General features: G+C 43.0%; 13 protein-coding genes, 2 long non-coding RNA genes and 1 pseudogene across 25 annotated transcripts; 11 read left to right on the forward strand and 5 right to left on the reverse strand.

The window, feature by feature from the left end:
- Nucleotides 1–4,598: 4,598 nt before the first annotated feature.
- Nucleotides 4,599–5,351, forward strand: LOC129157018 (cystatin 10-like). The gene is made up of 4 exons (XM_054736103.2): nucleotides 4,599–4,739; nucleotides 4,856–4,873; nucleotides 4,967–5,080; nucleotides 5,271–5,351. Exons 1-4 carry the CDS (start codon nucleotides 4,599–4,601, stop codon nucleotides 5,349–5,351), a joined length of 354 nt encoding a protein of 117 aa, XP_054592078.1.
- A 17,736-nt stretch (nucleotides 5,352–23,087) lies between these two features.
- LOC129157021 (uncharacterized) lies at nucleotides 23,088–23,628 on the forward strand. The gene is made up of 2 exons (XR_008560420.2): nucleotides 23,088–23,310; nucleotides 23,413–23,628. It is a non-coding gene; the product is annotated as an uncharacterized lncRNA (long non-coding RNA).
- A 3,503-nt stretch (nucleotides 23,629–27,131) lies between these two features.
- On the reverse strand, nucleotides 27,132–30,737 carry LOC139061959 (uncharacterized). Its single transcript, XR_011515576.1, has 2 exons — nucleotides 30,061–30,737; nucleotides 27,132–29,971 (listed from the first exon to the last, which is right to left on the reverse strand). It is a non-coding gene; the product is annotated as an uncharacterized lncRNA (long non-coding RNA).
- A 21,186-nt stretch (nucleotides 30,738–51,923) lies between these two features.
- LOC107375576 (cystatin-C) lies at nucleotides 51,924–52,931 on the forward strand. The gene is made up of 3 exons (XM_015944164.3): nucleotides 51,924–52,199; nucleotides 52,317–52,475; nucleotides 52,667–52,931. Exons 1-3 carry the CDS (start codon nucleotides 52,005–52,007, stop codon nucleotides 52,739–52,741), a joined length of 429 nt encoding a protein of 142 aa, XP_015799650.3. The 5' UTR covers nucleotides 51,924–52,004; the 3' UTR covers nucleotides 52,742–52,931.
- An 8,771-nt stretch (nucleotides 52,932–61,702) lies between these two features.
- Nucleotides 61,703–62,385, forward strand: LOC129166948 (cystatin-C-like). Its single transcript, XM_054750783.2, has 3 exons — nucleotides 61,703–61,891; nucleotides 62,019–62,147; nucleotides 62,311–62,385. Exons 1-3 carry the CDS (start codon nucleotides 61,703–61,705, stop codon nucleotides 62,383–62,385), a joined length of 393 nt encoding a protein of 130 aa, XP_054606758.2.
- Nucleotides 62,386–70,349: 7,964 nt separating this feature from the next.
- LOC107375575 (glycine N-acyltransferase-like protein 3) lies at nucleotides 70,350–72,261 on the forward strand. The gene is made up of 5 exons (XM_015944163.3): nucleotides 70,350–70,533; nucleotides 70,621–70,728; nucleotides 70,842–70,962; nucleotides 71,529–71,661; nucleotides 71,735–72,261. Exons 1-5 carry the CDS (start codon nucleotides 70,459–70,461, stop codon nucleotides 72,144–72,146), a joined length of 849 nt encoding a protein of 282 aa, XP_015799649.1. The 5' UTR covers nucleotides 70,350–70,458; the 3' UTR covers nucleotides 72,147–72,261.
- Nucleotides 72,262–72,545: 284 nt separating this feature from the next.
- On the forward strand, nucleotides 72,546–73,367 carry LOC139062247 (glycine N-acyltransferase-like; annotated as a pseudogene).
- Nucleotides 72,943–76,501, reverse strand: mgme1 (mitochondrial genome maintenance exonuclease 1). Of its 3 annotated transcripts, XR_011515577.1 has the most exons (6): nucleotides 75,816–76,501; nucleotides 75,519–75,738; nucleotides 75,313–75,445; nucleotides 74,848–74,978; nucleotides 74,158–74,241; nucleotides 73,331–73,469 (listed from the first exon to the last, which is right to left on the reverse strand). XR_011515577.1 is itself a non-coding variant. In XM_015944161.3 (5 exons), exons 1-5 carry the CDS (start codon nucleotides 76,321–76,323, stop codon nucleotides 73,445–73,447), a joined length of 1,017 nt encoding a protein of 338 aa, XP_015799647.1. In that variant the 5' UTR covers nucleotides 76,324–76,501; the 3' UTR covers nucleotides 72,943–73,444. The 3 variants fall into 3 exon arrangements, 2 of the variants coding, with proteins under 2 accessions (XP_015799647.1, XP_070398018.1); XM_015944161.3 differs by lacking the exon at nucleotides 74,158–74,241 and having other exon boundaries at nucleotides 72,943–73,469; XM_070541917.1 differs by lacking the exon at nucleotides 73,331–73,469 and having other exon boundaries at nucleotides 74,148–74,241.
- Nucleotides 76,502–76,844: 343 nt separating this feature from the next.
- Nucleotides 76,845–83,761, forward strand: snx5 (sorting nexin 5). 2 transcript variants are annotated; one of them, XM_015944159.3, is made up of 13 exons: nucleotides 76,845–77,008; nucleotides 78,538–78,642; nucleotides 78,729–78,839; nucleotides 78,974–79,095; nucleotides 79,200–79,323; nucleotides 79,587–79,682; nucleotides 79,787–79,892; nucleotides 79,976–80,051; nucleotides 80,156–80,195; nucleotides 80,267–80,353; nucleotides 80,574–80,733; nucleotides 80,833–80,918; nucleotides 83,025–83,761. In XM_015944159.3, the coding sequence occupies exons 1-13, from the start codon at nucleotides 76,976–76,978 to the stop codon at nucleotides 83,073–83,075; spliced, it is 1,197 nt and encodes a 398-aa protein (XP_015799645.1). In that variant the 5' UTR covers nucleotides 76,845–76,975; the 3' UTR covers nucleotides 83,076–83,761. The 2 variants fall into 2 exon arrangements, with proteins under 2 accessions (XP_015799645.1, XP_070398017.1); XM_070541916.1 differs by lacking the exon at nucleotides 80,833–80,918.
- Nucleotides 83,762–90,037: 6,276 nt separating this feature from the next.
- On the forward strand, nucleotides 90,038–101,609 carry rrbp1a (ribosome binding protein 1a). Of its 5 annotated transcripts, XM_015944157.3 has the most exons (28): nucleotides 90,038–90,157; nucleotides 90,235–90,267; nucleotides 91,942–92,936; nucleotides 93,539–93,693; nucleotides 93,776–93,898; nucleotides 94,273–94,425; nucleotides 94,594–94,712; nucleotides 94,832–94,985; nucleotides 95,725–95,863; nucleotides 95,981–96,162; nucleotides 96,243–96,280; nucleotides 96,369–96,444; nucleotides 96,519–96,556; nucleotides 96,638–96,719; nucleotides 96,814–96,851; nucleotides 96,952–97,030; nucleotides 97,112–97,201; nucleotides 97,296–97,382; nucleotides 97,493–97,582; nucleotides 97,665–97,757; nucleotides 97,860–97,910; nucleotides 99,214–99,294; nucleotides 99,425–99,508; nucleotides 99,728–99,805; nucleotides 100,333–100,416; nucleotides 100,499–100,597; nucleotides 100,944–101,087; nucleotides 101,163–101,609. In XM_015944157.3, exons 3-28 carry the CDS (start codon nucleotides 91,952–91,954, stop codon nucleotides 101,199–101,201), a joined length of 3,381 nt encoding a protein of 1,126 aa, XP_015799643.3. In that variant the 5' UTR covers nucleotides 90,038–90,157; nucleotides 90,235–90,267; nucleotides 91,942–91,951; the 3' UTR covers nucleotides 101,202–101,609. The 5 variants fall into 5 exon arrangements, with proteins under 5 accessions (XP_015799643.3, XP_015799641.3, XP_015799639.3 ...); XM_015944155.3 differs by having other exon boundaries at nucleotides 90,064–90,267; nucleotides 96,246–96,280; XM_015944153.3 differs by having other exon boundaries at nucleotides 90,065–90,267.
- A 690-nt stretch (nucleotides 101,610–102,299) lies between these two features.
- Nucleotides 102,300–104,205, reverse strand: cfl1l (cofilin 1 (non-muscle), like). The gene is made up of 4 exons (XM_015944158.3): nucleotides 104,077–104,205; nucleotides 103,095–103,381; nucleotides 102,891–102,967; nucleotides 102,300–102,806 (listed from the first exon to the last, which is right to left on the reverse strand). Exons 1-4 carry the CDS (start codon nucleotides 104,077–104,079, stop codon nucleotides 102,691–102,693), a joined length of 483 nt encoding a protein of 160 aa, XP_015799644.3. The 5' UTR covers nucleotides 104,080–104,205; the 3' UTR covers nucleotides 102,300–102,690.
- An 18,524-nt stretch (nucleotides 104,206–122,729) lies between these two features.
- On the reverse strand, nucleotides 122,730–130,393 carry capn8 (calpain 8). The gene is made up of 21 exons (XM_015944152.3): nucleotides 130,043–130,393; nucleotides 129,858–129,927; nucleotides 129,576–129,694; nucleotides 129,254–129,387; nucleotides 129,005–129,173; nucleotides 128,835–128,918; nucleotides 128,652–128,737; nucleotides 128,498–128,572; nucleotides 125,242–125,402; nucleotides 124,995–125,164; nucleotides 124,901–124,912; nucleotides 124,610–124,821; nucleotides 124,368–124,404; nucleotides 124,187–124,252; nucleotides 124,047–124,104; nucleotides 123,897–123,961; nucleotides 123,756–123,824; nucleotides 123,595–123,673; nucleotides 123,096–123,212; nucleotides 122,939–122,997; nucleotides 122,730–122,860 (listed from the first exon to the last, which is right to left on the reverse strand). The coding sequence occupies exons 1-21, from the start codon at nucleotides 130,277–130,279 to the stop codon at nucleotides 122,837–122,839; spliced, it is 2,103 nt and encodes a 700-aa protein (XP_015799638.1). The 5' UTR covers nucleotides 130,280–130,393; the 3' UTR covers nucleotides 122,730–122,836.
- Nucleotides 130,394–132,846: 2,453 nt separating this feature from the next.
- On the forward strand, nucleotides 132,847–143,065 carry capn1a (calpain 1, (mu/I) large subunit a). Its single transcript, XM_015944148.3, has 22 exons — nucleotides 132,847–132,977; nucleotides 137,175–137,421; nucleotides 137,746–137,815; nucleotides 137,904–138,022; nucleotides 138,111–138,244; nucleotides 138,362–138,530; nucleotides 138,619–138,702; nucleotides 140,138–140,223; nucleotides 140,300–140,374; nucleotides 140,724–140,884; nucleotides 140,952–141,121; nucleotides 141,213–141,224; nucleotides 141,319–141,530; nucleotides 141,614–141,653; nucleotides 141,735–141,800; nucleotides 141,879–141,936; nucleotides 142,085–142,149; nucleotides 142,252–142,320; nucleotides 142,394–142,472; nucleotides 142,539–142,652; nucleotides 142,733–142,791; nucleotides 142,865–143,065. Exons 2-22 carry the CDS (start codon nucleotides 137,176–137,178, stop codon nucleotides 142,889–142,891), a joined length of 2,115 nt encoding a protein of 704 aa, XP_015799634.3. The 5' UTR covers nucleotides 132,847–132,977; nucleotide 137,175; the 3' UTR covers nucleotides 142,892–143,065.
- A 655-nt stretch (nucleotides 143,066–143,720) lies between these two features.
- mrpl14 (mitochondrial ribosomal protein L14) lies at nucleotides 143,721–144,819 on the reverse strand. Its single transcript, XM_015944150.3, has 3 exons — nucleotides 144,652–144,819; nucleotides 144,472–144,565; nucleotides 143,721–144,159 (listed from the first exon to the last, which is right to left on the reverse strand). Exons 2-3 carry the CDS (start codon nucleotides 144,549–144,551, stop codon nucleotides 143,793–143,795), a joined length of 447 nt encoding a protein of 148 aa, XP_015799636.1. The 5' UTR covers nucleotides 144,552–144,565; nucleotides 144,652–144,819; the 3' UTR covers nucleotides 143,721–143,792.
- A 396-nt stretch (nucleotides 144,820–145,215) lies between these two features.
- tmem63ba (transmembrane protein 63Ba) lies at nucleotides 145,216–179,596 on the forward strand. Of its 4 annotated transcripts, XM_054749990.2 has the most exons (25): nucleotides 145,216–145,438; nucleotides 148,675–148,893; nucleotides 149,177–149,256; nucleotides 155,099–155,140; nucleotides 155,404–155,454; nucleotides 156,140–156,230; nucleotides 156,306–156,343; nucleotides 156,428–156,570; nucleotides 161,371–161,422; nucleotides 161,532–161,640; nucleotides 161,720–161,790; nucleotides 162,260–162,340; nucleotides 172,608–172,731; nucleotides 173,436–173,569; nucleotides 173,659–173,796; nucleotides 173,987–174,140; nucleotides 174,284–174,390; nucleotides 174,485–174,571; nucleotides 174,686–174,751; nucleotides 175,657–175,819; nucleotides 177,370–177,475; nucleotides 177,654–177,821; nucleotides 177,944–178,059; nucleotides 178,156–178,227; nucleotides 179,295–179,596. In XM_054749990.2, the coding sequence occupies exons 2-25, from the start codon at nucleotides 148,699–148,701 to the stop codon at nucleotides 179,466–179,468; spliced, it is 2,562 nt and encodes an 853-aa protein (XP_054605965.2). In that variant the 5' UTR covers nucleotides 145,216–145,438; nucleotides 148,675–148,698; the 3' UTR covers nucleotides 179,469–179,596. The 4 variants fall into 4 exon arrangements, with proteins under 4 accessions (XP_054605965.2, XP_015799632.3, XP_015799633.3 ...); XM_015944146.3 differs by lacking the exon at nucleotides 155,404–155,454; XM_015944147.3 differs by lacking the exons at nucleotides 155,099–155,140; nucleotides 155,404–155,454.
- Nucleotides 179,597–184,644: 5,048 nt separating this feature from the next.
- On the forward strand, nucleotides 184,645–186,744 carry LOC107375565 (zinc transporter ZIP9). Its single transcript, XM_015944145.3, has 7 exons — nucleotides 184,645–184,883; nucleotides 185,077–185,182; nucleotides 185,356–185,520; nucleotides 185,596–185,661; nucleotides 185,957–186,042; nucleotides 186,125–186,259; nucleotides 186,332–186,744. The coding sequence occupies exons 1-7, from the start codon at nucleotides 184,788–184,790 to the stop codon at nucleotides 186,590–186,592; spliced, it is 915 nt and encodes a 304-aa protein (XP_015799631.1). The 5' UTR covers nucleotides 184,645–184,787; the 3' UTR covers nucleotides 186,593–186,744.
- Nucleotides 186,745–217,417: the final 30,673 nt, after the last annotated feature.

Below are 217,417 nucleotides of genomic sequence, written 5' to 3' on the forward strand. Positions count from 1 at the left end.
GAACACGAGAATGTGTTTGATGCTGTTTTCTCTCTAAATAACTTAGTTAGCCGCAAAACATCAATTCCATCCAGAAGGCTTCTGCTCTCTGTGAAAGAAACCTCCTAATAATCTCATTCACGCATCCAAACTCGTATTTTTCATTTAGCTTCCATTCAGCCACAGATTTGCTTTTAAAACAATTTTAATATCAAAGCTGTTAAAAATTGTCATTAAAATTGCCTTCCATGAATTGTCATTTTATAGTTGTCGTTTCAAATCTTTAAGTTTAAAATTGTTAGTAATAAATTTCTTCATTTTTAAACTTGCCTCATTATTGAAACGAAACAAAGAAAAGGTATAATATTTCTGGTTATTTGAAAGCAAAGATCCTAGCTTCTGATTCAAAATAACTTTTGCTATTAAATTTAATTATCTAAATTAAACATTAATCTTTGGATTAAAATTAGATCAAACAAGTTGATGTATGAATGTATGTATGGGCTGCATGGTGGCACAGTGGTTAGCACTGTTGCCTCGCAGCACGAAGGTCACAGGTTCAAAAAAAACTCACCTTTCTGCGTGGAGTTGCGTGTTCTCTCCATGCATGCGTGGGTTTTCTCCGGGTACTCCGGTTTCCCCCACAGATCACAACATGCCCTATAGGTTATAAAAGAATTGTAAGTCGCTTTGGGTAAAAGCGTCTGCTAAGCACATAGACAACATAAACAACAAACAACATATGAACTTAGATCGATATATAAGTATCTGGGATATTTATGTATATGATATAAGCTTCTTAGGTTAATCTGATTGGTCATTTTTCGGAATCTCCACTGAATAGCAACAGAGGTGATTTCAGTGTGTAGTCTTAATTCTCCGCTACAAGGTTAACAGGAGCTCAGGAGGATCTCAGGAGATGAAGAGACCAGTAATGAAGAAGGTGGGTATAGGGTGGATGGTTCTGACCGAGGAATCAAAGTGTGAAGCTGGCCTGGAGTAAGAAGGTTCCAGGAATCACCACGAGAGCCGGTTAACCTGAGGAGCCAGAAGGAGAAGGTTGGTCACAAGTTTGTCAACTAGGGACATTAAGAAACAAACTTTCATAGGCAGGGGCTGAAGATTACCTTTGAGGTTAACGCTCTGGCACTGGATGACTGGTCTCCTCTCTTTTTATCCTCCTGGTTGTAGTTGGTAAAATGGAGTGAAGGTGTGTGGAAAACACACCTGCCAGAGCAGCTCCTGGAGGGAACTGTGATGAGCGTCTCCCTAGTGCCCTCCTGTGGCTGCCTGAAGGTGAAAGCAGAAAACCCACACAAACACACACACCAACTCCTGGCAAATAGATGGTTATCCTGACACAGAACTGCACAATCTAAATTATAAACTCAACATTTTTAAAGTGACATATTTCATATTTATCGCAAAAACCTAATTATTATTTGTAACAGAAAATCTCAAAGCAGGAAGGGACTTGTTTTATCCTGTAAGCTCCACCAATCACAAACCCGAGCTTCATCAGGTTAATAGTTCTTAAGTAGTGAAAAATATTGATACACAAAAATGAAAGAAAACTATTTGAAAATTACTTCATGATAAATTAAAGGTGTAGTTTCTTTTTATGGCCTTCATCAATAACAGCTTTGAATTATGCAACAAGACTGAGCGGTCTTTTCTAACTTTTACACACCGTGATGAAAACATGAAACTGGACGTCACCAGAAATCATATTAAGATTTAGTTTAATTAAAGAGAATTACAACAAAAGCTCTTAGAGAGATGAGATGGATCCTAAAATGATGATTTATTTCTGTGAACAACAAAAAACTGTTTTTAGTTTACTTTAATTATATGTTGATCGTAACATATCTGAATGCAACATTAAAACATAAATAATTGATTATTTCGAGGAATTTTACATTTTTACACAGGATCAGATAACAGTCATGGAGATTAACTGAACTATGAAGATACCAAAGGAAAGGAGGTCAGATAGCGGGTTAGAGCCAGATTCCGTGATGGGTCTGCATGGCCTGTTCTAAATCAGCTTTTATGTGTTAAAGAGACATTATAAAAGGTGCATTTTCTATTTAATTGGACTTTAGAAGGAATTATTGGTTTGATATTTTAAAATGTAATAAAAGGTAAACAAAAAAGGAAATCAGGTGACTTTGATGGTTGTTGTTGGTACCCGATGCACTGGTTTGATTATTTCAGAAACTGCTTACTCATGGGGATTTTCACCCAACAAAAGCTTATAGAGAAAATTTGTTTCAAAGGACTAGATGTCCTAATCCCTCTTTATAAGACCTGCAGCTTGTACTCTAAGGCTTGGGTGTTCAATTCCGGGCCTGGACGGCCAGTATCCAGCACGTTTTGGTTTTAACCCTGCTTCAACACACCTCATTTTAACTAGTAGGTGATTAACAGGCTTCTGCAGAGCCTGTTGAGCTGCTGCACAGGTGATTCAACCACTGAATCAAGTGTGTTGGACTATAGAGACCACTAAAATGTGCTGGATACTGGCCTTCCAGGCCCAGAATTGAATAGCACTGCTCTATCAGCTGAATGATGGCATCTTTCTGGGTTCTCAGGGCACCCTCCTTTCTCAACATTTTGCCAATAGGCCCACAATGTCTCCAGAGCCTTCAGCAGTGACTCCCAGCATCCCCAGTTCACCCCCACTACCCAGGTGTGGCTTGGCTAGAGTTAATTCTCTTCAGCCAGAGCCTCTGCTGCCCCTTTCAGCAGCTCTGGAGAGATCCTTCATCGCATAGCACCCTTGATGTTGTAAAGGCTACAAATCTTCAGTATCCCACCTTGGCAGATTGAATCTTCATCTTGATGATCTAGTGGGCAGTAGCTGTGAGGATAAAAATGTTTTGTTGACATCAGAGGAGAATGGCTGGACTGGTTCTAGATTATTCCAGATTCTAGAAAGGCAACAGTAGCTCAAATGACCACTAGTTCCAATCGAGGTAGCATCTCCGAAACACGCCTGGCTTCAGGGCGTCACTCCTGTCACCTAAAAACAGGAAATTGGACCATGAGAGCTGGGAAAACGTTTTAGAAGACTGAACACAAAGCAAATGTGTCCACGGTCTTCTCAAGCCAAATTACCAACCTGGTTGGGTGAGAAACCAAAGGGTCCTTCAAGTGCAATCACTTTATTAATGCCTGAATTCAGTTAAAGCCAAAAATGAGGGCATTTAAATAATAAAAGAATAGGTTAGGGGCCATTATTATTTAGGTCTGTCTCATCTAAAAAGGCCTCAGGAACAACAAATAACCCATGTTAACCACCATCTCAGAGGTGGTGGCTGGAATGTATTTCTTCATAAAAACTTTTATTTTCATAAAATAGTTACAAAGACTTCAATTTGTTCAATCCTGAAACCTAATCTTATAAACCTAATCTTCCATCAACTTCATAAACCAATCTGTACAGTCATGATAGCAAACAATTGCCATGGGCCGATAACTGGAGCCAAACAGACAGATACTGGTTTCAGTGACTGGACTGGTTGACCTCTACAACGAGGCTTCTGATGAAAACACATCATCAGATCTTCACTTTCTATGAAATGGGACATCATGTTTGGTTTTTGATTTTTAAATGAAATTCTGAATGATCTATGCTGCCTGTTTTGCCATGTTTATGGTGATGTTCAGAGTTATTTATACAGTGAATATCCTACCTGCAGGTGATGTCACACAAACAGAGTAGAGTCTCTAGAAGCAGGAAGTAGTTCTCTGACCGGAGCTGTGCAGCTAGCCAGAATCACAGACATATACAGTATATGTAGACGCCGTGTCGACTGGTGCTGCCTATTGGAGCTGCCGTAGTAGCGGCTGCCATCTTAGATGGATCTCCATTCGCCCCCAGTGCATTCATTTCTATTGACACAGGTGCTTATCCAACTGAAAAACATATTTTATCAAGATTTTTCACAAAATCAGACATATGGTATAGCGTGATACTTAAAATATAATAAAAGAAATTAAATTTTAAAAATCCCATCAGGTAGACTAGAAAAGTCACAATTGTTGCTGCACAGAACGGGCATAGTTGTTCACTCTGCGTTGACGTTCGAGAGTGAAGAGACCTATCCAATATGGCAGTGATGCTGTTACGCTCTCCAGTGCCCAACTGGGCATCTATGTATTCATATCTATGGCCAGAATGCTTAAAAAGACTTCTAGACCTTATCCCTAGGACAGGCGCCTCCAGCGCTGGTCTTGGAGGTCTGCTATCAAGCATGTTTTAGTTGTTTTCCTGCTCCAACCCACCTGATTTTAATCAGCAGACAATTAACAAGTGATTCAACAATTGAATCAATTGTGTTGAAGCAGGGAAAAAACTAAAATATGCTGGATAGTGGGCCTTGGATACCACTGTCCTGTAGGAGCTCCCTGACGGGGTCACTCAGGGAGTATGGCATCCTTTTCAGAGCTGGCTGTGATGAACCACTCCTTTTTAGGTCTCTGTTCATAAGTTCAAAGGAACACTGCGAGTGAATCAGCTCTTGCAGATCTGTTGTTGCTCCTGCAGAACAATGACGACAGTGATTGTTTTTCCTCTTCTCTTTGCTGCTCTTCTTGCCGTCGGGTCATGCGGCATGCCAGGTGGCTTATCGGACATAGATCCCAACTCTCCAGAGTTCCAAGAGGCTATGAATTTTGCTGTTGCTGAATACAACAGACACACCAACGACTTTTACTACCGCAAAGTGATAAGAGTGTTAAGTGCGCAGAGTCAGGTCAGTAGTTTTGAATTAAAGTAATGCGTTCCAGTAGCATCAAATAAAACTAGAAAATTACCTGCTTGTTTGTTTCTTTTATCTTTTAAGATGATTTAAAGCTTTCTGTCTTCCAGCTGCATCACATAACCGATGTTCTGCAGATTGAGTCATTTAGATTATTCACAGCCTTCTGCTGGTTATTGTTGTGTTTATGATAATAAATCCTCACTTTTTACTCTTTAAAGGTGGTTGCAGGTGAAAATATATACATGACTTTGATACTAGCGAGAACTCCATGCAGGAAGACCGATCCATCTAGTAAACACTGTCCCATCCACATTCACCCACACCATGCTAAGGTAATGAACTGAAAACCTTTAGTCCTCTTTCAGTCCGTCTCCACTGCGAGATAGTGGACCAGCAACCTCATAGTCTACTTTTCATTGTTTATTTAAGTTAAGCATAATCTATTTTAAAATAAAATGTTGTATTTTGTCTGAATAAATGATAATATAATATGATTAAATTTATTCTGAACTTTCTTTTCAGCTTTACCAGTGCAACTTTGTGGTGTTCATAGCTCTGGGGATGGGTGAAATGACGCTGACCACAGAGGACTGCAGCAAATGATGGACGTTGTCTGTAGAATAGTCTTTTCTCAGAAAATGTATTAAACTTTTTCATTTTCATCTGACTCTGAGTTCTTTTTGGTTATTTTATATTGATCACCCGTTTTTAGTCATTCAAGACGAGGAAAAAAATTCTATACTGGGAACATTTATTATGCATGTGCAACAAATTATGATGAAATAAATGAATAAAGCAAAATGAGTCCTTCCGTAGGTACACATGAGGTACCCTGATATTGACACAAAAATACACTTAATGAGGTTTTTATGTGAAATTAGGTAATTGGGCTGATTACTTGTGATTGTGCAGCTAATAACGTCTCAGAGTATAGATACAGTTAGACATAAGAACTTATCACAGTGGTGTTGTAACAACTTGACTGAATACAAACAAAACCTCAGCTGATTATTAGAAAAAAGATGGCAGTTTATTTCATTTACTCATGTTTACATTTATAACGCACCTTCCACCTCCAGTCGAGAAGCCCCAAAGTGCTGCACACTAAAGAGATGCTAGAAAACGTACAATCATAAAAGCATACAAACATCTGAAAAGAAGTAACAGTTAAAACCAGCAGACCATGCCCATCTGTCTCTGAGGGAGGTGTCTCAGACACTTTATATCTGTCAGATTCATGCAAACATACCGTACATAATTTCATGTTGGGTTTTCTTTATTAGCATTCATGCAAAGTTTTATTTCATATTAGTTTTTCACTTAGGCTGCGCAGTGGCGCAGTGGTTAGAGCTGTTGCCTTGTAGCAAGAAGGTCCTGGGTTCGCTTCCCGGCCTGGGATCTTTCTGCATGGAGTTTGCATGTTCTCCCTGTGCATGCGTGGGTTCTCTCCGGGTACTCTGGCTTCCTCCCACAGTCAAAGAGCATGACTGTTAGGTTGATTGGTCTGTCCAAATTGTCCTTAGGTGTGAGTGTGTGTGTGTGTGTGTGTGTGCATGATTGTTTATCCTGTGTGTCTCTGTGTTGCCCTGTGATGGACTGGCTCTCTGCCCAGGGTGTACCCCGCCTGATTGCCCGTTGACCGCTGGAGATAGCCCCCCCCCCCACACACACACACACACACACACACATGACCCCACGTGGACAAGGCGGGTTCAGAAAATGGATGGATGGATGTTTCACTTAAATGAATTCCCGTAACAGGTGGCTGTTTTGACACAGAAATGCACAAAAGATCATTAGAATAAAACTTACATAACCGGAATTTGCTTCATGTGAACACAATTACAAATACAAATACTGTGCAAGTTCTCCCACTAATGGGGATCTAATAAATAAATTAAATTAAATGGTGGGAGCAATTATTAGAAAGTGGAAGACATACAAGACCACTGATGATCTGCCTCAATCAGGGGTGCATGCAAGATCTCACCCTCTAGTGAAAACGATCACAAAAATCGTGAGCAAAAAGCCAGACTACACAGTGGGACCTAGTGAATGACCTGCAGAAAGCTGGGACCTTAGTTTTAAAGGCTACCATTCGTCACACACTATACACCTGGGGACTTAAATCATGCAGTGCCAGACATGTCCCACTGCTTAAGCCAGCACATGTGCAGGATCATCTGAAGGTTGCTAGAGAGCATTGGGAAGATCCAGAAGAGAAGTGGGAGAGTGTCAAATGGTCAGATGAAACTACAATATAACTTTTGGGGGAAAATTCTATTCACTGTGTTTGAAGGAGAAAGAATGCTGAGTTGCATCCAAAGAATACCATACCTACTGTAAAGCATGGGGGTGGAAACATCATGTTTTGAGGCTGTTTTTCTGCAAAGGGACCAAGACGACTGATCTGTGAAAAGGAAAGAATGACTGGGGCCATATAAAGTCAAATTTTCTGTGGAAGCCTTTTTTCATCAGCATTGGCACTGAAGATTAAACGTGGCCAGGTCTTTCAGTAGGACAGTGATCCCAAACACACTGCCAAGGAGTGGCCTCTTAAGATGCATTTCAAGGTCTTGGAGTGGCCTAGCCAGTCTCTAGATCTCAACTCCATAGAAAATTTTTGGAGGGAGTTGAAAGTTCATGTTGCCCAGCGACAGCCCCAGATCATCACTGCTCTAGAGGCGATCTGCATGGAGGAATGGGCCAAAATACCAGCAACAGTGTGTGAAGATCTTGTGAAGACCTACAGAAGACATTTCACCTCTGTCGTTGGTTGCCAACAAAGGTTATAAAACAAAGCATTGAAATGGACATTCATTATTGACCAAGTACTTATTTTCCACCATCATTTGCTAATAAATAATAAAAAATCAGACAATGTGATTTTATGTATGCCTCTGATGAAAATTACAGGGATCTCTCATCATTTTAAGTGGGGGAACTTGCACAATCTGAGGCTGACTAAATACTTTTTTGCCCTACTTTATGTTTGTTCACTGCAACAGTTTTGTCTTTTCTGGATTATGGAGACCTTTTGAATGCCTCAGCACAGTGTCTTTGTAAGACCCGTGTGGTTATCATGCCTCGCAGGTTTATTACTAACTGTAGACCACTGACCCATCGTTGTGAATTGTAGTCTCGAGTGGGATGGCCTTCTTTGTCCACCAGGAGGTTGGGACATTGGTACACTTTGTTACAAGTTTTGTACTTGTTTTGGTCTTCAAGGTCTGCTATCCAGCATATTTAAGTGTCAAGTGTGTTTTAGCAGGGAAATCAGAGACGCAAAATGGATTACTTTCAGCAGAGAAGAACTACTGTGTATCAAGCAACAAATCACGGAGACGGATTTTCAAAAATATGAGGACCCGGGAAGTTTATTGGAAGTTTTGATCGGAGGAACTGCTACTGTTTGTTGGAGAAGGAAACGCAGGAGGGGTAAACGAGCAGGGGCGCTGGTGAGACTCCGCCAGCGGGGATTTCGTATGCCTCTCCCAGCAATACACCTAGCGAACGTCCGGTCCCTACCTAATAAAATAGATGAACAGCTCCTTCTGAACAGGACTAATAGAGACTTTTCAACTCCGCTGCCCTCTGCTTTACTGAAACGTGGCTCAGTGACTTGACTCCTGATAATGGATTATAGAGCTCCGGACCCCACGTGACTCTCAGTTAGTAGACGCCATATTGGCTGTCAAAAAAGGTAAACAAACACGGATCGTAAACATGAACATGAACGGGATCGGCTTGGATTTTTTTTTTTAAATCTTTTATTTCATTCACAATGTATAAAATAAACAAACAAATACAGGATACATTAACATATTGAAAAAAAAAATTTGAATGAAAAGGAGCAGATAGAAGAAAAAATCTTATGATTTCTGCCCCTTTTTACGAAATAAAATTATCCGCCAAACAAACACAGTGTAACCTCAGTCACTTTCTAATATTTTCACGTCTAATCTTTGACATTATAATTCTCCTTTTCATAATTACTAAATACATTAGATTTTATACATTTTTACTTCGTCGGAGTTTACTTCACACTTTAAAACCGAAGAAATCGTTTTATATAGTCAGAAATTAAATAGACTAAACATCTCCGACCCTTACCGTGCCCCTGGGATACTTTTTAAAAATGCCAGAAGCTGTCAGAGTGAACTTCTTACCGGACCTGGCCGGGGAACCCCTTGGAATTTCTCCGGAGGAGCTGGCCCAAGTCGCTGGGGAGAGGGGAGTCTGGGCCTCTCGACACTACTGCCCCCGTAACCCGACTCCGGATAAGTGGATGAAAATGGATGGATGGATGGACAAATAACAGATTTACATGTAAGTAGTTTAAATAGAGTGCTGTGCTGTTTGAATGTATAAACTGAACGCCAAGAGAAAGTCTGATTTTTTTCAGTGAATAAAATAAATATGTCAGGCAGGAGCGTCTCAGGATCTGTCTGAGATCTGTCTCGGCCACTAAGAATCATAATAAAAGCATTTAAAATAAATACCATACACAGTTGAGGAATCGTTGGTTTATGTACCTGATTTGAAGTGGTCGCTGCATAAGCGAAAACCTTTACTCTCGGGATCCCACAGTTTCATTTTAGCCCAGTCACTAGTGCGTTTTATTACAATGATCCGTACGTTTGCGTCGCTCCGGATCTTGGGGAATCCTGTAGATGGCTCATTCCTTATGTCGTCTGTGTCTGTTCTGCATCCTGGGGCACAACAGGAATCTACCATATTTCCCGTTTGATTGAGTTTTCTGACAATAACAAATAGTCCAGCTGCGGGCTTCTGCATGCCAATATGGCGCAGTTTCGATTTGAACTGTTGCATGCCGGGAGAAGTGACGTCAACTCCCGGAGCTCTATACCCGCCCGGGTTTTGTTTACATCATGCAGACCGGAAAAAAGAGCTATCAGGGAAGACAAAAGGAGGTGGAATCTGCTTCTACATTAATGAATGTTGGTGTACAGACGCTACAGTTCTCTGTAAACATTGTAGCTCAAACAATATTTTTGAACTGTAAGCCGTGTTACTCCCCACGGGCTATATCTTCATTCATTTTGATTAGAGTATACATACATCCTCAAGCAGATGTGAGTGTTGCATTGCAGACTCTCGCCGATCAAGTTACCTCCACAGAGAACAAGTACCCAGACTCAGTGCTCATTATTTTGGGTGATTTCAATAAGGCTAAACTTAATATCGAACTACCGAAATAGAGACAGCACATCAGATGTCCTACTAGAGGCAAAAACATATTGTATCATTGCTATACAGTTCCATAATTTGATTAATCTTATCCCCACTTATGAACAAAAACTAAAATCTGTACAGCCAGCCATCAGGACAGTGAGGAAATGGACAAATGAAGCAAAAGAGGAGTTACAGGACTGTTTTGATTGTACAGACTGGAGAGTATTTGCGGATGCCACAGACGATCTGAACAAGCTAACAGACACTGTGACATCCTACATCACCTTAAGTGAGGAAGTGTGTGTGCCAACAAAGACTTTTTGCATCTTTAATAACAACAAGCCATGGTTTACAGCAACACTGAGCTAGTTGAGACGGGCAAAGGAGCAGGCTTATAGGGCAGGAGACAGGCCTCTATACAAATCGCTCAGGAACACTTTGACCAAGAAGATCAGAGCTGCTAAAATTAAGAATGCAGCAAAAATGAAAGACCAGTTTTCAGCCAACAACCCCACATTATTGTGGAGAAACATTCAGCACATTACCAACTACAAGAGACCGACCTTCATTTCTGATGCTAATCATGGCCTTGCTGAGGAGCTAAATGGCTTTACTGTCGCTTTGAGGAAAGGAATGTCACACCCCTCCTCCACTCCAGCATAGCTGCAGCCTCCACCCCTCACCTGGAAACTCTTAAGGCTGATTCATGCTTCTCCGTCTGCGTCAGTGCAGAGACACGCAACGCCATTATCCATCCTTGCGTAGGGCTCCGGCAGGCACGCAAGTACGTACGGAGTTGAGCCCACTTTTTTAAACATCCGTCGAACGAGACGGATTACGCAAGCTTGTGATTGGTCAGGATGCCGCTGTTGTTTACAGCGCCGCCATTGCACCCTCAAAAACATGAAGAGAGCCGAGGATAACTAGCAGCAGACATGGAGAAGCTTAAAGAATACCTCACGAAAAAACTCTAAAAACATGAACGTTTAATTCTCCCATGACTGTAGGAGTGAAAAGATGCGCAGCAAGCATTTTATTTGTGGACGGAAATGACAGGAAACGTGGGTTTGGAGGTGGCGAGCGCATACAGAGGTGCAGGAGAATGAGAGACAAATTTGTCTGTTAAAAAGTCTCTTATATACAAAAAAAACATAATATAAACACACTATCTTGGACCGATACATGACAGGATACCACAGAACAGCGCTACACCCTCTGTTGTCCTGCCAGGGAATTGCTTTGCAACACTCTAGGAGATGGAAAAGTATGAGAGCAAAATGCGTCCGTCAATCCGTGCGTGTCCGTCCCTTGCGGAGCTGACGGAGAAGCATGAACCAGGCTTTACCCCAAAATTCTACTATCTCCACTCCGCCCCCGCTTTCCGCTGCCGCTTGCTTCCAAACTCAAATTATACTATACCCGCTCTACAACGGCTCCTCTCCGGTGAGGAGACCTGAGGCGCGCAAACAAGCATGCGTGGGATTTTCGAGATCTTGCGATACAGTCCGAGCAATAACTGCGAAAGTTAGATCCAAACACCCGTTGTGTGGGAGAAGCATCGAAATGAACTGTTTAATCTGCCCATCATATTTGTGTTGAGAGATCAGCAGTGTTTGGATCAACAAAGGGTGACTGCTTTGATAGTAGAAACTGTATTTATGGCTTATTTTTGTGCATTTAAAGTTCAACCGCCATTGATAGTTGTTAAAAATTGTTAAACCTGTGCATATGAAACAAAAAACGCTTTTTGTTTATCGATTTATTGTGAAATAACGGAAGCTGTGCTTGCTCCCTTTCCTGTTGGGCGGTTGTGATTTCTGTCCATTGACTGCGGAGATGCTCCGGCGTCCGGCAAAAATAGAATCAATCCTATTTTTGCCGGATGGCGGAATGGTGGGCGGCGCACTGCGCAGTGGTGGAACAGCTCTGATTGACTACAATGGGACCGTTTTTGCTGCAGTGTTCGTGCCGGAGCGGAGCGGAGACAGTGAAATTTAACCCGTACTCCTCTTTCCTCTAAATCACAAGCTATGTTCCTTGTGAATGAAGAAGATGTCTGCAACATCTTTAGGAGACAGAACGTATGGAAGGCACCAGGCCCAGATGGAGTAACTCCTTCCTGCCTCAGGACCTGTGCTGTCCAACTAGCACCTGTCTTCACAATGATATTCAACAGATCGCTGGAGCTGTGTTAGGGTTAGGGGTTCCATCATGCTTCAAAAGCTCCACTATCATCCCAGTACCTAAGAAATCCTCCCCTACCAAATTGAATGACTACAGACCCGTGGCTTTGACATCAGTAGTCATGAAGTCCTTTGAACGCTTGGTGCTGTCCCATCTTAAAAGCACCACAGGTCACCAGCTGGATCCCCTGCAGTTTGCCTGTAGGGCAAACAGGTCAGTGGATGATGCAATTAACATGGGGCTGCACTTCATCATGGAACATCTGGATCAACCAAGGACGTACGCAAGGATATTGTTTGTGGATTTCAGCTCTGCTTTTAACACCGTTGTACCAGAAATCCTCACCTCAAAGCTCTCTCAGCTCACTGTTTCCCCTGCTATGTGTCAGTGGATTTCCAGCTTCCTGACAAATAGGAGCCAGCATGTGCGGTTGAACAATGTTACATCTGGCACAAGGTTGATCAGCACCGGTACACCACAGGGGTGCGTCCTTTCTCCACTGCTCTTTTCTTTGTACACCAATGACTGCACCTCTGCGGACACAGCTGTTAAAATCCTGAAATTTGCAGATGACACCACTGTCATTGGGCTCATCCAGGATGGTGATGAGTCTGCTTATCAACGAGAAGTTGAGAGGCTGGTGGTCTGGTGTAGTCAGTACAATCTTGAGCTTAACACCCTTAAGACTGTGGAGATGGCCGTGGATTTTAGGAGGCTTCCCACAGTGCTGTCCCCCCTCACAATATCCAACAGCCCAGTGATAATGGTGGCCTCAGTTAAGTTCTTGGGAACTATCATTTCCAGGGATCTGAAGTGGGAAACAAACATCAATTCCATCCACAAAAAGGCTCAGCAGAAGATGTATTTCTTACGGCAACTAAGGAAGTGTGGCCTACCACAAGAGCTGCTGATCATCTTCTATACTGCTGCAGTCGAATCCATACTTTGCTCATCCATCACTGTCTGGTTTGAGTCAGCCACAAAAATGGAAAAATGCAGACTACAGCGTATTATTAAAACAGCAGGAAAAATCATTGGTGCCAGTAGCGGTTTTAGGCACGGGCAGACAGGGCAGTTGCCCGGGGCGGCATTTTTTCATGACACAAAAGGGGCGCACAGGCGCTGAGTAAAAAAAAAAAAAAAAAGAAACCTGCGCCGCACCGAGGTTTTCTATTATCTGTCATATGACAGTGTCTGGATTGGAAACAGCAAGTTGGCGCCCCCTGCAGCTGCAGGCGCTCCGTGCACCGTGTGCGTATGAAGAAGAGGAAGGGGAGGGGTGCGGCGGGGAAATTCACCTCTGGGTGGGTCCAAATGAAATGAGCGGGTAGGGGCTGAATCAACTGTATCAACATGGCTAAAGTCAATCACATCTTGATGTTCTTCCATATTTCATTCATAATATCATAAACACAGGCCTATCATTCTTTCAGGTGTTTCTGAATTGTGTGAAATGGCCGAATAAAAAAAGGAAAAACTAAACGATTTTGTGGTCACCCCCCCATCAAGGTCAAATTGTTTAGTCCTGACTAAAGGAAACTTATTGAGTTAAGAGCCAAACAGAAGAGATGAACATAAAAAGGCTAAAACCACCAGGTGCCCGATTCAGGAAAAAAAAAGAAAAAAGAGGAGAAAGATAAAGGTATGTAGCTCTCATGATGCATGTTTTCAATTTTTTGAACCAGTTAACTGGGATTTTAACAGTTAAATTTGGTCAACTAGTTGCTAACAGAGCTAATAGGGCTGAAATATTGAAACGAATATTCAAATTGTTCGAAAAAATTCCTTGAATCGTTTTTTACTGATTCAAACTAGGATTTGTTAAATGCTCGCTGCAGCCTGTGGCCTGCCTGAACAACAACAAACACATGTTGATCATGTTCACATAATAATAAATAAAACAACTCTACAAGCAGGAAAAAACTCCCCAGTCACCACTAACTATCCTGTTTGTTTATTGCAGATGGCTGCACTGATTATTTTTTACATGATTTGTTCTGTAAAAGTTGGCATTTTTGTTAGTCTACAGTTTTTTTATGTCAGTTTAAATTACAATTTCAGAGGCAATTCTAAAATATTATGGATCATGATAAAGATCTATTGGAGATCTACCCCAACTTTTGGACTGCTCTGCCAGTCACCGTGGCTCAAGCTGAGAGGAGCTTTTCAAAACTTGATCAAGTCATACCTGAGGTCAACTATGTTTCAGGGGCGGCTCACTAACCTGGCTCTGATTAGTATCAATCACTCAGTAGGGGAGCAGATTCCATATGATGACATTATTGATGACTTTGCATCAAGGTTAGGTTTTAATTTTAGTTTGTGTTTTCTGTTCTAAGTGCAGTGCTGTAGTGATTATCTTTAGTTTGTTATGTGTGAAATATTTTTGCTATTTAGAATATTTATTATATATTATGTTCATATATTCTTAATATTTAGTTATTGTTTGTTTTTGTATATTTGATTCTATATATTTTGATACAGTATATAATGTATATTGCTTTACATTCTGACAACTTCATAGTAATTAATGTAAATATGTGCAACTTAGAAAAATGAATGTTCAATAGTTGTTCTAATAAAACATGCCTGTTTGTAGAAAACGTGTGTGTTCGTGCAGGTGGGGTGGTGTGGTGGTGGGGGTGGGGGCGGTTGGGGGGGGGGCACTCAAAGGGGGCCTCGCCCGGGGAGTAATTCCATGTAGAACCGCCACTGATTGGTGCCCAACTGCCCTCTGTCCAGGAACTATACATCAGCAGGACCAGGAAAAAGGCAGTAAATATTGTCCAAGATGCCACACATCCTGCATCTACTCTCTTCCATCTCCTCCCATCTGGCAGACGCTATAGATCACTGTACACAAAAACTACCAGACACAAGAACAGTTTCTTTCCTTCAGCCATTTCTCTGCTGAATCAATCAATCAATCAAAGCTTTATTTGGCTGAACATGGTACATGAGAAAAGTTAAATATGATGAATAAATCGAAAATAAAAGCAATTGAAATATTACAAGATAAATAAATAAATAACGGTAAAACATTCTAGAAGACAAATGGGTAAAACAAGGGATAAAGAGACCAATGAAAACAGGGAAATAAAATCAGCATAAAAGAGGGCCAAATTCAAACACGCTCAGGGAATCTGTAGATTCTTTTACCATCCTTTTATTATACTTTTTTTATACTTATTCAGTATGCTTATGGATATGAGTGTGTGTGTGTGTGTGTGTGTGTGTGTGTGTGTGTGTGTGTGTGTGTGTGTGTGTGTGTGTGTGTGTGTGTGTGTGTGTGTGTGTGTGTGTGTGTGTGTGTGTAAAATGTAATTTTACTTGGCCAATAAATCTGAAATCTGAAATCTGGAAACAACAGAAACATGCTGGATAGTGAACCTAGAAGAACAGAGTTTGAGACCCCTGCCCCAGGGGGCTCCTAGTTTAGGGCACTCGAGGAGTATGGTTTGGATGGTTTTTGACCCTCTGTCTGGTCTGCTAGCTCTCCTGGGTACGTTGGACCCAGAACAAGCTAGATGTAGATCTCCAGGCTGACCAGGGAATGCCTTAAGGTCCCACCCATGGAGCAGGTGGAGGTTGCTGAGGAGAGGGCGGTTGGGACTCTCTGGGGCTGCTGCCCCTGCTACTCAGACCCAGACAAACATACAAAAATTAGTGATCAAACACGTCCAAAGAATGAATTTTGAATTTTTCCAACATTTAGAAAAGATGCACCAAATCATTTTTTATGTGATCATTACCAGAGGCTAACGATAAGCAAGTAAGATAGACGCTATGATAAATATGATTGAGTGTTTTGTTTTCCAAAAATTAAAACTTTTGTCAGAGATTTTTCAGAGCACGCTGATTGGCTGTGATAAAGCACTCCTTTTTAGGTCTCTGTTCATAAGTTCAAAGGAACACTGCGAGTGAATCAGCTCTTGCAGATCTGTTGTTGCTCCTGCAGAACAATGACGACAGTGATTGTTTTTCCTCTTCTCTTTGCTGCTCTTCTTGCCGTCGGGTCATGCGGCATGCCAGGTGGCTTATCGGACATAGATCCCAACTCTCCAGAATTCCAAGAGGCTATGAATTTTGCTGTTGCTGAATACAACAGACACACCAACGACTTTTACTACCACAAAGTGATAAGAGTGTTAAGTGCGCAGAGTCAGGTCAGTAGTTTTGAATTAAAGTAATGCGTTCCAGTAGCATCAAAAGAAACTAGAAAATGACCTGCTTGTTTGTTTCTTTTATCTTTTAAGGTGATTTAAAGCTTTCTGTCTTCCAGCTGCATCACATAACCGATGTTCTGCAGATTTAATCATTTAGAGTATTCACAGCCTTCTGCTGGTTATTGTTGTGTTTATGATAATAAATCCTCACTTTTTACTCTTTAAAGGTGGTTGCAGGTGAAAATATATACATGACTTTGATTCTAGCCAGAACTCCATGCAGGAAGACCGATCCATCTAGTAAACACTGTCCCATCCACATTCACCCACACCATGCTAAGGTAATGAACTGAAAACCTTTAGTCCTCTTTCAGTCCGTCTCCACTGCGAGATAGTGGACCAGCAACCTCATAGTCCAATTTTCATTGTTTATTTAAGTTAAGCATAATCTATTTTTAAATTTCATGTTGTCATATTAAATGCATTCTGAGCTTTCTTTTCCAGCATTATACCTGCACGTTTGTTGTGTGGAGCCGCGCGTGGCTAAATGATATCCAGCTTGTGGAGACGAAATGTCAGTGAGCTTCGTGGGATTGGTGGAGTTTGCACAATAAACTTCACTCCGAGTTTGATCACTTTTCGGATGCACTTCTACAGTATTAACATCTAATTTTAGCTTTACAGCTTCTTTCAAACTTCATTATAAAATGGATTATTTGGTGCTTCAACATAAAAATGCATAAATCTTTCTGTTAAAACCCTACATGATTGTATTACATGGTTTGATATACTTTCATGATCATGTGTGTGTGTGATCTATGTAAACAGGTCCCTTTTGGGCTCCAGATGGTTCTTATTCTGATGTGATTTGCCTGAGTAGTCTTTTCTTCAGGTGCTCAATAAGGCTTTGAAGCAGAATACAAAAACTATAAATACTAATTACCACCTGACACTTGACTTGTCCAGTTTTTCTTTTTTTCCCATTTTGAGTTTAATGAAAGCACTTTAACCATTATGTGTTGCATTTATTTTAATTAATTCTGCTTTTTAAAATTAGAGTAAGTTCAAGACATAAGGCGTGTTTCCACTACAAGAACTTCAGGGTAGATTTACAGGAACCTCCCGACATGCGTGTCTCCAGCAAGCCCCCACAATGCGGCTCAGAAAATGGTCTCAACCCGGAAGTACCAAAAATTGCAGTTCCACCCTCGTCCGCTGGGGGCTGGTGTCAGAAGCGAGCAAATCCTCATTGACTCCCATGTTAAAAATACCAATTTCACAGCAGAAATAAACATGTTTACAGCCTGGTACCAGAACATGTTTTTTGTCAAAATTATCTAGTTTATACTCATTACATCTCTGAGGAGGGTGAATTTTTTTCTCACTCTTCTGTTTAAGTGTATTAAAAGCCTAAAATTCTGTATAATTAATGAGCATCAGACCCACGTGACCGCCGCCTCAGACCCACGTGACCACAGAGCTAGCTCCGTGAAAAGGCCTCAGTAGAGCCTCGGTCTGGCCTGGAAACTGTTTCGGGATTTTGAGTCTCTCTGTTTGTGTATTCTGTTTTGGATATTATTTGTGCAATTGTTGGACAAAATGACTTGCTGTGGCATAAATTGTATTAATAGCGCGTCCAAGGAGTCTCCACTTCATTTTTTGGTTAGTTAAATTATATGTATGTATTTTAGGTCACTGCCGCCTTTAAACTAGCTGAGTTTATCGAAGTAACTAGCTAACTATCATTTTAACATGTAGCATTTACTGTTTAACCATGAAATTTAGATGTAAAATACGGTAAAATAATTAATAGGGCATATGTCGATGGGTAAAAGGGTAAAACCCAGTGCATTTAACATAAAAATGGGTTGAAATATGACGGAGCTCTTGGAGGGACACTTCTGTGCTCCATCCTTCCACCCGGTTCTCCCCGGCGGTCAACTCGGTGCATGTCTGACCAATGCGGCGCCTACTAGCTGCTGCGCAGGCTGACCGCTTGTAAAGCTCTCGGACTCGTAGAGTCACTTAGGTCTGCACTGCCTTTGGGCTAATTTGTCAAGTTCACAAAATGCGGAACGGGATGTAAGGTTAGAATCAGCGGCGAATCGGAACATATCTCGAAGCCCTGGCCGACGAAACGGTCCACATGACTATTACTGTCAGGCTCGGAGAAAATTCGGGTTGTTTTTGTGTCAGTCGATTCTGCAACAGTGGCTCTAACTAACGCAGCACTAGTTGACAGACATCATTACAGCGTGAAATCCAGCACAGTGTGACCCGGTTCTGTAAGGAATTCTGTTCAGGAGGTCGCATTTCAGGCTCTCCACATCATATGTGACTGACTTTTACGTTATAATAACGATCGCACACTAGGAATGTTATAAAGCGCCTATATCTGACAGTTTCTTTTGTATATTATCTGACTTTATAAACTCCAACAACAATGTGCTTCTATTTTTTTTTTCAGGCTAAATCTACCCAAGACGTTGGCTGTCAGACTGATTCAGTAGTCTGCAAGAATGCACTTGTCCAGGCTGACATGAAGCCTTACCCATAGCAAAGGTGAATTATTTTTAATAATCTTCTATGTAAACATTTTATTATTACCTTCTAGTTTTAATTTGTTTTACAGATTATTGTTACACGTGATTTTATGCTCTTTTAAACATTTATAAATGTGCTGTTTCTTTGTTTTTTATATAGCCACCCAGTTTAGAGCTCCCAGCTGCTGTGTGTCTTGTGACACAGGGACCATGACAGAAATTCATTTTCCAGAAAGTCTGGCTCATCATTTAGCCAGATTTCTAAGGTATAGGCCAAAAATGTTTAGGTTAGTTTTGATAAGGTCTGTGCGTCTCTCATTTCATGACGTAACTTTTCATATTTTAGTTCCTGGGTGCCTTCAATGTGCAGGGACTGTCCAAGCAGACATTCTATTGACATCAGGCAAAGCTCTTAATTCCAACAGTGAGCTGGCAGTGGCAGCTACAGCAAGCTGATTTCATCCAGGAGGCTACTGAATCTGGACCTGTGACTCTTGGTGGTGACATGCGAGCTGATTCACCTGGTGAATACGTTTAAATTTATTTATTTTATTCCTTTGCTATCAAATGTAAATTAAGGAATAACTTGCATTTCTGAAGGACACTCAGCCAAATATGGCAGCTACACCATGATGCATCTCAAAAGAAACAAAGTTATTGATATCCAACTCGTACAGGTACATTACCTGATGATTCCAATACATTTCATGGTTAATTATTCACAGATCAATGGAGAATTATGTTTATTTTCAGAGCAATGAAGTTGGAAATAGTGTGCGAATGGAGAAGGAGGGATTTGAGCGAAGTCTGAGCACACTTTTGGAGAGGGGGGTCGATGTGCAGCAAGTTGTGACTGACCGCCACACATGGGTGCAGAAGTATTTGCGGGAGGAAAAAAAGGAAATCAGTCACTACTTTGACCCCTGGCACATGGGAAAAGGTAATCTTTGGGGATGTATATAGAGAATATTACAGGATTCTTTTTTTTTCTATTTTAAATGTGGGTTTATTTGGCTCTCCATGAATTGGTAAGAAAATTGAAGAGCTGGGGAAGAGAAAGACGACCCAGGATGTGAGACTGTGGAAGCAGAGTGTGGTGAACCACCTCTACTGGTCAGCATCCCTCTTTATTCCAGATTGGTTCAGCATTTACATCAGACCTGGGCATTTTACGGCCCGCGGGCCACATCCGGCCCTTTGGTTGACTTTGACCGGCCCGCGTAAGGTTAATTGGAAATTACAAAATAAATGTATTTTCTCATTTTACCTCATGCATGGACTAAGGCTGCATTGCTTTTATTTTGAAGTTGTTTTTTACGTGCACAATGACGCAATACGTATAGCAACAAGTGCCCGCGGTTGACATGGTGATTGTAGCCTGAGAAATGTCCGCTCATGCAAAAAAAAAAAAAAAAAGTAAGATGCCAAATACAGGATTTTCAACAAAAATTGGACTGCTAAGTATTTTTTTTACTGAAGTCGGAGGTAAAGCCGTGTGTTTGGTTTGCGGGGAGGAGATTGCCGTGTTTAAGGACTACAATTTGAGTCGGCATTACGACAAGAAACACTCGGAAAAATACAAGAACTTGTCTGATGCTGAGAGGGCACGGACATCCGAAGCTTTGCTAGCAAAGTTGCAAAAGCAGCAAGGCTGTTTTACTAAGCTTCACACATCCAGGGATGCAGCAACCAGGACCAGCTTTGTGATATCCCACAAAATAGCTAAAAACAGCAAGCCGTTTTCGGAGGGAGAGTTTGTCAAAGAGTGCATGGTGGACTCTGCCGCACTAATATGCCCTGAAAAAAAAGGCGCATTTGAGCAAATCCCGCTGTCCAGGTGAACCGTGACCAGGAGGATCGAGGACATTGCGGGGAACCTGGAGCTTCAGCTGCAACGTGAAGTGGCAAGTTTGGACTTTTTCTCATTAGACGGGAGCTGTGATGTCCGGGACACAGCCCAGCTGCTCGTATTTGTCCGGGGATAACGGACTTCAAGCTCACAGAGGAGCGGGCAGCAATGCGGTCGATGAAAGGGACAACGACAGGGAGTGATCTTTTTACAGAGGTAAATGCGTGCACGGACACTCTGGGATTGAAATGGGAGAGACTGTCAGGTGTCACAACAGACGGTTGTCCAAATCTTAAGCCGGGCGTACACTGTGCGACTTTTTCACTTTTTTGAGCCGATTTTCCAGTCGTGCGAGAAGCCACGACATCGGGGCGAGTTTTGCGCCGAGCGGTCGTGTAGTGTACAGGGGGTTACGAGAGGCGATTAACACCACGTGACCAGCCGCCGATCAGCAGTCGTGTGGTCGCACGGACTTCTGGTGTGTTTAATATTTCGCTCGTCCCTCGTGAGGGTATCGCACTGTTGAAGCGGCGCTGCGAGCAGCTGCGACCCAAAAAGTATCAGAACCGCTCACGGCGCATGCGCAATCCTGCATCAACGCCGGTCGCTCGCTATTTCCCTAATAACACACGCTGTTCGTTTTTGTTTCTACACGTTTTTTTTACTCACAAAGATTGTCAAGAAAGCGTGTTTGTCGTGTTCATGTCAAATTAAACTGATCACAAAACACAGATTTACTTTCTTTATTTTGTTTTCCTCATCCATCCCCCATAAATCCCTGTGTGTCCTCCTGCAGCACTCCCGAAGGACAACAGGCAAGACAAGACAAACAAGTCTGACGTGTTGAGTAAAAACTGCTATTTTTAGCACATTTTTAGGGCCGAAGTGTTGCTACCAGACATACAGTGTGAGCAGTCAGGTCGCATGCGAGGACTGGGTCGTACAGTGTGAGCACATGACTCGTGAGATCTGCTCTGCAAGGAAGTCGTACAGTTTGAGCTGAAGCTGAACGCTGCGAGTGAAAAAGTCGCACAGTGTACGCCCGGCTTTACAGGGGAAAATGTCGGACTTTTGAAACGCATGCAAGATAAAGTGACAGAAATCGATGCAGATCAAAAATAGGTGTTTTTGCATTGTATTATACACCAACATGTGTTGTGCAAGTCAGTGCTAAAAATCAACCATGTTACTGATGTTGTTACTAAAATAATAAACTTCATCAGGGCGCGGGCGATGAATCACAGACAGTTTGTGGCTCTTTTGGAGGACTCCACACAGCTGTCAGCTGGCTCAGCCTGGGGAAAGTGCTGAAGAGGGTTTGGGACTTGAAAGCAGAGATTCAGGATCTCTGCTGGATTTCTACTCTTCTCTTAAGGAGGACTTCCCAAACCTGAAGAGACATGCTCAGAAGATGTTGGTTCTCTTCAGCTCTACCTACATTTGTGAACAAACATTTTCAATGATGAAGTTTACAAAATCCAGGTATAGATCCTCTCTCACTGATGATCATTAGTCAGCTGTGCTTCGCTTCTCCACCTCAGACATTCAACCTGACTTTGATGCACTCGTTAAAGCCCAGCAGAGACTAGATTTCTCTCACTGAATAAGAAAAAAATCGCTTAAAAACACAAAATAAGGTGTTTGGACCACAAATGTAGGCAACTAGCAGTGAACTGGGACACTTTTTTTAAACCTCTTTCTCAAGATCACAGTTCAGTGATTTTATTTTACAGACAATACTGTGTGTCTGTAGAATGCTAAGAACCTCTTTCCAACAATATTTGAAACTCAAAATGTGTTTTGGAGTGAATGTGACTGAAACTGTTAACTAATATAAGTCACAAATGTTTAACAAAAACCAAATGCGCACACTTTGTTTACCATTGCCTTGGGAAATTTGAATAAATCACATTTTTGTAAGACAACCTCACTTTTTCCTTTTTGCTCATTTATAACATATAGTCTACTCTTACCAGCTTGAAGAAACAATGGTATTTACTGCTTTTTATAAAGAAATGCCATTAATATTATGCATAATTGACTTCAGCCTTTTGGCCTGGCCCTCCACAATATTTTCTATTTCTCATGTGGCCCCATGGAAAAAATAATTGCCCACCCCTGATTTACATGCTAATGTGGCGATATGTCACAGAATGGTAATGTTGTTCTTATGTTTAATGTTCTTATGTTATGTTTTATATTGCATGTTTTCTAATTGATTAGGTGCTTTTAGGTTGATTTGTAACTGTTTGGGTGTTTTTAGTGATTGCTGCAACATTGCATCCCATCTGTGTTAATCCTCCCCAATTACCCACACCTGGGAGCGGGGTGTGGACTTGCCTGGCAAACAATGAACAGAGGCAGGACGGGAGGTGAACGGGCAGAGGGTTTTGTTTATTTAAGGGAGCGGACGTGGAAACGTGAGGGGAAAGGAAAATACTCGGCTGGAGCCAGACGGACACCGCGAGCTCCGCAAAGACTGGAAGGAGATCCACCGGCGGCACGGACAGCAGCAGCAGCGGCCGGAGAAGCAGCAGCAACAGCGGAGAGAGAGATCCGCGGCCGGAGACACCAGCGCACAGAGCGCAACACGGCAGGCGGGCAGAGTTACTCTGCCCCCGCGCGTAAGTAATTTATCAGTGCCTGGCAGTGTTACAGTTGCTCTCTCTCTGTGAGTGGTCTGGTGCCGGGGACCTATTTACTGCCAGAGTTGTTGTGTGCCACAGGGGCCGGGCCGAGGAGGAGGCAGATTGGATCCACCGTGCGGCGATCCTGTGGTTCCCAGACGACGACGCCGGCCTTGGAGGTTCCTTGGTCGAGAGCTCAGCAGGGCCGGACTGGACCGCCTTGTCCCTTGGGGCCCTGCGCACACTCGATTGAACACTTTTTTTCCCTTGGCGTTATCATCAGGGTTTTGTAATAAATGTCCCTTTTTAATTTGCTTTGGCTGTCGCACTGCTTGCCTTGTTTTTTTTTAGAACCTATTTTAATCATTTTAATATTAGCGGCTCCTTCCATTCCACCTGGATCATGTCACAGATACATAACCCAAACCAATATTACAATAACATAAACTCTTACACAAAACACTCCCCTTGATAGAGCAAATCTGTTCAGCACATTCTGACAGACAGACCACCTTTCTTCTGTCATGTTGCTGTACAGGACATTTTTAGAGTTTTTCTTTTTAAAGATAAATAGTATTACATTTAAAGAGCAATACTTTCACACTATCATTTCCCACACTTTCTTTGTGCCTGTATTTTGTTGTTTTTCAATAAAGAATGACAAATTTAAGTTTGTTTTTAGCACACAAATATCTATCTGTAAAAAATATCTACAAAGCTAATATTTACATAAGTATGGTTGGGTTTTGAAATACAGCACTGTTTATTTTGGTAAGTTTTCAAACCAAGTAAAGTTAGTAAAGAACACATTTCTATTGGCTGCTAAGAAACTGTTGGACTTAAAACGGGCCTGTTGTAGAAACAACTCGGCATAAATGATTCTTCCTTTTTTTGTCTTAACCAAAGAAATTCCAGTAATTGAGCAAAAACATTTATTTTTTTACCTCACATTTTACAAAATAACAGGACACAAAGTGTCGGGACATTTAAAAAAATACTTAAAATAATAAAAGGGGCCCAGAGAGCTGCAGAGTGAGTGGAACATTGGGTTGTGAAGGAAGAACAGTTCTCAACAGTGATGAGGGTGTAGAAGGTGAAGCCGGTGCAGGTCCTCCATGTTCAGCAGCTACACACTGCTGACCACCCCCATGTCATTGCCGCCACAGTGGATGAGAAGGACATCAGGAGCTGCTCTTCCATGCATGGAGTTGAAAAAGAAGGGGAGAAGGTCTGTCCACCTCAGTCCGCCCCAACCGAACCAGGAGACAGAGACGTCAGGGAGGCCAAGGTTGTCTCAGAGGGTCTCTGCAGCGCTCTGGGCACCACGCCTCACGCAGCTGTCACCGATGATCCAAATGGCTATGGAGAAAAAATAACAGGTTTGGCCTAGCTGTTTAAAGTACAAAACCATACATGAAGTGGTCAAGACAGGTATTTGGAACTTACACTTGCTGCGTTGTGTAGCTGATGTTGGAGACACACAGGCTGCCATGGTGACCTTTTAACAGATCTAAGAAAAAAATGTAATAAAAGAATGAAACTTAAAAACTCCCAGACCTCATGTCATATTTACTAATCAGCTATGGCTGATTTATTGTTTGGATCACAGTGAGTTACACTAATTCTAATATATTTTTATTTCTATTATACATACATACTTTTTAACTGTTATTTTCACATGACTGTTATCAGGCTGTCTTGTTCTGGTTCTCATGATAATAATTCTGTTTCTTCCAGTAAGTTATCTTGTGCTTACTTCATCTGTATAATGTCTCTTTACTTTTGGTGAATTGTACTGAGTCCAGAATAAAGGCTAGTTGGCTGTACAAGATACAAACAAGTATTACGTTTTGGAAATATGTGAAATGCATTTAGCCTGCTAATTTATCTCAAATACTAATAACTACCGCATTTTCCGGACTATAAATCGCACTTTTTTCATAGTCTGGCCGGTCCTGCTACTACGGAGCGACTTATATAACAAAACATGTAGGCTACACCGCGCTGCTGCGGGCCGACTCTGACCCAAGAATGAGTTCCCCTGTCCCGCTGGGAGGGTTTCAAACACCGCCTTCCTCTGCTGGAGACCGTGGCGCGCTGCTGCGGTGCATTATTCGGTTATCTTTATCGGTACTTGTCTTGCAATGTGAAACGCTTTGTCTCAGATTTTGTAAGAAAATACAATTTCCCCCCAAAATACGACTTATGTGTTTTTTTCTTCTTCATTATACATTTAATGGCTGGTGCGACTTAATAGTCCTGAAAATACGGTACGTGAAAAATAGTGAAAACTTGCTCAAAGCAAAATATATTTTCACTACGGAAATAACTTATAAACTTACCGATTTAATATTTTTTATTCACAGAAAGGTACTTCTCATGAAAAAGCGCAGCAAACCTCCACCTGAACTCCATGCGGTCGATGGGTGTTCCACAGAGTTAGCTCCAGTTGTAGCTAGGTGGCTACATCCGTTAGCTCGGCTCCCACCTCCGCGTTAGCTTTGGGTTAACTTCAGGTTAGCTTGTAGCTAGTTCGACCAGGTGTCGTCAGTTGATCCCAGCCTTACAGCCCCACCCTCAGCTCCTCCTCTCTTCCCTTTTATGGAATTGTCTGGGCTGGACGGAACCTGTGACACGGTCAAAATGGCGGTGGTGGCCAACTCCCATTTTAGCACAGAAACTTGTTATTGGAGCCTATGGAAACCCATTGTCCATATATTAATGTCGATGGTCTCCACCTGACCAGGCCGTTTTCAGGAACCTTCTGAGTACCTGCTCAGTAGATACTCCGAACGGCCCAGTGGAGTAGCTGAGCGGAACCTCCGGTTAACTCACACTGATTGGTTGTAACCCAGTAGGAAATGGCATCAGCAGACGTCCAAAATAACCGGCAGCAGTAAAATTAGAAGGTGAAGCAGAATGGAAGCAAAAAAAAAGCACCAATCGCATATGAAGAGCAAGTCACCCCTTCAAAAGTCTTATTCCACTCCCACTTCCTGTTTGGAAAATGCAACAAATGCTGTTGCCTGGCAGACCGAGAGGACGGAGCTGCCAACAAACACACACACACACACACAGGCTGTCAACCACATTGAGGCATCATAATATACCAGCTAAGGTCATAGTGTACCTCTTAGCCAATAGCGTTGGCAGATTTAAATTCAATTGCAGTGCTGACTTTTTACCTGAAGAGGGCACAACAGTTGAAAGTTTTAGGCAGAATATTTACATTTTAACTAAAGTGCCAAATTATTGACTACATGTGTCTACGTATAGGCACGATTAGGCACTCATTTAGTTTATCAGCAAAAAAACGTTGATTAGAGGTGACTTGCTATTTAAAATCTAACTCCCGGTGGAATTCCCCCACAGCTGTTGGGGAAACAAAGTGGGAAATTCACCCACATATTTAATTAATGGAGCTTGTCTCACAAAACTCAGAGCTGCTTTTGTTTCTGAATGGATTAAATCATGATACACTTCTATAAAATAAATGCCTTTAATATTAATGTTACTTTAGGTGCTTTTTGGGGCTGATCAGTGACATCACTCACTGTCAAAGCAATCGTGATATGCTGACGTCTGCATGTTTGGAAAGGGCTGAATTTGAATGGAGACACAAAAGCTGAGAAAACTGGGACATCCTATCTCCTGGTCAAGTTCCCCATCCCAGGAACTACCCGGGAGTTCTGGGAAAGGAAACATGCCCATTGAGTCTGAGAGGTGGTTTTTTCATGTCCCTATTATAAGCAGCAATATGCATAAAATAAAGTTCAAAATAAGATAAAATACCAAAGAAAAACAGGAGTTATATAGTGTCAAGTTGGATTAAAATTTACTTCATTAGTCTCACAGTGGTGAAAGTCACTCGTTACAGCAGCACATACACTTAGACAAAAAGAAAAATAAGATTACAGGTAAACACACAATTATCTAATATTGTAACCTTCAACCACTAAAAACAAGTTAAAAATTGGGTTTCCAGCACTATGCAGCATGAGGAACACGAACATAATAATGAATATCTGTATTGGCCAAGTGTTGAACACATACTCAATTTTTAATTAATGTTATTGTGTACCAGGATAATGCCAGTACCAGTTAAACTGTGGAGTTATACACTCTTCCTGCACAGGGAATAAATGACCTAGGGAAGCATTTTGTTTTACATCTTGGTGTCTAAAGGAGCTGTCCATGGCCTCCACAGTGGGTGGGAAGAGTTTTCCAAAATGGAGGTCAGCTTCACCAGCATCCTCCTTTTCACATCTAAATCCAGTGGGCAGCCCAGAACCAAGCTAGCTTGTTGAGGCTCTTCCTGTTATTTTATTAAATGAATGTAAACAGAATGAACCGTAAAAGTCGCATTATCTTTCATTTCAAATTTCTAGTTGGTATCCAGGGTTCATGGGTCAAAGGTCAGAGAAGGAAGATGGAGAGCCGGGAGGAGTTTGGCATTCTGACAGCTTGGTGCTCCCTCAGCCTGCAGGTTCTAGCTTGGCTTGGAGAGGGTGTGTGTGTGTGTGTAAATTTCTTATGAGCAGAAAATATTTGCAGTAATAAGTATGAATTGTGTACATTTTTTGTAATACTTCTGTATTTATTTCCTTAAAAACGCTCAACATTCACAAACTAATAACAAAACAGGTTAATTGAAATGAATTTATAAAAAGGTTAATTATATTTTTATTTACTTTCTCAAATAAATTGAATGATATATTTAAAATAAATGTAATTATTGAAACTAAAAGTAATAATAAAAACTGTAAGCAGCATTTGGTCAGCTGCTATCTATTCACAAAAGTTAACGTATCAAATTCAGCAGGTTTAAGGTCATTTACAATAAAGTAAAAATAAAGGCAATTTGTTCATCCAGAGTAGATCTAGAGTTGAAACTAGCTTAATCTGGCATAATCTTAATCTCCTTTTTGCTGAGATAAAGAGAAGAGGAGGGTGTATGAAGTCAAAGCTGAGTTATTCATGTATTTATGTTGTCATGTGGGTGTAACTGGATGGGAGTGGTGTGTTTACCCAACTTTTACGGTTTCATTATTCCAAACTTAACACCAAGCTGTGTGCTGGCTGTGTTAGATTTTCAAAAACATTTTACATTACAGTAAGTTTAATTTATACAGAGGACAACATTAAAACCTCACTTTATGTGCATTCACCTTAAGATGGTGACACTTATTTAGTTTGATAGTAAAAAGTCCCACAGGACATTGAAAAAGTGATTTTAATATGTTTTCATGTTTAGATTGTTATTAATTGAACACAGGACTGGTTCAGCAAAAGTCCACAGGAAAAGAAAGTAACATTTAAATGACTGTCATTTATATAAAACATTTTATAAAATGTTTAGAAAGAAAAAAACAAGATAAATTATCTTCTCTTATTTCCCTCCATTGTACCTAAATAGTGGCATGGTTCAGGCACATGTTAGACCCACATGCAGAGAATACACAGGAAATCAGAACAGGTATGTAAAATTTTCAATTGGTTCAGTGGCGGATTTAGCAATTTGGGGGCCCAAGGCAAACACAGACATGGGGCCCCCTTACATTAAATTTTCGACAATCTTATCTTTAACAGGATTTGCGAAACTCTTCCTTCTTCTGACACGAGTTATTTTCACTTTTTATTAGTGCTCCTCTTTTTTCCTGTATTTCTCTCTCTTTGAGTGCTTTCTTCTTCCTGTCAGTGCTCCTGTGCATTAGCCTTTGTTTTGTTTCTTCTATTTTCTATTTTGGTCTATGTTTTCCTCCCTTTGAACATTTTCCATTGTCTTTTCTTTTCTGCTTCCTTTAGATGTTTACATAGAAAAACGACGTCACTTTTGGAAGTGAAGATAAAAGCTTTTTAAACCAAGCTGCTTATTTCTGTTATTGGAGCCACCAGGATAACTCCATTTCGTGCTTAATGTTTTAACTACCTCTTTGAGTTTGTTACAAACGCTCCCGCCTCTCTTCTTCTTTTTCTGCTTTCTCTTCTTCTTATTTGTGGTCTTGTGGCACCTGGCAAACAACAATTTGGTGCATTACTACCACCAACTTGATTGGAGTGGAATGACTACCAATCACTTCCTGTTTGTGCATCGGTGTCTTTAAGCAATAGTCCATTGTGGCATTAACAAGAGGGGTGCCAGCAGTAAGGGCTAGGGGCCCCCGAACAAAAGGTGTGGAAAGCAGGGAACTGGAGCTAATCGGCGACGACGGATGTCAAGTACAGGCACCCGGAAACTAAACAGAAGAAAATGAGTTGGGCAGGAGATGATCTAAAAGCTGCTGGAGTAATGCTTTTAGAAGGTGAGTAATAGGACCTCAGGGAGGGAGGTGGAGCTGGAGTGGTGGTAGAGTAGGTGAGGTCCAGAGATGGAGATGTAGAGTAGATGGTGAACCGTAGGGAACTTCCGAATAGAGTCGGGGTAAGAGAATAAGATGTAGCTTATGGTATAATATTGGAGGGTGGACAGGAGATGCACAGCATTTGAGGATGATAATGTAATGGTGGAGGTTAACAGGAGCTCAGGAGGATCTCAGGAGATGAAGAGGCCAGTAATGAAGAAGGTGGGTATAGGGTGGATGGTTCTGACTGAGAAATTAAAGTGTGAAGCTGGCCTGGAGTAAGAAGGTTCCAGGAATCACCACGAGAGCCGGTTAACCTGAGGAGCCAGAAGGAGAAGGTTGGTCACAAGTTTGTCAACTAGGGACATTAAGAAACAAACTTTCATAGGCAAGGGCTGAAGGTTACCTTTGAGGTTAACGCTCTGGCACTGGATGACTGGTCTCCTCTCCTTTTATCCTCCTGGTTGTAGTTGGTAAAATGGAGTGAAGGTGTGTGGAAAACACACCTGCCAGAGCAGCTCCTGGAGGGAACTGTGATGAGCGTCTCCCTAGTGCCCTCCTGTGGCTGCCTGAAGGTGAAAGCAGAAAACCCACACAAACACACACACCAACTCCTGGCAAATAGATGGTTATCCTGACACAGAACTGCAAAAACCTAATTATTATTTGTAACAGAAAATCTCAAAGTAGGAAGGGACTTGTTTTATCCTGTAAGCTCCACCAATCACAAACCCGAGCTTCATCAGGTTAATAGTTCTTAAGTAGTGAAAAATATTGATACACAAAAATGAAAGAAAACTATTTGAAAATTACTTCATGATAAATTAAAGGTGTAGTTTCTTTTTATGGCCTTCATCAATAACAGCTTTGAATTATGCAACAAGACTGAGCGGTCTTTTCTAACTTTTACACACCGTGATGAAAACATGAAACTGGACGTCACCAGAAATCATATTAAGATTTAGTTTAATTAAAGAGAATTACAACAAAAGCTCTTAGAGAGATGAGATGGATCCTAAAATGATGATTTATTTCTGTGAACAACAAAAAACTGTTTTTAATTTACTTTAATTATATGTTGATCGTAACATATCTGAATGCAACATTAAAACATAAATAATTGATTATTTCTAGGAATTTTACATTTTTACACAGAATCAGATAACAGTCGTGGAGATTAACTGAACTATGAAGATACCAAAGGAAAGGAGGTCAGATAGCGGGTTAGAGCCAGAATCCATGATGGGTCTGCGTGGCCTGTTCTAAATCAGCTTTTATGTGTTAAAGAGACATTATAAAAGGTGTATTTTCTATTTAATTGGACTTTAGAAGGAATTATTGGTTTGATATTTTAAAATGTAATAAAAGTTTGAGACCCCTGCCCTAGGGGCCTCCTAGTTTAGGGCACTCAAGGAGTACGGTTTGGATGGTTTTTGACCCTCTGTCTGGTCTGCTAGCTCTCCTGGGTATGTCGGACCCAGAACAAGCTAGATGTAGATCTCCAGGCTGACCAGGGAATGCCTTAAGGTCCCACCCATGGAGTAGGTGGAGGTTGCTGAGGAGAGGGCGGTTGGGACTCTCTGGGGCTGCTGCCCCTGCTACTCAGACCCAGACAAACATACAAAAATTAGTGATCAAACATGTCCAAAGAATGAATTTTGAATTTTTCCAGTGAACAAATGGAAATCTAAACATTAGTGGATAATAGAGGGGTTGATGTCAGAGATAAGAATGTGACAGTAATATAAACAGAAAGAGTTGTGTTTGTCTTCAATCTCCTCATGTGATCTATCACTCTCCACTTGCTGTCCATCTGAGAACAAGGCAAAATTAGCTATTGTATGAATGAATTATGTAGTTATTCACATTTAACAGGGCTTGCACCTAATCCATGATCAAGTAGCTAACAAAAAACATTTTCTGGCATCAAAACATTGCAGTTGTGTATATTATTGTTTCTACACTTGTTGCTGTGATGCAACTTACCTGTACTCTTCTTTTATCCAGCTGGTGAGGGACCCACTGCCTTTAGCTGCCTCATGTAGCTCTTTCTGTCGCTGCTTCCGCCTCCTCTCCTTACGAGGCATGTCTGTACAATGATATATCATAATTAATTTACAAATATTTTTTCATGCATATAAAAATCATGCATACACATACTGGGACATTTCATTCCTTTTCCAGAAAACTAACTGTATATAATTTGGCCACAAATTTGCTTCATGATGCTGATCCAGAATATTTCCATACGTTTTTAATCATAGTGCTTAGTAATTATAATAAAAATAAAGAATAAAACAATGTTTATGCTTTCATTCAGTTTTACTATCTACTTTGTGCAAAACAGAGAACTGTACAGATAAAATAATTTTGCTGTGAAAACAGTAGTTTTTTTAAATGTACATCTTTAATCAATCAATCAATCAAAGCTTTATTTATAAAGCGCCTTCCGCAACCCTGTCAGGAAGCCCAAAGCGCTGAACATGGTACAGTTAAGTAAATATATTGAATAAATCAACAATAAAAGAAATTCAAATTACAAAATACAAATTACAAAGTACAAAATGGAAATTACAAGATAGATGAAACAGTCCGGTAAAGGACAAATGTGTGAAACACATTTGGATTGAGTGGATGGATTGAGTGTACCAATGAAAACTGTGGAATGGATTCAACATAAAAGAGGGCCAAAATCAAACATGTTCTGGAAACGCCAAGCGGAGGAGGTGTGTTTTTAGGTGATTCTTAAAGACTGGCAGAGAAGGGGACAGCCTAACTGAGGGTGGCAACTGGTTCCAGAGTAACGGTGCTAGGACTGAGAAAGCCCGGTCCCCACGGGTACGACACCTAGACCGAGGGACAGCGAGCAGGCCTTGGTCAGAGGAGCGCGTGATGGGGAATGTTTGTTCAGGAGAGTGGCCAGATAGGGGGGACCACCACCCTGGAAGAAATGATAAACAAAGACGAGGATTTTGAATTGTGAGCGATAGCAAATTGGAAGCCAGTGCAGGGAGGCCAGAACTGGACTGATGTGGTCCCGTTTCCTGGTCCCAGTCAGGAACCTGGCAGCGCTGTTCTGCACAACCTGTAGGTGACGCAGTGTTGACTGACACAACCCTGCATATAGAGAGTTGCAGTAGTCAAGCCGAGAAATAACAAAGGCATGCAGTACCCGCTCCAGGTGGGCTCTCGACAGCATATGCTTGATTTTAGCAAGGCGTCTCAGGTGAAAGAAACTGGACCGGATCACAGAATTGATATGAGCATCAAATTTAAGTCCTACATCAAGTTTCACCCCCAAACTGGTAACAACTGGTTTTGAGTAGGGAGAAAGAAGGCCAAGATCAGCATAACGATCCACATTCCTGCTGTTGGGGTGAAAAACAATGAGCTCTGTCTTTCCCTCATTCAGATGTAGATAGTTGGACATTAGCCAAGACTTCACCTCATTAACACAGGAGACAAAGGACTGAATAGAGTGACCTTTCTCCTGACACAATAGAGAGTAAATCTGGCAATCGTCAGCATACAGATGGAATGATAGGCCATGTTTACGAAAGATTGACCCCAGAGGCAGCAGATAAATGGCAAACAAAAGTGGACCAAGGATCGACCCCTGCGGGACCCCCCAGCGGAGCCCCTCCCACATAATGTGCAATGCATTCAAAGAGAGCAAAAATAAACTCCAAAATTTTGAGAATATGCATAGTATTGGTGAACTATAAAACCCACCAGAAGAGCTGAGAAACCTTAAAATCTAAAAAAAACAACTATGTTCCCTAAAACGCTGGACCGAATTTACAGACAAGGACTGAATATTTTGTAACACAAAACTTGTGACGGATGTTACCTTTAGTATTTTTCTTATTTCCTTTCACAAAAGGTAGCTAAATTTTAAATTTGTTCAAGTTTTATTAGTCCGCGAACCAGGAAGTGATTCCGTAAACAAGAAGCAGGGCTGTGTGAGACCCCAGTCACGTGACACGCAGCAACAGTAGGAATGCAACTTTGCGGTACCTTCGCAGCCCTTAATCCACTGGCCCCACTGGTTATGATGGGAAAAAGAGCCATTGGAGGTGAGCAGTGGGGTCACTGTGGTTATATACCACGAGGGGGCCCACTATTGGTGGGCGTACATTTAAGCTCTTCATGATTGGCTGATGCGGAGATCATCCTTCCAATAGCAGCTAGCTTAAGGGCTGCGACTAGACTCATAGAATCTGGGGTTACAATACGTAACCAACGTTCTATTTCATCTAGTCTTAGCCCTTAAGCGAGCTGCTATTGGAAGGGTGATCTCAGCATCAGCCAATCATGAAGAGCTTAAATGTACGCCCACCACGTGGGCACCCCTTGTGGGTTATACAAGTGGAGCGACTCCACTGCTCGCCTCCGTTTTCTCTTCACGCCAAGCTTAAGAGCTTCTTTTAAGAGCAATTATACAAGAAAAATCTACTCACAGACCATGTCCAGCGACGCCAGGACCTGCCCGGCCTGCCAGACGGGCTCCATCTCCAGCGGCGACCTGCACGCCAAGTGTGAGGTCTGTCTCGGGGCTCACCACGCTGGCCTGGCCTTGACCCCCAGGCCTCGTGCCCGTTTTGTACCGCTCTGCCCGTGGCTGAAAAGGTCCGCCGGGTCGAGTACTTCACCCCCTCCACCGACGAGGAAATTCCGGTGGCTGGCACGTACTCGCTGGACAAGGCGTTACGGTTCTTCAACGTCGGCCAGGAGCCGGCTGGCTCCTACCGATTGGACGATGTCATCGACAGCGAGGAGTACGACGAAGCTGGCTTCCATAGCCCTTCTTCCCTCCTGTACAACACGGAGGTCGACCACGAGGCTGGCTGCCATAGCCCTTTTCCCTCCTGTGCAACACGGAGGTCGAGAAGCCTCGTGAGGAGCACGACGAGGCTGGCTGCTGCAGCCATTATTCCCTCCTGTACAACACGGAGGTCGACGAGCCTCGTGAGGAGCACGACGAGGCTGGCTGCCATAGCCCTTTTTCCCTCCTGTACAACACGGAGGTCGACGAGCCTCGTGAGGAGTAAGACGAGGCTGGCTGCCGCAGCCATTATTCCCTCCTGTACAACACGGAGGTCGACCACGAGGCTGGCTGCCATAGCCCTTTTTCCCTCCAGTACAACACGGAGGTCGACGAGCCTCGTGAGGAGCACGACGAGGCTGGCTGCTGCAGCCATTATTCCCTCCTGTACAACACGGAGGTCGACGAGCCTCGTGAGGAGCACGACGAGGCTGGCTGCCATAGCCCTTTTTCCCTCCTGTACAACACGGAGGTCGAGGAGCCTCGTGAGGAGCACGACGAGGCTGGCTGCCGCAGCCATTATTCCCTCCTGTACAACACGGAGGTCGACGAGCCTCGCTCAGCGGGTCCTTCTGCCCCAGTGGTTTCTCGCTCCTCCCTGCCAGCAGTTAGCGCGCTGCTCCAGGAGCTGCCCGCCATCATCTCCGCGGCTGCGACCCGCAGGTGGCTAGCCGTTCCAGAACCGGCTCCCCTGAGGCAGATGAATTGGCGGGAATTTTTGGGGCAACACAGACGCGCTGTCCAGACCCCGTCTGGCCGCGCTTCCCCGCTGCCATGAGCTGCTGGTCCGCCGCCTTCTCCAAGCCTGCCAGGCTCGAGGCGCCAATTTCCGCATATGCGCCCATTACCAAGGTCGAGGGCTTCTCCGACCAGGGCTGGCCATCCGTTCCTCCACTGGAGCCGGACTTGGCCTCGCTGTGTGGCGTCAAGAACCACCTCACTGGACCGCGAGCAGTTCCCGCTAAGCATGACCAGCTGCTGAGGCGGCTCGCCGATCGCGCACACCAGTGCGCCTTCCAGACCGGCGCTGCAGGAAATAACATCGCCTTCTCGCCTTTGGCGTTTCCAAAATGGTGGAGGAGCTTGACTCTCCTGTCGAGTCAAAAACCATCATTACTAAAACTGCTGATGCCATCCTCAATCTGTGCGCTGCTGTACTCACCGGTTCTGCTCGCATTGCTGCCTGGCAGACCCTTATCCAGCGGCCTTGTGGCTCACGGCCCTGCCCTCCATTCCTGAACACCTGCACAGAGAGATGCTGGAAGGCCACATCGCCTCTGAAGTTCTGTTTGGTCCCCATCTTACGAGCGTCATCTAGAGGGCTCAGCAGCTGAACTTTCAGCCACGGTGCGAGACCTGGTCCACTCTCGGTCAGCCTCGCACTCCGGCCGTTCCCCCAGAGGATGGGATGGGACGAACGGCGCGGAAACTCCATGCGCCCAGCTGCACGGCCCGCCCCGCGGAGCCGGCCTCCCACTGAGGCGGGACCAGGGAGTTGGTGGCCAACGGTTCCGAACGAGCCAGCAGACACAGCCTTGGCAGTCACAGGAACCTCGCCGAAAACAACCACGAAAACGACTCGTTGGGGGGAATATGTGTGCTTATGGCTGCAATGTTAACTCTGTGAATTATTTTGGTTTTGAAATAAAACCCAAAAAACGTCACATCGAGAGCACAATCCTACAGTCCTCTGCAGAACCTTCTGCCGAATCCTCACACATGATGTTCCCCGCACCAAGCACTGCAGCACATCTGCATGTTCACACAGTCGGACTCGGTCATGTTACACGGGTAGCTGTAAGGGTGCGCTCCATTTGCGCACCGCCCCCAGCCTACGGCCAGGCCCGACTCATCCCGCTTCCCCCACAACTTTGGGTGGGACGGGATGTCATGGTGCTGTCGCGACCACGCGCAAAGCGCGCACATTGCGCGGCTCCATCCGCTGGCACTTTGACGTTCCCGTGCACGGGCCCGGCTCCCACTCGTCCTTCATGGACTCCACGCTCTGCGGTGCGGATCAGCCTCTTCCAGCTGTTTCACACTCGCTCTTTCGATCACAGCCCTCCATGGGTCGCTCCCAGTTCTCTGGTACGAGCGACGGCAGTAAGGGCGCGAAACCAATCCTCAGACGTTGCTCACGTGACCTCGAGCACACGTCCGCTGTCGGAACGCAGGCACGAATGCCTCCCTTTCGGCTACTCGCAAGCCCAGCGCACTTTCTCCAAGTGTCTGGAGACCGCGCTGCAGCCACTGCGCACGGCGGAAACGAGGGTTTTATTTTACCGGGACGATCTGCTCCGATGCGCCCGGTCCGAGGACGGGGCGTCAGTGCAAACCAGGAGGTTAACAGAGCATCTGTCAACCCTGGGGTTTTCTATAAACTGGGGGAAGAACTCGGTTCTTCCATCCCAGTCGATTATGTTTCTCGGGGTGGAGCTGAACGCCTCTCTAATGAGAGCACGTTCGTCGCCGGTGAGAGCGGCAGATCTCACCACGGTGATCTCCCGCGTGCAACCCCGCAAGATCGTGAGAGCCCTGTTAGTCATGAGACTTCTGGGCATGATGGCTGCAGCCCACTCGATGGTGCTGCTGGGGTTGTTGCACTCAAGGCGCCTGCAAAGTTGGTTCATCTGCCTCCGGGTACACCCGATACGTCAGAAGAGACGTATGTTGAGGGTTCCCCCCTCAGTGGGCGGGGACCTCGCTCACTGGGGGAATCCCTGCATCCCCTCACACGGGATTCCCATCGGACGTCCTGCGTCACACGTATCTGTGTTTACGGATGCGTCACTGTCTGGGGTGGAGGGCACGTGCTTGTCCCATACGGTGGCAGATCGCTGGCCCTCCCACACGCACGAGCACATAAATGTGTTGGAGCTTATGACAGTGAGGAATGTGTTCATGCACTTCGCTGCCCTTCTCGATGGCCGTCATTTCGAAGTTCACACAGACAACCAGGTGGCGGCAGCCTGCATAAATCGCCAAGGGGGAGTTCGATCCCCCCCTCTATTGCGCATAGCCACAGATTTACTGTGTTGGGCACATGTCCACCTGCTGTGCCACCTACATTCCGGGGATCCTGAATGTAGCGGCAGACATCCTGTCGAGAGGGGGTCACCGCGACTCCGACTGGCGTCTGCATCCCGCGCTGATATCACAGATCTGGATAAGGTTCGGGGAACCGTGTGGATCTGTTCACGGCTCGCGAAAACGCTCAGTGTCGCCTGTGGTTTTCCCTGAGGCTCCGGGACCAAACCTCGCTCGGAGCGGACGCCTTCTCACACCAGCCCGGGCTTCGAACGCTCCTTTGTGCGTTTCCACCAGTCCCTCTGATTCCCCGTCTCCTGGACCAAGTTCGGTCAGGACAGCTCTCGGTAATTCTGGTGGCTCCCAGACGCCTGTCCGCGTCATGGCTTCCGGACCAGCAAGCGCTACTGTCCGGCTCCCCGTGGAGACTCCCGCGAAGGGAGGACGCCCCTCCCCAGGCGGATGGGATAATCAGACATCCTTCGGAAATAAGCCATCGGCTGTGGGTCTGGCCGCTGAGCGGTTTCGATTAGGGGTTTCTGGGCTGCCGCATGATGTGGTCACCACGATTCAGAGTGCGCGGGCGCCCTCTACCATTGCATCTTACGCTGCTAAATGGGGAGCTTTCCAGAACTGGGGCACAGAGCGGAATGTTCAAGCGCTCTCCTGCCAGCTGGCGGATGTCCTATCGTTTCTGCAGATACGGACGGACAGGGGCCTCGTATTCAGCACTATTAAAACATATGCTGCAGCTATCTCATCCTGTCACCAGGGTTTTGGTGATAGATCTGTTTTCAATCATCCCCTCACAAAACGTTTTCTAAAAGGTGTCAGAAGGAACAGACCTGTGTCCCGTCCGCTAATTCCCCAGTGGGATCTAACGGTGGTTCTGCGTGGCTTATCTGAAGCCCCATTTGAGCCCTTGGACCAGGTCTCACTTAAGTTCCTGTCACTTACAACTGCCTTGCTGCTGGCACTGGCATCAGTCACGAGAGTGAGCGACCAAACCGCCCTCTCAGTGGCTCCCGCATGCCTCAGGATCCGGGCAGATGGCGGGTCTGCTGTTTTATGCCCCAACCCAGCCTTTGTGCCCAAAAAACATTAATACTTCCTTCAAATCCAGGTCAATTTCATTGGCTGGACTTTTTCCTCCTCCCCATAATTCTGAGGAGAAGGCGGCTTCCCATCTTCTCTGCCCGGTGCGCGCGCTCGCACGATATGTGTCACGCACTTCAGGGATTCGCCGCTCACAAATCATGTTTGTGCACTACAGGGAGTCTTCCCTTGGGCAAGTGCTGTTGGCCCAGCGCCTTTGACTCTGGCTATGTGACGCCATTTCACTCGCTTACACATCATTGGGGCTGGATCCTCCTGAGACACTCAGGGCTCACTCAGCCAGAGGGATTTCCTCTTCTGTGGCGCCCCACAGTGGTGGGTCAATGGAAGTCATTTGTCAGGCTGCTTCATGGGCTTCACCCTGTTCCTTTACTCGTTCTTATTTACGAGATGTGTCTTCAGGATCCATCACTCGTTCAGTGCTTGGACCTCATCAGGCTGAGTGAACGCATTATGGCACCTCATCGGCCCTGCTTGAATGAATTTCATCCTCTTGTGGATGATATTTTTTAGTGGTGGCCCCACTCTTCTCTCTGGCTGCCTCAGCCTTTTAAGCCCTGGGCTGAGGCTGAGCGACCCCCACTAAAAGGAGACATGTTGGGTGTGTCCATTGGTTGAGCTAACCAGTGTGGCGTAAACCCATCCAGCTGTGCATTATTCCAATAGCAGCTCGCTTAAGGGCTAAGACTAGACGAAGTAGAACGTTGGTTACGTATTGCAACCCCAGATTCTATTAGTCTAGTCGCAGCCCTTAAGCCACTGGCCCCACTGGTTCTGTTAGGACTAAGAGCCATCGGAGGCGAGCAGTGGAGTCGCTCCACTTATATAACCCACAAGGGGTGCCCACGTGGTGGGCGTACATTTAAGCTCTTCATGATTGGCTGATGCTGAGATCACCCTTCCAATAGCAGCTCGCTTAAGGGCTGCGACTAGACTCATAGAATCTAGGGTTACAATACGTAACCAACGTTTCATGGCTGGAGAGGTCAGGCTGCCGTTTGTAACATATATGTACTGCCACCATGCAGCCATCATAGGGCTGCATGGTGGTGCAGTTGTTAGCACTGTTGCCTCGCAGCACGAAGGTTGCAGGTTCGAAACTCGGCTGTGGCCTTTCTGCGTGGAGTTGCGTGTTCTCCCCATGCATGCGTGCGTTTCCTCCGGGTACTCCGGTTTCCCCCACAGATCACAACATGCCCTATAGGTTATAAATTGTAAGTCGCTTTGGATAAAAGTGTCTGCTAAATAAATAAACATATACATATATACATATAGACACACACATATATAATAATGTGTACACACACACACACACACACACACATTTTTGACCTGCACTGGAATGTTTACTATGTGAAGTGCCTTGAGACAACTCTTGTCGTGATTTGGCGCTATATAAATAGTAAATAATGAATTGGACACATTTGAATGACATATAGTATAGTTCATAGTTTAATGATTTATTTTACTACATAATCAATCACTTGACTAATTACAACTTCATACTAAATTTTATATTAGGAGTGGGCAATGCAGCAAAACATCAAAATTTTTAGCTGAGCTTTTTTTTTCTTTTCTTTTACAAATAAAACTCCAAACAAGTGTCCTCAAAATATGTTTCTGGCAACTCAAAACGCAGAGAAAAGTAACCGCACATGTCTCCTGATGAAGCCAGAATTTTAGATGTAAAATTTGTGGGGGTGCATGCTTCTGTTCCAGCCGTATTAATGTATACAGAAAATGTGTAATAAAAATAAAGAGACCATTTCTCCGGTGAAGAGCAATAAGGGACCTGCTGCTGCTTAAGCTCTCCAGTTTTCCAAAGTGCTATAAAATTCACTGTTGTTGAATACAACAGCCACACCAACGACAATCACTACCATCAAGTGATAGACATGCGAAGTGCTCAGTATCAGGTCCGTAGTGCATCACTGATTACAAGAAGGTCAGCACAGTTGGTGTTCAGCCCACTGCATCTCTCGCAGACGAGCTCAACAACTTTTATGCTCGTTTTGATGCAGATAACAGAGAGCAGATCCTCTACCCTCAGGAGGACAGTGGGGCTGTAACCTTAACTCTGAAAACAGAAGCTGTGAGATGGACCTTTAAAAAGGTCAATCCTCACAAAGCTCCAGGACCAGCCGGCTACTCAGAGTGTGTGCAGACGAGCTGGCAGAGGTTTTTACCAACATCTTCAACCTCTCCCTGAGGCAGTCGGTGGTCCCCACGGCCCTCAAAGCATCCACCATCATTCCTGTTCCCAAAAAATCAGTGGTCTCCTGTCTGAATGACTACCGTCCTGTGGCGCTGACATCCGTCATCATGAAGTGCCTGGAGCGGCTGGTCAAATGTCACATCTGCTCCTCTCTCCCTGACACACTGGACCCTCTTCAGTTTGCCTATAGGATAAACAGAGCCACAGAGGATGCCATCGCACTAGCAACACATACCACCCTCACTCACCTGGAGAAAGGGAATACATATGCAAGAATGCTCTTCATCGACTACAGCTCGGCATTTAACACCATTATACCCTCAAAACTTGCCACGAAGCTTGTCGACCTTGGGCTGGGAACACCGATCTGCAGATGGATTCTAAACTTCCTTACAAACAGGTCCCAGGTGGTGAGAGTGGGTAAACACACTTCCTCATCACTCATCCTAAACACAGGTACGCCCCAGGGTTGTGTGCTTAGCCCCCTCCTATATTCCCTGTTCACACACGACTGTGTTGCAAAACATGAGTCCAACATCGTCATCAAGTTTGCGGATGATACGACCATCATAGGCCTCATCACAGGGAATGATGAGACGGCCTATAGAGAGGAAGTGATGGCATTGCACGAGTGGTGCCTGGATAATAACCTGTCTCTCAACATCAGCAAAACCAAAGAAATGATAGTGGACTCCCGGAAACGACCAGTCAGGGAACACCAACCCATCCACATCAACGGTGTCATGGTCGAAAGGGTCAGCAGCTTCAAGTTCCTTGGAGTCAACATCACTGAGGACTTCTCCTGGACCCTCCACACAGATGCTGTTATCAAGAAAGCTCGCCAGCGGCTTTACTTCCTCGGGAGGCTAAGGAAGTTTGGCATGAACACGAGTATCATCTCAAAGTTCTACAGGTGTGCTATTGAGAGCTTGCTGTCGAGCTGCATCACAGTTTGGTATGGAAGCTGCTCTGCCAGCAGCCGTAAATCACTACAGAGGGTGGTGAAAGCAGCAGAGCACATCACTGGCACAAGGCTTCCTGCCATTCAGGACATTTATCTCCAGCGATGCCTCCGGAAAGCACACAGCATCATCAAGGACCACTGCCACCCAGCGCATCAGCTGTTCTCCTCATTACCATCTGGCAGGCGTTACAGGAGTCTGCCTGCTCGGACTACGAGACTTAAAAACGGTTTCTACCACCAAGCCATACGACACCTCAACCATTACACTTAAACACACACAACACAGGATACAGATGTTACCCTGCAGCTCCACAAGTAAAATTTAACCTGCACTGGTTACTTCATTTTAATGTTACTACTCACTTTTTTTAGATATATTTATATGTAGTCGTCTATACTTACTTATCTATTTAGTAAGCTTTTACTTTTAGCATGACTCTCTAATATTTTGCTTTTACTGTATTATACCTCGTTCTTTTTTCTATTGTATTATGCTGCTGAGAGGCTGCTGCTCGTCAAACACATTTCATTGCAATGTTGACCCTGTGCTAACTTGCATATGACAAATAAACTAAACTAACTAACTAGTGCTTGAGTTATAAATTGTTGGATTGAGTGTCCACAGGTGTTTGTTATTATGAATGAATTGACGTCACAATAAAATGGCGGTGTAAGGCTCCACCTACTTACTATATGTCACAAATGAATGAGCTTACTGCTTGATGGAGGTGCAGTGGTGGAGTCATCCATCAGAAAGAAGACTGTCTGATTTCTTATTTATCCTCACTCAAGTATTAGTGCCATAACGCATTGCAAAGCAACTCTGCCAACACAAACACTTTGTCTTTCAGATCAAAATAGTTATAAACTAGATATTTTACCTGCTTGTTTTGTACTTTTATCAGCTGAGGTGATTAAAGGCTTTCTGCCTTCCGGCTGCATCACATAACAGATGTTCTGCAGATTGAGTCATTTAGATTATTCAAAGACTTCTGCTGGTTTACTCACCGTTATTGTTGTGTTTATGATAATAAATCTTTACTTTTTTCTCTTTATAGGTGGTTGCAGGTGAAAATACATACACGACTTTGGAACTGCCAAGAACTCCATGTGAGAAGACAGATTTTTCTAGGAACTATGTCCTATCTACTCAAACCCAAACAAGGCAAAGGTAAGGAATCTGTTAAATAACTGAAAACCTTTAGTCCTCTTATCAGTCTGTCTCTATAGGGGACCAGCAACCTAATAGTCCCTGTTTAATTTAGTATCTTTTATGAATGCTATATTTTGTCTGAATAAATTATTATACAGTATAATCTGATTAAATTAATTCTGAAATTTCTTTTCAGCTTTATTGATGCAACTTTGTGGTGTTCGTAGCTCTGCACTGTAATATATTGTAGGCCAGAATAACTTAAAACGAAAATTCAACAGCTGCCTTAAAAAGTTGAATCATGTGTAACGCCCAGCAATGGTCAGTTTTTAGGTACAGTTTGACCATTCAACATCTGGTGAAAAAGGAGACACAAGACTGCATGTGTCCCCTTTAAATTGGCCTGCCTTCATCTCATCAGCTGGAACTCAGAGTCTCTGCAGCTGAACACAGATAACGACATGTCAACAATAACATTCTCTGGTCAAGGTCCAATCTTTGGGGTTGTCACGGCTCCTGTTAAGTCACTTCTCCGCACGGTTGACCTCTCTAGGGGACCCGGTCCACAACGTTGGTGGCCGCCTATCTCGAGCTCTCGTACCGGTGGTGGAAGGCCGGTCCTGTACCCCTGCCTGCATCTCCTGCGCCTTCGGTTAGGCCTTCAACTTCAAGGGGGGGGGGGGGGGGGGGGTCTCTATTGTCCAGGTCCGTCTGTCCCATAGTTCCCTGTTTCAGGTTACACAAGTTTGTTTGTGTTTGTATGTGAGCATGGTTGTATTTCCTGTCTATACATGACGTACAGACTTGGGGTGACTTGAGATGGTCATGCTTTGGGTTCCTGGAGTCCAACAATGGTTAAGTCTTAACAGTTAAAGGGGGTATTCCACAAACTGTTGTGTTTATCCAAATTCCATTTTTTATTTTTATCTAATAATCTATAATTCCTCATGGGGTACATTCACATATAGGTTTGATTATTAGCTTCACTGATTTACATTTTAGTGTTTCTTCTTCTTTATATTGCTAGTAATTACATTATTACTTCATTTAGAGATAAATTCATGGATACATTTCTGCATTATTTCATTACAGCTGATTTATTTTCGTCATTTCTATAATAATCCATTTTATTTTGATTTTTACAGTTATTTAGCCCTTCTGTTTTGATAATATTTTTGCTCTAATGCGTTGATTTTCCCTTAAATATATTATGGGGTTATGTTGATTTTGTTCTTTTTGCAACACTTTTCCAGTACACGTAGTTCCTGCATTCATTTCTTACACCTGAACTCCGTTCACATAATCTGCTTCACATAGCACATATAGGTACATATAGTGCTAGGTTTATTTTTATTTTACATCAGATGCAATCTATGTGTGTCTACATTCAAGTGCCCTGCATGTGTGCTCTTCTCCTCTCCTGGGTTTCGCCTGTGGTTGACGCTTCCTCGGAGGACCTTTCTACACCATCGCCTGATTCGGCTGCCTGCTGCCTGAGGGTCCGGTTCGCGTGTGTCACGATACGGTGGTGTGGACCCAAAATGCAGTACCCAGGATGACACGGAGGCAGGGATGAAGATTTTAAGTAAAAAGTCTTTATTTGTGGGTGAGCCAAAAACCAAGGTTAATCCAAACTGGAAGTCAAAATCCAAAAAGCCAAAAATCCAAAGGTCAAAAAGCAGATATTATCTGGGGATCAAGAAACTCTGGTTTAAACACAGAGGGCCGAAACTGACAGAATCAAACAAACATTAATGGACCGACCCAAGACAGAGACAAGACCGGGCTTATATAGACTGGGAAGATGAGGGAGATGAATTGCAGGTGCGTGGAGAGGAACAGGTGAATACAATTACCAAATAAGAGAGGAGGAAGAAAAAACTGAAAGCTGTAACAAAGGAAAATGACCTAAGGGAAAAACAAAAACCAGAAAGCATGAACATAACTAAATACTAAGGAGAAGCTGACACTAAAGGAAGACACTACAGAAGGAAACTACAGGGGTGTGGCTAAGAGGGTACCAAGAGAGCACAGGGCCTGGATGGGAAATGTCAGAGGGAAGGGCTCACACACACACACACACACACACACACAAACACCTACGCCTTCACACCTGAACTGGGCAAGATACACGCACACGCACACACACGCACACACACACACACACACACACACACACGCACACACACACACACGCACACACACACACACACACACACACACACACACACACACACACACACACACACACACACACACACACCTATCTTGGCTGGGGGGAACAAGAGGCTGGAGCTGTAACTTGGGGCACAGAGGATAACTAAATGAACACTGGACCTGAGGGGATGATAAAAAGGTCTACAAACAGAGGACACCATGACACAGACAAAGGACACATGAGGGCGCTATGAGACACAGAAAGGAGGAATCTAAAGAGGGATGGAGGACATAAGGAGACACATGGGGAAGACAGACGCAGACCATGACAGCGTGGGTCTGGACGTCCTGTGGTTCCTGCCGTGGTTGCTGGAGCTCTACGGTTCGCCTGGGGCCTGGTCCGGTCCCTGCTCATCTGCTTACTTCCTGAGGATTGTGATAAGTGGAAATTACCCTTTCAAGTTTGGGAGTTACACTGACTATTCTCTCGTGTGGGGGTTTGCTTTCTTCACTCCTGAGGCCTTTGTCTGGGAACTAATCTTTGCTTCCTCGACTGAGTCCTTAGGGCCTCTGGGACTGTTCCAACGACCCGTGGTTTCTGCCAGGACCCCGTGCCCTTGGAAAGGGGGGTTATGTAATGTCCAGCAATGGTCAGTTTTTAGGTACTGTTTGACCATTCAACATATGGTCAAAAAGGATACACGAGACTGCATGTGTTCCCTTTAAATTGGCCTGCCTTCATCCCATCAGCTGGAGCTCAGAGTCTTTGCAGCTGAACACAGATAACGACATGTCAACCATAACATTTTCTCCTCAAGGTCCAATCTTTCAGGTCTTCATGCCTCCATATAAGGAACGCTCCGGCTCGGATCAGTTGCTAAATCAAGAATGATTTCCTAAATCAATATGAACTTCTTCTACAACTTATAAGCTATATAATAATGAAATAGGCATTTGTTTATTGCTACTTATAATAATTATGATATAATGAAATGTTTCATTAATCTATGCTCGATGATTGAAGTTTGAAATGAATGTTATGTTGTTTACATGGCAAGGTCATCACCATTTGCACTCACACAAGCTCAAGTAAGGTTAAGTTGAACTCGTGACACATAAATAGTCTTTTACCCTAGTCAGAGCCTCCGTATCAAAGAAGGCGTGTTAGCCACGAAAATCATAATATGAGATCCTTAAAACTGGATCACTCCAGATGATTCAGCTGTTCTAGAGAGAGTTTCAGACCGGCCACCTGAAACAAAACCCTATTTTACCATCAAAGCTTTTGACATGTCGTCAACGCGCGGTTCCATCCGTCTGTTATGGCCCGAGACATCTCTGGACTGAAGCGTCGGTGCCACGGTATTCTACAGCCCTTCGGTGCCAGAGGTCAGCTGACCTCTCTGACCTTCGGATCCACCAAGAGGGTCTCCGAGAACGGATGAAGTAGACATGACAGATAGCGTCTGATGTGTTTTGATAATAATCAACTTCATAGCTTAACGCAAACCAAAGTATTTACATCCAGAACTCAGCTCTCCTAGATAAGGAAGTTCTGACTATCATCGCATTCACACATAGGTTCACACATCACATCTAGTTCCATCCATCACAGTAAATGCTTAGTTAACTTGTCATGTTCTAATTGTTGGTCAAATAAATTCTTACTTTAATAAACCTGACTGTTTTCTGAATCAAAACAAAGCGTGTACAATCCCCTAATAAATAAATAAAGAATCCTAGAATCTTCTGATTAAACACCGCAAAGACCAAGCAGGGTTGAAATTCTATATTTAATAGAGTATCACAGCGTATTGATCATACGTAGAGGTAATATCTATTAAGCTCTTAAAGCACTCAATTTGCCAAACCCTACACATGTCAACTTAAATGAACACTTTCTTTCAACTCTATATGTCAAGTTATACAAATACCATTAATAATAACTGCTTTGTTTGAATATTATATTGTGAGTCGAAACAACAAATCTTAGATTACAAAGTGGTAAAATAATTTTGTCTTGTTACACATACAAACAATTCTACATTATTTTAACTTATAAATTTTAGAGTTAGACATGAATGGTTTTCCATTCAAATTAAAAGTTTTTGTTAACTGTAGTGATGTGTCGGTCGCGAACAAACCGGCTCTAAGAGCCGGCTCGTCACAGGGAGCTGAGTCCTGAGCATTTAGCAAGTAAGACAATTTTATGTAGTGCAGTGGAGTGGTGTGACGCAGCGCAACGTTCTTATTCCTACGACCGCCATCACTTTTGGTGCCAACATGACAACAACAACTAACTCCACCTTTGGAACACTAAACAAAGCAAAAATTAAGAACAACACAACCGCCCACAATAAATGTGCATAAACACCTCAAATTAGAACAAAATAACCAGTAGCGGTTTTAGGCACGGGCAGACAGGGCAGTTGCCCGGGGCGGCATTTTTTCATGACACAAAAGGGGCGCACAAGCGCTGAGTAAAAAATAAAAAAGAAAGAAATTTGCGCCGCACCGAGGTTTTCTGTTCTGTCATTTCACAGTGTCTGGATTGGAAACAGCAGGTTGGCGCCCCCTGCTGCTGCAGGCGCTCCTGCTGACTGAGAACGTTCACATGCACCGTGTGTGTATGAAGAAGAGGAAGGGGAGGGGTGCGGCGGAGGAATTCACCTCTGGGTCTTTCCCAAATGAATGAGCGGGTAGGGGTTGAATCAGCAGTATTAGCATGGCTAAAGCCAATCACATCTTGATGTTCTTCCATTTAACGCACATTTCATTCATAATATCATAAACACAGGCCTATCGTTCTTTCAGGTTTTTCTGAATTGTGTGAAATGGCCAAATAAAAAAAGGAAAAACAAAACGATTTTGTGGATCATGATAAAGATCTATTGGAGATCTACCCCAACTTTTGGACTGCTCTGCCAGTCACTGTGGCTCAAGCTGAGAGGAGCTTTTCAAAACTTGATCAAGTCATACCTGAGGTCAACTATGTTTCAGGGGCGGCTCATTAACCTGGCTCTGATTAGTATCAATCACTCAGTAGGGGAGCAGATTTCATATGATGACATTATTGATGACTTTGCATCAAGGTTAGGTTTTAATTTTAGTTTGTGTTTTCTGTTCTAAGTGCAATGCTGTAGTGATTATCTTTAGTTTGTTATGTGTGAAATATTTTTGCTATTTAGAATATTTATTATATATTATGTTCATATATTCTTAATATTTAGTTATTGCTTGTTTTTGTATATTTGATTCTATATATTTTGATACAGTATATAATGTAAATTGCTTTACATTCTGACAACTTCATAGTAATTAATGTAAATATGTGCAACTTAGAAAAATGAATATTCAATAGTCGTTCTAATAAAACATGCCTGTTTGTAGAAAACATGTGTGTGTTCGTGCAGGTGGGGTGGTATGGTGGTGGTGGGGGGGGGGGGGGGGGGCTCAAAGGGGCCTCACCTGGGGAGTAATTCCATGTAGAACCGCCACTGAAAATAACTAAGAACATGACTACCCACAATGTGCCTCACCCACTGCAGCTTTCACAGTCGGCGGGGTCATTTTTTAATCTATAAATTGCAGTTTTAAGTGGACTGAACACATGAGAATGAGGAAAATATAATCATTTGTTCAAATAACAAGCAATTTTAAGTTTTCAACATCAAAACACACAAAACTGAGTTTAACAATCAAAACTTTACAGGGAGGCTTAGGTGACATAGGAAAAATAAATTGAAACTACTTTTTGAGGCTGTCTGTTTTTACAGTGTGGGGATGGGTGAAATGACACTGACCACAGAGGACTGCAGCTAATGATAGACGTTGTCTGTAGAATAATCTTTTCTCAGAAAATAAATTATACTTGCTTCATTTTCACATGACTTGGAAAAGTAATTGGTTATTTTACATAGGTCATCACAGTATTTAGTAATTAAAGATGTTAAAAAATATTATAAACTGAGGAAAACAACTCTAAACTCTTAAACATTTATGTACGAATGCACAGTAACTTGGGATGAAATAATTTTTAAAATAAAAATATTCCTGCCTTCTTCGTTAGCCTGATGTTGTGACAAAAATGAGCTTAAAAATCAAAAGCGTCATATGAAATTTTGACACTTGCTGTATACTTAATCACCTCTCTGATGATTGAGAAATAACTTGTGAACGATAACATGGTTAGATAACAAAGAGACAGCATGCAGAGTTTACATAAAGAATTTATCATTGTGGTGCCGTAACAACAACTTGATTCTGAATCCAAACAAAACCACAGCTGATTTGTTTTCCAGGTGTTAGAGAAATGACGGCGTGTCCATCTCTACCTGAAGGAGGCACCTCAGACACGTATTTTCACACATAGATATTCTCTATACTTCTAAGGGGCAAAATGCAAAAATAAAAGTGATGCTGCAAAAGCTGCATATTTCAGTTAAATACATTTTTAAATATTTGTTTGAATTAATGTTTGTTAGCATTCATGCATATTTCAAATTTTTATTTTACTTGATTTTCATTAAAAGAGTGGTTGTTATGACTCAGTAATGCACACTTAGAACGATCAATTGTGTCACATTGGGTGGAGCTAACCTCTCCATGAGTTTTCCTGTTTGCAGGTGGGCGCGCCCGGAGAGCAGCTGCTGCGAATTCCCTCATCAGCTCGCAGGGGATTTAAGGAGCGGTGTGACAACTCACCAGTGCCGGATGATTACTCACATTGGGTAGTATACACCAGCTCTAGACCTGTTTCTAGTTGTTTGCATCCTGTTCTGCCTGTTAAAGCCTCGTCATCACCTGTCCCGTTCCTCCGTTCTCCCGCCCAGGTACTCTCATCATCTGCCTGTTACCAGCTCGTCAACCTGCACTCTCACCTGTTACAACAAGGCGCCTCCGGATCTCCTGTCCACCCGCCACACCGCTTCTCCCTTTGGGCGTCTGCTCTCCTGCTTCTCACCTGCCTGCTCCTGGAACTGGTGCTCAGCTCCCAGCCTCCTCCAACAGCTACCACTCAGACCTGACACGCCCTCCTCTCAGCGCTCCACTACCTTACTGGAATCCAACGCTGCCAGAACCGCCCTCCTCCGACGTCTCCCCAGCCTCGTCAAACTCAATAGATAATGTATTATTTTTACTCACTTTGTCTCTTCGTGATTCTGCATGTCGTGGGTCAAAAGGCTCGATCCTAACATGACAAATTGTTAGTATAAATGTTAAATTTTCTTTATGCAAGCAATATTACCAGCACAGTCAAATAAGAAAGTATGATGCTTTTATTTTGAAAACTCAATAGATTGGGTGAGAAGCTTGGTCATCCAGCTCCTCCACATCGAGAGGAGCCAGTTGAGATGGCTCATGCATCTAGATAGGATGCCTCCTGGACGCCTCCCTGGTGAGGTTTTCCGGACACGTCCAACCAGAAGGACACCTAAAGGTGTCATGGTCTGCGTCCTGCGTCTCCCTCATGTGTCTCCTTGTGTTCTCCATCCCTCTCTAGGTTTCCCTTATGTGTCTCCTTGTCTGCATCCCTCCTCATGTGCCTCCTTGTGTTCCCCAGGCCACTCCAGGTTTTTTCCCCTTAGGTGTTCCCCCCAGGTTTCAGCATCCCTGTGTGTCCCCAACCCCCTCCAGGCTCTCTAGGTTTCCCTTGCGTTTTTCCTTAGACACCTTTATCATTAGTCTTGTGTTAAGTGTTTTATCTAGTCTGTTTTCTCCCTCTAGTTCGTTTTGCTCCCTTCCCCATTTTTAAGTCTGGTTTCCTCCCCTGCTCACCTGTGCACAATTCCCTAATCACCCAGCCCTTGTCTGCGTCTCAGTGTGGTTGTTGGTCCATTGTTTGTGTCAACATTGTCTCGTTCCCTCTCTTGATCTTAGGAAATCTCTAGGTCTCTTGGTTTTTGGATATCTCCAGGTCTGCTCTTTAAAGGAGCACTTGGTCTCTAGGAATTACGCATTAGGAATTTGGATGTTTATCCCTGATAAAGGACTTTACTTTTTTTCTACAACTCCTGCCTTGTGTCATCCTGGTTACTGCATCTTGGGTCCTAACCTCCCCCAACTCACAGCGTGACAAAAGGAAGACCCAGGACATGCTGGGGGGACTATGTTTCTCGTCTGGCCTTAGAATTTCCCCAGAGGAGCTGCTGAGGAGAAGGAGATCTGGGTCTCTCCACTTAGGCTGCTGCCCCCACAACTGGACCCTGAATAAGTGGAAGAGAATGGATGGATTGATGGTTGACGGACATGTTTTTTTTCCTGCCCTGTCCAGCTGTGAAGCTAACAGAATTAATGTCTGAATGCTGGTGACAAGCCTTACAGATTTACACTCAGGTGGAGCATCAAAGCTTCTGCTTTAATGTCACGCCTGATACTTAAAACTTTATTATTGTTGTTTTTTGAATGCTTTATAATTCCGACCAGACATGGAGACAGAGAAGAAAGAGAAAGGAAGAGTCAAAAGGAGGGGTGGGTTCCACTAAAATAAACAATCCATGATGAACAACAGTCTGCTTCTAGATCTGCAGGAAGAGAACAAAAAGGGGCACACAAAAATACAAGAGCAAGCTATCACTGTGTCAACCTGATGAGGAAATTTTGGACTTTGTTTTTTAAATAAGTGTGTTTGCTAAATTGTAAGTTACCTTTGCACTTTAGATAGAGCGCTCCTTTTTACCGTACGTTTACTTTTTTTTTTTTTTTTTTCAAAAATCAATGAAATCGGGGCAGGCCAGAGGCAGCAAAAGCCGCCCTAAGAGGAGGGTTTTGTTGAGGAGGCTGCTGATTGGCTTCATTGCTCCTCTAAAACTACTGGATGGATCATTTATAGGAGACGTAATGCCAAGCAAGTTGCCAGAATTTTTTCTGCTAATTGAACCTACAGAAGAACAATGTGGAAGGTTGTATTACTTTTCTTTGCAGCCCTAATTGCTGCAGTACTTCCCATCCCAGGAGGACTTTTTGATATAAAAGCCAATGATACCGACGTCCAAGAAGTGCTGAGCTTCTTTACTATCCAACACAACAATGGGACCAATGACACTTACCTCCACCAAGTCAGAGAGGTGGTCCGTGTTCAAGCTCAGGTCAGTTTGGTTTAGAAGGTTTTTCTGTTTTAAATGGCTGAAATCAACAATCATTAGAATGTACTTTTCTTTGACTATCTGTTGATAATGACAGTCTGTATTTCTGTCTCCTTAAAGGTGGTTGCAGGATTGAAGTATTATTTTACTGTGAACATGGCACGGTCTACCTGCAGAAAGGACGATGCAGAAGAGGACAGTTCAAAAAAGGATTATGTAAATAAGGACGATGCAAAGAAAGAAGAATGTGTCATTCAAACAGAACCAGCCTTGGCTCACGTAATTATTACACTAAACAACAACTTTCTTCTTTTTTTTTTGGGGGGGGGGGCGACATTTTAATACCTTTAAAAGTTAATGATATCACAACATTTAACAAAAAAAATTCTTTAAACAAAAACGCCTAATTTTATCTGAATGAATATTTAACCCCATTGATGTTAATTAATTTCTTTACTTCTTTTTTCCAGTCTTACCAGTGCACGTTTACTGTGTGGAGCCGCCGATGGCTCAACGACACCCGCCTGCTGGAGCACAAATGCTAGAAATAGAACTGTGAATATTTCCTGGATTTGCCTTCAGTGTAAAGTTCACTGATACAGAAATGTTAACATACCTAAACCATGTTTGTTGCATAATTGTACACTGGCTGTTTTTCAAACTTGACTGCTTTCAGGATAATTCTGTAACTTTTTAACCCAAAATAAAAGCACATTTGATGATTGTCACAAAGCTCGAGAAGCTTTAAAGTGAAGTTCTTTATAACCTTTATAGCACTGAAGCACATCATGTCCTTGTATTATACGTTACCTTTTGTTGGCCAAAGGTCAAGTGGAATAGATTAAAGAAAAAAGATCAATACCAACTGTATTGGTTTTGTAGTGGAGAATTTAAAAGCCATGTAAGTAAAAAGGAATAGGACAAAATTGAACTTTTCACGAACTTGCTATATCAGTTATTGAAATGTGAATGTTTCAAATGTGTTTACTGTCTTACTAATCCCACACAGCCAGTCGAAATTAAAAGCACACTCTTGACAAAACTTTTGATGTCCGGATATGTTTCCCTGAGGGAGCCATGCATGAGCCAATGGGCATAAGGGTGTTTCTAAGTAAAATTTATAAATCAACCCTATCTCACCTGTTGTAATGGAGCTGTTTTTGACATCAATAAGGTCTCCAACTCAACAGCAAGGTGAAGCCATCTTACACCCCCAGTGTTTAACACTTTTACTAGTTTAACATTGAATTCTATGTATCCCATTCACACGCTAGTCTTTTCTCATTAATATTTCTCACCAATGTCCATTATTCATTCCTAATAGCTTAAAATATTATTTTTTTAATAAACTGTGTTTCACCCCCCATAGTAATGCTCCATCTTGAAATACAGTAGCTGTTTAAGGACATACGGGGTATTTCTCAATGTCAATTTGCCTGGCCTCGCAAGGCGCCTTGCTTACAAGAAAACTGTCCTCCATTGGTCAAAGAAAACAGTTAAATGGAACAGACTTGCATCACATGACCGCCACAAAAGCCACGGTCACGTAAAGTCACGTGACACGGGAGATATATTTATACGTATAAGGTTCAATATAAATATATAATGTGCCTTTTACTTTTTAAATTGTGTATATATTTGTTGACTTAAATATATAAGTGAGTCATAACCAGCTAGCCACCGAAGCTGCAACTACTAAACATCTAACCAACCGTAAATAAATCTTTTGGATATAAAAAAACATTTCAGATATCAGCCTGATAGCTACAATTAGTTGACTTACATTTAAACTTGAAATTTGCCCCCGAAGGAGTAGTTGGCTTCTGATCCACTATCCTTTTGAAAATACTGCGCTGTATTCTGGGATATCATTGACAAGGCTAGGCTACAAGACACCTCCCGTGTATCGTTGCTCAGCTAAACAGCTAACAAACGGAGAACAGACACCTCAGTAGAACATGAGCATTGGAACATGGGTGTTTCTCAATGTCAAGGCGCCTTGCCTTGTGAGGCGATGTCTTGCGAGGCCAGCGCCTTGCTTGCAAGGACACTGTCCTTCCTTGGTCAAAGAAAACGGTTAAATGGAACAGACTTGCATCACGTGACCACGGCTTCCACAGCAGTCGCATAATGGCACGTGACACGGGAGATAACGTTATATTTTATATGTATTAGTTTCAATATAAATATATAACGAGCCTTTTACTTTTTAAATTGTGTATACGTTTATTACATTAAAAATATAAGCGAGTTACAACCCGCTAGCCACCGAAGCTTCAACTACTAAGCAACTAACAAACAATAGATAACTTCTTTAGATCTACAAAACACATTTTAAATTAGCTGACTTACTTTTAAACTTGAAAATTGTCCCCGAAGTAGCTGCCGGCTTCTGGTCCACCGTCTTTTTGAAAATACTGCTGTGAATTGTGGGTAATTTTTTTTACCAAGGCTAGGCTACACCTCCCGTGTATCCTTGCTCAGCTAGCTAAATGGCAAACAAATGGAGAACACATAACTCGGTAGAACATGAACATTGGAACCGAATGGAATATGTTTTGGCGGCTCCCAATGACGTATCTCCTAGGCATAGGGCGGGGCCAAGACATCAAGGCAAGGTTCCTTGATGTTGAGAAACACCCCATGTCTTGGTGGGCAAGGTTCCTTGGCACTGACAAACACCCATTGCCATGATGTGGAGTTGGTTGCAATCAGACCTAAATGCAGGTGAGCAGGAACAGGAGGCAAACTGGCAGGCAAAAGAACTGTTTAATATGAATAATGATAGGTAGGATGATAGAGCAGGCAGACAAGACAAAGACAAGCACAAACAGAGGGTTTGAATACATGAAGGTTGTTGGGTTATTTATTTATTAAAACCAGTTTACCTTAAGAGAAATCAAACGCACAAAGAGAATTAGAGCAATATTATTGTCCAATTTTACTTTGCAAAGTGGAGAGACGAAAGGATACACACCCAAGCATGGTTCACCAGACCTCTCATCGAACCATCATCCTCCGAGAGTATTTATTAACCAAGCACACACACACGCAAAGCATATCACACCACATTCCCAAACTGCTCCGTAAGACCAGGTGGTAAGCTGTTTCACGTAAGGAATAAAAATACTGTCATCTCTTCACCCACACAAACCCAGGTGCAATAAGTCAACATAATATTTCTCATGGGAGTGTAACCATAACATAGAACAGCATGATCTGAGGGAGGTTGTTCTCCTCCCTGTTGAAACGGGAAAGCTAGTAAAAAGATAACACTAGCATTTCAATGAAGCAACAGGTGTTTTCACTTGAAAAGGAGGCAGTTATGCTTTTAAGCAGTAATGACAACGGAATCCACTTTTTCCCCAACAAAGGTAATCAGGAATCAGGTAGGTAGGAAGAAGGAGCAGATCCTGACTCATATGAGATATAGGGATGGCACCAGTTCTCTCTGAAGCAGCCTTGGTGGTTTGGGGAAATTCTGCTCCTTCCTCTTTGGTTGCTTGACCTGCTCCAACTGCATGCGACACAACTCTACCTCTCAGTTTTTATTACTCAACACATAGATCAAATTTAGTGAAGAATGCAAATTGAAAGAACAGATCGGATGGCTGGAATGAAAGCTGGAAGTCAATGATGACACGTAGTGTTTTTGATGCATGTTCTACCGTCGATGTAATACCTACTGTGAACCTCGTGGCACTAACACACTGGGCCTGTAAATCAGCTCCAACTGCAAAAGTTTTATTAGATGCATATGAATGCTATTTTACAAACCTTCACATCACATAGATATTTCATCATTAATAATAATCTCCTGCTTGACTTGACCCCAGGTGCATTGCAGGTTTTGGTCATGTTTACACTTGTAAAGAACAAATTACTTCCATTAAACCACTGTGTAGTGACTATCAAGTCCCACTTTTAGTCACCCTCGGGTGCGGGTGGAGGCATTGACTCGCTTCAACAATATTGTCCAGGCAGAAAGCGGGTTTGGGTTTATTGTCCCATTTATTGAATATGTTGACGATCACAAGCTGGGTCCAGAATGGCTATTTCTTGTCCAGGTTTATGTAAATGATGAAAGTTATAACGGCAAATTAGATGTGGCATATGAAACCAAATGAAGCGGTAAAAACCGTGTGACCTCCCGTCACCCACAAAACGCCAATGCACTGCCACCTCAACACCTTTATAGGCTCCGCAGTGCCACCAGTGGTCAAAGGAAATACAAACCATAGTGCAATAAACTGAAATGTACATAAAACATTATCAAAATAAACTTAGATCATAATCTAATCTAAACCAAAACAATAATGGCTCCTACACACCGGCCCCAATTGTGTAAACAGCACAATTAAATAATAACAAAATAAGGAGCCAAAAAATGTCCCATGTAGTCCCATGCAGTATCTTCTCTCCATCTTATACAGCTGCTTGAAGAAGGCAGATCTTCGAGATGGGCCTCTCCAGCTGCCCGGTCTTCGTTTTCAGCTGAACTGCTCTAACAAGTCCATTTTTGTCAGGATAAGTGTTGATTATTCTTCCAAGTTTCCTTTTTTTTTTTTTTTTTTTTTTTTGGCGGATCTTGAAGCCATGAAGTCCATAGCTGTGACATTGTCTGGGAGACAGGCTCAACCACTCTCAAAGTCTTTTTCCTTGGGTGATAGACACTGTGGTGTGGAAGATACCAGACTTTTCCTTCTTTGGGTTCCATCTGATCAAGAGGACCTTTTTCTGCATAGCCTTTGTCGATAAGATCCATCATGAATGCTGTATATTCCTTTTTGTAGACTTTGTTCCTCTCAAACTTTCTTTTGAGGGTCTGAAGGCGTTGTGCCATAACACACCGGTTGTTGGGCATGATAATGTCATCCTTTTTGAAGGGCAAGTCCAAACAATAATGTCCATCCAGCATACAAGCTGAATTTTCCATTATTTCCATAAATTTCTTGTCCTCGATTGAGATTTCATGTTTTTCTTCCAGTGTTTTTTCATCAAAGTCTTGATTGTATTGAGATATCAACAGCTCCTCCAGTTTGGCAACAGAAATCCTGTTTGCGTAAACAGTTGTACAGCCTTTCTGTGTAGTTACACTGCTTCGCAGGGGACCATTAATGACCCATCCAAGTAGAGTTCTGACAGCATATGGTCCGTTGCCTTGACTGTTGATTATCTCCCATGGCTCCATGAGGTTTGATGCATTCATTCCAATCAAAAGCTCGACATCAGCATTCAGTTCCGGAATCCTGATGGTGCTGAGATAGTCCCATTTTTCAACATCTCTCTGAAGAGGAATGTTGTTCCGAGAGACTGGAATGGCTTCTTGTGTGTAAACTTCAGGAAGTTCTACAAAGCTGTTACTTTGTAGCCCCGAAATTTCCAGTCCAGTGGCACAACAGCTGCTCACCAACCTTTCTTGGCCCATAGTACGCAGCAAGATGTTAATCTTTGGGCCTTGCACGTTTAGTTTCTTCTTTAATTTGTTGGTAATGAAGGTTGCTGTGCTTCCAGGATCCAAGAAGGCATAAGTTTGAAACACTTGATCTCCTTTCTTAGATTTTATTTTGACGGGAACAACTGAAAGAGTACAGTCCTCTCCTCCATCAGTACAAACATCAGCCTTATGAGACACGAGGGCACTGCTGACAGGTGTTTCTTGGGCTTTAGCTTGTTCTTTGTCAGAATGTAGGATGGTAGGATGCTTCCGGTTGCATTTATCACAAGTGAGGCGATTTTTACATTCCTTACTCATGTGGCCAACCTTAAAACATCCAAAGCATATTCCCTTTCCTTTCAGAAATTCAATTTTATCCTTTTGAGGAATCCTGGTTAGCTTTGGACATTTCAATAAGGAATGAGATTGATCACAATATGGACAGGCTTCTGGAGCTGGACTTCTGGTAGCTACTGGCTGCACTTGTGGCTTTGGTAGCACAGATGGGGAAGATATAGCGCAGTCACTGGGTGCTATAGCTGTAACAAAGGTGCTTCCTTTGATGTTGGTCTTTATTGAGCCTTTGTTTCTTGGTACTTCCTTTGCTGCAAGACTTGGTCTTGTTTCAGAAATGTCTCCAAATAAAGGATGAGACAATATTTTTACTTGATGCTCAAGGAAGGTGACCATGCCAGTAAATGTTGCCCTGAAACCTCGCCGTTCCTGTAGTTCACAGGCTGCAGTTCTCCATTTTTCACGTAGCTTGTAGGGCCATTTCAGGATCACTTGCCTCATGTAGGATGGTAGATTAAGTTCTTCCATATAATGTATGTCAGACATAGAATTACAGCATCCTCTTAAAAACAAAGCAAAGTCTTGCAAAGCTTGAATTTCTTCAGTTTTAATTGCTGGCCAACAAATGACTTTGTCCATATATGCTGTTGCTATTTTATGTTCATTGCCAAAGTGCTCCATTAGAAGACCTTTTGCCTTTTGGTAACCTTGCTGTGATGGCATATGCATGCAGCTCCTCACAAGCTCTCTTGGCTGTCCCCTGGTGTATTGTTCGAGAAAGTACAAACAGTCTTGATAGCTGCTGGTTTTTCCCTCCACACAATGTTCAAAGGCTTTAAAAAATGAAATACATTGTAGTGGATTACCATCAAAAACTGGAATTTCTCGCTGGGGCAACGTAGCTGATAATTGGTGCTGAACAAGCATTGCTGTGATTTCATTTTGCTTTTGCATAATAGCACAAATTGCATTGTTGTCCACAGGTGAAAATATTTCCACAGGGTTCTGCTGCTTGTTTGGGGGAGATTGTGGTTGTAATGATTCACTTTGAATGGACATCTTTAACTTTTGTTGCTTGAATTGAGTCGGTGCACTTGACTTGAGTGTGACAGTTTTAGGTCGAGCATCTGGTTCAGACACTAGGGGCGCTGTTGAGCTCAGCTGAAAGACGGCGCCTTTTGGCACAAATTCCTTTGCTTGAGGATTAAACTCGGCTTGCTTTTGTTCTCTGAGTCCTTTGCTCACATAAGAGTTCATGCCATTTGAGCAGGATCGTCTTCCCACATCACTTCCTTCCAAAACAGAGAGTTTTATTGATGCAGCAGCTATTTGTGCTTCCAACTCCATTTGTTCCTTTTGCTTTCTTAATTTCTCCGCTTCCAGTCTGTGTTTTTCCTCTTGCTCTTCCAGCTCGTGTCTCCTCTTCAGAGCAGCAGCTTTCTCAATCAATGCTGCTTTCTCTGCCATGACCAATTTACAAGCGGATGAAGTGCTTGATCCAGACGCACGGCTGCTTTTGCGCGACCGTTTGGATACATTTGACGCACTATCTTCAGGTTTAACACAGTCAAAATGTTCATCATATTCTTTCACCCCAACCTTCGCGTCGGGCTCATCATCAGCATTTTCATTTTCATTCAAAACTTCGTTTTCTTTTAACCAACTGCACACTTCATTCACGAACGCTTCATTTGCAGCACTTTTATCTTTAAACCATGCATTTTGTCTCTGTTGTTCATCTTCGGGTAAAGAAAACTCCTTTAATAAAGTGTCATGAAGTGAAGATGCATTTTTACATAATGCACTGAACCCTTTAAGATGTTGTTTGATGGCAATAAAATTGGCAGATGATGAACAAAGGACTTTTATTTTTGCCTTTATTTTATTGGCTTGTTTAAATAGATAAGACCTCTCCTTTTGCAGTTTTTCGATCTCAAAAGCCAAACCTTTAACAGAAAACTTCCTTTGTCTTTTTTCATTTTCATTGTCTCTAGAATTGGTTTCATCATTATCCAGATCCATTTAATCCATAAAACACCACTCAGCAAACACGGATGATTGTGGCGCTCTTCCTCGCGCTATTTTACGCACTGCTGCGCTTTAATTTGCCACAAAGCACGAGTATTGACACAGTCACGTTTGTGTTTTCCAGACATCAGCACATGAATGAACAGTTTAATGAGTGGAAGCCATCAATATCCTTAGCAGTTCTTATGCAGGCAATCAGCTCTTGTCAGGCCGCAGCGCATCAAAACTCCACTCCAGCGTCTTTAACCCAAAAGGATGACTGCACTCACCGGAGATGTCTTGAATGTTTTGCTTGTGCCTCAAACCTTTTAGATTGCTTTGGAGTCCCAACAAAGGATCGATGTATGCTGACGTCTCAATCCAACCTCCAGGTAAACAGCGCTGCGGGTGTGGCACCTGCCAAACTTTTCCTGATGAGCTCCAGATGATGCGACTTCCTCCAATTCTAGACAGGTCCAGGTTTTTACTTGTTGTAGTGACTATCAAGTCCCACTTTTAGTCACCCTCGGGTGTGGGTGGAGGCATTGACTCGCTTCAACAATATTGTCCAGGCAGAAAGCGGGTTTGGGTTTATTGTCCCATTTATTGAATATGTTGACGATCACAAGCTGGGTCCAGAATGGCTATTTCTTGTCCAGGTTTATGTAAATGATGAAAGTTATAACGGCAAATTAAATGTGGCATATGAAACCAAATGAAGCGGTAAAAACCGTGTGACCTCCCGTCACCCACAAAACGCCAATGCACTGCCACCTCAACACCTTTATAGGCTCCGCAGTGCCACCAGTGGTCAAAGGAAATACAAACCATAGTGCAATAAACTGAAATGTACATAAAACATCAAAATAAACTTAGATCATAATCTAATCTAAACCAAAAACAATAATGGCTCCTACACACTGCTTAAAGCCAATCTCATGGTTTAAAATGTTAATAAAATGGAATTTGCATGAACTGCTATAATATTTTGGAGACTGGAACTCCTTTAGGATGACAGCAATCTTTTTTAGGCTTTCTGACTAGCCGTTAGCTGATCAGTCACATTGGACATAAACTTTATTTTCTGCAATGCTGAAGCCATCCAGGAAACTATCTACACAAATAATTACAAGTTTCACACAAAAACACTTCAGAATTGCTTAAAATCCTATTTAGCTTATTCTGCTGTTGCTCTTCTTTGCACAGAAAAAGTAATAGTTAAAAATAAATAATGGTAAATGGTTTTGCAATTTACTGTACAAAATGCCTCCTGCATGTTATTATAGGTCTTCACTTACAATGAACGTCACAAATGTTTAATTTTCTGTACACAGTTGGTCTAGGTGGGGGAGCCTAACACTGAACCCTAATCACAGCTGTATTACTCAAGATAAAACTATTCATATAATTTTTAATAGGTTCTAAAATGTATTTTTAACTTGGACAAACAAGCAAAAAAAAAACACTGACATGAAATCTTTGAATGAAAAGATTGACGATCTTTGACTGCGCTTGCTAAGTTGTAAGTAACCTTTGTACCTTAGATTAATTCTAGTTTTCACTGTGAAATTGACTTTTTTCAAAAAAATCAATGCACTTGGGCCAGGCTAGGGGCAGCAAAAGCCACCCTAAGAGGCAGGTTTGTGTGGAGGAGGCTGCTGATTTGATGCATCGCTCCCCAAAATCTACTGGATGGATCTTTTATAGGAGACTAAACATAAAGGGAAGTTGCCAGACATTTTCAGAGTGTTGAACCTACAGAAGGACAATGTTGCAGCCCTTCATACTGTGGAGGGATTTGGGTTTGCCATGCCGGGGGGACTTTTTGATTAAAAAAAAAAAAGCCAATGAAACAGATGTCCAAGAAGTGCTGAGCTTCTTCACTATCCAACACAACATCGGTACCAACGACATTTACCTCCACCAAGTCAGAGAGGTGGTCCATGTTCAAGCTCAGGTCAGTTTGGTTTAGAAGATTTTTCTGTTTTAAATGGTTGAAATCAACAAATAATCATTAGAATGTACTCCATTTGACTTCTTTCTTTGACTATTCGTTGATGATGACTATTTCTCTCTCCTTAAAGGTGGTTGAAGGAACAAATTATATTCTGACTGTGAACATGGCAAGGTCTACCTGCAAAAAGGACGATGCAAATAAGGACGGTGCAAAGGATGAAGAGTGTGTTATTCAAACAGAACCTACATTGGCTCATGTACTTATTTTACTATAAATAAAATTATTCTTAAGAAAAGTCTATTTAATACTTTAAAACTGAATGATACCACAACTTTCTTCAAAACATCTTAACAACAAAGACACCTAATTTTACCTGAATGAATGATATTAATGATTTTCTTAACTTCTTTTTTTCCCAGTCTTACCAGTGCAAGTTTTCTGTGTGGCGCCGCCCATGGCTCAACGACACCCGTCTGGTGGAGCACAAATGCTAAAGAGAGATCTTCGAATTGTTCATTTGTCTTCAGTGAAAAGTTGTTTTAGATCAGTTACAGAAATTTTAAATCAAAATCAAATCACTTTTATTGTCACGTCACATGTGCAGGTACACTGGTACTGTACATGCGAGTGAAATTCTTGTGTGCGAGCTTCACAGCAACAGAGTTGTGCAAAAATACAGTAATGTAAAAACATGTAAAATATAAAAATGGCTAATCTAAATATACAAATGAATAAAGTAAACAATAAGATAAGAGATATAAATATACAGAGGCTGGTATGTGCAAAATAGTGGCATTAATGTACAGTATGGAGTGTAATTTTGGAGTTTCAAAGTGAGGGTGAGGTGTCTGTGAAGTGTTCAGCAGTCTGATGGCCTGATGGAAAAAGCTGTCTCTCAGTCTGCTGGTTCTGGACCGGATGCTGCAGAACCTCCTTTGTGATGTAAGTAGTCTGAACAGTTTATGGCTGGGGTGACTTGAGCCCTTGATGATCCTCCCCGCTTTCCTCAGGCACCGCTTCTTATAGATGTCCTGGAGGGAGGGAAGCTCACCTCCAATAATCCTTTCTGCACACCGCACTACTCTCTGGAGAGCTTTGCGGTTGTAAGCGGTGCTGTTGCCATACCAGGCGGAGATGCATCCAGTGAGGATGCTCTCAATGGCACAGCGATAGAAGGTCCTGAGGATGCATCATACCTAACATACCTAAATTTACTGTTACATAATTGTACACTGGCTAATATTTTTCTAACTTGACTCCTTTCATTATTCTACTTTTTTTTACCCAAAATAAAGCACATTAGAATAATGATCATCATAAAGGTCAAGATGCTTTAAAATCAACTTCTTTATGGCCTTTTAATATTTTGCTTTGCAGTGTTTTCTGTGGTATACATTATCTTTTGTTGGCCAGAAGTTGAAGAGTAATGTGGAATGGAATAAAGAAAAAATAATCTTTTGTGAGTTTTTATTTATTTTTTTCCGTGTCCCGTCGGGCTGTAAAGCAATCAGAAAGGATGTCTGAGTGCCAATGACGCAAGTTATAATTATCTTGCTTAATTGGAGCATAGAACATAGCATTAACAGTTGTAAACTAGTAACAGCCGTAATTCATGTGGGTCAGGTTAGTTTGCGATAAAGTTAAAAAACAAAAACAAGTCAGTGGGCTAGGCTGAGTTTGCGTGAATGGGCGGGGCTGACTCTGGTGCAGCTCCGCCTTTGTGGTTCTGCAGCGAGCACCCTCTCTTTATCTATGGACTGTAGTAAATCTAAGACATCCTTATGGGGAGATGAGGCCTCGGGCGAGTCCTGAGGACGGCTCCTCTTGGTCCCAGGTGTTTCCGTCTCAGCTGCTGCTGCTTTCTTCGGTCCCATGACAAAAATCTCAAAAACCTCGTCAATATATATTTGCAAATTTTCTAAATTTTCTCCACTTACCTCCAGGTTGAGTGTGTTATATTTACCAGATTTATTAACGTGGGAGGCTGCGGGCGGGCCTGTGGGCTTGCCGCTGATATCTCCCGGGACTCTGCCGGCTGCTGGTTGTGGCCCCCCGGGGCGATCCTCTGCGCCTCTCGAGTGGGGCGGGGGCCTTTCTGGTTGCAGTCTCCTTGGGGTTCCTGTGTTCTGGGGCAGCGCCTGGATCTCTGGGACTTGGAGCTCCCCCCTGTCTCCTACACATCTTTGGGGGGCGGATCTGTGGTCCCTCACACTCTCTATTGGACGCTCCTATAGAGAAACCTTACATAAACAAGCGTGTGTACACACACAGGTGCTCACATGCTCTCAAAAGTATGGGCTTGGGCACGTTCAACACTTGTCTTAAGGATGTCGTTGCCACTAAATGCCCTATGATTTATTATCATGTGATTGTTCAGTTAAACAATGCTGATTTTATATTTCATCATCAGGTTGACGCGGTGATAGCTTGCTCCTGATGTAAGCAGACTCTTGTTCATTATTGTTTATTTTTATGGAACACCCACCCCCCCTCCCACCCCTCTCTTCCCACCTTTTGTCTCTTCCTTTCTCTTTCACCTGTGTCTCCGTGTCTGGTCGGAATAACAAAGCATTCAAAAACAATAACAATAAAGTTTTAAGTATCAGGCGTGACATTAAAAGCAGACGCTTTGATGCTCCACCTGAGAGTAAATCTGTAAGGCTTGTCACCAGCATTCAGACATCAATTCTGTTTGCTTCACAGCCAGACAGGACACGGTAAAAAAATAAAAATAAAAATAAATAAATAAATATTGTTAAAGGGGAGAGGAAAGGAAGATGTGTGTGTGTGTGTGTGTGTGTGTGTGTGTGTGTGTGTGTGTGTGTGTGTGTGTGTGTGTGTGTGTGTGTCCTGCAGAAAAAGAGAAAAAAAGGGGACACAAAAATACAACAAAACCAACATATTACTGCGCCAACGGCGCGAGGATATATAACAGAAGCACTTTTTGCTGTTCAATTGTATGCAATGTGTCTGCATTAATGAATATGTATTCACATTGGTCTTAACACTTTTATTCATTACTTTTTTTTCCAGTCATACCAGTGCAAATTTTCTGTTGTGACCCAGAACAATACTCGGTTGGAGGAGTACCAATGCTAGAAAGAGAACTGCGAATTGTTCGTGGATTTACCTTCAGATCAGTTTCAAAAGTGTTAACATACTTTATTTTTGTATGTTGCATAATTCTACTCTAGCTACTTTTATTATTATTTTATTAACACAAAAAGCAAATTAAATGACTGATTTTCAAATATATCATGAAGCTTTAAAAGAAAGTTCTTTAAAACTTTTTTCTGTTCTTTAGTTTTGTTTGTTCTTGTATAATATTTCAGTTTGTGCCCAATATTAATCAATTAGTTTAAATATAAAAATAGATTATTAAAATAAATGTTGTACTGTGTAATTTAAATGCCAAGTTTCTTGTGGTGAAAGAATAAAAAAGTTGACATTTTATTTAATAATCAGTTACTTAACGAAAGTTCTTTTATTTGTCAATCCATGACAGAAGGTTGCCGTTTCCGGTGCTGATATTTGCTGAGCGGGTCAGAAAGGAAATGTAAAAGACATGATACTTTGCTCTTAATCAGAACAATGAATATTTATTAATGTCTGCTGAAACAAAAGTTTCTCAATTACTTTCCATCACGGTCTCCCTGGGGAACATCAATTTATTTAAACACACACATACACATAGGGGGCCACAAGCTTTCACCTTGTGAATCACTTTTACAGCTCTGGGTGATCAACAGGCATGTGTTTATTTTGAACAATTTCATTCTTTGATATTCTTATCTTGTTTACATCATTTCTTATTCATGTTTGTCTTCCTTCTCATCTTTAGTTTCAGTTTTTCCATTTTCCCAATTTTGTATTTCAAATATGTTTGTTAAAAATTCTATACATTACCGGTTAAACATTTTAGAACACCCCAATTTTTCCAGGTTTTGATTGGAAATTATGCAGTTTAATGTCACAATGCATTTTGAAATGAAAGCATAGTTCAAATAAGCGATTGGGGTCAAAAAAGAAATCATGGAATCAATTTATAGTAAATGTATTCTAAACTTTTGACTCATCAAAGTAGCCATTTTTGGCAGATATAACAGCTGAACACACTCGTGGCATTGTTTTTACAATAGAAATCAAATATTCTTCAGAGAGTTCTTCCCATATCTGTTGCTGAAGTTCCCATAAATGTGTGACACTTGTAGGTTGATTTGCTTTCACTCTTCTGTCCAGTTCATCCCAAACCAGCTCGATGGGGTTTAAGTCTGGAGGCTGTGCTGCCACTCCATGTTTACAAGCTAACCATCTTGCTCTTTTTCCTGAGGTAGTTCTGGCATAGCTTGGACTTATGATTTGGGTCATTATCTTGCTGTAGGATGAAGCCCTGACCAATTAGGCGCATACCAGAGGGTACTGCATGGCGCTGGAGAATGCTGTGGTAGCCGTTTTGGTTCATGGTGCCTCTCACTCTGCACAAGTCACCGACCCTGGATCCAGCAAAACAGCCCCAGACCATCACACTTCCTCCTCCATGTTTGACAGTTGATGCCACACTGTGGAACCATCCTTTCACCTACTCAACAGCATACAAAGATCCTGTGTGATAAACTGAAGATTGCAAATTTGGATTAATCACTCCATAATACCTTCTTCCAGTCTTCAGTAGTCCAATGGTGGTGTTTCATGGCCCAGGCAGGTCTCTCTTATTCTGGCGTCTTTGCAGTGACTTTTTTGCTGCAACTCATCCTGTCAAACCTGCAGCTCGAAGTCTTCTCTTCACAGTTGAAACTGAGACTTGCTTACTACGACCACTATTAAACTGTGCTTGGAGCTATTGTCGTGTGAGCCAGCTGTTAACTCTCAGAAACTTGTCCTCTGATGCAGTTGTGGCTTTGGGTCTGCCAGACCTCTTCCTGTCAGAATTTGCAAAGAACAAGACCTCAGTAAAGGTATAAAGTATTTACTAAAACCAATTAAGATTATTAAAACGGACTACAAAACTTAGACTAAAAATACCCAGACTAAGGCTTACGAGTAGAGCCCAGTCAGTCGCTGGGGTGCAGAACCCCAATAACGAAATAGAAACTAAATCAAAGGCACCCCTAAACAGGTGTGATCATGCATTCAGGAGTGAAGGTACCTTTGAGCAACACACACACACACACACCACCCAGAGACCTTTCTACCGCTGAAGTGTCCTAGCGCACCCATTGACAGCAGCCCCCAAACGTGATTCAGCGCTGGAGCCAGAGTCTAAACAGACCAGGATGGTTTGGAGTGAATGGAGGGTGAACACCAACAACCATGTAGCAAGGGAACTGGTAGACTGTCCACAGGTTGGAGACCGCTCACAGGTTGGAGACCGCCGTGGCTCTTCAGGACATTAACTACCGGGACACACTCAATTGTGAGTTGGCAGCACAGAAAAGGGAAGGGTGGAGCAGGACAATCAAAAAATCCAACCAGAACAGAGACAGAACAGCAATGCCTCATAGTGTGCTGCAAAAAGATAATTCATAAATTAGCTATTTAGTGGTCTAAGATCCAACAAAAGAGCCAGGTTATAGACACACTCTTAATAAGGCAGATTAATGACAGGGAGAACCTCCACCATGTCTCTCCAAGACATGGGTGACACATCATGTTGATGTGTTTCTTGTTTGGCCAAAATGGCCGACTGAAGCTAAGAAGCTGCCTCTTCAGTAAATGAGAGCTCTGAGGAAAATCAAACTTTTTATATATATGAAACAAACACTCAAGAATTCCAAGATTTATTGAACCTCATCGCAGTCCAATACAACGGCACCAACGACACTTACCTCCACCAGGCTACAGAAATGGTCAGGGTTCAATTTGAGGTCAGTTTGGTTTAGAATCTTTTTCTGTTTAATAGGTTGAAATCGAAGAATAATCACTGAAATATAATATGGGTTAAGAAATGTAATTTACATTTCTCAAACATTTATTAAATTTGACTGTCTGAATTTCTGATTTCTTAAAGGCCAAGACTGAAGGATTAAAGCAGTGGTTCTTAACCTTGTTGGAGGCACCGAACCCCACCAGTTTCATATGCTCATTCACCGAACCCTTCTTTAGTAAAAAATAAAATATGATTTTTTTTTACTGGTTTACGAAATGAATTGTGCATTAATATCACCTTGTTCAAATAACAAAACCAACACAGTGCATGAACTCAAAACAACTTACCTCAGTGTGACTTCTGCTGTTGCCTTTGAGAGACCAGTTCAGATATGCGTGGCTTCACCTTGGAAAGTGCCAGTCTCATGTCATTTTCACAGCAAAGTCTGTTCCTTTTCTTAGTTTTTATGTCCAGCATCCTCGAAAAAGATTGCTCACAAAGATATGTTGTAACAAATGGTACAAAAAAATCCAGGGCCTTCTTAGCAATAACTGGATAATTTTCCATTTGTTGACACCAAAACGTTGAGAGCATTGTTGTTCCGAAGAGTTGCTGTTGAACCTGGCTCTGCTGAAGTTCAATGATTTCGTCGAGGTATTCATCATTGACATCTGCTGTCTCAATAGCAAACGTGAACGGCTGTCTCACCCATGCTGGATATGATGCTCTTGTTGGGAAGTATCCATCGAGAGGCTTTGCAAGCTCATCTAAGTGCGTGGCAATTGTTTGCTTCAGTTCCATGGGTACAGATATGTCTCCAAGTCCACACACATCTTCGATCTTACTTACACAGTCGTCCAGAAGGGGGAAGTTTGCGAAGTTGTTGTTCTCTGCTCGTCGTTTCCATAACGGTAACTTTTTTTGAAAAGCCTTCAGGTTTTCTTCTGCTTCCATTATGTTAACTCCACCACCCTGCATCTGCTGATTTAGATGATTGAGAGCTGCGAATATATCAGCCATGTATGCTAAAATGAGAATGAACTCAGAATCTTTGAAGCAATCTGCATGACAATGTTGGTGCTCTTGCAAAAACTGGGCTAATTCCACACGCATGGCAAAAACACGATTCAGCACCTGTCCCCGGGATAACCACCGAACATTCGAATGGTAAAGAAGTACCTCGAATTCAGAGCCCATTTCTTTACACAGCTCACTGAAGATGCGGTGCCTCAGAGCACTATTGCGCACATAGTTCACACATTCCACTACAATTTTTAATACTTCTGCCATTTTGGGCGGCAAGGTTTTTGTTGCCAACGCATGCCTGTGCAGAATGCAATGTGTAACAATGATGTGCGGTGCGTCGGCTTTTACTAGCGCGCCAAAACCAGACTTTCTTCCCAGCATCACTGGAGCTCCGTCCGTACAAACTGCAGAAACCATATCCCATGAAAGGTTGTTGTCTCTGAAGAAGTCATCCACAAGCTTCTTCACATCAGCTGCCTTAGTTGTTGTTGTAAGAGGCTTACAAAATAAAAACTCTTCTTTTATCATGTTGTCTTTCACATAGCGCACAAAAACGGCAAGCTGGCTTAGATTGGAAACGTCGGTGGTCTCGTCGAGTTGAAGGCTGAATTTTGCCGGGCTTGAAATCAGATCCGCGACTACTTGAGCCAAGATGTCTTTACTCATGCACTCTATTCTGTCGCTGATGGTGTCATTTGAAAGAGGAATTTGGGATAATTTACCTTCAGCCGCTGTTCCGAGTATCAGATTCGCCATCTTTAACGCAGCTGGTTTTACGAGTGTTTCGCCAATGGTGTGCGGTTTGCCCTGCTTTGCGATCAGATAAGCAACTTCGTACGATGCTGTGAGGATCGGTTTGTTGATGGGTACGAATCCAAGAGCAGGCAGAGTGGCCTTTTCGTCGAATCTGGCTCTCTTCACCTTGAATTCAGCAAGCGTTGTGTTCTTGTATTCCCATCTCCATGCAGCTTCAAGAAGTGTTCCTTCAGTTTTGCAGGTGCGAGACTAGAGTTGCTCAACTTGGCATTGCAAATCATGCAGATGGGACGCTGACTCCCGTCACGTTCCGTGATACATGTAAATCCATGCTTTCGTTCTTTTTTAAACACAGAAACAGTTTTGTTTACCTGTTTGTAGCTACAGTTTCGCAGACAGCTGCCGGCTTCTTCAGGCTGAGCGTCAATTACAAAAGTGTTAACATACTTTATTTTTGTATGTTGCATAATTCTCCACTAGCTACTTTTTGTTATGCTTTTATGTTTTAACACTAAATAAAGCTAATTAAATTACTGATTGTCAAATATCTCGTGAAGCTTTAAAATAAAGTTCTTTACAACCCTTTTCTTTTTTTTTCTTTACTCCAGACTTGTTTGTTCATACATAATGCCATTTTTGTCAAATCAATTTGTTTACTTGATATAAAAAAGATGGTTTAAAGAACTTTAATATTGCACTGGTGAATTTTAATGCCAAGTAAGTTGTGGTAAAATATTTTTTAAAGTTTACATTTTATTTTATAATCAGTTACTTAACGGAAGTTATTTTATTTTGACAATCCGTGACAGAAAGTTGCTGTTTCCGGTGCTGATTTAACGGCTCAGAAAGGAACTGTAATAAAAGACATGATACTTTGCTCTTAAACGGAAACATGAACATCTAATTATGTCTGCTGAACATGAAGGTCCTAAACAAAGACGAGCTGCACGTCGCGGAACACGTTTTGCTAAAACATTTACCGAAGAGTTTCAAGGTAGACCATTTACTGTAGTTTGATACTTCTTCATCTTTTTAATAAGTAATAATGACTTAAACTGATACAAACTCTACATGTCTTTAGGTCTACGGTTTCCTCTTCGGTATAAACAGAGGCAAGCCAACCACACAAGAGATTGTCGTTGATACGTGGCCTGATTTTAGAGTCATTCTTTCCAGACCAGATCCCAAGGTGTGTTCAAATGTCGGTAGAAAAATGGAAATTTTATGATTTTATCAGGTTTGTGGATTATTTTGCAAGGTTAATAATATAGTTTTAACACAAATTTCCATTATAAACTGCAGAATAAACACTCCCAAGAATTCATGAAAAAGGTGACCGTCTTCTGTACGGATGAGGTCGTTTTGAGGAGAGTCCTAAGAGAAGAAAATCCAATTGACTGGAGCACTTATTTCCTGGTTGGAGGTATGTTTGGAGTTTTACAGAAATAAAAAAATTATATAAATAAAAAAGAAATATATAAATAAATTTAAAAAAAATTGCAAATAAAAAATATATAAAATTGAGTAGTCAAAATTGTGTCATCCTGATGATAGAAAGGGTCAAGTAGACATAGGTCCTAATTAAATTAAAAAAAGAAGAAAAAAACGGGATAATCCATTTTATTGTACTTTTCAAAGTAGATCAAAGTAGAACTTCTATCTGCTCATGTCTCAAAGAAAAATCCAAGTCTAAATTATCCAAAAGTGATGCCAAAGCCATTTCAAAAGAGTGCCATTCATGAGCCGCCACCATCTTTGTTGTTTTGCTGTTGCACTTGTGGTCGCTCTACAGGCATAGATCGCTGTGATTGGCTGGCCTAAACTTAGCCGAGCCAGTGACAGACCTGCTGAGGCTACAACTTTGCTAGTTCTATGGTTTGTCTAGATTTCTAAGCTAGCTCAAGACCACTTTTAAATAGATATTCTTGTGAGACAATTGGGAATACGTTTTTACAGCACTGTCTATTTAGATCACTTTGTGTCTGACAGGGTTGGATATTACCCACGAACCTCTTTTCAAAGAAGTTTCAACTGAAAATAAAGTGAACCACAGACACTACACGTTGGTACATCTTCTTTATTTGCCAGACATCAGCTTTCTCCTCTCTCCAGATGTTGACAGGTATACTTAAATGAAAATATTAAAATCTTTTTTTTTTGCATCAGAAACATGTTTTTTTGCGTATATTTTACAGTGAGCTTGAATCGAGGATTTCATCTCTTGACCTCTCCCATGTTGACTTGGTGAATAAAACTTGGAAGTTTGGAGGGAATGCTCAGGGTTACAGGAACATCCAAAACCTAATCAGCAACTTCCCAACCTTCTGCATTAGGGACATCCAGGGTGATCCAGTGGCCTGGATTCTGGTGTATGATTACTGTGCCTTGGGGATGTTGTACACTCTACCGGAGCACAGAGGAAAAGGCTACGCCAAAGTGCTGATCAGCACCATGGCCAAGAAACTCCACGCGGAGGGATTTCCTGTTTACTGTTTCATAGAAGACAACAACACGATGTCCTACAAACTTTTTACAAACATGGGCTTTCTTGAAGACTCTTCCTACAGAGCTGCATGGATTGAATTCAACTTCGGATCTGGTGATTAAAATGAAACTGATTTTTTTAAATCATTCAATCAATTTTATTAATTACATATTAAAATGAAGCCTGTATTTGCAGCAAATTTAACCTACCAGTCACAATTAAAGCTGGATTATTGGAGTTTGACACAAATCATTGATGCTTGAATAAAACAAGCACCCAGTGTTTTAAATCTGTATCCACATAACCTCTACTCACACACATTCACCTTTTATTTTTTTTACTTTTTCATCATCTTGCACACCACTCTACATTTGATCAGTAGGACAATTTTCAGCTTTATTTGCTTTAAAAAAATATTCCGTATATGTTTATTGACAGAGAGAGATTTGGTCAAACCTTCAAGACAGATCTAAGCTTTAACCTTACTCTAAAGGTTCTTTTTTTATAGCTAAAACTGATAAATGCATGTATATTGCCTCTGCGGGAAAATAAACATTTCCAAGTTGTTTTTGGTGGGTTGTTGTAACTTTTATAAAAGCATCTGGTAGTGGAGATTCTGTGATGTGCGTTTTGGGATTTGTTTATTTTTAAAAGCTCAGACGTTTATTTTATTTCATAATTATTAACCTTGATTAATTGTTAAATGAATTTGTTTTCTTGCATCGAGATTAAAAGAAGCTGCATCAGAAAAGTGTAGCCTGCTACAAACTGGCTGTATGTCACATGATGATACAACTAGGGACATGTCCAAGCTCCCCTCCACAGACAAGTATTATGTAATTATATTATAAAAGAACAATAATGTCAGGTTTTGTCAAATTGTGACGGTAAAAGAGCTCATTTAAATGTTTTCTGCTCTGAATCAGCTCAGGGCTCTCGCTGGACTCCCTGAACGACTCCCACCTGGATTTGTTCAATGCAGCGTGGAAGTTTGGAAACAACCAGGGTGCTGCTGGGATGATCTGATTGCACACTTCCCCTCCTGCTGCGTGCTGGATGCTGAAGGGAAGCCAGTCTCCTGGATCCTGATCTGTGCATGCTCCCAACATGGGAATGTTGTACACTCTGCCGGACCACAGAGGGAAAGGCTACGCTAAAGTCCTGATCAGCAGCATGGCCAAGAAACTCCGGGCTACCAGGTGTTCAGTTTCATAGAGGCGGAGAATATGGTCTCATTCAAAACCATGAGCTTCACTGAAGATCCCTCACACAGAGAAACCTGGTTTGAATCCAATCACGTTTCACTCGTGATTGGAAAATTTGAAATTTCAACTTGCAAATAGAATTCTAATAGAAAATATGATGTTTTGGTGAAGAAAAGGAAAAGATGACTCCGCCAGTGCAGATTCTCCTACACATCTCATCTTTTTTCTGAAGAACTTGATCTGAAATGAAACAAATATATATGGATTCCTTAGTGTGAGTGATTAACTTATGGTTTACATGTTAAATAGAAACTTAAAGGGATAATTTGGCTATTTTTATGACACTTGAGTAGTATCCTGGGGTTAGCTCCCAGAAGAATTACTTAATAATCCTACAGTAACATTTTGGAGACGTTTTAAGACATCAGCAATACCATAATACCCATATAAATCTTTTCAGATATCAGTGTCATTTGTCAATCATCGGTTTTAAAGTTCACAGAGAAACTTTTTGTTGGGTTTTTTATACTTATTTTTGAAATATGATTAGTAATTCTGAGTTTCACATGCAGGCTAAACATGAAAATAGTCTTCTACCCTTATGTCCTGCATTAGCCGTCGATAGAAAATAGATGCTGAAACAACTCAGAATAGAAAAGCCAGTCAGATCTATGTCACACTGAACATTAGCATTCTTGAGCCCACCCGTCAGGGAAAGCTGTTGTTCATTTAGCATCCAGGAGAGAGCAGAGCACATATTTGCTAGTAGAAGCTAACCGTTAGCAATAGCAACTCCACCACACAGCGGAATTTCCCCAGGCGTGTGTTATTTGTGGAGATAAAACATCAATGTTGCACTAGAGCAAATGGAGTCGTGTTGCTGAGGTGAGATGTCAGAATGTCAGGAAATAAGCCGTGTTCTGCTCACCTCTAGTTCCTGAAACAGGAGCGCAAGAGCTTTTCTTCTCCCATAAAGATAAACTAACAAGGCATCAGTTTATACTACAGGCCACTGCAAATGAATTTAAAAACTGAGTGAATCTGTTCTTTAAGTAAAAAGTTTTTTTTCTAACTGAATCAAGCTAATTTATGCAGTCAAATAGTTCATGTGAAAGAAAGTTAAAGAGCAAGTCACCCCCAAATCAATTTTTTTTGCTGATAAACTATATAAACGAGTCTCTAATTGTGCTGCAGACACGTGTATTCAATAATTTGGCACTTCAGTGCATCTTGGTTAAAATTCAAATGTTCTACCTAAAACTTTCAGTGTTGCGCAAATCGTCAGGGGAAAATTCTGCACTGTATTTGAATTTAAATCTGCCACTGCTATTGGCTAAGAGGTATGCTATGATGTTAGCTGGTACATTATGATGTCACAATGCCATTGTGAGCCTGTGTGTGTGTATTTGTTAGCAGCTCCGCCCTCTCGGTCTGCCAGGCAACAGCATTTGTTGCATTTTTCAAACATGAAGTGGGAGTGAAGTAAGTTTTTTTGTAGGGGGTGACTTGCTCATAATAAAACTGATTTTCTATGTAAAACATTTGTGTTTATCACAATAAAAGTGGAAATTGAACTGATTAATTCATTTTTAGGCAAATCGGCCTCAGTCTGTTTTACCTTTGTTCATTATAATCCTCGAAACGCAACAGCCACGCTTTCCAATACTCCGACATCATGTCTGAATTGATCCGGTGAGCATGAGCTGGTGTGCCATCCTTATAGGCCACAACAATGAGCCCATTTTCAACCTGCAATAAGAAGATAACAGGGTGTGACCATTCCTGTGGCATCATGTTGTAGATAAAGTTAGTCATCATCACACACTGGTGAAATTACATCTCCACATGTCACCCATCCCAGTGCAGAGTGGTGAGCTGCAACAGTGGCTGTGTTCAGGAACTACATGGTGGTTTAACCCCCCCAATCCAATCCCTTAAAGCAGAGTTTCTTTGGTATGACTCAACTGGGATTTGAACCTTGATCTACCAGTCCCAGGGTGGGCACACTACCACTACAACACTGAGAAGATAAACCAATCCCAGAGAATTTTGTAGACAGTCATCTATAAATATGATCGCTCACCTGGTAGTTGTAGTTTCCATCATTGTTCAAAGCCCCAGCATATGCTGCTACTTGAACTGGGTTGTCATAGGTATTGCTCAGAAAGGGTTTGGGTTTTTCTGAGGTTTTCCAGTCAATAACACACAGAACACCCCTGTAGAGAAAGGCTGACTGTAAGTGGCAAGAGAGAAACCTGATTGTAGGATGAGAAAAGGTCCCAGTTTCACCTGTAGCGAGCAACACAGTCCACAATTCCCAAGTAGTTGAGTGTAGCATGCTGAACGGTGCTTTCAATGGCCCTCACAGCACGGACATCCTCTAGAATGTGCGAGATGCTCCTCAGGTATCCCTGAACTTCCGGTGCAGAATCTGGTGTCTCTGAGAGACTTCTGTTTTCCAGAATTTTCTCCAGAGCAGAGTGGAAAAGATTTCCTTGTCTAAATATAGCTGTTTAGATCAAATGTATCACTTTAAATTTCACCAGAATTAATACATTTGACTTATCTTATTGTTAGAAGTCTTACTCTGGCTGTATTCTTTGAATCCTTCCTCTCCATGCTCAGCGATCATCCTCCTCTTCCATCGCTCCAAGTAGAAGATCTGCTCTGGAGAAAGTGTCTGCTGGAGAATCCGTGTCACACTCGGCGCGAAAGACCCGCCTCGATTTAACGCGATCCGTACTGGGAGTCCAGATTCCGAGTCCTCCTCTGTTTCTGGAGACCGTTCGGAGTTTAGGAAAGGATGGATAATTTTAGGTGTCCTGGCGGCTCTTGAAGGCATCGGGGCTTTCACAACTGGTCCATAAACTTGGTCATCTTCTGCTTGTAGAGTTTCAGGGGTTTGGTAGCTGACCTTAAAGGACATGACGGATTTCACAAGAGAAGTGTAACGCTCGCGATCTACAGCGCTGTATGGATTGTTTCTTCTGGGCGATGTTAGATAATGGAAAGCAGAAATGTGACACACCGTGAGGGAGGTGCTTTGAGGGACAATAATGCCCCCGACCAACAAAACACGGCTAAAAATGAACATTCTGGCGACTTTAGCAAAACAGGCTCATGGGACTAAACTATTATCTACCAAAGGACATCATTTTCTGGTAGTTTCCGGTGTTTTTAACCCCCAAAATTGGTTTATTTGAAGTAGGTACTTGCCCGAACATGTTCCCGCAAAAATCAGGCAAAACAATGAAGAGTTTCTAGACGGCGCACTTTATTGGTTGCACAACTTACGTAGACGGGAAATGAAGTTTCAGCTTTGGTTTTGTAACTGCATTTGTTAAGGTGAAAACTACATTACCCAAAATTACCGTAATTCAATTGAAATATACCCTTGTTCTATTTACAAATCCAATTATGCCTGTTTGTTGTCGTCACTTTTATTTTGCTTTTTCCTCCCTTATGCTTTATTCGTCTTTAGTTTTGAAATCCAAACATTTTCATGAAGAAGTGACGCAGGGATGTGATATGAATGATTATGTGATCACCCAATCAGGGCGTTCGTCAAATCAGTTTTTAAGCAATCAGATCGTTGGAGGGTGGGTTCAAATTTTTATCATCTGGATGGGGGTGGGAAACAGTTTGACAGTTTGGTAGGTAGCTAGCCAGCAATCAAAAACTGCTTCCTGCATATTTTTATTTAGTTTGGCCTCCCTTTTTGCCATTTTGAGAATTTAAATCCCATCATGACATCTCTTGACGACAACAGTAAGGAAAAGGTAAGATATAACCACCTCTTGCCAAGTAAACTTAGCCTAAAATCAGCTCGTGGAACATAGATAGCTAACAAAACAGTTGCTTTTCGGTAAAGTTATTGGTTCTTGTCTGTTAGCCTGAGGCTAAAGCTACACCGATACATTATAGCGTTGTCAGTTAGCGGAGTGCAAGACAACATGTCTGCGACATAAAATATTTAACTCCGTGCATTTTTACGCATTGGCAGTGTTCGACAACGACACGTTTAAAGCAAATTATTTTACATCCAATAGTTTTTGCGTTAAAAACAGAAAAGTCGCACACTTTTTACCTTCGTACTCTTTTTAAACTACAGTTTATGTTCACTTCTTCGGGAACAGCTTAAGATAAATAATTTTACCATAATTGATGTGAGACGTATACAGAGTTTATTTATGGTGTTCCGTTTCCTGTAAATGAAGTGCATGGAGAGAAACCACCACCTTTAAAGTTTTCTTGATGTATTGATTACTCAATACTCAATAATGGTTATTTTAACCGAAACCCAAGAAGAAAACTTGGATGTGAACATCCAGTAGGGATCACACACACACGCGCGCGCGCGCGCGCGCATGTCCTAATTTCACCTGCGTTTGTTCTAACAGACCCAAAAAGGGTGTGGGCCTTGGATTTTGCAGCTTCCAGGATTTTTAATCAAACAATAATACCTGCTTCTAAATTTGTAGATGAACCCTAGCAGCTCTGCAGTGCTGTACATTTTTTTTCTTTTTTACCTCTCGTCATTCCTTAGAGTATTTTATTAAATAACGGGGATATTTGAGTCATTAATTTGATTTATTTGTATGTTTTTTGATAAAAGTTGAATGGAAGAGAGGGGAGATGGTTTAGGGATTGATGAATTAAGACCTCAAGTTAAGTATCCCCTTCGAAAAATTATTGAATTTTATGGCTTGGGAAAAAATGCCAGAATTTAAGAACTGATCGCGAGGTTTTATTGCTGAAACATTTGCTTATATTGTTATGTAGGGGTAATATAGACTCTTAAGTACCATAAATGTGGTTTGTGTAGATTTTAAGTCGTCCAGGGCATGATAATCTTAAAGGTTTAGCTAGAAACAACAGGACTTCTCTTGTTTTCCTTGTTGAATAGTCTTCAAGAAAACATGTTCAGTTCTGTGGTTTAGGTGCAATCTCATTCAGTATATTTATTGCAGCCCAAATAAAGCAATGGGTTTAAACGATCCTTTATTGTAATCCATATTGTATTATCTGCTGTGTGAACAATGATTCAGTTATTAGATGTGCCCAAAGTGTCATGTTAGTGCCAGGAAGTGGCAGCGCAGCGTTGAAATTTTTGAATATAGAATCAAACCATTAAAAAGCAAAGTAACTTTTGATTTTAGATGTAAAAATCAGAATGCTGACGAGATCCTGAACTTTTTGAAAGTTCTTGAAAGCTGCTTTAAAATCCAGGTGATAAACAGAAAGCATTTGCATCTTTGTCACGTGTGGCAACTGTTTTGGATTGAGCTCTGTTCTTTTGTTCCCTTAGTTGCGCTCTGTGTCTGTGGACTTGAACAACGACGCCTCCCTTGTCATTGACATTCCCGATGCACTCTGTGAAAGGGACATGGTTAAGTTTACTGTCCACACAAAGGTAAAAATAAAAACATGATTGGTCCTTAAGTTACAACATATCTCAAGTTCCTTCAAGGTTTCAAATCCTAAACTTTGTCTCCTCAGACTACTCTCAGCTCCTTCCAGAAGCCGGATTTCTCTGTTCCCAGGCAGCACGAAGACTTCATCTGGCTTCATGACACTCTGGTTGAAACTGAGGAGTACGCTGGTTTAATTGTGAGTAAAACCAATGGGATTCACGACTGGCATTATGCACAATCTCACCAATGTCATCAGTTTATTTTTGATATTGTTTTGACACGTTATGACCATAACCTCTGTATATTCACACCTTTCTTCCACATTTCTAGATCCCTCCAGCTCCCCCTAAGCCTGATTTTGAGAGCCCAAGAGAGAAGATGCACAAGCTGGGTGAAGGAGAGGCCTCTATGACGAAGGAGGAGTACGCTAAAATGAAGCAGGAGCTGGAGGCGTGCGTTTCTTAATCAAAACACATCAAATTGTATTGCATTACTCTTGTGTGACGTGTTGGGACTAAATGCTGCTTCCTTTTTTTCTTTTATTTTGCTTTTTTAGCGAATACCTGGCTGTGTTCAAGAAAACCGTTCAAGTGCATGAAGTCTTCTTGCAGAGATTGTCCTCTCATCCCGTTCTAAGCAAAGACAGGAACTTCCAGATTTTCTTAGAGTATGACCAGGATGTGAGTCTCTAATAATGCTGACTTCCCTTCCTGAGCAGTCAGTCGGACAGAGAGGAAGAAGAGTAGTAGAAGGCTTGTGACACATAGCTTACATCCTGCTGTGATCAGCAGTTGTGCTTATCTGTGCAGCCTTTGTCAGTCAGTGGCGCTGGCGTTTGCTAATCACTACTTTACTGCTTTATGTGCTGCATGCAGGCGGCAGTCTGAAATCTAAATCTACATTCTTGCAACTCTGTTTTTTTTCTCAAACTCTGCACCTTTAGCTCAGCGTGAGAAGAAAGAATGCCAAGGAAATGTTTGGTGGGTTCTTTAAGAACATGGTGAAGTCAGCAGACGAGGTTCTCATCTCGGGAATAAAGGTGGGGCGTCTGTTTAACATTTCTGCTTCCAGTATGCACAACGACACTGCAAATGTAATAAAGCCACCACTTCCTCATATGCGTGTTTTTGGTTTTCTCACTAGGAAGTTGATGACTTTTTTGAGCAGGAGAAAACATTTTTGCTGGACTACTTCAGCAAGATCAAAGATTCCACTGCCAAAGCAGAGAAAATGACCCGTTCACACAAAAGTAGGAGAGGATTTCTGAGTAAAAATGCTAATTTAGGATCAGTTTGTGAATTGAAAAATCAAAAATTTGAATTTCTGTTGCAGATATTGCAGATGATTACATTCACATTTCTGCCACTTTAAACGCCATCTGTGCTGAAGACAGTACAGCAAATAAGAAGTGAGTTTGATGTGTAGGTGTTGGGGTAGAAATAAGGGGGTTGTGTTTTATAATCAAGTTTATGAACATTTAGGTTTAAAGGTTTTCTTTTCTTTCCTCCTCAGGAGTTTGGAGAAGTTGTCAGACCTTTTCGAAAAGCTCAGAGTCGGTATATCCAAAGGTTGTTAGTGTGACCGATCGGAAGCTTCGCTTTTGACTTTTTAATGTTTCTACAGAAAGTGGAGGGAAGAGTAGCGTCGGACCAGGAGCTGAAACTCACAGAGCTGCTTAGATACTACATGAGGGACATCCAGGCTGCTAAGGTGAGGCATGTTTATTCTCATGCATGAGAGACGACAGCTCAGTATTAATTTCATAATTCTTCAACTGACTGAAATTACATGTGTCCTATTTACTGTACCTTCACATTAATGCTATTTTTGCCCCCCAAATACGAACATTTTTAAAGCTTTGTTTCGGTGCTGAGCTGCTTTTGCTCTTATTTTATTGATTTTGTAAAAACCAGTCATGCCCCTCTCTTAGGACCTTCTGTACCGACGAGCCCGCGCGTTAGCCAACTATGAAAACTCAAACAAGGCCTTGGATAAAGCTCGACTGAAGAGCAGAGACATTCCCCAGGCAGAGGAGCACCAGCAGCAGTGCCTGCAGAAATTTGACAGGCTCTCAGAATCTGCAAAGAAAGGTTTGTGGATTTGCGTTTAACAGATTTAGTCCTTCCTTATTTCTTTTTGGTTTATTCACTTTTCTTTTCTTTTTTTTTTCTTCTGCAACATTCTCATAGAACTGACCAGTTTCAAGGGCAGACGAGTCATGGCCTTCAAGAAGAACCTGGTAGAAATGGCAGAGCTTGAGATAAAACATGCCAAAGTGAGCCTGACTGCACACCCTATCAAACACACTGTCTAGATTTGAAACACAATAATCTTAAAGAGGACATATTATGACTTTTTAAAAGTTATAATAGGTCTATGGTTGATACAAAATTAGGGCCCGACTGATGTGTTTTTTTGGGACCGATACCGATATAAAACTTTTAACAAAGGCCGATAGCCGATATAATGGCTGATAAATCTCCCTCACAAAAAAAAGAAATAAAAACTTTTCTTAAGCTTAAACCCTTCATTCTCTGCCTTTTTGATGCAAACATATTTCTCTATTACACACCAAAGAACTGTCTCCATAACTCACTAGGGTTTCAAAGTAATGCAAATGAGATTTATTAAGCAGGTCTCAAAAACAACAGAACACACAAACTCAGTCACAGCATAAATCTAACATTCAAGTGTTTTCTTGTAAACGGTGGTTTCCACAAATACATTTTAAATTAAAGGAATATTCCACCGCTCAGTAAAACTGGGTCTTGTTAAGATTCCCCAGAGTTAGACAAGTCAGAAAATACATTTTATAACCAGCCCAATATGATCTGGCAGCAGTTGGTTTTCTTAGTTTAGCATAAAACAATGTAAGTGAATTCACACACGTTGTAGTGTTTTTTTATGTAGGTGAATGCAAGTCTTCCCTTCCATTGCTTTATGCTAAAACATCTGGTTACAAAATGTTTTTTCTGACTTAGCTAACTCTGGGGAATCTAACAACACACACAAGTTTAGGGACAGAAGATCCCTATAAGAATGTTAAAATAATAAAAATGCAGCAATAAATAAAACGTAATACTTGTGCTTTGTAACAAAGTAACACTCTGAGGAAGTTAACTTGGTGAACTTATTCACCCTGGACAGGAAATAACTGCACATAAGAAACATAATTAAGAATAAATTTAAAAAAAATTCCAAAACAATAATTTGTGTTCAAAGTTCAAAGGAGTGGGGCCATACATGAGTTCATAAAGCTGGCGCCATCTGCTGGATAGGTAGCGCAATATCGGCCGTATCGGATGTCTTTTTGGCCGATAGCCGATACTGTTAATGACTCCTATATCGGCCAGCCAATATCAGTCGGGCCCTATACAAAATATGTTTATGGAATTTAATCCCTCTCACAAAAAATAATTTCATCAGTTTTATTCTGGGCATTTTCAGTCCCTTCCAAAATGAGTCGTTTCAGGACTCTTGTCACTTTAAATGTTTGGGAAGCTCCTTTAATCAATTTATTTGTAGCGGTCTGTGGTAGGATTGAATGCCTTGCAAGCCGTACTTGGGGCAAAAAAAAAGCCCACAGTTTCTTGGATCAGCACGGAAAAGTCTTTGCTGCTGCCGACAGCGGGATTTGGAATCTCTTTTCCTGATAATTGGACATCTCGCCCTGATTGGATAATGGCAACGCTACTATACTACTGACTTGCAACGTTGATATCTCAAGCCTTCTAATGCTAACGTTAGCTTTTACTTCTTGGAATGTTGTCTGGTGATTTCTGGACACTAAACCAACAACAGTCTTCCTCGTCATGTGTCCATGAATGTTGTGTGACGTAGATCTGTCAGGCTTTTCTAATCCTAGAATTTCACTGTTCTATTTTCTATCGGAAGCTAATGCAGGAGATAGTTGTAGGAGACTATTTTCATGTTCTGCCAGCATGAAAAGCTCAGTGACGTTGTAATCACAAATCATTAAAATATGGTTTTTCAGAGTTCCACACCTTTAAGAGAATAAGCTGGAGCTGGCCACGCCCACCCTTCCTCTGATTGGCTGCTATAGAATGAGAAGCTCCTATATCCAGAGAGGGGCTCTGTCCTGAGTAGAGCAGCCACTGTTGCGCCTCCAGAAGCAGCTCTCTCTTGCACATGTTCAGTTCTAAATTCCCCGTTTGTGATGTCACAAACTTTTTTTGATGGCTTGTTTTAGACGCATAATTCCTAAAGCCAAACCCTAACAAAGCAGATGGACCTTTTTCACATTTGGAGTGTTTATAGAGGCAGTAGACCCCCACACGGCAGTACATAAGGATGCAAAAGTTGAGTTATGCATAATATGTTCCATTGAAAGTAAGCATAGATGTCTTCTGTCTCTTCCCAGAACAATATGGCGATGTTGCAAGGATGCATCGAACAGCTCAAGGGTTTCTGACCTGTTTTCAAGTATTAAAAATCTCACCATCACTAAGTGACCAAACATGGCAGATGGAAACCTAGCACCCTCGGGGCCGAACATCGACATGACTCTTGAGCGCCTGGGGCTGATGCTCTTTTCAAACCTCACTAAATAGAAAGTAAACATGAATGTTTACAAGACACTGAGTCCCTGTCCTCTGCATGGTGGTCCATCATTCTCCATCAACGGTCCAGCTCAATGCTGAATGTCTCCAGAGAATGTGGTTGTCTACATTAAGGTCTTCCCTTTAATATGTAGCACCAATAGATGTGACCTTCGTCAAATTTTCTTTCATTTCTATGCACTTATTGTTTTTATTTTTTTTTCTTGCCTTTTTTGATCACATTTCAGCCTCCATTCGGATTCTCCTTTGTTTAGATCACTTTGGGGGAAAAAATGTTTTTCTGTGTTCCTGTGAACACTTTATTGGTTGCCTTGTTTACTAATGAAGCACTTGCATAAGTAAACCTGGAAGACTTCCTGTGCTCTCAATCCTCAAGTCTGAATGTTTTGTACATGCAAAGCAGATTTACAGTAAACAAAAAACAAATGAACGACTGATCCTAATGCTTGTTCAAAAACACTTGCACTTCTTAATTAATCAGTCCTTTAATCTTAATTATTTTTCCTATTCCACAGTTCCCTGCTGTTTTCTGATATGTGCTATTTTGTTGGTCTCTTTCATTGAATCTGAATTTACCCAATCTTTATAAGAAATGTAGTTTATTTTGGAAACAAACAGAATATTCAAAAATGACCATAATCATGACCAAGCTCATTGGAGTGTTGTGCATTATACTTGTTTTGTCATAAATGGAATATATTTCTTAAAGTATCACAATTCTGTTTTTTTCATACTTTCCTACAAGACATTGGTTTGGTTTGTTTTTTACATTTGTAATACTAGCATTAAATAAACTCTACTTTCCCAAGTTTATTGTTTGGTATTCTGTTTTGCAACTCGTTCATTTATTTGGCTCTTTATTGCAAACAAGATTCCACCAGGGGGCGATATCAAGCCATTTAATTCAGTTCCCACGGAGTTTAATCGTGTAGCCTATTCAGACACAGCTGTGTGCATGCTTGTGTTAAATCTATTGACCACTGTGAATCCTGGAATGTGACAGCGTGGTGGTGCATTAGGTAAAACTTGAGGAAATGCCAAGAATCTCAAGGGGATTACCACCAAACTGCACACACTGCATATGAACATCCATAGAGTTTAGTCCTCCAGAATAAATATCTCTGAGAAGAGCATCTACTGAACCCGTACCAATTATTTCTTCTTTTACAGCAAAAAGTGAAACACCAATGGTTGAAGGTGCACTTGAGAAATTCCCCAGATGAAAGGTCTGACTAGCTGAGTTGTAACAGCCATGCACCGAGGCAGGATACGTGTCTGTGACAGATTTGTCAATAGTGATGACCCCACTTGTGCAGTCATAGTGACCTGTAGGGTCTGGTCTATTCTCCGATTGGATAAAACCACACACTGCAACCAATGAGCTTGTGACAAACAATCTGTGCAAACAGATTACTTTGCCAGCTGTGGTCTGAGCAAACAGTTTTTAAAGCGCAACATTAAAGAAATACTTCAGTGGTGGATCCAAAGAGCAAGGCCTGCCTTTGTAACGTACACGCTGAGCTGTCTGCTCCTTTTTTAACAAAAACAACCCAAAGGAGGCTATTTTACTTCACTGAGTCTTTTCATAATAATTTTATGTTTTTTTTTTTTTGGTATTTTGATTAAATTAAAGTCTTATTTTTTTCTTTGGTTATTCAAACTGATTAAGCAAAAGGGTTTGCATGCTTCAAAAATACATAATTTTCAAAAAAAATATTCAACATTGTCTTCTGATCTACATTGAGACAACAAGCCATCAGTTGTATAACTTATAAAGATGAGAGAGGTCTGTAATTGTAATCAAAGGTGGAATTTGACTGTGAGACAGAACGAAAAAAAAAGAAATCCAGGAAATCACATTGTGTGGTTTCTAAATTATTTTATAATGGTATAAAAACAAAAATTCAACCCAATATTTTGTAATGTAACTTTGGTTTGCAATGACAGAGGTCTAACTTTTCCTGTAGGTCTTCATCGGGTTTGTACACACTGTAGCTGGTAATTTTGGCTCATTCTTCCATGTAGATCTCCTCTAGACATGTTTCATCAGGGAGGTTGTTGCACCAAATCTCACAATAAATGTCCAAATTTAAACTTCCCTTAATAAAAATCTGTGGTCCTGTCCCCTTTGCAGAACCACCCCCCAAGCATAATGTTTCCACTCCCATGCTTCACAGTGGGTATGGTGTTCCTGGGATGCATCTCAGCATTCTTCCTCCTCCAAACATGGCGAGTGGCGTTTATACCATCGACATAAATATACTGGACATCTCCTTTCCATAGACTCCAATGTCACGTTTTTGAGGCCAAATGGGAGGTGGCCACCACCGCCATTTTGACTGTGTCACAGGTTCCGTCAAGCCCAGACAATTCCACAAAAGGGAAGAGAGGAGCAGCTGAGGGTGGGGCTGTAAGGCTGGGATCAACTGACGACACCCGGTCGAACTAGCTACAAGCTAACCATGATGCTAACCCTGGCTAACCCAAAGCTAACGCGGAGGTGGGAGCTAAGCTAACGGAGGTAGCAACCTAGCTACAACTGGAGTTAACTGTGCACAACACCAGAGCTTCTGAGTCAGAGATACGCCGGGCTGACCGCTGGGTAAAACTGGGTGGAACACAGAGGTCTCCGAGACCTCCACAAGCCGGCAGCCGCACAGCAGACAAGCGCCGCTGCGATCTGAGATGCGCAGAGGTGTCGCTGGGGAGAACCGGGTGGAAAGGTTTCCATCCCAGAGCTCCACAAGCCGGCAGCCCGCGCATCAAACAGAAGCCGCGATCAGACAGAGATGCGCCGAGCTGCCGGGAGACCCAGCCGTCAGCCCGGCGCATCAAACAGAAGCTGCGATCAGACAGAGATGCGCCGAGCTGCAGAGAGAAACAGCCGGCATTCCGCGCAGCAAACAGAAGCCGTGAAGCCAGGGGAGAACCGGGTGGAAAACCTCGGTCTCCCGAGAGCTCCACAAGCCGATAGTCGGAACCCAGCTTCACCAACATGTTATATTTCAACCCATTTTCTAAAGTGCAGCATTATGTTAAATGCACTGGGTTTTACCCTGTTACATTTAAATTTCATGTTTAAACAGTACATGTTAAAATCTAAGCTCAGCTCGGCAGTGACCTAAAATATATAAATATAATTTTACTTACCGAAAAAAAATGAAGTGGAGACTCCTTGGACGCTCTATTAGTGCAATTAATGCCACAGCAAGTAATTTTGTCCAACAATTGCACAAATAATATCCAAAAAAGAATACACAAACGCAGAGACTCAAAATGCCGGAGCAGTTTCCAAGCCAGACCGAGGCTCTACTGAGGCCTTTCCACGGAGCTAGCTCTGTGGTCACGTGTGTCGGATGTTCATTAATTATACAGAATTTTAGGCTTTTAATACACTTAAACAGAAGAGTGAGAAAAAAATTCTCCCCCCTCAGAGTTGTCATGAGTGTAAACTAGATCATTTAAACAAAAAACATGTTTTGGTACCAGGCTGTAAACATGTTTATTTCTGCTGTGAAAGTGGTATTTTTAACATGGGAGTCAATGAGGATTTGCTCGCTTCTGACACCAGCCCCCAGCGGATGAGGGTGGAACTGCAATTTTTGGTACTTCCGGGTATGACAAATTTTAGAGCTCCGTTGTGGGGGCTTGGTTTATACCAAAAGAGTTCTGTTTTGGTCTCATCTGAAATCTGCCTTAAAAGGTGAAGTTGTGGATACAAGGTTAGAAAATTCATAACTTGACTGTATCACCAACAAAAAAGATGTATAAATGCAGAGCAGTTTCACTCGAGTCATTGAATAAAAACCCTCCTTATGTTACCACTTTGGTTTGCTTCACGGTTAAGTGAGCTGCCTTGTCAGCCAACGCTGGCAGAGCCCGTGAGAGCACCTGACTCTTGTCCCACTGTTCTGCACAGGTCCACTCAAAAGTTACAATAAGTGCAGGCAGAAGCTCTGAAGCATGGCTTTAACATGATGCATGAAAGCCACCTCAGGAGCCTCTGCAATACACCTGCAGGGCTTGCGGACGTAACTGAGTCATCATGTGAACTTAAACTGGATGTGTTGCCTAAAAAGTTGCACAAAGAGGCTAAATGTAGTCACTTCAAAGATCCTCTGCACACAATCCAATCAACAGTTGGTGCTCCACAGCAAAGAACAATGACAGAAAAGCAAAAAGAAGGCTGGAGCACTCAAAGTGACAAAAAATGTTGTAGGTGCAAGCACAAAAACAAAGACTAATGTTTCGACACCCGCTGGTGTCTTCGTCAGAGTCCTGTCTCTGACAAAGACACCAGCAGTGTCAAAACTTTTGTTTTTGTGCTTGCACCTATTACATTTTTTGTCGATGAGTGCTCCAGCCTTTTGAGGCAAAATTTAGTCTTTTTCTGTTACCTTTTTCTTTTATAGTTTAAGTGAAAACAAACTCTAGCCATTAATGTCAGACCACAAAGAACTAAAAAGAGGTAAACATATTATAAAGAAAATGTTTTATCTTCTTTCATTTGACATGACTGCAAAAATTTATAAAGCTCAAGGGGCAAATGTGTGAGAATCAGTGAAATCTGTGAGGTCAGGCATCCTGTCCTAACAGTCACTTGTTTCTCTTTTTGCTGGACAACCAAACTATCCATGTAAATTATGCATAAGCACTTATAAAAAGAAAACATATATATGCTATAATATATATTATAAAAAAACTCTATAAAGACATTCAGCAAAACCATGATTTTCATAAAGTAAAAATTAAAAACATAATTTAATGACTTTTAAATTTTTACATCACCGTCCACAAGAAAACAATAGAGTTTTGCTTGTTGTTGTTTTTTTTTTTTTTGCCTTTTGTTCAATTTGGCAATACTAATATATATATATATATATAGGATGGTTTGCCAGGCTAGTAGGAAACTGGATTACCCAGAGACAACCCTTCACATGGGGACATTATGCAAACTCCATGCAGAAAGGCCACAGCTGGGTTATGAACCTTTGACCTTCTTGTTGAAAGGCAACAGTGCCACCAACCGCCCCACCAAGCTGCACCATGCAGACAAAGGGACTAGGATGCACTCTCTAGTTAATGCAGCGGTGTCCAAACATTTCATGATGAGGGACAAAATCTACAAGTAAAAACTCTTTGCAGGCCACAAAATGTGCATTTTAATTTATGTAAAAAATGCAAAAGTTAGCTTATGCTGAATTTTATTTCTTCAAAAATAAGTCCTGCATGGTTGAGATTTCCACATCCACAGTTTTGGTGAATTTTTTGGGTAAAGTTGCATCTGAACAAACAAGATATTTGGGGAAAAGGCCATATGATAAAAACATATTAGCTAAAACTAAACATTTCACATCAGAATCAACTATTTACACCAACTATCATGGGAAAGATCACAATTAGGGCTTGTTTTGCAACCACAGAAACTGGGTATCTTGCAGTGGTTTAGGCAACATCTAAACACTGAAACCTTCTATGGTCAAATGTGGTCAAATCTGTGCAACTTTTTGACTGCAACTGGGTCCTGGAACACGCTCACTAACAAAGCTACACAATATTTGGCTAAATAAGAGGAGTGTGTGGGTCCCTACGTGATTTGAATGTTTGATGATCTTAAATTATATCCTGTTAGCCAATGATAAAGGAGATGCAGTGCCTCTTTAAGACTTGACAGCAGCTTTGACTTTGTGGACAATGACATTTTGACCAAGCGTGATGAGAAATGGGTGGGATTAAAGAAAGCTGCTTCTGATGGGTTAGGTCATACCTTTGTAGAAGAAACTTCTCGGTAGGTTTGGGTGGTTTTCTGTCTTCAAGCGTGGACATTTGTTAAGGGGTACCACAGGGATCAATTCTTGGCCAACTCTTTTTTGCCCACGTCTCCCTCCCCTTTTTCCAAAAACACAAAGCTATTTTTTTTTTTTCATTTTTATGCAGACCATTGTCAGGTGTGCCTATAGGCAATGTTCTTCTGTGTCAATTCAGCCGTTATTGGATTGTCTTATTGGTTAAATCCTGGATGTTACACATTTATTTGTGTTTCAATGAAAATAAAAAGTGTGAAAGTGCTTTATAAAGTTGAAATGAACTGAAAATAAATGTTGCAGTATGATCTCTAAAACACCGTTAGCACAAACAAATGTTTGTAAAAGATTTCACAAAGAAAGTGCACAAAATCATCTTTTAAATCATTGTCTGTAAATATAGATTTATGTCCCATTGAGTCATGGGATGTAGTTGGTTTTTTGACCCACTGCTTCTGTTTCTCTCCAGAGAATGACCTGTTGACCTTTTTTTAAAAAACGTTGTTTTATTGTGTGCAAAAGTATTAAAAGAGTGCGCGCTTTTTTACTTTACAGTGTGAATAATAGTACAAAAAAGTGCTATTTTGTTTATAAAGTTTAATCATTTGCCCACAAAATGTAAATGTGAAAAGTGGGAAAATGCAAGAAAAGTGGTATTACATTTTTTAAATCAAAGGTATCTCATTTTTTACTACAATTTAAAGATGAAATTGGCCTTTTACTACATGTGAGTCATGACTGTGTGGCTATTTTGAAGCCCAGACTACAAAATGGTAAACCAAGTGTATAGTTTTGAAGACAAAACCTATTCAATCACTAGTAAATGTGATATTTCTTTTAACGTAATCAAAACTCAAGAAGATAGCCTCACGTTTTCTTAAACTATTAAGTCATTTTTGCTTAGAACAAATCACTTTTGTTTAACCAAGAAGCAAAACTTCTTGAAAGACTACAACTCCCAGGACATTCATTTCCTGTTTGAGCTGATTCCAGCCAATCACAAACGCCCTGATTTTATGGTAGCTCAAAGGGGCACGGGGCCAGCGCGTCTAGCCAGCTCGAAGTGCCACGACTTCACAGCGGAGCAGGGGATCCAGCGGAGTGAGGGGGAGACAAGTGAAAAAAATCAAGTTAGCTACTTAGTTGGATATAAAGGTAGCTTTGTACAGAAGTCTCCCATTTCTAACTCCAATCTTTTTGTCCTCAGTCATTTCCTTTTGAAGCGAGCAGACGTAGCGCAGTAAGTCTGGGATTCTTGGAATATTTTATTCATTGACTGTGCCGTTAGCTAGCTTAGAAAGCTATCAACTGCTAACCCTTGAAATAACAGTAAGACTAGCTTAAAGATGTTTAGAAACACTTTTGGGGGTTTCTCCCTTCGTTATTTAATAACTTACCGTTTTATTAAAGGTTTCTGTAGCGTGGTTCCATTGCGCAAACGCTTAAAAATGTTGGACATGAGCAACAATTAATTGATTCATATTGTTAGCTTTAAAGCTAGTTGCAAAGAAAAGATTTGGTAATTTTCAAATGTTTTTGATGCTCATATTATTTGTTTGTTGCATTTTATTAACCCGAAAGCCCTTTAAATCTTTGGCATCGGTACTTCATCCGATCCATTTCGTGTTAAACTGTGTTAAAGTTTATGAAAACACCTTCTGTGGTGGTGGTAAGTGCAAAAAGTGTGATTTATGTGGAAAAACTGCGCACATAATGTTTGGAACTGAGCTGAATACCAGCTGAAGACCATTTTAATTACCAATACCTCCACATGAGGAATTCATATGTCTACATTGTTTTATAAAAGCCTAATATTTGAGTTTGGAGTGCACCTATCTTGTAAACACACAAAGTTTAGTTTCACGTGAAGCCAGAAGATCCTTTTGAGTTAATTTTCTTGAAGTAGTCCTCAGTCTGGTCAGAGATGCATTGACGTGACGCCACAGATCAGGAGGCAGATCATTTTGCATATAAATCCTGCAGGGGCACTGCACTATATTTGCTCTAACACGCTGAAGAAGCTCTTCCTCTATGTCTGTTTTATTTTTACAGAAAGTTGTCTCCACGTTGAGCGTTTTAAATGTCTTCGTTACAGTGGCATTCCTGATTTGTACTATAAATAGTTGTAAAACCAGCGTTTTTGCTGGAATAAACTAAGATAAAGGTTTTAGTGTCTCTTAGTTAACATTTACCCCCAGGCTATGGTTTGATTTGTGATTGTTAAAAACCTCTTCAGTTTTTTTTACAAAGCAGGAAATTACCCAACTACCTGCAAACATTTGTACATTTTAGCTTTTTCTTGCCCCCTTCATCTCTTTTATTTTGCATTGTTAGGGTTTCTTTTGTTGCCTCAACCTGAGAAAGGTTGTTAAATCTTGTATTTGTCACAGTATTTCATTAAAACCCACCATCAAGAACATCAAGTTCCACATTGCAACCTTAGTTATTTAATCCTATGTTTTCATTGTAAAAAAAAACCTAAAGTTGCACCCTTTTGTAACATACCTGAGCTTAGTTTTAGTGCTTTAGCTCACAAAGCTCAGTGCTGCACGTCTCCGTCAGGTAGAGTATGAAGGGTGATCAGGGTAATTTATTTATGTCAGTAGAAAATAAACACTTGTATGATAATCAGGAGTTTTAGGTGTTAGTTCCATATGTGGCTGACAAGCTTCACTTGAAAACGTGGACTGTCTTTGGTTAAAATGTAGGAATAATGGCGACACCTTGAGGCTGTTTAAAAATTAAAAGTAAGTTTTAAAGCAGTAGTAGGAATTATTTTTTAATCTGCAGGTTAAGTTTGATAAACGACTGAAGAAAATTTTATTTAAAAGTTTTGTACAAACTTCCACAAACTTCATCTTGTAGAAACGTCCTGTCTTTAGTTGTCTGCTGAAATGTGTTTGTGTCATCTTAGATTTACTGAAATGGACATCTACGACCCCCAGACCCTTGGGATTGTGGTATTTGGTGGGTTCATGGTGATCTCTGCTGTTGGGATCGTCCTTGTCTCCACCTTCTCCATGAAGGAGACCTCTTATGAGGAGGCCCTGGCTAAACAGCGAAAGGAGTTGGGTAAGATGCAACCTGTCCGCACAGAGAAAAAGAAAAAGGATAAAGTTTCGGAGAAGAAGAGTCGTGGGAAGAAGAAAGAAGAAAAACCCAATGGAAGAATCCTGGAACAGGAGAAGGCTGAAGGAGCTGACTCTGAATCTGAGCCGCTCATTGAGCCTACCGCTGCTGCAGCTGAATCTGCTGCTCCAGCTCCCGAACCTGCCCCTGCTGTGGAGGTTAAGCCAGCTCCAGTGGCTGCAGAGACGCAGCCCAAAGCTGCAGCTGAACCTGTCTCTGTCCCAGAACCCTCACCTGTGCCCTCGCCTAAAGACAAGAAGAAAAAGAAGGTGGCAAAGGTCGAGCCAGCCTCCACCCAGCCAGCTCCAGTGGTGTCTCCTCCTGCATCAGTGAAGTCCCCTCCGGCTCCTCCCACAACACAAGCTCCTGTGTCTGCCCCGACCAAAGCAACCACCTCATCTTCTGCTCCGACCCCAGCAAAGCCGGCACCAACATCAGCTAAACCCACCTCTAATTTGGCCAAACCTGCTCCTGCTCCTGTTCCCACCCCCTCATCGGCAAAGTCTACCCCCGCCCAAGCTAAACCCACTGCTTCCTCTGCCCCTGCATCAGTCAAGCCCGCCTCTGCCACAACTAAATCTGCAATGTCAAGCAAGTCTGCTGCAGCACCAACCAAGTCTGCTCCAGCTCCATCCAAAGCTTCCCCAGTACTGGAGACTGTCACTAAAGATGTCCCAGTGATGGCCGTTCCTCCTGTGGGATCCCAGCAGGCTCCTGCTGCTGCTGCAGCCAAACCACAGGAGCCCAGGAAGAAGGCTTCAAAAAAGAAGATGGAGCCTGGTAAGCTGATATGTTAAGAAATGAACCATTTTTCTAGAATGTATATCCCAAATCAATTTAAATAAACTCGTAAAATTTGTTTTTCTTTTCTTATTGATAAATATTTCTAATAGAGCTGTCATTGCTGAACTTGTCTCTCTCCTTCAACACTGGCGACTATGCATAAATATGTGGTCTCAAAGTAAAGCAGAAACAACCCGTCAGTCCTGATGATCTTCCAGCTGTGCAGCCTTAGTACCAAGGCCAGTGGTGGGTAACGTCTGGCACCCAGCTCTGGAGGACGGAGCACACCAGCCTGTCCAAACACTGTTGGCCTGTTTGGTTAGCCCACAAAGCTTTTCAGTTCCTCTGACAATGAAGGAAGGAAGGGAGGGGTTGGCTTTCTCCGTTAACGGAGGCTCGTCTCTGCCTGGTGCCACAACGCTTCAGCGTTTCACCATCTGAAAGTGCCCAGTGCCCCGGCCACAAAGGGCAGATCTTAACGTGGTCCTTTTCCTAAAACATGAGTGTGATCAGCGCTAGATGATTATCTGAAGCATCCCGACGTTTGTTTTAATTATTAAAGCTTCTTTACTTTTTGATTTTTACGTTTGCTTCTGCAGCGGTTGTGGTGGACTCTGCCGACGCGCCACTCTACCTGCCCTATAAGGCTCTGGTTTCCACCATCACCAGCATGATGTTCAGTGAGGGAGAGGCTCACAGGCTAATCGAAATCCTGTCTGAGAAAGTCGGCATCATTCAGGATGCCTGGCACACGGTATGACATCGGTGATGGAGAGCGACCTGAACAGGAACAGCATCAGTTGTAGACATGCAGAAACATTTCTGTCTGATTTTAGGCCACTCAGAAAGGAGACCCAGTAGCCATGCTGAAGAAACAGCTGGAAGAGAAGGAGAAACAGCTGGCAGCGGACCAAGAGGATGCTTCAGCGGTGAAGAACCGCCTCCGAGAACTGACCAAGGTTAAATGTCATCTGTCTGCAGAGACGCTGGTAGCATTTGGATGAGTTGGTGATAAAGAACATGTTTGGTTTTAAATGGTCATTCTCAACCCGTTTTGTTTTTGGCCTGAGGGTGGCGCTAGAGGAGAGCATACAAGAACAACACTGCTCATTTCCTATTTTTAAGAACACTAAAGGTCAAAAATAGTTTTCCCTTTAGTTAGAACCACATCCTTGTCTTGAATCAGGTTCTGAATGATCACTGACACCAGAGACCAATTCTCCTCTAAACTTCTGTCTCGGACCGTATTATTGATGATGTTCCTTTGTAAAGTGGCTCTTTGGCTACAGAAGCATCTCGGTGAATGAATCTGACTGTAGTTTTCGTACATCAGGAGCTGTCTGCAGAGAAGTCCAAGGTTGCCAGTGTTGAGACGAGACTGAGTTCTCAGCTGAGCAAGCGGGAACAGGAAATGATTGCTCTGCAAGCCCGAATGCAGGCCAGTTACCAGGACCATGTAGCCCAGACCCAGAGGCTCAACGCAAAGGTGCTCCCCTTAATGACATCATACTTCATGCTTACGCTGCTGAATTTACTATAAGTGGAGAAACGGGTTATGTTACTGCTGAAATTCTTGTTGAATATCTCACACCGCCAACAGCACAATAAAAAAGTTGTTAAACATCGTTTTTTAATGTAAAAACTTGAAATGCAGATCGTGAGCCTGCAGGAGCAGCTGGAAAAAGGCCCCAACGCCCAACTCGCTCGTCTGCAGCAGGAGAACTCAATCCTTCGTGATGCTTTGAACCAAGCGACAAGTCAGGCTGAGAGCAAGTGAGTGAAACAGTCCTGTAACCCGTCAGTAGTGACTGACCGTAGCATAAAACTATAAAATCACCATTGTTGGCACTTTTAGTGAACTGTTTGTGAGTCTTGTCTTACTCTGCTCTCAGGCAAAATGCGGAGCTGGCCAAGCTGCGACAGGAATGTGCAAAGTTAACCAAGGAGCTTGGAGAGAAGACGGAAGGTCTGCTCGCCGATGGGATCATCAAGAAAGGGCTGGAGGCCAAGCTCTCTGCTGCTGAGAAGCAGCTCTCGCAGCTACAGGTTGGCCTGGCCTACGAGAGACGCATCTTTATTAGAAATTACACGAGATGGGTCAAGTTTCCACGCAGAAGCGCATTTATTCTGGCCCATTTAGTGCTTCCAAACTAGTGTCCTGCTTCAGCAGTCACTCAGTTATGGAGTATTTACCAAACGCAGACCTTTCCCACCTATTCCCGGACCTTCTCTTGTGGTGGGAAACATAATCACAACACAGTTCAGAACTGGGCTGTAATGAAGTCAAACAAGAACGCAGCTGCAGGGAAAATGTCTCCACAGCAGCTGGAGTGTGGGAGTGTGTCTGAGCGTCTGTGCACTGGAAATACAGGAAGAACTTGATGCCTTTTCTAACACAGTTTACGGAAAGTAATTTATTAGTCATTTGGAGAAATTAGTCAGCACTTCTAAGAGTTCACTTTGTATTAATATGAACTTAAATCCTACACAACATTTAAGGTTTTTGAAAATGTGAGAGAATGTTGCAGTAGTTGAAGCTTTTGTGCTTCGAGTCCTGGGAAGTGGTTTATTCCACCTTGTTTCAGATCACTTCCTGCTAAACCCCTCAATCAAAAGTAACTGCTGAGTGTGGTTGTAAACCTCTCGGTTATGCAAATTGTATCCAAATTTATTCCGAGTGCCTCGTTTGTAAGTTTATTGGTTGAATAGTTGATGTTTTTAAATTTCAGTGAAATAACTCTGTGAATCTTTGCTGTCATCCCTTTTTTAAAATGAAAATTCCCAGACCAGCCGGGCAGAAAGCGAGCAGTCGTTCCAGAAGCGACTGGAGGAGGTCAGCGAGGAGCTCAGAGCATCTCAGAGTAGAAACAAAAGCCTGCAAGCCACTTTGGAGAAGACCCAGCAGGACAGCAGCTCACTCTCAGGTTAGGAAAAAGGGGAACGGGGTCTTCGTGGTGATCAGGTCTCAAAGCCAGAACTTAATTTGCAGTGAGTGAAGGTGAACAATGTGTGATGAAAATGGTTTTTTATTGTCTTTTCAGCATATCAAGCCCGTGTAGAGCGACTGGAAGCTGACAACGGAGAGAGTTCTGCTCGGGTTGATGCCCTCACGGCTCAGCTGGAGGAGACGCGGGCCGAGAAAACCCGCCTGGAAGAGAAAGTAGCTTCCATCAACTCGCTGCTGGAGGCCAATCAAAGCAAACAGGAGCAGGAAAACAAACAGGTAGAACATTATTCTTATTTTTAAACTCTATTAGAAAGTTAAGCACAGAGGTACCTCTCATGTGATGTTTCCTGATTCAGCAGGTGAACGCAGCAGAAGTAGAGCAGCTGAAGCTCTGGCAAGTGTCTGACTTACACTTCCTCATTGTTCTTTTAGCAGTAGCAGATCTAAACTTATTTAAATGAGACACTTTTCACTTTTTGCAGCCTTCAGGACAAAGATGGCCAAGTGGTTTCACTCCAAGAGGAGCTGATGCAGCTGCAGACGAAGCATAAAGCTGCGGTAAGTGTTGAGAGCTTCGATTTTAGTAAAGTTGCTGTTAAATAAAATCACGATCCGAATGTTTGTTCCAACAGGAGAGCACCATCACGGAACTGGAGCAGAGGCACGAGAGGTAAGGCGCTGTTGATCATCTCTGTGGGAAACGTACTCGTCTTTTTGAATGTTTCAGTAATGTTTAAACTGTTTTCTGCAGCGAGGACACGAGCCTCGTCGCCTCTCTTCAGCATGAACTCAAACACCTCAAAGAGGAGATGGTGCAACTTAAAAACACATCAGTAAGAGGGCACATTCTGCACTCATTTGTCATTTTTACTTTTAGGGAGTAGAAATGGTTTTTAATGGAATATTTACATGTTATTTCTGTTTAAGCAGTTGGACAGCTCTGCAGAGTTGGCACTACAAAACAGGTGATAGACTTTTGTCGGCTCGTTAGGCTTTATTTAAACGGACAGGAGATAAACGAGTCGTGCATGTGTCTTCATATCTGTTCACTTTGCTTTTTATCAGTCTGGCTGAGAGGGATGCTCTTGTTGCATCACTACAAACGGAGCTGAAGGAGGCAAAGGAAAAAGTGGCCAGTCATGCTGTAAAGTTGCATTTTTCTTAAATCAGCTAATGAAACTCTGTTCATGTGTGTTTCACGCAAAGTCCCTTTTGGTTCAAACAGAATGAGACAAAACAACTGGCAGCTTTCCAGACCCAAACCAAAGAGACTCTCCAGCTGCTGTTCCCACAGATCCCAGTAGAGACGCAGCAGGTAAGGGAAGCTTTCAGTCGTCTCCTGTTTTGATGATCTTTGGTAATTCCGTTCAAAAACAATTGATCTGCATCTGTTTGTTTTCCTCACTCAGTCCAACTGGTTACAAGTGTTTACACAGAAAGCTCAGGAGTCCCTCGGCCAGCTGAGTCAACAGCCTCAGTCAAGCACGCAGCTGTCGGTCAGCTTCTTTCTTTCGTTGTTTTTTTTTTTTTTTTAAGTTCTTACAAGTTTGATGAATGGTCCAGATGGCAGGGAAACACATGTTTGAATGTGTTTGGTTTGTTTCAGGAGTTGCTGGAGAAACTGAAGGAAGCCGAGGAGAGCCACGGCTCCCTGCAGGCCGAGTGTGAACAGTACAGGACTGTTTTAGCTGAAACTGTAAGCAGCTGAAGTCATGTTGAGATGGACTCTAGAGATGATCCTGACCACAAGGACACCTCTGTTTTTCTTTCATCCTTAGGAAGGAATGCTGAAACATCTGCAGAAGAGCGTGGAGGAGGAGGAGCTGGTATGGAAGTCAAAGATGGCAAACTCCGAAGAACAGTTAAAGGAGGCAAGTTAAAGTTTTAGTCACAGGAACTGAGGATCGTTTGGTTTGGTGTGTGTGTTTTTTTTTTTAATAAAATCTAACCATCGTCTCCCGTCTCACGGCCAGGCCTTGCAGAAAGTTAGCTACCTGGAATCGGACACCCGAAGTGTGGCACAGGTGGGTTTCCTCTGGTTAAGGCAGGGGTCGGCAACCCTCGACTCTGGAGCCGCATGCGGCTCTTCCATCCATCTGATGCGGCTCTCTGTGCTTGTAAAATGAATGGATATTTAAATAAAATGCTTTATATTTTACTGCATTAATTTTACATCTGTATGCCAATTCTAAATGTAAAGATTGTCTGCGTAAACCTGAACAGTAAGACCGGGTTGATGGGTCACGCTTGTGCGTAATCATAGGCGCTTTCTGAGCTGAAGAGGATGTCAGATTCTGGGATTCTCCTCAGACAGCTCATGGATGTGTCGCCACATTGGAGACAGGAACAAGCGCTATTCAGCCAAAGTTTCATAAACAGGGAACATTTTCTAAGTGACAAGTGTCTCTGAGAGACCGGGTTTGAGAAACAGTCGCTTCAGTCGGAGGAATCTTCCTGCATGCGCTCTGGTTCTGCGACGCCCCTCTCCACATCTTGAGCTCGCTGTGCACCTTATGTAGTACACGCTGACAGCGAGCTGCGCTGAGCAGTGTCCAGCTCAGATGTTCAGATGGAAATCTTTTCTTGAGTGATTTAGCTACATCTGTGATGTGCAAAACGAATAAATTGTCAGTTCGTCTGCATGCGTCGGGGTAATTCTTTCTATTCTTTCTCCGTCAAAATAAACGGTCAAATACGGGAAATGTCCGGTCAACACAAGCCCTGCTTTTAACTGTTCTGTATTCTTGTGAAAATTGTTGGAAAGAGATCAAATTAAACTTGATTAACACCAGAGCCAGGAGCACTGCGCCGTTATCTCCGTCACTGTAAATGAGGGAAAAACAAAATGATCGGGTCCTTTTCTGACCTTCCCCACCTACAAAGTTAAATTACAACAATCAAACGTGACAGAGCCTGGTTTTGTATTCTGAACAGTCTAAACATGTTTTAAAAAGAAACGTATGACAAAAGTGGCACCTGCTCAGTAAAACCACCAACAGGGTGAAAAATATCAAAATATTGTAGGCAGAGACGGGCTTCTGGATCCATTTTATATAAATCGTTTTATCGTCTTATGAAAGAGAACTTTGACGTACACGAGCGACCGGTACTGGCTGCTGTCACCTGTTGTGATTGGTTAAAGCAGCTCTCTGCTGTCTGAGGGTAGGCCCCGCCCACAACGCCGCGGCTGCTGTGGCTCCCAGTGTTTTCTTTACTGTGGGAAACGGGTAATAATGGCTCTTTGATGGGAACAGGTTGCCGACCCCTGGGTTAAGGGAACTCTTTCTGCATCGTGGTGTTAACATGTTTTTACTCTGGTCCCTGAAGCTGAAGGAGCAGATGATGCTTCTGGAGGCCCAGCTGGAGAAGCAGACGGACAACCTGGTGACCTCGGAGGAGGTGGAGCTGGTAAACATGTTCACTCATGTTCACGTTTTAGAAGGAAAAATTCAAAGGATTTTCACATATTTCAAAGCACTGACCTGTTTGTTTAAATTACAATAATTCATAACTAACATCTGTTCGTCTCTGTGTTCAGCTGAACCTGCAGCTGTCGGAGCGTCAGAGCCAGCTGGACTTAGCCCAGAAGGAGGTCCAGGCCCACAAGGAGGAGCTTCAAAAGGTGAGGGTTTTTAAAAAAAAAAAAATTTTGTGACCATGCTTCTGATCCTGTCCTTCAGGCTCTAATTCAAATACCAGAGTGAAGTTTGGTGGATGGGGTGCTATTAATGGAACACCTTGCGAAAATCCCTGTTTTACATTCATGAGACGTCAGTGACGTCAAAGCAATGCAGGTTTGTCAGGTGGCCTTCACGTGACTAGCGACGACTTCCTGTTTCAGGTCAGAGAGCAGCTGGGTGAGGTGATGAAGCGGACTCGGGGAGAGCAGAACGGCCCGGCTGAGGCCGAACCCAGTCAGGTCAGGGTGCGAGGATCACAGGGGCACCCGTTACTTCCTGTCAGAAAGTACCAGATGGCGACTGGAACAGCACTTCAGATTCTGTTATAACAACAAAAACACATTTTTGACTCTAAAGCACATTCTGAATAAATCCATGTCCTAACAGAAGGACTTGGTCACTAAAAATAAAACATGACTAATTATTTTAAAGCTGTTTTCCCAGTTTGTCCAGTACTCATCTGACAGTAGCTCTTTATGCTAACCACTGTTTGCGTCGTCTGAGTCAACCTAACATTCCTCATGGCCTTTTCCAAAACATATCTGCATGCTCACCTCTTTATTTTAGAGGATCTGGCAATGTGATTAACAGCGTAGGAAGTAGGTGTCTGACTTCCACCCAAAACGTGAGAAAAAAACTAACTTGTTGTGCAGGTCGATCAGCTTTGGTGTGTATGGGTGTATGCACTTGTAACTTGAGTCCTGAATGCCTGAATGTTTGTGCTTGCAATTACCGCATGTGTGTGTGTGTGTGTGTGTGTTTACAGGTCCAGAACGAGTTGAGTCAGAGAACAGAGAAGCTGCAGGAGGAGGCAACTCGGAGGCAGCAGCTCTCAGAGGAGTTTGAGCAGGTATCGAGACTTTATTGTTAGACTTTAGTGTCACTTCTTATTTTTTCTGAGAATGACGTTACAAGTGCACTTTATTTTTCAGGCCCAGAAGACTGTATCAGAACTTCAAGCCCAGCTGGATCTCCTAAAGGTTTCTGCAGAGTCGCCACAATCTGACACCGAAGATGTAGCTCAGCTTAAGGTGTGTTGGGACCTGCTGCGGGCATGAATCATTCGAAACAAGTTGGAATAAATCAGTCAGAATTTAAACATGAGGGAGTAACATTTTTATTTTTGATCATCACAAATATTTATCCTTTAGAAAGGGTCAAGACACTGTTGCTATTTCAGTTAAATACTAAGAGATCTAATGGTTACCAAAAATAAAACAAGATTTTTTCCCCCCAATTTTGTAAAAATCTATTCAAATATTGCAGATTTTGGTTTTTCCAGTCATATGATGTAGTCACTAAATTGTGCTGGAGAAGCAAGCTGGGAGTCTCGTTTAAAACCTCCCCACGTTTTGTCTGAATCTGCTGCTGGAGCAGGAATGCCTTGAGAAGGAGAAGCAGCTTTCCAAAGATCTGGGCCAAGCGGCCACCAAGCTCCAGCAGCTTCTGAAGGCCACCCAGGAACAGCTGACCAAAGAGAGAGAGACTGTGAGAACACTACAGGAGCACCTGGAGCTCAAGGTGGGACGCTGCATACGCTAACCGCAACATTTGAACCTCTCCTGTCACTAACCTTTACCCCGTTTATCTTTAAAGGGGGAGTACGTGGAGCTGAAGGAAGGGACGTCCGTCTGAAAGTGGAGGACACTACAAATAAAAACTGCCAAATATGCCTTATGATAATTATGCATTCCAGAAAAATGTTCTTGTACTGTAGTTTTGCATTTGTTGCAACTTTAGGGATCAAATATTTGTGTAATGGACATTTCAACCGTTCGAGAGAATCATGCTGCAAACTTTATGAAACCCACATTCCATCATTGATTCTGACCATGTCAGAACCCGTTTATCCCCCTTTGCCTTATGACCCAAACATCTCCCCATAGTTCAGTGTTAAAAGGGAAAGAGCATGCACGTCAGACGTGCACCAACCTGTGCAATTACTTTGTATGTCTTTTCTATGTGGTTGAATGATGGAGTACGTGTAGCTGGCTGACAACATGAAACTTGTATGAATGAATAAACTACAGTGTAGCACTAAAAGTGGTGTGTTTACTGTCAGGTTAAGGTACCAAGCAGCACGAGTTAATATTTGCACAGTTTAAGGTGTGGTTACACGTGGAGCACATCCTCAAGACCTGCTAGAAGTGGGAGTTGACTCAAAGCTATTGCACCGCTATTAGAAGTTACACATCCTGCCTGTGTACTCAGTCTGTTCCTAACAGGAAGTGTTGCTACATTTATAGAGTAAAATTGAAGGTTGCAAAAGTTAGGGTAATTCTAATCTCAGCATTCTGTTGGGCGGCTGCTTTTCTGAAGGAGAAACCAGGAAGTGTTTTAACTGTTTCCTTCAAACAAATGAATGCAGGACTGGATGGTCATGTAGTCGGATCAAAACTTAGCAGTCTTACAACTTCCTGGTTTGTGTGGGGGCTCGAGTTTGGGTGATGAAACTGATCCAGTTTCGTTTCACAACCAAAATCAAACTAAATATGGCAACAGGTTAGAGCGCGGGCTCACGCTGCTGCAGAAGCAGACAAGTTTTTGGCTCAAGTCCTACCAGGAAATTTAGCAGGCTGAGAACCAAATATTGCTTTAACATTAAAATTAATTCCACTAAGCCAACATTGCTCAAAGCTAAAACAGATCCATGGCTGCCACTTTGAACATTCAGGAATAACTCAAGTTATTCAAATTACTTCACAACTGCCATTTAAATGAAAACTTCAGTCAATCGATAGATCTTGCTTTAATTTTTCCAGGCATATGCGTTACAGTGTAGAAAATACAGATTTGGGTCAAAATACAAGACCTTGTAAACATTTTAGGGAATTTTCTGGCACATGGTTTAGCAACAGTCGTGTTTTCCTTTAAACTGAACATGCAGAACTCTGACCATATGTACACGAGCATATTGTTGATTAGAGGAACCCAGATTCACTAAATTAGAATCAATAACCTTAAAACACTTGAGCAAAAACAGCAGGTTCGTTTTACTAGTTCCGATTTGACTTCAGCAGTTTGATGGAAAGAATAGGAAATAGAAACTGCCAGGAAGGATCCTCAAATTCTTTATTTGGAAACAGGGAATGGTTGATTCTTTATGGCTTGGAGGGTTGCCTTCCTAACATCCGACAGGATGGCCTTCAACTGATTGAACACACTTTCCCATTTTGTCTGCAAAACCTTCCCTGGTTCCGTAATCCGAAAGGTCGTTCATCTGGATCTCGTGTTTGATACCTGCGAAAGAGAAACATTTTAGGACCAGAAAGTTAAATTTAAAATTGCAAAATAAAAAAATATTAAAAATTTAACCACACACACCTGTCAAGATCTTCTTAAGAGCATCTTTTGAGCTTGCAATCTGCATCTTTGCCTTAATGGGTGCAGTATCAGGAGCCCTGGCAGAATAATAAGTCATTATTTGGTTGCCCTATCCCCAAAAAAAATAGATTCAAGACTACAGTCTGCAGGAAGTCAGTTGAGAGGTAGAAGTTAGTCAAATTACACTTTTGAGCGTAAACCTACCACATCACAAACACCAGCTCTTCTTTTTTGCTTTCCTTTGTCTCAAAGTGGCAGTCGTACAGCAGGTAGCGGCATTTATTGTTTTCCAGTTGTTTCAAGAAGAACTTGAAGATATCCGGCTCATCTGACAAATCCTTCTGCCTGTAGGTTCTTTCGATAACGATTTTGCCATCTTTGATTTCTAGGAGCACCAGTCTAATACGGTCGTTTGTGTCAGCATCAGTCTTGACTACTTTCATGTCTTTGATGATGTCTTTCACATCGTCACAGACTTGCACTCCAGAGGCCTGTGATAGAGGAAAAAGTTTTTAAAGACACCTAATGTCCAGGAGTTGCCTTAAAAAAAATGACAAATTTCAAAGTGACAGAAAATGGTTTAAGGGCTGCAAATAAATCAAATTACAGCCTAGATTTGTGCTTCAGGAACTTGTGCGTGGGTTCGGAAGAGGAAAAAAAAGAAGAAGTGAACTATGAAGAAACAGGAAGCTGTTTGGAACTAAAGTGAAAAGGGCCTCGTTAGGGCAACCAAAAAGGTGCTAAACATTTAAAGCCCTTTAAAAAACATAGAATAAAATCAGCTCCATGTGAAAGTGTCTTTCCTACAGATTTCCAGGGCCTTGGTTCTGTCACATTCCTGTCATTGTGGAACAAGTTGGCACATGAACACACCGCCCTAAAGGGAATCTCTCAGAAGCACGAACAAAAAGCTCCCTCCATTTTGGAGGCAAACCACACCTTGAACTAACCCTTTGTCACCAAATATTAGATTTAGGTTTCCTCTCACAAAACATGCCACCCCCCACACCACTGAAGCACCAAACCTTCCCATTCAGTCTAAGTGAATACAATTTCCAATTTTACACATTTCACATACCCTAAAGTAGTTCATATCAAATCAAAGCTTGTTTTCTTACACATTCAAGTACAAACTGCTCACTGAATGTAGAAACTGAATCTGGAGACACCAGAGAAGCATACTCACCATTTTGTTTGAGATGTGTGATGGAAACAGGCGGCAGAGAAAAAATGGCAGCAGCAGTCAAAATGCTGAAGGGTCATAAGGAAGAAGAGCAGCAGGTTGACTCACTCAGAGGTGGAGCTCTGCTAAATGAGCACACCTCCAAAGATGGACACACCTCCATCTGCGCAGGTGTGACACACTTTCAGCTGCACCCCAGCCCTTAATTAGATCACTTTTGGAGCCTGAATCACAGATTTTCCACCGGCTTCACTGTTCATCCCAACTACAACCATTTTTGTCTCTGTCTGGTCCGAAACACTTAAGTGGAGCTTTAGATTGATCTTGATTTTTTAGATTAACTCCAGGTGTTAAAGGTGGGAGTGGCAGGTAATCTCCTTATATGGAAAGCAAACCAGTCCACATTTTTTAAACTCACCTGCAGATGAGAAGTGGCTCAGTTGCCCTTATAAGGTTAAATGCAGAACGAGTTCAAACAGGTGTCCAAAGAATTTCTTCAAGCAACCTGTTGAGACTCAGCTGTGGCATCCCACCCATGAGCGGCTCTGGGTTGATGTCTTTACACAGATCTGATGTTTTAGAGGACATACCTGACATTTTTTACCTAAAGTTGCACGTTCTTTATAGGAAATGCAAATGCTTGGTGGGAAATTTGCACAGATCGATGAGGAAGAGAACGATGAGAATGATTAGGAGCTAAATTGACAAAATCCTGGTCCCTTCAGGGTTAGGAACTGGATCAGAGAACAATTACACCTTAAATAAGGCTCTGAGGAATTTTTTTTAAATATGAAAAAAATACTAAACTTCAGTCTGAATTCAGCTGGAGTTGGAGTTAAATGGTCAGTTTTTTTATTACATCCAGTTGATGAAAGTAAACAAAGCAACTCAAAGAAGTTGTTGTTGTTTATTTTGTAGATTAGACTGTGTGAAGCGCCTTGAGACGACCCTTGTCGTGATTTAGCGCTATATAAATACACTTAAATTTAATTGTTCTAATTACATTTTTGGACAATTTTTGGTAAATAAAATTAGATGCAATCCACAAATTAAACACCTTAAACTGAATAATTCTGCTTTACATGAAAGTAACTACAAAATAAGCTCCAAGTAAATGTCTTAATCTAGTTAACTGTATTCTCAAACTATGTTTACATGGAAAAACTTTCATTTTATGACTTAATTGATGTCCATGTGGTTTAACTTTAGCCTACAAAGCTCGTTGGACTTGTTGGTGCACTTTGGACAAGTTCACAGTTCATCAAATGACTTTTTTTCTTAGAAAATCAATTAGTTAGGGGTCATAATTGTACCAAAACTCCATGTTTTCTCACTTTTGTTACAAACTTTAGAAACTGTTCTATGACTTCTTCTTATTCTTTGCTTCATAGTTCTTTATAATTACCCCTAACCTTTAGGAAACCCGTGACCTTGCATGTGTTAGATTTGCAGCTCTCATAGGGAGTAGATCTTTCTTTGGTGTCACACACAGTTGGGATCTTTTAGACCTGTAATTTTGGTGGAGATTCAAGACCTTTCTTCACTGATACTATTTATATGTTTGCAGACACTCTGCCTTATCATCAGCAGCCGCTTCTCTTCCTCTATGTGGATTTACGGTTTAGAGTCGAGAGTCCCTCCCCACATCCGGAATATAAAGCAGCTTGCCTTATATGAGCACACGTCGTAGCTTGTGTGCCAACACTGCAATCATTTGATCATGTGACATACCAAAGAGTCACCCATGTGCACCACTTGGTCAACAGATTGCTCATCAAGGAAGAAAAGTTCAGTTGAAATGTGCATTCTTTTAAGAGTTACTGTCTTCTGTGTGGTCACTGGGGGAAAATGGCAGCTGGCAGCAAGTATAAACTTCACAAAAGAGGAAATAGACCCAAAGCCACCAAGGCAGGAAATGACTGCAGCATAGCTCTCAGTGAGCTGAAAAACCATGCTGCTGCAAGCACATCAGGAGTTTGGCCCCAAGCCACAGTGAGCAGAAACAGGAACAACCCAAATCTGTGAGAGCTGTGACATCTGCTGGCGTTTCACGGGAACTAAAGCCTAAACGTGGGTTTGTTCAGCGTTAGACGGGCTCTTTATCCAAGGACTGGTGTTCATAACCTAAAAGAGAAAACCAAGTGCACAAAAATGCAAAAAAGTAACATCAAAAAGTTCTGGATTTGTGTTTAAAAATGGAATAGACCCCATTTTTAAGAGAGGGATCAATATTTATGTTCTAAGTCAAGAAAAAGCATTTATCAGATGACAAAATCTTCTCTCAAAATGATATAATATGACAGGTTTAAGAGGGAGGGGAGTAGGAATGTATTGCTTCAATTCAATGCAAACAATTTGATGTTGAACTAGTTTAATTCTTCTACACATCACGAAAAACATCAGCAGCTGAGAGTTTTTAGAAAGCAGACTTAACTAGACTCAACAGGCGCTTAAAGGTGTTGAGCACTCATTTAATAAACACATTTACAGTCTTCTCCAGTAGGAATGAATGCCTTGTAATTCGTTCTCAAAGGGCAAAAAACAATGGTGCACCATTTCTAGGAACTAGAAGTAAGCCACATCAAAGCTGAGATTTTGACACCAGGATTTGGAGTCTCATTTCCTGATATTTGGACATCTTGCCTCGGTTTGGATGAAGCAATGTGTATGTTTTATCTCAACAAATAACAGAAGCCTGGTGGAGTTCTGCTGTGTGGCGGTGTTGCTAATAGTTAGCTTCTACTAGCGGAGACGTTCTCTGCTCTCTGGATGCTAAAACAACAACAGCCTTCCATGTTGCAAGCCAAGATGGGTGAGTACAAGCAACAGCTTGACGTAGAAGTGTCAGGCTTTTCAAATCTGAGCGCTTCCTTATTTATTTATTTTTTATCAGAAGCTAGGTGTAGAAAACTATGTTCGCAATCATCCTACATGTTGAACTTGGAGTGACCGGTATTAAAATTGTTATGATGTTTGTCATTCATTGTCTCCATTGTTTGTTTTTGTTTGTGAAGCACTTTGTGACTTTGTGATTTGTATCTGCGAAAAGTGCTATATAAATAACTTCTTAGTATTTTAATTTAAAAATAAAGAAGAAAAATACCACAAAAAAAACCAAATACTTTAAATTTGTGAGTGACTTTTGCCTATTTTTAGATGTCTTGTTTTGTCATCAGTAAAAGGAAAATCTATCACTTGTTCAACTAGTTATTGTGGCTGAACAACAGTTTAGCCCCCTCTCCTTTTATCTCAGAGATAGAAAACCCCAGCAACAAAACCTATGATACCACAGAACATCATCAAACCTTCTCATTAGCACCTTGTTTGTTTTAAGGACAAAAAAATGGGAAGATGACAGTGGTTCCATATAAACTTGGGATTGTTTTGTAAATTTCTAGGAAAACTTTTTGTCAACTGCAGTTGATGTATTTTATCTGTGTCTGTCTTTAGTTTCAGGAAAAAAACTAAAAAAATACTTCATGGATTTTGATAAAATTCTTAGAGCATAATCATTGCATGTGCATTTATAACTGGTTAGCATTTGGGGCCTAACCCTAACCCTAGGCCACCGCAACCAATCTATTTGAGTAAACATAAAAATGAGGAGCACCGTTTAAGAATGAAGGAGAAGTTGCCTCTTGTGGTCAAATTTGGTTGCTCCAGTCCATTTTCAAAACAAACTTTTTCACTCTTGTGAGTTTTTCGTGGCTGTTGCCAATTACGGCTCAGCTCTAGAAAATTCTAGATGACAAGCTAAGGCTAGTTATACACAGTCAGTTAATAAGTGCATAAATATACATTTCACTGTAATATCGAGTTGTTGGTCATTTTAAAAGTAGCTTGAGATATTTTAGAGCCAACTGTTTGTTTCTAATTCACCGTTAGCATTGTTAGCTCAACTTTAGCTCAACATAGCCTCAAGTCTACTTATAGTAAAACAAAAATGTGGCTTAAGGGTACAAGAAATAACTTCTGGGTTATCCTGTTACTGGATTAGAATGCTGCTGAATTTTGCCAGTCTGTGTCGAATTACAAATGTTTGGCGCAGGCTAGACAACCCTGTGGGCTTGCAGATTCTAAGCAAAGACTACGAGACCACATCCTTCTTTAGCTTTTTTGAAAGGAGAATAACTGACAACTCACCAGCCAACCAAGAAGGTAATCTGTGACATGATGCAGTTTTGTGATATTTTACAGTAAAATTCTTCTTCTTTCTTAATTTAGCAAACTATAAAATGTCTAGGGCTCAAACTGCTTTACAAGAGCCCAATGATCGTGCCATGACATGATGTATTAGTACTTTTAATGTTATTTTGAAAATATGACCAAAACAGATATAAAGTCAGAAGGAGCCTCGTAGGATCCATTCAGTCTTAACAAAAAAAAAATAAAAAATTGTTGGTTAACTGAAGCAGAGAAATGAGCAAGCGATCTGGATGGTTCCATACTTAGCATAGTGTCATGAACTCCTCTTAACCTCCTCTGCGGGCCTGGCTGGCACTGCACTCCATTTCCCAGCATCCCTGTCACCGACGCTACCTGGTGACGTCATCCCGCTGAGCCTATTTAAGGACCTGTCACAGCTGAGCCGGCACTCAGTCATCATCTCACGATAGACGCCAACCCATTCTAAAAACAACTAGCCTAATCTGCCAACTCTAAAGACCATCCGGGAAGAGAACTTCCCACGCTGTAATCAGTCATGACCAAACACCAGTCTCTCCGCGCCTGGGTCTCAAAGCCACACTCCAGCTCAGCCGATCGTACCTGACAGGATGACTGAGTCTCGAGTAGACCCAGCGGAGATCGCACAGCTGCGAGCAGACGTTGCACAGCTGCTCAGCCGTGTAGAACGCCAGGAGGCGGACAACGCCCAACTTCGAATAGAGAACAACCAGCTTCGTGCTGTTATGGATTGCCAAGCATCCAAACTAGATTCTGTCACTGAACTGGTCGTCCAACTCTCCTCGGCACTCCAACGTCAGTCATCTGCCACTCCTAACATTGTGGAGCCGTGTCTAAGTCTCCCCGACAAATGGGATGGGACTAAAGTATCCCCGGAGGGCATGTTGGCCGTCCTGTCAATAACTTTTGGGTGTCAGCCGGCACGCTACCCGACTTCCTGCTCTCGCGTTGCCCTGTTAACCTCCCTGCTGATGGGGCGAGCCGGTGAATGGGCGGCTGCTCTGTACAACCAGAAGTCTTCCGTGTGCAATGATTATGAAACCTTCGTGAAGGAACTGAAGAAGGCATTTAGGCATTTGTGCATCCCAGCAGCGAGGTCGCAGACGAGACACGCCTGCTCCAGCTTCAGCAGGGCTCTCAGACCGTGGCCGAGTACACGTCACGCTTCCGGACCACCGCTGCCTGTCTGATCTGGGGTGATGCCGCGGTGAAGGCTGTGTACCTGGAGGGATTGTCACCCCGCATCCGTGAGGGCATGATCGGACACGAGGCCCCGACCTCCCTTGACCAGGCTGTGGACCTGACTCTCCAGCTGGTTCTCTGCCTTCTCACCAGACCAGGAGCGAGGGCGGTTCCCGTACAACCCAGAACGTTCCCCCGCCATCAGGAGAACCAACACACAGAGGAACCCATGCAACTGGGTCATTTGCCCCCAGAGGAACGGGCAAGATGTTTTCGGGAGGGAAGATGCGCCTATTGTGGGGATCTGGGCCATCCCCGGGCAACATGCCCCATACGCCCGGGAAACGGTTCCTCCGGGTCGGTGTAGGAACTGTCTCACCTGGAGTTTCCACTCATGCAGCTCCTCATCACACTACCCTCCCGGTCTCCTTCCAGTTGAACCAAGGACCGATCCCCCTGGTGGCTCTCCTCGACACCGGAGCTGCGGAAAGCTTTATCGGCCAGGGGTTGGTCAACCGGCTCAAGATTCCACTCACTCTCCTCGACCACCCCGTTCCCGTCACCTCAGTGGACGGTCGCCCTCTCATGCCATATCCGATCACGCACCGAACCCAGAACCTCCGGATGACCATTGAGGAACACGTGGAGACCCTTCATTTCCTGGTCATTCACGCCCCCACGTCTCCTCTCATTCTGGGTCATTCCTGGTTCCGCCTCCACGACCCTCACATCTCCTGGTCCGCCAGTAAAGTCATGGCGTGGGGTGTTAACTGTCGCCTTCCCCGTCCATCTCCAGGATCACAGCCTAGGGCGACACCACCCAAGGACGTGGATTTAACCCTCCTTCCACCCCAATACCACGCTCTGGCTCGGGTGTTTGCAAAGGAGCCTACCACCAGGCTGCCTCCTCATCGACCCTACGATCTGGAGATCAGGCTCCAGCCCGGAACCACCCCGCCTCGGGGTCGGCTGTTCTCGCTCTCCCCGCCAGAGACCCAGGCGATGGACGCTTATATCAACAAGGCTCTCCAGAAGGGGTTCATCCGCCATTCCACGTCTCCTGGAGCGGCAGGGTTCTTCTTTGTGAAGAAGAAGGAGGGAGACCTCCGGCCCTGTATAGACTATCATGGGTTAAATAAGATCACCATCAGGGACTGCCATCCTCTTCCTTTAATGAGCAGGGCTTTGGACGCCACCGCCCAAGCCACACTGTTTACAAAGCTGGACCTCCGCAGTGCATACAACCTCATCCGCATAAAGGAAGGAGAGGAGTGGAAAACCGCAATTATTACACCCACTGGACATTATGAGTACCTGGTCATGCTCTTCGGCCTCTGCAACAGCCCTGCCGTTTTTCAGCGTTTCATCACTGATGTCCTCCGTGACATGCTGGGCCGTTGGGTTTTTGTTTGTTTAGACGACATCCTCATCTACTCCCGCACTGCCGAGGAACACACCCAGCATGTTCGAGCCGTTCTGTCACGCCTCCTGGAGCATGACTTATTCTGTAAACTGGAGAAGTGTGCCTTTCACCAGGAGTCCACCTCGTTTCTGGGGTTCATCATCTCCTCCCAGGGCCTACGCATGGACCTACAGAAGGTTCAGGCGGTAGCGCAGTGGCCACTACCTAAGATCCTGAAGCAGCTGCAGAGTTTCCTGGGGTTCTGCAACTTCTATCACCGGTTTATCTGCAATTTCAGTGCCCTGGCATCACCGTTAACTTCCCTGACTAAGACAACCAATCAGCCTCCCCCCTGAGGCTGTTGCCGCCTTCCATGATCTGGTCCGCCGCTTTGTAAGCAAACCCATCCTCCTCCACCCGGACCTAACACGGCCCTTCGTTGTGGAGGTAGACGCCTCTGAGATGGGCACGGGAGCCGTACTATCACAACGGGGCCTGGACTCCAAACTCCACCCCTGCGCATACTTTTCCCGGAAGTTCTCTCCTACTCAGCAGAACTATGGGGTCGGGGACTGGGAACTGTTGGCGATAAAGTGGGCCCTGGAAGAGTGGTGACAGTGGCTCCTGGGTACTCCTACTCCTTTTCTATTCTGGACTGATCATCAGAACCTCATCCATATTCAGACCGCTCGCCAACTCAACCCTCGTCAGGCCCGGTGGACCCTCTTTTTCGAGCCTTATAACTTTCACATCACCTACCGCCCCGGCTCAAAAAACCTCAAGGCAGATGCCCTTTCCCATCAGCACACCCAGGACCCCAGGCCTCCTGAACCGTTGTCCATCCTCCCGACCGAACGGTTCTTGGCCGCCCTGCAATAGCCTCTGGAAGCCTCCATCCGGGCGGCCCTCCCGGCTGACCCGGCGCCCCCAGAGACACCTCCTAACCGCCTTTACGTTCCGGCCGTGTGCCGACAGGAGGCCTTGAGGTGGGGGCATAGTTCACGGCTCGCGGGACACCAAGGCCAGGCTCGTACCCTCCAGTTCCTCCGCCGGGCCCTGTGGTGGCCCTCTATGAGAAAGGACGTGCGCGAGTACACCGCTGCATGCGACACCTGCGCCCGGTCTAAGTCCTCCACCCAACCTGGAGCCGGGGAATTACAACCGCTCCCTGTGCCCAAACGGCCGTGGTCGCACATAGTTGTGGACTTTGTCACGGGGCTCCCCGCTGCTGACCACCTGGACACCATCCTCACCATCACCGACTGCTTTTCGAAAGCTGTGTACTTAGTGGCTATGGCAGGGCTCCCCACGGCTAAGAGAACAGCGGAACTCCTCCTCAATCATGTGGTGAGGCTCCACGGATTTCCCCAGGACGTGGTGTCTGACAGAGGACCCCAGTTCATCTCACGGTTCTGGAAGGCTTTTTGTCGGTTGGTGGGCGCTTCCGCCAGTCTTTCGTCAGGTTATCATCCCCAGACTAATGGTCAGACGGAGAGGGCAAACCAGCAGCTCGGGCGCTACTTACGCTGCTTCGCCTCATCTCAACCGTCCACCTGGCCCCGTTACCTCCTGTGGGCGGAGCTCTCTCACAACCTCCAGACGTCCTCTGCCACGGGTCTATCACCCTTCGAGACCTGTTGTGGATACCAGCCCCCTCTTTTCGACCATCAGGTGCCGGAGGTGGAGGTTCCGGCGGCTCAGGACATGGTCCGCAGCTGCCGTATCGCTTGGATCAGAGCTCGCGCTGCCATCACCCGGGCTAATACGGAATACTCCCGACAACATTGTCGCCGTCACCGGCCCGGCCCTGTGTTCCAGCCTGGTGACCGGGTTTGGCTCTCTACATCTAATCTAATCACTGCATTCCATTTCCCAGCATCCCTGCCACCGACGCTACCCGGTGACGTCATCCCGCTGAGCCTATTTAAGGACTTGTCACAGCTGAGCCAGCACTCAGTCATCATCTCACGATAGACGCCAACCCATTCTAAAAACAACTAGCCTAATCTGCCAACTCTAAAGACCATCCGGGAAGAGAACTTCCCACGCTGTAATCAGTCACGACCAAACACCAGTCTCTCCGCGCCTGGGTCTCAAAGCCACACTCCTGCTCAGCCGATCGTACCTGACACATAGATCTTCTCCATCAAGACACTTCTGAACTCTGAGTCTGACTCCTCTCCATTTTAAGATCTGATGCAACTACAACATTTAAGGCGATTTCTTAATGTCCTTTTAACCCATCTTCAAAACAAAGTTGGTTAGTTGTGCAAAAAAAGAAAAAAGAAAGCCTCAGGTGTGCAAAGTCTGATCTTTCAAAGCAACTCTGTGTCACCGGCTTATGGAAGATTTGTAGAGGATTGGGTGGAGGCCGAGAACTTGGAGGGTGTGGTCATATTTATGTTTTGTATCGTGACAACTGGTGTCAGCAAAGCAGAATTCAGCAGTAGGGATGTCCTTTCAGTCATGTGAACAGGTAAGGAAGACGTGTTGCGTTCACCAACTAAAGTCAGCGTGTTTCTGTTTCTCAACCTGCAGGTTACGGCATGCATGTAAAATTACTGAACCAGTTAAAGATTAAGCATGTGTACATTGGTTGTGCTGCTGCTGTGTGTGTGTGTGTGTGTGTGTGTGTGTGTGTGTGTGTGTGTGTGTGTGTGTGTGTGTGTGTGTGTGTGTACTTGTCTTTATTATGTTTAAGTGGACAAATTTTAACTTTAACCTGTAACATGTGGACATTTTTTACATTGTGGAGACATTTTGCTGGTCCACACAATGCTAAGCACCCTAATACTTGGCTTTAAAGTAGTGATGCACTGATATGAAAATTTTGGGCTGATACCAGTATCCGATATTAATATCACTGTTGTGGCTGATTGGCGATATTTGCCAATACCGATATACTGACACTGATGCTTCTAAAATCAGAAGATTTTGTATAGAATGAAAATTATTAAAGCTGAATTTTCATTATTTGGTACAAACACCACACACATTTATGCTTCTGAGATGATTACAATCACTATCTGTAAAGCTTTTTAACATATTTTATTATAAATTTTTGCATGCTTCTTTCTTCTTCTTTCTTTTCCATTTAAAATTTTTATACTTTTATATTTGGCATCTAGGGCAGGTAGAAAAGTAAGAATTTCATTGTACGGGAAAATGTTTCTTTACTGTGCAGATGACGATAAAGGCTTTTGAATCTTTTGAATCCTTAAACAGTCACATGACTAAACAAATACACATACCCCCACCCCACCCCAAACAGATAAACAAATGGAAACATCATGGAAAAAATATTGGTTGTTAATATCTGCCCAGTTTTATTTATCGGAGAAATACCAATATGTTAAAAATGACTAACATCGGCTGATATCGATATTGATGCCGATATATTGTGCATCCCTACTTCAGAGGTATGATGTAAATAAACTCTTCATTTAGGTTAGTTTAGTTTGGGGTTAGGACTAGAACCCCACTGGTTAAGGCTAGGGTATGAGTTAGGCATAGCTGATCCACTAAAATGAATGGAAGCCAATGGAGGTCCACACATACACATAAATACATGTGTGTGTGTGTGTGTGTGTGTGTGTGTGTGTGTGTGTGTGTGTGTTCTTGTGCTCACCTACTGAGGACCATCATTAGTTTTTAACCAACTGAGTGGACTCATTTTTATGCAAGGACATTTTTGTGGCCCTCACCTTTTTTTATTCACCAGTTGGTGACATGGAACGTCACCTCGCTGGCGGGGAAGGAGCCGGAGCTTGTGGCAGAGGTTGAGCGGTACCGGCTAGATATAGTCGGACTCACCTCGACACATAGCATTGGCTCTGGAACCCGAGACCTGGAGAGGGGTTGGACACTCTACTTTGCTGGAGTTGCTCCGGGTGAGAGGCGGAGGGCTGGGTTTGGCTTTTTGTTAGCCCCGAGACTCTCTGCCTGTGTGTTGGGGTTTACCCCGGGGGACAAAAGGGTAGCTTACTTGCGCCTTCGGGTCGGGGAACGGGTCCTGACTGTTGTTTGTGCTTATGGGCCAAATATCAGTTCAGAGTACCCACCCTTTTTGGAGTCCCTGGGACGAGTGCTAGATAGTGCTCCATCAGGGGACTCCATTGTCCTGCTGGGGGACTTCAATGCTCACGTGGGCAATGACAGCTTGACCTGGAGGGGTGTGATTGGGAGGAACGGCCCACCTGATCAGAACTCGAGCGGTGTTTCGTTATTGGACTTCTGTGCAAGCCGCAGTTTGGCCATAACGAACACCATGTTCGAACATAAGGATGCCCACCGGTACACTTGGTACCAGGGCAGCCTAGGTCACAGGTCGATGATAGATTTTGTAGTCGTATCATCTGACCTGCGGCCGTATGTTTTGGACACCCGAGTGAAGAGAGGGGCGGAGCTGTCAACTGATCACCACCTGGTGGTGAGTTGGATCAGATGGCAAGGGAACATGCCGCGTAGACCTGGCAGACCCAAACGCATAGTGAGGGTCTGCTGGGAACGCCTGGCAGAAGAACCTGTCAAGACGGTCTTCAACTCCCACCTCCGGCAGAGCTTTGACCACGTCCCGAGAGCAGTGGGGGACATTGAGTCCGAGTGGGCCTTGTTCCACTCTGCGATTGTCGAGGCGGCTGTTGCTAGCTGTGGTCGTAAGGTGGCCGGTGCCAGTCGTGGTGGCAACCCCCGTACCCGCTGGTGGACACCAGAGGTTCGGGGAGCCGTCAGGCTGAAGAAGGAGGCCTACAGGGCGTGGCTGGTCTGTGGGTCTCCGGAGGCAGCAGACAGGTACCGGATAGCCAAGCGGGGTGCAGCAGTGGCAGTTGCCGAGGCAAAATCTCGGGCATGGGAGGAGTTTGGTGAGGCCATGGAGAAAGACTATCGATCGGCTCCAAAGAGGTTCTGGCAAACTGTCCGGCGCCTCAGGAGAGGAAGGCAGCAACTCGCTCACACTGTTTACAGTGGGGATGGGGAGCTGCTGACGTCAACTGAGGCTATAGTCGGACGGTGGAAGGAATACTTTGAGGAGCTCCTCAATCCCACCAATGCGCATTCCGAGGAGGAACCAGAGCTGGGAGGCCTGGGGATGGACTGTCCGATCTCGGGGGCAGAAGTTGCTGAGGTAGTCAAACAACTACACAGCGGCGGAGCCCCGGGGGCGGATGAGGTTCGCCCTGGGTATCTCAAGGCTATGGATGTTGTAGGGCTGTCATGGTTGACACGTCTCTACAACATTGCGTGGTCATCGGGGGCAGTTCCTAGGGAGTGGCAGACCGGGGTGGTGGTCCCCATCTTTAAGAAGGGTGACCTGAGGGTGTGTTCCAACTATAGGGGGATCACACTCCTCAGCCTCCCTGGAAAGGTCTACTCCAAGGTACTGGAGAGGAGGGTCAGATCGATAGTTGAATCTCAGATAGAGGAGGAGCAATGTGGTTTTCGTCCTGGCCGTGGAACTGTGGACCAGCTCTATACCCTTGCAAGGGTGATGGAGGGGGCATGGGAGTTTGCCCAACCAATCCACATGTGCTTTGTGGATTTGGAGAAGGCTTATGACCGTGTCCCCAGGGGCACCCTGTGGGGGACGCTCCAGGAGTATGGGGTGGGTGGCTTTCTGTTAAGGGCCATTCAGTCCCTTTACCAGAGGAGCGTGAGTTTGGTCCGCATAGCCGGTAGTAAGTCGGACCTGTTCCCAGTGAGGGTTGGACTCCGCCAGGGCTGCCCTTTGTCACCGGTTCTGTTCATCACTTTTATGGACAGAATTTCTAGACGCAGCCGTGGTGTGGAGTGTGTCGAGTTTGGGGGCAGGAGAATCTCGTCTCTGCTTTTTGCGGATGATGTGGTTCTCCTAGCTTCATCCAGCTCTGACCTTCAGCTCTTGCTGGGTAGGTTCGCGGCCGAATGTGAAGCGGCTGGGATGAGGATCAGCACCTCCAAATCTGAGACCATGGTTCTCGACCGGAAAAGGGTGGCTTGCCACCTCCGGGTTGGGGGAGAGGTCCTACCTCAAGTGGAGGAGTTTAAGTATCTCGGGGTCTTGTTCACGAGTGAGGGTAGGAGGGATCGGGAGATCGACAGGCGGATTGGTTCGGCGTCTGCAGTGATGCGGACGCTGAGCCGATCTGTCGTGGGGAAGAGGGAGCTGAGCCAGAAAGCCAGGCTCTCGATTTACCGGTCGATCTACGTCCCAATCCTCACCTATGGTCATGAGCTTTGGGTAATGACCGAAAGAACGAGATCGCGGATACAAGCGGCCGAAATGAGTTTCCTCCGTAGGGTGGCCGGGCTCAGCCTTAGAGATAGGGTGAGGAGCTCGGACATTCGGGAGGGACTCGGAGTAGAACCGCTGCTCCTCCGGATCGAAAGGAGCCAGTTGAGGTGGTTTGGGCATCTGGTCAGGATGCCTCCTGGACGCCTCCCCGGGGAGGTGTTTCGGGCATGTCCTGCCGGCAGAAGGCCCCCGGGTCGACCCAGGACACGTTGGAGATGTTACATCTCCATTCTGGTCTGGGAACGCCTTGGGGTCCTGCCGGAGGAGCTGGTGGACAAGGCCGGGGAGAGGACGGCCTGGAGCTCCCTAATTGGGATGCTGCCCCCGCGACCCGGACCCGGATAAGCGGAGGAAGACGAGACGAGACAGTTGGTTTTAGGGGTATGGTGTGAATTAAGTTTTAGATCTGCATTGGTTATGGATAGGGTATGGGTTAGGCATTATCCAGTCACAAAAACAAACAGAAGTCAATGGATGGTTCTTACTAAGAGAGAGAGAGAGAGTGTGTGTGCGTGTCACAATGCGAGTAGGGGGAGGTTAGGACCCAAGATGCAGAACACCACACAACACGAGGTAGGAGCGATTTGTAAAAGTCAAAATACCTTTTATTAGGATGGGGAACAAAAAATCCAAAAAAGCAGGAAGCCAAACCTGATATCTAAACTGAAAGACAAAACCAAAAGCTCACTCATGAGCAGAGACCTAGTGGGGGGACAAAGCACGCTGACAAACATCAATGGACCGACAAAACAATGAGACACAGACAGGGTTATATACACAGGGACTGGGTGATTGGGAGACAAGGAGCAGGTGCGTGGGGAGAGAGAACTAAGGGGAGACTGGTGAGATCAGTTAACTAAATGGGAAGGGAAAACCAAGCAGAGGGGATAAACCCTAACCTATGAATCTCTAAATAAATAATAAACCTAAAAGACTAAGGGCACAAGAGAACCAAAGAGTAAATAACTAATGACTTGAGGAGTGAGGGAGACTAATTAACACGTGGGGAAGGAAACACACACTAAAGGAGACTAATAAAATGAAAAAGCTGAACCTATAGAAAAACTACAGAGGGGTGACTAGGGGAGACCTGAGGGAGACTGGGAGGGAGCTAGGGACAAAAAGTGGCACAGGAAGCTTGGGTAGACATGAGGGGGGTTCTAGAGGGACACCTGGAGGGGTTGGGGATCACAAGGAGCACATGAGGCGGGATGCAGACAAGGAGACACACGAGGAACACAAGGAGACACATAAGGGGAACCTAGAGAGGGATGGAGAACACAAGGAGACACATGAGGGAGACGCAGAATGCAGACCATGACTGTGTGTGTGTGTGTGTGTGTGTGTGTGTGTCCTGGTAGCATTCTCGCTGATGAATTTTGAATTGGAGCACAATTCCTTGGAAATTTTTCATTTGCAATTTTAAAAAAGTTGAACAAACTAAATCTCTTCCTGCATGAGCGTTCTTTTTTGTGCCCTCCTAACATCCCATTTAAGCATACTTGAATGTTAATGAATATAAAAATCAACAATTCTCCCTTCAGGATTTTGTTATTCCTGTTAAGATTCGGGAATAACAAACTTATTTCTTACATCCTGCAGTGGAGCACCACTCTTTTGGAAATGGATAAACAAAAATATAAACGAGGGCCTTTATTTACATAAACCTCACAGAAAAGTTTTTTCCATCCTTATATTTTAGTTTCTAGCAGAAATAAGTTATTAAAACAGATTTTTCCGACTTCAAGTCTGTAAATGGAGCACTCGCAGTGGGTCAGGTAAACCCTCAAACCTTGTAGGAATTAGATCCCAGTTCACTGAAGCCTATGAGGGCACAGCTTCAGATCAGTCATCAGCTGTCCTCTCTCCAAACAGCTTCTCCTTGAAGTCTTGGGTCAGATATTTCACTGCTTGAGAGTTGGATCCTGTCCCTCTGGAGCTTGCAGTGAATCTTAGCTACGCCCAACATCTCTGAGGATCTTTGCACCATCTGCCTGCTGCTGTCTCTCTCTCTGCATGTTCAGTTAGACAGGCTCTGCATGCAGCTGAAGTATTTCCACACTCTTTATTGTTCATGCCAGACAGCTTTTTCAGGTTCACAGGATGAGACAAAGCAAACAAATGCTGAGTTGAGTGGTTTTTTTAAACGTTTGGATTAAAATGTGTGTAATGGTTTATTTTATAAATGACTCAAGAGGGTTTTATTTGTATTCTTTTATTTTCTCAGACACTTCAAACACCCATTGATCCCATTAGAAGAAGAAGAAGAAGAAGAAGAAGAAGAAGAAGAAGAAGAAGAAGAAGAAGAAGAAGAAGAAGAAAATATCACTTCTATTGCGCCTCTTAAGATAAAAATCACGAGGCGCTTCACAAAAACAAAAAATGTAAAAATATTTTAAAAAAATTAGAAAATGGTTAAAATATATTTAAAATGAGCAAAAAATAGACAATTGTGATTTAAAAAATGTAAGAAAGAGAGAGTGAATAGGAAAGAGGGAAATCAGTGGATCCTGAGGAAGGTGGAATAGGTGGGGAGAGAGAGAGTGGTTGAAGAAGGTCATACAAAAGCCACAGCAGCAAATGATCTGTCACCTTTGGTCTTTAGCCTGGTGCGCTGCACAACCAGTAGGCTTTGATCACTGGACCTCAGGGACCTGCTGGGGGTGTAGGGACTAAGAAGATCACCTATGTAAGATGGTGCTTGTCCATGTAAGGCCCTATAGACCAGACCAGGGTCTTGAAATGAACCCTGAAGTTGACTGGCAGCCAATGAAGCTGGAGGAGAAGCGGGGTGATGTGGATGTGTTTGGAGGACTTGGGCAGAAGCCGAGCACAGGCAATCTGAACCACCTGTAGACGGTTCAGGGAGGTTCTGCTCAGACACGTGAAAAGAGAGTTACAGTAGTCTAAGCATGAGGAGATGAAGGTGTGGAGAACAGTCAAGTTCAGAGTGGGACAGAATGGGACTCAGCTTAGCAATGTTCCTGAGATGGAAGAAGGAAGAGCGAACAAGAGAACTGACATGAGAATCCAGGGTGAGAACTGGGTCAAAGGTCACGCCAAGATTCCTGACGGAAGGTTTGGTGTGAGAAGCAAGCTGACCAGGAGAGTCTCTGATTTTGGGAACCAGCTTGTCTGGGGCACAGATGAGGATCTCAGTCAGCTGTAGAAAGCTCCCAGCCATCCAGGCTTTGATAGAGTCTAAGCAGGTGTGTAACAGCTGCAGCTTAGACATCTCATGGGGCTTAAAGGAGATGTACAGTTGGATGTCATCTGGATAAAGATGGTAGGAAATTCCTTTGAAGGAGCTCAGGATGTGCTGAAGAGGAAGCAGATAGAGGAGGAAGAGCAGAGGCCCCAGCACAGAACCTTGTGGGACGCCATGAGTAAGGGAGGTGGTGGAGGACGTAAACATGGAGACGGCCACAGAAAAGGAGCGCTCAGACAGATGAGAGGAGAACCACTCCAGAGCAGTTCCTGATATGCCGACCCAGTCTCTCCGCCTCCAGTAGCAGGTGATGGTCAACAGTGTCAAAGGCTGCAGTCAGGTCCAGCAGGACCAGAACAGAACAGTCCCCTGCATCACTGTTGGTCAGAAGGTCATTAGAGACCCTAAGAAGAGCTGTTTCAGTAGAATGAGCTCTACGAAAACCTGACTGTAAACAATCATAGATGTTATGTTCATCAAGAGCAGCTGTGAGTTGTTTAAACACAACCTTTTCCAAGATCTTGGAGATGAACGGAAGTTTAGAGATGGGTCTGAAGCTGCTATGGAGTGAGGGGTCCAGACTCGGTTTTTTAAGAAGCGGGTGGATTACAGCATTCTTAAAGTAAGCAGGGACCTGACCAGAAACCAGAGAAGCATTAATTATAGAGAGCACGCTGGGACCGATGGACTGAAAAGCACTTTTAAACAAAGATGAGGGTAAGATGTAAAAGGGGCATGCAGAGGTCTTCATAGAGTTAACTAGTTTGGTTAACTCAGGCAAAGAAACAGGAGCAAAGCTATCTAGGATGATGGGCCTGGTTGGAGTCGGGAGAGGCAGCGATAAGACTGAAGGAGAGATGCTAGATCTAACCTTATTGACTTTGTCCACAAAGAAAGACAGAAAGTTCTCACAGTCTGCAACAGAGTGGATGGAGGCTGTAGGAGTGGCAGGAGAGACGATGCTGCTGATGGTGTTAAACAGCACCTTGGGGTTCCCTTTGCTCTGGGACACCAGGTTGGAGAAATAGGAAACCCTAGCATCTCTGACTGCAGAGTTAAAGGATGACAGAAGATCCTTTCGGTGCAGCAGATGGACGTGGAGACGGGTTTTCTTCCACAAACGCTTTTTCTGCATTGGCGCTTCAGGCTGCGAAGGCTGTCAGTAAACCAGGGAGTAGGGTTCACTGCAGGAACTGATCTGGTTCTGACAGGACAGATGTTGTCCAGAATGGAGAGGCAGTGCTCGTTAAACTGAGAAGTTAAGGAATCTGGGTCGTTATCAGAAGAACAGGGTGGATCAAAAGCAGCAGAAAAATTGCTAGCTGTGCTCTCATTAAGAAAACGAGAACTAACCAGATGGCGAGAAGGAGGTGGGGATGCAGAAACTGACAAGTTAAAGAAAATGCAATGGTGATCTGAAATATAAACGTCCTCAGGATAAACGCTGTCCGCATTTAGACTCAGGGTAAAAACAAGGTCTAGAGTGTGCCCCCTGGTGTGTGTGTGGGGCCAGAAACATGCTGGGTAAAGCTGAAGGAGCCCATAAGGCTGGAGAAATTCATGGCAAAGTGATCAGAGGGATCATCAACGTGGATGTTAAAGTCACAAACAATCGCCAGTCTGGACAGCTTCACAGTGGAGGATAGAAAGTCACTAAACTCCTGAAGGAAAGAACTGTTTGAACCAGGTGGACGATAGACCACAGCACAGTAGAACGGGTCCTTACGCCCGACTTTAATCAGCCGCAGTTCAAAGGAAGCAAAGTGACCAGAGGTTGTAAAGCTACATGGAAGATGGTCTCTGTAAACAACAGCTAGGCCTCCACCACGACCAGAACCCCGGGGCTGGCTAAGAAAAGAATAACCACTTGGGCAGAGTTCAATCAGATCAGAATAATCAGATGTTTGCTGCCAAACTTCAGTCAGAAACAGAAAATCCAGGGTTTTAGAGGGAATTAGATCATTGAGCCGGAAGGGCTTATTGTTAACAGAGCGGGTATTTAATAGAGCCATGCTGAGTGAGGAGGAGGAATCAGAAAATACAGAAACAGCTGGAGTTAGAGGACATAAATTAGCAGGGTTAGATCCACGGTGTTTATAAAAACACTTATGGAGGGAACAGGAGGAGAAACCACTGAGGAATGAGGACAAACCGACCTTAACAAACTTGGATGGAGAAACCGCACCGCAACGCGGCCTGGCGGGAGTGCGGAAGTGGCGCTCAAGTCGCCAAACAAGGGACAAGAAGCTAGAAGATCACGCCGATGTTTACTAGATAAACCACGCTTTAAAAGAAGTCTTATTATCATTAGGACATTTATAGTCCACAAAAGATAAAGCATAGCAATGCAAGAGTGTAAAATTAGTCTAAAACATCCAAAAAAGAAACACATCGACACACACATAACAATTTTAGGAAGTTTTACACATGAATTGTAATCACTCAGATCTAACTGAAAATGTCTAGATTAAAATCATTTTTTTCTTCTTGGTTCCTGCTTGTTTCATCTTCTGCTTTAATAGATTGCCAGGCACATCCACTGCAAGGAAAAACAAAAGAAAGTTTATACGAGTGTTTTAACTAGAAAGCTTTCAGATTGTGATATTTCATTGCATACTTGTTGCAGATTCAGCTCAATCTTCCCTGAGTTATCTTTCTCCAGGGTCTTGAACATTTCTGATTAAAATTAAAATTAAAATAAAGCATCATTATTATGAACACAATCGTTTGTTGCATGTGAGCAAAGATGTGCTTGAGAGACTGCCGCCACTTACTAAAGAGCATTTCCAGTTTAATCAGGCAGCCCACAAAGTTGTCGAAGTCAATGGCGTACTGAGCGTCGGCGTAACGATTGACGATGGCCTGCAAGAGGGCGCTGTTAACCTGAAACCCTGCAAGGAAAATAAACAGCATATGTTTATTATCTTGTGGATTATATGGGTCGTTTCCAAAGATGAAGGTGAGTTTTTATGCTGTTGGGGCTTTTTCTTGTTTTAAACGGGTCAGATATTTGCAGAGTGATATGTGACACCGTCTCACCCATGCATCCTTTGTTCTTGGGGCCACAGTGTACATGCATGGATTGTGAGAGCAGGGCTGGAGTGCCCTAACTGGCTTTTCCAGTTTAAGTGCACGCAAACGCACGCACGCACACACACACACATACACACACAGCTGGGTCAACAAGCTCATTTTTTGTTCATGCAAAAGAACCCAGATGAAGGAACATCACCTGAGTGTGAATTCTACATTTTAGTGTCTGATGAGTGTTACCTGCTTTATCTGCTGCTGCTCTCATCTCATGTGAGCTCATTGTGCCAGATTTGTCCGTGTCGTGACTCTTGAAGATCTCCTGCATGACCCACACAGTCTTTGGTCTAATATCAAATTTCCAACTTTCACTTTTTACTTTTTTTGGTGTAACGGAATCTTACCAAATACTTCTGAAGTTTGTTCCAGAACACGTAGAATTCAGTCAATCCCAACATGGAATTGTCATCTTTCTGGACAATGTCAAGGCTTATAAAAATGAAACACTGTTAAAACTTTAAAGGTTCTTTAGAAATAGAGGATACGTCCAGCAGACTGACGATGAGACGCCCGGTCTCAATGCTGAATCCGTGTGTCTTTATGTCAGAACCTGTAAAAAATTATCAACACATAACTCACTAAGGCCATGACAAAAGGCTACATGTAAATAAATTAAAGTTCTTCAAAGGACTTACGATGAGACACGATGTTGTTCAACATTTCAACCAGTTTAAATGCAGATATTTCCATATCCTGTTTGGAGCCAAGTGCTGGTTAATACCTGAATGTAAACTCCATGACAGATTAAAACCTTCATATGACTGTCTCAACCTACGCTGCCAGCAATCTGCTTGAAGAGTTTCTTGAAATTTGGGTCCATGTCCTTTTCAGAAACCTCTTTCTGTGGAGCAACACAGAAAGGTGAAAGGACCATAAATGTTGAAATTGTTTGATTTACTACACAATGAATATTTTTTCTATCTAAATGCTTTGATTTGAGGTGAGCAGAAAGTTACCTCTTTTATGTCAGCATTAATTTTCTTATCCAGGCGACTAAAATAGAAACAAACAATGTGTTTTAGGTCTGTTGCTTTGCTAGAGGCATGCATTCACAAATGAGTTGTGTTGCTTCCAGCCATAAACACGAAAGTAATGAGAGGGGCTCAAAGGGCGTAATACAGTTGTCCACCTCTAGATGGTGCCATCTGAAAAAATAAATAAAACTCCAGATTTCTGATTTAAATCTCATCACAGATACCTGGTGCTGGCCTCTTTCTCAGAGAAAACCCTGAGGAGAAAACTGCCGTTCTTGTGAGGCAGAAAGGTTGAGGGAATTATGACGTATTCCCCACGAGGGAGTCTGAAGCGCTCGCAGACTTCGCGGGTGTTGATGAAGGTGCTGCTCATAGCAACGGCTTTCTGACGCAGCAGCACTTCAGGGCCAAGGTGAACGTTGCTTCGGCCTTTGAACTAACAAGACAACAAGAGGATTTCTGCAGATTTTCTAAATGAAATTAAAGAAAGTGTGAAAAACAAAGCTGATACAAACCTCATCGGGGACCTGTTAGAAGAAAACACACTAAATTACTTGTTTTTCAGAAGCTGATTATTCTCAAATGAGGCATCAGATTACGCTGTGGCACCTTGTAAATGGCAAATCCAATGGCTTCCAGGTCACTGTTAAGCCTCCTATTCTGTCGCCCACCCTTCTGCATCAGCCCCACCAGAAAGGTGCACCCGTCCTTTCCATCCAGAGGATGATCGTCCACCTCTTCCAGACGTACCACGAACTGAGGGTTGGATGAGAATGTTGCTACAACAGAGAGAGAAATGAAATAGTTTACATCAGGAAACAAATTGTTTCTGAGACAGTCAGAACTTGTGTCTAACCGGCATTATTTCGACAGCCGCCAGCAGTAGATCCAACCCTCCACATGCCTTCAAACTGGTAATTGTTCCAGCGGCCGACTTCGTCGCTTGAGAGCGTGTCTGGGGTCAAGTTGCAGATCTCCACCTTGGAGAAGTTCTTGATGAAGTCTAGATAGGACATCCTGAAGAGAAGAAGAAGAAGCCTTTTTCTAATCTATTTTCTTCCCAGCACTGTGGTAAGTGGGGGGACTTTTGAGAAACACAAACATTTCAGACGATAACAAAATTTCTGTCATTTCAGACATTGTTTTCAGATTTTAGTGTTTTTGAATCACAAAACAGTTCATAAAAATGGTGAACCTCTGTGTGAATTGTGATTTACTAAGTTAATATATATATATATATATATATATATAAATATATATATAAATATAAATATATATATGTGTGTGTATATATATATATATATATATATATATATATATATATATATATATATATATATATATATATATATATATATATATCCATCCATCCATTTTCATCCGCTTATCCGGAGTCGGGTCGCGGGGGCAGTAGCCTAAGGCGAGAGGCCCAGACTTCCCTCTCTCCAGCCACTTGGACCAGCTCCTCCGGGGGAATCCCAAGGCGTTCCCTGGCCAGGTGAGAGACATAGTCCCTCCACCGTGTCCTGTGTCTACCTTTAGGTCGCCTCCTTGTTGGATGTGCCCGGAAAACCTCACCAGGGAGGCGTCCAGGAGGCATCCTGACCAGATGCCTGAGCCACCTCAACTGGCTCCTCTCGATGTGGAGGAGCAGAGGGTCTACTCCGAGCCCCTCCCAGATGACCGAGCTTCTCACCCTATCTCTAAGGGAGAGCCCAGCCACTCTTCGGGGAAAATTCATTTTGGCCGCTTGTATCCGCGATCTCGTTTTTTCGGTCACTACCCAAAGCTCATGACCATTGTGAGGGTAGGAACGTAGATCGACCGGTAAATCGAGAGCTTCGCCTTCTGACTCAGCTCTCTCTTCACCACGACAGACCGATACAACGCCCGCATCACTGCAGATGCAGCACCAATCCGCCTATCAATCTCACGCTCCAGTTTTCCCTCACTCGTGAACAAGACCCCGAGATACTTAAACTCCTCCACTTGGGGCAGGACCTCATCCCTGACCCTTTTCCGAATCAAGACCATGGTCTCAGATTATCATCTGCAAAAAGCAGAGACCTGATCCTCAAGCCACCAAAACGGATGCCCTCCACAACTTGGCTGCGCCTAGAAATCCTGTCCATAAAGGTTATGAACAGAATCGGTGACCAAGGGCAGCCTTGGCAGAGTCCAACTCTCACTGGGAACGAGCCGGACTTACTGCCGGCAATGCAGACCAAGCTCTGACACCGGTCATACAGGGACCTAACAGCCCATATCAGAGGGCCTGGTACCCCATATTCCCGGAGTACCCCCACAGGGCCCCCCGAGGGACGCCTTCTCAAAATCCACGAAACACATGTAGACTGGTTGGGCAAATTCCCACGCACCCTTCAGGATCCCCCTAAGGGTATAGAGCTGGTCCAGTGTTCCACGGTCAGGACAAAAACCACATTGCTCCTCCTGAATCTGAGATTCAACAATCCGACGGACCCTCCTCTCCAGAACCCCTGAATAGACCTTACCAGGAAGGCTCGGGAGTATGATCCCCCTGCAGTTGGAACACAACCTGCGGTCCCCCTTTTTAAATAAGGGAACCACCACCCCGGCCTGCCAGTCCAGTGGGACTGCCCCCGATGTCCACACGATATTGCAGAGCCGCGTCAGCCAACACAGCCCCACAACATCCAGAGCCTTAAGGAACTCCGGGCAGATCTCATCCACCCCTGGAGCCTTGCCACAGAGGAGCTTTTTAACCACCTCAGTGACCTCAGCACCAGAGATTTGAGAGGCCAACCCAAAGTCCCCAGACTCTGCTTCCTCACTGGAAGACGTGTCAATGGGATTGAGGAGGTTTTCGAAGTATTTTGCCCACCGATCCACAACATCCTGAGTAGAGGTCAGCAGCGCACCGTCCCGTTCCGTTTGGACTGCCGGTACCCGTCAGCTGCCTCTGGAGTCCCACAGGCCAAAAAGACCTGATAGGACTCTTTCTTCAGCCTGACAGCATCCCTAACCGCCAGTGTCCACCAGCGGGTTCGGGGGTTGCCACCACGACAGGCAACGACAATCCTGCGACTACAGCACCGGTCGGCCGCCTCAACAATGGAGGCATGGAACAGGGTCCATTCAGACTCAATGTCCCCCGGAACATTTTGGAAGTTCTGTCGGAGGTGGGAATTGAAGCTCCTTCTGACAGGAGACTCTGCCAGACGTTCCCAGCAGACCCTCGCAATACGTTTGGGCCTGCCTGGTCTGACTGGCATCCTCCCCCACCATCTGAGCCAACTCACCACCAGGTAGTGGTCAGTTGACAGCTCCCCCATGGGAAGGGGGACCCACGTTTCCTCTTCGGGCTGTGCCTGGCCGGGCTCCATGGGTGAAAGCCCGGCCACCAGGCGCTCGCCAATGTGCCCCACCTCCAGGCCTGGCTCCAGAGGGGGGCCCTGGTGACCCACGTCCGGGCGAGGGAACATGGTTTCCATTTATACAATTCATCATAAGAGGTCCTCGGGTTACTCTTTGTTTGGTCTCTCTCCTAGGACCTGTTTGTCATGGGTGACCATATACACACACGCACACACAGTTATATACATAGAGTTTTATGTATATATAGTTATATATAGTTATTTATTTATCTGCATGGCGGTGGGGCACTAGGGTAGCCAATAGTTTTCCAGCTGGGGTGGCCGTGGCTCTTCTGGCCACCCCTTGGGCATGCCACTGGTTTTCAGTAAGTTTGACTCTGTTCCATGGGTTTCACCTGAACTCACTCAATAATCCTCCTCTGCTGTGTAGACTATAGAGTTCCCAGTTTTCCAGTACGCTTCCAAATCCTGTGTCTGTTCTGTCAGCCCCCTTTGCCAATTGAATTGCTCAATCCACAGTGTTTACCTTATTAAACCACTGGGTCATGTCTGCTTGCTGCTGCATTTCTCAGCACATTTTGGGTAAACACCTTCATCAAACATTACATTATTCTCATTACTTGTTAGAATACATGAATCAATTTGTTAGTGCATGCAAAACTTGACAAATAAATCCAAAACACACCACTCAAATTAAATATGAAGTTCTCCAAATGTAAGTTTAAAATATTACCCATAAAATAATTGTTTCCATACCAGAACTCTCCATCCTCAGCCACATTGTTCAACTTTAATTTCTCATCTGAGCTGACGTAATCCCATTCTCTGGATCTGTTCCGGATAAATGGATAAATAAGACATGAGAAATTATGATTTCTGTGTTTGTGACATTAAAGATGAATAAATGTACCCATCACTCCAAGGCCCCGTCCACTCCACCTGTCCCCATGGGTTTCTGATGCGGACCAGCTGAACCGCCCTACCTCGATAATTAACCTGGAAAATAAAAACAGAAGTTAAGTGCAGAGCAGACTGCAGATGAGTGTGATAATAATTTAATACGTGGTTTTGAGACTTTAGACGAGTCACATACCTCTTCTGCTCCAGTTACAGAGTAGGCATGTCCTTTTACAAGCTTCAGAGCTGTAACTGCCTCTGTCTCATAGGCACTTGTGATCTAAAAGCAGCACAAACTGGTCATTCAAACATGTTAAATTCAGCATTTGGGTTAATCATGAAGCTCAACCATGAGCTGAACCTTACGTCAATAGAGCATCCCAACAGGGAGCCCAGGCTCAGGGCCTTCTTGATGATTTGGAAGAGCTGAGGAGGAGCTTTACTCAGTTCATAAATCTCCGCAATTCCTCCTGTGAAATCCTCAAAACCCTCTATGGTGTTTCCTCCAGACAGGGCCTCGTAGCAGCCGTTCACCCTATCAGATGCAGAGGGGATTGTAACGTTTGCAATGCATGAAAAGTTTGGGTTAAATATTAAAAGTGGAGGAATTCATACTTAGCGTAAGCCTTCTCCAGCAGGGCGCTCCAGAACTCTGAGCCCTCCGCTGAGTGAACAAACAGAAGCTTTCCGTCTTTGGTGGGTAAACGGTCGTCAATCACCACATCCACCCATGTGCCGTACTGCCAGAACTGAGTGGAAACAGGATAGTCAACCAACCAGAAACTACACCAAGAGGCCATAAGCGTGATCCCTGGACAAAGGATGCCCTTAAAGGGAAAGTGTGTAATCTTACACTAAAACAACAGCAGTGTGTTTGCTCTGCATGGAATGTAAAAGTAGTGGTTTTAGAGTTTAGATTATAAAAGCTTCATCAGACCTGAAAGTGGAATATTCCAGCATAATCTTCAGTGAAACTCTGCTCGGGTGGCACCACCCGCGCCAGGATATCCTGGTCCAGAGTCAGAGAAGCTATGGCTGCCAGAAGCCAGCAGTCACCTGCACATTTCAAAGGCAGAAAATAATAAACGTATACATGGTTTGTTCCTCAGTTATGCATAAAAAGCTCTTCCTCACATGCCAATAGAAAGGCAACGTTTGCATCTCGTGATTTCCAACATCACATAAAAATAACCACTTCCTTAATCCATTGTTTTCCTACCTAAGCTTCCTTGGCAAATGTCGGTTCTGGTGGCTCCATTATCAATGAACACTGGTTTGGCACACAACTCCTAAATAAGGAGCAAAAGATTTATTATAATGTTTCTTGTGAAAAATGGTTGAGACTAAAAGTATTATAAGAGTTGAATAAACTAAGATATTATTTTCTTTTTAGTTCCTTCTTACCGTTGGCCTCTTCCACACAATGCCCCTGGTCTTTGATGAGTATGGCCCTAGCTCATTGTAGCCTAGTGACTTGCTCTCAGCTGGAAAGTTGTTATCCACAAACAGTCGTCCGCTGCTCAGACACTGCTGCCGTAAAGATTCATAATCCTGACCACCAAACTTCGCCGCGTTCTCGTTGGTGCCGATGCCAAGTGCTCTGTCCTGCTGACGGGCAACTCGGCCTGCTAAGGATGTCATCGTCACCTCTCTGTGTGTGGACTCTCAGAATTTTCCCTCGTCAACAGCAGGTGCAGGTGGATTTTAAAAGGAACACTACCCAGAAGCGGCTTTATCCCAGAGCTCTTATGAGCACCTCTGGTGATGGATCAGATAACAGGTAAAGGAGGAGCTTCAGGTGAGCAGGTGAGGCTGACTGAGCAGACATCAGCAGCACGTATGTAAATCCACGCTGAGCTCACTGTGACCACAACTTCAACAAAAACAAGGGCACACCTAAAGCCAACGACAGCAGAAACACTTCTTGCAATCTAATTTTTTTTGTCATATTTTGATGAAACAGGTGACTTATCTTCAAGTTCAAACAGTTTTTTTGACTTGTTGGTGTTCTCATATCATAAAAAACCTTATACAACCACCAAAAGTGAATGCCAAAATGAAAAATGTGTTGTTTCTGCATCAAAGTTGGATGGGCTATAAGCTGAGAGTTGTGAAAAGGATGTCTGAGCACAAATACTGAAGCAACTGTTCCACTGAGCCCAAACAATTAGAAATTCTGTGTGTTGTAATTCAGAACCTGGGGCATGCATGGACCCACCCATCTGGTTAGATCCTGATTCTGAGCTCACATCCTCCAAATTAAAATAACACCTTAAACAAACTGTAACCCAACAGAAGTCCCCTGAAACAACTATTCAGTTATTTTATTTAGCTAAATTATCAGGTTTCTGATCAGAACTGAGCATTGAAGCGGGAGCACTATGCTCTCTTTTTCAGCTGTGATTCAAGAAAATTAGGACAATTTTAAATCACAAATTGCATCAACTAAATATTAATTACAAGGTTTTGCAACAAGTTGTCCACCTTTTAACTGAGATGGATTAATGGGAATGCTGAGTTGGGTAATAAGACAATGATTTTCTTTAAAAAAAACTGTTCATATTCTTTTTATGTATTTTTAATTGCAAGTTTTTAACAAACTCCAAAAAGCTTAATTTTGATTAAATCTGCAATATAATAGTTAAATCTTTAAAAAATATGGGAAAGGATGATGAGAAAATGACCTTTCACCCACAAACGGATGTTTTCTTCAGCCAAACAGCATGGGTTTTTGTAATTAAAAGCTAATTTAGAGTCCTATAAGCTTGTATGTGAGTGCATTCAGTAATTACATTAAATGTGTGATGTGATTGTTTCCTGTCAGCATGAAAAACAACAAACTGAAACCTGATCAGTGACTTTAGATTATTACTTTAAATAAGCAAATCAGTCAGGAAATTGGGCTTGAAAATATCATGTTTAGGTAAATCCCCAAAAGAGTTAAAAAATCAAACATCACAATCACCCATTAGTAAGTTTTAATTCAATGTTTGACTAAAAACCCGTAGTAAAAAGGTCCACAGCTCACTGATGAAGTTAAAATAGATTTTTTTTCTGTTTAAACAGCTGAATATCGGTTAGGGAGTGTGGCAAATTCTCAGAAGGCAACTAGAGAGAAAAACCTTTTTGTTTACCTGAAACACACAACAAAGATTTATGTGCTGCGAAGTTCTTCAAAGACAACTCCCAGGAATCTATGGCTAAACAAACAGGAACAGGCATGGCTCAGACAAAAACTGGTTGTAAAACAAATGTGCCAAGGATCCTCATCACAGACAGTCTAGTGAACTAGACCAAATTCTTGCTTAATTTAGTCTGGCTTGCCAGGCTACATCACAGAGGGATCAATGAAATGTACTGGATTTACAGTCTGACATGGGATCAATTTATGACAAATGGCAAAACAGGTCCTACAAAATAATAATAAAAACAACAAAAACAAAAACCATGAAATTTAAAGGACAGAAAAAGAACTTTAATGTAACTAATGGGAAAAGTTAGCAGTTTATTTATTTATTAACTTTAAGAGACCTTCCTTGCTTTTACAGTATATTGGGAAATGTTTATACCAAACTTAAATGGACTTTTAGAGACTAAATACAACTATTATCATCTTATAGAATTTTATTGTTTTCTGCAATAAGCCTGAATAACAGTAATAATAATAATAATAATAATAATAATTCCATATATATATATATATAATTCCATATATATATATGTATATACATATATATATATATATATATATATATATATAGTTTATAAACTGAGAAAATTAATAGAAATTCATGTTTAAATTCCATAGTGACAAAACTGTTTATGACTACAGGTATTTTTGCCTATATCAAGCATTGATTTCCTTCTATCTGAGTTTGTCTAACAATTTTTTAAATTAACCTTCCTGTGCCTGGCCTTTTCTTGTTGTATACCATTGCAATCACTGGACTGGGAGTTCTTTATGATCCCTAATTTATTCAGGTTAGAGATTTCTGTTTAGCAGGTGTGCTAATGGAGGACATTACATCTCCCCCGAGAGCTTTTCTTAATGATATATTCATCTAATCTATAAATCATTCATGTTTTCAAACATATCAGGCTTTTGATGTTTTGTAGTTGTTTTCATGTTTGCTACAGCTCCTGAGCGCCTCTAGTGGTTGTAAGTGGTACTGCCTCTTCATTGTAGCCACGCCTTTTTCCGGTGGGGTGGGGGGATCCCTTCTCCAGCGCGTGTGCGTTTGTGTGTGTGCGCGCGGCCGTCACAGATTCATATTGAATCTCCACTTTCCTGTTCTTTTTGACCCCTCCTTAAAAGGTTTCCGTTGACTTCTAAGCGGTGGTGAGTTTCGTGATTTTATTAGTTTCATTTAAACAAAAACGTCTGTTTTCACTGCACGAGACTAACGGTCCCCGGTGTCGCACACCAGCGCGTGCTGTTTGTTTCTGCTGCACGACTCTAGCCCTGATAATAATAATAATAATAGTCAGTTTGGAGAAAACAATAATACAAAACGCGTAGTTTAAACTCAGCTGTTTGATTCCTTTTAGTAAAGTAATGTAATTTTTTCTTTGTTTGTAAATCTTTAACCGCAGTGGTTAGCTAGTTGAAGGCAGGCCCGCTTGTTTTGAACAGGTGCTGCCAAACAGCAGCTCGCGCCACTTCACAATGTGATTGTTGATACCCAGCATGGAATAATAGTTGTAAACAAACGTGCAGCTTTACTCTTCAGGGTTGTGATCTGACGAAGAAAAACATTTGTTTGTTTGCTGATTGCAGGAAGTAGTTTAAAGGTTAAAGTCCTGCCATTCTTAATCTTTATGATCATCATCATCACCATCACAGAAACGGCATGGATCAGCTTTCTGCTCACGGGGCGGGCATGCAGACCTGCATCTGATCTGAAACCTGCCGCAACCCCTCTTTCTTGTGTATTTAGTCATTTGGACAGCTGACTCTGCAGGCATGTGGGGCCTCATGATGGGGCCACTGTCCTCTTTAAACAATGTCCTTGTTTTCACCAAACCTTTCACTAGTGTGCTCGGAGCTCTATCCAAGCTTCCTTTCAGCTTCGGCTCTTTAGCATTCCTCCTGTGGAAATTGTGTTTTTAGAGAAAGTGGAAAACAAAGTGCTGTATCATTCCCAGGACCAAAATCCTTGATGATTGTGCTTTCTTCTTGTTTTGTTTCACAGCCTACACTCATAGAACAGGTACCATACTTTCAACTTGCTTCGTTATTTCTCAGTTTGCTCTGTTTAAGGTTGAGATTATTTTCACCCACGCTTCCTTCCTATGTTTAAATTATTCACCTGCTTCTCCATATTATGTTTACTTTGATACACTGCTACCATTTAGTTAAGTTTTAAATGTGTTATTTGCAAAAATGTGATTTATTATTTTAACCAAAAGCAGCAGCCTGGACTTGGAGACCTTGAACACATTTACTCTACAAATAACAAACACTTTAAATCTATGGGATTCAATGTTTTTATTTAGGGATTTTTTTCCCATCAGCAGGTCATAACTGGTGTTTTTTTTCTCTCACTATAATGCTATTTTATTTATTATTGAGCTTTTTCCTCACTTGATTTAAAATGAGCAGATTTAAATACACGCAATGACAGCTTGACCTGGAGGGGTGTGATTGGGAGGAACGGCCCACCTAATCTGAACTCGAGCGGTGTTTTGTTATTGGACTTCTGTGCAAGCCGCAGTTTGGCCATAACGAACACCATGTTCGAACATAAGGATGCCCACCAGTACACTTGGTACCAGGGCAGCCTAGGTCACAGGTCGATGATAGATTTTGTAGTCGTATCATCTGACCTGCGGCCGTATGTTTTGGACACCCGAGTGAAGAGAGGGGCGGAGCTGTCAACTGATCACCACCTGGTGGTGAGTTGGATCAGATGGCAAGGGAACATGCCGCGTAGACCTGGCAGACCCAAACGCATAGCGAGGGTCTGCTGGGAACGCCTGGCAGAAGAACCTGTCAAGACGGTCTTCAACTCCCACCTCCGGCAGAGCTTTGACCACGTCCCGAGAGCAGTGGGGGACATTGAGTCCGAGTGGGCCTTGTTCCACTCTGCGATTGTCGAGGCGGCTGTTGCTAGCTGTGGTCGTAAGGTGGCCGGTGCCAGTCGTGGTGGCAACCCCCGTACCCGCTGGTGGACACCAGAGGTTCGGGGAGCCGTCAGGCTGAAGAAGGAGGCCTACAGGGCGTGGCTGGTCTGTGGGTCTCCGGAGGCAGCAGACAGGTACCGGATAGCCAAGCGGGGTGCAGCAGTGGCAGTTGCCGAGGCAAAATCTCGGGCGTGGGAGGAGTTTGGTGAGGCCATGGAGAAAGACTATCGATCGGCTCCAAAGAGGTTCTGGCAAACTGTCCGGCGCCTCAGGAGAGGAAGGCAGCAACTCGCTCACACTGTTTACAGTGGGGATGGGGAGCTGCTGACGTCAACTGAGGCTATAGTCGGACGGTGGAAGGAATACTTTGAGGAGCTCCTCAATCCCACCTACGCGCATTCCGAGGAGGAACCAGAGCTGGGAGGCCTGGGGATGGACTGTACAATCTCGGGGGCAGAAGTTGCTGAGGTAGTCAAACAACTACACAGCGGCGGACCCCCGGGGGCGGATGAGGTTCGTCCTGGGTATCTCAAGGCTATGGATGTTGTAGGGCTGTCATGGTTGACACGTCTCTACAACATTGCGTGGTCATCGGGGGCAGTTCCTAGGGAGTGGCAGACCGGGGTGGTGGTCCCCATCTTTAAGAAGGGTGACCTGAGGGTGTGTTCCAACTATAGGGGGATCACACTCCTCAGCCTCCCTGGAAAGGTCTACTCCAAGGTACTGGAGAGGAGGGTCCGATCGATAGTTGAATCTCAGATAGAGGAGGAGCAATGTGGTTTTCGTCCTGGCCGTGGAACTGTGGACCAGCTCTATACCCTTGCAAGGGTGATGGAGGGGGCATGGGAGTTTGCCCAACCAATCCACATGTGCTTTGTGGATTTGGAGAAGGCTTATGACCGTGTCCCCAGGGGCACCCTGTGGGGGACGCTCCAGGAGTATGGGGTGGGTGGCTTTCTGTTAAGGGCCATTCAGTCCCTTTACCAGAGGAGCGTGAGTTTGGTCCGCATAGCCGGTAGTAAGTCGGACCTGTTCCCAGTGAGGGTTGGACTCCGCCAGGGCTGCCCTTTGTCACCAGTTCTGTTCATCACTTTTATGGACAGAATTTCTAGACGCAGCCGTGGTGTGGAGTGTGTCGAGTTTGGTGGCAGGAGAATCTCGTCTCTGCTTTTTGCGGATGATGTGGTTCTCCTAGCTTCATCCAGCTCTGACCTTCAGCTCTTGCTGGGTAGGTTCGCGGCCGAATGTGAAGCGGCTGGGATGAGGATCAGCACCTCCAAATCTGAGACCATGGTTCTCGACCGGAAAAGGGTGGCTTGCCACCTCCGGGTCGGGGGAGAGGTCCTACCTCAAGTGGAGGAGTTTAAGTATCTCGGGGTCTTGTTCACGAGTGAGGGTAGGAGGGATCGGGAGATCGACAGGCGGATTGGTTCGGCGTCTGCAGTGATGCGGACGCTGAGCCGATCTGTCGTGGTGAAGAGGGAGCTGAGCCAGAAAGCCAGGCTCTGGATTTACCGGTCGATCTACATCCCAATCCTCACCTATGGTCATGAGCTTTGGGTAATGACCGAAAGAACGAGATCGCGGATACAAGCGGCCGAAATGAGTTTCCTCCGTAGGGTGGCCGGGCTCAGCCTTAGAGATAGGGTGAGGAGCTCGGACATTCGGGAGGGACTCGGAGTAGAACCGCTGCTCCTCCGGATCGAAAGGAGCCAGTTGAGGTGGTTTGGGCATCTGGTCAGGATGCCTCCTGGACGCCTCCCCGGGGAGGTGTTTCGGGCATGTCCTGCCGGCAGAAGGCCCCCGGGTCGACCCAGGACATGTTGGAGAGGTTACATCTCCAATCTGGTCCGGGACGCCTTGGGGTCCTGCCGGAGGAGCTGGTGGAGAAGGCCGGGGAGAGGACGGCCTGGAGCTCCCTAATTGGGATGCTGCCCCCGCGACCCGGACCCGGATAAGCGGAGGAAGACGAAGACGAAGATTTAAATACAGCATGTCTAAAAAAAGCTTGAGTAGTGACCTCTTAAGCTCTGAAATGGTTTAGTTTGATTAAACCAGGTTAGCTCACAGGCTACAGCTTTGGATTTGTGCATCTCTCAGGCTGACATCAGCATTGCAGAAAACTTCTCTAAAGTGGGGTTTCCTAGCCTGGAAAGCCATCCTATATATCCATCCTGCATATAGACCTGCAGAGCAAAATCTCTTTGCTACTGATACGGTCTACCTAGGTTTCTAGGCTAGGGTTTCCCTTTAGCTCAAAGCAAATCATTTATTTTTTATTTTTATTTCTTTTACACCGCTAAGTGCTGTAACTTCCAGACAGGCCTGTGCTGCTGATTAGCTTGCTGCTATTTATAAACGGCTCAGTGTGTGCACACCCTCTCACCAGCTCTGTATTTTTGTCTTGCTCCAGTATGTATTCAGCCGGAGGGATCTGTGCGAGCATATACGCTGACAGGCTCCGGGCAGAGGGCATGGGCTCCAACGAGCAGGCCGTGCAGTTTGCTGGCCAGGACTACGAGGCGCTGAAGCAGCAGTGTGTGGAGTCGGGCTGCCTGTTTGAGGACCCTTGCTTCCCAGCTGAGCCTCCATCTCTGGGCTTCAAGGAGCTTGCACCCTACTCTTCCAAAACCAGAGATGTGGAGTGGATGAGACCAACAGTGAGAAAACTCAGGAATTTTTGTTGTTGTTCTGAAAATGTTTATGTAAACAGGCGTATCAGTGACACTGTCTTGATGCATTCCTGCTAAATCAGACAGCAGGGACAAGCAGGGACAGGAACTTTGCAGACCACTGCAGCTGTTGGATGGCATTCCCAGACCACTCCCCTCATCAGGACATTTGTTTACTGTGTCTAATTAAAACACAGGAAGATGGCACATAGGGAATGTGTGTGAAGGCAGAAAATAGCCATTTTCTCCTCGCTGGTATTCTGATTCGTAAATGAAATCCTCATAATGAAGATATAACTTCTGTTTTATTAGGAACTGACGAGTGATCCTCAGTTTATTGTGGGTGGTGCCACCAGAACAGATATCTGTCAGGGAGCTCTTGGTGAGTTTTTATTGTAAAAATTCTTGTTTAAATCGGCACCAATAATAAATTTGGATGGGGGTTCCTGAGTTTGTCGTCTCACCCGCAGGGGACTGCTGGCTGCTGGCCGCCATCGCCTCTCTGACTCTAAATGAGAAGCTCCTTCATCGAGTTGTTCCGCATGGCCAGTCATTCCAAGACGATTACGCTGGAGTCTTCCACTTTCAGGTTCCTTTCCTTAAAATTTCATCAATTATTTTCTTTCCAGCAATTTAGCTAAGTGGGTTTTTTTTTCCTCTACTGCTGTGCATTGCAGTTCTGGCAGTTTGGCGAATGGACGGATGTCGTGATTGATGATCGATTGCCTGTCAAAGATGGGGAGCTCATGTTTGTTCATTCCGCTGAGGGCAATGAATTCTGGAGTGCTCTGTTGGAGAAGGCCTACGCCAAGTAGGTTTCAGAAGCCTCAGCTGCTGCATCTTTAATCTTGAGTTTATTTTGTGGGATACCCCAAAGTGCTTCTTGAATGTGTAATTGGTTTCAAGTACATTTTTTGCATGCCATTAGGTTAAATGGCTCCTATGAGGCGTTGTCTGGGGGAAGCACCACTGAAGGGTTTGAGGACTTCACAGGGGGCGTGTCCGAGATGTACGAGCTCTGTAAGGCTCCTCGAGACCTCTACAGGATAATCAGCAAGGCTTTGGAAAGAGGCTCCCTACTGGGATGCTCTATTGATGTAAGAGCTGGAAAACAAAACGCACTTGAGGACCACATTGTTTGTTATAAATTTCCCACAGGATGGTATCAATTTTAAACTCATGCAGATCACCAGTGCTTTTGACATGGAGGCTGTGACATTCAAGAAGCTGGTGAAGGGCCACGCCTACTCCGTCACCGGACTCAAAGAGGTCTGCCCCTGCATCACTGTCATCAATAAGCATGAACACTGTCATTTATAGGTGGAATAGAAAATGGTTATCTTGGCTTTCAAGCAAACTTATTTTAAAATGTAAACAATTTAGAGGTCCAACCTCCTTTTTTCAGGCTTCCCTCCTAGCCACACCTGCAGAATACAGGAAAAAGCAATCATTGTTCCTGAGGGCTAATTGTAATATTTTCTATCTGTTGTTGGCACCTTTTCTGCTATGGTTTCTAATGTAACACACCTACCTCACCGTACAGCAATTTAGAATGCTAGCTAACATAGTGGGGTGTTTTAATGAATGAATAGATTTATTATTATTGTGTCTTACATATCATTGTAAGACACCCATACAAAAGAGACACTTGTCAACATTTTCCATGTTATAAAGTAATTTTCTTGAGCCTGTATGTGCCAAAACGACCCTTACAGGTTTAATAAAAGGCAACTCTGCCCCTATCACCCCCTGTAGCCGGTCTGTTGAACTTAGAAAAATGTTGAGCTGACATACCTGGCACTGCAGTCTTGTTCCAGCACATTTCCTGCATGTTTTAGCTCATGAAAACAGCTGATTTGTTTGAGTTAGTGATGAATTACTCCCTTAGACACTGATGAAGGCATGCAAAACATTTCAGCTGTTAGATTAAGGTGTTTAAAAGACAAACACACAGCAAGAAGATATATTTTGCTTTTGTTTCTGCTAAACAGGGCGTGCATAAAGCAAACCAAAATGGCCTACTCTCCCTTTAATTGTTAAAAACAAGGCCATTTTTAGCTTTCTTGGTTTATTCCTGACTTCAAAATCACAGCAGCTCTGATCCACTGACTGGTTAAAAACCCACGAACAACAGGTCAAAACACACATTCATACACACACACACACACACGCAAACATGCTGCCAAGGCAATAAAATGACAAACGCTCCTCTGCCAACTGACAGAGAACCGGCTGCGTTCACAAACAACAGGTCCATCACTTAAATGTTTCCAACATAAATTGAACCATATTCTAAACAGAAAAAAAATAAATAAAACTCTTTAAATTAAATTTGTAAACTACAGCAGAACGGAACATTCCTTCTGTCACAAGCTATCCTGGCTTTGCTTCCTAATCAGCTGCTCCAAGTCGAAATCCATGAATTCGTGCACATAGAGGGGTATGTACAAAGGGGGGTGTTCAGAGTTGGCTTGATGATGAATCAGGATCCAGTCATTAAGAACGGGTGCATTCATAATGATTGGATGAGGTTTTTCCAGGATTGTACGTTTCAGTCTATCAAAATTATTATTTTTGACAAAATATTTAATTCATTGGTTGCCGTCGGTACGTGAAGAGCATTTCAAGCAATATGGCAAAAATGCTCCAGCAAAACATTTCCTACCCCACCTTTAAGGTTTCCCCTCCCTATGCTGTCACGTAGGTTGATTACCGTGGCAGCATGGTACGTCTTATCCGAATACGTAACCCTTGGGGCCAGGTGGAGTGGACCGGTGCCTGGAGTGACAGGTGAGTGTTCCAGGTGTTTATTTCAAGTTTGTCTTATCGACTTGTAATGTTTTTATTAACATTTTATCATTTATAGTTCATCAGAATGGGATGAGCTCGATCCATCAGAGAGAGAAGACTTGCATCTTAACATGGAAGACGGAGAGTTTTGGTGAGAAAGGGAAAGGGGGAATTAGAAATGTACGGCAAAAGGTCTAATGGTAATAAAGACTGTCGTCGTTTGTGTATTTTAGCCAAAATTTTAGAGTTATGCTTTTTTAAATAAAACTACAAATATTAAAACTAAGAAAAAACATTTTCATACTGAATTTTAGAAGCTCAGCTCTACAGGAAAGGCCAGAAAAATAAGATTTCTACTACAACAACAATTGTTTTAAACTATTATTCCTTTTGTTTTTTCTTGGAAGAAAACTAAAAACCCTCTGAATTACTTTTTGAAGATTTAAAACAAAAAAGAGCTCTCCTCATTGATCACTGTCAAATTTTGCTTCCTCGTCCAGGATGTCCTTCAGTGATTTCTTGAGGCAGTTTTCTCGTCTGGAAATTTGTAACTTGACTCCAGACGCTCTGAGTGACGACTCTCTCAACCACTGGAACACCATCAAGTTCTACGGGACCTGGAGGAGAGGCAGCACCGCCGGCGGTTGCAGGAACCACCCCAGTGAGTGCAAATCATAACAGCCATTCAAGTGTACACACTCACTAAAGCAAACCTCATATTTCTGTAGACACGTTTTGGATAAACCCTCAGTATAAGATCACGCTGCTGGAGGAGGATGACGATCCAGATGATGACGAGGTGGCATGCAGTTTTCTAGTAGCCCTCATGCAGAAGGACCGCCGCAAATACCGGCGCCACGGTCAGGACATGCACACCATCGGCTTTGCTCTCTATGAGGTGAGAGCAGAGGCAATAAAACCTGAATCATCCCTTTCTCAGTCTAATACGTTGTTTACAATCTTTTCTACTTCTCCACCATTCTTAACAGATCCCAGAAGAGGTAGGCAGTGCACGAGTTGATAGCCAAAATGTGAGTTCAGCTCAGAAACTTGTAAAAATGTATAAATTCATGCATGTTTTCCTGCTTCCATCAGTACAGAGGCTGCCAGAACGTGCATTTGAAGAAGAATTTCTTTTTGAGCCATTCGTCGTGCGCTCGCTCAGAGACCTTCATCAACCTGCGTGAGGTGAGCACGCGGCTGCGGCTGCCCCCCGGGGAGTACCTGATCGTGCCCTCCACCTTCGAGCCGAGCAAAGAGGCGGACTTTGTGCTGAGGGTTTTCACTGAAAAGCAGTCGGAGACGGAGTACGTCTCCCTCAGCAGGTTGTTGAATAAACGCCCGTTGCATAAGAAGCTAAATCTAATGTATTTATGTTTTTGAATTGCAGAGAACTGGATGATGAAGTGTCTGCTGATTTTGGAGATGAGGTCTGCATCAACACTGGAGGACATTTAGGGATTTTATTACGTTTCTGATTAAAAAGTCGTCTTTTTGCTTTTTCTCTACAGGAGGAAATAACCGAGGATGACATTGATGACTCTTTTAAGTCTATGTTTGCCCAACTAGCAGGAGATGTGAGTTTTGACGAGTAGATCTGTTAATATGATGAATCATGCTTCCATAACTTTATTCTGAACACTCTGCTTATGTAGGACATGGAGATCTCTATTCATGAGCTCAGAACCATCCTAAACCGAGTCATCTCCAGGCGTGAGTTTGCTCTTTGTGGCATAATGCTGACAAATACTCCGTCGTGTTAGATTCCTCTGTAATGTGTGCACGGGGCTTCCTGGACTAATGTTCAGGCTTAGTATTTATCAAACTAAAATTAGTTTTTTTTTTTTTTTTAATGTTTTAGACAGAGATCTGAAGACTGATGGCTTCAGTGTGGAATCATGTAGGGCAATGGTCAACCTGATGGATGTATCCTGAAATTAAACCTGATTGTTTTAGCAAATCAGTGCATTTTGCAGTTTTGTGATCGTTCAAGCCTGCAGTTTGAACCCTTGACGCACCGTTTCTCAGAAAGATGGCAGTGCACGTTTAGGTCTGGTGGAATTTCAGATTCTCTGGAACAAGATTCGAAAGTGGTTGGTAAGAAATCAACAGTACACACTTAAAGCTGTCCTGTACTTTTGTTTCTAACCTTCCCACCTGCATTTTTCAGGGCATTTTCAGAGAATTTGATCTGGATAAGTCTGGAGCTATGAGCTCATATGAGATGCGGCTCGCTGTGGAAGGAACAGGTACGCTGTAGCAAGCTGACATCATAAAACAAGTAACTCACTTTTAACTTTTTCATCCTGTTTTAGGCTTCAAACTGAATAATAAACTGAACGAGGTTCTGGTGGCCCGGTATGCAGACAATGAAATGATTGACTTTGATAACTTCATCTGTTGCTTGGTCAAGCTTGAAGCCATGTTTAGTGAGTAATCTATAAATATACTGCATATACTCAGGTTTTATTATAGCAACACATTACAACTGTTATTTTGAATTTTGCAGGATCTTTCCAGCAGTTTGACAAAGAAGGATCAGGAGTGGCTGAGATGAATCTCACAGAGGTAAGTGTGTGACTATGTGGACAATATTCTCTCTAACAATTATTTTGTCTAACTGCAGTCTCAATTTGCTCAGTGGCTTTACCTGACCATGTGTGGTTGAGTAAGCCTGACTGTAAAGGAGGAAGATACAAGTGTAGTGCCTGCAGCTCCAAGAGACGTCCCTGCCCTTTATGAACCCCACCTCAATGCAACTAAAAGTAGCTCAAGAGCTGTTTAGCAGGAAACAAACCAAGTGTCTGGGCAGGAAATAAAAATCACTGACACCTGTCTATCATCGCTGTTGTAAAAAGCATGTGACTGCATGATCAATCACAAGCTGCAGTTCTTATATTTGCATTATAGTCATCAGCATAATTTATTTTATCACAAAAATCAGTTAATGTTGACATCCATAATATTTAATAGTGTATTTAATGACAATTTTACTTTTAACAGATTACAAATAATCACCTGTTTGTAGTTTCCTTCTCACACCACAAGGTGGCAACACAGACCCAACCTAACTTTTTAAATTTAAACCGGATTTGAATATTTTCATTATTACATTTTTAGTTGAAGTGAAGGAATTGACTTTTATTGCCTTATTTTGCACTGAAAACTTTAGATGCTTGTGCATTTGCCTCGTTTTAACATCCCATAACTTGAAATTCTTACAGGACACGCATTAGACCGAATTAATCTTCATATAAAAAGCCTTACCAGCAGTTTTAAATATGTACCTGTAGGATGTCTTGTTTTGTGAATGTATGTTGTGCCTTCAATAAATATTTTCTCTGAAAGGTTGTGTTATTCTTTGATGTATACCTGACCCACTTTTAGCTGCAGTGGAGAAGATAATTTGGTGTCTAAAGTAAGGGCTGTGTTTATTGTAAGCATAAGGAAACGTCACTAAATATTACACACTGACAAAGACTACATGCATCTGGAAATTGGATACAAGAAATTTAATCAATTTCACAGAAGAAAATAAGTGATTATCACAAATCTCTTGAATGATGCAGTCAGACAAACGAACTAGCTATAGCCAATACTTTAGAAAAATCTCCCTCCATCTGACGGAGATGTGAGGGAATAGGGACCTTAATCCTTGTTCCTGTAGGGTTGCCATTGTCCTCAATGAGAACAACGTTGTTCGAATCAAAGCGTGGAGTCATGCGATCACCAGGCATTTTGTGTCCAACGATGAGCGCTTTCTTCTTCTGTCCTTTGATGGCGAGCAAGACTTTGTCACCAACTTTTCCAATGCCATTCTTCGTGTAGACATGGATCACTCTAGGGGGACGGTGATATGGTGTATTTCCGAGGGAGCTGTTGTCCACCACACGCACTCTTGTCATCTTTTGAATAGCAGCCGCTACAGCAGAAACACTGACAAAAAAACAATCTTTTTAAATTTACACAAATGATAATAACATATCTTATGTGACCTGATGTGTTGGGAGGTGGGAATATTCCCACACAGGCTAAATCTGGGATGCTCTATGTAAAGTTTGCCAACCTGAATAAAAGTTTACAGAAAATGTTTTCTGGATATTGGAAATCTCTTAAGAAGAAATTATACGTACTGATTTAGTGACTCATTTGTAAAATAAAACTAAGTATTTTCCTTCCATAATTTATGCGTTACTGCAGTTTTGATTTGGCTAACATCACGAAATTGTAGGCACAGCATATTCTTACCTAAACTTTCTTGGAAAGACTATTGACGAAGTCTCAACAAGGAGCCCTGGAAGAGTTCTTGTTATCCGAGAGAGAGCCATAACTACGGCAAATCCTGCGATTGCGATAGGTACAGGAAGAGAGAAATCGTTAGCAGCTAACTGAACCAAAACGTTTGCAAATCATAATGGTGCCACTAACCTCACAGAATGGCCAGACAAGAGATAACAAATGAGAGGAAATTTTGTTTCGTATAAACAGAGAGCAAAAAACTACGTACAATTAGATTTACAGTACGTTACAGTGCCAAGTTTTTTAATATCGAAGTTGCTAATGTTACCCCTTCTCACGTTGCAAGCATTGGTTGCAAGCCAATGTCAAAGCAAACGCGTCATCAGCATGCGACTAACTGCGTCGACGAGCCAAGCTGGCCCACAACCGACATAAACGCACAATTAACCTCAAAGATAAAGCCATACTGAATATTTACCACTTGTGTAAGTAAACTGTTAACTATTGAAAATAAAACAAACAAAAACTAATGGTGAGAACTTGTTTGCCCGTTTTTACGTAAAAAAGATGCGCGACAGAATCCAGAAAACAACAGTATAGATAGCACAACCTATAGGTGTTAATGTGCATAATCGTGTGTGTACTGTCTAGTTGATCTATTTCTACGGCCAGCTTTTCACTTAACTGCAGTTAGACTGGTTGGGTTAGCGATAGTTGTTTAACCGGCTGTCGGTGACTGCCGTGGCAGCTTACTTGTGTTTACTATCACTAACCGTTAGTAAGACAGTTTACTAACTACCTCTTCTGGATTTGCCTCCGTCTTTTAATTGAAAGTCGTCGGAATTACATTAGTTGATAGGTAGCTTGAACCTGGTATTTGCAACATCGAGAAGCTACGCTAGCAGCGTCACCGTTACAGCTGACTGCTAGCACTTAGCAAAACGTGACAGTTTCTGATTCTGCTGCGTATCTTATGGTAAGTTTATTTTGTTATCAATAATGGAATAATTGCTACCCATTGACAGTTCGTATCCTCAGCAGCAGCGACAGCTTGTCGGCTATTTCGTGACTGAGTGAACTTATTGGATGGCTTTAGAATAATAAACGGGTAAACAACCCTTTGCCATTAGCTTGAAGCGCTCGGTCCTGCTACTAATTCAATTGTTGCTTGAACAGTTTGTTCTTTTATTGATTGAACTGTTTAATTCAAAGTAGCTCCAATTGTATTGATGAAGTTTTATTCAATTAATTGTATTTTATTTATTATCATTGATGCTAAGAGCAAACTACAATATCGCTTTCTGTTCACACCTAATTATATTTTGGTAGCTTATCAAAATTATTTAAGTTGATGAGCGGTAAAAATATTTATTTGATCTTTAAAACGTCAGAAAATCTTAAACGTATGTTTTATTTTGTTGTCAAGATTGGGAAGAGTTTTTGACATCGTTTTGATCATCAGCAGGGAAGAACAATTTCGCTCTCGTTTCAGCTGTTTGGGAATTTTAGGGAGTTTCTTGACGAAAACATGGTGCACTGCAAGTTATTTACTGACTTTATTGTGCACAGATGACTTCAAAGCTTGGCACATGAGTTGGTTGCCCTTTTATGATCCCTGGTGTACAGAAACACGGATTATTGATAGAAAACACAAGTGAAGCGCAGTTCTGTTTGATATTAAGAAATTATACGTATAAAAATGTACTACTCAAACATAAACATGTCTCATGTTCATAAATATATTACAAAAAAAAAACTAACACATTGCTGCTTGGTTGCTTTTTTACACAGAAAGTGATCAAATACTTTTGAGAAAAAAGACTCACATTCTGATTATATAGTATCTGATGGTTTGTTATAATTAAAACATTCATAGCTGCTAATGTGTTTAAATATTATGGAGGGTAGTTAACACTTTTGGGAAAAGTTTGTACAATTTGATATCAGATGTGTGTGTTCATGTTTTAAACTTAATTTTACTAACATAGTCATGTTTATGTAGACACTCACACTCTTATTACAAACAAACTGAGTGGAACATGGAAACAGAGGCTAGGCATCTTTCTGTGTATTCATTCTATACGTTGCTGATAAATTTATTGCTAATTTATTATAGAAACTTGAACTGGAAACATACTGGTAGTATTTAGTTTTATATAAGAGACCAAATATACTTCAGACTATTTTGTCGAGTCATCACTTGGATAAGCTTATCTTGCATCACAACATCTATCTCTAACCAGAGCTGCATACTTTCTTTTTATTTAAGATTGATTGTGAGAGAGTAAGATTGGTTGGTGTGGTCTTCTCAAGCTTAATCCTAAGCCTTAAAATTCTAAAGGAGCTACTAGAGACATACAACTCATCATAACATGCTTTGAAGCAGAGATTTACTATAAGAACAAATGTAATTAGAGCCTCCTTATCAATGCATATTTTCCTGATGCTTTCTCTTAGAAAAATAAAACAAAAATGTTTATACAGAAGCCAATTAATATATCGGATAAGTGGTAGCTTTATCTTCTTTAATTAGACGATACAGTTAATGATAAATGTGTTATTAGGTAGAAATTTTAAAATTGCTTCAATTGTAGTTGAAGAATATTAGATTTTCATGCTTTTTTTAAAGCTATTTTCCCCATTTAAATGATGCCAACCACATTAATATTGATGGTAATAATGAGTAAAAGCGTTTTGATACCCAAACAGCATGACACATCATGTGCTGTTTTCTACAAATACTTTGCTTATGATGATTTTTTTAAGGATTTGTTCATTCAACGTCATACGTGCGTGTGAGTAAGAGAAAAGGGACGATTCCTGATGTGGGACTGTAAAGAAACTACTGTAGTTGTGTTGACCTGAAACAGTTTTAGTGGTAAATGTCAGTCATTTATTCAAGGAACTGAAACCCAACATATTTGGCTGCTACTAGAGGACAGTGACCCTCGGCTCATCTCAAGAATATCTTTTTAACTGACGCAACAGCCTTTTACCTTGAATATGGTTTGAGTTTATTTTGGAAGATCTTTAATTATGTGAAGATTTTTGAAAATAGGAAAAAGTGACAGTAAAAATGGACTCATTCACTCCAACTTTGTTGAATTATTAGCTTTTTATGCACGCTTCAATTACTTACAGTGCATTTTCTGTCTGTAAATGTAACACTGCATAATTATTTCAAATAGTGTTGGTTTTTGTCAGATTTAGGAGTCATTTGTCTTTTTGCCTCCAAGTAAATGAAAGTCAGTGCAGCTTTCTTCTTCACCTAAAAATCTTCTTAGATTTCCAGTGTTAGGATCTTGATGCGTCCGTCTAGTGTTGCTGAAGGGACAGGGTGCTCCTCGGGTTGAGACCGGTCCATTTGAACCCTGTGGTCTCTCTATCAGTTTATTGTTCAGCGCTGGCTGCGTCTCTGCAGTGATATCACAGCATTCCAGAGAGTGGATAAATGAGTTAGTGTTAGGGCAGATGAGCAGCATTGTGGATACAGCTGATAGTTGTGGGTAGAAGGGCACAAAAGTAGCAGTGCAACTGCAAAAAACGCTCACACCAGCTGTCAGAACACCTACGTGACTTCCCTGCTCCTTTGGTCAGTCTCTGTGGCATAATCAGCCTTTTCAATGTGATTTTGTGGATTGGTTTTGGTAAAATGGTTATTTTTTTTAACTTTTTGTCACCAGAGCTCAAACATGTGCTGTTTACCCTGAAGTCAGCAAGAGTGTAGGGCTGCTTAATATTCTTAATGGAAAGAAGGTTTTTAAAAATGGAATAAATACTCATCCAGGCTTGACCAAACAAGTCGGCTCTTCGCTAACAAGTTTGACTTGCTTCCGTGTTGCTCACATACACACAGGAGCTGGTTATTTCTAGTTTATTTTTTATTTTTTTTAGCATGATGGAATAAGAAACAACCAGTATGTGTATGTTAACAAGTTCAGAATCAACATTAGTCTTGAACTCAAGTTTTATTTGTCAAGTTTTATTTATAAGTCTTATGGAAGAACTTATGAACAGGAACAGAAAATGCTTAAAATCAGCCATAAGTTATTTCCATTGTTGAGCTTCTGGTCAAATACAACAACAGTGTGTGACTGATGGTCCCAGTCTGAGAGGAACCCGGATTACTTTTAATTGTCTTGCATGATGTAACCTTTCTTAATTGTTTTTTATTAAGTCAGGAAAAAAATGTGTATTTTTTTTCCTTTACAGGTGGTCAGCATGCTGGAATAAGTGATGTACAGAGTGTTGATATTAACAATGGCTGTTTTGGAGGTGCAAGGGTGCACTAATGCAGAGAACTGCAATACACAGTCATCCAATTCCTCCAAGGATTTCTGTTACTCGGCTCGAATCCGCAGCACTGTGCTCCAAGGACTGCCTTTCGGCGGGGTGCCGACTGTACTTGCTTTAGACTTTATGTGCTTTTTGGTGAGTATTTCTGTCACTGATGTTTATCACACAAAACATCTGTACACAATTTAAAAAGACGTATATTGATGAGGAACTGCTTTCTAAATTGAAATAAAATACCAATTTCCAACAATGGTTATTAAGACGTAAAGGGAAATGTACAATTTACTCCAGTCCAGTGTACTCTAATTATAATTCAAACTTAGAGATAAAATACTTCCATGAAAGTGCTGTAAGGTCTCTTTATTGTAAACGAAGACATATTTGAGGCACTAACATGCTGTTTGTTTTGTTCTTGTAGGTGCTCCTGTTTGTTTTCTCTTTCTTGAGGAAAAGAGCCTGGGACTATGGGCGTCTCGCGCTGGTGACCGACGCTGACAGGTGACATGCAGGTGTTATTCTGTAGTGCTTTCAGTAATAGAGTTCTACCTGTAATCTGCATTACGTAAAAGACAGTTGTCAACTTTTATAGTGACTTGTGCTGAAACACAACACACAGTATTAGTATTTTTTGACACTGTGTTGATCTATTTACATGAATCAAACAGAACATGATTCACAAACAGGCTTCATACAAACCAGTCATACATTTCTGATGTTTAGAAGGTTTGACAGTTGACACAAAACAAGCAAAGGTTGCATCTGATTACGCATTTTCTTACAATAAAGTACAAAACATTAAAACATAACATTAAACTAACATTTTTTAAACAATTAGAAATGCTATGTATGTCTGTGTCTGGGATTCACAAAAGATGAGCAAACACACCAGAGGTCCTTTTAACTAAATTGTTCAGTTTGGGCTGGTTTTAGATCTAAAGAAAGCATTCGACACAGTTAACCATGACATTGATAAGGGAAATGGAAAAATATTGTTTCAGGGGGGTAGTACTGGAATGGATAAAAAGTTATTTATCAAATAGGTAACAATTTGTACAAATATTTCAATATAAATCTGGACTAAAAGAGATACAATGTGGGGTACCTCAAGGATCAGTATTGGGGCCTAAACTATTCATAATGTACATAAATGACATTTGTAGGGTTTCACAAGTATTGAAGTTTACATTGTTCGCAGATGACACACATGTTTTGTGTTCGGGTGTGGAATTGCAACAGGTCCTCGATGTGGTCACACAGGAAATAAATAAATTAATGGTTTGATGTAAATAAATAGTTACTAAAAGTAGATGAAACAAAATTTATGCTGTTTGGAAACGAAAACAGATGAATGTCATTGACAATGAAGTAGTCGTAGTCAAGTAAATATTGAAAGAGTAAATGAAATAACATTTCCTGGAGTGATCGTACACAGCAGGATCTGTTGGAAGCCGCACATCAAATGTGTTAGGAGGAAGCTTGCACGTGGAATTGCAATAATGGGGAAAACGGAGTATATTTTCAATCAGAAAGCACTTTATATATTATACAATACGGTGCTACTGCCATGTTTGAGTTACTGTGCAGAAGTCTGGGGAAATATGTACAAAAGTCTTATACAAACAATAATGACAGTGCAGAAAAAAGCAATTGGGTTGATAACAAAGGCAAGATATTGGGATCACACAAATGATCTTTTTATTAAAGCACGGGTAATGAAGTTCCAGGACTTGGTAAAATAATACAAAACAGCACAAATATAAGGTGAGAAATAAATGAATACCTGGTAAAATACAGAAACTGTTTACAGAGAGGAGGAGGATATAACTTGAGAGGGATACTAAATTTAAAGATACATAATGCTAGAACAACTTTAAAAAGTCTGTGTATCACAATAATAGGGGTTAAATTATGGAACAACTTAGAAGAAGAAATTAAAGTGAAAATATAAACCTGTTTAAAATAAATTCTAAAAAACATATTCTAAATAAGTATAGAGAAGAAAATAGATGATTTATTTTGTTCATTATTCTAAAGAAAAATAAGTTTGCATATGAATTGTAAAATATGTTTTATTTTTTGTTGTTTAGTTTTTTCCTTTATGGTTTGGTTGTTTGGGTGATCTGTACTATTTGTTGTTTTGATGTGGTTTGGTGTTAAAGTTTGGTTTATTAATATTGAGTAAGGGTAAAGGATGATATGTATAAAAGGAATAGGGACATACAAGTTTTGACTTCAGCCTACTCATTTTCAAGCAGAGAAGAAGAAAAAGGGATGGCTATTTTAAATTAGGTATGTTTTCTTTGTTTGTTTGAAATAAACTACTATTACTAGTTATTTTGCTGCATTAAACTCAAGTTTAGGTTCATATGACAGGTTACATAAACAAACTGAAATGTAACCATAAGTACGACTATTTTGGCTCAAAAGGTAACAGGAAACAAACCATGATGACTCAGATGCATTTTTAACTCATTCACTGCCAGCCGTTTCCTGATCGCTAATGGCCTTCGCTGACAGCGTTTCTCACCGTTTTTACTGTTTTTTTAAGAGTCGCAGAATGTTGCGCGCTAGGATGATGTCGACACCAAAACAAAGAGGAGACTCACCTCTTACATTAGGAAGAATCTGCGTGTTTCGAGCATTGTCCGTTCTTTCATAATGTGTTGTTGAATTGTGATCGGCAGACGCTTTTCCGGTTCGCGCCTCACCTTTCTTACAGGAACGGCCCAAAACGATCTCCTAACACATGGATGTTCTGCTTCCTGATCGTGTGACGTATGCGGATGAAGATCGGCTTCAGGGCTGAGATGTTTGTTCTCTCAGCGCGGGGGCTTGTTCCGATGCTCAAACAGTAAAAAAAAAAATGCGAATGACGACTTTGGCAGTGAATGAGTTAATAAGCACACACAGAAACTGCTGCTTGAGTGTGGCCTTTTTGTTGGAACCTATGGTTGTAACAGACGCTAGCAGCTTGGACCTCAGCCAGACAAACGCTGACTCAATCCACATCCAAATGCTGTTTTTACCAGTAAAACCAGTGGATAAGATGTGTTTTCTCCTGACAAATGTCTCTGTGGGGTTTTCCAACACATTAATGCAATTAGACTCATTTGCTGTTTGTCTCTGAAAATAGATGTGTGAAAGGGTGCCGGATTTTCATTTTACTTCCATGTGGGATTCCTTTTTTTCTAGCTATGTTAAGTTGGTGCAAAAAACTTTTCTATTTGTGCTCACAAAGTCCGACCTGAAGTGCATTTACATCACTTCCCGTTAAACATCTTTGCACTTTAACATCAAACATCAAATTTACTTAACAGAGTAATCTATTGTACAGCAACAAACTGGAAAGAGTACTTGGTACTTTCTAACTGTCCTTCTGTATTTTTGTTATCAGGGTTGTTTTTTCTCTCTAACTAAAGCAGACCCAAGTTCAGTAACAGGAAGGTGGCGTCAGCACGTTCTCTTTTAATAGCAACTGTGAACTCTGACATATGTTTAGTCGTTTGATGCTTGGATGTCCAGTTACAGATGGAATAGCCCCAAATGACTGAAATATCAAAATAAAGATTCTAATTTATTATGTCACGATGCAGGTTAAAGACCCGCCAACTGATGCTCTCTATAATTAACTGATGAGACGTGTTGGGGTAAGGTGAGAGGGAATAGTGAGGTAAAACAGGAAGGCTTCTCAAGTTAGCGATAGATCCGATAGACCTCAGACTTCCTTAACTGTGAACCCTGGAAAATTCTTGCACATTGCTCCATTACCTGCTCCAGCTGTGACTGTGTTGCGTAGCAGCTACACTATTTTTGCAGCTGCATGCGAGGGAAGAATGGGACTGTAACGTGGTGTGAGGATGGGAGGGGGTGGCAGTCAGGGACATTTTTGTACAGACCGGATGTGTAGTTTTATGCCTCTGCGTTGTCCTTTTGTTTCTCACAACCTCTGGAAAAAAAATGTCACCCTTCAAACAAAACCCGGACAGTCAAAATGTAGGTTTGGACTTGACGTATAAGCAGTGTTGGGAATAACAGCGTTAATAATAACAGCATTACTAACAGTTCTGACAGTTACGTGTGATCAAATCGTTACTTTCGCAGTTGTTATAACGCCATTTCTGCTGCTAATGCAATTCTGGTGTTTCTATAATCCAGTAGCTGTGAGTGTTGAAGCTGTCATCATCTGATCAGGAGCTAGCTTTTTACTTTCTTGGTTATCTAGTGAGTCCATGTGAGGTGAGCAGAGTAAATCAACTAAAATGCTGCTTGGAAAGGACCAAATTCAAAGATGTTTAAAGACACACAATGTTTTGCATGTTTTGTTAATCGATAAAACTAAAATATAAATTAATGAATTCTGCTTTAGCTGGCTATATAAATGACAACTGACACCATCGGGAGTCTAACCCGCGTCAGATCATGGCAAAATGAGACGAAAGGCAGGTGCTTAAACCACTGGACTACCAAAGTCAATACAACAGCAGCCCCTCCTAAGATGCTGTTGTAGGCGCGGGAGTGGGCGGAGCTTTGCTAAAACCAACAGTTTCAGTTCTGGGTATAAATTCAAGATGACAAAAAAAAAACAACTAATATTTAAGATTAATGTCAGTGGTGCCAACAATAATATTTAATCGTATATTGTGCCTACCTTTGCTCCCAAAGGTCTAAAATGGCATGATACCTTTAAAGAAATAAAATGTGAGAATGTCGGTGTGAAATGTTATTTGTCTGGGAACAAAGTTCTTAAGTTATGAGCAGTTTTATCATGAGACAATCACATGTTCTGTTAAAGATGTAGAAATAATTTTATTTGTATTTATACATTTAATAGGGATGTTTCATATCACACAGTGACCGCTAACTAGATTACTGTTGAATCTTTCCTGTTTGTGGTTCCTGCTGTTAACTGCCTATCCATTTCAATATTTCACTTTTATAATAAATATCTAGACACACATTTTAGTCTATTTAGTCATTTATATTTTAGTATTATCATAATTGATGTTAATTGTAGTATTTGATGTTCAGCACTTTGGTCAGCTGCCATGCTGTTTATAAATGTGCTATATAAACGCATTTGAATTGGATTCAATAGTGAGCCCAAGTCTACTTCTGCACTATGGGTCCCCGGAAGAACGAAAAACTTGAATGCAAGTCAACAGGGCTAAAAACGCCATTTTCTAATCCTCTTTGCCTTACGCCCTGGATCGCACATATGTTGTACTGTAATTTAAATGAAAAGTAATGATGGGTGTTAAAATATTTTTTTTCAAACCGGAGCGGAGGCAGTGACTGACGCATGCACGAGCCGTTTTCAGCTCTGTCTTGTCAAGTGCAACACGTACTTTACGAAAAAAAGTAGCTTTAAATATTCAACCGAAAGAGGCGAGCTGAAGAAAACCTAGGGAGTACTGAAGAAACGTGAGAAACCATGAAGCAAGCACAGAGAGGTGTGTGTGTGTGTGTGCGTGTGCGTGTGCGTGTGCGTGTGTGTGTGCGTGCGCGTGTGTGTGTGTGTGTGTGTGTGTGTGTGTGTGTGCGCGCGCGTGTGTGCGTGTGCGTGTGCGTACGTGTGTGTGTGCGTGTGCGTGTACGTGTGTGTGTGTACGTGTGTGTGTGTACGTGTGTACGTGTGTGTGTGTACGTGTGTGTGTGTGTGTACGTGTGTACGTGTGTACGTGTGTGTGTGTGTGTGTGGGGCGGATCAGAATTTTGTGTGTAGGGAGGGGCGGGCACTCCATGTGACTGGCCAATCACAGAGCGTGAAGGCAGTCAGTTACCCAATGAGGATTTTTCTTCAGCACGATTACAGATATTTACGAGTTTTACTCGTTTCATGCTCGTATTCGTCAAAAATGCTTCATCCGCGGCTCATCCCTAGCTGTAACCACCCTGTCCTGCCTCCTCCTCCTTACTGCCTGCCAGCTGTGATCACAAGCAACAACAGAGTAGTTCCTGCTGCTGCTTCGGGAAACGGCGCAAAAAAAAAAAATCTATAAAACAGGATCTTGCAGGCATGGCGCTGGGATTTCAGCCGTGGCGGCCCGCCACGGCTACACCTATGTAAGGGAAACACAGTTGTATCTCATTTACTAACTTGGTTACTTTTTAAAAGAGTAATTAGTAACTAATTACTTTTTCTAAGTAACTTGCCCTACACTGTGTAGAAGTCATATGACAGATGTGTCACAGCTGTTCAATTAACATCAGACCAATCAGAAAGCTACTTTGATATTCTTTTGGTGGAACAGGCCCCCTGATATTTATCTTTGTATCACTCATTTTCTCCTGGCTAAATCTTTTTGTTTTGCTTTTTTATTTTGTTTTTATTTTCATGCAGAATGATGGATCAACGATACAGTCGTCTGGATGAACGGGAATAGTACGTTATCCCTCTACGTCGTAACTTCACCACCCTTTTCTTCTCTTTAACCAACCTAACTCACAGCTTGTCCTTTCTGCTCTTGCCTGCGTGGGTTTCGGCCTCTTGTTTGATGGTTTTGTATTTTCTTTCTAGGTTTCCTGTTCAAAGCTAACTGCTCTTTCTTCTAGTCGGCCGTTCTTCTGCTGCTGGGTGTCCTTGTCCTCTTTCATTGTCCTAATCAGATATGTGTGTGTGCTAATCTGTTTGACCTCTTTATGAAGCATGAACTTCTCCACCGTGCTGCATGAGCCACAGAAAGAGGATACAAGCAGGTAAAGGTAATTTTTCCCTGATCTGTGGGTGTGCCTAGACGGGCCCTTACATGGTGCACCTAGCATATATCTGGTTTAGTAGAGCAGAGATAAACTATTACTCCTTCTGTCAGGAATGTGGGAGAGGAGGACGGATGATTCCGGCCTCAGGGTCTCTCCTCATTCCTCTCTGAGCTCCTTGTACATCATGTCACATGTTCATGTTGAAACTGAACATTTTCCAACAGAGCCTTGCTCTTCTGGTCAGTTTTGTATAAATTGAACCACCTCTCCATCAAGTGGAATGAAATGTATCAAAACTAAATCTAAACAAACTCGTGGCTCTGTTGGAAAAACGTTGGTTTTGACTGGGTTTCTCTTTAGTTTTCCTGTCAATTCTTGTCCTCCTGTGATTCCTGCTCTAACCTTTCTCTGGACAGCTGTGGTGATTCCAGCCTGTAGTTCTCTTAACCCTGCGTGGAATGTGGCTACGGAGGTTCCTTTGGTGAGCCACCCACATGGTGAAAACACAAGTGAATCTCTGGTGCATTTCAGGCCATGTGTCCCTGTACAATTTGTGCCGTCACTTTTCTACACTGAGGTTAAATCCTCTGTTCTGAGACAAAGTGAACCAAGACTCCTAACAGTGAGTAGTCTTTCGGAATTGTTATGTAACATGGAGATTTCTGCGTGTTTTTGCTGACAGTATGGCCTCCACTGTGCCGTCGGAGACACCTGAACGCTACGAGAGGCTCACCTCAGTGTCAAGCTCAGTGGACATTGACCAGAGAGACACCGTAAGTAAACCACATGGTCTTTGTTCATGAAGTGATACAGCGCCTCGGTTCAGAACACTTTTTATTCTCCTTCAGGGCTTCTGCTCCTGGCTAACCGCTGTCTTTCGCATCAAGTAAGTTAGCAGCAAAGTTGGAAAGGAGCTTCCTAATCACTTATTTTTTGTTTGATTTAAATTTTGATGTTTTTCCCCCTGAAGGGATGACGAGATAAGGGAGAAGTGTGGTGAAGATGCAGTATATTACCTATCTTTTCAGCGCCACATCATTGGCCTGCTGGTTGTAGTGGGAGTGCTCTCTGTGGGCATCATTCTGCCCGTTAACTTCTCAGGAAACCTGCTTGGTGAGATTTTATCTTCTGTAAGGAGGTGCTTTATAATAACTTTGTGCGAATTCCTTTGACTCTTAGACCTTTCATAAAGCTAAAAAAACAAATTAAATGAAGGTTCTACAGGACAGGAACGTTCCACTTTCTTTCATTTTTGTGGAGCGACAGTGGCAGACGAGTTATGTGATTGCCCTTTAACAGGAAGGTTGCAGATTTACGTCCCATCTGTTGCAGTCGTTGTGTCCTTGAGCAAGGCACCTCACCCTCTTTACCTGCTGCTGGTGGTTGGAAGGGCCGGTGTGTACGGCAGCCTTGCTTCTGTCAGGGCAGCTGTAGCTACATTGTAGCTCATCACCACCAGCGTGTGAATGTGTGTATGCATGGATGAATGGCTGGTTAGTTGTAAAGTGCCTTGGGGGATTTTCTTTCCCTTTAGCTTATTTGGTAAAATAAGGTAATGTGTGCAGGTGTTAAACATTTTTTTATTTGATCAATCTGAAACTGTACAAAGTAATTTCCCTCATTTTTATTTTATTTTTTTAACTTCTCCTTGGCTTTATGCCTCTGGTCTCAGCTAAAATTAGTTTTTCTAATTTAACCAGACATAATTTTTAATATTCTTCATTCATTAAAAGGATATTTGCTGGCTGGGCTCCTGTTTAAGTTGACTATGGAGAAATTAATGAAGAAGGACTAAAAACTTCCAAGTATGACCTAAATATCCCAATACATCCGATTTAAAAATGAATAATCAACATTGTTTTAGGAATTAAGTATTTGTTTGAAAAGTACATGTTAGTTTTTATTTACATTTTACTGACACGTGTAAACTGGTGTAAAGAACGTCTTCTGTGAAAGCATATTTTTATTTTACATTATGAATTTATTATTTTAAGTTTTTATAGACCTTATCAAATGTTCAAAGTACAAATTTCATTCATTAAAGGTATCATTCACTTTTTTTTCCTTCTAATAAATCTGCTGTGGTCTCTACTATGTATGTATGCCTTGTGAGTTGATCTCTGTGGGGAAACAGCTCTCAAGAGTCAAGAGTCATTTATTGTCATATTCTCCTCATGTGCAGGACATACAGAGAAATGAAATTCAGTTTCAGCACACACAATTCAAAGATCAGACTGCGGTCATTCGCAACATGAGTCGCGCTACCTTCTGGGGCTCTTATTTCAGGAAGTTTGTACTAATCAGCACAAAGTAATAAGTATTAAATAGAGGTGCTGAAAAAAATCGATTCAAGTCTGAATCGGGATTCTTATTTATAGGGCTGCAACAACGAATCGATAAATTCGATGAAAATCGATTACTAAAAGCGTTGGCAACGAATTGCGTCATCGATTCGTTGTGTCGCATAACTCTTCCAAAAGCCCCCCCCCCCCCTTTCCCGCCCACCGTTGCGCACAGACCAGAGCAAGTCAGATCAGCGCGAGGGAGAGCCGGCAGATCAGCGCGAGGGAGAGCCGCAGATCAGCGCGAGGGAGAGCCGCAGATCAGCGCGAGAGAGAGCCTGCAGACTTGCGCTGCTGCGAACCGGTTCCGCATTGTTGCACAGCGATCCAGGCAGCTGCTTCCAGCGCACGGTCCATTCTCAAAGTGGCGCAACCAAAAAACTATAATTAGCACACGATCGTTCTTGTCTGCACATGTTCTCTATTTTCTGTCTTATTTGTGCCTGAAGCGCGCTACTGCGGAGCTCATCACCTGTGCTGTGGTGATGTCACCTCACGCAGCATCGAAAACGCGCTCTGCGCTTTGCGGTCAGGAGATCTCTTTGATCTGCTCAAAAGTAACTGATGAGGTGAAAAGGTAAGAATCCAGGCAACAGATTTTCTGGAGAATTATGAGGAGACGCAGGAAGATGAGAGACAGACAGGACAGGAAAATAGTTAAATAAAAACAAGAAAACAAAGTCAAATGTAGGTAGATTTATCTCCACTACACGTTTTTACCAGTAAAAAACAATAAGTTATACACGTCATATTTATACATCTGATACAATTCAGATCACCTTCAAAACTCAGTCACACACCCAGGGCCGTTTCAAGACATTTTGGGGGCCAAGGCAAAATGCCCCCCCCCCCCATAACTGGGTTCCCCAGAAGCCTCTGTGTAATCCATACCCTCTCCAGGAGTGTTAGTTATATGGTGTTTATAAAAGCCCCTCAGACATCACTGACATGTTCTAATATTATAAGCTGAAAAACTAAATTATCAGACATGCTGTCTCATCTGCTGCTTTTCTAAACTTGCAAAAAGTAACAAAACCATTTGAAAGCCACTATTTGTGGATTCTCTGAAAGTTTCCATGGAGTGTGTGACAACTTATTTTTTCATTGATCCTATCGTCTAATCTCACAGCTGAAACAAGCATCCTTAATAATCTGTGCACAGGAAGCTTACCGATGCTGTAGTAAAACAAAAGGTAGTTTCTTATTAATAAAACCTTGTTGCAGCACTAAAGCATAAAAATGAGATTTTGCATTAAATATGCAAAATATTTACATATGAATTGTTTTAGAGCCCTTTTATTGGCAGAATCTGATATTAATTTAGTTCTTACAAAAAATGGGTCCCAACGTGGTTTGTGTGGCGTTGCCATAGAGTGACGTCATAGGCACAGATTCCCTGTCCTCTTGTTTGGAAATGGAAATATGATCACCCTATATTAAACAAACTGTCCACCCGGGCTTTTGCGCTGCACAGAGACGCTTCGCTGCCTACGACTGAATGTCAGTTGAGAGTCAGTCTCATGCAGACTGACCAATGAAGAGAGGGCCTCAAGTTAAGACCCTCTCCTCATTGGTCAGTCCACACGAGGTGGGTCAAAGGTTACTCTGGGCGGGTTACGTGTTGTCAGGCATTCAAGTATTGAGTATATTTTCTGCATATTACAGTAAAATATTCTGTATGTGACCACATTATGGTGATCCTTGGGTCGTGATGATGGAGCCCTTGAATATTGTTGCCCAGGGTACAACAAAGTGTTAATCTGGCCCTGGTTCCGCCGTCACATTCCCGCAGAAACTGGTTGATCACACCGGGGCCAGACTACTAGCATGTCGTTTTACAACCACAATGTCCTCGGAAGCAAAAACGCTTTTAAAAGGGAGGGAGAAGTCCTAACTGTTGCTGCAGGCGTGTTGTGTGAGAGTGCAGTTATATACTGGTATTTTTGGGTTCAGTTGCTTTCATGTGGCCTAATGTGAGTCTATTTGGGATCATTGGAATGATCAGCAGCATTTCTTGATGTGACTTTATGGCAGTTGCCCAGGGCATCATCGCAAGGAGGATGGCATTCATTTCTTTTTGTTTTATTTGGTATTTTTTCAGTCATTTTTGGAAATGGTGATCAGTTTTGATTAATTCACAGCCTATGTTTAATTACATTTAAAATAAATGTCAACAGATGAGATCAAACAAAACAGATGAGAATTGCCCTTAAGCTGTTTAACTTGGACCAAGCATTTTAGGTCACAGATAGATGTAGCTTAGGGTCTCTGTCTATACACCTTATAAGACAATTTAGGTGATGGCATGTTGTTTTTCTGCTATTGAACTGTTTTCTAATAATGTTGTGTTAAATAAAGTGAAGGAAGGAGAGAAATAACGTTTCCCTAGCAGTTTTTAAAAATTTCCCCATGTAATCCGATTAATCGATTAATCGTGTCGAGACCCCGTCCGATTAATCGATTATCCAAATAATCGTTTGTTGCAGCCCTACTTATTTATAAAGATTCAGAATCGATTCACAAAGGTTCAGAATCGATTCCAGGAACTCAAATGTTTGGCATGTTACAGGTTTGAGATGCACTTTTGTCTGTTTTTTTTATTTTTATCTTTGTTAGGAGAGATAGTACTCCGTTTACTTTTGTGGTCCCATAAATTGGGATGATTTATGTTTGAATCTGCTGATAAGAGGGCACTTGAATATATGTTTTTTCCATACTCAGAAATTTGAGATATTCTCATATATATTTTTTTCTAAGTTGATAAGTGAGTACTCAGGATTACTCATGTGATTATTTGAAGTTATTGATAAATGAGAGAAAACAGTTTCCTTTGTAAGAAATCTGAGGCACTTTTTTTAAACAGGTTGAGGACTCAAATGTTAAACTTGTTTCCACACATACTTAAAAGTATTTGACTGTATTACTTTCAAAGCTACTGTTAGGTAACTATAGATTTGTTATATTTTACAAGGTAAGCAAAAATAAATGTTGTCTTTTGGTCAAAAGATTGCTTCTGTTTACAGTTTTAGAATCACTTTATTTTACCTTGTAAATTAGCTTTTTTTTAGCATGACCAGTTGAAAGTAAAATAAAAAAATTCCAATAGCTTTAAGTAACTTGCACAACAAAGTAGTTAATCCTGGAACTGACACTCTTTGTTAATATTGATTGTGAATCGATTTAAATCGAGAATCGATTCTGAATCGAATCGGCACCCCAAGAATCGGAATCGGATCAAATTGTGAGTTGCTCTGAGATTCACATCCCTAGTATTAAAGTTCTCTCACTGAACATGGCCATAAGTTTGTGCAGAAAGCTTTGAGAGGAGTTCCTCTTGGAGGACGTTTAGGTACCATTAATTGCAATTCATCGGATTACTCTTCAGAACAATCTGGAGTTTGTGCAATTGTTTTTTATGTGAAAACTGCTGCAGCAAACATTGTGACCATATTCCTGTCATCATTTTAATTAGCTGCTTCTTTGTGTTCATGTTCATTGCTGTTTTGTGTGCAGTCCAATCAAATGGCAGCCTTGCAAAACACTGTCTTGTGTTTATCTTTTTTACCTTCAGAAAACAACGCCTATAGTTTTGGACGAACTACAATTGCTAACCTTAATACAGAGTGAGTAACACTTCCACATCCCTTCATTTGACACAAACTGTACTTTAGAGATTAAAACTGAGTTTGTTTACTGATGCTGTGGCTAAATGTGTGCCTTTGATCTCCCCAGTAATACACTGCTGTGGCTGCACACTACATTTGCCTTTCTCTACCTGTTATTGACGGTATACAGTATGAGACGGCACACGTCAAAGATGCACTACAAAGAGGATGATCTGGTAAAGTTTAATGAAATTAGGTGAACTTTCTGCATATTTAGCTCATGTATGTTAAATGTGTTTTTTTTTGTTCATAAAGGTGAAACGCACTTTATTTATTAGCGGCATCTCTAAATATGCAGAGGAAAGTGAGATAAAGCAACATTTTGAGTAAGTATTTCTCTTTCAACAGTTATTTTAATAAAAGGCATGCTGCTTTGCTGACGTGGCAGTAAACTGTGCGGTATCTATTAAAATTCACGAGAGATGCTTCCCCCTGCTGAAGCTGCTGTCCTTTCCTCCTCCCCATTGGTAAAATGAAACAATAGCAGGTTTATGTTCATAATTGTTCATAATAGCAGCCAGATGAGCAGAATTAAGCAGATCATGTGTCTAAAAAGACACACTCACTTCCTACTTGGCCAAATGGTATTTCCCGAAACCTTTTATAATTTTTCCCTCTTCTGCTTTAAAAATAAAACTCATTTGGATTCTTAATATAGTAGGGGAGATTTAATATAAATGCATGCTGCTGATTTATAATTTTTTTAAAGTCATTATTTCTGTATTTGTGCTTTTTTAAAACAAAACTTTAAAACGTTAGTTTTCCTCACTACCTCTTTGTTGTTGTTTTTTATAGAAAAGCGTATGAGAACTGCACTGTACTGGAAGCTCGCATGTGTTACAATGTGGCCAAGCTGATGTATCTCAACTCTGAAAGGTACCTGTGTTTAAAAAATGGACGCATTTACTAAAAGTGTGTATTTTTTGGGGGTCTCTTTTCAGACGAGTCATTGGTAGGAAAAAAATCTTGGTTTGGCTAAAGCTGGGCGGACACTGTGCGACTTTTTCACTCGTAGCACTCAGCTTCAGCTCAAACTGTACGACTTCCTCGCAGGGCAGAACTCACGAGTCATGTGCTCACACTGTACGGCCCAGTTCTCGGATGCGTCTACGTCTGGTAGCAACACGTCGGACCTAAAAATATGCTAAAAATAGCAGTTTTTACACAACACATCAGACTTTTTTGTCTTGTTTTGCCTGTTGTCCTTTGGGAGTGCTGCAGGAGGACACACAGGGATTTATGGGGGTTGGATGAGGAAAACGAAATAAAGAAAGAAAATCTGTGTTTTGTGATCAGTTTAATTTACATGAACACGACAAACACGCTTTCTTGACAATCCTTGACAATCCTGTGCGTTAATAAAACGTTTAGAAATAAAAACGAATATGTGTTATTAGGGACATAGCGGGTGAGCATGACTGCGCATGTGCCTGGTTCTGGTACATTTTGGGTTGCAGCCGCTCGCTACGCCGCTTCAACCCTCACGAGGAATGAGCAAAATATCAAACACTCCAGAAGTCTGTGCGAGCTCACGATTGCTGATCGGTAGCTGGTCACGTGGTGTTAATCACCTCTTGTAATCCCCTGTACACTACACGACGCTCGGCGCAAAACTCGCCCCGATCTTGTGGATTCTCGCACGAGTGGAAAATCGGCTCAAAAAAGTGAAAAAGTCGCACAGTGTACGCCCGGCCTATGTGTTAAAAGATTTCCCTTCCTAATCCTACTAAGAATTCAAATGAATAGTGGGAAAATTACTACAATTCCAAAACAACCATTTATTTTCCTTCTCTAAATGAGCACTAAATCTCACTATAATAATAGTGAAATAAATGCACAAACATCCCAAGTATACCTTTCTACCAAACATAAAAGCAACAGCGGTCTATAATGTCCATTTTTGTCCTGTCACAATTTTTTTTAAACCTTAGTTTGTTTCCCAGCTTAAATATTCAGTCTCCAACAGCCTCTGCGCCTTAAAGCTACAATCCGAGTAGTTCTTTCAGCAATTATGTCAGATTTGATTTTTTATCCATAAAAGTGAAGCCTTACCCTGTACTGTGATATAATGTAGGCCTTATGTCTTTTTTGTTTTGTTTTGTTTTGTTTGCAGGTAGGGCTGCAACAACGAATCGATAAATTCGATGAAAATCGATTACTAAAAGCGTTGGCAACGAATTGCGTCATCGATTCGTTGTGTTGCACAACTCTTCCAAAAGCCCCCCCCCCCCTCCCCTCCCGCCCGCCGTTGCGCGCAGACCAGAGAGCCGGCAGGTGTTTGGAAGAGGAACATGGCAGAAGCAGCGAGACCCAAAAAAAGTAAAAACTTCTAAAGTTTGGGAGCATTTTCAGTCAAATCAGGCGAAGACATCCGTTACCTGCAACGTTTGTAGGTCAGACTTAGCATGGCACGGGAGTACTACAGTGATGATGCAGCATCTTAAACGCAAGCATGTCAGAATCATCAGCGAGGAAGGAGAGAGCTCAGTGTCCGGGTAAGTTAAAAACTTTTCAAAAGTGATTCACCCAAGCCCAGGATTATCACACAGGCTAGACATGCCCTAAGCTCGTTAAAAAAAGTCTATAAAATCATAAGCGCGACGCTATTAGATAAGTGGGGGGGGGGGGACTCGCGCTGCTGCGAACCGGTTCCGCCATCACATTCCCGCAGAAACTGGTTGATCACACCGGGGCCAGACTACTAGCATGTGGCTTTACAGCCACAATGTCCTCAAAAGCGAAAACGCTTTTAAAAGGGAGGGAGGAGTCCTAACTGTTGCTGCAGGCGTGTTGTGTGAGAGAGAGTGCAGTTATATACTGGTTAATATATTTTTGGGTTCAGTTGCTTTCATGTGGCCTAATGTGAGTCTATTTGGGATCATTGGAATGATCAGCAGCATCTCTTGATTTGACTTTATGGCAGTTGCCCAGGGCATCATCGCAAGGAGGATGGCATTCATTTACTAGGGCTGCAACAAACGATTATTTGGATAATCGATTAATCAGATGGGGTCTCGACACGATTAATCGATTAATCGGATTACATAGGGACATTTTTAAAAACTGCTAGGGAAATGTTATTTTTCTCCTTCCTTCACTTTATTAAACACAACATTATTAGAAAACAGTTCAATAGCAGAAAAACAACATGCCATCACCTAAATTGTCTTATAAGGTATATAGACAGACACCCTAAGCTACACCTATCTGTGACCTAAAATGCTTGGTCCAATTAAACAGCTTAAAGAGCAAGTCAACCCCTACCAGAGTCTAACTCTACTCGCGCTTCATGTTTGAAAAATGCAACACATGCTGTTGCCTGGCAGACCGAGAGGGTGGAGCCGCTAACAAATACACACAGACTCAGGCTCACGACAGCATTGTGACATCATAATGTACCAGTTTACATCATAGCATACTTCTTAGCCAATAGCGGTGGCAGATTTAAATTAAAATACAGTGCAGAGTTTTTACCTGACAACGGCACAACACTGCCAGTTTTAGGCAGAATATTTAAATTTTAACTAAGATGCACTGAAGTGCCAAATTATTGACGACACGTGTCTGCAGCACGATTAGACACTCGTTTATTTTGTTTATCAGCAAAAAAAAGTTTATTTGGGGGTGACTTGCTCTTTAAGGGCAATTCTCATCTGTTTTGTTTGATCTCATCTGTAGACATTTATTATAATTGGGGATGTCAAACAACTAATTTTTAAATGTAATTAAACATAGGCTGTGAATTAATCAAAATTGATCACTATTTCCACAAATGACTGAAAAATACCAAATAAAACAAAAGTAAATGAATGCCATCCTCCTTGCGATGATGCCCTGGGCAACTGCCATAAAGTCACATCAAGAAATGCTGCTGATCATTCCAATGATCCCAAATAGACTCACATTAGGCCACATGAAAGCAACTGAATCCAAAAATATATTAACCAGTATATAACTGCACTCTCACACAACACGCCTGCAGCAACAGTTAGGACTCCTCCCTCCCTTTTAAAAGCGTTTTCGCTTCTGAGGACATTGTGGTTGTAAAGCCACATGCTAGTAGTCTGGCCCCGGTGTGATCAACCAGTTTCTGCGGGAATGTGACGGCGGAACCGGTTCGCAGCGGCGCGAGTCCACCCCCCACCCCCACCCCCCCGCATATCTAATAGCGTCGCGCTTACAATTTTATAGACTTTTTTTAACGAGCTTAGGGCATGTCTAGCCTGTGTAATAATCCGGGGCTTGGGTAAATCACTTTTGAAAAGTTTTTAACTTACCCGGATGCAGAGCTCTCTCCTTCCTCGCTGATGATTCTGACATGCTTGCGTTTAAGACGCTGCATCATCACCGTAGTATCCCTGTGCCATGCTAAGTCTGACCTACAAACGTTGCATGTCTTCGCCTGATTTAACTGAAAATGCTCCCAAACTTTAGAAGTTTTTACTTTTTTTGGGGTCTCGCTGCTTCTGCCATGTTCCTCTTTTACAAACACCTGCCAGCTCTCCACCGGTCTGCGCGCAACGGCGGGCGGGAGGGGAGGGGGCTTTTGGAAGAGTTGTGCAACACAACGAATCGATGACGCAATTCGTTGCCAACGCTTTTAGTAATCGATTTTCATCGAATTTATCGATTCGTTGTTGCAGCCCTATCATTTACTTTTGTTTTATTTGGTATTTTTTCAGTCATTTTTGGAAATAGTGATTAATTTTGATTAATTCACAGCCTATGTTTAATTACATTGAAAAATTTGTTGTTTGACATCCCCAATTATAATAAATGTCTACAGATGAGATCAAACAAAACAGATGAGAATTGCCCTTAAAGAGCAAGTCACCCCCAAATAAACTTTTTTTGCTGATAAACTAAATAAACGAGTGTCTAATCGTGCTGCAGACACGTGTCGTCAATAATTTGGCACTTCAGTGCATCTTAGTTAAAATTTAAATATTCTGCCTAAAACTGTCAGTGTTGTGCCGTTGTCAGGTAAAAACTCTGCACTGTATTTTAATTTAAATCTGCCACCGCTATTGGCTAAGAAGTATGCTATGATGTAAACTGGTACATTATGATGTCACAATGCTGTCGTGAGCCTAGGGCTGGGCGATATATCGATATTCTTTAAATATCGGTATAATTTTAAACAAGATATAAGATGACTTTATATCTTTATATCGATATAACTGGCCAAACTGCTATGCTAGCGATTAGCCGCTATGCTAGCGACATGTTGCTCCGTCTCTAAGCGGCTATTACGTGTATTCTCACAAGTTTGCTCAGTCTGAGAGCCTCTGGGTAAATGTGCTGCTCTAAACTTTGCATTTGGCCTCCTGGTTTTTAATTATTTGGGGACGTTCAATGCCAACGGAGTTCTGTTTTCCATCCTGCTTGTGCGGAGAGACTAGCCAAACCCCTCCCTCCCCTGTGTAATGAGGAAACGGCTACGGAAAGCCGGAGTGGCCAAATGACCTGAAACATATTGTAAGGGTTTGAATAGTAAACTATAGGGTTACCGTTTTATTTTGAAGGCGAACTCAACGGGTGAGAAATGTTGTTCCGGTTCCGGTTTTTCCGCTCTGGTTTGCTATGCTAGTAAATACTCCGTTACGAGTGATTCTGATGAGAAAGTTGAGTTTGTAAGGTGTGGGTTATGGCGACAGTAGCCCGAAAATAACACTCATAAAAGAGCAACCAGAGACTCTGAATCATTACAGTATAATTGCTGATATGAGCCAACACTGCTAACTAATAACTAACAACTAGTTAATAACTAGTTTTTCTAATTACTAATAACTCCATGGTGCTTGACCCATGTGATCTTCAGTAGATGCAATTACATCATCGTACATTTAGCTTAACATGATGGATTTTTTTTTCTCTGGACAAGACCTATACAATATGGGCCACCTCTAGATGAAATTTAAATAATTTTACATTAATTATAAATATATAATTAAAAAGTGCCTGTGGGACATTTGATACACCTCTGGCTCTCAACTGTGTGTGTGTGTGTGTGTGTGTGTGTGTGTGTGTGTGTGTGTGTGTGTGTGTGTGTGTGTGTGTGTGTGTGTGTGTGTGTGTGTGTGTGTGTGTGTGTGTGTGTGTGTGTGTGTGTGTGTGTGTGTGTTAGCAGACAGCTGTACCTGTGTTACTAAAGCTCAGACTGGTAGAGAATAGGTACTACGGTTAAAGTTTGACAAGAATCAATACATTTTTATGCATTTAACCTACTGATTTATGTATATAATTTCTCAAGAGCTTGAAGTGAGTTAACTTGTCAACAGTTTACAGGAGGAAAAATATCGAGATATATATCGTATATCGGAATTCAGCTTAAAGATATCGAGATATAAGTTTTGGTCCATATCGCCCAGCCCTACGTGAGCCTGAGTGTGTGTGTATTTGTTAGCGGCTCCGCCCTCTCGGTCTGCCAGGCAACAGCATGCAGAGGCGGTTTTACCATTAGGCATAGGTAGGCGGCCGCCTGGGGCCCCAATGTGTTGGGGGGGCCCCCTAGCCCTGGCCGCCGGCACCCCTCTGTTAATGCCACAATATTATTACCAACCTGTGGCCGCAGACGGGATTGGACATGCGCACTTCTCATTACCATAATTCCTGAACCGTTCAAGATATCATTAAAATTCCAAAAGTGCTGAAAAGATTAAAAATGGGGCTTTTCGTGCATATACAATACATTACGGTAGCCACTGGGATTCCCTGTCTTGAGCGCAACGAATCACAACACAGATTCAGAGACGTGCTGAGTTAGTCATCCAAAATGCTCCGTTTTATAACTTTTGAATGGCTGATCAGATCCAGGAAATTCCAACGGTTCCCTAAAAGTACATAAAAGCAGCTTTCCAACGATCTATAGCATGAAGCAATCAGAGTTAGGGAAAATATCGCTACGAGGAGAAATCCTGCTGTACAGCCTGATTGAAACGGAGCGCAGCGCCGCGGTGAAAGCGGATAACGGGATGGGGAAGCTAATTAGCATAAAAAGCCAGCATGAAATTATGGAAATGCCTCAGAGAAAATCAACACGATCTGTTAGGTGTCCCAGAAGGCTTATATCTGAAGACAGTGACCATGAAGAAAGACAGATCTCCGGTGAACCAGGATATGAACGTTTGTTCAGTCTTTATATTTTATTTTTTTATTTGAACAATCCTCAACTATTTGCTAATTGTAAGATTCAGCTTCATTCCACCATCATTTATCTTTTTACAATAGATAATTATTTTTGCTAAAACAAAAGTTTTTGGTATAGTAGTGCACGGTGTGCAAGAGAAGCACCCCATGGCAGTGGAGGACTCTGCCTGGAGCTGGAGAGAAACTGCTTCAAGGTCTACCACATCAAATAAAAACGTCTGAAAGTTTACAAAAATAAATGGTCTTAAAAACTGCTAAAAAAGATACCGGTTCAAACTTTTTTAAGAATAGATGCATTACAGTTCAAAGTTTTAATTGTTTGCCCAGTAATTTTGAAGTTCGTGTTCAGTAATAAATGCAAAAAATTCAAATCAATTTTTTGCTTTTTTCACTTTTAAGCTGATTTTTTAAAGGCTGTAATAGAAATAAATTCTAAATAGAAGAAGAAAATATCATTTCTATAGCACCTCAAGATAAAAATCATGAGGCGCTTCACATAAACAAAAAATATATATAAAAAGCATTTAGAAAATGTTTAAAAATATATTTAAAATGAGAAAAAAAATAGGCAATTGTTATTTAAAAGAAAAAATGTTAAGAAAGAAAGAGAGTGAATAGGAAAGAGGGAAATCAGTGGATCCTGAGGAAGGTGGAATAGGTGGGGAGAGCAGAATAAAGAGAGAGTGGTGAAGAAGGTCATACAAAAGCCAGCTTGAACAAGTGAGTCTTCAGCTGCTTTTTAAAGGAGACCACTGAGTCCACTGATCTCAGGCTCAGGGAGAGAGAGGTCCAGAGTCTGGGGGCCACAGCAGCAGATGATCTGTCACCTTTGGTCTTTTTCCTGGTGTGCTGCACAACCAGTAGGCTATGATCACTGGACCTCAGGGACCTGCTGGGGGTGTAGGGACTAAGAAGATCACCATTGTATGATGGTGCTTGTCCATGTAAGGCCCTATAGACCAGAACCAGGATCTTGAAATGAACCCTGAAGTTGACTGGCAGCCAGTGAAGCTGGAGGAGAAGTGGCTTCACGTTTCTTTTCATGAAATGTTGAAGTGGTTTGGAAATACAAACCATACACTAAAAGCTGAGGTTGTTCTGAAAAAAGGAGAAGAGTTACACACACTTTGCACTTTTTATTACAATTTTACAGCCATAAGATTAAAAAAATACCAGGCGGCCCTGTTATAATTATGGTCATAAGAGGGTTTTTAAGACAGCGATTGGAGTCATTCCACTCCAATCCAGTTGGTGGCGGTAATGCACCAAATTGTTGTTTGCCAAGTCCCATAAGACCACAAATAATAAGAAGAGAGGCGGGAGCGTTCGTAACAAACGCAAAGCGATAGTCAAAACATTAAGCATGACATGGAGTTATCCTAGTGGCTCCAAAAAGAGAAAGAAACAACTTGCTTCATAAAAGCTTTTATTTTCACTTCTGAAAGTGACGTCGTTTTTCGATGTAAACATCAAAAGGAAGCAGAAAAGGAAAGACAATGGAAAATGTTTAAAGGGAGGAAAACAGACCAAATGGAAAATAGAAAAAAAATAACTAAGGCTGAAGCACAGGAGCGCTGACAGGAAGAAGAAAGCAGAGCAAATATTGAAGGCACTCAAAGGGAGGGAAGTTCAGGAAAAAAAGAGGAGGACTAATAAAAAGGGAAAATAACTCATGTCAGAAGAGGGGAGTTTCGCAAATCCAGTTAAAGGTAAGATTGTCAAAAATTTAGTGTAAGAGGCCCCATGTCTGTGTTCGCCTTGGGCCCCCAAATTGCTAAATCTGCCCCTGACAGCATGTGTTGCATTTTTCAAACATGAAGTGGGAGTGGAGTTAGACTCTGGTAGGGGTTGACTTGCTCTTTAAGCTGTTTAACTTGGACCAAGCATTTTAGGTCACAGATAGGTGTAGCTTAGGGTCTCTGTCTATACACCTTATAATAATTTAGGTGATGGCATGTTGTTTTTCTGCTATTGAACTGTTTTCTAATAATGTTGTGTTTAATAAAGTGAAGGAAGGAGAGAAATAACGTTTCCCTAGCAGTTTTTAAAAATGTCCCTATGTAATCCGATTAATCGATTAATCGTGTCGAGACCCCATCCGATTCATCGATTATCCAAATAATCGTTTGTTGCAGCCCTATTTGCAGGATTGAAGTTGTGAGAATGGCTCAAAGGAATTCTTTGCAACATCTTCATATTTTTAAATCATTTTCTTGAGCCAGAATGTTCTGAAGCTACCATTTACAGTGTTAATGAAATACTACTCAGACCGCCACCACCCTCTGAGGCCAGAATACCGCACTTCAGAGTAGTGGGTTGGCCCCTGTCTGCTTTCATTACGCCTCCTACATGTTTTAGATCGTGAACACGGCTGATTTGTTTGATTAAGTGATGAATCACTCCTGTAGATCCTAATGAAGGCCGAAGAGACATTTCAGTTGTTAGATTAAGGTGTTAAAAAGACAAACGCACAGTGAGGAGAAGAGTTTCACTTTCGGTTAAACTCTAGGGGATGCTAAAAGCGAGCCAAAACTGTGTTTCCCTTTTAGGTGCAAGACTGGTCAGCCTAGATCAGTGTTTCCCAACCCTGGTCCTCAGGGCCCACTGTCCTGCATGTTTTCCATGTCTCTCCTTCAGCACACCTGATTTACATCGGCTCCTCAGGAGAAAATTAAGTGCTGCAGATGCCTGTTAAGCACTCAGTCATTTAGGTCAGGTGTGTGGTAGCAGGGAAATGCTGGACAGTGTGCTTTGAGGACTAGGGTTGGGAAACACTGGCCTAGAAGGTGCTGTCAGATAAAAAAAGGATCGTAGTGTTAAATGATCCACCGCTTAAAGTATGTGCACCTCAAAGCACAATACTCAATTCCACCAGTAGGTGACACTAACACTACGTAGAAATGGGAATATGTCCTGTTTTAGAACATTATAATCACAAAATGATAACAAACACATTTTACTGCAACAGCTGCATGTAGGATTTCAGTTCTATTTATATTAAATCAACAGTGAGTGTGTGAATGAAGGAGTAAGAGAGAGAAAAGGAGGTCCAGTATTTTATAACATGCTAGCTAGCTATTTCCTGTGGCTGGTGCGCTATTAGCCAGCACCACAGAGACGATAAATTCTGTGATGCTGATTGGCCAAAAATGTGTTCGTTCTCCGTAGAGACCGAATGGTCAGGTGTGCTTTTTCCAATGCCTCAGGATGATGGTATTGGTGAGTCTGTCAAGAGAAATTCACTGTTTAACGCATTCACTGCCAGCTGTTTCCTGATCAGAAACGCCCCAGCGTTGTTCAGCATTTTCAGTTTTTTTAAGAGTCACAGAACGTTGCGCGCTAGGTGATGTCAACTCCAAAACTAACAAAACAAAGCGGAGACTCACCTCATACATCAGGAAGAATCCGCGCGTTTCGAGCGTTATCCGTTCTTTCACAATCCATTGTTGAATTGTGATCAGCAGAAGCTTTTCCTGTTCGCACCTCACTTTTTTTACAGCAGCGGCCCAAAATGATCTCCTAACACATGGATTTTCCGCTTCCTGATCACGTGACGTGTGACATATGCGGATGAAGATCGTCTTCAGAGCTGGAGTGTTTGTTCACCCTGTGCGGGGGCTCGTTCCGACGCCCACACAGTAAAAAATGCAAATGACAACTTTAGTCGTCCCAACTGAAGCCTTGTGGTCATCTTTGTTGTTGTGTCATTAAAGGCAGTGACTTTAGTCATCAATGGCAGTGAATGAGTTAATGAGCGACAGCTGGTGAAAATGATTTAGATTGCATGTAATCTTAAATCATTAAATAAAGTGGACACATTTAGAGTGCATATATGATATCTAATGTATAGTTTTTTACTTTTCAGTGTTTATCTCCATTCCCTACAGGGAGGGCGGCACCCTAGCACCACCTATGGATGAGCTGCCACTGGTCACATTTGCTCAGTGGCAGGAGTTGCTCTTTCTCCCTGACTCAGGTGATGTTTTGTTTGCAGGAAGAAGACGGAGCGCAGCAAGAAGTTCTATCTGGACCTTCAGTCCAAAGAGCACGAAAAAACCATGATCAACCCGAAGCCTTGTGGTCATCTTTGTTGTTGTGTCATTAAAGGCTGTGAGCAGGTCAGAAAGTCACGTTGGAACATTATCTGTGTACTGTGTAAAACCGTTCTTGAAGTATTTTAACATTGGAAAAAATAAACAAGCGATGTATACGTTAGTTTCAAATGTCTGAAAACATATTTACAAAAGGTTTGCTCAGTTTAAGCACTATGTTATGTGGTTTTTGTGTTGTGGATTTTCTGTACCACCTATCCGTTAGCTGTTAATATTTAGTAGTAGAGTCCTGTGATAAGAGGGTGGTGGAAAACTTGATTAATCTTTGCACAGCAAATGGAGTTGGTGGTAGAGTTGATTACTTTAACTGTAAAAGTTTTTTTTTTTATCAATTCAATTTGTTGGATTAAAAGATAAGTTATTCATGTGTTTTTGAGCACTAACCCTAACCCATTAAAAATATTTAAAGTGTGACCTAACTCACAATTACTCTAAGAAACACATCGGCATAATGTTTGTATTTTCTAGAAAGGCTAAAATACTAAACTAGCGTCTGGTGGACACAAACCTTTTATTTGATGACTTATGTTAATTTCACATCACCTGTCTCATAATCCACACTCAGCAATACTCACAGGTACATATCTGATAAAATTATCTTCACATTATATTAAAATGGTATTTATTAGACCCTTGATGAATAAAAAATGATAAAAAACAAACATAACCTTGCGTGGCCTTTACTCATATATTTATATTTTTGTTTTTAGGAAGAGGCTGTGAGTTATTACACCAAGCTGGAGGCACAGTTAAAAGACGAGTACAGGAAGGAGAGAGAAAAGGTTAACAAGAAACCTTTGGGCATGGCCTTTGTCACCTTTCAAAACGAGACCATAACGGCCATGTAAGTTTACCCACTCATCAGGAAAAGCAACCGTGTGGCTGTGAGCTTGTCTGTTGCTTTTTGTCAACTGTAATGTCTTTTCTTCATAGAATTTTAAAAGACTTTAACGCTTGCAAGTGTCAAGGCTGTCACTGCCGACGCGAGCCCAAGAGCTCTCCGTTCAGCTCCAGGCTGCATACGCACAACTGGACCGTCGCCTACGCCCCTGATCCACAAAACGTCTACTGGTGAGAACACATTCTCAAAACAAAGGGAGTTTTTGCAGAACGAGATCCGTGCAGACATGGTATAGGTGGAGGAGGAGGAGTTAAACTTCCTCACCCTGGAAGCTTTTTATTTTAGCTCGCCAGCTGTTTCCATAGCAGCAGGCCATCCCACTGTCTCCATCTAACATCTGCATAACCCCTCTGTCCACAGGGAGCATCTTTCAGTGGTAGGAGTCTCGTGGTGGATCCGCTGCTTCATCATCAACTGTGTCCTCTTTCTTCTTCTTTTCTTCCTCACCACCCCGGCCATCATCATCTCCACCATGGACAAGTTCAACGTCACCAAACCAGTGGAGTACCTAAATGTTAGTGCTTTAATCAGTCTTGTGCTTTACTAGTGGTCAGCACTTCCCTCTGTGTTTTTACTTTTGATAAAAAAAAGGGTGGAACATTAATTAGTTGATGGTCATCAAAATGTTTTTCTTACACAAATGCCTTCATGTTCCAGAATCCGATCATTACCCAGTTCTTCCCCACCCTCCTATTGTGGTCCTTCTCCGCCTTACTTCCTACCATTGTCTATTACTCTGCTTTCTTCGAAGCCCACTGGACTCGGTACGGTTAATCACTCCAATCCAATATGAAGTTTTAAGAGCCTTCTGTGTGCTGCTTCATGTTTTATTTATTTCAGTTTGTCTTTTTCATACAGGTCAGGAGAAAACCGAACCACGATGCATAAATGTTACACTTTTTTGATCTTTATGGTCCTGTTGTTACCCTCCTTAGGACTCAGCAGGTCTTGCATGTTTTTTTTTATCTTCTCATGAATACAATAAAGTTTAATAAACACTAATTAGTTTTTGTAAAGGAAATTTAAAAATCACTTCGTATCTCGTCCTACTTTTTGCAGTTTGGACGTTTTCTTCCGGTGGCTGTTTGACAAAAAATTCTTGGCAGATGCAACGTTGAGATTTGAGTAAGTAGTTTAGGTTTATATAGAATTATTCTACATTTTATAGCATAGAATAAAAGTTACAGCTGTTAAATGTGTGTAGAAATACAATTCAAAGATACTTTATTAATTATTACTAATTTTTATAATTATAATTAATTTTCCAACTTTGGCACAAATATGTTAAAGTGTTGCAAGCATGTTTAACGAACTGAAGGTTAATTTACGATGACCCTGTTGTGTTCGTACTTGAACTGTTCCGCTCTGATCAGTACCTACACCGTATGGTAGCCTTTTCTCTAATTGTTTCCACTTTATTTTATTATTTTATCATGATTATATTTTTACTTCCTATATTTGCTTATCTCTTATTTTTATCTTTATTTTTTGCGCCAAGTACCGCAGCAATTTCCTAACGTGATTTCTCACACATATGGCAATAAAACCCGTCTGAAGATGTGGAACTTCTCATTTTAAAAAGACAATTTTAACTGATTGTACAGATCAGACAAATTACTTTTTAAAGGAATATTCTAATCAAAGTGCAGCTTTTATTTATTTATTCCTCAAACATAGCATGAAAGGCCGGTATTGCTAGCACAATAATGGATTACAACTAGCGACTTTCAGCTTTGCCAGAAATGTTTGTTTTACCTTATTTCCTCCTTTGTTTTAAAGGTATTTTCCATTTGATTCAGCTGACATTTGCAAAGCTGAAGTGTCTTTCTGTTTTAAGTCTGTTTTTTCCAGATTTTCGTAGCTGAACAACTAGGACAGTGAGATGGGTCAAATTTCACCAGTGTGTGACGAATTAATAGGACTTTATTACAGTTTTACCAGTTGAACTGTGCTTTCAAAAATGAGTACTTAAAACAAACATAACAAGGTTGCTTGTATCTAATAGATTTGATCTTCTCTATTCTTTACAGCTGTGTTTTCCTCCCAGACAATGGCGCTTTCTTTGTGAACTACGTGATTGCGTCTGCATTCATTGGTAATGCCAACGACCTGCTGAGGATTCCTGGTTTACTGATGTACATGATCCGTCTCTGTTTGGCTCGTTCCGCTGCTGAGCGGAAAAACGTTAAAAAGGTTGGTCTTGAACACAAATGAGGTACTGGTAACACTTTGGGAGTTTACATGGCTGCAACATTTAATCTCTGCTAGTCTTAGTCTACTAAGGACACTGAGTCCTACTGGGCCGTTTTTCGTGCTTCATTTGTCGAGGCGGCTGACCGGAGCTGTGGCTGTAGGGTCGTCGGTGCCTGTCATGGTGGCAACCCCCGAACCTGCTAGTGTACACTGGCGGTTTGGGATGCTGTCAAGCTGAAGAAAGAGTCCTATTGGGTCTTTTTAGTCTGTGGGACTCCAGAGGCAGCTGATAGGGACTGACGGTCCAAGCAGAATGCGGCTCGGTGGTCGCTGAGGCTAAAACTCGGGTGTGGGAGGAGTTCGGTGGGACCATGGAGCAAGACTTCCGTATAGCTTCGAGGAAATTCTGGTTACACTATCAGGCGTCTCAGGAAGTCAAAGCAGTGCGCTACCAACACTGGTTACAGTGTCCTGCTGACTTCTACTTGGTACGTTGTTGATCACTGGGCAGAATACTTGGAAGACATCAATCCCACCGGCACATCTTCCAATGAAGACGTGGAGTCTGGAGACTTTGGGTTGGACTCTCAATTCAATTCAAGTTTATTTATATAGCACCAAAAAGAGTCGTCTCAAGGACCTTCACACACTAAACATTCCAATACAGTTCAGTTCATTAAGCCAATCTCTTGGGCTGAAGCCGAAGCTCTTGATTTACCAGTCGATCTATGTTCCAACCCTCACTTATGGTCACAAGCTTTAGGTGGTGACTGAAAGAACGAGATTGCGGATACAAGTGGCCGAAATTAGTTTTATCCACAAGGTGGCTGGGCTCTCCCTTAAAATAGCGTGAGGAGCTCGGTCATCAGGGAGCGGCTTGGAGAAGATCCGCTGCCTCTCCACGTCGAGAGGAGCCAGTTGAGGGGGCTCGGGCATCTAGTCAAATAGAAAATAGATGGGGAAACGCTCGAGTCAGATAAAAAAAACACACAAATCTGTGTCGCACTAAAATAAGCATTCCTGGACTCACCCAGCGTAGCTCGCGACGGGGAAACCTGTTGATTTAACATCCAGGAAAGAGCAAAGTTCATGTTGGCTAGTAGAAACTAACCGTTAGCATTAGCAACTCCACAACATGGCAGAATTCCTTCAGGCTTGTTATTTATGAAGATCAGACGGCAACGATGCACAGCAAATGGAGTTGGTGGTAGAGTTGATGGTAGAGGCAAGATGTTTGGATAATGAGTAAAACTCCAAATCCTGCTGTTTTCTGCCCCCCACTTCTTCGGCTAACTACTTCCTGAAACAGGAGCGCCAGAGCTTTTTTCCATTTGAAAACAACTAATAGGGCATATATTAATTCATGCTCGAAACCACATAAAATGTATTGAAATAAAGGGCATATGCTCAGTTTACCAGCCAAAGGCATAAACACGTAACTAATGAAAGCAGGAGAGCTGTGTAACATTTCCATGTTGATACTTGTTCTGCTACCTCCTACAATTATCAAAAAAATAAGTGTAATAAAATATTATTTTGTGTCTCCTAAGCATCAAGCCTATGAGTTCCAGTTTGGAGCAGCTTATGCCTGGATGATGTGTGTCTTCACTGTGGTTATGACCTACAGCATTACTTGTCCCATCATCGTCCCTTTCGGTGAGTGTTGCCTTTTAATGCTAGGTCAGCCTCTTTCACATCAAGATAGAGTGCTGATTAAACAGTGGCAGGACTGTCATGGCGAGGGCGAGCAACATGCGGTGGTTCTGTTCTTTATCCAGAAGCTTATCAACGCCACTAATTGGGTTAGTGATCCTGATCTTTCTTCCCTGTTCAGGCCTGATGTATATGCTACTCAAGCACCTAGCAGACAGATACAACATGTACTACGCCTATCTGCCGTCCAAACTGGATAAGAAAATCCATGTTGGAGCTGTCAACCAAGTGGTGGCCGCTCCTATTCTGTGTCTGTTTTGGCTTCTTTTCTTTTCAACACTTCGTTCTGGTAAGGAAACAGCTCCACCTGCTGGACATGCTGTTGTAGTTGACATGCCCCAACAAATGTATACACCCTTTTTTTGTTTTGTTCTTTGAAAAAGGAATAATGAAGTTTTTTGTTTCTTGTAGGCATTTCTGGTGCAACATCCGTGTTTACCTTTGTGGTTTTGATCATCACCATCATCATTTGCCTCTCTCATGTCTGCTTTGGACATTTTAAGTATTTAAGTGCCCACAACTACAAGGTTACAACTTTTTAAACAGCAACACCTTCCTGAAGTTACCTTTAGACCAGAAATACATGCAGCTGCTTATGTTGATTGTCTTGTTTTCTACACCAGATCGACACTCAGGATGTGGATGGGATGGAGAGTGGACCCTCTGCATGCTCTTTAGCTGCCAGCAAAGTAACTGTATGTAATTCATCATTGAATGAAAAGAGGAAAAAACATTGTGCAAAACATAGTTAAACACCAAAAAGTGTCGACAGGAATATCAAAAGTTTCATTCTGTCTAACTACAGCAATTTAATGAGAGGACCATGGAGAGCTGAAGCGTGATGCAAGATGTTTTTAGTGACCAGAAGAAGTGCTGTTTTTTACAGCGCTCTGAGACAACAAAACCTTGTGAATTACGTTGTTGTGGGGGGGATTTCCGCCAGGTTTTTGGTGGGAGTTTAGTAGCTGATATTAAACCAGCACAAGCAGGTTAGAAGATATTAGTGTCTTCTAATTTTACTATTGCTGGTTGTTTTGTACGATGTCTGTTGATGTAATTTCCTACTCGGTCACAATCGGCACGAGTTAAACCAAAAGTTCTGCTCAGCTACTCTACCGGGCCTCTCCCGAGTACCTACCCCTGTTATGGTACTCCGTTGGTTCCTGGAAATGTCCCGGAAAATGGCCATTCTGCCAGGCCAGTAGAGTGGAGACACGTGCATGCCGGGAAGTTTCGGTAAAATTACCCTAAAGTTCCGGTAGTAGAAACACAGCTATGGACGTATCCATCTTTGCTCACGACCAGGAAAGGCTGTTGTTAGACCAGGAGAAATCAGAGCATGTCTCAGCTAAAAGAAGCTAACCGTTAGCATTAGCAATTCCCCAAAATGTCAGAACTCTTTCAGGCTTTTATCCGTGGAGATGAAACATCAAAATTGCAGTGTGAACAGAGGCAGTGGAAGAGTAGGGTTAGCCAATCAGAGGTTAAATGTTTGCTTATTAAATACTAATGAGTAAGATTTGTAAGTTTAACGATTTTCGTCCCCCGCACCCTCCTCTGGCTAAATTATACTTCCTGAAACAGGAGTGCCAGAGCTATTTTTCCACAGAGAACCACTCGCAAGGCATTCATTTCTACACAAAATGTATAGAAAAAACAAGTGTAGGCCTGCTTTCATGTTGAAAATAATATTTTAGGAACCGTTTTTGGTAAAGAACTTGTTCCAAACTTATCTTCTGACCTTTTTTATTCTCTCCTACAGCAAATGTACATCGCCCAAGTACTTCAGGACCCAAATTCGGAGGAGGCTGGCTCAGGCAGCGGTGAGGACGATGGCCAGGGGTCATCGCAGGACGAGGAAATAATCAATGTTGAGAACGGCATGAACTTCCAGTCTGGTGAGGACAGCCTCATCGATAATGAGGTGCGACACTGAGACTACCTGGGACAGGAAGACAAGTTAACTCGATGAATGCACTGATTGTGCAAAATTAACGTGGAACTGAACCAACGGTCCACCAAAGCATCTCAACCTCTTAAGGGACCTCACCCTAACTAACATAAGCACACTGTCTACTAAGGATTAAAAGGATTTTCTCTTAAGGACGTCATCTTCATAGTTTTTCATCAAGCAGCAGATGTGGAGCAGGGAGAAACTACTGGCTGTACACTGATGAAAAACACCCCAAATACTGCACATAGACCAATGCAAGCAGACGCCATTGCACAAACGAAGATGGCTGTTGTTGCCCTTTCTGTGAGAGGAGAGAAGTTCTCTGTTTCCTTAACTTCATTGCACTTGAATGAAAGAATCAGTAAGCTTGAGTTTTACTACGGTACGGCAGTATGGCGAACAGAATCAAAAGATGGAGAAATTCTTCCCATAATGCTTTGCTAGCATCTCTGTCTGCAATGGGTGCTTCCCTTGAACAAGAAGCTTATAGAAAATGAGAGCAAGAGATTGTATGTCCGTTGATAGCTTAGTTAGTGCAGATGCAATGTTCTTCAATGGTTCTTCCAATTTACAAACCTTTAACTAGAAAAAAAACTTTTGCTACTAACACTCCTGAGAGCTTCGACTCTGAACATGTAAAACTAGATTTGTGTAATAACCTGTTCTGACCTGGTATTTATTTGTAGGCATGAGCTTTTTTATTTTTTTTATTTTAATCATCCAGTTTAATTGACCCCCTAACTTTATATAATTATGTCACACTACAGCGATCTTACCCGGTCTCTGAGCCTTGGTTGGGACCACTGCTACTGATGTTGCCCCCAGAAGGGGAACATCCTTGCACCGGTGCCGCCGGATGACTGGAGGCGGAAGGTGTGGATCCTTCTGCATTCCTCAGAGGGAGAGAAAGATCTTTTTGTTTTGTTCTCCTGGGTCAATTTCAGACAACATTATAACTAGTTAATTTTTTTGTTTTCATACATATCTTCTCACTAATGTTTACATCTTACAGTGATTTTGACACAAATATTAGGTGACCGCTTTTAATTTTATCGTTTTAAATCACATCAACCCCACTTTAGGGCTAACATGTACTTTTATTCACACCCTTCATTTTTTATTCAGGATGCTTTGTTACAAGTTCCTTTTCTTCAGTACTTTAATCACAGAGTATAGATTGTTTAACTCAAATTGAGTGTTTTTTGCGATAATGTGTCAAATCTTGGCTGCATAAGAAAGTTTAGCACTTACATTTGATGACTAATGAAGACGTACAGCAACTATTTGTCCTGGTGTCCAATAGTCCCTTTGATTAAGATTGTAGAAACCAGTGAAGGAAAATGTAGCCAATTTGCTGTGTCTCGAGTCATCAAATCTTATTAATCCCGAGTGCAGATCCAGTGCTGGAAGGCACGTTTGATTGTAAAGCACGCAGGCTCAAAGTTTTAACATTTTGCCGAGCTGCCTTCTTCATACAAAACACGTTTTTTTGTTTTAAATCTGACCAAATAACCAACTTTAATGTGAATCATTATGCCCACACGTATCATTTTGCTCAGGATCTCTAACTTCTTGTTGCTTTAATTTTATTCGTCTCAGTGAAAACACTACGAGTTGATGGATCAGTGGGGGAATTCATCAAAACACGTATTTAATCATTTCAGGAAATAGTTGACTAAATGAGCCATCACATATGATCGACTGGAGGGCATCACCCTCAGTGTGAGCAGAAAAGGAAAAAGCAAAACGTTTTCCGACACTCTGTAAGCACCACGAGTTTATCACCTTCAATAGTATTGATTGACACCACTCTGGGTGATGCTCCTCTGGTCATGATTAAGTGACTTTAGTCCTAATGATTTGTACCTGCTTTTGAGATGTCTGTAAACCTGTGAATGTTACCTGTGAAACTAACAAAACACTATTCATCCTCCACGGAGATGTTCGAACTCTCAGCCTGTCTAACAGCTCCTGCTTTTACGCACTGATTGTACGTTTATACCACAAGCTTTCCTTAGATGAACGTGGCCTATAAGTCTTAGTGTCACTGCTGTATTTCAACAGCTTAGAGTGAAAAACATGAAAAATGGCTCTCGCTAATCAGGAATTGAACATTTATACTGTATCATGTAAGTCATTGGTGTCCAGTCTAACGTCTCGTCATTTCATTTTATTAGATTTGTGTTTGTCAGTGGTTTTCGATTTTTTTTAGGAGAATTCCAAGTTTTTAATTTTGTGTTCTGTTGTTATTCATTAGTTCTGTGTAGCTAGCCGGAGTAACTGGAAACAAATGCAATGTTTTTTTTGTTGTAAACAATGAAGCTAACATGTTTTTGTTTTGTGTCTACCATGAATTCACAAAAGGTAGTAAAAATGTCTAAAAGAAAAGCACAGTTTGTATGTGTTTTATGTGCTTTGGCTTTTTATTATGGTGATTCTTCTTGCTGAAGTAAGACTCGCACATTTTAGCATTTTCCCTCATTTTATCAATCTCTCCCAGGAGCTGCCTGCTGACCAGATATACAGTACATTGCAAAAGCTTAGAAACTCTAATTTTTTTGTTTTGACCCAAATTTTCTCAGAAGTGTTTCAAAGTGATCTTGATCTGTAATATCTGTCATGTGGAGGTCGCTCAGTTTTGATTTTTAGTCATTGTAACTCACAATGATGCTACCTGTGATCTCTGTGCTTGTCTAACAGGGATGTTCTTAAAGAGCAAGTCACCCCAAATCAACTTTTTTTTTTTGCTGATAAACTATATAAATGTGTGTCTAATTGTGCTGCAGACACGTGTGGTCAATAATTTGGCATTTCAGTGCATCTTAGTTAAAATTTAAACATTCTGCCTAAAATTGTCATTGTTGCGCCGTCGGCAGGTAAAAACTCTGCACTGTATTTGAATTTAAATCTGCCACCGCAATTGGCTAAGAGGTATGCTATGATGTAAACTGGTCCTTATGATGTCACAATGCTGTCGTGAGCCTGTGTGTGTGTGTGTATTTGTTAGCGGCTCTGCCCTCTCGGTCTGCTAGGCAACAGCATTTGTTGCATTTTTCAAACATGAAGAGGGAGTGAAGTAAGTTTCTTGTAGGGGGTGACTTGCTCTTTAAGAAAGTCCATCAAAATTCTGCTACGAAACCTGACTTTTTTTGTTTTTTGGTTTACAACCTGCTCAGGTTGAATTTTCATTGGGAGTCACTTTGTGTTAAAATATGAAATACAAAAGTTTACACAATTTATATTTGTTTAAACAAATTAGGCTGAACTGGCTTTGTGACAGACAACAGAAAATAGCGTTTTTGTGTTGTCACGCCCACCTACTTCCGCCCTATGGGACGCCGGAAGCGTCTTTTGGAATTCTAGGGTGACCAAGGAAGGTCTCGCCTTTCTCGTCTCTGATTGGCTAGATGGGCTCTACTACGATTGGCTGAAAATTCGCGGGGGCGGCAGACAACAGCGGCCTTCGCTTGCCTGCAAGCAAAGCGACTGATGTGGATATCTGAGCAGGGGTAAATATGTCTTTGTGAGAAAGCTAACATTAGCTTTTCAAATGTCACGTTAAAATAATAGGCATGCCCTCAAATGTTGCATAGCTGCCAGTTCAATATACTTGTTCACACACACACACACACACACACACACACACACACACACACACATTCTGTACTTGGTCAATAAAATCTGTGATGTAATCGGTGTGGTGTATTTTCATGATCATGCCTTTTGATAAAAATCTGGAAATACTTTAATAGGCTGAGGCTGTAAAGCAAGCAGGATAAAAATGAGGACACATCTTTCATCAGTTTAAATCTGTATCTTTAATTGAAATTAATTCAAAGTTGATTATGATGTAGACCTATTTTTCAGCCGTTTTCATTATTCTAGAAGAGAAACAGACCTGCTGCACACAGCTGGGTAAAATAGGGCAGTTTTATTATATTTCATACCCAGGTAAGGCACACACGTTTATTCTATGTACTCTGCTATAATAAGATAACCTCAATGCTTAGAGCCATAGATAATAAGATAACCTCAATGCTTAGAGCCATAGAAGTCCCACCGTGTGAGAAATGCAACAAAATTTATAAGTTCACTTCTTACGTTTTTCAGTTTTTAATCAATGAAACTAAAAAACTTTTGCAAAACGGGACAGAATTGCGCTAAGTTCTTATTTTCTAAAAAAAATGTATAAAAACATTCACCAAAACAGCTGTTCTGTTGGTGGCAAGAGGGCAGTCTGCACGATAGTCTGCAATTAGCAAGGGAAGACGGTTTGCTGCTATATGAAATAGCCAATCGTAGTAGAGCCCATCTAGCCAATCAGAGGCGAGAAAGGCGGGACCTTCCGGAGGCGTCAACGAAAAAATGAATGCAAAACGCTAAAAACGCTATTTTCTAATTCCGCTTGTTTTGTGCCATGGATTTCACACATGATGTCCGTGAATTTTAAAGACACATTTTGAAACCAAGAACGCGCTTATTTTCGAACAGGGCGAAACACTATTTTAGGTTTTGTGTGAAAATAAGTCCAGGACTACAAATGCGCTTCACGAACGTGACGTCATCAAACCAGACACGGAGAAAACTGATGGAAAATGGATAGAATTTCAGCAAACTTTCCACAGAAGGAAAGAACCAACATAATTCTGGTCATTTGGTAAGTAGCAGTTTTCTTTGGGGAGAGGAGATTATGTGGTAACGTCACATAAGCGACGTGCCAATTTCTGGTGTGTAGTTATGCTAATTACGAACTGTTACAAGCTAATAAATCTCAAAGTACGTGACTGGCATGGTAAACACCCATCATTACCTTTCATTTAAATTGCAGTACAACATATGTGCGATCCAGGGCGTAAGGCAAAGCGGATTTGAATATAGAGTTTTTAGCTCTGTTGATTTACATTCTTTTTTTTTTTCGTTCTTCCTCGGACCCATGGTGCGGAAGTAGATTTAGGCTCCCTATATGGTGCTAATCACAGATATATATATATTGATCTATCTATGTCTATGGCGCTAATCAAATCAAACTGGTTATGGAGGGGAGGAGACAGGGAGGGAGGGGTGCAGTCCTGCTGCTGCTGGCGGGGAGAAGTCCCGAGTCTCGTCATAGTCCTGTTGTTGCCGGAGGAGGGACTCTCAGAGGGAGATGTAGGTGCAACGTGGAACGGCAGAGCGACGCTCACAACTCTCAGTAAACAAATGAAATCCAACGATACGAGCAGACTCCACAGCTTTCTCTAGGATCTGATACCGAGATGGAACGCAGCAAACGGGGTTAAAAGCCCTTTAAGAGTCCTCGCCATGGACGGAGAGCTGACCGTTACTTTAATATCTGTGGCGATGTTTGTTGGCACGTTTTTACTCGGATTCATCCCACTGTTGTTCAGACTCTCTGAGGTAAGAGGCTTGGTTTGAAACGTCCTCATGAAAGAATGAGTGGTGTAATCACAACATGTGACTAGTAGCCCTAGCTCAAAGTTCAACTGCAGCACAGGACATGTTTTATTAGCTCTTATGAAGGATTCTTCCTTTGGTGTTGCTACATTTTAACACAATTGCTCACATTTCTAATCAAATGTGGATCTCACAGAAAAGCCTCCAGTTTGTCTCCATTCTGGGAGCAGGTCTGCTCTGTGGGACAGCTCTTTCCATCACCATCCCTGAAGGTGTGGGTTTACTGGAGGATTCATGGAGAGGTGAGTTGGTTGGGCTTTGTCCGTTGCCTTGACAACAGATGGGAACGCAAACCCCTTTATTCATCAAATGAACATAGAGTGTTTGTAAGCCTTTGAAATTAGTGATGGTGTGATGATCAAAGCAGGGTTACCTGTCTGAATGTGAATGAGAATGCCCTTCGTCTTCCCGCCAGCATCCCCGTCCTCTGATGTGCCGTCTGGTTTGAATGCCAGTGGTAAAACTGTGTCTGCCTCCGAGGAAGGCCCACCGCCTCGATTCTACATTGGGATAGCCTTGACATTCGGGTTCACCTTTATGTTTGCTGTGGATCAGATTGGCGATTTCCTCTCCATGCGAGGTGAGCTGACAGAAACTCCCCCGTAATTCTTTATTTTATGTAGATCAACTAAACTTGTCAAATCTTTGATTTCAGCGCAAACGACACACGTGTCTAACAGCCACATCACTGCCACTTTAGGGCTGGTTATTCATGCTGCAGGTAATACAAACATCCATGGCTCATTTCTCCTGGCTTTTAAGTGCTTCAGACACATAAAGGAGCCCCCCCCCCCCCCCCCCCCCCAAAAGAAAACAACAAAGCTCAGTAGTTTAAGCCCTCATGTGACTTAGCATGTGATTTACTCTTTGCTGCTGGAGCTAGATGTTTCAAATTAATTTATCTCGTAAACTTTATCAACAGTAGAACTAGTTTGGGTAAAATCTCCTAAAATTGTAATGATTTATTTTTAAATGAAATGCTGATGAGGGAAATCATGATTTCTTTTTGCACACAGCTGATGGATTTGCTCTGGGAGCTGCAGTTGCCACTGGTCAAGTAACAGTACAAGTCATAGTATTTTTTGCCGTCATTCTACACAAGGTGAGTGGACTTTGCTTTAAATGATTGCTGGATGGATGTCAAAGCCGATGATGATGCCTTCCCCGTCCTTGTGATCTTCCAGGCGCCAGCAGCTTTTGGTTTGGTCTCCTTCCTGATGCACGGAGGCCTTGAGAAGAAGCACATCCAGGGACATTTGCTGGCCTTTTCAGCCGCGGCGCCGATAGTCGCAATCAGCACTTACTTCATTTTACACGCAGTAAGAGCACATGTGAATATTAAAGTTCAAGATTTTGCTTGATTCTTATCTTTATTTGTTTTCTGTTCACAGTCTGGAAACTCCTCACAGAGCCAGCTTTGGGCAACAGGTGTGGGTATGCTCTTCTCAGCTGGGACTTTCCTCTATGTGGCCACGGTGCATGTTCTCCCTGAGATCAGAAGCAGCAGGACAGAAGATCCCTTCTCTAATCTCCAGGAGCATGCTGAAGCCAAGAACCATCAGCAGCGGCACCTGGGGCTCCTGGAGAGCCTCACTCTGGTCCTCGGCATGGGGCTTCCAGTGGTGTTGGCCCTCGGGTTACAGGATGATTAAAAAAAAAAGCCTGCAAGTTTGGTCACAAACTCTTATAATCGATGTACTGCGATGGCACATTTAAAAGACCAACAGTATATTAGACACATAGCTTTGAGTCTAGCCAATGCTCTTACGTCAACCGAGACTTCCTGTTTGTGTGAAGTGTTGGGTAGCTCATATATTGTTCTCATTTCATGGAGTTTTCTTTCCAAGTTGAAAAAAGTCACATCTGTTTTCAAGGTCCTCCGGGGAGCTGTGATGTGAAATCCCAGTTACACGATAGACTTCAGTGGAAGAGCAGCAGGATAATCTGACACTGCTGAGGACGGTTAGGAAGGCTAAGTGGATCAGCTGGAATATTTTGTATGCGTAACCAAAGAAAGGACCATGAATTTTAGTTGTGCATCTAAAAACTAAAAGATAATAGAGTCCGAAGGTGAGTTTTGACTAAACATATGACAAAGTGGCTGCATGGTGACGCAGTTGTTAGCGCTGTTGCCTCGCAGCACGAAGGTTGCAGGTTCAAAACTCTGCTGCGGCCTTTCTGCGTGGAGTTGCGTGTTCTCATGCATGCGTGGGTTTCCTCCGGGTACTCCGGTTTCCCCCACAGATCACAACATGCCCTATAGGTTATAAATTGTAAGTCGCTTTGGATAAAAGTGTCTGCCAAATAAATAAACATAAACAAAGTGAGCCGGTGTTTATGGTGTTAATACCTGCAGGATAAGAGCGTATCCAAAATGTTTACAGTTCTTACACAATATCAGACAAAACAACTAAGTAACACAAAGTTTTAAATTCTACTGTTTCATTTTAGATCATAGGTATGTAGAGGGTTAAAGGTGCAGTAAGTAGGAATACAGTGAGAGTTTTACAGTGAGAAAATCCCAGAAGAGTCTAATGTGTCTTCCACATGAAGACTGGTGTTTTAAAACCACTCCCGTTTTCTTTTTGATGTTTGTCAAAATTATATGTGTGGAACGATTTTTCTTGCTGGGCTCTGCTCAGCTCATTATTGACACCCTGGTGTACTATGGGTGGATGTGATTTTCATACACACACGCACGCTCCGCACTTATTCAGTGCATTCAGGGTCAGGCAGACCTGTAGCCCCCCTCCCCTGTTGGCAGGGTCGCTTTGACACCTTGGAGACTGCAGGAGGGTTGATTGGCTACAGTTGAAAGTTTTAGTACCAGCTTTGGCCACTGGAGAGCAGCAACTCCCCTTCTTCCATTCTCTAAATTTTGTTGGAAATCAGGGTGTTATTCTTTTTCTTGCCAGCAGAGGGCGCAAATCCCCATTATTTCAATAAAACGATACATATAGAGCAAGTGTTTATACTAATTAAGTATTGTATAAGTCTTTAGACAAGGAGCAAACAGTAAAGAAGAACTGCAATTGTCTTCTCTTACTGGTTACTTCACATAAACACTAACCGTAAAAATTAATAGATACGTAAATGAATCTCAAATTTCAGTGAAGCTAGGATTTAATTTAAGTGTGCTTCACACCCAGAATCAGGCTAAAACATCTATAAGGAGGTCAAATATTGTCCTTTAATTGGCTAACGTTGAAAAATTTAATACTAATTCCATCTTTTAGTTCTTTTTAAAACACAGAAAGGTTTTATTTACCTGCAACGTTTCGTTTACGGCTGCAAACTTCGTCAGGCTGACGCTAATGGTGGCGTCACTTCGTTCTCCATTTATCCACGGGCAGCAGAGGACATTGTCGCCCTCTGCTGCCCGCTCTCTCCTCTCCAATGATGCAGTCCCATGCGCGATCCAACTGCGTGACTCGTTGTCAGTTCTCTATGGTAATAATAATATGCTAACGTTGCAGTTCAGTTCTTCTTTTAATGAGAATGGCAGCCTAATGGCAACGCGGGCGCGTTGCTGCCCCCCTCAGGTCAGCTGTATTAACAACGCTGCTTTATCTTTACATTTGAGGCCCGCCACTGTGGCATGTGCGTTGTGCCATTTAACCCGCATTTGGCCGGTGGCGGGTGCTAATTGCCACCCTGTAATGTGAGGACAATGTAAACAGTATTGTTGAAAAGGCTTTTCTTCACGAGACAGCGATAGTTGCTGAGAAACCAACATGTTCTATTTCGTCTAGTCTTAGCCCTTAAGCTAGCTGCTATTGGAGAGAAGTTTAATGAGAAATTAATGAGAAATTAAAATCAATAGTGCAATATAATATAACAAAGAAACATTTGCAGGTTTACAAGCAAACACACAACTTACACAATGCTAAGAATGGGCGCGGGCAGAAGCATAAGCTTATAAGCCCAGCCCCCCAAACCCTTTGAACTTAAACAAAATTTTAGAATAGCGTACCGATTCCATAATTTTTACATCATGTTTGAAATGTATGGGAATATATTCAAATCCCCATTCTAGCTTCATAAAAAAAAAAAGACCTTTAATGTTTTATGCATATTTTCATTGACTTGATTCGTAATATTTAATCACATTTGATTTAAACATACCCTTAAACTTTACCATTGTTGAACAATCTTTTTGCTCCTGGTCTAATTTATTCCACACATCAACCCCAACACAAGAAATACAAAGTTGTTTCATTTTAGTTCTTACTTTAGGCTTTCTAAACATTTTATACCCTCTGAGATCATAAACACTCTCTCTGATCTGGAACAGATCCTGAATTTGTTTTGGCATCAAATTATACATCACTTTATACATAAACTGTGCAGTTCTTAATGTAACTAATTCTCTTAGCTTTAATACTTTTAAATGAATAAAAAGTAAATGTGTATGCTCTCTACAAGCTGCTTTATTTACAAGTCGGATTGCTCTCTTTTGAATTATAAACAAAGGCTTTAAGTGGGTTTCGTAGGTATTTCCCCACACTTCAACACAATACATGAAATAAGGCAGAAATAAGGAACAATACAAAAGATATAAAGCTTTTTCATCTAAAAATTCTTTAACTTTATAGAGAACTGCTAATGATTTCAATAACTTTGCTTTAATTGAGTCAATATGCGGTTTCCAACTTAACTTTTTTTCTATGGTTACGCCAAGAAATTTTATTTCATTCGCTCTTTCAATTTCTGTATTATTTATTTTGAGATTTGTATCCACTGTAATTGCTCTATTAGTAAATATGATAAATTTTGTTTTATTTAAATTTAAAGTTAATTTATTTAAGTTAAACCAACACTTTAATGCATTTAATTCTTTCTCAACCTTGTCCATTAATGTTATTAAATCTTTCCCAAAACTTAGAACATTAGTATCATCTGCAAATAGTATGAAATGCAATGTTTTAGAAACTAAACATATGTCATTAATATAAAGAATAAACAACAAGGGACCCAACACTGACCCCTGTGGGATACCGGTGGTCACTGTCAGTAGCTGTGAATCAGTGTTGTTAATGTGGACATATTGGAGTCTGTTCTCTAAATAACTCTTAATCCAGTCATAGGCCACACCCCTGATGCCATATCTACACAATTTTTTTATTAATAAGTCATGATTAACAGTATCAAAAGCTTTGGTCAGGTCTAAGAAGACCCCAACAGCATATTGTTTGTTGTCAATTGCATCAGATATTTTCTCCACTAGATCAACAATTGCCAGAGAAGTTGTCCGATCACGTCTAAAACCATATTGCTGTTCAGAAAGAATATCATGATGCTCAATAAAGTCATACAATCTTTTATGAAATATTGTTTCTAGTATTTTGGAGAACTGAGATAAAATAGAAATTGGTCTATAATTAGAAAAGTCATGTTTGTCTCCAGCCTTATAGATAGGAATGACTTTTGCAACCTTCATCCTTTCAGGAAATCTTCCTGATTTGAGAGACTGGTTACAAATATGTGTAAGTGGTTTGGCTATAATCTCAATGATTTCTTTTACAACCGACATATCAAATCCATGTAAATCTGCTGACTTTTTACTTTTAAATGTTTTAACAACTGTTATAACTTCATTTTCATTTGTGCCTTGAATAAATATGGTTTTGTCTAAATTTGTTATTTTACTCACAGCATCAGCATCTAATTTAGTATTTGATATATCCTTTGCCAAATCTGGCCCAATTTCGGTAAAATACTTATTGAATTCATTTGCTATTTCTTTAGACTGATAAATTTCTTGATTGTCTTTTGTTAGAAAAATATTTGGAAGACTATTGGTTCCACTACCCTTTTTTATTACATCATTTAATATGCGCCACGTATTTTTAATGTTAGATTTATTTCCTTCCAATAATTTGCTATAATAATTTCTTTTACTAGATCTCATAATACTTATTAATTTATTCTTGTATATCTTGTAATTCTGTTCTGCTTCCTCCGTTCTTTTCTTTAAAAAGTCTTTATACAGCTTATTTTTTTTCCTGCAAGCCTTCTGAATCCCCTTAGTTATCCACGGCTTTTTAGCATATTTATTCTTATCCACCTTATAAAGCAAAGGGCAGTTTTTTTCATAAAGAGAAGTTATAATATTTAAAAATTTTCCATAAGCCATATTTACATCTTCCACATAAACCTCCTCCCAATTTTGTTCCATTAAGTCAGTTTTAAATGAATTTACTGCTTCTTGATTTTTTAGCCTTGTAACAACCACAGATTCACTTTGAGTAGTTACAGTTGTCCTTTGTACGACTGTGAAAACCGGTAAATGATCAGACATATCGGTAATTACAAGACCACTTAACACATCATATTCAAGAATATTTGTAAAAATATTGTCGATCAGTGTCGCACTAGTTTTTGTAATTCGAGTTGGCCGAGTTATTAGTGGATACAGTCCCAAACTAAACATGGAATTAATAAACTCTGTATTTGCATTTTGCATTTGAGGATTCAACAGGTCAATGTTAAAATCCCCACAGACAAAACACATTTTTCTGTTGATTATATCATCATACATATCAACTATTTTTTCTTTAAACATTTCAACACAAGATCCTGGTTTCCTATACATACAACTGACTAACACATTCTTAGACTTTTCTATTTGTATTTCCACAGATACACACTCCATAATGTTATCCATAACTAATGTCATATCACCCACCAATCTACTTTGAAAGTTTTTATCAATATACAAAGCCACACCCCCACCTTTTTTGCAATCTCTACTTGTGGAAAACATATTATATCCTTCAATTTGAAACATAGATATCCTCCCTTCCTGGAGCCATGTCTCAGAGATTGCTATTACAGTAAATGGATGATTTGATTGCTTCAAACATTGCATAATCTTCACAAAATTTGAATTTAGACTTCTACAATTGAAATGTATAACAGATAATTTACCTTTTATAGTGACATTATGTTCAAACTGGTCTTCAGTATAGTATTCACAATGATTTTGTACTCTAGTGTAAAAATTGTTATCTGGGTCAATGTCATCCTGCATATCCTGTGGTTTATATTCTGTGTAGTCAAACCTTTGCAATTGTAAATTTTCATAACTTGAATTACCAGTCTCTGTTCTTACTGTATTGAGAGTTGAATAATCCAGATTCTTCGTATATCTTCTTGTTGTATCATCCATGCGTGAAGTTGGTTGTCTTCCTCTTATTCATCCTTGGTGATCCACAGCAGACGTATGTCATTTGTATTGATCAAGTTCTTTAATATCTCTGATGACCATCACTTTTGCCTGCTCCGGGGGACCATTTAGCTTTATCAGTACTTTGCAGTTTCTTGTCCAAGTGTCATGGATCTTCTTTTCTTTTCTCAGGATCCTTGCTTGCCTTGCGATTTCTGAGTTTCTTTTCGTAAGATGCTCATTTACATATACACTTGTACCCTTTAATTTTTTTGCATTCCTCAGCACCTCCATTTTACATTTTCTACTGGCAAGCCTGATCACAATGGTTGATGTTTTACTATGTTTTTGAGCCAATGAGTGACAAGCCACAATGTCTTTACTGGATACTGCAATATCTTTGCTGTTGAAAAATTTGATCACCTGATCCTCAAGTGAAGGAGAACCTGGAGAATGAGTAGCAGTGATTTCAATGTCTTTTCCCCCGTCACAGGCTGCGGCCTGTGCATAGGTACGGTGTATTTCCAGTCCTGATATCAAGAGATCATCCAACCTTGAATGTTGCTCCAACTCGTCAACCCTCCGTTCAAGCAGCTCAATTTTTTTGTCCTTTTCTTGTATTAAAGCCTTAAGTTGCTTGACTTCTTTCAATACCTCCTGTAGGCCGCTTTGCTGTTTTGCCACTTTAGTTATCTCATGTGACATGAAATTCAAGGACTTTTTTATCTCCTCCATATCTTGGACCAGATTCTCCATAGACATCGTTGTTCCAAACAGTTTCCTTGGATGGTTAACTTTATGGCGTTGTCAGATTCCCAGCTGGTTGGAACATGTGCCGAAAAAAATATGTCCAACACTTCATGTATCGAATAAATGTTCAATACTTCATCTAGCTCAAAAATGGTTTAAGCCAAAGGTTTCTAATTACTTAAGCCACAAAAAAGCAAGCTTAGAAAAGGTGGATGTTGTCTTATTTTGCTGATATTCATATATTAGGAAAGCTCAGCAATCTCACCACACCTACTCGGCAGCCATCTTGGATTGGTATGACATTGGAAGGGTGATCTCAGCATCTGCCAATCATGAAGAGCTTAAATGTAAGCCCACCAATGGTGGGCACCCCTGTGGCTATATAAGTGGAGCGACTCTACTGTTATCTCTTCAAGCCAAGCTTAAGAGCTTTCATTAAAGAGCAATTATCCAAAAGCATTAATCTACTCACCGACCATGTCTGGCGACGTCAGGACCTGTCCGGCCTGCCAGACGGGCCGCATCTCCAGCGGCGACCTGCACGCCAAATGTGAGGTCTGTCTTGGGGCTCATCCCGCTGGCCTGGCCTTGACCCCCCAGGCCTCGTGCCTGTTTTGTGCGGCTCTGCCCATGGCTGAAAAGATCCGCCGGGTTGAGTACTTCACCCCCGCCGCTGACGAGGAATTTCCGGTGGCTGACACATACTCGCTGGACAAGGCCTTACAGTTCTTCAACGTCGGCCAGGAGCCTGCTGGCTCCAACCGACTGGACGATGACATAGCTCTTCTTCCCTCCTGGACAACACGGAGGTTGAAGAGCCTCTCTCAGAGGGTTCCTCTGCTCCAGTGCCTTCTCGCTGTTTCCTGCCAGCAGTTAGAGCACTGCTCCAGGAGCTACCTGCCATCATCTCTGCGGCTGCGGTCCGTAAGGGGCTAGCCGTGCCAGAGCCGGCTCCGCCTGAAGCAGATGATTTGGCGGGAATTTTCGGGGCAACACAAACGCGCTGTCCAGACCCCATCTGGCCGCGCTTCCCCGCTGCCATGGGCTGCTGGTCCGCCACCTTCTCTGAGCCTGCTAAGCTCAAGTCGCCAATTTCCACCTATGTGCTGATTACCAAAGTCGAGGGCTTCTCAGACCAGGGCTGGCCATCCTTTCCTCTACTGGAGCCAGACTTGGCCTTGCTGTTTGGTGCTAAGAACCACCTCGTTGGCCAGCGAGCAGTTCCTGCTTCTAAGCATGTCCATCTGCTGGCGCGGCTCACCAACCGCGCACACCAGTGCGCCTTCCAGACCGGTGCTGCAGGAAATAACATTGCCCTTCTTTCCTTTGGCGTTTCCAAAATGGTGGAAGAGCTTGACGCTCCTGACCAGTCGAAAACCATCATTACTAAAACTGCTGATGCCATTCTCAATCTGTGCGCTGCTTTACTCACTGGTTCTGCTCATATTGCTGCCTGGCAGACCCTTATCCAGTGGGCCTTGTGGCTCAAGGCCCTGCCCTCCATTCCCAAACACCTGCACAGAGAGATGCTGGAAGGTCCCATCACCGGAGCATCACCGAGAGGGCTCAGAAGACAGCTGAACTGTCAGCCACGGTGCGAGACCTGGTCCACTCCCAGTCCGCCTCTCTCTCCGGCTCTCCGGCGGGACGAACGGCGCGGAAACTTCAGACGCCCAGCTGCACCGCCCGCCCCACGGAGCCGGCCTCCCACTTCGGTGGACCAGAGAGTTGGCGGCCAACGGTTTCGAAAGAGCCAGCAGACACCGTCTTGGCCGTCACAGTCGCAAGAACCTCGCCGAAAGCAACCACGAAAATGACTTGTTGGGGGAATGGGCGTGGTTCTGACTGTAATGTTAACTCTGGTTTTGAAATAAAACCCAAAAAACGTCACATTGAGAGCACAATCCTACAGTCCTCTGCGGAATCCTCTGCCGAATCCTCACACATGTTCCCCACACCAAGCACTGCGGCACACCTGCATGTTCATGCAGTCAATCATGTTACACGCCCACAGCCAGCCTTACGGGTGCGCTCCATTTGTGCACCGGCCCTAGCTTCCTGTCAGGCCCAACACATCCCGCTCCCCCCACAACGTAGGGTGGGACGGGATGTCATGGCGCTAAAGCGACCACGTGCGGCGACACAGTGCGCGGCTCCTTCCGCTGGCATTTTGTTGTCCCCGTGCACGGGTCCTGCTCCCACTCGTCCTTTATCTTTGGACACCACGCTCCGCGGTGCGGATCAGCCTCTTCCAGCTGTTTCACACTCGCCCTTTCGAGCACAGCCCTCCATGGGTCGCTCCCAGTTCTCTGATGCGAGCGACGGCGGTAAGGGCGTGAACCCAGTCCTTAGACGTCGTTCACGTGACCTCGAACACGCGTCCGCTGTCAGAACGCGCGCAAGAATGGCGCTGCCTTTGTCTCATGAGCAAATGGATATCGGACACCATTCATTACGGTCACACACTCCATTTTCAGTCCGCTCCTCCTCCCTTCAACGGGATCATGGAGACGACATTCACGTCACAGGAACAATCTCATGCCCTGGAGCTGGAGCTACGGGAACTTCTTTCCAAGTGTGGCGAGCGGGGCCACTTATCAATTTAGAAATACAACACCACCTGATTATCAGGAACCAAAACGACTGAAACTAAAGGCACATTAGTTCATTTTTACAAATCAAGCTTGAGACGGAGTTCCACTCCACATAAACAGGGATTTTATTAAAAGAATAAAATGAGTTTAAAATAATCTACTAAAAACACCATGCACCTTCAGATCAACACAGATTAAAACCAAATCAACTTAGGCTGAGGCTGACTAATGGGACTGCCTAAGAGAGCCCGGAATTTAACTCTCTGAACGAAATACCAACCACAAGTAATTTCACCCCAATCACACGTGCATGCATTCGGGGGGTGAAGTGACTCTGGAGCACACGCACACCGTCAGAGGGAACCACCACCAGGGCTCGACCATCACTGTCAGCTCACAGCCTAAATGAAAAGAAAACAGAAAGCACGGTAAAAATCCAAATCCACACACACATACACACGAACACACACACACACACACACACACACACACACACACACACACACACACACACACACACACACACACACACACTAAAACACAGCCACGACTGAGCAGGCAGGCCGTCAGGGAATGAGCGAGCATACAGCTCGCCTGCATACGAGTCTATTAGCCTGCGCCTCAGCCGTCCTTATGAGCTCCCGGGCCGACGACAACTGCCTGTAGGGCCCGCAGCCCCTCGTTGAAATATCCAAACCCACAGTGGGTGTACGCCCTCCGCTGGTATTTAGTACAGAGTAGCGAGTGACAAAAGCCGCTCCCGATGGTCTCCGCTGATCCCGTCAACCAGTCCGAGCAGCGGGGTGGAGAGGCCTTGGAACTGGATGATGGTCCAGCACCGAGTCAACAACCGGTAAACAGAGATCCCATGAAACAGTGCAGAAAAGCAGCAGAACAACAGAACAACAGAGTCTCCTGTGGAGACACACCCCTTCCTGGATCTGGAAGACACATTAATTAGTATTATCCTAAAGCCACAGCTAAGTGGAGAGGAGCGCAGATGTACATACCACTTCTTTGAAGCACATGGGATAAAAGAGAAGCCTTCCGTTACTCTGGGAGGACCACATACAACAATTCCTGTGGCAGGAGCAACCAATAAACACCAGACTCCATGCAACTACTGCAGCGTTTTTAAATAGTACTCACAGTCCGACACGCCGGAGTCCCGTACACAACGGCTCTTCACACAGGAAGCGGAAGTTAAGCCAAAGTAAAAGATTGCTGTAGCGCCACCTCAGGCCCTATTTATATGAGCGCCTTCCCTCAATGATAGGTCGTCCAATTACTTGGTGGCAGGTGACTCATCCCACTACACAAGGACGCCATTTCCCAAGTTCCTCGCGGGCAAGAGCTCTCAGGCTTCTACTCCGGCTACTTCGTAGTACTGAAGAAGTCGGGAGGAATGAGACCAATTCTCGACCTTTCCCTGTTCAACTGCTCCATAGCAGTGATGCATTTCCGCATGTTAACAATGAGGCAAGTCCTAGAATACATGCGCTCCGGGGACTGGTTCACGTCAATAGACCTGAAAGACGCATACTTCCACATCCCAGTAATTTCCAAACACCGGAAGTTCCTGCGCTTTTCATTCAAGAGAGTTCAATACCAGTTCAATCGTCTCCCTATCGGCTACTCGCTAGCCCCGTGCACCTTCTCCAAATGTCTGGAGACAGCTCTGCAGCCATTGCGCACGGTGGGAATGAGGGTTTTATTTTACCTGGACGATCTGCTCCTATGCTCGGAGGAGTCAGAGCAAACTAGGAAGTTAATAGAGCATCTGTCAACCCTGGGGTTTTCCATAAACTGGGAAAAGAGCTCCACCCTTCCATTCCAGTCGATTGTGTTTCTCGGGGTGGAGCTGAACGCCTCCCTAATGAGAACATGTTTATCTCCGGCGAGAGCGGCAGATCTCACCACGGTGATCTCCCGCGTGCAACCCTGCAAGATCGTGAGAGCCTTGTTAGTCACGAAACTTCTGGGCATGATGGCTGCAGCCCACGCTGTGGAGCCGTTAGATTTAATGCACACGAGACGCCTACAGCGTTGGTTCATTTGCCTCCAGGTACACCCGATACATCAGAAGAGACGTATGTTGAGGGTTCCCCCTTCAGTGGACGGGGACCTCGCTCACTGGGGGAATCCCTGCATCCTCTCACACGGGGTCCCCATCAGACGTCCTACATCACACGTATATGTTTTTACGGATGCGCTACTGTTGGGATGGGGGGGCACGTGCTTGTCCCACACGGTGGCAGATCGCTGGCCCTCCCACACACACGAGCCCTTCTAAAAACCTGTCATGTCGAAGTTCACACAGACAACCAGGTGGCGGCAGTCTACATAAATCGCCAAGGGGGAGTTCGATCCCTCCCACTATTGCACGTAGCCACAGATTTACTGTGTTTGGCACATGTCCACCTGCTGTCCATCAAAGCCACCTACATTCCGGGGGTCCTGAATGTGGCAGCAGACATCCTGTCGAGAGGGGGACCCCGCAACTTCGACTGGCATCTGCATCCCGCACTGATATCACAGATCTGGATCAAGTTCGGGGAACCATCTGTGGATCTGTTCGCGGCTCGCGAAAATGCTCAGTGTCACCTGTGGTTTTCCCTGAGTCCCCGGGACCACCCCCCGCTTGGAGCGAACGCCTTCTCACACCAGCCTTGGCCTCAGACGCTCCTGTATGCGTTTCCGCCAGTTCCACTGATTCCCCCACTCCTGGACCCAGTTCGGTCGGAACAACTCTCGGTAATTCTGGTAGCTCCCAGACGCTTGTCCGCGTCAAGGTTGGTATGCTTGACGCGTCCGCGAGGTTCGCACGGCTCCGCGCGGCAAAATTGCGTCATTTTAACAACCACGCCCCTCCACCACGCCTCCGCACGGCCCAAAATTTCCGCACAGCGCACCTAGGAAATTTTCTAACCACGCGGATGGTCGGACGTGGAAAAACATGGTGGACTGGCAAGAACTAGTAAGGCAGAGGTTCGTAAATACAGACATTTGGATGATTCAGCTCTCAAAGATCACCGTGATCAACATGTTGTTAATAATTCTTGGAGAGAAATAGCTCGCACTGTCGGAAAAGACGAGGACACTGTTAAAAATGCTGGAATGCCATGTTGTAAACAACAGTAATTTTTACTTCTACTATGGTGTAGTGTTGGATGCATGCTGTAGAGCTCCATGCTGCCCCGTTCAGTTTGGGAGAATATTGGCTCACCGCAGAGACAAGCCGTATGAACCATAAATGCTGCGAGTTGTGAAGCACGTTCCATCCGCGAGCCGCATCACCAAGAGGAAAGTAAATGCGTCAAGCATAAACCAAGCTTCATGGTTTCTAGACCTGCAAGCGCTGGTGTCCGGCTCCCTGTGGAGGGCGGACGCCCTTCTCCAGGCGGATGGGATAATCATTCTCCAGAAATGGGCCATCGGTTGTGGGTCTGGCCGCTGAGCGGTCACGCTTAGAGGCTTCTGGGCTGCCGCATGATGTGGTCGCCACGATTCAGAGTGCACGGGCGCCTTCTACCGTCGCATCTTATGCTGCTAAAATGGCAGCTTTCCAGAAATGGTGCACGGAGCGGAATGTTCAAGCGCTCTCCTGCCAGCTGACAGATGTCCAATCGTTTCTGCAGATACTGATGGACAGAGGTCTCGCATTCAGCACTATTAAGACATATGCCGCAGCTATCTCATCCTGTCACCAGGGTTTTGGAGATAGATCTGTTTTCAATCATTCCCCTCACAAAACGTTTTCTAAAAGGTGTCAGAAGGAGCTGTGTCCCTCCCGCTATTTCCCCAGTGGGACCTAACGGTGGTTCTGCGCGGCTTATCTGAAGCCCCATTTGAACCCTTGGACCAGGTCTCACTCAAGTTCCTGTCACTTAGAACTGCCTTGCTGCTGGCGCTGGCATCAGTCAAGAGAGTGAGCGACCTAACCGCCCTCTCAGTGGCTCCCGCATGCCTCAGGATCCAGGAAGATGGCGGGTCTGCTGTTTTATGCCCCAACCCAGCCTTTGTGCCCAAAAACATGAATACTTCCTTCAAATTCATTGGCTGGACTTTTTCCTCCTCCCCATAATTCTGATGAGGAGGCGGCTTCCCACCTTCTCTGCCCGGTGCGCGCGCTCGCACGATATGTGTCACGCACTTCAGGGATTAGCCGCTCACAAAGCCTGTTTGTGCACTACAGAGACTCTTCCCTTGGGCAAGTGCTGTCGACCCAGCGTCTTTCACACTGGCTATGTGACGCCATTTCACTTGCTTACACATCAGCAGGGCGGGATCCTCCTGAGACACTCAGGGCTCACTCAGCCAGCGGGATTTCCTCTCCTATGGTGCTCCACAGTGGTGTGTCGATGGAAGACATTTGTCAGGCTGCTTCCATGGGCTTCCCCATGTTCCTTTACTCGTTATTATTTACGAGATGTGTCTTCAGGATCTATCACTCGTTCAGTGCTTGAACCTCAGCAGGCTGAGTGAAAGCATTATGGCACCACATCAGCCCTACTTGAATGGATTTCCTCCTCTTGTGGATGATATTTTAGTGGGAACCCCACTCTTCCCACTGCCTCATCCTTTTAAGCCCTGGGCTGAGGCTGAGCGACCCTTGCTAAAAGGAGACATGTTGGGTGTGTCCATTTGGTTGAGCTAACCAGTGTGGCGTAAACCCATCCAGCTGCGCATTATTCCAATAGCAGCTAGCTTAAGGGCTAAGACTAGACGAAATAGAACGTTGGTTACGTATTGTAACCCCAGATTATATGAGTCTAGTCGCAGCCCTTAAGCCAATGGCCCCACTGGTTCTGTTAGGACCAAGAGCCATCGGAGGTGAACAGTGGAGTACACTGTGTGACTTTTTCACTTTTTTGAGCCGATTTTCCACTCGTGCGAGAATCCACAAGATCGGGGCGAGTTTTGTGCCGAGCGTCGTGTAGTATACGGGGGTTACGAGAGGCGATTAACACCACGTGACGAGCTACCGATCAGCAATCGTGAGCTCGCACAAACTTCTGGCGTGTTTAATATTTTGCTTGTCCCTCGTGAGTGTATCGCACTGTTGAAGCGGCGCTGCGAGCAGCTGCGACCCAAAAAGTACCAGAACCGCTCACGGCGCATGCGCAGTCATGCATCAACACCGCTCGCCCGCTATTTCCCTAACGTTGTTCGTTTTTGTTTCTACACGTTTTTTTACTCACAAAGATTGTCAAGAAAGCGTGTTTGTCGTGTTCATGTCAAATTAAACTGATCACAAAACACAGATTTACTTTCTTTATTTCGTTTTCCTCATCCAACCCCCATAAATCCCTGTGCGTCCTCCTGCAGCACTCCTGAAGGACAACAGGCAAGACAAGACAAAACAGTATGACGTGTTGAGTAAAAACTGCTATTTTTAGCATATTTTTAGGGCCGACGTGTTGCTACCAGACGTACAGTGTGAGCAGTCAGATCGCATCTGAGAACTGGGTCGTGCAGTGTGAGCACATGACTCGTGAGATCTGCCCTGCAAGGAAGTCGTACAGTTTCAGCTGAAGCTGAGTGCTACAAGTGAAAAAGTCTCACAGTGTACGCCCGGCTTAAACTACCAGTAGTTGGTAATGAGGGCCAATTGCCAGCTGCTGATCTTACCAGGGCCCAGAGTGAGGAGAGTGGTGCATCACGGACATATAGTGACACAGTGAGTGTAGCTGACCTTGATTTATCTGCTAGATATGTGTCACTCATCATTGAGAACATTGTTGTGCATTTATTTATTGACACTGGTGCTGATATTTCACTGGTCAGTGTGGACTTTAGGATGTGTAACTCTGCTCTCCGGAAGAAGCCACTTCTGACAGATTTCACACCCCTTTCCGGTGTTACTGGGGCACCTCTGGACTCTGTGGGTTCAATCACTGTGAACCTAAACATGGCACACATACCTATGTCACATACCCTCCAGGTTGTGAGAAACTGTACAAAACCCCTGATTTTGGGCTGGGACTTTCTAGCTGCTAATGGTATTATTGTAAATCTAAAATCTAAATGTCTTGAAACAGAAGACACGGTGCTCCCATTAGTCAGCCCACGTTTGTATGCTCCCAAGCTTAGTGAGGTTCCAGTGTCTTCAACCTTATCAGTTCCATCTATGTCGGAACTCGTTATTAACGCAAAGCTGGGTGCACCACTTACGGGTTTAGTGCCCACGGGGCATGTCGGTGTGTTTGAGCCACTTTACACTTCAAAATCAGAGACTGTTTGTTCATGGACAGTTATGAAGGCTGAACAGGGTTACATCAGTGTTAAGGTGGCTAATCCTTCCACAGATGAGGTTATGTTACATGCTAGTAGTTTCCATGCTGTTTCAGAAGGTGAAAGGGACAGGTATTCAGTAGTGGAGGTGTGTAATATTAACATTGATGTGCCAGTGACCCCTTTTTCATTCCAGCAGGAAGACGTCTCAAATCCCGATCTCACGGCTACACAACAAAATCATCTGAGAAATGTACTGAACTCGTTTTCTGATGTTTTTAGCCAGCACTCCCATGAGTTTGGACGCACAAACCTGGTTACTCACACAATTCACACTAGTTGTGACAGGCCAATCTCACAAAGGGCGTATCGTACCTCTCCTTCCATGAAAACCACCATCAGGTGGAGAAGCTGAAAGCTCAGGACCTGATTGAAGACAGCACGAGCCCCTGGGCCAGCCCAGTAGTGACGGTTAAAAAGAAGGATGGTACGTACAGATTTTGTGTTGATTTCAGGAAGCTGAATTCAGTGACTATCACTGATGCTCATCCTCTTCCTAGAGTTGATGACAGTTTGGATGCACTCTCTGGGTCTCAGTTTTTCTCCACCATGGACATGTCGAGTGGATATTGGCAAGTAGAAATGGAACCTGCCAATAGACAAAAAACTGCATTCACAACAGGTGATGGTCTCTATCAATTCAAAGTAATGCCCATGGGTCTGAAAAATTCACCACCAACATTCCAACGGTTAATGGAGCTTGTTCTGAGGGGTCTCCATTGGACAACGTGTGTGATTTATTTGGATGACATCATTTGTAGGGGCCGCAGTTCTGATGATCACCTGGAAAACTTGACCGTCATTCTCACATGATTTAGGAAAGCAGGATTGAAGCTTAATCCCAATAAATGTGACTTTTGCAAAACGGCTGTGAAGTATATGGGTCACATCGTCTCATGCGATGGATTGAAATTAGATCCTGAAAACAGCAAGCGCATATGTGAATGGCCTGTTCCCACTTCCTCTTCTCAAGTCAAAGCTTTTCTTGGTCTCTGTTCATACTACATGCGCTTTGTACAAAAATATGCCTTCGTTGCTCATCCTTTGCACAGACTCACACAAAAAGATGTGGCATTCGACTGGACTGATAAATGTTTGGCTGCGTTCCAAACATTGAAAGCTGCACTAACCAGTGCTCCTATTATGACTTTTCCCAACTTTCATCAGCCATTCTTCCTCAGTACTGATGCTTCCAGTTGTGCTGTGGGTTCAGTGCTGTCACAGATCCAAAATAGGGAGGAATGAGTCATTGCATATGCCAGCCATGTTCTGACCCGTGCAGAAAGAAAATGGTCCACATATGATAAAGAGTTCTGGGCCATTGTCTGGTCAGTCAGACATTTCCGGCATTACTTAAGTTCAAACCCCTTCACAATCATCACTGATCATCGTCCACTACTCAGCATCAGGAAAATGGATGTCACACATGATCCGACAGGATGGAGAGCTCGTTCGACATTGGAGCTGGATCCATATGTGGGGACGATCATACAGGAAATGCAGATGCTATGTCACGTATCCCGACCCTAACCCAGAACCCAGAAGATGCGGAGGCAAAATCACAACCCCCTCAAGGAGATCCTCCTGCTCCTGTCAACCTTGAACCACAGCTTCCATTGGACATAAATGTCACGAACTCATCCCGCTGACTTCTGTTCCATCATTCCTGCCACCAACATGGCGGCTGACGTCATCACGCTGACACTACTTAAGGAAGTGCCGGCGTTTCATTCATTACTCAGCCATCGTTCTCACCAGACTTTGTATCGAGTCTCCAGGCTTACCAGCCCTCTAACCCTCCATCCAAACCTTCAGGAGATAACCACGCTGGTTATTTCCATCACTCCGCGTCCGGGCAACAGATCCTCTCAGTCACGCTTCAGATCTGCCAACAAACCTGACAATAAACACGCCAGCTCAAGTTTGTACATCACAAACAGACAGTTCTGCTCCTCAACCGGATGATGCAGATGGAGACATTCTGACGCATACATTTTCGAGCCAGAGAGGTTACATTTTGGCTGAACAGTTGGCAGATCCAGTTCTTGCTGAAGTGTATACATGGGTACAGGGGAACAAAAGACCTTATCTCAGAAAAGTTAAAGGAAAGCTACAAAGAAAGCTATGGTGGCAGTTTCCAAAACTTATGATTTCAGATGGGTTACTTTGTAGGCAGGCTAACACTGCACCAGGAAAGCCATCTGTCCTTCAGGTTTTAATACCCTAAAAGCTTACTACAGAGACTTTACATATGCTGCATGGAAATCCATCTTCTGGTCACTACAGCGCTGAGCACACACTTAGTAAAGCTTTAAGTATGTGCTATTGGCCAAGTATGAGATCTGATGGTCACCAGTTTTGCTCTGTATGCCCCACGTGTGAAGCTTACAGGAAACCAGTTCCACAGAACAGGGCCTCCATACAGTCCTTACAGGCACACAGGCCTTTCCAGTTTGTATGCACAGACGTCACTGAACTGCCCCTCACCTCGAAGGGGAACAGATGTGTACTGGTAGTGCAGGATCATTTTACAAAATATGTGAATGCGTTTCCAGTGCATGATCAGAGAGCACAGGCCGTTGCAGAGCTCCTGTGTGAACGTTTCATTCCTGAGCATGGGTTTCCAGAAGAGCTGTTTTCAGATCAGGGACGGCAGTTTGAATCTGAAACAATGCAGACTGTCTGCAAAAGGCTTCAGATCAAGAAAAAAAGAACCTGACCATATCATCCTCGTGGAAATGGGATGGTTGAGCGGTTTAATAGGACGTTAAAGGAACAGCTAGCGAAACTCACTCACCAGCTTGGTGGTGAATGGGATAACTTCTTTCCAGCTGTGGCTCTCTCCTTTAATTCCACGCCTCATTCAAGCACTGGTTATTCCCCTTACTTTCTGGTCCACGGTCGGGAACCCCGTCTACCTGCCGCTGTGTCTCTGACTACACCGGGTTTGCAACGGACTCCTCGGAACTACGGCGCAGAGCTGGTGAGTCGTCTGGATGTGGCATTCAAGGCCCTTAATTTTCATCGAGAGGACCAGAGGCTCAGGCATGAGTATTATTATGACAGACATACGAGATTCAAGCCATATGAATGTGGTGATCTCATGTGGATGGATGATCCCACAGCACAGAGAAAGAAACTGGAACCAAACTGGACGGGGCCTTATCAGGTCATTTCCTCAGACAATGATGGATGGATTTACAGGCTACTGGATTTCAGGCGACCTTGAAGTCATTCACTATGATCGCCTAAAACCATACCGATCTACTTGGAAGGGATCAGACACATACATCGATCGGCCTGAAGGTTTACAACCTGTGTACAGTGTTCCACGGTGTACTGCATTGTCAGGTTCCCTTCCCCTACACTTTGCACATCCTGACCTGGGGCAGGGTGTGGCTCCTCCTCACCCATCTGTACCTGTACGATGCGGATCCTCGGAGACGCAGTCCGCTCCCGTGGTGCCGGCACAGCAAGGGTCATGCATGACTCGTTCAGGTCATGTGGTTCGCAGGCCAAAGCGTTTGATGCTGTGAGACTCTTGTATTAACTGAGTTGAAAAAATAAAGTTCTGATGTCACGGTTGCATGCTTTGTTTGAGAAAGCATTCTTTTTTTTAATTGATCCTCCATTTTATTTTAGGATGAGATTTATTGTTTTTCTAGGACTGAAATGAGAACATTTCATTTAAAGAGAGGGAAGAGTGTAGGATGGGATTTATTGTTTGATATTGTTTGTGTCTGGTGAATGTCTCTGGCAGAGTGACACACCCGAGAGAGGGTGCTGTTCGGTCAGTGGAGAGTTAGCGAGGGGGAAAAAAGGGAGACATAACGGTGAATAAAGTTATGGCTGCAGCTCTGATGAAGACGTTTCCCCGTGTCGTTTCTTCGATCCCTCTCTCTACCCATGACCCTCGAGTAGAGTAGCATTCAGCTCACCCAGAGTGTTACAGTATGTTGATATTTTGTTCCCTAACAACAAAAGTTGACAAATGGTTTAGATGTGTGACAGCAGTGGCTTAATGCCTTATTTTCCATCTGGATGCAGATGCAACAGCAGATATGATGAACAGATGCATGAAGGTCAGATCTTCCTCCACAAACCCAGACTAAATCATGTGTTGTGGTTTATTTACAGGAATTTACAAGCAAGGGCTCTTCTGAGTCCTTGGAAGAGTTCCAGGTTGTCGTAAATGAGCTGGCTGGGGACACGGCTGCATGGTGGCGCGGTGGTTAGTACTGTTGCCTCGCAGCACGAAGGTTGCAGGTTCGAAACTCGGCTCGGCTGCGGCCTTTCTGCGTGGAGTTGCGTGTTCTCCCCATGCATGCGTGTGTTTCCTCCGGGCACTCTTCTTTCCCCCACAGATCACAACATGCCCTAAAAGTTATAAATTGTAAGTCGCTTTGGATAAAAGCGTCTGCTAAATGAATAAATATAAACATAAACATAAAAAAGAGCATGGACAAGGGACCGATGGAGTATGAAAAACTCCTCTCTGCACTGAAGAAGTCTCGGGACAGCAAAAAAATCCTCATGCTTAAAGAGCAAGTCACTCCAAATCAACATTTTTTTCCTGATAAACTATATAAATGAGTGTCTGATCGTGCTGCAGACACATGTGGTCAATAATTCGGCACTTTAGTGCATCGTAGTTAAAATTTAAATATTCTGCCTAAAACTGTCAGTGTTGCATCGTCGTCAGGTAAAAACTCAGCACTGCATTTGAATTTAAATCTGCTGTCGCTATTGGCTAAGAGGTACACTATGATGTTAGATGGTACATTATGATGTCACAATGTCGTGAGTGTGTGTATTTGTTAGCGGCTCCACCCTCTCTGGCTAACATAAAGCTACATGAGGCTTGTGTGTTTAATTAATTCATCCCATTAACACATGCCTCTAAAGGTCAAATGTACGTAGTAATTCTAATTCTCCAGTTTAAGTGTGAATATTTACACAATCTGAATGTTGTTTTTCTAATGGTTTCATAGCTGCATTGGATTCAGTCCTCCTTGCATGCTGCAGATTTGGGTCTATTTAACAGCGGCTAATGTAATGACCTCTGATATTTACATCTTTTATCTGTTGAAATCATGTAAAAAATGTTGGTGGTTGTTTTGCAGTTACTCTGCTCATAAAAATAAACGATTAGGATTATAAATGATTTTAGTTCTGCGATGGACTGGCTCTCTGTCCAGGGTGTACCCCCGCCTGATTGCTCATTGACCGCCGGAGATAGGCACCAGCCCGCCCCTCACCCCCCCCCCCCCCCCCCCACACACACACACACACACATACACACACACACACACACACACACACACACTCTCTCTCTCTCTCTCACACACACACACACACACACACACACACACACACACACACACACACACACACACACACACACACACACACACACACACACACACACACACACACACACACACACACTGACACACACACACCCGGGACCCTATGTGGACTATGCGAGTTCAGACAATGGATGGATGGATGGATGATTATAGTTATTAGGAATTATAATGAAACACCAGAAAACTGCTGAAATTTTCTGAAAGGTAGTGAAAATGAATAGGGTTATTGTTATGTGTGGAATTATCCCAGTCTGGTGCACAAACGCTGTAACATTAACTAATTAACTCTCCTCACATTTGAGCTCTTTACAGCTTCTGGTGCCCATAAAGAATACAACTGTCTGCAAGATCTGCATGGAATGAGTCTGTCTCATATATTAGTTTCACCCTTTAAGTTTAATTACTGACATAAATGAACATTTTCACCATATTCTAATTTTTTTTTTGCTGTTTCACTTGTATTTTGTTGAGCCTGGAGGGAATATTTTACTTTTGTAAAATAATGTGTGATTCTGAAGTTAAGTGTAGAAACTTTTCTTCTTCTGAGTTCATTTAAATTAAAATCCTCCAACTCTAAAGTGAATTCTTTGATGTCTGCTTTGTAAAATAGCTCCGTGGATGCACCATCCAGCCTCCTGTGTTAACCACTTTTTACTCACGGTGTGTGTAGTTTTTACACATCTTATATCACACCCTTTGACTGACCAGGTGAGAGAAGAAGAGGTCAGTCTGATGCATCAGGAGGTTACCAAACAAACCAAGATGAGGAAAGTCCTCCAGAAGAAGCTCCACCAAGTGGAAGATCAAAAAACTGAAGCAGACGTGCAGAAGGAGAGACTGAAAGCACACACTGCCGCTTTAGAGAAAGGCAGGAGACTCTTAAACATCTCCACTTGACTCCTGAGCTGATGAACTTGTGACTTTACTACAAAACCAAGAATCAAAAACTTTACAAACAAATGTATAATTATTTCTGTCTATTTGAAGTGAACAGTTCAGACAGAGTGCTGGCAAATACTGACTGCTAAAGATCAGATCAGAGATGGATTAGTAGAATAAACTCCCGTTGCAATAACACTTTGGTCTGATATCTTATTGGTTACTTAATCAGAAAATTACCAGTTTTGTTGAAACAAACTCAAATTTTATTTACAGCAAATGTTAATTTGTATTTATATTTAAATAACTTTGATTCCAAACGTACTTTCACCTCTTTAGAACAAAAGCTGAAACAACTTCAAAAGTTTTTTTTTTGTTTAGTTTAAACCACTACCTCAGTCTGGTTGTACAGTGTAGCTGAGGTGACAATAAAGACCATTTTCTTATGTTGTTATACAGGGAGTGCAGAATTATTAGGCAAATGAGTATTTTGTCCACATGATCCTCTTCATGCATGTTGTCTTACCCCACCTGTATAGGCTGGAAAGCCTACTACCAATTAAGCATATTAGGTGATGTGCATCTCTGTAATGAGAAGGGGTGTGGTCTAATGACATCAACACCCTATATCAGGTGTGCATAATTATTAGGCAACTTCCTTTCCTTTGGTAAAATGGGTCAAAAGAAGGACTTGACAGGCTCAGAAAAGTCAAAAATAGTGAGATATCTTGCAGAGGGATGCAGCAGTCTTAAAATTGCAAAGCTTCTGAAGCGTGATCATCGAACAATCAAGCGTTTCATTCAAAATAGTCAACAGGGTCGCAAGAAGCGTGTGGACAAACCAAGGTGCAAAATAACTGCCCATGAACTGAGAAACGTCAAGCGTGCAGCTGCCAAGATGCCACTTGCCACCAGTTTGGCCATATTTCAGAGCTGCAACATCACTGGAGTGCCCAAAAGCACAAGGTGTGCAATACTCAGAGACATGGCCAAGGTAAGAAAGGCTGAAAGACGACCACCACTGAACAAGACACACAAGCTGAAACGTCAAGACTGGGCCAAGAAATGTCTCAAGACTGATTTTTCTAAGGTTTTATGGACTGATGAAATGAGAGTGAGTCTTGATGGGCCAGATGGATGGGCCTGTGGCTGGATTGGTAAAGGGCAGAGAGCTCCAGTCCGACTCAGACGCCAGCAAGGTGGAGGTGGAGTACTGGTTTGGGCTGGTATCATCAAAGATGAGCTTGTGGGGCCTTTTCGGGTTGAGGATGGAGTCAAGCTCAACTCCCAGTCCTACTGCCAGTTTCTGGAAGACACCTTCTTCAAGCAGTGGTACAGGAAGAAGTCTGCATCCTTCAAGAAAAACATGATTTTCATGCAGGACAATGCTCCCATCACACACGTCCAAGTACTCCACAGCTGGCTGGCAAGAAAGGGTATAAAAGACGAAAAACTAATGACATGGCCTCCTTGTTCACCTGATCTGAACCCCATTGAGAACCTGTGGTCCATCATCAAATGTGAGATTTACAAGGAGGGAAAACAGTACACCTCTCTGAACAGTGTCTGGGAGGCTGTGGTTGCTGCTGCACGCAATGTTGATGGTGAACAGATCAAAACACTGACAGAATCCATGGATGGCAGGCTTTTGAGTGTCCTTGCAAAGAAAGGTGGCTATATTGGTCGCTGATTTGTTTTTGTATTGTTTTTGAATGTCAGGAATGTATATTTGGGAATGTGGAGATGTTATATTGGTTTCACTGGTAAAAATAAATAATTGAAATGGGTATATATTCGTTTTTTGTTAAGTTGCCTAATAATTATGCAGAGTTAATAGCCACCTGCACACACAGAAATCCCCCTAAAATAGCTACAACTACAAACAAACTAAAAACTACTTCCAAAAACATTCAGCTTTGATATTAATGAGTTTTTTGGGTTCATTGAGAACATGGTTGTTGTTCAATAATAAAATTATTCCTCAAAAATACAACTTGCTTAATAATTCTATACTCAATCAAAGCTTTATTTATAAAGCGCCTTCCGCAACCCTATCGGGAAGCCCAAGGCGCTGAGCATAGTACATGATAAAGTTAAATATGGTGAATAAATCAAAAATAAAAGCAATTCAAATTACAAATTACAAAAAAAGTAAAACATTCTAGTAGAAGACAAATGGGTAAAAGAAGGGATAGAATGAACCAATGAAAACGGGGAAATAAAGTCAACATAATAGAGGGTCAAAGTCAGACACTTTCAGGAAACGCCAAGCCGAGGAGGTGGGTATTTAGGCGACTCTTGAAGACTGGCAGAGATGGGGACAGCATAACTGAGGGTGGCAACTGGTTCCAGAGTGACGGTGCCAGGACTGAGAAAGCCAGGTCCCCGCGAGTACGACACCTAGAACGAGGGACAACGAGCAGGCCTTGGTCAGAGTAGCGCAGAGCGCGTGATGGGGAATGTCTGTTCAGGAGTGTGGCCAGATAGGGGGGAGCACCACCCTGGAAGAAATGATAAAGACGAGGAGTTTAAAGTGTGAACGATAACAAACCGGAAGCCAGTGCAGGGAGGCCAGAACCGGACTGATGTGGTCCCGTTTCCTGGTCCCAGTCAGGAACCTGGCTGCGCTGTTCTGCACAGCCTGCAGGCGACGCAGTGTTGACTGACACAACCCTGCATATAGAGAGCTGCAGTAATCAAGCCTAGAAATTACAAAAGCATGCAGTACCCGCTCCAGGTGGGCTCTTGACAGCATAGGCTTGATTTTTGCAAGGCGTCTCAGGTGAAAGAAACTGGACCGGATCACAGAGTTGATGTGAGCATCAATTTTCACCCCCAAACTGGTGACAACTGGTTTTGAGTAGGGAGAAAGAGGGCCAAGATCAACATAACGACCCCCAGCCCTGCTGTTGGGGTGAAAAACAATGACTACGTTTACATGCAGCCAATATCCGGGTTATGATCGAGTTAAAGTCGGTATTCGGGTTTCTGAGTTGATCAGAATAACCCGTTTACAAGCATAAATAGAAAGAGTTACCCCTAACTTGCATAACCCGATTTAAATGCGGACGTTGGGGTAGCGTCAGGATGTATGGACTACATCCAGACGCAATATGCGTCATTTCCGGTTCTTCTTGTTCTGGTATCCGTGAAAACAACATGTTTCCCAGTTTGGTAGAGATAGCGACCGCGTTTGTTTGCGCTTTAGTTTCCTCACCACTCCAAAAGTGTGGTGCTGTGCCGCGACTCGCCATGTTGCTCCCAACTTGTTGTTTACTTCCGGTGTTCTGGCGCATACAAGACGTCTCGCTACTCAAAAGACCAAGATTCCTTGCAAACAGAGCATGCGCAGAACACACGCTTTGATGGGGATATCCCGATATGCGTTTACACGACCAAACATTCGGGTTAGAAAAGGGTTACCCCAGGTGTAGTAACCGGGTTTTTAAAAATCCGGTCATGAGCATATCCGGGTTTTTGGCGGTGTTTACTAGTGGTGTGCATCTCTACCTGCCTCACGATTCGATCCGATTCCGATTATCTGCCTAAAGATTCGATTTGAGTCTGAAATGCATCACGATTCTTCACACAAAAATTTTCATTACTTAATGAAAGCAGTAGAATAGTTTTCTATTTCTTTTTGATTTTGAAATCCCTGAAAAACAGAACGTTCATCTATTCACTATAGTGAGCGATAATTTTTAAAGTGTGCTGCCTATAATTACTTAAATAATATAAGCAATAATGTTTTCAGTATAGAGCAGCTTTAAGATAGAATATTACTGAACTTAAAAATAGTAGTAGTAGACCCTGAATTACAAATAAATTCTTTAAAAATCCTGCCATGTGAACGTTGGTTACGTATTTTAACCCCAGATTCTATGAGTCTAGTCGCAGCCCTTAAGGGAGCTGCTATTGGAAGGATGATCTCCGCATCAGCCAATCATGAAGAGCTTAAATGTACGCCCACCAATAGTGGGCCCCCTCGTGGTATATAACCGCAGTGACCCCACTGCTCGCCTCCAATGGCTCTTATTCCATCATAACCAGTGGGGCCAAGTGGCTTAAGGGCTGCGACTAGACTCATAGAATCTGGGGTTACAATACGTAACCAACGTTCTATTTCGTCTAGTCTTAGCCCTTAAGCGAGCTGCTATTGGAATGAAGCGCAGCTGGATGGGTTTACGCCCCACTGGTTAACACAACCAATGGACACACCCAATCAATCTCCTTTAGTGAGGGAGGTTCAGCCTCAGACCAGGCTTTAAGACTGAGGCAGCCACGATAAAAGAGGGGCCCCCACTAAAAAAACATCATCCACGAGAGGATGAAATCCATCTCAGCAAGGCCAATGAGGTGCCATAAGCATTCATTCAGCCTGCTGGGGTCCAAGCACTGAACGAGTGATGGAACCTGAAGACACATCTCGTAAATAATAACGAGTAAAGGAACAGGATGAAGCCCATGAAGCAGCCTGACAAATGTCTTCCATTGACACACCACTGAGGAGCGCCATCGAAGAGGAAATCCCCCTGGCTGAGTGAGCCCTGAGTGCCTCAGGGGAATCCTGCCCCGATTATGTGTAAGCGAGGGAAATGGCGTCACACAGCCAGTGCGAAAGACGCTGGGTCGACAGCGCCTGACCAAGGGAAGACTCCCTGTAGTGCACAAACAGGTTTTGTGAACGACGAATCTCCGAAGTGCGTGACACATACCGTACAAGCGCGCGCACCGGGCAGAGAAAGTGAGAAGCAGCTTCCTCCTCAGAATTATGGGGAGGAGGAAAAAGTCCAGCCAATGAAATTGACCTGGATTTGATGGAAGCATTAATGCTTTTGGGCACAAAGGCTGGATTGGGGCATAAAACAGCAGACCCGCCATCTTCCCGGATCCTGAGGCATGCGGGAGCCACTGAGAGGGCGGTTAGGTCACTCACTCTCTTAACTGATGCTAGCACCAGCAGCAATGCAGTTTTAAGTGACAGGAACTTGAGTGAGACCTGGTCCAAGGGTTCAAATGGGGCTTTGGATAAGCCGTGCAGAACCACCGTTAGATCCCACTGGGAAAAAGCGGGCGGGACACAGGTCTGTTCCTCCTGACACCTTTTAGAAAACGTTTTGTGAGGGGATGATTGAAAACAGATCTATCTCCAAACCCTTGGTGACAGGATGAGATGGCTGCAGCAAATGTTTTAATAGTGCTGAAGGCGAGGCCCCTGTCCATCAGTATCTGCAGAAACGATAGGACATCCGCCAGCTGGCAGGAGAGCGCTTGAACATTCCGCTCCGTGCACCATTTCTGGAAAGCTGCCCATTTAGCAGCGTAAGACGCAATGGTAGAGGGCGCCCGCGCACTCTGAATCGTGGCGACCACATCATGCGGCAGCCCAGAAGCCTCTAAGCGTGACCGCTCAGCGGCCAGACCCACAACCGTTGGCCTATTTCCGGAGGATGTTTGATTATTCCATCCGCCTGGAGAAGGGCGTCCGCCCTCCACGGGAGCCTCCACGGGGAGCCGGACACTAGCGCTTGCAGGTCCGGAAACCATGACGCGGACAAGCGCCTGGGAGCCACCAGAATCACCGAGAGCCGTTCCAACCGAATTCGGTCTAAGAGACGGGGAATCAGAGGGACTGGTGGAAACGCATAAAGGAGCGCTCGAGGCCAGGGCTGGTGTGAGAAGGCGTCCGCCCCGAGCGGGGGTCCGTCCCGGGGACTCAGGGAAAACCACAGGCGACACTGAGCGTTTTCGCGAGCCGCGAACAGATCCACAGACGGTTCCCCGAACCTGATCCAGATCTGTGATATCAGTGTGGGATGCAGACGCCAGTCGGAGTCGCGGGGTCCCCCTCTCGACAGGATGTCTGCCGCTACATTCAGGACCCCCGGAATGTAGATGGCTCTGATGGACAGCAGGTGGACATGTGTCCAACACAGTAAATCTGTGGCGACACGCAACAGAGGGAGGGATCGAACTCCCCCTTGGCGATTTATGTAGGCTGCCGCCACCTGGTTGTCTGTGTGAACTTCGACATGACGGCCCTCGAGAAGGGCAGCGAAGTGTCTGATCACATTCCTCACTGTCATAAGCTCCAACACATTTATGTGCTCGTGCGTGTGGGAGGGCCAACGATCTGCCACCGTATGGGACAAGCACGTGCCCCCCCACCCCGACAGTGACGCATCCGTAAACACAGATACGTGTGACGCAGGACGTCCGATGGGAACCCCGCGTGAGAGGATGCAGGGGTTCCCCCAGTGAGCGAGGTCCCCGCCCACTGAAGGGGGAATCCTCAACATACGTCTCTTCTGACGTATTGGGTGCACCCGGAGGCGGGTGAACCAACGTTGCAAGCGCCTTGTGTGCAGCAAACCTAGCGGCACTACTGAATGGGCTGCGGACATCATGCCCAGGAGTTTCATGACTAACAGGGCTCTCACGATCTTGCGGGGTTGTACACGGGAGATCACCGTGGAGAGATCTGCCGCTCTTGCAGGCGACAAACGTGCTCTCATTAGGGAGGCGTCCAACTCCACCCCGAGATACACAATCGACTGGGATGGAAGAACGGAGCTCTTTTCCCAGTTTATAGAAAACCCCAGGGTCGACAGATGCTCTGTCAACCTCCTGGTTTGCTGTGACGCCTCGTCCTCGGACCGAGCGCACAGGAGAAGATCGTCCAAGTAAAATAAAACCCTCATTCCCTCCGTGCGCAGTGGCTGCAGCGCGGTCTCCAGACATTTGGAGAAGGTGCGCGGGGCTAGCGAGTAGCCGAAAGGGAGGCGATTGAACTGATATTGAACTCCCTTGAACAAAAAACGCAGAAACTTCCGGTGATTTGGAATTACTGGTATGTGGAAGTATGCGTCTTTCAGGTCGATTGACGTGAACCTATCCCCGGGGCGCACATATTCCAGGACTTGTCTCATCGTTAACATGCGGAAATGCATTACTGCTATGGAGCAGTTGAACAGGGACAGGCCGAGAATCGGTCTCATTCCTCCCGACTTCTTCGGTACTATGAAGTAGCGGGAGTAGAAGCCCGAGAGCTCTTGTCCGCGAGGGACTCTTGAAATAGCGTCCTTGGACAGAAGTTCCCGCAACTCCAGCTCTAGGGCCTGAGACTGTACTTGCGATGTGAACGTCGTTTCCACGATCCCGTTGAAGGGAGGTGGAGTGACCTGAAAATGAAGTGTGTGACCGCAATGAATGGTGTCCGAAATCCATTTGCTCATGATACAAAGGCGGCGCCACTCGTGCGCGCGTTCCGACAGTGGACGCGTGTGCGTGGTCACGTGAGCAACGACTGAGGGTTGTGCATGCGCCCTTACCGCCGTCGCCCGTACCAGAGAACTGGGGGCGACCCATGGAGGGCTGCGCTCGAAAGGGCGAGTGCGAAACAGCTGGAACAGGCTGGTCCGCACCGCGGAGCGTGGAGTCCGAGAGTGAAGGACGAGTGGGAGCCGAGCCTGTGCACGGGGGCGACAGAGTGCCAGCGGATGAAGCCGCGCACTGTGCCGCCGCGCGTGGTCGAGACAGCGACCTGACATCTCGCCCCACCCGACGATGTGGTGAGAGCTGGGAGAGTTGGGCCCGGCCGGATGCTGGGGCCAGAGCGCAAATGGAGCGCACCCTTACGGCTGGCCGTGTACCATGACTGCCTGCAGGAACATGTATGCGTGCAGCAGTGCTTGGTGTGGGGAACATGTGTGAGAACTCGGCAGAGGATTCTGCGGAGGACTGTAGGATTGAGCTCTTTGAGTGACGTTTTTTGGGTTTTATTTCAAAACCAACAACATCAGAACAATCAGTAACACACACATTCCCCACAAAGAGTCACTTCTGTGGCTGCTTTCGGCGAGGCTCGTGCACCTGGGACTGCCAAGACGGCGTCTGCTGGCCCCGCCGGAACCGTTGCCCGCCATCTCGCTGGTCCCGCTGATGTGGAGCCGAAGCGGGAGGCCGGCTCCGTGGAGCGGACGGTGCAGCTGGGCGTTTGAAGCTTCCGCGCCGTTCGTCCCATCCTCTGGCAGAACGGCCGGAGTGCGAGGCTGACCGAGGGTGAACCAGGTCTCGTACCGTAGCCGATAGTTCGGCCGTCTTCTGAGCCCTCTCAATGACGCCCCTAAGATGGGGACCAAACAGAACATCGGTGGTGATGGGGCCGTCCAGCATCTCTCTTTGCAGATGCTCCGGAATGGAGGGCAGGGCCTTGAGCCAGATCGCTCGCTGGATGAGGGTCTGCCAGGCAGCGATGCGAGCAGAACCGGTGAGCACAGCAGCACACAAATTGAGGATAGCATCAGCAGTCTTAGTAATGACGGCTTTCGACTCCTCGGGGGCTTCCAGCTCCTCCATCATCCTCGAGACGCCGAAGGCAAGGAGGGCGATGTTATTCCCTGCAGCGCCGGTCTGAAAGGCACACTGATGTGCGCGGTCGGTGAGCCGCGTCAGCAGCTGGTCATGTTTTGAAGCGGGAACAGCTCGCAGGCCAGCGAGGTGGTTCTTGGCGCCAAACAGCGAGGCCAAGTCCGGCTCTAGCGGAGGAACGGACGGCCAGCCTTGGTCGGAAAACCCCTCGACCTTGGTGATGGGCGCATAGGTGGAGACTGGCGCCTTGAGCTTGGCAGGCTCGGAGAAGGCGACAGAACAGCAGCTCATAGCAGCGGGAAAGCGCGGCCAAATAGGGTCTAGACAGCGTGTCTGAGTTGCCCCGAAGATTCCCGCCAAATCATCCGCTTCAGGCGGGGCTGGTTCTGGCACAGCTAGCCCCTTGTGGGCTGCTGCCGCAGAAATGATGGCGGGCAGCTCCTGGAGCAGTGCTCTTACTGCTGGCAGGGAGGAGCGAGAAGCCACTGGGGCAGAAGGACCCGCTGGGCGGAGCTCATCGACCTCCGTTATGTCTAGGAGGGATGCCGCCTCGTCGTAGTTCTCGCTGTCGGTGACGTCATCCAGCCGGTTGAAGCCAGCCGGCTCCTGACCGGCGTCGAAGAAATCCAACGCCTTGTCCAGCGGGTAGGAGTCAGCCACCGGAAATTCTTCGTCGGCGGCGGGAGTGAAGTACTCGACCCGGCGAATCTTCTCTGCCACGGGCAGAGCGGCACAGAACGGGCACGAGGCCTGCGGGGTCAAGGCCAGGCCAGCGTGGTGAGCCCCGAGACAGACCTCACACTTAGCGTGCAGGTCTCCGCTGGAAATGGAGCCCGACTGGCAGGTCGGGCAGGGTCTGGCGTCGCTGGACATGGCTGGTAAGTCTTCTCGGATAATCTTGCTCTTTCTGGATAAATTTGCTCTTTAAGAAGCTCTCAGCTTGGCATGAAGAGAAAAAGGAGGCGAGCAGTGGGGTCACTGCGGTTATATACCACGAGGGGGCCCACTATTGGTGGGCGTACATTTAAGCTCTTCATGATTGGCTGATGCGGA

This window comes from Nothobranchius furzeri, chromosome 12, assembly GCF_043380555.1.
Source record: "Nothobranchius furzeri strain GRZ-AD chromosome 12, NfurGRZ-RIMD1, whole genome shotgun sequence".
Taxonomy (NCBI): domain Eukaryota; kingdom Metazoa; phylum Chordata; class Actinopteri; order Cyprinodontiformes; family Nothobranchiidae; genus Nothobranchius; species Nothobranchius furzeri.

Bases quoted from the DNA above. Each gene is read 5' to 3' on its own strand.
- snx5 (XM_015944159.3), top strand. From the start codon at position 76,976: ATGACATCTCTTGACGACAACAGTAAGGAAAAG. The intron at 77,009-78,537 runs GTAAGATATAAC...TTGTTCCCTTAG, and splicing joins ACGACAACAGTAAGGAAAAG to TTGCGCTCTGTGTCTGTGGA. The intron at 80,734-80,832 runs GTTTGTGGATTT...ACATTCTCATAG, and splicing joins CTCAGAATCTGCAAAGAAAG to AACTGACCAGTTTCAAGGGC.
- mrpl14 (XM_015944150.3), bottom strand. From the start codon at position 144,551: ATGGCTCTCTCTCGGATAACAAGAACTCTTCCAGGGCTCCTTGTTGAG. The intron at 144,160-144,471 runs GTAAGAATATGC...TTTTTTTGTCAG, and splicing joins GTCTTTCCAAGAAAGTTTAG to TGTTTCTGCTGTAGCGGCTG.
- LOC107375565 (XM_015944145.3), top strand. From the start codon at position 184,788: ATGGACGGAGAGCTGACCGTTACTTTAATATCTGTGGCGATGTTTGTT. The intron at 185,521-185,595 runs GTGAGCTGACAG...CTTTGATTTCAG, and splicing joins CGATTTCCTCTCCATGCGAG to CGCAAACGACACACGTGTCT. The intron at 185,662-185,956 runs GTAATACAAACA...TTTTGCACACAG, and splicing joins GCTGGTTATTCATGCTGCAG to CTGATGGATTTGCTCTGGGA.
- rrbp1a (XM_015944157.3), top strand. From the start codon at position 91,952: ATGGACATCTACGACCCCCAGACCCTTGGGATTGTGGTATTTGGTGGG. The intron at 93,899-94,272 runs GTTAAATGTCAT...TTCGTACATCAG, and splicing joins GCCTCCGAGAACTGACCAAG to GAGCTGTCTGCAGAGAAGTC. The intron at 96,163-96,242 runs GTAGAACATTAT...TTCCTGATTCAG, and splicing joins AGGAGCAGGAAAACAAACAG to CAGGTGAACGCAGCAGAAGT.
- capn1a (XM_015944148.3), top strand. From the start codon at position 137,176: ATGTATTCAGCCGGAGGGATCTGTGCGAGCATATACGCTGACAGGCTC. The intron at 137,816-137,903 runs GTGAGTTTTTAT...TCTCACCCGCAG, and splicing joins TATCTGTCAGGGAGCTCTTG to GGGACTGCTGGCTGCTGGCC. The intron at 138,245-138,361 runs GTAGGTTTCAGA...GCATGCCATTAG, and splicing joins TTGGAGAAGGCCTACGCCAA to GTTAAATGGCTCCTATGAGG.
- cfl1l (XM_015944158.3), bottom strand. The intron at 102,968-103,094 runs GTAGGTTTACGC...TTATTCTGCCAG, and splicing joins GAGCTGGTGTTTGTGATGTG to GGCTCCTGATACTGCACCCA. The intron at 102,807-102,890 runs GTGTGTGTGGTT...TCTCTTTCGCAG, and splicing joins TCTTAAGAAGATCTTGACAG to GTATCAAACACGAGATCCAG.
- tmem63ba (XM_054749990.2), top strand. From the start codon at position 148,699: ATGTACAGAGTGTTGATATTAACAATGGCTGTTTTGGAGGTGCAAGGG. The intron at 161,423-161,531 runs GTGAGTAACACT...TGATCTCCCCAG, and splicing joins ATTGCTAACCTTAATACAGA to TAATACACTGCTGTGGCTGC. The intron at 178,228-179,294 runs GTATGTAATTCA...TCTCTCCTACAG, and splicing joins TAGCTGCCAGCAAAGTAACT to CAAATGTACATCGCCCAAGT.
- mgme1 (XM_015944161.3), bottom strand. From the start codon at position 76,323: ATGTTCATTTTTAGCCGTGTTTTGTTGGTCGGGGGCATTATTGTCCCT. The intron at 75,446-75,518 runs GTGAAACTGGGA...CTTTCTCTACAG, and splicing joins GACTGTGTTGCTCGCTACAG to GGGTGTTCTGTGTGTTATTG. The intron at 73,470-74,847 runs GTAAAACAGACT...GTTTCATTTCAG, and splicing joins GAGGATTATAATGAACAAAG to ATCAAGTTCTTCAGAAAAAA.
- LOC107375575 (XM_015944163.3), top strand. From the start codon at position 70,459: ATGAAGGTCCTAAACAAAGACGAGCTGCACGTCGCGGAACACGTTTTG. The intron at 70,534-70,620 runs GTAGACCATTTA...ACATGTCTTTAG, and splicing joins ATTTACCGAAGAGTTTCAAG to GTCTACGGTTTCCTCTTCGG. The intron at 70,729-70,841 runs GTGTGTTCAAAT...TATAAACTGCAG, and splicing joins TTTCCAGACCAGATCCCAAG to AATAAACACTCCCAAGAATT.
- capn8 (XM_015944152.3), bottom strand. From the start codon at position 130,279: ATGACATCCTTAGCAGGCCGAGTTGCCCGTCAGCAGGACAGAGCACTT. The intron at 128,573-128,651 runs GTACATTTATTC...TATCCGGAACAG, and splicing joins ACGGGGCCTTGGAGTGATGG to ATCCAGAGAATGGGATTACG. The intron at 123,962-124,046 runs GTAAGTCCTTTG...AATTTTTTACAG, and splicing joins GAACAACATCGTGTCTCATC to GTTCTGACATAAAGACACAC.
- LOC107375576 (XM_015944164.3), top strand. From the start codon at position 52,005: ATGTGGAAGGTTGTATTACTTTTCTTTGCAGCCCTAATTGCTGCAGTA. The intron at 52,200-52,316 runs GTCAGTTTGGTT...GTCTCCTTAAAG, and splicing joins TGGTCCGTGTTCAAGCTCAG to GTGGTTGCAGGATTGAAGTA. The intron at 52,476-52,666 runs GTAATTATTACA...TCTTTTTTCCAG, and splicing joins CAGAACCAGCCTTGGCTCAC to TCTTACCAGTGCACGTTTAC.
- LOC129166948 (XM_054750783.2), top strand. From the start codon at position 61,703: ATGTTGCAGCCCTTCATACTGTGGAGGGATTTGGGTTTGCCATGCCGG. The intron at 61,892-62,018 runs GTCAGTTTGGTT...CTCTCCTTAAAG, and splicing joins TGGTCCATGTTCAAGCTCAG to GTGGTTGAAGGAACAAATTA. The intron at 62,148-62,310 runs GTACTTATTTTA...TTTTTTTCCCAG, and splicing joins CAGAACCTACATTGGCTCAT to TCTTACCAGTGCAAGTTTTC.
- LOC129157018 (XM_054736103.2), top strand. From the start codon at position 4,599: ATGCCAGGTGGCTTATCGGACATAGATCCCAACTCTCCAGAGTTCCAA. The intron at 5,081-5,270 runs GTAATGAACTGA...CTTTCTTTTCAG, and splicing joins TTCACCCACACCATGCTAAG to CTTTACCAGTGCAACTTTGT.